The sequence below is a fragment of the Mustelus asterias genome, chromosome 5 (assembly GCF_964213995.1).
Source record: "Mustelus asterias chromosome 5, sMusAst1.hap1.1, whole genome shotgun sequence".
In the NCBI taxonomy this organism is placed as follows: domain Eukaryota; kingdom Metazoa; phylum Chordata; class Chondrichthyes; order Carcharhiniformes; family Triakidae; genus Mustelus; species Mustelus asterias.
In genome coordinates this window covers 49,945,524-50,233,881 of record NC_135805.1, presented here as the reverse complement: position 1 = coordinate 50,233,881, position 288,358 = coordinate 49,945,524, and the positions used below count along the sequence as shown (strand labels likewise).

General features: G+C 43.7%; 1 protein-coding gene across 1 annotated transcript; it reads left to right on the top strand.

The window, feature by feature from the left end:
* Positions 1-134,364: 134,364 nt before the first annotated feature.
* On the top strand, positions 134,365-269,114 carry ahi1 (Abelson helper integration site 1). The gene is made up of 21 exons (XM_078212568.1): positions 134,365-134,475; positions 158,176-158,255; positions 163,610-163,734; positions 168,377-168,924; positions 175,051-175,217; positions 185,407-185,662; positions 194,914-195,106; positions 196,596-196,691; positions 201,197-201,382; positions 203,087-203,242; positions 203,488-203,620; positions 209,012-209,135; positions 211,304-211,533; positions 219,995-220,101; positions 221,041-221,159; positions 222,557-222,687; positions 229,818-229,958; positions 250,141-250,361; positions 256,569-256,620; positions 257,768-257,844; positions 269,025-269,114. The coding sequence occupies exons 2-21, from the start codon at positions 158,246-158,248 to the stop codon at positions 269,097-269,099; spliced, it is 3,147 nt and encodes a 1,048-aa protein (XP_078068694.1). The 5' UTR covers positions 134,365-134,475; positions 158,176-158,245; the 3' UTR covers positions 269,100-269,114.
* The last annotated feature ends 19,244 nt before the right edge of the window (positions 269,115-288,358 follow it).

The following is a 288,358-nucleotide window of genomic DNA, read 5'->3' as shown; positions in this document are numbered from 1 at the left end:
GCACTGCTGCTTCACAGCTCCAGGGACCTGGGTTTGATTCCTGGCTCAGGTCACTGTCTATGCAGAGTTTGCACATTCCCCCGTGTCTACGTGGGTTTCCTCCCACTGTCCAAAGGTGTGCCGGTTAGGTTGATTGGCCAAGCTAAATTGCCCCTTAGTGTCCCGGGATGTGTAGGTTAGAGGGATTAGCGGGTAAATATGTAGGGATGCGGGGATAGGGCCTGGGTGGGATTGTTGTCGGTGCAGACTCGATGGGCCGAATGGCCTCTTTCTGCACTGTAGGGTTTCTATGGTTTCTATGGTGTGTGGAACTTGGCTATCTGTTTCTGCTCAGCGATTCTGCGTTGTCGTCTGTCTTGAAGGCCGCCTTGGAGAATGCTTACCCGAAAATCGGAAGCTGAATGCCCGTGACTGCTAAAGTGTTCCCCGACTGGAAGGGAACACTCCTGCCTGGTGATTGTCGCACAGTGTCCGTTCATCCATTGTCGTAGCGTCTGCATGGTCTCGCCAATGTACCACGCCTCAGGGCATTCTATCCTGCAGCATATGAGGTAGACAACGTTGGCCAAGTTGCATGAGTATGTACTGTGTATCTGGTGGGTGGTGTTCTCATGTGAGATGATGGTATCCGTGTCAATGATCTGGGATGTCTTGCAGAGGTTGCTGTGGCAGGGTTGTGTGATGTTGTGGTCGATGTTCTCCTGAAGGCTGGGTAGTTGGCTGTGAACAATGGTCTATTTGAGTTTGCGCGGTTGTTTGAAGGTGAGTAGTGGGGGTATGGGGATGGCCTTGGCGAGATGTGATCATTGGCAAAGATAGAACAGGAGTCAGGAGCACTCTATTGCAGAACTCCTCAGCGCTGTTAACAAATCGCATATTCAGTTTCGGGGGCATATTCTAGAGTGAGTGATACCATCTGTGCATGTTTACATGTATGAGCAATACAATACAGGCTGTGAGGAGTCTGCAAGAGCAAAAAAGCTGGCAAAACTGTAGTCAGGAAATTGTATGTTGCACTATTTTAAAGGAGAGGCATTAAAGCAAGTTGTGTGAGTGCCACTGTGCCCTTGCAAGGTAGAGTTTGAGAACAGTGCATTACATGAAAATGTAACTGTTTTTATATTGAACTAAGATGCATGTTTGTGACATCAACTCAAGATACATATGCCTTGTGCAGCTGGCCCTATTCAGAAGTAAACTCGCCAAGGTTTGCTAAGGCTGACAGCTGGTAAAACCATCTCTGCCAACCCCAGAGAAAAGATGGTTACATGTGAGAACACCAATATGTCGACTGTAAAGAAAATGATATAACACTTTGGCAAACATTTAACCAGATGCACCAGTGTTCTATTTCTGTTGATGGATTATTGTTAACACATGGTAAACAGTTTGTATGTTGTTGCAGTGCCTGGTATCCCTTGACAGAGCATTATTTTTATATTTCGTTCTTTTGCTTTGTCCATTGACAACCAGAGAGGCATCATGTGTTTTTTTCAGTGGGTGGGAAGACACTTTTCAAAGCGTGAGAACCCTGCCTTACGAGAACAAAGTGTGAGTTATAAAAAGCCTGTTGGATTTTGAACTCTCATATAAACTCCCAAAATAAACAATAATAAAAGACATATCGGATTTACAGTTTTCCTATCTGTTTTCTCAGCCAACCCACATGATAGTTTTATAAGTCTGAGAACAAACTGCATGAAATCATAGATCATTTATGGCCATTTCATTCTGTGGCTGTGTCAGGAATTTTACAGCCACAATGTGAGGGAACTATATGATGCTGAGACCAGGAAAACTGGACATTTACCGAAGAATTTATGGAACAAAACAGAGAGATTTTTTGTATTTTATTTCATACAGTTTTAGTATTGACAAATAATTAAAATGGTAGCTCTCCTTTCTTATAAAAATATATAGGAGCAGGAATTGGCATACTTTTCTTTGGATAAAATGGACAGAGGGGATATCAGTTTCTTGGTGCAAAGGCCTGCATATGATCTGCACTGGCAAAAATAATAATACTCAAACTTCAATCACATAAGACCATAAGACATATTAGTAGAATTAGCCCACCCGGCCCATCGAGTCTGCTCCGCCATTCAATCATGGCTGATATTTTTCTCATCCCCATTCTCCTGCTTTCTCCCCCTAACCCCTGATTCCCTGATTAATCAAGTAGCTGTCTATCTCTGTCTTAAAGACACTCAATGACCTGGCCTCCACAGCCTTCTGCGGCAGAGTTCCACAGATTCACCACTCTCTGGCTGAAGAAATTCCTCCTCATCTCTGTTTTAAAGGACCGTCCCTTTAGGCTGAGGTTGTGCCCTCTGGTTCTAGCTTTTCCTACAAGTGGAAATATGTGGTTACTTTGAGGCTCAGGTGAAGCCAGGGTGCCACCATATTGATCCTCGCTGTTTTTAATTGTCCCTGGTGGCTCTCTGGAGATTAGTGTTGATCCAGTTTAATGTGCAAAATGGGTCCTGAGCCTGCCTATGAAAAACTATGATGTGGAGATGCCGGCGTCGGACTGGGGTAAGCACAGTAAGAAGTCTCACAACACCAGGCTAAAGTCCAACAGGTTTATTTGGCAGCACTAGCTTTCGGAGCCCCAAGCCCCTTCTTCAGGTGAGTGAGGACTCGTGTTCACAAACAGGGCATATAAAGACACAAACTCAATTTACAAGATAATGGGTGGAATGCGAGTCTTTACAGGCAATCAAGTCTTAAAGGTACAGACAATGTGAGTGGAGAGAGGGTTAAGCACAGGTTAAAGAGATGTGTATTGTCTCCAGACAGGACAGTTAGGGAGATTTTGCAAGCCCAGGCAAGTTGTGGGGGTTACAGATAGTGTAACATGAACCCAAGATCCCGGTTGAGGCCGTCCTCATGTGTGCGGAACCTGGCTATCAGTCTCTGCTTAGCGATTCTGCGCTGTCGTGTGTCGTGAAGGCCGCCTTGGCCTCAACCGGGATCTTGGGTTCATGTTACACTATCTGTAACCCCCACGACTTGCCTGGGCTTGCAAAATCTCCCTAACTGTCCTGTCTGGAGACAATACACATCTCTTTAACCTGTGCTTAACCCTCTCTCCACTCACATTGTCTGTACCTTTAAGACTTGATTACCTGTAAAGACTCGGATTCCACCCATTATCTTGTAAATTGAGTTTGTGTCTTTATATGCCCTGTTTGTGAACACGAATCCTCACTCACCTGAAGAAGGGACTTGGGGCTCCGAAAGCTGGTGCTGCCAAATAAACCTGTTGGACTTTAACCTGGTGTTGTGAGACTTCTTGCTATGAAAAACTAGCCATGGTATGTGCTGATTCTTTTAGTTTGATAGCTGCACCCAGTGGTCTGTTAAGGAACACCTAGAGGCCATCAAAGAAATGATAGGGAAAGATCATTTTATTTCTACCCCCATGGACCAAATGCTAGCTTTCCTTTTTGTTTTCCTGACAACACAACAATACTGCCAGCACCTTGCAGCCCTTATTCAGCTCCACGTGGTTCTCTCCACAGCCTATTCCCCTCAGAATAGGGCCATTGCCAATGACGTGGCAGACCCAAATTCAATCCCTGCTATTGGCCACGCAGCCTATACATAGGCGCCACCAATCACGACTACTATTAAAATAAAGACAGAGGCCAATTTCAAATGGATTTCAGGCCTTCAGCTTCTAATTTGGAGTATTTTGTGCAGTTCTGGTCACCGCGCTACCAGAAGGATGTGGAAGCTTTGGAGGGAGTGCAAAGAAGGATGTTGCCTGGTCTCAAGGGTGTTGACTATGAGGAGAGGTTGAATAAACTAGGATTGTTTTCACTGGAAAGAGGGAGGCTGAGGGGAGACCTGATGGAAGTCTACAAAATTATGAGAGGCATGTACATGTTGGACAGTCAGAGGCTTTTGCCGAGGGTAGAAATGTCAATTACAAGGGGGCACAGGTTCAAGGTGAGAGGGGGAAAGTTTAAGGGAGATGTATGGGGCAGGTTTTTCACGCAGAGAGTGATGGGTGCCTGGAATGTGCTGCCAGAGGAGGTGGTGGAAGCAGGCACATTGGCAACATTTAAGAGGCATCTGGATGGGTACATGAATAGGGAGGGAATAGAGGGATACGGACTGAGTAAAGGTAGAAGGTTTGTTTTAGTTTAGTTAGGGCATCATGATCGGCACAGGCTTGGATGGCCAAGAGCCTGTTCCTGTGCTGTACTTTTCTTTGCCCTTTGTAATGAGCACTTGCAGCTTGTTGCCATTATGGGCTTGAAAATTTGTCCATATAAATTTTTATGCCATTGAGTTCACAATATGTGCTTCCCCCTAATATCCACCATGGAAAGCATTATTTTTGGTTGTATCACAGCTTGGTATGGCTCCTGCTCTGCCCAAGACTGCAAAAAACTACAAAAGGTTGTGAATGTAGCCCACTCCGTCACGCAAACCAACCTCCCATTCATTGATTCTATCTACACTTCCCGCTGCCTTGGCAAAGCAGCCAGCATAATTAAGGACCCCACGCACCCTGGACATTCTCTCGTCCACCTTCTTCCATCAGAAAAAAGATACAAAAGTCTGAGGTCATGTAACAACCAACTCAAGAACAGTTGAGTGGCACGGTGGCATAGTGGTTAGCACTGCTGCCTCACAGCGCCAAGGACCCAGGTTCGATTCCCTGTCTGTGTGGAGTTTGCACATTCTCACTATGTCTGCATGGGCTTGCTCCGGGTGCTCCGGTTTCTTCCCACAGTCCAAACGGTGTGCAGGTTAGGTGAATTGGCCATGCTAAATTCTCCCTCAGTGTACCCGAACAGGCACTGCAATGTAGTGATTAGGGGACTTTCACAGTAACTTCATTGCAGTGTGAATGTAAGCCTACTTGTGACTAATAAATAAACTTTACCTTTAAGAACAGCTTCTTCCCTGCTGCCATTAGACTTTTGAATGGACCTACCTTGCATTAAGTTGATCTTTCTCTACACTCTGGCCATGACTGTAACACTACATTCTGCACTCTCTCGTTTCCTTCTCTATGAATGGTATGTTTTGTCTGTATAGCGCACAAGAAACAATACTTTTCACTGTATGTTAATACATGTGACAATAGTAAATCAAATCAAATCAAAAATAGCTTGGCAGGCCATTTAGTCATAAAATAATTGGTATATCAGCATAAAAACTGCAATCGTTCAAGAAGCAGGCCCATCAGTACTTTTCCAAGTCAATGAATACAATAAACAGAGTCGTGGCAGTGTTGCCTGCAACCCACAAATACATTTTTAAAAAGTTTGGGACCGAATGATTTGGCAGTTTTAGGAGCTGTTTTCTGGGTTCTGTTTGAATTACATAGTGTCAGAGCATTAACACATATTTAAGTTCAAATGACTTTAGATTCATTAATAGCGTGTGGTTATAATGGAATTGTGCAAGTGCCTATTCCAAGTTTGAGTGTAAAAAAACTGCAACACTGCCAGTAAGTCTGGTTATGTTAACAATGCAATCAAAGCAGGCAGGTTGGGAATTGGTCCATGCAGCACCTACTTATTAAGCACTTTTTGGACAACTGAGCAATGTCCTCTCTAAGCTACACACTGGGCAGCAGCCTGAAAATTCCCATAGGCCTCACAGAATTCAGTGCCTCTCTTTAATGTGTATGCGCAACTATACAAAAAAAATTAAAATAGCCTCTGCACTTAAACGAATTGGACATTCACAGCAAAAAACAATTCGTGGGTAAATTGCCATTAAGGGCTGGATTTTCCGGTTGCGTCGCCTCCAGACCGGTAAATCTCGCCCGAGATCAATGGACATTTGCATTGTCTGTGTCCCTCCCACCACGATTCCCATGGCGGGCGGTACAGTAAAATTCCACCCTAAGAGTCCAAAATGATTGTTACAACTGCTGATGTTAATGTTAAACAACGTATAAACAATGTTAAACAAGCCAGACCTCTGGTTGGAATCCGTCTCGTCCGATCATAATCCTTTTTTAGTATTGATAAAATAAGGAGAAAAAGTTGCTGAACACAAAAGCACAGGACTCCAATGAATAACTTTTGAAATGTGAAGTATTAGAATTTTTACTAAAAGGGAAAAGAATAAAACTTAAACACGCAAGATAAAAGATGCACAGTTAGAAAAATCTTACAAAATAACCCCCAAAATCAAAGATATCTTTTTGGCGATAGCTCTGATAGATTCTGAACCATAAAATTCAGAAAATATTACCCAAACTAAGAAATTCTTTCATTTTAAACAGAAGTACAATCCAGGACTTCCCTCAGAACAATTCCATGCTGATGGGGTTTTTTTCCAAAAGAAGATTCAGAACACATTGGGGGAGATTTTCCATGCTACGTGCCGGCATGGTTCCCGGTGACGGAGGCAGCCCGCCATTGGCCAGCGACAGGACACATTGTCCACAGGGTTTCCTGTTGAATGCTCCCCTTGCTGCCGGGTAACCTGTGGCTGGTGTACGCTGTTGGCGGGATGGGAAGATCCGACGGCAACTGTTTCTCAGGGCAAACATTTTCCTGACCCAACGCTGAGTTGCTTTTCTTCAATTGAGAGACTTTCACATCTTTTTCAGCACACTCCGAAACACAGGAGCTGGTTTTCAGTGGAGCCTCTCCCTCCACATCAACTCACGACTACTGGAGCCCTGTTGCCAGGAATACCCTTTTAACTCCTTTCATCTTAGTTTTCCAGTCCCTTCAAAGATCTCTTTGAAAACTCAGGCTCCCAAATATTAAGACCTTTCATGAATCATAGAATCGCCACAGTGCAGAAAAAGGCCATTCAGCCCATTGAGTGTGCAACGACTCTTCAACAGAGGATTTTACCCATGCCCACCCCATCCCTGTAAACCCATACATTTACCCCACTAATCCCTGGATTTACATATCTTTGGACACGAAGGGGCACTTTAGCATGGCCAATCCACCTAACCTGCATGTCTTTGGATGTGGGAGGAAACTGGAACACCCAGAGGAAACTCAAGCAGACACAGGGCTGACGTGCAAACTCTACACAGTCACCCAAGGCCGGAATTGAACTCATATCCAATCCTATTTTAGCTCTATTTTGAGGTCAATAAAACTTGAAATGGCTGCCCCTGTTTGCTCACGAATCTCCAGTAAACACACAATTATTTGAGACTCTTTTGAAATGCCACATCTATACATCAATTTCAACACTCCCCAAATGCAAATTTCAAATTTACCCTGTTTGTTTTGTATGTGATGGCATCATTACAAAATGCAAAAAGATGACGGGGGCAATTCTCCTAAAAAAAATACCAAGTGCCCAACGGGCAGGAATACGGGAGATTTTCCCGTCCGTTTTTTGGGTGAGTTAAGTGGAACGAAACCCTGGCACTCTGTGCATCACAGAGTCCCTAACGCAATTCACTGCAATAAGGAGGGTGGGTGGGGCCTCATCCCCTTCAAGAGGCTAGAATCAGCGCGCTGAGAGGGCCACTGTGTATGCAGTGGGGTGATTGGCACATGCGCACTGGCCCCCCCATCGCCGGCTTCCCAATGTAATTTCTGACCCCCATGGATAGCCCAGTCCCCCCTCCCCATGGCCAGTCCCGATCGCCCCTTCCCTCCCTCCCAACCTCACCAATTCTTAATGCAGAGTACACAGTGGGTTCCTACCCCCCCCCCTCACCGCTGGTCTGCCTCATGCCCCCAGTAGGCCCTGCCCCTTGGCAATGTCTGGTGCCTGGCTGGCACTGCCCAAGCAGCACCCTCCCCCCCAATCCTGACCTTCCGAGAAAACTTCAGTGGCCGCTGTCTCCACCTGCAGGTTGATCATGCCTGATCCCTGTCTGTGGGGAGCAGCTTTATTCCCCGCTGGTGGGGACCTCTCCCAGCGGGGAGGGAAAACATTAGCAAGCTGGACGATAGTGTCCCGGGCTCAACTAATGATATGGAAATAAAGATTCCCATATGGTAATCAGCCTCATGCTGAGTTCCGGCGTGAGGCTGATTACACTTTAAAAATGGGCCTGGAAGAATCGTGATCTGCTGGACACCAGTTGCGAATCCCGGTACCGGCCTCCCGTCGATATCTCCCAGCCCGCTGTGCTTCTCGAGCAGCACAGCGGGCCAAGAGAATCACACCCAACCCTTTTAATCTTTCATTCCTTAGATTCATCAGACAATCTGAGTCCAACAACCTCCCCTTTAATTAGCCCTGGACATGTACCGACAGCTTTACCCGTACCAACACAGAATATATCTACATTAACATAGCAATATAAAAATATGCACATCTCATCACAGTGACGGGTATAGAGCGCACATTCCTGGCCAGAAGTGCACAATTCACCATATTGGGTATGGACAGACAAGGGACATCCTTTATTGATTATTGAAATAGGCGTTGACACTTTGCATATGCAAATAAGGAGCCTGGTATCTGTTTGAGGTCCCCGTCTCCAAGGCACTGCCTGTACTCAGAAGATAACATCGCAACACACCAAATTTCTAAGCCCAATAGTTTGCGTTCTAAGTCTAGATTGATATTTTGGCTTTTCCTTCAAGTAGCCTTGAGAGCATAAATTTGGCTAGAGTTCCAGAGTGAAGCAGATTTTACATGGAGGAATCAGCTTTAAGCAACCTTTCACAGTTGCGTACTTCCTTATGTACTTGCCCATATTTACTTCAGATTTCTCTGGGTGTTTGGTAGAACATAAAACATAGAAAAGCTACAGCACAAACAGGCCCTTCAGTCCACAAGTTGCGCCGAACATGTCCCTACCTACTAGGCTTACCTATAACCCTCTATCTTACTAACTTCCATGAACTTATCCAAAAGTCTCTTAAAAGACCCTATTGAATCCGCCTCCACCACCACTACCGGCAGCAGATTCCACGCACCCACCACTCTCTGAGTGAAAAACTTACCCCTAACATCTCCTCTGTACCTACTCCCCAGCACCCTAAACCTGTGACCTCTTGTGGCAACCATTTCAGCCCTGGGTAAAAGCCTCTGAGAATCCACTCTATCAATACCCCTCAACATCTTATACACCTCTATCAGGTCACCTCTCATCCTTCGCCTCTCCAAAGAGAAAAGACCTAGCTCTCTCAACCTATCCTCATAAGGCATGCCACCTAATCCAGGCAACATCCTTGTAAATCTCCTCTGCACCCTTTCTATGGCTTCCACATCCTTTCTGTAATGAGGCGACCAGAACTGGGCACAGTACTCCAGGTGGGGTCTGACCAGGCTCCTATACCGCTGCAGCATTATCTCCCGATTTCTAAACTCAATTCCTCTATTGATGAAGGCCAGCATTCCATACGCCTTCTTAACCACAGCCTCCACCTGTGACGCTGCTTTGAGCGTTCTATGAACCCGGACCCCAAGATCCTTCTGATCTTCCACCTTGCCAAGCGTCTTACCCTTAGCTATATGATCAGGCAGGAGATGGATGGAGAGAGCCTGTCACCTGCTGCCTTGTAACTGAAAGTGACCAGAGGTCTGAGCTATCAGTGAGCTGGTCCTGCTTGCAGAGGTCAGCCAATGTAAGAAAGGCAAATGTGAGGAAGCAATTCTGGGGGAATGGGCAGGTGAGGTTGATTTTCTCTGTGTTAGAATCATTGGTTACTTTATCTCTGTTTTTCCTCTGTTTCAGCAATTTTTGAGCCATGGCAAAAATCACTTTTTGAAATACCCATGAGGATGCTCGCAGCAAGTAGCATTTAGACTTCCAACAGGACCTCATGGGTCTCTGATTTCCATTAGCTAATGACTGCCTTGAACTGGGGCCCATTAGGAACATGCAAGACTTGGACTACAACAGCATAACTCTATTTAATATCCTGACATGTGCAAAAGTCACCAGCTATTTTTAATGCTACTTTTTTTTATGAAGACCAGCATCTGACTCTAAGTTATTGCTATCTTCTGAGCACAATGGTGGTTTTGCGCGTGTGTGATTTGTGCTGTTGCAAAAGGATCTGAGGTTCCAAAATGAAAATCTTGGCAGAACTTCAGTAAGCTTTACATACAACTGTGGAACGTCTAGGTTTGGTACTGTTTTGAAACTTGCCAGAAGATTTAATATGAATGCTTAATTTTTGCAAGATGAAAAGGTTAAAAAATTCCTGAGGAACAGCAGTTAGGTATAACCACAGTGAGAACTGGAAGGGAAGGAACAGGGAAGAATATGTTCTTTCTTACAGCCAGGTGAGAAGATGTAAGCTTCTTTGGGTAGTCACAGCAAAGGTTTATGTTGTACAGAATACGCACACGCAGACACACTCTGCAAAGGGCGGGGTGGGGGGGGGGGGGAGAGCTCTATAAATGGGTGGGCCGTGTGGTGAAGGGGATGGGGTAAGGCCATGCAGGGGTTGATTGTGGAGGAGGGAATGAGCCATGTCGGAGTCTGTCAGGATGCATCAGGAGGGTCCTGATGTGCGGATGCCAGTGACCCATGTTGGTGTAGGGGACAGCAATGCCACTGCTGAAGGGTGGGGGGGGGTCCAATGTCCATAGGGGTGGTGGTGGGAGTAGGTCGCCCAGTTCACTGTCAGATCAGAGCGCCCAGCGCAATGGCACTTGAGAGTTCTAAAGCCGGCTTCACCTGCGTACTCAGGCTTCGCACCCACCTCTCAGCATAAAGCTCTCAGCTATCAAAAAATTGACAGAGTGCCGGAAGATTGCAGTGCTGAACTCGCCCAAAAGCCGAGCGTGGAAGACACCCATTTCCACGCTGTGATGCACTTAGAAACCTTTTGGAAAAATCACCCCCATTATTTCACCTGCAGAGGAAAGGTTCGGTAAGTCCTTGCCTCATGTACCATTGCTCTGTTGTTATGTTCAGTAGGAAAGTTTGGAGGAAAATCTATGGATTCATTTATTAATAGGTGAGAGTGACTGCCCTAGACATCAAGGCAGCATTTGCCACAGTGTGGCATCAAGGAGCCCGAGCAAAACTGAAGTCGATGGGTATCGGGGGAAAACTCGCCACTGGTTGGTGTCATATCAGCACAAGGAAAAATAGTTGTGGTATTTGGTGGTCAATCATCTCAGTCCATGGACATCGCTGCAGGAGTTCCTTGGAGTAGTGTCCTAGGTTCAACCATCTTCAGCTGCTTCATCAATGACCTTCTTTCCATCATAAGGTCAGGAGTGGGGGTGTTAACTGGTGATGGGATGAACTGTAGAGTAATTTGCACCTCTGCAGATGCTGAAGCAGTATCTTGTCTATGCTGAAGCAGTATCTTGTCTGTTTGGAGGGCCGAAGGGCCTGTTTCCTGTGCTGTACTATATGGAGCAAGTGCTGTGTGGGTGGGTGTTCCATGGGGGGATGTTCCCGGAGCGGTGGTTCCATGGGTGAGATTACATTGGGGAGGAGTGTTCATTGGGGTGGAGATTTTTTTCAATTTCTTTTATCAGGACAACTGAAGTTTCTGGCAGGGTAGGCTTGATCAGAACCAAGCAGGCAGCGCGGCGCCATGGGACCCCCCCCTTCATTTCTTTCATCTATCTCCCAAACAGTATGATGGGGAAAGCTACCTTTCGGGCTGGTGGTTTCCTCACTGTTCCAGACTGCCTGGTTTGGATAAAATTCCGCCCACTATGTCCAGTCACCATTCAAACTATAAAAAGGACTGAGTGGATTCAATCTGTTATACATTAACATGGTGTAGTTTAGCCAATTGCAACATAACAATAGTTTGATGGTGTAATTTCTTCCTTGGTGTTTTCTTCCAATGTTGATTTGCAAACTACCTTTTTATTATAATCACTTTTATAACCTGCTATGTTTTTTAGTTGAAGGGAAATCAAAATAATATAAAGCTTTAATAATGTTTTTCCTGCTACTTTTGTAACAATTTACCTTATCTTTGCCATTTATAATTAGTAAAATGTAAACAGGTTTATTGTACTTAGCACACACTTTGATCCGCACAATACTGCACTTCCATGTGACTAAATGATGCATGTTGATTTAATCCTTTAATACTGCTACATCTGTTTTTCAATATTTCTACCACCTGTTATACCAGGCTGAGTTTCCACTAGCAAAGCCCAGCTCCAAACCTCCTCGAGAGTTGCAGAAGACTCCTGCTGACATTCAGTGGGCGTCTAAGGGAATGTATTGGAAAAGGTAGGGACTCGGATGCACCAAGTTTCCACAGACTTGGGAGGCAGAACCACTACTATTCTGTGCAAGGTCAGTTATGTCAAGGGGGCAAGAGCAAGGGCTGAGCCTCCTTACACTGGGAGTTTCCACTTGCCTCGCTCAGAACACTCCAGACATAACACTGGAGGCTGGCACACAGAGAGAAGTTTGCTACAGCAGGACACAAATGGATCATGTCCTGGGGTGGGGTGGGGTGATTCCTGGAAGGATGTGTCTGGCCAGGTAAATCCCTAGATTCACATAGAAAGCCAAATTACTCAAAACAAAACAAATGTGTAGGTTAAAAATAATGCTTAAGGAAAAGTTGGGTATGGCCTTGGTACAGTGGTGGGGGTAGCAAGGGTAGGCGCAGGACATTGTGTATACCTCGCTTCCACTGAAATAGAGAAGATACTGGACTTCCCAGCAACTTGAGTGTCATGGCTGTTGTTTATTGTGAGAATCCCCTAGCACCTGTTCAAATACACTGAGGGAGAATTTAGCATGGCCAATGCACCTAACGAGCACATCTTTCGAACTGTGGGAGGAAACCGGAGCACCCGGAGGAAACCCACGCAGACAAGGGGAGAAAATGCAAACTCCACACAGACAGTGACCCAAGCCGGGAATCAAGCCCGGGTCCCTGACGCTGTGAGGCAGCAATGCTGACCACTGTGCCACTGCGTAGTTGATAATGTTACCTGTGGTAGTGCCGGTAACAATGACTACATGCAAATAAGATACCCTCCTGCTGAACCCTCCCTCTGACCACCTATATAGCACCTTTCACAATCTCAGGACATACTAAAGTGTGTACAGCCAACGAAACCTTTAAAAATGCAGGGAAACGCAGCAGGCAATTTAGGCACATCAAGGCCTTACATATAGCAGTGAGTTCATGACCAAATAATTTGCTTTGGCAATGTTGTTTGAGAGATAAATATTGGCCAGGATACCAGGGAGAACTCACCTTTTCTTCTCCAAAATGATGCTGTGAGAGGCCAGATGGGGGCTCAGCTTAATATTTGATCCGAGGGGCAGCACCTCTGACCACGCAGTATTCCCTCATTACTGCAGTGTAGTGTTAGCCAGGATAATGTGCTCAAAAGCTTTAAAGGGGTACAGAGAATCTTGGGGGTGCGCATACACAAATCTTTCAATTCTGATAAAAAAACATATTAAATTATTAATAAGAGAATAGAATACAAAAGTTAAACCTTAATAAAACACTGGTTAAGTCTCAGCTGGTGTACTGAGTTAAATTCTGAGCGTAACACTTTAGGAAATATGTCACGGCCGTGGAAGATGGAGAAAAGAATACTAGAATGGTAACAGGAATGAAGGATTGAAGCTTGAGGTTGTTCTTCATAAAGCAGAAAAGGTTAAGATGAGATTTGTTCGAGGTATTCAAAATCCTGAAGGGTATTATCGAGTAACTAAAGATAAAGAGGGCAATTCACCCAGCCCGCTGTGCTGCTATCGCAATGGGCCGGGAGACATCAGCAGATGCCATTTAGCAGGCTCCCCGCTGGGCACCCCGGCCTCCGCGTGTCTTCGGGGCCAGGATTGTCAGCTATGTGCTGGAAATTGGCGCAAAGCTGATCTCCATATTTAAATGTGTATGGGAATGAAGTCTCCAGTCCCGCTAGCCTCTACCCCCCCCCCCTCCCACACCCCCCCACACCCCCCTTCCACCCCCCCCCCACACACCCCCGCCCCGCCGGGAGTGTTTCACCCCAGTGGGGTTCACAACAGCTCTCCAGTAACAGTGAGCTGGCAGCCCGTTGGAAAAAAGGGGAGCCATGGAAGCCCCTACAGGAGGTCGGGGGTAAGGGGGTGTGCCCCCTTGGTATTGCCAGCCTGGCAGTGCCAGCCTGGACCCTTGGCACTGCCAAATTGGCAAACTGGCAAAGCCCAGGCGACCGCTGGGCAGTCTGCCCACCAGGCTTCGGGCAGTGCCAAGGGAGTGGGGCCAGAAGGGGCGGGGCCTATTGGGAGCAGGGGCCTATGGGGGGGAGAGATCAGTTTGCTGGGGGGTTCCGCTGCCACTCTGCCATCGGGACTGCTGGAGAGGGTGGGAAGGGGGTGATCGGGCCTGGCCATCAGGACGGGGGGGTCAGGGCTGTCGGTTTGGCAGGGGGATGGTGGGGGGCGGGGGGGGGGGGGGGGGGGGTGGGGGGGGGTTGGTGGGGGAGGGGTGTGGTCAGGACTGTCGGGGGGGAGGTTAGGGAAATCGGAATTGGCGGGGCTGGGGTAGGGGAGATCAGGGCTGGCGGGGGGTGGGAGGGGACTATTGGAGCTAGCCTGGAGGTCAGCTAATGGGTGGTTGGCAAGGGCAGCAATGCGGGGTTGTTGTGGGAGGCCGGCAGTGCGGGGCTACTACGCATGTGCTGACCTCTGCTCTGACATCGGTGCATTCGCAGTGGCCCACTCAGCACTATGCTGTGGCCTCTCCAGTGGGAATAAGATCTATTTTCAATGTGACTCTCATGAGAGCACTCTGCAGTGCTCAAAGTGTGGGAGATTAATTTTGAAAATCCTGCTAAAAAAACCAGCAGGAGGTATTCCTGTTTTTACACGAATTTGGCACTTAGAATCCTAGAATCCTTTCAGTGCAGAAGGAGGCCATTTGGTCCATTGAGTCTGCACCGACCACAATCCCACCCAGACCCTATCCCCATAACCCCATGTATTTACTCCAGCGAGTCTCCCTGAAACTAATGGCAATTTAGCATGGCTAATCCACCTAACCCACACATCTTTGGAGAGTAGGAGGAAATGAGAGCACCTGGAGGAAATGCATGCCGTCATGGGGAGAATGTGCAAGCTCCACAAAGACAGTGACCCAAAACTGGAATTGAACCCAGGTCCCTGGCACTGTGAGGCAGCAGTGCTAACCACTGGGCCACCGTGCTGGGGGGAGGATCCTGGACAAATTGTTTTCAGAGACCAAAGAGCCACGAACCAGAGAGTATAAGTCTGTGATGATTGGCCAGAAAGCAGAGGTGATATTTAGAAACCTCGTTGAATTTTGTGAGGCAGTAACAGAGAATAGACAATGGCATTGTCGTGAATGTTATTTATTATCTGGGTTTTTTCAAAAGGCCTTTAGACAAGTGGCAGAACGGATTGCTCGCTGGCTTCAAGACAAAACGCAGAGATTGGGAGTACAAAGTGGGAGGTGGAAGGTGGGAAGTAGTGCTCACAAGAATCAGTGCTGGGAGCACTGCTGTTCACAATTTACATTAACAATTTGGAATCAAAAGCACAATTTCTCAATTCGTGGATGACACTAAATTGGTGAGGGTGGGAGGGAGGAATAGTTAATAATGAGGGGGAAGATATTAATGGGCAAATAATTGGCAAATAAAGTTCAACATAGATAAATGTGAAGTAGTACATTTTGGTGGGAAGAATAGGGAAGTTACTTATCATTTAGAAGGTGCAGATCTGGTTGGAGATAGAGAATAAAGTGATTTTGGAGTACAAATACACTAATCACTAAAAGTTGCACCACAAGTTAGCAAGGACAGAAAACAAGCTGTGCAAATACTAGGCTTTATTTCCAGGGGATAGAATTGAAAAATAGGGGAGGTAAACCAAACCTGCACCAAATCTTTGTTAGACCACAGAGTATTGCGTGCAGTTCTAGTCACCATGTTACAAAAAGGATTTCGGCAATAGAGAGGGATTCAGAGAAGATGTGGGAACTAGAAGGTAAGTTTAGAGAGGAATACTAAGGTGAACAGAAAGTTGAGAGAGACAGGTACTACCACAGTAGGAAACCGTAAGATATTAGGTGGAGTCAGATTAAGAGATAAAGCCTGGAATTCTGTAGTCCCACTGGCAGCGCACTACCCACCGCGAGTTTGCCACGAGAAGCTCCCGCCGCTAGCGAACGGTGCACCACCTTTCGCTGGCAAGAAACCCACTGGGAGGCTGGAGAATCCTGACCAAAGTCTAAAATTAGGTTTGCTGTGAATGCACATGAATGCATGGAGTGTGGTAAATAAGGCTGGTGAGCTTCAGGTGCAGGTAACCATGTGGAAATATGATGTTGTGGCTACAATGGCTGACACAAAGAAAGGCAGGACTGAGTGTTAAATATTCCTGGATACAAGGTGTTCAGAAAACGTAGGGAAGAAATGAAAGGAGGAGGGGTGGCAGAATTGATTAAGTAGATCATTACAGTGCTGGAGAGAGAAGATGTCACAGAGGAGTCAAGGATAGAATCTATTTAGCTCGTGTTAAGAAACAATAAGGGTACCAGTACATTGCTGTATTTTATTGGTCACCAAATAGTGGGAAAGATTAGAGGAACAAATTTTCAAGGAAATTCCAGAGAAATGCAAACATATAGAGTAGTTATGATATACAGATGGGGATAGTAATAATAGAAAGGGCAGGGAGGGGCAAGAATTCCTAGAATGTGTTCAAGAGAATTTTCTACATCAGTATGTTTCCAGTCCAATTAGAAATGAAGCATTGCTGGACCCGATTCTTGGGAATAAAATGGGCAAAAGGATCAAGTGTCAGGTACAGTGACTATTGTATCATAAGGTTTAGGTTGGCTATGGAAAAGGACAAGACACAATGTTAAGTAAAAATACAAAAACAAAATTACAAAGACTGGGACCTGAATATTGAAAGGTATATGACATTTAAGAAGGACAGGAAGCTAGGGAAAGGTGGAGGGGTAACTCTGTTAACTAAGAATGACACTGTTGCAATAGAGAAGGCTGACCTCAGCTCTGGGGATCATGATCAGATTGGGGAAATGAGAAATAGTAAAAGTAAGAAATCACTTGTGGGGTAATTTATAGGAACTCTAGCAGTAACCACACTGTAGGATAAGAGATACATAAATAAACAATGGGAACTATTGCAAAAAAGATTCAGCAATAATCATGGGTGATTTTAATTTACATATAAATTGACTGAATCGGATTGGTAAAGATAGCCCGGATGAGTTCATGGGATATTTTTGGGACACTTTTCTACAGCAGCACATTCTAAAGCCAAGCAGAGAGAAGGCTATACTAGGTCTGGTAATGTGTAGTGAGGCAGAATTAATTAATAAACTCACAGTGAAGGTGCCTCTAGGTAGCAGTGATCAATAATATGATTGAATTTCACATTCAGGTTGAGGGAGAGAAGAGTGGATCTAAGACTAGTGTTTTAAACTTAAATAAGAGCAATCATGAGAGGATGAAGACAAAAGCTGGAAAGGTGGACTGGGAAATTAGGTTAAGGGATAGGTCAGTGAAGATGCAGTTCCAGACATTTAGAGATATTTCAGAAAAATCAGAATAAGTGATTATAAAGAAGAAAGATTCCAAGGGAATCCGAGGGAATGCACCATACATAGCTAAAGAACAACACAGAATGACCAAAAGATTAATAAGGAGGGAGAAATTTGAGTATGAGAGAAAGCTAGCTAGAAACATAGAAACAGTCGCTAAATGTTTTTATAGGTATTTGAAACGGAAAAGAGTAGGCAAAGTAAGCATTGATCCTCTAAAGTGTGAGTCAAGGAATTAATAATGGAAAATAAGGAAGAATGAAGTAGACAGATATTTTGCAGCTGTGTTCACTATAGAGGATAGAGGTAACATCCCAGAAATAATTGTGCATCAGGAGAGGAAAGGAAAAGAGGTCTAAAAACCAATACCGTCACAAGGGAAAGGGTACTGTTAACTATTAGAATTAAAGGCTGACAAGTTCCCAAGTCCTGATGGATTTCATCCTCGCATCTTATAATACATGGCTGCTGGGATAGTAGGTGTACTGGTTATAATTTTCCAAAATTCCTAGATTCTGGAAAGATCCCATCAGATTGGAAAATAATGACTGTGACTCCTATTCAAGAAAGGATGGAGACAGAGAGCAGGAAGTTGTAGGGCAGGTAGCTTAACGTTTGTCATGGGGAAATTCTGGAATCTGTTATTAAGAAGGTTATAGCAGGACACTTAGAAAAACTCACTGCAATCAGACAGAGCCAACATGGATTTGTGAAAGGGAAATCATGTTTGACTAATTTATTAAGGTTCTTTGAGAAAATAAAAAATGTGGATAAAGGGGAAAATATGGATGTATTTAGGTTTTCAGCGGCATCTGACAAAATGCCACATCAAAGGTTACTATGCAAAATAAGAGCTCATAGTGGGTAACATATTGGCATGGATAGAGGATTGGTTAGCTAATAGGAAACAGAAAGTAGGCATAAAGGGGACATTTTCTAGTTTTCAAGATGTAATAAATACCACAAGGATCGGTGTTGTGGACTCAGTTATTTGCAATTCATATCATTGACTTGAACGAAGGGGTTGAATGTATGGTAGCTACGTTTGCTAAATAGGTAGGAAAATAAGTTGTGAAGGTGACATAAGGAATCTTCAAATAAATATAGATAGGTTAGGTGAGTGGGCAAAAATTTGGCAGACGAAGGATAATTTGGGAAAATTTACTTTGGCAGGAAGAATAGAAAAGTTGTATATTATGTAAATGGAGAAAGATTACAGAACTCTAAGATACAGAGGGATCTAGGTGTACTGGTACATGAATCACAGAAAGTTAGTATACAGGTACAGCAAGTGGACTGGTTTCGATCGCCTCAGGGGGTCGGAGAGGAATTTCCCAGATTTTTTTCCCCATATTGGCCCTGGGGTTTTCACTCTGGGTTTTCGCCTCTCCCTGGAGATCACATGGTCTGGAATGGGGGGGTGGGGGTGAGTTAATAGGTTGTGATGAACAAAGCATCATAGCTGTGAGGGACAGCTCGGTGGATAGGATATTAGTATGTAGATAGGCTGGAAAATTGGGCGGGGATCCTGGATTCAGGATTCAATCCTGGACCGGGGAGCGGCGCGGGCTTGGAGGGCCGAAGGGCCTGTTCCTGTGCTGTGTTGTTCTTTGTTCTTTGTTCAAATGGTTAGATAAGTAAATGGAATGGGGACAATTTTGAGCCTAAAAGGGGATTTACACATGAAGGCAGGAGTGATGGTTGAGGTACTAAATTAATATTTTCCAACTGTCTTTACCAAGGAAGAAGATGCTACCTTAATGATGGTGAAAGAGAAGGTAGTTGAGATCTTGATGGGCTTAAAATTGACAAGGAGGAGGTATGAGATTGGTCGATTGCACTTAAAGTTGATAAGTCACCAGGGTCAGATGAGATGCATCCAAGGATTCTGAGGGAAATGAGGAAGGTAATTGTAGAGACATTGACCATAATCTTCCAATCCTCCTCAGATACAGGGCATGGTGCCATATCACTGGAGAATGGCAAAATGTTACATTCTTGTTTCTCTGGTAGGAAAACTTCTAAAAATGATAATTTGGGACAAAATGAATAGTCAGTTGGGTAGACGATGGTTAATTAGAACCATCGAAAGTTACAAGACGGACAGAGGCCATTCAATCCATTGTTTCTGCGCAGGCCATAAAAAAGCAAAAAAATAAACCAATCGCTCATTTTAATCCCATTTTCCGGCATTTGGTCCAAAGTCTTGCAAGCAACAGCGCTCCAGATACAGATCCAGGTAACTTTTAAGTGAGTTGAGCATTTCAGCCTCAACCAGTGAAGTCCAGTATTCCAGACAGGCCACTTTCTGGATGAAGTTTTTCCTCATGTCCCTCTGATCCATCTACCAATTAAACTTTACTCTGTTTTCTCTCCACAGATGCTGCCAGACCTGCTGAGCATTTCCAAAATTTTCGGCTTTTATTTCATTTCAGACTTTAGCAACCACAGTATTTTATTTTTGGAGCAATTATTTCTTTATGGACTGGAGGAAGGTTTATAGTGGGATTTCCCAGGAGTCAGTATTAGCACCCATGCTCTTCTTGATATATTTATGACCTAGACTTTGGTTACAGGACGCAATTTCAAAATTTGCAGATGCCAAAATGTGGAAATATTGTGAGTACAGAAACAAGAATTTTCAATAAACCTGTAGAAAACACTGGATCAGCCTCAACTAGAGCATTGCATCCAGTTCTGGGTATCACTCTTCAGGAAGGATGTGAACAAATTAGAGAGGGCGCAGAAAAAAATTACAATAATATTTCAAGGGATAAGGAAGTTCGATTACATAGATAGATTGAAGATGCTAGGATTGCTCTCCTTGGAGACGAGAGGGTTGAGAGGAGATTTAAAATGATGGAGTTATTCAAATTCATGAGGGGTCTGAACAGAGTGAATAAAAAGAAACTGCTCTCATTGGTGGAAGGGTTGAGATCCAGAGGACACCAGTTCAGGGAGTTTGGCAAAAGGAGCAATGGCAACAAATGGTTAGGGTCTAGAATGCACTACCTGTGAGTGTAATGAAGGCAGATTCAATTATGGCTTTCAGAAGAAAATTGGATCATTATCTGAAGAGGAAAAATTTGCAGCGATATGATCAAATGGCAGCCTGAGTGACACTAGGTAAAAATTGCTCTTTCACAGAGCCAGCAATGATACTTATAAAAGCATAATGGGGGCAAAACGCTAATACTCATTCGAGTTAATCGGTCTTTCACAAACCTCCTCACTTACACTTCTCAAATCCTTCATTAGGCAGACTGAGAAAACTTCAGTGAGGGGCAGTCAGGTACAATTCCTTAAGTTACTTGATTTTACTGACTGCAAGTGAATGTAAGGAGCAGTCAAACCTCACTTACATCAGTTAATTCCAACTCCTTCCTTGTGCAATATAAATAGATGCATGTTGTTGTCAGAAAAATAATTATCCGTGTGGTTTGTCCCATTCATGGGCTAAACACACTTTTTAATCTGTTTCGTCATTGAAACAGACCCAGATTTCCAGTCCCACTGACAGCGCAGCCCCACCACGGGTTTCCTGGTGGCAAGGGTTGCACTTAACGGAAAACCCTGGTGACAATGGCGGGTCACACGGCAGGTTGCGTGAAGAATTCCTCCCTAGCTATCGTTCCATCCCACTGGCTATACGAACATCCATTCCAATGCCATTTCCTTAACTCCTTGTTTGTGAGACTGATTTAGAACTATAGAAATGATACAGCACAGAAAGGGGCTACAATAATAGTGTGCCCAGTGCCGGTCTCACAGAAAAGGACATGAAAATCTTTGAGAGGGTGCAGAGCAGATTCATCAGAGTTGTGGAATTTGGCTACAGTTAGGTTGGAGCAGCTGGAGTTCTCCTTGAAGCAAAGTATATGAGGAAAAATGTGACAGAGAAGCAGAAGATCATGACAGGTTTGGATTAGGTAAGCCAAGGAAAAGCTGTTCCCATTAACTGATACTACAAGGACTGGGGGACACAGATTAAGGTTTTGGACCAGAGATGCAGGGGAAACTTTTTATTCAGCAAGTGGTAATGACCTGGAACTCTGCCGATGAGTATAGTGGTGATGATTTATGATTTCAAAAGTAAATTGGATGGGTACATGAAGGAAATAAACTTGCAGAGTTATAGGGATAGAGCAGGGCAATGGTGCTGACTGGATTTCTCCAGATTCACTGGGCCAAATGTCTCCTTCTGTGCCGTAAAACACTCTAACTCTATGAGAGCAATGGATTTTTGTTGATTTAGAGGATCAGGGGATAAGCTCTGGGTTCAATTCCAACACCAGGACTTGTTGACCATGGTTGAATGGGCTGATAATCAACTCCAAGATCCTTCCACTACCTCCCCTACTATTCCCGAGTGAGAAAAAAGTGTATGTGTGTGAAGGTACGCTTAAAAAAGGGGGGATATGGATCAAACAAGGGTAAACAGAGTTGAAGTAATGATTGACCATGATCTGCTTGAACAGTGGAATAGTCTTGAGGGACTAACTGAGTGATCTATCCCTGGTCCTATGTTCCTATTGTGTTGCATGATATTGATGTGAGCGCCAAATGTGCAGCAATGAATGAACGATGCAACGTTTTAGAATACGTTAAAGTATATCAAAGGCACAGGGTGTTCTGACTAGTGGTCAGAGGTAGTGTAATAGGTTCCGAATGGAACACCCATGTGGCAATAGGTTGCAAATGGAACACATAGATAGTGATAGGTGCCAGATGGAACACAGAGGCAGCAATAGGTTCTGAATGGAGCACAGAGGTGGCAACAGGTTCCAAATGGAACACAGAGATAGTGATAGGGTCCAAATGGAATACAGTGGTGGCAATAGGTTCCAAATGGAACACAGAGATAGTGATAGGGTCCAAATGGAATACAGTGGTGGCAATAGGTTCCAAATGGAACACATAGATAGTGATAGGGTCCAAATGGAACACAGAGGCAGCAATAGGTTCTGAATGGAACACAGAGGTGGCAACAGGTTCCAAATGGAACACAGAGATAGTGATAGGGTCCAAATGGAATACAGTGGTGGCAATAGGTTCCAAATGGAACACATAGATAGTGATAGGGTCCAAATGGAACACAGAGGTGGCAGTAGGTTCCAAATGGAATACAGAGGCAGCAATAGGTTCCAAATGGAACACAGAGGCAGCAATAGGTTCTGAATGGAACACAGAGGTGGCAACAGGTTCCAAATGGAACACAGAGGTGGTGATAGATTCCAAGTGGAACACAGAGGTGGTGATAGATTCCAAATGGAACACAGAGGTGGAAATAGGTTCCGAATGGAACACAGAGGTGGAAATAGGTTCCAAATGGAACACAGAAGTGGTGATAGATTCCAAAGGCTATAACTAAGATGCACAGACATAACCATCAGGAAAGAAATGCTAAAATCCACTTGTTGCATGCGATTTGAAGGTACTTAAGCTGCAAAATAATAGTGGCACAATTTATTCTTTTATAGATGATAAGCATCCATGTTCAGGTGACATGGATAAAGGTGCTTGTATCTGTCCATCTAATTTGTTCATGGTCACTTGGAAGCTAATCCATTCAGTGACATCATGTCTTGTTAGCGTTCTTCTGCAGTTTACACTGGTCTCGTCTGGGTCTCAGGATAATAAAGGATGCGGTCCCTGAAACCAGCTTCATTCACGTGACTGCTAGGTTAACACTTCTGACGCCTAACCAATCTGATTTGAATGAGGGAGATCATCATGATACAATGGGAGGTTGATAATGGCCATTGACTTTCAATCTTCCCTTTGCTTCAGTATAAAAAATGAAGACAGGCAGCCTGGAAATTCTACATTCTTCAGATATTGGACCATCCTTAAACAATGAGATTTGTGAATTCCACAAATGGTTGTGCTGTATCCTACTCTATGTCCATATTTAATTAGATGTCCACAGATACTTGATACTCTCTGTAGGCCAGATAGCAAAGTCACACGATTCATAGTAGTGATCTCAACAGCTTATTTGTGTTCAATTTTTAAAAGTATTGACTGAAAGTTCATAAGAAGGAATGCCTGAGCATGACGCTGTCATCACATGCTAACTCATCATTAGTTTATGACTGAAATTATAGTGCAGAGAGGTTTACAGGAACAAGAGTAGCCCATTAGCCTGTTCGACCATTCAATGAGATGATAGCTGTTCTGTATTTTAACTCCATCTACCTGTAATGGCTCCATTTACTTTTATAGCCTTGTCTAATAAAAAACCATCAATCTCAGATTCGGAATTATTAATTGAGCTCGCTGCTTCTCATGGGAGAAAGTTCCACATTTTTACTGCCCATGGCATGAAAAAATGTTTCCTAACTTCTTTCCTGAATGACCTGGTTCTGATTTTAAGGTCATGTCCCCCTGTCACCAGAGGAAAATGTTTGGCTCTATCCAACTTATCAATTCTTTTTAAAATCCAATAAAACACCAGTCAAATCACCCCTTATCTTCTACATTCCAGGGGATTCGAATCATATGAAATCTCCCCTTATAATCTGCGAGGCCTAGTAACATTCTGATGTGTCTACAACAGGGCTTTGTATATCCATAGCAAAACATTTCTCCCGTTTATATTCCAGCACTTGAGTTATAAGGTGTTAGCCTTTTTGATCATTTTTGTGTTCCTGACTATTACATTTTAGTGATCCGTGCACATAAGCCCTGAAAATTTTTTCCACTTCATTCTTTGTACCTTTTCACCATTCAAAATAACACTCGATTCAGTTCTATTTTAAGCCAAAATGGATTACTTCAAACTTGTCTGCATTGAAATCAATCTGCCACAATTTTGCCGACTCACTTAATGTATCACAGTCTCTGTAATTTCATCTTCTCGTCTACGCTACTGACTACAGCACCAATCACCTAACACCTATATCAGACTCCTATTTATTGACCAAAACTCAGCCGTCAACACCATTATTCCCACGAAACTCATCTCCAAACTCCGTGGCCTGGGCCTCGGCTCCTCCCTCTGTGACTGGATCCCGAACTTCCTGACCCACAGATCACAATCAGTAAGGATAGGCAACAACACCTCCTCCACGATCATCCTCAACACTGGTGCCCCACAAGGCTGTGTTCTCAGCCCCCTACTATACTCCTTATACATCTATGACTGTGTGGCCAAATTCCCCTCAAATCAATTTTCAAGTTTGCTGTTGACACCACCGTAGTGGGTCGGATCTTGAACAATGACAAGTCAGAGTACAGGAATGAGATAGAGAATCTGGTGAACTGGTGCGGTGACAATAATCTGTCCCTCAATGTCAACAAAGCAAAGGAGATTGTCATCGACTTCAGGAAACGTAGTGGAGAACATGTCCAGGGGCTCAGAGCCTCGAAAGCTTGTGTGGCTTTTGCTACCAAATAAACCTGTTGGACTTTAACCTGGTGTTGTTAAACTTCTTACTGTGTTTACCCCAGTCCAACGCCGGCATCTCCACATCCTGTCTACATCAACAGGGATGAAGTAGAAATGGTCGAGAACTTCAACTTTTTAGGTGTCCAGATCACCAACAACCTGTCCTGGTCCTCCCACATTGACACTATAGTTAAGAAAGCCCATCTCTACTTTCCCAGAAGACTAAGGAAATTTGGCATGTCCGCTACGACTCTCACCAACTTTTACAGATGCACCATTGAATGCATTCTTTCTGATTGTATCACAGCTTGGTAAGGCTCCTGCTTTGCCCAAGATTGCAAGAAACTACTAAAGGTTGTGAATGTAACCCAATCCATCATGCAAACCAGCCTCTCATCCATTGATCTAAGGATGTTGATAGGCTTTTTAAACTATAGTGTCAGTGTGGGGGGACCAGGACAGGCTGTTGGTGATCAGGACACCTAAGAAAATGAAGCTCTCGACCATTTCTACTTCATCCCCGTTGACGTAGACAGGGACATGTTCTTCACTACACTTCCTGAAGTCAATGTCAATCTCCTTTGTTTTGTTGACATTGAGGGAAAAATTATTGTCACCGCACCAGTTCACCAGATTCTCTATCTCATTCCTGTACTCTATCTTGTCATTGTTCGAGATCCGACCCACTACGGTGGTGTCATCAGCAAACTTGAAAATTGATTTGGAGGGGAATTTAGCCACACAGTCATAGACGTATAAGGAGTATAGAAGGGGGCTGAGAACACAGCCTTGTGGGGCACTAGTGTTGAGGATGATCATGGAGGAGATGTTGTTGCCTATCCTTACTGATTGTGATCTGTGGGTCAGGAAGTTCGGGATCCCGTCGCAGAGGGAGGAGCTGAGGCCCAGGCCTTGGAGATGAGTTTCATAGAAATAATGGTGCTGTCTACACTTCCCACTGCCTCGGCAAAGCAGCCAGCATAATTAAGGACCCCACGCACCCTGGACATTCTTTCTTCCACCTTCTTCCGTCGGAAAAAGGTCCAAAAGTCTGAGGTCACGGACCAACCAACTCAAGAACAGTTTTTTCCCAGCTGCCATCAGACCTTTGAATGGACCTACCTCGCATTAAGTTGATCTTGCTCTGCACCCTAACTATGACTGTAACACTACATTCAGCACTCTCTCGTTTCCTTCTCTATGAACGGTATGCTTTGTCTACATAGCGCGCAAGAAACAATGCTTTTCACTGTATACTAATACATGTGACAATAATAAATCAAATCAAATAATAAATCAAATTAAATCAAAAAAATGAAATTTGTGTCATCAGCAAACTTGGATATATGATCTTCTATTGAATGCTTTAAGTGAATATACAATATAACAAATAGTTGAGGCCTCAGTACAGATTCTAGAAGGACTCGTATGAGGTGTCGTATGAGGAATGGTTGAGGACTCTGGATCGTTACTCATTGGAGTTTAGAAGGATGAGGGGGGATCTTATTGAAACTTACAGGATACTGCGAGGCCTGGATAGAGTGGACGTGGAAAGGATGTTTCCACTAGTAGGAAAAACTAGAACCAGAGGGCACAACCTCAGACTAAAGCGGCCATCATTTAAAACAGAGATGAGGAGAAATTTCTTCAGCCAGAGAGTTGTGAATCTGTGGAACTCATTGCCACAGAACACTGTGGAGGCCAGGTCATTGAGTGTCTGTAAGACAGAGATAGATAGGTTCTTGATTAAAAAGGGGATCAGGGGTTATGAGGAAAAGGCAGAAGAAGGGGATGAGAAAAATATCAACCATGATTGAATGGAGGAGCAGACTCGATGGGCCGAGTGGCCTAATTCTGCTCCTAGGTCTTATGGTCTTATGGTCTCATGGATTCCACTAGTCACTTCTTTCTTATTCAAGGGCATATCCATTATCTATATTGTCCATCTTCTACTGCCTAACCTATTTCCGAACCAGGCCTATAAATTGCCTTCTATTAGCTTTAACCTTTAACAGTGTATTTTGTGGAACTTTATATAATGCCTTTTGGAAGTCTGTCTAAATTACATCCAAGGAGATTCATCTGTCTAATAATTCAGTTGCTATCTCAAATAGACATGACCAATACTTTACGAATCCATGTTGAATCTTTCTAATCAACTCAAATTGCTCTAAATGCTCATGCACTCTGCCTTTAATTATTCCAATAACTTCCACAAGGTAGATGTGAGACAAACAGCTCTATTTTCCGGCTTCTTGCTCTTGCCTTTCTTAGAAATGGAATTACTAAATGACAAAAGGTCATTCGGTCCACTATTGCTATGCCAGTGTGAACTTGGAAACTGCAGCAAATTCCATTTCCTTACCTTTTCCATGAATCCTTTTATTTTCCTTTCCAAATGATTATCCAATTTTTAAAATTGATGTTGTTGTCTCGGCAGCAGTAAAAACTTATGGTGAAGCATTTGTGTTTATGTTCGAATGGCCCTCCATATCACAATATGTCTTGCAACTCCCCCTTTGTTCTTCCAGTCACCAAGCTGAAGCAATAATTCTAAATTTCAGACAAGAATCACAGAATTCACCTCTCAGTATTTTACAAGTTGAGCTATGATGGCAGATGTCTCTTTGTGTCAGCATTGTGACATTAGTCACTTCTCTGTCACTGCAATCCGCCAGTAGAGAAAATGAATGACAGTACCATGCAGCTCCCTACATATTTTTAAACAACTTCTGCAAGCCCCAATACAGATGCATACATCGTAAGGTAAGCAGGATGCAGCTCAAGAGATTGAGGAGGTAGCATAACTTGAGTTACAGTGTCAGAGGAACCTATTGGTCACCATAAAATAATTCCTGAGCAGTGTGGTGATGTTGAGTATGGTGTAAACAAAGAATTGCAGTCAAGTTTTTTTGTCTTGCACTCATCAGGACAGATGCAAGAATGCCAAATTTCAAAGGAGCCAACAATTTATATTGCATGAGCAAAGGGTGCTGATTGGTTGACAAGTCATCTCTAATTGTTGCCATGGAGTATGTATAATGGAGCAGGTGTAATTTTGTGGTAAATTGGTACTGTACAATAAAGGAGATTTGTTGTACCATAAATCCAGAGTTTGAGTCTTTGTCCACACTATCTGTTGATCGTAGTTTGAAGGCAACAGTACCAATCAAGTGGGCTACCTTGTCCTGGATGGTGATGTTGGAGTTGCACCCATCCAGACAAGTGGAAAGTATTCCTTTACACTCCTGACTTATGCCTTGTAGATGGTGGACAGTCTTTGGAGGGGGTGAGTTACTCACCGCAGGATTCCTAGCCTTTCTCCTGCTGTGGTAGCCTCAGTATTTACAGGCCTAGTATAGTCAATGGTAACCCCCAGGATGATGATAGTGGAGGATTCAGCTATGTTAATGCCATTGAATGTCAAGGGGTGATGTTAGATTCTCTCCTGTTGGTTAATGCTTGGCACTTGTGTGGTACACCTGTTACTTGCCATTTATCAGCCCTAGTCTGGATATTGTCCAGGTCTTGCTGCATTTGGACATGGACTGCTTCAGTATCTGAGAAGTCGCGAATGGTGCTGAACCTTGTGCAGTATTCAGCGCATATTCCCACTTCTGACCTTATGAGTGAAGAAAGGTGATTGATGAAGCAGCTGGAGATGGTTGGGCCTAGGACCCTGCCCTGGGGAACTCCTGCAGTGATGTCCTGCAGCTGAAATGATTGACCTCGAACCACCACAACTATCTTCCTTTGCGCCAGGTATGACTCCAACCAATGGAGGACTTTTCCCCTGATTCCCTTTGACTCCAGTTTTGCTAGGGATTCTTGAAGCCAGACTTAGTCAAATGCTGCCTTGACATCAAGGACTGTCACTATCACCTCCCCTTAAGGGGCAGTTAGTTGCCATAATTGACCACCTGTGGTTTCCTCCGCTGGTAATATCCTGTTGCAGCAGGAAGATGAGGGGCTCCCCTTCTGGAATCTTCCACCACTAATTAACTAGTCCCTTTGCGTCCACGCCCCTCTGCAGCGGGCTCGCATAATCCAGATCAGAGTTAGATTTTCAAGTCTGTAAGCTTTCTTCAGACAATTGGATAGATTGAAGAAAATTAAAGGAAATACTGTCCAGCGAACTTTTGTTTGAATTCAAAAAAGACGCAATGCCTGGATATGCTCTTTTTGCCTGCAGAGGACAGGTCGCATATGAATAATTATAGGTTCTAATGAGTATACGCTTCTAATGAGTATAAGTGAGATACATTGTGAGCCTGACTGATAACCTTAAATTGGTTGCTGCAGTTGTTCTTAGCACACACTGGATTGTTCAGCAAGTGCTGTCCAATTGCAGAATCACATCCAATGTTACAGGTTATGTTTTGAGTTTTGCAAGCACTAGTTGGCTGAACACAGTGACTACTCTTCTATTGTGAACATTGAAAGGGACTTGCTGTTTGCTACGATCCATTAGTTGTTGAGACGTATGGCCGTCGTACCTGGTACCGCACCAGCACTGAAATTCACACACCAAATTACTCAGTTGTGCAGTCGGCAGAACCTTTTTCTTTTGGCAGCATGTCGCTTTTTGTTTTCAGCAATACTCAAGTTCTGTACTACCAAGTGACTACTTGTAGTGACATTGGGCAGTGAAGCACAATGTAGAGTTGTATCACACTTTTGTTGCTAACCAGTAAGGCTGTAATTTAAATAATTGGCTGTGCTGATTGTAGCGATAATCAGATGGTTCATATACTTGTGAGCAACTGCCAATCGATAGAGCAAATGATTGCAATGGTGACGTAGAAGGTGAGAGGAAAGAGGTTGTATGGGATGGTGACCTTTACTCCCACTGCAAGGCAACATCATCTTTTGTAGACAGCATATTCTGACAGTGGATGGTATAGATCTACATTAATCCAACACCTGTGGAGATAGATTCACATTTTCAATGCTGGTACATGTGCCAGGCACTAGTAAAAGGTCATAGCATCTTGGCAGATTTAAGCTTACAGCTGGTGATGTTCCCATCTGTCTCCTGAGGTCATGGGTTTGAAAGGTGCTGTCAAAAGAGTGCCTCTAGTCGATGGTGCAAACTTCTGCCAAAGTGCCCTGGTGGTGTTGGGAATATATTTCATCTTGTAGTTTCAAAGCAATCGCTAAGGTCACAGTGACTTGCCAAAAGATAATGGAATGTACAACTAATAATTACTGTGTTATACCTTGAGATAGAATCAGCTTTCTTGTTGTAGGAGCCAATTTTCTTTTCTTTAAAGCTATTTACTGCTGAACTCTTGTAAAGGGCTTGTCTACAAATAGTTTCTCTGTGACAGGTGCAAAATATTGTATATGCTGGAAATCTGGAATATAAACAGAAAATGCAGGGAATACTCAGCAGGTCTGGCAGCATCTGCGGAGACTAAAAAGACAATGATTGATTAGTGTCTGTCCTTGGAGTATGTGACTGGAGAAGCTTGACCAGTAACAGCAGGATCTCCTTAAGAAGGAGAGAAAAAGAGACAATGAAGGAACGGTGATATATTTCCATGTCAAGATGTTCAGTGACTTGGAGGGGAACCACCAGGCGGTGGTGTTCCCAGGTGTCTTCTGCTCTTATTATCCCAGATGGTCGTGGTCGTGGGTTTGGAAGGTGTTGCCTCGGGAACCTTGGTGAGTTCCTGCAGTGCATCTTGCAGATGGTAGACACAGATGCCACTGTTTGTCGGTGGTGGAGGGAGTGAATGTTTGTGGAAGGGATGTTGTAGCCTGATGGGTATTCATAAAGACACCAGCAAAGTGAAGACATCAGCAAATCCTGAATGGTTAATAAGGGTAACTCTGTATCAGGCTAAGGACTGTAGAAGCAGCAAAGAACAGGATGTGCAGCTATGGAACAAACACAGGAATTGATTGGACAGTGGCTGTTGCTATGCTTGAACAGACAGTGATTGAACACAGATCCCTGAATGTCGTGTTCCTGAGAAGAATTACGACCCTCTGACAGAGGCATTACTCTCCGTATTCATTATCAAAAAGACAATGATTGATTAATGCCTGTCCTTGGAGTACGTGGCTGCGGATCAGTACCAGCAGGATCTCTTTAAGGAGATGTTAGTGTACCTTTAAGAGTTTTTTTAAATTCATGCTCACAGCCTCAGATGGTGTCATTGTTGGAAGGAGAAAAAACTGTAGGTAGCTCAGGGACAGGGATTTCATTCTCAGTTTCAGTTTGGTGCTGCAGGTTTGAGTTTTTAGTTTTAGAAGGGACAGCAAGCTAAAAGAAGTGTTTTCCCTTTCTCCCTGTTGTTTTGGAATTTCCGTTGGTTAGCTGAAGATCTTGTGAAAATCTGCTGTTGTCGGGGGCTGGACCAGAATCTCTCTGGTGTTTTGGGAAGCTGTCTTGTTTTCAAACTGTTCTGAGTCTCAAGGCCATTTGACTGCAAAATTCAACTAATGGCCTCGATCCCAGTATCACGTGAGCATTAGTTGGTGCTGTGTTCAGCCTGTGAAAAGGATCCTTTGTCTATGGAGCTTGGTTTCATTGGGACAGCTTATATATATTGATTAAGGGTTATACGTTATCATGATTGTTTGTTTCTTGTTTGTAATTGATAAAAGTTCTTGCTAATTTTCTTACTATACATGTTAACTATATTCTTAAATAAACTTTGTTTGATAAAAGCTCCCTGGTCACTTGAATCATACCTGAAGTGAAACATCTCATGCTTATCCTAGCCAAATTCAAAATGCAAAACTTTCTAACCTGAACCATGACAAGATCATAGATCATAGAATCATACCATCCCGAAGGAGGCCATTCAGCCCATCGAGTCTGCACCGACCACAATCCCACCCAGGCGCTATCCACATAATCCATTCATTTACCCTAGGTAGCCCCCCTGACACTTTAGCAATTTAGCAAGGCCAATCCGCCTAACCTGCACATCTTTGGACTGTGTGAGGAAACCGGAACACCTGGAGGAAACCCACGCAGACATGGGGAGAATGTGCAAACTCCACACAGACAGTGACCGAAGCCGGGAATCGAACCTGGGTCCCTGGTGCAGTGAGGCAGCAATGCTAACCACAAAGAGACATCAGCAACAATAACCCAGAATCAACCACTGTAGAAGCAAGACCACAAGGCGAGGATTCAGAGCAATCCCAGACTCAAACAAAACGCACGTATGATCGGACATCGATCTGATCAGATCACCTCGCCATGGATAGTGGCTGGAATTTTCCGACTGTTTATGCCAGTGGAATTTTCCCATCCCGCTGCAGAGAACAAAGATCTGGCTTGTCGCCAAATTCTCCATTTTTGCTGGAGTGGGAATGTAGCATGAATGGGCAGTAAGATTGCGCCCAGTATCTTTGAGTTTTAATTGTGAGTTTGGGTATTTTGAGAAGATTTGATATCTTTTGGATTCTCCTGTGTAGGCCAAAGATCAGTTACTTCATGTGTAATGAAGTTTGAAGACTGGTGTGATTTTGTGATAACTTGGTACATGAAGGAGATTTGTTGTACAATAATTCGAGAGTTTGAGTCTTTGTCCACACTATCAGTTGATCAGAGTTCAAGGGAAACAGTACCAATCAAATGGACTGCTTTGTCCTGGATGGTGTCAAGCTTCTTTAATGATGTTGGAGTTGCATCCATCCAGGCAAGTGGAAAGTATTCCATTCCATCCTGACTTGTGCCTTGTAGATGGTGGACAGGCTTTGGAGGAGGTGAGTTACTCACCGCAGGATTCCTAGCCTTTGGTCCTGCTCTGGTAGCCTCAGTATTTACAGGCCTAGTCTAGTCAATGGTAACCCCAGGGTTTTGACAGTGGAGGATTCAGCTACGATAATGCCATTGAACGTCAAGGGGTGATGTTAGATTCTCTCCTGTTGGAGATGGTCATTGCCTGGCACTTGTGTGGTACACTTGTTAATTGCCACTTGTCAGCCCAAGTCTAGATAATGTCCAGGTCTTACTGCACGTGGACATGAACTGTTTCAGTATCTGAGAAGTCGTGAATGGTGCTGAACATTGTGCAGTCTTCAGCGAACACCCCCACTTCTGACCTTATGAGTAAAGGAAGGTCATTGATGAAGCAGCTGAAGGTGGTTGGGCCTAGGACGCTATCCTGGGGAACTCCTGGAGTGATGCCCTGCAGCTGAAATGATTGACCTCCAACCACCACAACTATCTTCCTTTGTGCTACGTATGACTCCAACCAGTGGAGGATTTTTCCCGATTCTCTTTGACTCCAGTTTTGCTAGGTTTTCTTGATGCCAGACTTCGTCAAATGCTGCTTTGATATCAAGGGCAGTCACTCTCACCTCCCCTTAACAGGCAGTTAGTTCACATATTTGACCACCTGATGGGCAGTAGAGCCACTATGGTTTCCTCCGCTGGTAATATCCTGTTGCAGCAGGAAGATGAGGGACTCCCCTTCTAGAATCTTCCACCACTAATTAACCAGTCCCTTTGCCTCCACACCCCTCTGCAGAGGACTCACAAAACCCAGATTAGAGTTAGATTTTCAAGTCTGTGAACTTTCTTTGAACAATCTGATGGATTGAAGAAAATGAAAGACATATTAGAAATGCGAGTGTGGAAGATTGTATTGGTCAAAGAGATGTGACAGAAATGGAGAAAGTTGGACAAAGAATATTTTTTTCTCTTTTATAGGATGTAGGCCTTGCTGGCAAAGCCAGCATTTGTTGCCCATCCCTAATTCTCCTTGAATTGAGTATTGTGCTTGGCCAATTCAGAGGGCAATTTAGTGCCCATAGGTCTGGAACCACATATAGACCAGACCAGGTAAGGATTGCAGATTTCCTTCCCTAAGTGAATCAGATGGGTTTTTACAACAATCAGTGATAGCTGTCATAAATATTGTCACCATTATTAGGACTAGCTTTACATTCCAGATATATGCACTGAATTTAAACTCCACCAGTTGCCATGGTGGGATTTGGACCCATGCCCCCAGAGCATGAACCTCGGTCTCTGGATTACCAGTCCATTGACATTACCACTACCAAAATCAAAGAGAATCCTTACAAGAAGCAGGGTGTTTGGAAGTGTAGTCAATGCAGTTGTGGGGGTCAGTGAGCTTATAGGGCAAATCCTTTGTCTGTATACTTTGTTGGGGATATCATTTCCTGTGAGCTGGAGCCCTGTGTCCATCCCCTCTGTCCTGTGGAGCAGTAGGTGATTGAGTGGCAGCTTGCTGCTGATGCTCCTGCTGTTCCTCCTGTTCATCATCAGAGGTCCAGTCACACTGTATAAGCTGCTGCCATTCTTAGCTTTCCTAATTACTCGATGTACCTGCGTACTAGGCTTTTGCAATTCATGCATGAGGACACCTAGATCCCTCTGCCTCTCAGAGTTCTGATATCTCTCGCTATTTAGATAATATGCTTTTTTTTATTTTTCCTGCCAAATTGGACACATTTTCAGATGTCATACTCCATTTAGAGAGGTTTAATATGCTCAAGAATACTCAGCATGGCTTTGTCAAAGGCAGATCGTGCCTTACGAGCCTGGTGGAGTTCTTCGAAAATGTGACTAAACACATTGATGAAGGGAAAGCGGTAGATGTGGGTTATATGGATTTTAGCAAGGCATTCGATAAGGTCCCCCATGCAAGGCTTCTAGAAAAAGTGAGAGGGCATGGGATCCAAGAGGCTGCTGCCCTGTGGATCCAGAACTGGCTTGCCCAAAGGAGGCAAAGAGTGGGTATAGATGGGTCTTTTTCTAAATGGAGGTCGGTCACCAGTGGTGTGCCCCAGGGATCTGTTCTGGGGCCCTTGCTGTTTGTCATTTTCATAAATGACCTGGATGAGGAAGTGGAGGGATGGGTTGGTAAGTTTGCCGACAACACGAAGGTGGGTGGGGTTGTGGATAGTCTGGGGGGATGTCAAAAGTTACAGAGGGACATAGATAGGATGCAAGACTAGGCGGAGAAGTGGCAGATGGACTTCAACCCAGATAAATGCGTAGTGGTCCATTTTGGCAGGTCAAATGGGATGAAGGAGTACAATATTAAGGGAAAGACTCTTAGTACTGTAGAGGATCAGAAGGACCTTGGGGTCCGGGTCCATAGGACTCTAAAATCAGCCCCGCAGGTGGAGGAGGTGGTTAAGAAGGTGTATGGTGTGCTGGCCTTTATCAATCGAGGGATTGAGTTTAGGAGTCCGGGGATAATGATGCAGCTATATAAGACCCTCGTCAGACCCCACTTGGAGTACTGTGCTCAGTTCTGGTCACCTCATTACAGGAAGGATGTGGAAAAGATTGAAAGGGTGCAGAGGAAATTTACAAGGATGTTGCCTGGATTGAGTGGCATGCCTTATGAGGATAGGCTGAGGGAGCTCGGCCTTTTCTCCTTGGAGAGACGTAGGATGAGAGGAGACCTAATAGAGGTATATAAGATGTTGAGAGGCATAGATCAGGTGGACTCTCAGAGGCTTTTTCCCAGGGTGGAAATGGCTGCTATGAGAGGACACAGGTTTAAGGTGCTGGGGGGATAGGTACAGGGGAAATGTTACGGGGAAGTTTTTCACACAGAGGGTAGTGGGCGAGTGGAATCGGCTGCCGTCAGTGGTGGTGGAGGCAAACTCAATAGGGTCTTTTAAGAGACTCCTGGATGAGTACCTGGGACTTAATAGGATGGAGGGTTATAGGTAGGCCTAGAAGGTAGGGATATGTTCGGCACAACTTGTGGGGCCGAAGGGCCTGTTTTGTGCTGTAGTTTTTCTATGTTTCTACGGTTCCATTTGCCAGATCTTTGTCCACTCATATAACCTATTTATTTCTCTTTGTATCCTCCTTACACGTTCTTCACAATTTATTTTCCTACCTATCTGTCATCAGTAAAGTTAGCAACCATGCTTTTGGTCCCCAGCCAAAACAAGGATCAAACTCCATGCTGCTGGGATCAATCTGAACAGATACTTTGCCTCAGTCTTCACCATAGAGAATACAAGTAACATCCCAGAGATACCTGCAAATCAAGAAATGGAAGAGAGGGAGGAACTTAGGAAAATTCCAATCGCCAGGGAAATGATACTGAGCAAATTGTGGGAAATTCAGGTTGACAAATCATTGGACTTTTCATCTAACTCATCTGTATAAATTGTAAGAAGTTGAGGTACCAGCACTGGTCCCTGTGGCACACTGCTCGTTACATCCTGCCAACCAAACAAGAACCGCTTCATACCTATTGTCTGTTTCCTGTTAGCTAGCCATTCTTCAATCCAGGCCAATATGTTACCTTCTACACAAAAGGCTTTTATTTTACATAGTAACCTTTGATGTGGCACCTTATCAAATGCCTTCTGGAAATCTAAGTACATCTACTGGTTCTCCTTTATCCACAGCATACATTACTTCTTCAAATAACTGCAATAAATTGGCTAAACACGATTTCCCATTCACAAAACCATGTTGACTCTGCCTGATTAACTTGAATTTTTCCAAGTCATAAATAATGGCTTCTAACATTTTTCCTATGACAGAGGTCAAGCTAACTGGCCTGTAGTTTCTTGCTTTCTGTCTCCCATCCTTTTTGAATAAAGGAGTTACATTCTCTATTTTCAAATCTATCGGAACCTTCCTCAAATCTAGGGAATTTTGGAAAATTAAAACCAAAGCATCAGCTCTCTCACTAGCCACTTATTTTAAGACCCAAGGATGAAGTCTATCAGGACTCAGGGATTTGTCAACCCACCGTTCCCACACATTGCTTAAACCCACTTCCCTAGTGATTAAATTTTTCTGAGTTCCTCCCTCCCTTCAATTTCGTGACTTACAGATATTTCTGGAATGCTACTTGCATTCTCTACAGTGAAAACCGAGGCAAAGTGTGGTGAACCATAGATGGTTACCACTATGGGTACTGAACCATAGATGGTTAGCACTATGGGTACTTGTACATATGTTACTGTTGTCACTGTTGGGGTTAGGGTTGGGGTGTTCTACCTGTTGGTATTGTTCTGTGGTACACTCCGGTTGGCTCCGCCTACCTGTAGGAGTATAAAGGTCACTGCACTGCCTGGTGACCCTTTAGTCTGGGATTGTATTGTTATATAGTATGCTCCATTCTTGTTACTAATAAAAGCCTTTATTTCCCGGGTACGATCTAGCCTCCCGAGTGATTTAATCGCGCATCACAAAGTACCTGTTTAGATCAGTGCCAGCAGCATGGAGTTTGATCCCTATTCTGGCTGGTGTGGATTCAGTACCCTTCCCTTTACCCTACCCATGGTGGAGATTGTGGCGCTGTGAGTGCGACTTGTCCCTGGGCAGAGAACTGAAGGAGAAGAACATACAGGAAAATACAAAGCTTAAATCAATTTCTCTCCCATCCTTCAGTAGCATTCCAGAAGAAATAGCTGGTAGATAGAGTGTGCATAACAAGAGAAGTGCAAAATAAAGAATATGTTAGGAGAAAGCATACATTATAAATCTCTTCTTTGCATATTCAGCCTGAACTGTCACACCTGTTGATAGGTTCCACTCAACTTCAGCCTGCATAAGGGCTGGGAAAGAATTGTCCCATTATTTAAACAGGAGATTTCTCATCCTTAGTGTGATTGACAGTCTTGGGTTTTTTCTCTGATTTGCTTATATGCAAAGAAGTATATATTCCAGTGGTCTTCTCATATGGATTTCACAAAGCAGTCTTGAAAAACATGCATAGAATGCAATTTAAAGTTAGTCGGCTTCTTTCCCCCTACTGGACTAAAATACTTTGTTAAATTTCAAACAGAATTTGTAAAGTACTGCTGGGTAAGACAGGAATATTTGATATGGTATGATCAGTGGATTGAATTTTTATGCTTCTGTACACAGCCTTGAGAGAACAATGTTAAAATAAGGGTAAAATCTCTTTAATGTCTGGAATATATTTTTGAGCCAAATAAAAGTAATACTGCTGGAAGCACGTAGCATTTCCATAGAGTTTACTATGTTTGCCAAAAGGCAGTGAAGGATAAAAAGCTGAACTGCAAACAGAGCTCCTCAGGGAATTGAAATACCTGTCCTTTGCTCGGGTACCTGGATTGAACATCATTAATTTTTAGTGTAATGGAATTTATTTTTCACCAGTTGCTAGGAATAACAAGATGAACATTTCATGAGATGATCCATGCACTAACTCAGAAAAGGACAAGGAAATTAATTAAGAACAAATTAAAATGCGGTAACCATTCAATACTTCTAATCTGTTGTCACTCCTTTACATTTTTCACATAAAATGCTCCAAAGATCTTTCAGAATGCGATTCAATATGTGAGCTGAATGCTGTTCACTTTAATGCACTGCAAATTTTGTCACAACTCTCGATTTAATTTAATACAAGATTTAAAATCCATGGCAACCAGGCATTGATACTTATTCAGGTTTCAGTACAGCTGCCAATTGGCTACTGAAACCATCAACAATGACCCAGTGGAAACAGATAAAGCTTCTGTGACTTAAAGAAAGGAAAATTACAATTAACCCTTTAAATATTAAATTGAAAACTTCCTCGGAGCCTGGAAATGTCTTAGATTAAGAAATATCGAAGTTGTCCTGCCCATTTAAAAAACATGTCAAATGAAGCACATTTTTTGTAATAGTCTTGCAGTTATTGTTCAGTCTTTGAACAAAGCCATTTTTTTTGAGAATGACCTGCTAACACTCATGTTGGTGACCATATTCCTTACAATCTTGAATGTGTCTTAAATTCTCTACCATAGTGAATTAAGCAAGAAGTCTCACAACACCAGGTTAAAGTCCAACAGGTTTATTTGGAATCACAAGCTTTCAGATGAGTGAATCTGATGAAGGAGCAGTGCTCCAAAAGCTTGTGATTCCAAATAAACCTGTGGGACTTTAACCTGGTGTTGTGAGACTTCTTACTGTGCCCACCCCAGTGCAACGCCGGCATCTCCACATCATAGTGAATGAACACAGCCTAGGTATAAAAATAACCCTTGTTTACAGTGAATTACTTGTATTCACTATGTCTCCTATTGATCCAGGAGGATGAATATAAATTTCGAGATCAGTTTATACAGGATAAAACTACTGCCCAAATATATTTACAAATAAATAATTTAGAGAAGCAAAGGTATAAAGAGGTTACTATACAACAGGAGCGTACGTGGTGTTGTCTCCACAGGGCCTATGTCTCCTGATCCTGTAAAATTATTCCTAGCTGCCGCCAACCTCTCTGCACTCACTCCCACTGTCGTCCCCATCCCCCACCGACTGCCTTAAAAGAGAAAGCCTCCCCTTAAGTACCCACTTGCTATTTGGCTCCATTGAGAACCTGTTGGATTTGCCAACCCTTCCTTAAAACAGCGAGCTGACTATTAATGTTTGTTGATCACTGTCAATTTAGTGCAAGTATTGTGTTTGAGGTCCAAACATGAAAACAGTTTAAGCTCCTTGCTGATAACATTGTGCGGACAGTGGGAGCACTGTTCAATGTGGAGCCAATGCAGAAATTAGCCTGTGGTTTTTTGTTGCTTGCTCCCCTTGAGGAATTCCACTGCAAATATAGAACTTTATTTTAGCAATGTTACTTTTTTCAATAAATGAACGCAGTAAATAGTTTGAAATTTGAAATCAAATCTAAAGATATGCTCTATTTGTCTATAAACAGATGATGAGTAAGATCTTATGAAGGCATAAGGTGAGTTAATTAATCAAAATAATTAATAAATGAGGTTTCCTGTTTTGTTGGGGGTGATTTTCCCAGAAAGATTCTAGGTGCCGAATTCACATAAAAGCTGGAGTAACTCCTGCTGGTTTTTTTAGTGGGATTTTCAAAATGAATCTCCCACACTTTGAGCACTGCAGAGTGCCCTAGCGAGATTCATGTTGAAAATCCAGGGCAGGGCCTATTCCAGCTGGAGAAGCCGGCAGCATAGTGCTGAGCGGGCCATTGTGCATGCGCCGATCTGTCAGAGTGGAGATTGGCGCACATGCAGTAGCCCTACACTACCGACTCCTGATCGCTGCCCCACATCACTGACCGTGTGAATCCCTGCCCCCACCCCGAAACTGCTGGCCTCCCGAATGTCCAGGCCAGCCCCAATGTTCTGTCCCACCCCCCCCAACCCGGCAGTCCCGAACCCGACTCCCCGGCAGCCTCCACCTCCCCTCCCCTAATCCCCCCTCCAGGTGGCCAGCCCCGATCACCCCCTTCCTTCTCTCTGGAGGCTAGATGCTAGCGGGCCTGGGGACTTCAGTCCCGTGCCCACTAATAGGATTTAAATCAACATTTCAATACTTAAATCAGCATAGAGTTGATGACTCTAGGAAACCTGGAGATCGAGCTGCGCGGAGGCCATGGCACCCAGCGGGGAGCCCACTAAATGGCCTCCACTGATATCCCCCAGCCCATTGCACTGCTAGAGCAGCGCAGTGGGCTGGGAGAATCGCCTCCATTACTTGGACATATCGAGCTAACCTAGATCTCAAGGCCATGGGATAAATTTGCAAACCTATGGGCGCAAAAGCAAAACACAGCAGAAGCTGGAAACCTGAAATAAAAACAGAAAATGCTGGAAATACTCAGCAGGTCTGGAGGCACCTGACTTCTGAAGGAAGGTCTTTGAGCTGATACGTCACTCTCCACAGACACTGCCAGACCTACTGAGTATTTCCAGCATTTTCTGTTTGGAAGCTATGAGTAGTTGGGATTTACCCTTGAAGGTGGTCTCAGGTATGAGGGCTAACGTATCGACAGATGGACAACAGATAAAGACCCAAAAATGTAACAGTATCCATCCTATTTATTTGATTGGAGGTATTTAGTTTCTAGATTATTAAAAAAACTATAAGTATTGCGCAGGGGACAGCATGGTGGCACAGTGGTTAGCACTGCTGCCTCACAGTGCCAGGGACCCGGGTTTGATTTCCAGCTTGGGTCACTGTCTGTGTGGAGTTTGCACATTCTCCCTGTGTCTGCATGGGTTTCCTCCGGGTGCTCCGGTTTCCTCCCACAGTCTGAAAGACATGCTAGTCAGGTACATTGATCCGAACAGGCGCCAGAGTGTGGTGACTAGGGGATTTTCACAGTAATTTCATTACAGTGTTAATGTAAGCCTTACTTGTGACTAATAAATAAATAAACTTTACTTTTTTAATGCCAAAGTTGTTATACTATGGGAATATTTAGCAAATCAACTCTGATTGGGGTGCCAGTCAAGCAGGCTGCTTTATCCTGGTTGGTGTCATAGAATCATAGAAACCCTACAGTGCAGAAAGAGGCCACTGGGCCCATCAAGTCTGCACCGACCACAATCCCACCCAGGCCCTACCCCCATATCCCTACATATTTACCCGCTAATCCCTCTAACCTACGCATCTCAGGACACTAAGGGGCAATTTTTTGTTTAGCATGGCCAATCGACCTAACCCGCACATCTTTGGACTGTGGGAGGAAACCGGAGCACCCGGAGGAAACCCACGCAGACACGGGGAGAATGTGCAAACTCCACACAGACAGTGACCCGAGCAGGAATCGAACCCAGGTCCCTGGAGCTGTGAAGCAGCAGTGCTAACCACTGTGCCTCCCTGTCGAGCCCGTGTCAAGCTTCTTGGGTGCTGTTGGAGCTGCACTCATCCAGACAAATGGAGAGTATTCCATTACACTTCTGACTTGTGCCTTGTAGTTGGTGAATTCCCAGCCTCTGACCTGCTCTTGTAGCCATAGTATTTACATGGCTCGTCCAGTCCAGTCTCTGGTCAATAGTAACCTTCCAAAGTGTTGATTTTCATCTATCTATGCATTATTTTACTGAGTTATGAACTTTGATAGCATAATGGTCTGGAAATCACTTTTGACATAATTACTCAACAGCAGAGTGGGAGGCTTTACTGAAGAGAAGCGGCTACACTAGTTCTCATCAAATGTGCACTGTGTTAACTTTGCCCATTTTAAATAACTGTTAAGGGTTAACAAGGCTTTTACTTAACAGTAATTGAAATTTAACATCAGTAGTGTTCATTTGTTTTGACTACCAGGCACTTTTACCATGGCAATTGCTTTCACTTGATTTCACTGAAGAGGGTGAACAGGGATTAAGAAATGCTGCCAGAGATTGCAGTAGCCAGCAAGAAAAAAAACTGGCCACAGCTGCCAAAATGCCACCCACATGACCTCCAGTTTTAGTCACAGCCACCTGACACTGACTGCAGTCTCAGGTTGAACAGGGACACAGTTGTGAAGCAGTACCATCTGCTTCAAGCAGCCCTGTGCCAACTACCTGCATAAAGTTGGTGCTGCCAGTTGTCATCAAAGTGGCCATAGCTTCAAATGTTATGCCTCTAGCACTTTCCAGGCAAGCGCAGGTGACATCTGTAGTATGGTTATCCAAAGGTCTATCAAACTGGTGACTTAGCCATTGTTCAGCAAGTTCAACCTTGGCTGGAACTCTACCGCCTCGCCCGCCATGGAATCGGCGTGGGCGTGGGTCCGACAACAGAAATCTCCGCTGACCTCGGGACGGAATTTCTGTTCTCACCCGAGCAAGGCCATAAAATCTTGTCCGTTGTTAGGTTTTTGTGTGGTTTGCGTGTGGTTTTTGTTTGGTTGGATCTATGCTCCTGTACCTGATTGAACAGGGCCACAAGGCTTTTAGAGTTCCTGCAGACAATTTCCTTGTGATAAAATAAAATTATTATGGATGCTGGAATCTGAAACAAAAACAGAAAATACTGGAAAATCTCGGCAGGCCTGACAGCATCTGTGGAGAAAAACAGAGCTAATGCTTCAAGTCTGGCCTTAATTTCCAAGATGGCACCGGAGCGAGGCGACTTCTTGCAAGCTGTGCCCAGCGTACCTTCTAATTCTATATTTTACCCTCGTTCTATGCTTCTAAAATTTCACTCTAACTCTTTTAAACTCTCTAACAATAATTTAATTCAATCCCTTACAGATTTGGCAATCCTTAGGTAAGTTGATCTTTCTCTATACCCTAGCTATAACTGTAACACTACATTCTGCACTCTCTCGTTTCCTTCTCTATGAACGGTATGTTTTGTCTGTATTGCGTGCAAGAAACAATACTTTTCACTGTGTGTTAATACATGTGACAATAATAAATCAAATCAAATCAATCATTCATCAGAATTAAAGAGAACAGGAAATAAGACGAGATTTATATTGTTGTGGTGGAGAGAGGGGGAGCAGTAGGGGCTGGATAGAGTTTGAATGATGGGTGAAAGCTAGGGAGAGATGAGGGATTGAGAAAGGTGTCATAAACAAAAGAAAAAGGGAATGTAAATGGTGATGATGCGGACTATTAAGAGATCAGAATGTGTTAATGGCAGAACAAAGATAAGCAGTGTGACAAAGAACAACCTGGAACTGGTAACCAATTTTGGTTACATTGATTCTGCTTCATGTCTTCAATCAAGGGACAAGGTGCCCAATCAACTGAAGATTGAGGACTGGTGTAGCATCGTGAACCTGACTAATGACCACTGTCCTTTGCTAAGTATCATGACTTTGCGCTTATAAAACTTGATGAAGTCTGTGAAGCTTAAGAAAACACCTTCGTATTCATGCCATTTTGTAGCTCATCTGAGCTGAAAGTCCCTTTTTGCTTAGCTCTCCCAACTTAGTCTGTGATTGTAATTGACCGAAGTCTTACAATTAAATTAAAGCAAATGCCAGATTTTACAAAAACTACACTGAAGCAGAGAGTTAGCTCTGTTATTAAATACTGATCCTCCTCGCGGCAATCTATGTTCTCACTTCCACTATCAAAATCCAAGAGAAAGATTTATTTTAGACAGATGGTGGGCAGTTCATTGCTGATAAATATGTGGAAGACTGTGACTACAGTGGTTATGAAGGTGCTCACCACCACCTTCTCAAAGACAATTCAGGACATACAATAAATGCTGCACCAACCGCAATCCCACCCAGGCCCTATCCCCATGACCCCATGCATTTACCTTAGCTAATCCCCCGGCACTAAGGGGCAATTTAGCCAATCCACCTAACCTGCACATCTTTGGACTGTGGGAGGAAACCGGAACACCTGGACGAAACCCACGCAGATACGGGGAGAATGTGCAAACTCCACACAGACAGTGACCCAAGTCGGGAATTGAACCTGGGTCCCTGGCGCTGTGAGGCAGCAGTGCTAACCACTGTGTCAATGTGCCGCCCTGACTGCATATATTAGGCTAAACAGCATAAAAATAGTTTGAAAAATTAGTACCAAGGCAAATAAATTATGCATTATTATTGGAAGAAGAAACTTAAACTTGTATTGATCGGAGTCTCGGCAGAGAGGTGGGGGATGGTGAAGAGGGTAATGGGGAGGCGGGGGGAGGCGGTCCAGAGGTCACCAGGCCTTAAGGGAAGGTCAGAAGGGGAACTTCAGTGCAGAAAAAGATTCCACGATGTTTCACAGAAGTGTAATCAGACAAAAGTTGAGATTGAACCAAGATTGATATATTAGAGCCTGAATGTTACGTTTCCCCACCAGTGAGTTTTTAGGCAGGGGTTGAGGGGTTGCGGGGAGGGGGGAGGGGGGGGGGGCTGCGTTTCTAATCCAGCCTCAATTTTTAGGCTGGTGGAAATATTGAAACTCCATGGGGTAAGGCCGGAAAGAATCAAAGTTAGATCTCAGATATCGGCGGGAAGTTGTGAGGGTGGTGAGCTGGGGGTGCCTCCATTTGAATCCCCCTTCTTTCTGGAGGTATCGTCCCCTTAAGGCTTAGTGACCACTGGACCTCCCTTCAACCCGCATCTCCCCTCCTTCAGTTTCTTTTCCTTTTAAGTTCCCTCTGGATTTTTGATTCTTTCTTCAGGGAGATGAAGAGCACCTGCATCGATAAGAGCAAGAAGCATTGTACACGTGTGTACAAGAAAATGGGGGTGAGAATGTTAATTGGGATGACTGAGGAAGCTCCCTCAAATTAGAGGATTGTGAGGGACAAATAAGAAGGCCAACCTGGTCTGATAAGCTTAATGAACTTTAACTCTCTACTGTTGCACTGAATCCTCGTTGAACAGCAGCCAAAAGACCATTCTTGCTACTGTTGGCCTGTCATGTGGCTGGATCTCCAACTCCTAATTCTGGGTGCATGTCCTTGCCAGAGCAGACTTGTTCATCAGTGTGTCAGAGCCATGCTAACAAGCTGACCCACAAATACAGACAGGTTCTGGACCCAGGTGATGGGGAGGGAGGTATTTGGAGTTCATGTTTTTGAACAGTGGATCATTAAAGAATAGAATGAAATAACAAAGTATCTACTGAGGCAGAGAATTCAGAGGGGTAGATTTTGCTGCTAGTGTGCTTGGGTGAAAAAAGGTTGGCTATGGGCATATAACACAACTGAAAAAAACTCAGATGAGGAGCGATGCATTTGTGTAGCAGACACCGCCCGAGATTCTGCCTGTTTTAAATTAATAAATGGAAAATTGATGACAAGTACTCATGCAATCCTGGTAATCTTTTATGTCCCAATGCAATAAGAAATTATCCACCTTCAAAACCTCATTGAAAGCGAAGTTGAAGAGGTGTTTGCAACTGAAAAAAATAAATAAATACGAGGAAGGAGCGGACAATAGAATAGGCCCCAGATGAAGACTTAGCACTGGCTCGGATATCCTCCTTCTGTGCTGAAATTTCTGTGATTCTTTGCCTTGTCCACATCTCCAGCAGGTGTTTATCTCGAGCTATCGCATAGTCCGTAGGAGGAATTAATGAATTCACTGCACAGTTCTGCTTTCATTAAGCAAACATGAGCCGCTGGCATGATCGAACAAGCGTGGAGTCTTTCAGGTCATCATTTGTCAGCTAGGTAGCTAGAAAACGTCATACTGTGGATGTGTTGGTTATGTGTGTGATTCATGCAGTTAAAGCAAAAGGAATAAATGGTTAAACAAAATTATGAGATTTAATATGGGAAGTGTGTGAGGTTTCGCATGCAAGTCAATTCACAGGTGTCAGTTTTTAGCGTTCTTACATGATTAGAGAATCTTGGGATTATTCTCCTTTAATCATCATGGGTTTTACATGATAAAGCTGCAAAATTCTTGTCCTGTCTGATACTTTAGATATAATAGAATTACTTATGTTGCATGTTAACGATGTTAAACTGGTACAGGTCTGCAGGTTGTTTTCTGTTTCGTGCTTTGGGCCTGTGTTCAGTACTAACTGAGTGGAGATAACTACACACAAATTGAATCCATTGGTCTGATCATGATTTGGATCATGGTGAAAGGACCATGTGATGACTCATTACTTAGACAGTGGCACCAACATTTTTGTTTAAAAAGGAACAAGAGGAAATAATTTTACTTTTGGACACGTTTCTACCATTAAGCCATTTAGTAAGCACAAACCCACATTCCACAACTCCATTAAAGTTAAAGTTAAAGTGTATTTATTAGTCACAGGTAAGGCTTACATTAACACTGCAATGAAGTTACTGTGAAATTCCCCTAGTCGCCACGGTCCGGCACCCGTTCGGATCAATGCACCTAATACAGCATGTGAGAGCCCAAAAACGTGTGGCAGGACTTGGGTTTCTTCAACAGTAAAAATTTGTATATATCTCATCAGACGTCTTTCGTCAGTCCTAGAGATGGTTGTTAAAATCTACCAGAAACGCAAGGTCAAGTCAAAGGAAGTTAGTACAACTTTCATGTTGATGACCCTTCATCAGAATTGCCTGAGGTCATCGACCTTCCTCTCTTCACAGGTGCTGCTAGGCCTGCTTAGTGATACAAGCATGAATTAGAGAAAGATAACAGTGCAATGTGCCTTCTGCCCCATTCCACAAGCGCTGGTAGTTCTGTGGGGGCAGGAGCAGGCAGTATTTTGCATCCTGACATCAGGAATGGAAGTAGCAGAGCTAGGTGTCAATTTAGAAAACGATTCAAATTCAAAGTCAGGCTTGAATTCACAATCTTCTGAGGAAGAGGTCAACAGGCTACCAATTGAGTCAAACTGCGTTTTTGTTATTCATTTACAGAATATAAGTATCACTGGTAAATCATAATAGTTTTAAAGTTTAGAGCTTATTTATTAGTCACAAGTAGACTTACATTAACACTGCAATGAAGTTACTGTGAAAATCCCCTACTCGCCACACTCTGATGCCTGTTCGGGTACACTGAGGGAGAATTTAGCATGGCCAATGCACCTAACCAGTACATCTTCCGGACTGTGGGAGGAAACCGGAGCATCCGGAGGAAACCCATGCAGACACGGGGAGAACATGCAGAATCTGCACTGACAGTGACCCAAGCCGGGAATTGAACCAGGGTCCCTGGCACTGTGAAGCAGCAGTACTAACCACTATGCCACCATGCTGCACCACCCTCCCCCACCTCACCCCCACTGTGTCTAACTTCCCTTGAGAAGCCTTCTTGAATACAACTGAATGGTTTAACAGGCCATTTCTCAAAGCAATTAAGAGTGCTGAGGACTTGGAGTCACATATAAGGAGTCACATGATATCAGGAAATTGAAGAATACACTGGACACATCAAAGGCTTGCAGCATTCTGACTGTTGTATTGAAGACTTATTCTCTCGTTACACCTTTAACTAAGCTGTTCCGGGACAACTACACCATTAATACCTACCTGACAATATGGAAAATTTCCCAGGTATGTCCTGTCTGCAAAAAGCAGGACAAACCCAATCTAGTCAATAGCACCCCATCAGTCTACTCTTGATCATCAAAGTGATGAAAGGTGATTTTGTCAATGCTATGAAGAACCACTTACATTCAGTATGGGTTCTGCGAGGGCCACTTGGCTCCAGACCTCGTTGCAGCCTTGGTCCATACTTGGACAAAAGAGCAGAACTCAGGAGGTGAGGGTTTTTTTCATCCTTTTTTTAATGGGATGTGGGCTTCATTGGCTAGACCAGCATTTATTGCCCATCCCGAGTTGCTTTTGAGAAGACTGTGGTGAGCTGCCTTTTTGAACTGCTGCAGTCCCTGATGTGTAGGTAAACACAGTAAGAGTTTTAACAACACCAGGTTAAAGTCCAATAGGTTTATTTGGTAGCAAATGCCATTAGCTTTCAGAGCGCTGTTCCTTCGTCAGATGGAGTGGAAATGTGCTCTCAAACAGGGCACAGAGACACAAAATCAAGTTACAGAATACTGATTAGAATGCGAATTTCTACAGACAACCAGGTCTTAAAGATACAGACAATGTGAGTGGAGGGAGCATTAAGCACAGGTTAAAGAGATGTCCAGACAGGACAGCCAGTGAGATTCTGCAAGTCCAGGAGGCAAGCTCTGGGGGTTACTGATAGTGTGACATGAACCCAAGATCCCGGTTTAGGCCGTCCTCATGTGTGCAGAACTTGGCTATCAGCTTCTGCTCAGCGACTCTGCGCTGTCATGTGTTGTGAAGGCCACCTTGGAGAACGCTTACCCGAGGATCAGAGGCTGAATGCCCGTGACCGCTGAAGTGCTCCCCCACAGGAAGGTAAACCCACAGTGCTGTTAGGGAGGGAATTCCAGGACTTTGAGCTGAGGAATTACTGCCCTTGACATCAAGGCAACATCTTTGTGGTGATTTGTGGTAATTGTTCCTGTGAGGCAACACAGCAGGGTAAGGGTCTCATGACCTGTGTGATCAATTGGGACCCAGAGTGGGTAGTCACTCCAAGAGGTGGAGTCCTCTCTTAGACAGGAGGGTGGCTGCTGTACAGTTCTTCTTATTAATAAATCATTCTGTCTTTCTAATTAAGTCTGTGACTGTTCACATTACAGTCTGAGAGAGTGTGGCATCAAGGACTCTAGTAAAATATATGTCACTGGGAGTCAGGGGTAAAATCTGCACTGGTGGGAATCATACTCAGCAGAAAGGAAAATGGTTGTGGTAGGAAGTCAATCATCTCAGCCCAACAGCATTGCTGCAGGAGTTCCCTTGGGTAGTGCCCTAGGTTCAACCAGGGTAATGATCTGGGGACCCAAGTTCAAATCCCACCACAGCAGATGGTGAAATTTGAATCCAATAAAAATCAGGAATCAAAAGACTAATGATGACCATGAAATCATTGTCAATTGTCTTAAAAATTCATCTGGTTCACTCTGAAATGGCCTAGCAAATCACTTAGTTCAAGAGCAGTTAGGGATGGCAATAAATTCTGGCCTTGCTAGTGATGTTTGCATCCCATGAACAATTTAAAAAAAAATATAGGCTAGTATGGGTAAGGAGGGCAGATTTCCTTCCCTAAAAGGGTATTAATGAACCAGGTAGTATTTCTCACAACAATTCAATTCTTTCATGGTTATCATACCAGCATTTAATTATATACTTAATTGAATTAAAAATTCCCAGCCTTAAGCTACTGTGTCCCACAATTAATTTAACAGCCCATTTTAAATTGCATTACAATATCATCAGACTTGTTTACTCTTTATTTAATCTTGGATGAACACATATAAGGTTGTAATCACATGTTGCAATCTACATTACTGTGACGTGCATCATAACATGCTTACTCAGCCAAATAAAAATTGTGAAACATTGTTTTGAAAAGGAATGAAAGCTTTCTGTTCATTTGGAGGAATGAAATGTTTTCAATACTTTTTAAAAAATACCTATTGCTCCATCCAGTCAGGATCTGCAGTGAAGCCACAGGCCAAGCCTCTTTTACGCACATTCAAACCACAGCAAGACCATGTGTGGAATAACAAATATAAGACGTTTGCAATTATTTACAGATGTCAACTAGTGAAGGTAGGAGAAACTGAAGAAATATGAAAAAGCCATGGCAACTTAATGTGAGGTGAATTAAGAAAAGACCTCTTTTTTTAACTATGCAACCCCATCAAATGCTTACAGTTTAGTCAAGAGCTGTTCCTTACTAACCCCAGGGTTCTAAAAGAAATAGCTGAGGAAATTGTGGAGGCATTGGTGGTGATCTTTCAGGAATCACTGGAGGCAGGGAGGGTACCAGAGGACTGGAAAGCAGCGAATGTAACACCGCTGTTTAAGAAGGGAAGGAGGCAGCAGACGGGAAATTATAGGCCGGTTAGCCTGACTTCGGCCATTGGCAAGATTTTAGAGTCCATTATTAAAGATGAGATCGCAGAGTACTTGAAAGTGCATGATAAAGCAGGACTGAATCAGCATGGCTTCGTCAAGGGGAGGTCATGTCTGACAAATCTGTTAAAGTTCTTTGAGGAGGTAACAAGAAAGTTAGATAAAGAAGAACCAATGGACGTGATTTATTTAGATTTCCAGAAGGTCTTTGACAAGGTGCCGCATAGGAGACTGTTAAATAAGTTAAGTGCCCATGGTGTTAAGGGTAAGATCCTGGCATGGATAGAGGATTGGTTGACTGGCAGAAGGCAGAGAGTGGGGATAAAGGGGTCTTTTTCAGGATGGCAGCCGGTGACTAGTAGTGTGCCTCAGGAGTCAGTGCTGGGACCACAACTTTTCACAATATACATTAATGATTTGGAGGAAAGAACTGAAGGCATTGTTGCTAAGTTTGCAGATGATACAAAGATATGTAGAGGGACAGGTAGTATTGAGGAAGCAAGAGGGCAGCAGAAGGACGTGGACAGGTTAGGAGAGTGGGCAAAGAAGTGGCAGATGGAATACAATGTGGAAAAGTGTGAGGTTTTGCACTTTGGAAGGAGGAATGGAGGCATAGACTATTTTCTGAATGAGAAAATGCTTAGGAAATCAGAAAAACAAAGGGGCTTGGGAGTTATTTTTCAAGATTCTCTTAAGATTAAAGAACAAAGAACAAAGAACAATACAGCACAGGAACAGGCCCTTCGGCCCTCCAAGCCCGCGCCGCTCCCCGGTCCAGGATTGAATCCCGAATCCAGGATCCCCGCCCAATTTTCCAGCCTATCTACATACCAATATCCTATCCACCGAGCTGTCCCTCACAGCTACGATGCTTTGTTCATTACAACCTATTAACTTACCCCCACCCCCCCATTCCAGACCATGTGATCTCCAGGGAGAGGCGAAAACCCAGAGTGAAAAACCCCAGGGCCAATATGGGGAAAAAAAATCTGGGAAATTCCTCTCCGACCCCCTGAGGCGATCGAAACGAGTCCAGGAGATCACAATGGCCCCGATCGGAAAATGCTTCCCAACCCTAGTCATTTCCACTTCCACGAACACCATATGAATTCCCTGCCCCCGAGACAGGTTCCCAACTATCCGCAGTCTCACTCTGTACTGGCACCAGCAAGATGATCGTAGAATGAAGCCTTGAAACGAGAAACCAGGAACAATTAGCCCGCGCCGCTCCCTGGTCCAAAAGTGACCCACTAAAGTGCAGGTTCAGTCAGCGGTTAGGAAGGCAAATGCAATGTTAGCATTCATGTCGAGTGGGCTAGAATACAAGAGCAGGGATGTACTTCTGAGGCTGTATAAAGCTCTGGTCAGATGCCATTTGGAGTATTGTGAGCAGTTTTGGGCCCCATATCGAAGGAAGGATGTGCTGGCCTTGGAAAGGGTCCAGAGAAGGTTCACAAGAATGATCCTTGGAATGAAGAGCTTGTCGTATGAGGAACGGTTGAGGACTCTGGGTCTGTACTCGTTGGAGTTTAGATGGATGAGGGGGGATCTTATTGAAACTTACAGGATACTGCGAGGCCTGGATAGAGTGGACGTGGAGAGGATGTTTCCACCAGTAGAAAAAACTAGAACCAGAGGGCACAACCTCAGGCTAAAGGGACGATCCTTTAAAACAGAGATGAGAAGGAATTTCTTCAGCCTGAGAGTGGTGAATTTGTGGAACTCTTTGCTGCAGAAGGCTGTGGAGGCCAGGTCATTGAGTGTCTTTAAGACAGAGATAGATAGGTTCTTGATTAATAAGGGGATCAGGGGTTATGGGGAAAAGATAGGAGAATGGGGATGAGAGAAAAATCAACCATGTTTGAATGGCGGAGCAGACTCAATGGGCTGAGTGGCCTAATTCTGCTCCTTTCTCTTATGGTTTTATGGTCTAACCCCACAAAATAAGGGTGAACAGGAAATGCTTACACGCCATTAGATTATCAAACAATTGAATTTCTTATCTAAATTATATATAAGGATGTTCATTCAAAATAGCAAAATAAAAGATCTCGCCATTAACTTAAAGAATTTTTCATGATTTCAATAGAGGTATCACACATTGCGTGAATTAAAGCAATAAGCGTGAACTTGAAGAAAAACCGTTTATGCAAAAATAGAAATTCTTTTCAGACAGCAATCACTCTTTAATGTATAAATGAACCGATGACTCCTTAAGAGTGAATGCACCAGCACAGTACATTCTAAAATTCACACACATTTCTATTTGCCCACAGTAACTAACTTATATACAGTAAGAAGCCTCACAACACCAGGTTAAAGTCCAACAGGTTTATTTGAAATCATAAGCTTTCGAAGCACTGCTCCTTCATCAAGTTTCTCAGCCCTCCTTCACTCACTTGTCGATCACTCGACCATTTCTACTTCGTCCCTGTTGATGTAGACAGGGGCATGTTCTCCATTACGCTTCCTGAAGTCGATGACAATCTCCTTCATTTTGTTGACATTGAGGGAGAGATTATTGTCATCACACCAGTTCACCAGATTCTCTATCTCTTTCCTGTACTCCGTCTCATCATTGTTTGAGATCTGACCCACTACCGTGGTATCATCAGCAAACTTGAAAATCGAGTTGGAGGGGAATTTGGCCACACAGTCATAGATGTATAAGGAATATAGTAAGGGGCTGAGGACACAGCCTTAAGGGCCACCAGTATGGAGGCTGATCATGGAGGAGGTGTTGTTGCCTATCCTTACAGATTGTGGTCTGTGGGTTAGGAAGTTCAGGATCCAGTCACAGAGGGAGGAGCCGAAGCCAAGGCCATAGAGTTTGGAGTTGAGTTTTGTAAGAATAATGGCGTTGAAGGCTGAGCTGTAGTCGATAAATAGGAGTCTGCTATAGGTGTCTTTGTTATCTAAGTGTTCCAGAGTTGAGTGTAGGGCAAGGGAGATGGCGTCTGCTGTGGACCTGTTGCAGCGATAGGCGAACAATCCAGGCAATCTGGGAGGCCGGAATTGATTTGTACCATGACTAACCTTTCGAAGCACTGCATAATGATAGATGTCAGAACCACCGGTGTTGTTGGTGCTGCAATCATCCAAGCAAGCAGAGAGTCCATCACAGTCCTGATTTGTGCCTTGTAAATGGTGGACAGGCTTTGAGAGTCAGGAGGCATGTTACTCTCAGCCTCTGACCTGCTCTCACAGCCACAGTATTTATATGGCTGGGTCAGTTAACTTTCTGGTCAATCGTAACCCCCGGAGTGTTAGTGTTGGGGCATTCAGCACTTGATGAATGCCAAGGGGAAATGGATAGATTGTCTCTTGTGGAAGATGGTCATTGCTGCAGCCAATCTGATTGGCCGGCAGCACCCAAGAGCGGGAATTCCTCCCACAGAGGGGTGGGTGTCCCACTCTGTCTGCTTAACCTGCCAGTAGCATGTTCTGGTCACAGGGAAGGCTCCTTATAGGTGGGTCAGCTACCTACCAACTCTTGCACTGGGGGCAGGGGGTTGCAGGCACCCAATAGAACACCACCCCTCATGAAATTCAGCCCCATGTTTTCTATTAATAGAACCATAGAACCATAGAAAATTACAGCTCAGAAACAGGCCTTTTGGCCCTTCTTGTCTGTGCCGAACCATTTTATGCCTAGTCCCACTGACCTGCACTTGGACCATATCCCTCCACACCCCTCTCATCCATGAACCCGTCCAAGTTTTTCTTAAATGTTAAAAGTGACCCCGCATTTACCACTTTATCCGGCAGCTCATTCCACACTCCCACCACTCTCTGCGTGAAGAAGCCCCCCCTAATATTCCCTTTAAACTTTTCTCCTTTCACCCTTAACCCATGCCCTCTGGTTTTTTTCTCCCCTAGCCTCAGCGGAAAAAGCCTGCTTGCATTCACTCTATCTATACCCATCAAAATCTTATACACCTCTATCAAATCTCCCCTCAATCTTCTACGCTCCAGGGAATAAAGTCCCAACCTATTCAATCTCTCTCTGTAACTCAGCTTCTCAAGTCCCGGCAACATCCTTGTGAACCTTCTCTGCACTCTTTCAATCTTATTTACATCCTTCCTGTAACTAGGTGACCAGAACTGTACACAATACTCCAAATTCGGCCTCACCAATGCCTTATATAACCTTACCATAACACTCCAACTTTTATACTCGATACTCCGATTTATAAAGGCCAATGTACCAAAGGCACTCTTTACGACCCTATCCACCTGTGACGTCACTTTTAGGGAACTCTGTACCTGTATTCCCAGATCCCTCTGTTCAACTGCACTAATGATATGTAAAAATAAACAATGGACAATGGGGTTGATATAAAATTGATTCAGTTGGTTTGTCAAAAGTACAAAATTATAAAGAAATACTCATTGGGTGATCTTGGCTAATAACATTAAAACCAGAGAATTAACAATTGTATCCTTAAAATATGCACTCGATGGTGTGTTCCTATCATTGCCCTTACTGAGTTTCATGGAGCTGGATTTAATGCAGCCTGCCGCAGAAGGAAACTTAATGGCTGGGCCCATTCGATCATGTGAGGGGCTGCTCGCTGGTCTCGCAGTGGATGCAAAACCTCCCACGATTAAGTAAAGGCGAGAAGGGGCTTTTGTGGAGTGGGTGGGGAAATGTCCCCACTTGCAGCAGGATATCAATTTAACTTATTATTGCACTAATTGACACCAATTATTCCTGAGCCCACTGGTGGCTCAGGGATTACATGTGATTGGCATGACTTTCCCATGTCTCCCCAAGGTTGCCAAGGAAACTCTGTCAGGTTTGCCTGCAGCCTTCTGGAGGAAGTCCCTCTTTGAGAGGTATGAGTGCCCAATCGAGGGACATGGCATTGAGAAGGGGGTTGGCTGCTGAAAGCCATGTCCTGCACTTCCCTCCACCTCCGCCCCCAACAGCTTCTCACACGAACCCCTCTCTGTGACCCCCATTTTGGTTTTACTCATTTAGAGTTCAGAGATCCCACAAAGAACCTTGGTGAAGACCCTGAAACAGTGCCAGAGGCAATCACTGTTCCCAATTCCCCTTCCAGCAATGAAGAGCTGCTGGACTCTGCTTAGCCGACAGCTCCTGGTGGATGGGTTTTCCGCCCTCAGGGTGTTGAATCCTGGGAAAGGCCTGACAGTCACTTAATTTGACCAGGCTTCTTGCCCAGGAGTAACATGGGTTTCCCACCAGTTCCCCAACCGATAGGCTGGACCCACATCGAATATTCAAAATTCTGCCCATGGTTTGCATAGCGGGGAATTTTATGGCCCAGTCACGGCAGCAGGGACAGGTCTATAAAATGCGGCGAGCCAATCAAAGGACTAGAAGATCCTACTGGTGGGAGTGACCATGAAATTCTGTAGTGACGTTATACTCACAAGATCTTACTGATTGAACATGCCATTGAATTTGTATGGAAATGTGATACATTTTTAAACAATTTTTGTTGCCATATTTATTTAAAGGCAAGAGATCCTTTTATTTTTCAGTATCCTTTTAGCTTGCAGTTTAGTTTGCATTATAGTCAAATGAAGGAGCCCAATGTAAGCAGGTTCATCTGGACCTTTTCTCATCATGTATACTTGCAATATTTTTAACATTTCTGTTACTGTGAAGTATAAATTTAGGAGTGTGTTTTCTAGCTGGTTGACCCAATCCCACCAGTGTGGAGCATGCAAGTGGAAGCTGGGATCCTGATCCATGCCGTGAATTGTGCTCCTCCCAGTTTAATTTCAATCTAGAAATCCATTGAACGTATGCTAATAAAACACAGATGTGGAGATAAGAACAAAAAGAACAAAGAACAGTACAGCACAGGAAACAGGCCCTTCGGCCCTCCAAGCCTGTGCCGCTCCTTGGTCCAACTAGACCAATCGTTTGTATCCCTCCATTCCCAGGCTGCTCATGTGACTATCCAGGTAAGTCTTAAATGATGTCAGCGTGCCTGCCTCCACCACCCTACTTGGCAGCGCATTCTAGGCCCCCACCACCCTCTGTGTAAAAAACGTCCCTCTGATGTCTGAGTTATACTTCGCCCCTCTCAGCTTGAGCCCGTGACCCCTCGTGATCGTCACCTCCGACCTGGGAAAAAGCTTCCCACTGTTCACCCTATCTATACCCTTCATAATCTTGTATAGCTCTATTAGATCTCCCCTCATTCTCCGTCTTTCCAAGGAGAACAACCCCAGTCTACCCAATCTCTCCTCATAGCTAAGACCCTCCATACCAGGCAACATCCTAGTAAACCTTCTCTGCACTCTCTCCAATGCCTCCACGTCCTTCTGGTAGTGCGGCGACCAGAACTGGACGCAGTACTCCAAATGTGGCCTAACCAGCGTTCTATACAGCTGCATCATCAGACTCCAGCTTTTATACTCTATACCCCGTCCTATAAAGGCAAGCATACCATATGCCTTCTTCACCACCTTCTCCACCTGTGTTGCCACCTTCAAGGATTTGTGGACTTGCACACCTAGGTCCCTCTGTGTTTCTATACTCCTGATGACTCTGCCATTTATTGTATAACTCCTCCCGACATTATTTCTTCCAAAATGCATCACTTCGCATTTATCTGGATTAAATTCCATCTGCCACCTCTCCGCCCAATTTTCCAGCCTATCTATATCCTGCTGTATTGCCCGACAATGCTCTTCGCTATCCGCAATTCCAGCCATCTTCGTGTCATCCGCAAACTTGCTGATTACACCAGTTACACCTTCTTCCAAATCATTTATATATATCACAAATAGCAGAGGTCCCAGTACAGAGCCCTGCGGAACACCACTGGGATCGTCACTGAGATGCCGGCTTTGGATTGGGGTGGGCACAGCAAGAAGTCACACAACACCAGGTTAAAGTCAAACAGGTTTATTTGGTATCACGAGCTTTCGGAGCGCTGCTCCTTCATCAGGTGAGTGAGGAAGGAGCAGCGCTCTGAAAGCTCGCGATACCAAATAAACCTGTTGGATTTTAAACCTGGTGTTGTGAGACTTCTTGCAATAAAACACAGCACATTTCTTTCAGCTTAGGTTATGATCGGGTGTGTATGAACTCTGTTCCCCCAACTAGGATGGATGAAAAGGAAAACAGTGCAGTGAACATTTTAAGGGTTAGGGTTATAGAGTCATAGGGCCCAATTTTACCATTTTGATTCTAAGTGCTGAATTTGGGCGTGATTCAGATCCGACTTGGAAACTCTGTTCTCAGCCTGAAAAAAAAGTCGCAAATCTGAATTGCGCTGTGGGTGGGGCTTATCGATGCGGGCACAGATCGCGCTATGCGCCTCATGCCCGACTTTACCAAGTTTTTGCGCCCAAAAACGGGCGCAACACAATGGTAAAATCAGGCCCATAGAGTCATAAAATCAGATAGCGCAGAAAAGGCCCTTCGGCCCATTGAGTCTGCACCAAAAATAAATTATGCTAATCCCATTTTCCAGCAACTTGTCCCATATTGTTGAATGTTATTATTTCAAGTGCTCATCCAACTACTGTTGTAATGTTTCTCATGAACCCCAATACCTCCTCCTTTTTCATCTCAACATGACTCAAACTATCTACACACTCTTTCCCAGACTCATCATCCACCAAGTCCTTCTCGTTGGTGAATACTGACGCAAAATACTCATTTAACACCTCGCCCATTTCCTCTGGTTCCACGCATAGATTCTCTTCCCTGTCCTTGAGTAGGCCAACCCTCTCCCTGGCTACCTTCTTGCTTCCTATTCATCCTGTTGATACCCCTCATAATCTTATACACCTCAATCAGGTCCCACCTCAGCTTTTTCTGCTCTAAAGAAAAAAATCCAAGCCTATCCAGTCTCTCCTTATAGCTTAAATGCTTCATCTCAGGCAACACTTCCCTCCTATGGTGAGGTGACCAGAACTGCACAAAGTACTCCTGCTGTGGTCAACCAACATTCTGTACAGCTCCAACATAATCTCCTTGCTCTTATACTCTGTCACGTTTGATAAAAGCAAGTGCCCCATATGCCTTCTTAATTACCCTGTTCACCTGCTTTCCACCTTCAGGGTTTTGTGAATAAGTACTCCAAGATCTCTCTATTCCTCTGAGCCTCCTAGTGTCCTGCCATTCATTAAATACTTCCTTGCCTTGTTTCTTCTTCCTTAGGGCATCACGTTGTACTTATCAGGATTAAATACCATCTGCCATTGCTCTGCCCATCTGATCAACCCACCTATATCTTCCTGTAACCTAGGTCCATCTTCTTCACTATTAATCACCCTACCAATCTTGGTGTCACTTGCAAACTTATTTATCATTCCCTCCACATTCTAATCTATAGCATTGATGTATATAATAAACAATAAGGGTGAACCTTGTAATATGCCACTAGACACCAACCTCCAGTCACACAAACAACTTTCTACCACCACCCTTTGAGTCCTATTACTAAGTCAGATTCAGGTCCGTCTCACCAAGTTTCCCTGAATGCCATGTGCTTCCATCTTCTCAATCAGTCTCCCATGTGGGACCTTGTCGAAGGATTTGCTAAAATCCATATAAACTACATCAACTGCACTTCCCTCATCCGCGCACTTGATCACTTTTTTGAAAAATTCTATCAAATTTCTTAGGCATGATCTCCCTCTGATAAAGCCATGCTGACTATCCCTAATCAACCCACACCTTTCCAAGTGGATATTAATCCTCTCCTTCTGTATTTTCTCCAATAGAGACTCTCTGGTCTGTAATTCCCTGCTTCATCTCTACCTCTATCTCTTCTTGAAACGTGAAGCTATATTAGCCATTCTCCAGTACTCTGGCACTTCTCCCATTAAGAAGTCTCACAACATCAGGTTAAAGTCCAACCGGTTTATTTGGTAGCACAAGCCACTAGCTTTCGGAGCGCTGCCCCTTCATCAGGTGAGTGGGAGGAGCGGGAAGGGGCAGCTCTCCGAAAGCTAGTGGCTTGTGCTACCAACTAAACCTGTTGGACTTTAACCTGGTGTTGTGAGACATCTTACTGTGCTTACCCCAGTCCAACACCGGCATCTCCTCATCACTTCTCCCATTATCAGAGAGGAATTAAAAATTTGCATCAGAGCCCCAGCAATTTCCTGCCTCGCTGCCCACAGTAGCCTGGGATGCAATTCATCCAGGCCTGGGGATTTGTCCATTTTTATGCCTCCAATATCTCCTCACTTCCTATTGAAACTGCTCAAGGGCCTCACAGACCGGTTTCCTGAATTCTGTACCTACGTTCTCCTTTTCCTGAGTGAAGTCTGATGAAAAGTATTCATTTAACACCCTTGCAATGCCCGACGGTTTCACACACAGATTGCCCTCTTGGGGTTAGCTTCCTCTCTTTTTCCAGTGCTGCCTAATTCTTTTCTGTGCAATTTTCAATCCTTTTTAATTCTTTGATTTCTTTCATAAAGATATTTATTGATTTTTGCATCATTTTAATGATTTTAAATTATTTTATTAACATGTTAATGAAGCCCCAGCTGCTTTTAGAATCGCCACCTGGAAAAATGTAATGTTGTTTGATAATCAGGTGGACCATCACAAATCTTGATGTCCACTCTGTGAGTACTTCAAAGCTCATCCAGGATGGTCTAGGTGGCGGAAACACTGTTTAAGCACCCGAGGTACCCATCCTATTACAGTTTGCTATTTGCAGACGTGTGTGTCGGCTGTAGAGTTCATGAGCCATTTCCTCAAAGGATAGTCCTTGTTGCCCAGTAGCCACCCTCTGCTTTGCCATAGTGGCTCAAAGACATATGGCACAATGAAGGCTTCATGGCTGCTGCCAGGATACTGGGCATTGACCCGTATGATGAGCTGTGTATGGTCACACACCAGTTGGACAACGAGCAAGTGCTAGCCCCTTCAGCATTGGTACTTCTCAGAGCTGACATGCAGTGCCCATGAAGGTAATGGCAACCTGCGCCATGGGGGTTTCTGCAATCCTCATAAAGCTATCTATTCACTCTGCCTGCTTCTCTTCAGCGAGAATGAAAATGTATTCAGCTTCCTTCGAATACAGAGACTCATTGGCCTTCTTTATGCAGCACTGAACAGAAAACGGGGAGATATTCTGAATATCACCTCTTCCAGCCTGGAAGGAGTCAGACACACCAAAGTTCCTGTCCACAATCCCTTTCACAGCCACTGACAATATCATCCTCCCATTACTCAGGGTTTCAGGCTATGGCTGCAGCAGGAGCACACTTCAGTCAAGGGGCCCTTATAGAAGCTCAGAAACCTGAAATAATGTTTCTTACTCAGGTTCAGGAAGGAGCAAAGCTCCCTGAGTAGATATGACCTTCTGCCGAAAACCCATCTCGCCCTTCTTCCAGCAGCATGTCCTGCTCTGTGTTTCCTCTGGCCATTCGCCCTGCCATGCTATACTCCAAGTGGGTTACACACTGCTACACCCAGATTTGGGAGCAAGTGATTCAGGTAGAACCTTTGAAATCAGGACAAAGACTTTCGACACATGCCACACTGCTCTCTGCAGACTTTAGAAACATTAAATAACTCAAGAAACCACTTGTCATTTCTACAATCACAGCAACAGCCAATAGAAATCAATCAGAAAGTAGTTTAAAGAGTGCTGCTGGGGACAGAGGATTATTTCTGCTGCTGGAAACACATTCAGCTGTGGATATTTAAGAGACAGCATCAGCTGGAGCAATGAGTACCAAAATGGCAGCATTGGCATCTAATTAGCATTGCACACGGGTTGGCTTCACAATCTGCCAACATTGCATACTTCCAGTTAATGTGCAACGCTCTTTCATAAATAGCATCTAGCGAGACCCACGGGACAAGAGTGCGTGGCAACACAGACCACATTTGGGGGCAAAATGGCACCAAAGGTACCAAAGAACTGAGCACTAAGCAGCTTGCACACTTAGCATTCAACTGCTGACTAGATGCAATTTTCATGGAGCAGTGTACATGGGTTCCTCACAGACATTTCCATTGAATACTCTGGCTGCTACATGACACACATTACAGGGTGGCTCAGAGACTGAGGGTGAGGATCACTGTCTCTCAGATGTGACACTGGAGGTTCTGTGGACGGAGGTGCAGAGGGGGAGGGATGCCCTGTACCTGCAGGGAGGAGGATGACACCTCATCCTCCGTTCCCTTCTGTCCCTCTCTCTGCAGCAACCGGTGTTTCTTTGCCTGGCCTCATGCCCTCCTCCCATTCATCGCCTAGGCCAAGGGAAACCCCCTAGCAAAATGTTCGTAAACAAGAACTCCTGTTTTTCTGGTGACTCCTATAAGGTGGAGTGGCACAGCGTTTATTCATTTTAGGTGAAGTCCTCAGAAAATGTCTGGAATAAACATTGCTTGAGTGTTAAAGAAATTGTAATGAAGTGCCCCAGAAAGTCTCCTGATGTGTTGGAGCTCCAACAGCATTGAACCTGAATTGGTGAGTAACCCTTTAAGGCTACTTAAAATCGACACCAATGCCATGCTTACTCCAAAGCAGCTGGTCACTATTAGGAGAGAGGGAGTTAGTTGAGGTCTTAGCTACTGAAACGCCTCACAGCCTTTCTCAGGCACTGGCTTCAACTTCTTTACTAAGATGGCGTCTTGTGCAAAAACGTGGGCTAAACCGGCATTTCAGCAGAAGGCTCTATCTTGGCCATGGGCGCACAGTCGAAAATTACCTTTAAAGACTATGCTCTCTGGCAAGGAAATCTGAGTGAAAGTGAAGACAGAAGTTAAAAGAATTATTTTGTCAACAAGAGTTATTGGAGCGTGGAATACTTTGCCACAGGGAGTGATGAAGTAAAAGCCATTGTACTTTTATAGGAAAAGTGCATACAAAGAAGAAAACAAGGCTATAGGGACATGGCCAATTGCTGACACTCGATCAACTGAACTTCTATGGAAATGCAACCATTGTTTGTAAACTCAGTGAAAATGTAGATTTATATATATATATATATGTATATATATTCATGGAAACAGAGACTTAGTTTTTACTGTTTAGTTTTGCTCCAGTTCTGTACATGTTAAAGCTTTATGCAACAACAAAAATGCAATAATGCGAAACTTTTTTTAAGTTTGGTGCAGGAAACAGTTGCCACTTTCAGATAACTATTTACGTCATTCGGGTTATTTTGTGGCCACATTTGTGGTTACAAAGGACAGTTTGCTGAACCTGTGTGACAGAAACCTTGCAGCTGGCTTGCACAACTTATGATCTTTCAGCAAGCACATTTGCTACACCAGGGACCATCTCAAAAACCCTCACGCTCACTCTAAATGAATAACATCTCATTTGAATGTGGCTGGTTCAAATCCCCCTTCCTTGAAGATTGAATGATACAAGTCAGAATTAAAATATTCAACACTGAAAACATTCAGAAACCAATGGCCTCAACAAAAAAAATTAGTCAGTTATAATGGACATATGCAAATAGATTAAAAGCCAACTTTCTATTTCATTTTGAAATCATTTGTTGGCTGATTTCCTTTTCCAAATTGCTCTCAGATTAGACCTGCCAAATGAGATTTCTCTCAGTGACAACATTAAATCAAGAAGTACTTGTAATGTAAGAGCCTCCAAAGATAAAGTCAATGAAAATAAATTTCCCTTTAAATTTCTATAAAACTGCATCACTTGCAAATGACGAACTGGAAATTTCAGATGCTTAAACCATGTTTTTTTCTTCGTTACCTGGAATCTCTGACTTTTCTGGCACTTTCCTTATTGACTTCCATCCATTCCTTACAAGGTAAATGATGGGAAGGTGGCAGGGTTATTGGGTGAGGGCCAGTAAGCAAAGCCAGGGATCGGAATATCCTCAGCAGAATGTTCCCATTCCCGTTCCACAATCGGGGGGGAGGAGGGGTTATTCTCTCAACCCACTGTGCAGACCTAGAGGCTCAGCGGGCCGGGACACTCATGTGGAGGCTGTGTAGCGGGCTCCCCGCTGGGCGTGATGGCCTCCATGCATCTCCGCCCACCAGATTTCTGGCGTTGTCAGCTCCACCTCAGAAATCAGCGTGGAGCAGTATAAATTACGTTAATGACCATTTAAATGTAATTAGTGGGTCTGGGACTGAAGTCCCAGGACAGAAGCTAACGTTTGCCCTCCACCAGGAGTGTGTTTCGCTCCAGCGGGGTTTACAATAGCTCCCCACTTGCGGGGAGCTGGTGGCCCGACCCTGCTGGAGTGAAGGGGGGGCCATGGAGGCCCCCCAGGAGATTGGGGTAAGGGGAGGTGCCCCTTGGGCATCGGGCAGTGCCAAGGGGGTGGACCCAGAGGGGACGGGACCTAATGGTGGTGGGGCCTCTGGAGGAAGTACGGTGGGGGTGAGGGGTCCCACTGCCACTCTGCACTCGGCCTTGGTAACAGAGTTTAAAGTTTTAAAGTTTATTGATTAGTGTCACAAGTAAGGCTTACATTAACACTGCAATGAAGTTACTGTGAAATTCCCCTAGTCGCCACACTCTGGTGCCTGCTCGGATACACTAAGAGAGAGTTGAGCATGGCCAATGCACCTAACCAGCATGCCTTTCAGACTGTGGGAGGAAACTGGAGCACACGGAGAAAACCCACGCAGACACGGGGAGAACATGCAAATTCCACACAGACAGTGATCCAAGTCGGGAATTGAACCCCGGTCCCTGGTGCTGTGAGGCAGCAGTGCTAACCATTGTGCCAACATGCCGCCCTGAGGGAGGGAGGCCAGCGATTGGGGCTGGACATTGGGGTGGGGGAGAGGGTCGGCTTGCTGGTGGGGGGGGGGGGGGGTTTCAGGGCTGCGGAGGGGTGGGGGGAGAGAGGAGGAGAGGGATTGCAGGGGGTGCGGCTGGGGCTGCCGATGAGGGGGGGTGGAATTGGGAGATTGGGGCTGCCAGTGGGGTGGTGGGGGGGCGGGGGTGGGGGGAGATCGAGGTGGGTCAACGGGGATGGGGGGGTTTGGGGCTGGCTGGACACAAAGAACAAAGAAAATTACAGCACAGGTACAGGCCCTTCGGCCCTCCAAGCCTGCACCGACTATGCTGCCCGACTTAACTAAAACCTCCTACCCTTCCGGGGACCATATCCCTCTATTCCCATCCTATTCATGTATTTGTCAAGACAGCCCTTAAAAGTCACGACCGTATCCACTTCCACTACCTCCCCCGGCAACGAGTTCCAGGCACCCACCACCCTCTGTTTAAAAAAATCTGCCTCGTACATCTCTTAAACATTGCCCCTCGCACCTTAAACCTGTGCCCTTAGTAATTGACTCTTCCACCCTGGGAAAAAGCTTCTGACTATCCACTTTGTCCATGCCCCTCATAATCTTGGAGACTTCTATCAGGTCGCCCCTCAACCTCTGTCGTTCCAGTGAGACACATCCAGGAGGCCAGTGATCGGGTGGTGTGGGGGGTCGCACGGCCAGCGGGGTCACAGGGCTGGTCAGTAATTGAGCTGGCCAGCCATGGGGTGGTCGGCAGTGCAGGGCTACTGCGCATGCTCCAATCTCCGCTCTGACAGATCAGTGCATGCACAGTGGCCCACTTAGCGCTTATGCTGCCGGCCTCTCGGGCGGGAATAGGCCCCGCCCACAGATTTTTAATGATATTCACGCTGATGTGCAGAGTGTGGGAGATTCATTTTGAAAATCCCGCTGAAAAAAAAAGCCGGATTTACTCCAGTTTTTATGCGAATTCGGCAGTTAGAATTTTTTTGGGAGAATCCTACCCAAGATCTGGAGCTTGTGTTGTGTGCAATACAGCAAGATCACAAGGGTTAGCATAAGCTCATCAGTGAGGATCTGACCAGGGAAATGTCTGGACTACTGGAGCTCCCCAGGTTTTTCTTTCCCTGAAATGTAATAATCTCCTTCACTCAGACAACCAGAGGCATAATTGAGGGGTGGGCTGTGGGTCAGAGCTTGGGAAATGCACTGCCTCCCCTTCCCACTCAGCATGAACGACTGAGAATTAAAGTTCTGGGAGATTTGGTCGGACAAGTGGTAGAGATGGTCCTCACCTTATCCTGCTTCACCAAGGCAAAAATGTATCATGAGTCTGATTCCACACATCCCAGCAGGGCCATGCTGGAGGGAACCATCAGAAACAAGTCCAGCATAGTATCTGGAATTTCAATTCAAAGAAATTAAGGATCTGTGTTTTTCAGAGAGAAGAAAATGTCTAAAGGTTGATGTCTGTTCATGTCATCTATCATTGAGCATCATAGAATCCCTACAGCGCAGAAAGAGGCCATTTGGCCCATCGTGTCAGCACCGACCACAATCCCACCCAGGCCCTATCCCCATAACCCCATGCATTTACTCTAGCTAGTCCCCCTGATACTAAGGGGCAATTTAGCATGGCCAATCCACCTAACTCACGCGTCTTTGGACTGTGGCATAAATTCTATTGGATTCTGAGATGAAAGGAATTCAGTAACAATTATTGGACACTTAATTCAAAATTAATTTCAACATGCTTGTTCAATAAAAGATAAAATTTCAAGCAGTGCCACCAAATCTAACTGAGTACCTGATACAAGATTTGTTTACACTGGTCACACTTGACCATTAATGCAAAAAAAAAGGTTGTTCAACTTAGACAATGTTCTAGAGTTTTTTTGAAATATTTTTCAGATGTTCCATGTATTTGAGCCATAGCTTTCCTGCAATTTGAGCTGACTGAACAAGAATGAACTTGTCTCTTGCTGCTTTTGAATTCCTTGTAACATTCATAGCTCCATCCAATTGTCGCGGTATATAACCAAGAAGGTTTAAATATCAGTTGTGTTGCAAATAGTAAGGATCTGTACCATAACAATTGATAACTGTAGCTTGAAGTTGTCTTTCTAATAGAATCATAGAATCTCTACAGTACAGAAGGAGGCCATTCGGCCCATCGAGTCTGCATCGACCACAATCCCACCCAGGCCCTACCCCCATATCCCTACATATTTTACCCACTAATCCCTCTAACCTACACATCTCAGGACACTAAGGGGCAATTTTAGCATGGCCAATCAACCTAACCCACACATCTTTGGACTGTGGGAGGAAACCGGAGCACACGGAGGAAACCCATGCAGACACGAGGAGAATGTGCAAACTCCACACAGACAGTGACCCAAGCCGGGAATCGAACCCAGGTCCCTGGAGCTGTGAAGCAGCAGTGCTAACCACTGTGCTACCGTGCCACCCATGGAGCATCATTGTGGAGCATCATAATGGAGCTTTCGAATCAGACTCACACACCTGATATACGAATAAAGGTGTCTTGACATTGATGCTGGATCACTTGGTAAGCACACTGCCCTGTACTGTATAGCACTCAGCCATGCAGGAAGTGTCCAGTTTTGATTCCTCATGTGTGCAGAGTTAGATGATCTCAACTAGTGCAGTGGTGAGCATGCCACAACAGACTCAGTGCACCTGGGCGAGGAAGAGTTAAATTCAACCAAGCTCTTTACTACTTGTTATTCTGTGACACCTGCTGGCAAGTGTGCCACTAGGTGAGGATAGGATAAGGCTTGGCTTTGAAACCACATGTGGGTTGCTAGCCTGCCAATACCAACTGTCACATTTGCAGAAGGATGAGTTGGACGATGAACTGGTCTACAGGAAGAGAGAAATTTGTCTTTTTAATTGTCTTGTGGCCAGAATCACTCAGCTGCGGCAACCAGGAAGACAGACAACAACCTTTGTCTGCCTGACAACTGGGAGAGAACATTATCAAAATACAACAATCACAGAATTGGCAATTTATTCATTTCTATTACATCTTGGGCATTGTTGAAGATGTCTGACATCTTCCAAAAGCACAGTCCTTGCTAGATAAGGATGAGGATTTTAAAAACTTGACACTTCCGGGCACTATGAGCCAATGTAGCTCAGCAAGGTCAGGGGTGATGAACAAGCAGGGCTAGATGAAGGATAGGATATGGTTAAATTGAATTGACGTGAGGCTGGAGGATCACAGGCTCACTAAGTAAGCAAGTCTGAGAGCGATGGAGAGGATAGTAATGGGTAACGTTACAGAGGAAGAAATGGGCATCCTCTGTGATACAGATGTAGTCTGTTGCAACATGGAACAGTGGCAAAGAAGCTGATGGGATCAATGATAAAAGTACAGGATCTGTGTAAGTGGTCAAAGATGATGGCTTTGTATTTCTCAATTGTTTAGCTGGTGGTTGTTAAAGCCCATTGAAAACTGGATGTCGTGACCATGGAAGCCGGAAAATCCCGCCCAAGGTCAGCGGACCTTTGTATGGTCCGTACCCCGCCTGCTATGATTCCCTTGGCAGGCGGGATGGGAAAATTCCCCCCAGGCAGTATGATAGTAGAGAAGCAGTAAGGATCAATCTATGCCCCATTCTCCCCAGCAACCCAATGTGCAAATTATATCTGCAAACACTTGACACTTCCGGGCACAATGAGCCAACGTAGCTCAGCAAAGTCAGGGGTGATGAACAAGCTGCATATACAATGCTGAATGCCAGAAATGTGGAGCTGTTAGTGACATGATACAAATCCAATTCTTGTCATTAATGTATTGTGTAAATATCAGGATCGGTTTAGCTCAGTTGGCTGGGCAGCTGGTTAGTAATGCAAAGCAACGTCAACAGTGCGGGTTCAATTCCCTTACCGGCTGAGGTTATTCATGAAGGCCCCGTCTTCACAACCTTGCCCCTCGCCTGAGGTGTGGTGATCCTCAGGTTAAATCACAACTAGTCAGCTCTCCCCCACAACAGGTCCATAGCAAATGCCATCTCCCTGGCCCTACACTTAACCCTGGAACACCTAGATAACAAAGACACCCTATGTCAGTCTCCTATTTATTGACTACAGCTCAGCCTTCAACACCATTATTCCTACAGAATTCATCTCCAAACTCCATGTCCTAGGTTTCAGCTCTCCCTCTGTGACTGGATCTTAGACTTCCTTACTCACAGACCACAATCAGTAAGGGTAGGCATCAACACCTTCTCCATGATCACCCTCAAACACCCGTGCCCCACAAGGCTGTGTCCTCAGTCCCTTACTATACTCCTTATACACCTATGACTGTGTGGCCAAATTCCCCTCCAACTCATTTTACAAGTTTGCTGATGACACCACTGCAGTGGGTCGGATTTCAAATAATGACAAGACGCAGTACAGGAAAGTGATAGAGAATCTGGTGAACTGGTTGAAAATAATAATCTTTCCCTCAATGCCAACAAAATGACGGAGATAGTCATTGACTTCAGGAAGTTTAGTGGAGGACATTCTCCAGTCTACATCTATGGGGACGAAATGGAAATGGTTGAGAGCTTCACATTTTTAGGTGTCCAGATCACCAGCATCCTGTCCTGGTCCCCCCATGCCACAACTATAATCAAGAAGGCCCACCAATACCTCTACTTTTTCAGTAGACAAAGGAAATTTGGCATGTCCACTACGACTCTGACAAACCTTTACAGATGCACCATAGAAAGCATTCTTTCTGGTTGTCTCTGGTTTCAGATAAAGCTTGGCACAACATCATGGGCCGAAGGGCCTGTTCTGTGCTGTTCTATGTTCTATCTATCTTCTATGTCTCACAGCTTGATATGTTTCCAAGGCTGCAAGAAACTACAAAGCATCATGAATGAAGCCCAGTCCATCACTCAAACCAACCTCCCATCCATTGACACTGTCTACACTTCCACTGCTTTGGCAAAGCAGCCAGCATAATCAAGGACCCCACGCACCCTGAACATACTCTCTTCTGCCTTCTTCTGTCGGGAAAAAGATACAAAAGTCTGAGGACACATTCCAACCGACTCAAGAACAGCTTCTTCCCTGCTGCCATCAGTCTTTTGAATGGACCTATCTTGCATTAAGTTGATCTTTCTCTACACCCTAGCTATGACTGTTACGCTACATTCTGCACCCTCTCCTTTCCTTCTCGATATGCGGTATGCTTTGTATGTATAGCGCGCAAGAAACAATACTTTTCACTGTACACTAATACATGTGGCAATAATAAATCAAATCAAATCAAACCTTCAGAGTCAGAGCAACCTATGGGTCATCTTGGACGATGGCGACTTTATCTTCAAATAAAAACAAATGTATTTTATCATCACTGCTGTCAGAAAATCCTGGATGTGCTGGAGGATTCCACACATCCTGATCAGCTCACTACCACCTGATATCAAGGGAGAAAGGCAAGGAATCCAGTCTTATACCTGCAAGTGTCAAGTAAAGGCAAGAGCAAATTTCGTCGTTAACTGCACTCCCCCTGTGGAATAATCTCGTGGCACTCGGAGCCTGTAATTTCGTGATTATCTCGCAGGAGAAAAATATTGTAGCTCTAGCACCGGAGGCTGCAATTTTGGCTATGAGTCTTTAACACCAGAGTTACATCTGTTCTAAAGTACACGCTAAATTCCAGTAGAATTGAGTGTGGGTGGCAGATCGGCCTGCTTCCAAAGTGATGCATGTGTGCAAATGACAGGAAATTAAGGGCAAAAGTAGCTCTCCCTGAAATTCCGCCATTTATACTTTAATTGTACTTGGCTTAATTTAAAATTGTACAATACAATATCAGGTTTATCTGCACAGTGCCTCAATCCAGGAAGTGCTGATGTTCATAACATTTTGTGGTGGGGGCTGAGGTTAATTTAATTTGGGTGACAGCAGAAGTTGGACGTTAATGAATTTGTATCCCGTTTACATTCCGCCTGGTTTAAGGAAAGGTGATAAACTTGTTTTTGCCCATTTCTTGTTGCTACCCAACCAAACTTCACCCTGATTCTCCGTAACCTTTGCTTCGACTAAAGCAATCAGGAAAATATTTTCTCAGTGGTGCGGCTAACAATTGATTCCACGATCGGCCCTTCAGCAGTTTTAGGCGGGGAATCCTTTCTACCCAGCTTCTGAGATGCAGCTCTAACCATGAGGTTCACTTTGGCTATTTCTGTGTATGTCTTTCTGATGGGGGCAGAGCAGTAACAGCAAGAAGTGGAAATGAGGGAGGCACACGGACTAAGGCTACACCAAAGGACGAGGCCAACCAAAAGGAGCCCTTCCACCAAACAAAGTTGCTTCCTCAAGCAGGTAACGGACGAATCCAAAAACAATGATCTGTCAAGGAGAAGCACAGCAGCTGAGAAATAATTTTGCATTGTAAAGGGCTTAATGCCGACTTCATAGAATGGTAAAGGAAGCCATTCCCAAGATGGCAGAGCGTGCACTTCTGGATGGAAAGGCGTCTTTGGTTCCTTCCCCCAGATTTGTGACTTAGAAGGTCAGTTAATGTTTGATGAATGGGTCTGATGCATGATTGAATGTATAGGTGCCCTGTCAACTCATTTTCTCCCATCAAAAGAAGCGCAGCAGGCTGGGAGACTCGAGTGGAGGCTGTTTTGTAGGTTCCCCCACTCCAAGCGTCTGTAGCAGCCGGATTCCAGCACCGTCAGCTCTGCGACAGAAAGCACCATGGAGCTGCATAATTCATGCAAATGTGCATACATACAATCTTAATCTCATTAGCGGGTCCAGGACTGAAATCTCCAGGTCCACTAGCATCTTCCCCCACCCCAGCCAGAAGTGGTTCACTCCAGGGTTTAGTACAGCTCTGCATTTCCGGGGAGCTGGCGACCCAACCCCGCTGGAGTGAAGGAGGGGCCATTGAGGCCCCCCTCAGAGGGTTGGGTGCTGGCAGAGCCCCCTGGACATTGCCACCTTGGCAGTGCCAGCAGGGCCCCCTGGAACTGCCCAACAGGCAAAGTGCCAATGCCCAGGGGGCACCCTAGCACTGCCCACTGGGCATGGGGCAGCGCCAAGTGGCCTATTGGGGCAGGGCCTGGTGAGGGATAGGGCCTCTGGGGTGGGGTGGGGGGGGGGGGGTCCCACTACCGCTCTGCACTCAGGCTGAGTGGCAGAGGGAGGGAGGCCAGCGACCAGGGCTGGCCATTGGATTGGGGGGGTCAGGGGTCAGCCTTCTCGGAGGGATCAGGCCTGCCGGGGAGCAGTGGTTGGGACTGCATTGGGGAGGGATGGTTGGGGCTGTCGGTGGGAGAGGGTGGAACCGGGGGGTTGGGGAGGCGGCAGGGGGAGCAGGATCAGAAGGTCGGTGCTGCGGGAGGTGGGAGGGACATTGAGGCGGGCTGTGGGCCGGGGGGGGGGGGGGGGGGTGGTCAAGGCTGGCCCAGGCATGTTTGGGGGACCATCGATTGTGCCGTGGAGGCATTGCATGGCTGGAGATGCAGGGGTCACAGGGCTTGCCAGCGTTCAAGCTGGCCAGCGATCAGGAGGCCAACAGCGAGGGGCTACTGTGAATGCGTCGATCTCGGCACTAACAGACAGACTGGCACCTGCGCAATGGCCCTCTCAGCGCTATGCCGCTGGCCTCTCCAGTGGGAACAGGCCCTACCCCCTTATTTTTAGCGTGTTTTACGCTAGCGCACTCTGCAGCGTGTGGGAGATTCATTTTGATTTACTCCAGCTTTTATGCGAATTCGACACTTAGAATTTTTTTGGGAGAATCGCCCCCGTAGAGTTGGCAGGTTAGTTATTTAGTACATTAGTCAATATTCGTGAGACTTTCTTGGCCACTGTTTCACGTATACACAACAACCTATTGCAAGTTTAAGTAGCAAGGAAACTTAAAGACCAGGTCAATGAGAGTCTACAATACAGCACTTGCTGCTGGAAGGTTGGCTCAATAGGAATCTTTGCTGGATTCTCACCTTCCTCTTGGATAAATTCGTAATTTTTTCGAATTGTTTCAGGAGTTGTGCACATTGTTGGCTAAACCAGCATTTATTGCCCATCTCTAATTGCGCTTGAGAACATGCTGGTGAGCCACCTTCTGGAACCGCTGCAGTCTATGTAGTGTAGGTACACCCACAATGCTGTTAGGGAGTTGCAGGATTTTGACCCAGCGACAGTGAAGGAATGATTGATGATGTTCCTATGCATCTGCTGTCCTTGTTCCCTTCGTGCGTATAGATCATGGGTTTGGAAGGTGCTGTTGAAGGAGTCTTGTAGATGGTACACACTGCTACCACTGTGAGTTGGTGGTGAAATGAATAAATGTTTAAGATAGTGGATCGGGTACCAGTCAAACAGGTGGGTTTGTCCTGGATGGTGTTGAGCTCCTTGACTGTTGTTGGAGCTGCACTCATCCGGTCAAGTGGAGAGTATTCCATCACACTCCTGACTTCCCAGAATCCTTACAGTGGTTAGCACTGCTGCCTCACAGCGCCAGGAACCCGGGTTCAATTCCAGCCTCAGGTCGCTGTCTGTGTGCAGTTTGCACATTCTCCCCGTGTCTGTGTGGGTTTCCTCCGGGTGCTCCAGTTTCCTCCACAATCCAAAGATGTGCGGGTTGGGTTGATTTGCCATGTTAAATTGACCCTAGTGTCAGGGGGATTAGCAGGGTAAATATGATGGGTTACAGGAATCGGGCCTGTATGGGATTGTGGTTGGTACAGACTCGATGGGCCAAATGGCCTCCTCCTGTAGGGATTCTATGATCCACCTAACTTGCACATCTTTGGATTGTGGGAGGAAGCAAGAGCACCCAGAGGAAACCCACGCAGACACAATTAAACCTGGGTCCCTGGCACTGTGAAGCAGCAGTGCTAATTACTGTGCTACCATGTCACCCAAGACTTGTGCCTTGTAAATGATAGACAAGCTTCGGGGAGTCAGGAGGGGAGTTACTCACCGCAGAATTTCCAACCTCTGACCTGCTCTTGTAGTCACAGCATTTATATGACTACTCTAGTTACACTTCCAGTCAGTTGTAACCTCCAGGATATTAATAGCAGGGATTCAGAAGTGGTAATATCATTGAATGTCATGGGGAGATGGACCTCTTCACCCTGACTCAAAACATTAATTGTATTCTCTCTCCACAGATGCTATCAGACCTGCAGAGAATTTCCAGCATTTTCTGTTTTGATTGAGAATTGGGGTATTTGTGGAGCCTCCTCCTCCAATGAGTTGTTTAATTGTCCACCACCATCCATGGCTGGATGTGGCAGAACTGCAGAGCTTAGATCTGATCCATTGGTTGTGGAATCACTTAGTTCTGTCTATCACTTGCTGCTTCTGCTGTCTGGCGCTCAAGTAGTTCTGTGTTGTAGCTTCAACAGGTTGACACCTCATTTTTAGGTGCGCCTGGTGTGGCTCCTGGCACACTCTCCTGCACTCTCCATTGAATCAGGATTGATCCCTCAGCTTGAAGGTCATGGTGGGGTGGGGGATGTGAAGGGCCATGAAGTTACAGATTGTGGTTAAGTACAATTCTGCTGCAGCTGATGGCCACAGCGGCTCATGGCTGCCCGGTTCTGAGTTGCTAAATCTGTTCGAAATGTATCCAATTTAGCACACCGGTAGTGCCACACAACACAATGGAGGGTACGCTCAATGTGAAGACGGGGCTTTGTCTCCACAAGGACCGTGTGGGTGGTCACTCCTACCGATACTGTCATGGACAGGTGTATATGTCTCTTTAAAAAACAAAATTGTGAAAATCTTGGATCCTCTGGCAGTGTGATTTTGTTTGCTCCCCACTTTGTTCAGATATCTGAAGTGTTGTTTTAAGTGTGTTACTATAGTGTGTTCAATAATGAACTTTGTAGTTACTTTAATCTTATTGTTGACAGCCACTCTGTGCTGGATGCTGGTGCTTTTAGCTGTCTTAGAGAAAGGAAAAGCTAAGATTGAAGAGGGTTACGCGGGCCTCCTAGGATCCATTCACATGTTCTGATTTTTCCTTCAAAAAATCTTGACATGGTGAATTGCTTGAATTGATGGAATAATAGTTGTTTGGGATTGAGCACTCACTGGCTTGATTTTCCTTTGATGGTCACGAACAGCTAAGAATAGAAGCTTTTGCATTTTATGCAATTGGCTGTGTGCAACTCCTATGGCCGGATAGAAACCATCAGTGAGACATTGCACAGCTCTCTAATCTTGTTGGGGAAAGTGCTGATATTGTCTGTCCTTGAAAACAGTACATCAGCCACCTGTTTAATACGTCTGTGAAATGTGGATTGATTGATATTGCTAATGTCTGCTATGGCACCTTGAAAGGAGCCAAATATATAAAGGTTCAGAAATGTGGTGACTTTGACAGTCACTGACAATGCCTTTCTTATAGTGGAGATTGATTATAAAAAAAGACTCCAAGAGAGGGCACAATTCTGTCAGTGGCTTTCTACTGTCGTGAAGCCTACAAAGATGGTTTTACTTTGGAATTCCACGTAGGTTTAAGGTGAGAGGGGAGAGATACAAAAGTGTCCAGAGGGGCAATTTTTTCACTGCTGTGTCTGGAACAAGCTGCCAGAGGTAGTAGTAGAGGCAGGTACAATTTTGTCTTTTAAAAAGCATTTAGACAGTTACACGGGCAAGATGGGTATAAAGGGGGGCCAAACGCAGGCAATTGGGACTAGCTTAGTGGTTAAAAAAAAGGGCAGCATGGACAAGTTGGGTCGAAGGGCCTGTTTCCATGCTGTAAACCTCTATGACTCTAGGCATGTCTGCAGTTTCATTAGGAAGAGAAGTTTCTGATGTTTGGTCGGGATTTTCCGCTCCTGTTCTTTTCGGGTGGGTTTGGCCACGGGGGTGGAGAATTTCACGAGAGACCCGAAACAGGTTTTACCTCACCACAAAATCGCGCTGCAATCATCACCTTCCCCTGCCAGTGACGTAATGGGTTTTCCACCATGCAAGGTCCTCATTTTAATACATCTGTATCTCATTATTGAGTCTCCCCACAGCAATCACCCCCCCCCACGTTCAAAAGTCCACCCATGGCGCATGACATCACAAATGAGTGAAGTACGTCTGCTTTCAAAACACAGGAATCTGGCAAGCTCACCTGAAGGTGAGCACGCAGTTCTCCAGGATCCACAGCAGAGGTGGAGGCAGCCTGCTGTCTCCCATGCCCTGTTGTCTGTGATGACCTTGGCAGGCGTCCTCCAGGGCCGAGACCTGGAGAGCCCTGGCCTGTTTTCGGGGTGCTGCTTGTGGGGCAGTGCCACCCCCTGCAGACCTGTGGAGCTGAGCCTGAAGAGGTGATTCTGATGGGCTGGACACTCCAGGAGCCACCTGGGTGGATTGCCCCAGGCTGTGCACCAGCTTCCTCCTCCTCCCTATGGGTGCCCAAGGGCACTGTGGATTCCACCTTGGGATAGGGGCAACTGGAGTGAGCTTGAGAAGCCCCGCTGTCCCCTGGCATTGGCACTCATGGATGCCCACAAGCATGCATGTCCTGCAACAGTGTAGGGCATTGCACCAAGGTCTCCACTGCGGCCACCACCTTCACTATGGTGACCTTGTTGTATTGGAGTGCCAACGCAATCTCCTCAGACAGAAGGTGGTAGGAGTCCTCCATTCTGCCTTTCACTCTGAGCAGTGTAGTTGGCTTCCTTTCCTGATATTCCCAGCTTTGCCTTTGGAGTTCCAGCAACTGAGGTATGACTGAGTCTAGAGGCACGTCATCATCTAACTGAGGCTTAGCAGATTCCTGGCTTTCAGCAATCCTCCGAGTGCCCGCACCCTGGGATTCCTGCCTATGCCTACCAAGGATCAGAGGTGCTCACCAGTTTGTGACTCTGAAGCCTCTACAAAACTAGGTCACATCAAGGTGTGTGACTCTACGCTGGTGAAGCGTGTGGGTGAGCGCTGTGACGGTTCTTCAATGTCAACATCCAAGAAATCATCTGTGCTGGTGTCAGAGCTTCTTGGACCTGGCTGGTGGGCTGTTCCCCCGATGTACCTACAAGAGAAGCGAGATTCCATTAGTGCGTGGCGGGGTCTACACACAGTAAGAGTTTTAACAACACCAGGTTAAAGTCCAACAGGTTTATTTGGTCGCAAATGCCATTAGCTTTCGGAGCGCTGCTCCTTCGTCAGATGGAATGGATATCTGCACATACAAGGTCTACACATACAGGAGACATGACTCACGTCAGTTTGGTGTGGTAGATGACGGTGTTCTGGATCCTCATTTCATTTATTGTCGTCTACCTCACGCTCGGCGCAGGAGCAGTCCAGTACCTCCCCAGCCAGCTGGAAGGCTCTTTCCTCAAATTCGGAGAGGACTTTCAACTCGGGCATCCCTCCCCCCTGTCTGGGATTTCTCCCTCTTATTGTGAGCCAACTAGTCCTGCATGAAAACAGATGAAGAGAGTGTAAGCAGGCCGTATGCCTGGTCAGATGCCAAGGATGCCTGGTGTGTGAGGATGGTGAGTGAGAGCACTGGGGTGATGAGGACCAGCAGGGCAGATGAAGATGTGTGTGGGCGAGTGAGTGATGGTGACCCTTGAGCTGGCAGTGAGTGAGCTTCCTGTGGATGAGTGATGGGTGTGTGAGTGTGCGAGTTGACGGTGATGAAAAGAGTGACTTACCCCCAGGTGGAACAGAGATTATTCATCCATTTCCGGCAGTGGATGTCAGTCCTCCTCTGCAGGAGTTGTGCTGAGCACAGCTGCCACTGCCTTCCATGCTGGGTTTGTGTCCCTGCTGGCCAGTCTCCTCTCTGTGCGAGGTTAGAGGACGTCACGACGCACCTCCACTGCCCCTCCATGACCCTGGGTCTCAGGTGGGTGCAATGCCAGCAGCAACCATTGTTCCCATTGGCACTGGCAGCATGAGGAGCTGCTGGCCTCTGTTTAGCTGGTAGTTCTCAGCAGGCAGATCATCTACTACCAGGGTACTCAATCGTGGGGAAGGCCTGGCGCTGGTTACTTATGTGCCTGAAGGGTGCTGGTTTCCATTGGGCCTCTCCCTTGGAACTGATGGGAGTTCCATGCCTGTTCTCCAACACCTATCAGCCTAAATGTTGCCCAATGAAACTCTCATCATAAGCTTCAGCAAGAACACCTCATCCTTCTACCTGACACTTTGCTCTGTGGGTTTTAATATTAATTTCAATAAGTTCAGACTTTTTATTTCAACAGTGAGTACTAGTGACTAGTGAGATGGGGGTTAAGAAGGTTGGCAAAGTGTTCTGCACCCCTGGCACTGACTTGTCATTTTCATTCACCAGACTCCTGGGCCACTGGAGTTTTACCATCTTATTATGCTCGAGATGATCCTGCTTTAAATATTCACACATTATCTTAATCTTGTATTTCTCTGATTTCCCTCATGGTGCCTCTTTCTCACACTAAAATCACTACTATGATTTACCTACACCCTGTTGTCCACTAATTCAATTGAAGGTTCATTATTTCTCTTCTCTTATGTGTGTTGTCTGTTCCACCCACTTCCTTTTGCTCTGTTTCTTCTTCCTCTGTAACATTTTCCAGTTCTGACAAAGCCGGATACCTGAAACCTTTAGTCTATCTCCACAGGTGCTGCCTGGCCTGCTGAATGCTCTCAGCGTTTGCTGCAATCATAGTGCTAGATTGATTTGATAACCCGGTCCACTGTCATTCAACATTTTCAAGACAATATTACTAAATGTCCAGCAAGCTGACTTATTACCAAGGTTTTATATTGAGTCACACTAGAGTGCATACACTGCAGCCTCTCTTTCTCTGGTTATTTGAATGAGTAACTGTGCTGGTTCAAAATGGACTGCAATCGAGATGTAATGTGCAGCTTTTTGCTGCCGAGTTTGGTGCAGAAGAAAGCCGCTGCTTTAAAATGCACCTTGTATAATCCCCACTTGTGCCTGTCGACAAGATACGGGTTCCAGCAAAACAATACTTCCGTTTGGTCACTTTCACAACTGCTTCTCCATTTCTTCTCCTGTCCCTCCTGTCCTGACAACACGAGGGATTTTATTTCGCTCAAAACCCGTTCACTTACACAGAGTTCAAATCAGTTCTCGCTGACAACCGGTGGAGGTTCATTTCCATGGGTTTTTGCAGAGGAACCTCACCTCACTTCATGGACAATGTGCGAGAACGGCTTATTATCCCGTGAGGAAATCACAGTTAAATCAGAAAATGCTGGAAAATCTCAGCAGGTCTGACAGCATCTGTTGAGAGAGAATAGAGTTAAGATTTTGAGTCAGAGCTTAGATTCCAGCATTCGCAGTATTTTGCTTTTATTACAAACAAATCAGGGTTGCTTTCTTACCTGTTACCAACAAACATAATTCCAGAGGAGTGGATTGACAGTGAGCAAGATCAGAAACCCTCCCTAACCCAAGGACACTGATGATTGTAGGATCAGTACTGAGATCTCAGCTGAAATCAGCTCACTCTCTATTTAGTTCCCAGTCGGGGAATTAAACTTTCTCATCCACACAATACACCTACTCACTTGGCAAGTTTAATGAGACATTAGGGAAGCTCATCATCAGTTTGCATGCTTTCTCTAATGATCCTCCAGTGTATCTCCCATGATGTTTACTGTAACAGGCTGAGAGACTTTGCAGCGGCACCTCTGGAGCAAGTAAGGACAGGCCTTCTTGTAATAGAAGTTATACTGCCATCATATGGCAGAAGGGAATATAGCCGGCATTACAGGTACTGTTACCGTCTGAAGGATTGTTGGGTCCATTCATTCCTTTGAACAGATGAGGGGACAGCACTGGTATAGGGTTTTAAAATTAATTTATTTTATTGAACAGAACTTAAGAAAATTAACATGACAAAAGGGAAAAGGTAAAGCAACCTGGGATCCCTGAACTGAGCTTGAACACAACCTGGAAAAACTAAACTGAAAACGCACACTAAAATCCACAATATATCTCAACCCTTATCTCATGTTTTCCTCAGGCTGTCTTCATCAAAGAAAAACAATCCTTGCAGCTGCTGTTGTTTGCCTGCTCTGCATACCTTTCAGGAGTGCAGTCAATGTTTAGCTAACCCAGCATGCCTTCTGAGTTTCAAAATGTAGTCAAGTTAGCAGTGTTTAGTTAACCCCGACAGTCTAATTGCATAGACAGAAACATCTTAAAATGAAGTTGTTGCATAGATGAAGCAAACAGGGCTTAACATGCATAGGATCTTTCAAGGATAGAAACTACAACCAGGAATTTCCATGACTGATTGCACGGGTGGGTTCAGTGACAGGAGTGGAAAATATCACTGTAACAGCCAAATCATGTTTTACATCAACGTAAACAGGTGACATGATTGTCCCCTCCCCCGCCACTGACAGGACAGTTCCTGACGTTCAACTTCAGGAACATTGCATGCAATCATCATCATATCATTATCAGCCCCTATGCCTGAATCAAACCCCACTCCACCCCCAGCAGAAAACCCATTCACGTTGGCGCGACGGCAGAAAGGCATGTAGCCCGACTGGCCTCCCAAGGTGTGTACCTGCCAAGCTGACCTCCTAGGTGAGCTCAGGTGAGTGCAGCACTCAGGGGGGGGGGGGAGAGGCTTATGTCCGGGTACTACCTTGGCACTGCCCATGTACTTCCCTCTGTCACTGACTGGACAGTGCTATGGAGCAGTGCCAGGGGGCAGTGCTATGGAGCAGTATCAGAGTGAAATCCTTTGCGCTGGGGTGGCCTTTAAAAATGTGGTCCAATCCTGGAGGGACTAGGTTGCTGGCCGAGCAGATGAATCAGAGGCTGCCACGCCAGTGATACATCGTGGAACCCACATCTTGCTGGGTTTTTTTTCGATGTGCTGCACTATATGAAGGTGAAAGCTGTCATTGCTGTTGGCAGCTTCAATACCACTTTTCCCACCCATTATCAGCCTTTGCAGATTTCTGGCAAAATCTCACCGTAGGCAACAGAGACTTGTGGCTGGATTGGTAGGAACTGGGTGATGGGCTAATCCCGCCATCCTGTTTCGACCTATGATTGATCCTCTCTCTGAGAACTAACATGCAACCACTCATAGAAAAGTACCTCGCTTCATAATCTGTTAAAAAAGTGCGTGAGAAGGGGTAATATCTGCACTTCAGCAACTTTTAGTGGTTAAAATAACCACTAAAAATAACTACCTGAGACACTGTAAAATCAACAAGTAATACTTTATTTTATCTAACAGTGAACAGGTTAACTAAACTACTAACAAACCAAATAAACCACTATTCCAATGGAATGCTGTTTAGATAAATACAATTTCCACTTATTAACAAAAAAAATAGAATTTTTTGTCATTCTCAAAATACAATCAGGTTTGTCTTCCAGAATCTTCTGTCTTCTTTTCTGATTTCTTCTGTCTTCACTTCTGTCTTCTGTTGGTACCTTTTTAATTAAGATGAGGCTTTCTTTTAAGACAATAGTAACAGGAAGGTGGAGGAGCGGATAGGGAAACAGATCCTGGAGAGTTGCAATAATAGCAGTGTTGTTGTGATGGGAGACTTTAATTTCCCAAACATAGATTGGAATATCCCGAGGGTAAGGGGATTGGATGGGGAGGAGTTCGTTGGGTGTGTTCAGGAGGGTTTCCTGACACAGCATGTGGACAAGCCTACAAGAGGAGAGGCTGTACTTGATCTGATACTGACCAATGAACCTGGACAGGTGTCAGATCTCTCAGTGGGAGCGCATCTTGGGGATAGCGATCATAACTCTATCTCCTTTATGCTTGCATTGGAAAAAGAGAGGATCAGGCAAGCTAGGAAAGCGTTTATATGGAGTAAGGGGAAATAAGAAGACATAAGGCAGCAAATTAGAGGAGTAAATTGGAAGGAGGTATTCTCGGGGAAATGTACTGAAGAGAGGTGGCAGTTTTTCAAGGAATGTCTGTCTAGAGTTCTACAGGACAACGTTCCGAGCAGAGTTCTACAGGACAACGTTCCGAGCAGACAGGGAGGAGTTGGTAGGTTAAAGGAACCGTGGTGCACGAAAGCTGTGCGGGACCTAGTCGAGAAGAAAAGGAAAGTGTACAAAAGGTTCAGAGAGCTTGGCAAAGATAGGGATCTAGATAAGTATACGGCTTGTAGGAAGGGACTAAAGAAGGAAATTAGGAGAGCCAGAAGGGGTCACGAGAAGGCCTTGGCAGGTAGGATTAAGGAAAACCCTAAGGCATTCTATAAATATGTGAAGAGTAAAAGGATGAGACGTGAAGGAATAGGGCCGATAAAAGGTGAAGGTGGGAAAATCTGTACGGAACCAGTAGAAATGGCAGAGGTGCTTAATGAGTATTTGGCCTCGGTTTTCACAGAGGAGAAGGACATGGGTGGGTGTACTGCGGGCTTGCGGTGGACTGAAAAGATTGAGTATGTGGACTTTAACAAAGAGGTTGTGCTGGAATTTTTGAATGGCATCAAGATAGATAAGTCGCCGGGTCCGGATGGGATATACCCCAGGTTACTGTGGGAGGCGAGGGAAGAGATTGCAGAGCCTCTGGCGATGATCTTTGCATCATTGATGGAGACGGGGGAGGTGCCGGAGGATTGGAGGATTGCGGATGTGGTTCCTATTTTCAAGAAGGGGAATAGGGATAGCCCAGGAAATTACCGACCGATGAGTCTAACCTCAGTGGTTGGTAAGCTGATGGAGAAGATCCTGAGGGACAAGATTTATGAGCATTTAGAGAGGTTTAGTATGCTCAAGAATACTCAGCATGGCTTTGTCAAAGGCAGATCGTGCCTTACGAGCCTGGTGGAGTTCTTCGAAAATGTGACTAAACACATTGACGAAGGGAAAGCGGTAGATGTAGTTTATATGGATTTTAGCAAGGCGTTCGATAAGGTCCCCCATGCAAGGTTTCTAGAAAAAGTGAGAAGGCATGGGATGCAAGGGGCTGCTGCCCTGTGGATCCAGAACTGGCTTGCAGGAGGCAGAGAGTGTGTATAGATGGGTCTTTTTCTAAATGGAGGTCGGTCACCAGTGGTGTGCCCCAGGGATCTGTTCTGGGACCCTTGCTGTTTGTCATTTTCATAAATGACCTGGATGAGGAAGTGGAGGGATGGGTTGGTAAGTTTGCCAGTGACACGAAGGTTGGTGGGGTTGTGGATAGTCTGGGGGGATGTCAGAAGTTACAGAGGGACATAGATAGGATGCAAGACTGGGCGGAGAAGTGGCAGATGGACTTCAATCCAGATAAATGCGTAGTGGTCCATTTTGGCAGGTCAAATGGGATGAAGGAGTACAATATTAAGGGAAAGGCTCTTAGTACTTTAGAGGATCAGAAGGACCTTGGGGTCTGGGTCCATAGGACTCTAAAATCGGCCCCGCAGGTGGAGGAGGTGGTTAAGAAGGTGTATGGTGTGCTGGCCTTTATCAATCGAGGGATTGAGTTTAGGAGTCCGGGGATAATGATACAGCTATATAAGACCCTCGTCAGACCCCACTTGGAGTACTGTGCTCAGTTCTGGTCGCCTCATTACAGGAAGGATGTGGAAAAGATTGAAAGGGTGCAGAGGAGATTTACAAGGATGTTGCCTGGATTGAGTGGCATGCCTTATGAGGATAGGCTGAGGGAGCTCGGTCTTTTCACCTTGGAGAGATGTAGGATGAGAGGAGATCTAATAGAGGTATATAAGATGTTGAGAGGCATAGATTGGGTGGACTCTCAGAGGCTTTTTCCCAGGGTGGAAATGGCTGCTACGAGAGGACACAGGTTTAAGGTGCTGGGGTGTAGGTACAGGGGAAATGTTGGGGGGAAGTTTTTCACACAGAGGGTGGTGGGCGAGTGGAATTGGCTGCCGTCAGTGGTGGTGGAGGCAAACTCAATAGGGTCTTTTAAGAGACTCCTAGATGAGTACATGGGACTTAATAGGATGGAGGGTTATCGGTAGGCCTAAAAGGTAGGGATATGCTCGGCACAACTTGTGGGGCCGAAGGGCCTGTTTTGTGCTGTAGTTTTTCTATGTTTCTATGTTCTATGTTTCTATGACATAAATGCAGCTGTGAGCTGTGGTGGAGGCAGTTGCTGGCTGCTTTCTGGAGCTGGGAGCTGGCTCTTATACCCCTGATGGCATATGAAAATCCCCACAATAGGATTGGTTTACAGGTTGCCAAAACATTGAATTCAAATCTGATAGGCTGCTGTTATTCAAATGCCTATTTTAAATTGATTGGTTAAACTTCAAAAACATGTTCTGATTCGAATGCTGAAAGCCTGTTACCAAGGCAACCCTGCTGTTTGCCTCTGGTACAATGTTTCAGCCTATGTACTGCTTGCACCTGCATCTCTTCAGTACAGAAAAAACAAAACCACCTTTTAAAAGACAATTTTGCAACTCTTAGCATTTTACTATTTTTTCCAGAATTTTACAAACACCAACTTACAACGTTAGTCAAAAGGAAAAAGGAAGCGTACAATAAGTCTCGGCATCTAAATACTGATGAAGCCCTTGAGGAGTACAATGCAAGCAGGAACGAACTTAAATGTGGAATTAGGAGGGCTTAAAGGGGCCATGAAATGTCTTTAGCAAACAGAGTCAAGGAGAATCCCAAGGCTTTTATGCATATATTAGCAGCAAGAGGGTAGCAAGAGAAAGAGTAGGCCCACTCAAGGACAATGGAGGAAAGCATGCGTGGAACCACAGGAAGTGGGTGAAATCCTTACTGAGTACTTGTTATCGGCATTCACCAAGGAGAAAGGCATAACGGATGTAGAGGTCAAGGATAGGTGTGTGAATGCCATTGAGAACGTCAAAACATCAAAGGAGGAAGTGTTGAGTATCCTAAATTGCATTAAGGGAGACAAGTTCCTGGGACTGGATGGGATCTGTCCCAGGTTACTGCGGGAGGCAAGGGGAGAAATAGTCGGGGCCTTAACAGATATCTTCACGTCCTCTTTGACCACAGGTGAGGTTCCAGAAGACTGGAGAATAGCCAATGTTGTGCCCTTGTTTAAGAAAGGAAGAAGAGATAATCCAGCAAATTATAGGCCAGTGAGCCTGTGGTGAACCATCGTTGGTTACCACTGTGGGTTGTTTCTATGTTACTGTTGGGTTAGGGTGTTGCCACTGTGGGGGTTGTATAATGTTGTTGGGTTAGGGTGTTTACCTGTGGTAAATGTTGTTATGGCACATCCCGGTCGGGCCCCGCCTCCTGGGGAGAGGTATAAGACCCTCTGCTCCGGCGGGACCCCTCCAGTCTGAACTGGTGTACTCGTGTTAGTTAGTTCCATTGTTTGCTAATAAAAGCCTTCAATAGCTGAAGCCTTGTTCCACGTGCTTGATTGTCGCGCATCAATTTTATTAGCAAACATAAAACTCTCAACAGTAAAAGGGAGTATGGAACAAATATTAAAACCAGAGCGTCTGGCGCTGGACCCAGGTGCGGTCGGTGCCGCTAACACCTTCGACCACTGGTGGAAGTGTTTCGAAGACTACCTGGCAGCCTCTGCAGCTGTTACTACAGACGACGACAAACTCCAGGTCCTCCACGCGAGGGTAAGCGACACGATTTATCTCGCGATTCGTGCGGCCACCACTTACCCGAGGGCCATCGAGCTCTTGAAGAAACGATACACGAGACCACCCAACGAGATCCACGCTCGTTACCTCCTCGCTACACGACGTCGGCAGTCGGGCGAAACCATGGAGGACTACGCCAATGAGCTCTTGCAGCTTGCCAGGGGTTGCGACTGTAAAGATGTGTCAGCAGAGCAATATATGTACGACCTCGCCCGAGATGCGTTCGTAGCAGGGGTAGGGTCCTCGTACATCCGGCTTAAGCTATTAGAGAAAGAGAACCTCAACTTGACCCAAGCGATGGAGATGGCTGAGATGCTGGAGGCAGCGTCGAAAAGCTTGGCTCTGTACCCCGAAGACCACGTGGAGACAACGTGGCAAGAGCAAGCACAAATCCCTCCTCACCCCACGGGCTCGCGCTCCCATATCGATCCGACGACGGCGGCAGCTCCAGGCGGCCAGCGATGCTATTTTTGCGGCGGAGCCAAGCATTCACGGCAACAGTGTCCTGCAAAAACGGCGATCTGCAGCCAGTGTGGTAAAAAGGGGCACTATGCTAAAGTTTGCAGGTCAAAGCCCAAAAACGGCAGTGCAGCCTGTGACCCTCCAGAGCGGAGACAATCTCCTTCGGCGTCGCGGTACCCACGAGGTCCGACCACGTGCGAATCCAGGACGGCGCCATCGTGGCTGACGGAGGAGGAGGAAGACCACCAGGAGTCGCTACGTTTGGCGCCCTCACCCACGTGCGATTCATGGGGGCAGCCATCGTGGTCGACGACGACTAGGAGCGACCAGCAGGGGTCCTCAGTATCAACCTCGGCTGCATGCAGTGACGCCCAGGGGCCAACGGTGGCGTCAATCTCTCTGGACCAGACAAAGCATCACAGGCTTGATAATTCCATGATGACCATCAAGGTAAATGGTCGTACTGTGTATTGTCTGTTTGACAGTGGGAGCACCGAGAGTTTTATTCACCCTGACACTGCAAAAAGGTGTGGACTCCGGGTTCTACCTGCCAAGCAGACAATTTCCATGGCATCACGGTCCTGGTCTGTACCGATCCAAGGACGTTGTATGGTAACCCTAGAGGTGCAGGGCACAATTTACGAGCGATACAGGCTCCTTGTGTTACCGCACCTTTGTGCGCCAATTCTCCTCGGACTAAACTTTATGGTCCACATGAAGAGTGTGATCCTACAGTACGGTGGGCCACTCCCTTCACTGGCAGTAAGGAATCAGCCGCAGCCTCCAAATTGCCCAAAGCGCCCCGCATGCAATCTCTCCACACTAAAAATCACCACACCTTCTTTATTTAAGAATCTGGTACCAGGCTGCAAGCCCATCGCTACTAACAGTAGGCGTTACAGCGCTGAAGACCGGATCTTTATCAGATCTGAGGTTCAGCGGCTCCTCAAGGAAGGGATCATACAGGCCAGTGCTAGTCCGTGGAGAGCGCAGGTCGTGGTGGTTAAAAGCGGGACCAAACCTTGGATGGTCATCGACTACAGTCAGACCATTAACCGTTATACGCAACTGGATGCGTACCCTCTCCCGCGCATTTCTGATATGGTCAATCAGATTGCGCAGTACCGGGTGTTCTCTACCATAGACCTTAAGTCCGCCTACCATCAACTCCCCATCCGCCCAGAGGACCGACAATACACGGCTTTTGAGGCGGATGGTCGTCTATACCAGTTTCTTAGGGTTCCATTTGGTGTCACCAATGGGGTCTCGGTCTTCCAGCGTGCTATGGACCGAATGGTGGACCAGAACGGGTTGCGGGCTACCTTCCCGTACCTGGATAACGTCACCATCTGCGGCCATGACCAGCAGGACCATGACACGAATCTCCAACACTTTCTGCGCACTGCATCTTGCCTGAATCTGACCTATAACAGGGAGAAGTGCGTATTCCGTACGCGCAGGTTAGCTATCCTTGGATACGTGGTGGAAAACGGGGTCATCGGCCCTGATCCAGACCGTATGCGCCCCCTTACTGAACTTCCCTTGCCCGCTAGCACAAAAGCACTGAGGAGATGCCTCGGCTTCTTTTCGTATTATGCGCAGTGGGTCCCCAACTACGCGGACAAAGCTCGTCCGCTCATCAAGTCCACGACCTTCCCACTCACGCCGGAGGCCCAAGTGGCCTTCAAGGCTTTGAAAAGCGACATTGCGAAAGCCACGATGCACGCGGTGGATGAATCCATCCCTTTTCAGGTGGAAAGTGATGCATCTGATTTCGCCCTAGCCGCCACACTAAACCAGGCAGGCAGGCCCGTCGCGTTTTTTTCCCGCACCCTTCAAGGCCCCGAAATTCGGCACTCAGCGGTGGAGAAGGAGGCTCAGGCCATTGTGGAGGCCGTCAGACACTGGCGCCATTACCTGGCGGGTAAGCGGTTCACCCTGATCACGGATCAACGATCCGTGGCGTTTATGTTCAGTAACACGCAGAGGGGCAAGATCAAGAACGATAAGATCTTGCGGTGGAGAATTGAGCTCTCCACCTATAATTACGATATTATGTATCGTCCAGGGAAGCTCAATGAGCCCTCGGATGCCCTCTCGCGCGGAACATGCGCCATCATGCAGGAGGACCGCTTGAAGGCCCTCCACAATGACCTGTGCCATCCTGGAGTCACCCGACTCTACCACTTCGTAAAAGCCCGCAACCTGCCCTACTCGGTGGAGGATGTCAGGTCAGTGACAAGAAGCTGTCGGATTTGTGCGGAATGCAAACCGCACTTTTATCGACCGGACCGGGCACAATTGGTCAAGGCCACTCGCCCCTTCGAGAGGCTGAGTGTGGATTTTAAGGGCCCCCTTCCCTCAACGGACCGGAATGTCTATTTTCTCAATATAATAGATGAATACTCCCGGTTCCCGTTTGTTGTCCCCTGTGCGGACACGTCGACTGCCACTGTGATTAAGGCATTCAGTGACCTTTTTACCCTGTTTGGGTACCCCTGCTACATACATAGCGACAGGGGCTCGTCGTTCATGAGTAACGACTTGAGGCAATTCCTGCTCTCATACGGGATTGCCTCTAGTAGAACCACGAGCTACAACCCTAGGGGTAACGGACAGGTGGAGAGGGAGAATGCTACAGTCTGGAAGGCTGTCCTACTGGCGCTGAAATCCAGGGGCCTTCCAGTCTCCCGTTGGCAGGAGGTCCTTCCAAATGCGCTTCATTCCATTCGCTCCCTCCTGTGTACGGCAACCAATGCTACTCCCCACGAGAGGATGTTCTCATTCCCTCGGAAGTCGTCTTCGGGGATCTCCTTACCAGCCTGGTTGACGTACCCAGGACCCGTCCTTCTGCGGCGACATGTGAGGGCCCGCAGGTCCGACCCCTTGGTCGAACCGGTCCAACTCCTCCACGCCAACCCTCAGTATGCCTATGTGGCATATCCTGATGGGCGAGAGGACACAGTCTCCATTCGAGACCTGGCGCCCGCAGGGGACGTAACAACTCCTGTTGCTCCCATACCCCCTGTCACGAATCCCCTATCACTTATTTCTTCCCCAGACGTGGCGCGGTCAGCACCGGGACCAGTGCATAACAGTTATACTCCCATGTACAGCTTGCCTGAGACTCGGAGATCGGCGCCACCACAGAAGGTTCCAGGATCCCCTGCACCATCGCCTCACCAGGGTCAACCGGCCCGGGAGTCCTCGAGGGGACAGCCGGACGCTGTTTTGGAGAGAACGCCACCGCAAGCACCTGCTCCGGTGTCGCAACCGGTGTTGAGGAGATCACAGCGACGGTGCGGTCCTCCAGACCGTCTGGACTTGTGAATTTTGTACATATGTGACCTGTTTTCGCACCCCGCCGGCCTTTGTTTTTAAAGGAGGGGTGAATGTGGTGAACCATCGTTGGTTACCACTGTGGGTTGTTTCTATGTTACTGTTGGGTTAGGGTGTTGCCACTGTGGGGGTTGTATAATGTTGTTGGGTTAGGGTGTTTACCTGTGGTAAATGTTGTTATGGCACATCCCGGTCGGGCCCCGCCTCCTGGGGAGAGGTATAAGACCCTCTGCTCCGGCGGGACCCCTCCAGTCTGAACTGGTGTACTCGTGTTAGTTAGTTCCATTGTTTGCTAATAAAAGCCTTCAATAGCTGAAGCCTTGTTCCACGTGCTTGATTGTCGCGCATCAGAGCCTGACATCAATAGTGGGGAAGCATTTGGAGAAGATACTGAGGGATAGGATATATACACATTTGGAGGAAAATGGACTAGATAGTGACAGGCAGCATGGTTTTGTATGGCGAAGGTTATGTCTCACCAATTTGACTGAGTATTTTGAAGAGGTGACAAAGAAAATTGATGAGGGAAGGGCTGTGGATCTAGTTCATATGGACTTTAGTAAGGCGTTTGACAAGGTTCCACATGGCAGACTGGTACAAAAACTAAAATCACATGAGATTCGGAGTGGGCTGGCTAGATGGATACAGAACTGGTTTGGAGATGCCGGCGTTGGACTGGGGTAAACACGGTAAGAGTTTTAACAACACCAGGTTAAAGTCCAACAGGTTTATTTGGTAGCAAATGCTAAGCTTTCGGAGCCCTGCTTCTTCGTCAGTTGGAGTGGATATCTGCTCCCAATGGACTACTCTCCAGAATTGGTTGCATTCTTGGACATATGCATCTCCATTAAGGACGGTCACCTCAGCACCTCACTGTACCGCAAGCCCACGGATAACCTCACGGTGCTCCACTTCTCCAGCTTCCACACTAAACACGTTAAAGAAGCCGTCCCCTACGGAAAAGCCCTCCATCTACACAGGATCTGCTCGGATGAGGAGGATCGCAATAGACACCTCCAGACGCTGAAAGATGCCCTCATAAGAACAGGATATGGCGCTCGACTCATCGATCGACAGTTCCAACGCACCACAGCGAAAAACCGCACCGACCTCCTCAGAAGACAAACACGGGACACAGTGGACAGAGTACCCTTCGTCATCCAGTACTTCCCCGGAGTGGAGAAGCTATGGCATCTCCTCCGGAGCCTTCAACATGTCATTGATGAAGACGAACATCTCGCCAAGGCCATCCCCACACCCCCACTTCTTGCCTTCAAACAACCGCACAACCTCAAACAGACCATTGTCGGCAGCAAACTACCCAGCCTTCAGGAGAACAGTGATCACGACATCACACAACCCTGCCACAGCAAGACGTGCCGGATCATTGACACGGATGCCATCATCTCATGTGAGAACACCATCTACCATGTACCTACTCTTGCAACTCGGCCAACGTTGTCTACCTGATACGCTGCAGGAAAGGATGTCCCGAGGCATGGTACATTGGGGAAACCATGCAGACGCTCTGACAACGGATGAATGGACACCGCTCGACAATCACCAGGCAAGACTGTTCGCTTCCTGTGGGGGAGCACTTCAGCGGTCATGGGCATTCAGTCTCTGATCTTCGGGTAAGCGTTCTCCAAGGCGGCCTTCACGACACACGACGGCGCAGAGTCGCTGAGCAGAAACTGATAGCCAAGTTCCGCATACATGAGGACAGCCTAAACTGGGATCTTGGGTTCATGTCACACTATCGGTAACCCCCACAGCTTGCCTCCTGGACTTGCAAAATCTCACTGGCTGTCCTGTCTGGAGACAATACACATTTCTTTAGCCTGTGCCTAATGCTCCCTCCACTCACATTGTCTGTATCTTTAAGACTTGATTAGCTGTAAAGATTCGCATTCTAATCAGTATTCTGTAAATTGATTTTGTATCTCTGTGTGCCTTGTTTGGGAGCAGATATCCACTCCATCTGACGAAGGAGCAAGGCTCCGAAAGCTAATGGCATTTGCTACCAAATAAACCTGTTGGACTTTAACCTGGTGTTGTTAAAACTCTTACTTGGTTATAGAAGACAGAGTAGCGATGGAAGGGTGTTTTTCAGAATGGCAATCTATAGCTAGTGGTATTCCACAGGGATCAATTCTGGGACCTCTGTTGCTTGTAATATATATTAATTATCTGGAGGAAAATGTGGGTGGTCTGATTAGTACATATGCAGATGACATGAAGATTGGCGGAGTTGCTGATAGTGCCGAGGATTGTCAAAGGATACAACAGGACATAAATAGATTGGCGATTTGGGCACAGAAATGGCAGATGGAGTTTAATCCGGACAAATGTAAAGTGACGCATTTTGGAGGATCGAATTTAGGTATGAAATATACTGTAAATGGCAGAACCCTTAGGAACATTAACATACAGAGGGATCTGGGCGTGCAGGTCCACAGTTCCCTAAAAGTGGTTCACCAGGATGTTGCCTGGTCTCAAGTGTGTCGGCTATGAGGAGAGATTGAATAAACTAGGATTGTTTTCACTGGAAAGCTGAGGGGAGACCTGATAAAGGTCTACAAAATTATGAGAAGCATAGACAGGGTGGATAGTCAGAGGGTTTTTCCAAAGGTGGATGTGTCAATTACAAGTGGGCACAGGTTCAAGGTGAGAAGGGAAAAGTTTAAGGAAGATGTGCGAGGGAAGTTTTTCACACAGAGAGTGGTGGGTGCCTGGGACATGCTTCACAGGACATGCTTCCAGAGGTGGAAGCAGGCACATTAGCAACATTTAAGAGGCATTTGGATGGGTACATGAATAGGAAGGAAATAGAGGGATACGGACCAAGTAAGGGCAGAAGGTTTTTTTTTTAGTCAGGACATCATGATCGGCACAGTCTTGGAGGGCCGAAGAGCCTGTTCCTGGGCTGCACTTCTCTTTGTTCTTTGTTTTTTATTCTATTGCATTTAATGATGAGCTGTAAAGGAGCCAAAACCATTTTACTTGTCTTCAAAACTCTTCCCGACCCCAATCCAAAGTTCATGCCTCCATGCGGTTGGTTTCAGGTCCACCAGCTACTGGAGTCCAGCTGCCTCCATGAAAGTTAAAATGTTTACTGGAATTGGACTCTCAGTAAACCCACAACACTGTCACTTGCCTCCTTACTCGGAGTTGCCACATTCTGGGGCTCATTCCCTTCCCCACTCTTGTGAAAATGGTTGAGGATGAAAATGGAGACAGGATATCTGGGCATACTGCTCAATAATTTCCTATTTCCATCCCAACTCAATTTGGTGCCGAGCAGGAGTGTAAAATCCAGTTTGTTACATATAATTCTTGTGGCATTACATCAGGTCAATCAGATATGTTATGTAAGACGCCAATGGAATTGGAAGAAAAACTTGCTCCACTGAGCTACCTTTATGGCACAGCACATAACTACATGTTACAGTTGTCACGGTAAAATTAAATGTGAAATATTAAACTCAAATTTACAATTGTAAATGCTGACAGAAAAGTGTGACCAAACATTATGACAAAGGAAGCCAGATGTATTGATCAGAAATGCACATACTATAAAAGGTCACTCAAAAACATATAGGTAAATGTCATTTGATAACGTGAAGATCTCAAGGTGGTGCTTCACAAGAAGGGAATGTGGGTTGGAAATGGAAGTTCAGAAGTATTGACCCATGTCTAAAACCCACACTCCTGTCTACCATGATTCCACACAAAAATGGAAGGCTCCCAAAATTGTCCCAATAAATTCTAAAGTGGGAAGCTACTTTTCCAACACTGTGGCAGTGTTCCATTCTCTTCATCTCCAAAATAAATGCTGTAATTTCTCTGTCTTGTCACATGTCATAGGAATTTACTATTCCAGCTGTGCCATAAAATGCTACAGCTCGTGCCCGAGAGGCCAAAAAAACCCATGTTTAGATTTTCTTTTCTGTTGCCGAGCACCATCAAAAATAGTAACGTTGAAGCTTGGCTTGAAGTCAGCCACATTTCTGTAAAATAATGGCTGGAACACAAATAGCCGCAAACCTTCAGTTATTACATTTCTTAGAATGTGCTTATTTTTATCGTTCCTGGTTCATGAATTGCCTGCCTTGGTAAGAGGCTCAGGAATTAAGTTTGGCTGTCCCAGCTTCTGAGCTGCCAAGTGTCGTTTGAAGATCTTGGAAGGGGTTCAATGTGTTGCCATGATAGGTTGCTGCTGCATCTCAGATCGTGCCATTTCTTTTATGAATTCATGCAAACATTTCCAGCACTTGGAACACACTTTTTTCAAGAGCATGCTTCATTGCAAATCATTTTAACTTAGGATAGAAGCAAAACCAGCAGATTAAAATCTGACTCAGACAAGACATCTACAGTTATTGTGACTGGATTCCTGCGTCACTGGATTGGCTAGCAACCGTTTAACTGTAATTTAATTGGTAATCCTGTCAAAGTTATTAACAACTGAGAAAAATTATTTATTAACTATTAGCAAATCCAATACTTAAAGAGTGGAAAAGTTTACATCAAAAATATTAATTCATCTTTTATCTTTTGAATTGTTGACAGGCCTGCTTTGCATTTCTTCCATTTAGTTTTTCCTTCAAGCTTTTCAGTCTAAAGAACAAAAAAAATCAGGAAAATGATTAGTTACTTTGGGTGGAATTTTGTCATTTCTTTTGACCCAACATCACTGAGGTGCGAAAAGCAGTTTGTAGCCCATCGGCCTCACTGCCAGCTTTTCCCGCCATATTTTTAGACACCTACTCAAAAAAGTCCTGGAGACAGGTCCAACGGCATTAGCTGGCAGGCTGGGTTCTGAATGAGCTTGCCCCATGCCAATCTTAAAAAAAATAAAAATTAGCCCCCCCCACCCCCCACCCCATCCCACCCCCGGCCAGGGAACTCCCACAAGCATGGCAACCCGTCCATCAACCTCCCCAATGGAATCCCCCCCTCACTGGCTGCGCCTCTTGGGGTTCCTCACCTTTCATGGTGGGAAGCCCATTAAATCATTGACGGGGGAGGAGCAGGGACAATGGGAAAACCCACCGGCTTAAAAGCCGTTTGGGGACTCTTGTTGGATTCTCCACCCCCATTGGCTTTCCCACTTTGCAAAAATACGGGCAGAGAATCCCGGCCTTTGTTTTACAATTGCAGACGCAAGCTGGAACCTTTCTAAACGGAAATCATATTGTTGCCTGTCAATGTTCCTGCCTCAGTCCCTCTATTCCCTATTTGTTCACCTATTTGTTTCTCCTCTCCAGAATTGACTATCCCAATGTTCTCCTGGCTTCCACCTATCATAACCTGAGTTCACCTGAAACAGGTTCATCCTAACCCACACCAAGTTCTGCTCACCCATCACACTTATTCATCCTGGATCCTAGCACAGCAGCTTCTCAATTTTAAAATCCTCATCCTCCTGCCTAAATACCTTCACGGTTTTGCTCTTCTTTATTCCTGTAATGATTGAAGTGCCCTTTAAAGAAGCCTCCCGATCTCAGTGCAGCTGGGATTTGCCAGGCTGTTGAGGTCCCCCCTGCCCCCATCCTCTGCATGAAAGCGTGAAACACACCCACTTGATTTTTTTAGATAGAGTGTCGTAAGATCTGGAGAGAAACACGTCAGTTTTCTCGCTGGAAACAACACCCTGGCTGGAATTTTCTGATCGTTCAAGCCAGCGGGATTTTCCCATCCTGCTGCAGTGAATGGAGATTTGGCTTGTCACCAAATCCTCCGTCTTCTCTGCGGTGGGAGTATGGTGTGAAGAGGCCACTACCATCTTTTGGTAAGATTCTCCTCAATGTTTCTCGAAGTGAGGAAAGTGTGGCAGTGGAAGAAGAGATAATATACATACCACTGTGAATTCTGTGCATCATTTGTTTAAGAACATAAGAACATAAGAAATAGGAGCAGGAGTAGGCCATCTAGCCCCTCGAGCCTGCCCCGCCATTCAATAAGATCATGGCTGATCTTTATTGATATTTACTTTATTGATGTTAGCCTTCACCGAATTAATGTAGCTAAATGATAATGTGGTTCCCCATGGGCACTTTGTGACCATTTCAAATGGAACAGGAAACAGCCTATGCATAACGCACAAATTTAGATTAGTTAGAATTATATTGTTGATAATTGCAAAATAATTTATTGATAGGCATCATAATCAAGTAACTGTTTGGAGACCATTTCTTTCCTCAGCATTTCATACCATTGTGTCACTTTTCTCCTTGGCAGCAATGTTCTTCTGTGCCTGTTGGAATCATTCTCCCATTATGACACAAACCATTCTTGTAAGTGATTTTCACCTCTGCAAATTATCTGTGCCATTTGTTGCTTTTAGTCACCTCTTGTGTTACCTTTGATTGTTGTAATCATGGCCATTTCCTGGGCAACTTTAGATCAAGAATTATAAGACTTGACCAGTTTGGGAACATGTCCTCTGCACCCTAAAAAAAACCAAAGTGATTGCACAATGAGCAAAAGCTTCTGTTTCTCCAAACCCGTTGCATATTAAGAGAGACTTTCTACAGTTTATGAGTGAAAATGGCCCCCGAGTAATTGGAATGGAGATCACTTACAGTTGCTCAGATTACAATTACAGCTCACAATCCATCAACTGGCTTAACTTTTCCCAAGATGAGGCATCAACATAAAAACAGAAGAAATAGGAGTAAGAGTGGTCAATACAATTCATTCAATGCAACCATGGCTGATCATCTGCCTCAACTTCACTTTCCCACCTGCTCTGCATATCCCTTGATTCCCTGAGGGACCAAAAACCTATCTATCTCAGCCTCGAATATACTCAACAATGGAATATCCAAAACCCTCTATGGTAGAGAATTCCAAAGATTCACAACTCTCTGAATGAAAAAATTTCTTCTCTTCTCAAATCCCAAACCCTTATCCTGAGACTTTGCCCCTTGTTATGTGTTCCAAATGCCATGGGAAACAACCACTGTATCTACCCTGTAAAGCCCCTTCAGAAACAGACCCAATTAACTGAGCCTTTCATCGTAGGACAACCCACTCACCCTAGTGCGCCTCAGATGTTTCAAAATAGGTAAGATATATTCTTGCAAAAGAAAATACTTACAATTTTTTAAAAATCTAGTAAGTGTCTAGACTATACAGGAAGCCAAAAATGAGTCCATTCAGTATCAACAAGAAACCAAACTGGGCTTCAAAGAAGAAAATTTCATTTTTATTTCAAGAATGGTGCTAAATGGAGATATTTTTCTTCCTTCTAAACTTCACACCTGTTCTGATTTAAGCATCTTTCTCTTGAAAGCAATGGTTCACGCAGGAATGGCGTCTCATGGGCAATCATTTTTCATGTATGAATCTAGACAGTGAGCATAGCTAAGCTGATGAATGAGAATGGAGCTCAATTGTGCCAGACACTGGCTTTAGACAAAGTCCCTAAATAAACAGTTCGACTGCAGGAAATGTCTGATGGCATTTCCAATGCAATGAGAGACTTCTTCAACATTGAACAACAGAATAGTCAGGGCAGTCTGACAGTAATTAAATTGCTCATATTTGTCTTGGAAATCTCATTGTGCATTTGCTCATCCCTATCTCTGAAATTGTTATATATTTAAGTGGTTGCAGATTGCTTTAAGAGCTGATCACATGTTTTGATGGTGATGTCATGAGGGTATTGCAGAGGCTGCTGTTTTAATTTCAGTTTGTCCTCTGTACAGGCAAGAGGTCTTAGAACATAGTTAGAAATCTCCTCCAACTCTATATCATATCACTTTATCATCTGTTCCTTCATTCATTTTAGGCCCTAAGCTCTGGAAATGTGTCCTTCCGTTGTTTACCTTACCAGAATTCATGATTGGCAGGATTGCAGAGCTTAGATCTGATCTGTTGGTTGTGAGATTGTTTAGCTCTGTTTGTTGCATGCTGCTTCATGATTTAGCATCCATATAGTTCTGCATTGTACCTTCATCAGGTTGACACCTCAGGAAAGCATGCTGCTGGCACACTCTTCATTGACCAGGGTTCGTTTCCTGACTTTGTGGTGATGGTAGTTTGCTAGGTCATAAAGTTACAGATGGTGGTTGAATACAATTCTTCAACTGTTGATAGCCCACTATGCCTCATGGATGCCCAGTTTTGTGTTGTTAGATTGGTTCTCAATCTATCCGATTTGGCACAGTGTTAGTACCACACAACATGAATTTCCTTAAATTCACAGATCATCTGCCTATACTTACATCAAGACCAGATGTGATGCATCTAAGGAAACTGAGAAAATCAAGAGTGGAAATTGGGGAGGTACTGGCCACAATCTTCCAAACCCCCTTAGAAACAGGAATGGTGCTGGAAGACTGGGACATTGCAAATACTACAGCTTTATTCAAAATATTAAGAGTCACCTGGATTAAATAAAGCCAGAATGGATTTGTTATGGGCAAGTCACATTTAAGAAACTTGCTTGAGTCTTTTAGTGATGTAACGGAGAAATCGATGAGGTTAATAAGATTGATGTGGTGTACATGGATTTTCAAAAGACACTTGATAAAGAGACAGTTGTGAACCGGGCATTATTATATAGTGCAGATACTTGGTCAACTTCAAGAAAGAAACAACTTCTGGAGAGTAATGAGATGCAGGTACTGAGATGGATGTGTGTGGGTGGATTGATGAGAAAGGACAAGATCACATTCCTTCGAAGGGAAAACGATACAAAAGTCACATACCAACCGACTCAAGAACAGCTTCTTCCCTGATGCTGTCAGACTTTTGAATGGACCTACCTTATATTAAATTGATCTTTCTCTACACCCTAGCTATGACTGTAACACTACATCCTGCAGCCTCTCCATTCCTTCTCCCCTGTGTATTCTATGAACGGTATGCTTTGTCTGTATAGCACGCAAGAAACAATATCTGTACTGTATCCCAATACATGTGACAATAATAAATCAAATCAAATCAAAGTAAGTGGATGAGCGAAGCTTTTGGGAGCATTGATGTAACTGAGTAGAGATTAAAATGGTAAGTTCACCCGTTGTGGAGAGAGAGAGGAAATTTGGTGAGGCGAGTGATGGAGATGACACTGTCAGGGAGGAGGAGTGGAAGATCTGAGACCAGATGGAAAGAAAGGGGAGAGATTTAAACACAGTGGGATTGAAAGCAGATTGGGTGACTGACAAGAAGAGATGGAGATGGGTGATAAACCAACATTGTGGCAACGTCAAGTAAAATGGAAGAAGAAGTAGTGATGAAGACATTTGAGAGAGTGAATAAAAGATTCATAAGAATGGTTCCAGGGATGAGGAACTTCAGTTAAATTGGAGAAGCCAGAGCTATTCTCCATAGGGAAAGAAGATTAAGAGGAGGTTTGATAGTATTTATGATGGATCTGGACATAGTAGATAGGGAGAAAATGTTCTCTTTTTGGAAGGATTGACACTGACAGAAGTCAATGATTAAAGGAGATTGGCAAATGAAACAATGGTGGCATAAGGAAAAACCTTTTTACACAGTGAGTGCTTAGGATCTGGAACACATTGCCTGGTTGGGAGCGTGGTGGAGGCTGATTCAATTAATGCCTTCCAAAGAACAAAGAATAGTACAGCTCAGGAAGAGGCCCTTTTGGCCCACCATGTCTGTGCCGACACAGATGCCTCTCTATTCTAATATTTTCTTGCCTCTACATGGTCCATATCTCTCTGTTCTCTGCCTATTCATGGATTTTTCCAGATGCCTCTTGAATGTTGTTATAGAATCTACTTCCACCACCTCCTCCGGCGGCGCATTCCTGGCATTCACCACCCTCTGTGTGAAGAATTTGGCTCTTACATCTCTCTTAAACTTTCCCCCTCCCACCCGTAACCTATGCCCCGAGTAATTGACCCTCGACCCTGGGAAAAAGACTGACTATCCACCCTATCCAAGCCTGTCTTGTAAACCTCTCCCAGGTCTCCTCTCAACCTTCGACACTCCAATGAAAACAATCCAAGTTTGTTCAGCCTTTCTTCACAGCCCATATCCTCCAAACCAGGCAACATCCTGGTAAATCTCTCCTGCACCCTTTCCAATGCATCAACATCCTTCTGGTAGTGTGGCGACCAGAATTGTACACAATACTCCAAATGCAGCCTAACCAAAGTCTTATACAGCTGCAACATGATTTTCCAATTCCTATACTCAACGCCCCGACTGACAAAGGCCTTCTTGACCACCTTGTCCACCTGAGTTGCCACCTTCAGGGAACTGTGGATCTGCATGCCTAGATCCCTCTGAATGCTAATATTTCTAAGGGCTCTACCATTTTCTGCATACTTTCCTTCTGCAGTAGACCTTCAAATCACATCGCTTCTCGGCCTTTTGGCTAAGATCAAGTGTGGTATGGATCGCCTGCACTTGGTTGAGGTCATTAGGTTACACTGAGGCTTCATGTGTTTCATATGAAGCAATTTTTAAAAGCGGCATCTCGGCCTTTTGGCTAAGATGCAAATGAGCTCAAGTCTTGGAGGAGGATCCTCCCCCTTCTCCAATCAGCTTGACTCATGTAGATCAGGCCCAGGACAGGGTGGTTTTGGTCTCCTGTCCTGTCTTGTCAGCCTGGATCTGAAATGTCTCAACTTGTTGAGACTCTGAATTGGATTTGATTTGATTGAATTGGAAAAGTATATTAAAAAAAAGACCTTCAAATCACATCACTTCACATTTGTCCGGGTTAAATTCCATCTGCCATCTTACGGCCCATGTCTCCTGCCAATTTATACCCTGCTGTATCCTCTGGCAATCCTCCTCACTATCCGCTACTCCCCTAATTTTTGTATCATCTGCAAATTTACTAATCAGACTACCTACATTTTCCTCCAAATCATTTATATATATTACAAACAAAGACCCCAGTGTTGATCCTTGTGGAAACTGATTGTCACAGACCTCCAGTTAGAAAAGTACCCTTCCACTGCTACTCTCTGCTTTCTATGCCCAAGCCAGTTTTGTATCCATTTTATCAGCTCACCTCGGATCCCATATGACTTCACCTTCTGTATCAGCCTGCCATGAGGAACCTTATCGAAGGCTTTACGAAAGTCCATGTCCACAACATCCACTGCCCTGCCCTGGTGAAGTTTTCTTGTCACTTCCTCAAAGAACTCAATCAAGTTTGTGAGGCACGACCTCCCCTCCATAAAACCACTCTGCCTATCTTTCTAATTTTATTTATTTATTTATCACAAATTAGACTTACATTAACATTGCAATGAAGTTGCTGTGAAATTCCCCTAGTCGCCACACTCCAGCGCCTGTTTGGGTCAATGCACCTAACCAGCACGTCTTTCAGACTGTGGGAGGAAACCGGAGCACCCGGAGGAAACCCATGCAGACACAGGGAGAACGTGCAATCTCCACATAGACAGTGACCCAAGCCGGGAATCAAACCTGGATCCCTGGCGCTGTGAGGCAGCAGTGCTAACCACTGTGCCACCGTAAGCCTATTCTCTTCTAGCTGAGTACATTTTGTCACTAAGAATCTTCTCCGATAATTTCCCCACCACTGATGTAAGGCTCACAGGCCTGTAATTTCCCAGATTGTCTCTTTTGCCCTTCTTAAACAGAGGAACAATGTTGGCTACTCTCTAATCCTCTGGTAGCTCGCCCGTGACTGAAGAGGATACAAAGATTTTGACCACGGCCTCAGCAATTTTTCCTTGCCTCGCTCAAGTATTCTGGGATGGACCCTATCTGGCCCTAGGGACTTATCCACCTTAATGTTTTTCAAAACCTCCAATACCTCCTCCCTTTTTATCGTAACATGTCCCTAGAATGTCAACATCCTCCTTTCCACATTCACCATCCACCACATCCTTCTCCTTTGTGAACACTGATGCAAAGTACTCGTTAAGGATATCAACAATATCATCTGGCTTCACACACAAATTCCCTCCACTGTCCTTGAATGAACCTACCCTTTCCTTAGCTACCCTCTTCTTCCTTATATACACATTAAAAAGCCTTGGGATTCTCCTTAATCTTGCCTGCCAAGGACATTTCATGGCCCCTTTTAGCCCTCCTAAGTCCTTGTTTAAACTAAGTCCTGCTATCTTTGTATTTCTTAAGAGTCTTATCCGTTTTCAATTTCCTGAAATTTATATATGCCTCCTGCTTCTTTTTCACTGAGCTCACAGTCTCTCTTGTCATCCAGGGTTCCCAAAACTTGCCATCTTTATCGTTCATTTTTACAGGGACATAGTTGTCCTGAATTATTAACAACTGACTTTTAAAAACAGTCCCACATATTGGATGTGGATTTACCCTCAAACAGCCGCCCCAAGTCTACATTCCCTAGCTCCTGCCTATTACTGTCGTAGTTAGCCTTCCCCCAGTTTAGTATTTTCACTCTGGGGCTATTTCGATCCTTTTCTACAAGTCTCTTGAAACTTATAGAATTGTGATCACTGTTCCCAAAATGGACCCTCACTGAGACATCAATCACCTGTCCGGGCTCGTTTCCCAGAACCAGATCTAAGATAGCCCCCTCCCAAGTTGAACTATCTACAAGTTGCCTCAGAAAGCACTCTTGGACACACTGAACAAACTCTGCCCCATCCAAGCCCCTGGCACCAAAGGAATCCCAATCTATGTTGGGGAAGTTAAAATTGCCCATCACAACAACCCTGTTATCTTTACATCTTCCCATAATCTGCTGACATATCAGTTCCTCCACTTCACGTTGGCTGTTGGGAGGTCTGTAGTACAACCCCAACATTGAGATTGCACTGCTCCTGTTCCTGAGTTCTACCCATATGGCCTCACTGCATGATCCCACCAAGTCCTCCCTCTGTATAGCTGTGACATTCTCCCTAATCAGTAAAGCAATACCCCCACCTCTTTTGTCACCCTTTCTATCTAGCCTGAAGTATCTAAATCCTGGAATGCTGAGCTGCCAGTCCTGCCCTTCTTTCATCCAAGTCTCCGTAATTGCCACAACATCATAGTTCCATGTAGTAATCCAAGCTTTAAGTTCATCTGCCTTACCTGTCATGCTCCTTGCATTAAAGCAAATACACCTCAGACCACCTGTCCTGTCATGTTTTGCACACTCTGCTCTGTTTTATTTCTCTTAGCCTTATTGGACCCATTCACTGAATTCTCTATAGACTCTGTACTCTGTACTGTTGCCCTTTTTGATTTTTGTCTTTGGGCGGCACGGTAGCACAGTGGTTAGCACTGCTGCTTCACAGCTCCAGGGTCCCGGGTTCGATTCCTGGCTTGGGTCACTGTCTGTGTGGAGTTTGCACATTCTCCTCGTGTCTGTGTGGGTTTCCTCCGGGTGCTCCGGTTTCCTCCCACAGTCCAAAGATGTGTGGGTTAGGTTGATTGGCCAGGTTAAAAATTGTCCCTGAGATGTGTAGTTAGAGGGATTAGCGGGTAAATATGTTGGGGTAGGGCTTGGGTGGGATTGTGGTCGGTGCAGACTCGATGGGCCGAATGGCCTCCTTCTGCACTGTAGGGTTTCTATGTTTCTCTCCCTTCCAATTTTCCCCTGACTGCCTTTTGTTTCTGTCCCCACCTTACTTCCCTCTGACTCCCTGCATCGGTTCCCATCCCCCTGCCACATTAGTTTAAATCCTCTCCAACAGCACTAGCAAACACTCCCCCGAGGACATTGGTTCCAGTCCTGCCCAGGTGTAGACCGCCTGATTTGTACTGGTCCCACCTCCCGCAGAACTGGTTCCAATGTCCCAGGAATTTGAGTCCCTCACTCTTGTACCATCCCTCAAGCCACATATTCATCTTAGCTATCCTGACATTCCTACTCTGACTAACACATGGCACTGAAAGAGAATTGTTTAATTATCTGGGGAGAAAAGGTTACAGGCTATAGGGAAAAAGAGGGCAAGTGAGACCAATTATTCATAGAATCATAGAACCCCTACAGTGCAGAAGGAGGCCATTTGGCCCATTGAGTCTGTACCAACCACAATCCCACCCAGGCCCTTTTAACATAGCCCCACACATTTATCCTGTTAATCCCCCTGACCCTACGGTCAATTTAGCGTGGCCAATCAACCTAACCCCCACATCTTTGGACGATGGGAGGAAACCGGGGCACCAAGAGGAAACCCATGCAGACACGGGGAGAAAGTGCAAACTCCACACAGACAGTGACCGAGGCCAGAACTGAACCTGGATCCCTGGTGCTGTGAGGCAGCAGTGCTAACCACTGTGCCACCGTGCCGCCCAGTTGCTCTTGTAGAGGACATGCCTTCTTTTGACCTGTAACCATTTTATGATTCGCTGATTTCTCTTTGGCCGCTTTGATCTTTGTAAGACATATAACAGGTTCATTTCCAAATAACTTACTCTCCAAGGTCTGAATGTTAGAAGCTTAGGGTCCGATTCTCCCATTGCGACCCGTGACGTTTCTGGCGGGTCGGGTCGGGAGATGCGCGTGTTGGCCATTTCGCAGGTTCCCCACGAGTATTTATGACCCGCGCGCATCTCCCAACCGGAAAAAAATGCCACCGCCAAGAACATGCAGAAAATCGGCGGGAAGTGAGGGAAGTCATTTGAATCTGTTTTACATATATTTTAAATGTATTTTAAATGTGATTATTGGGCTCGGCACGGAACTTGCCAGGCCCGATAGCATCTCCCACCCCGCCAGGAGTACTTCATTCCAGATTTAGAGTAGCTCCCCATGTTCAGGGAACTAGCAGGATACCCCCCCCCCTCCCTCAGGGGGTCGGGCGACAGGGGGTGGTGCACCCTGAGCATGGGCACCCTGGCAGTGCCAGCCTGTGCCCCCTGGCACTGCCCAAGGGGCAAAGCGCCCATGCCCAGGGGGCACCTAGGCACTGCCCATCGGGCATCGGGCAGTGCCAAGAGGGCAGGGCCTATTGTGGGCATAGCGTAGGGGTGATTGGTGGGGTTGGGGGGTTCCCACTGCCACTCTGCATTGGGATTGGTCTGGGCTGGAGGGAGGCCAGCAATCAGGACGGGCTGAGAGGGGTGGTGGTGGTCTGCTGGGGGGGGGGGGCCTGCCTCCAGTGGGGGGGGGGGGGGGGGTGTGGTTTGACCCCAGGGGGGTCAGTGGGGGAAGGGTCTGCCAGAGTGAGGGGGGGGGTGGGGATATCGCCATTGCTGGGGGCTGGAATTCGGGGCGCTCTGGGATGGGGGGGGGTGTCGGGGCTAGCTTGGGAATTGTGGGGAGTGTGATTGGGCTGTGGGGGGGGGGGCTGGAGGGGCAGCACTGTGGGGGTCCTGGGTTGGCCAGCGATCGAGCTGGCCAGCAAACAGGAAGACTGACATGTCTGGGCCACTGCACATGGGCAGAGTTCCAGAACTGTCAGACCGGCGTGAATAGGCCCCGGTCCCCCTGGGTTTTTAATGAGATTTACGGTTGTGACCTCTGCAGTGCAGACTGGGGAGCTTCGAGTGTGAAATTGCACTGAAAAAACAGTCGTGATGTCGAACAGTTTTCCCACCAATTCAGCACTTTTGGGAGAATCGCCCCCTTAGTTCTAAATGTTGGATTCTGAATTATATTCTGAATTATATTCTGAACTTCTTGACCATTCTAATTTCCCATTTTACTGCTTAATTTTACGAAAGGAAACTTCATTCGGAAAGATCACCAAATATTTACTGTCAGTGATATTAAAGAACACCAAATCACTTTACTGGAACACACTTGTTACACAATTACACTTTCCCTTAGTTTGATAATTGAAAACATATAACCAGTGTAGATCAGGAGAGCCTACTTGCTGTTTGTGCCAAATCTTTTCTCTTGTTATAAATATCGCTTAAATCTGATTTATTCAGACTCAGAAATAAGTTTTTCACCCAGGAAAGAAACACAAACATCAGGTGCCCTTGAGAGCTTAAGATAAAGCAGTTTCTGTCCAAGTGTGTGTTTGTGTAGTAGCTCCAAGAATGTTAGAAATGTTGGGAAGGTAATCAGCGTTGTGGGTCACTTAAGGGATGCCAATGATCTGAGCAGTTTTTCTGAACTGTTTACATGCTCGTATGCAATGATATATTTAGAGATCTGAAACTGACAACATTTCCCTCTGCAGCTGGGGACTTATCAAAATGTGATCTTCAGTGAAAACAAATGAGAGGATGCAGACCTACACTTCAGTAATTCCAGCTTTTGTACTCTGGCTGACAGAGTAAGTTTACGGACAAATCAACCAAACGTGAAAACAAACCTAAACCTCAGCTAGGTATTCCTGGCCCAGAACTTCGCTGAAGTCTTGCAGCATACCACAACAGCTGGGCATCCTTCAGCTCAAAGTATCTTTGATTTGCAAGCTGCCGGAAGTGTGAGCATGGTGTAAGGGCAGTGGGGCATCTGGGACACCAGTGAACAACGGGACCAACGGTGTATCTTCTTAACCATTGAGATTTAAGGATTGGGAAAGGAACAGGAATGGTGGAAGAGAAAATTTGTGAATTGAAGTCTAAGCAGATACAGAAAAAGGAATAAAGAGAGGGGAAGAAACTTTAGAATAAGAATGAGGCAGGAAAGAAAATTTAGGAAAAACTTAAAATTCAAAAGAAGAATGGAGACTTCACAGTTTTACTTGTTGAGGTGTGAGAGGTTGAGGCAGGTATACAAATCTTATCAATAGAATGGTATTTACACCATTAAGAGCTAGCCTTAACTTCCTGCACAATTTTATTTGGCAATTAATGTGCAAATGCAGCAATTTCTTGAAACTCAAGTTGGGGGTATGAGTGGGTGGTGATTAAAGGCTATAAGGCTAATGGAAATTCACATTTCACAGGGTATATCTTGCTCACCACAAGTTTCTGGAAAATCTACACATCAGTAATGATGAGGGCATGAAACTTTTTTCGATTTATTCATGTCACAAGTAGGCTTACATTAACATTGCAATGAAGTTACTGTGAAAATCCCCTACTCGCCACACTCGGGCGCCTGTTCAGGTATACTGAGAGAGAATTTAGCATGGCCAATACACCCAACCAGCACATCTTTCGGACTGTGGAGGAAACTGGAGGAAACCCACGCAGACACGGAAAGAAGGTGCAGACTCCGCACAGTGACCCAAGCCAGGAATGGAACCCGGGTCCCTGGCATTGTGAGGCAGCAGTGCTAACACTATGCTACCATTTGCTGTTATTTTTGCAGCAAACTCTACCCCATGCTGTTTAAAGCAAAGGCAGGTAATCCTGCTACAGCCCAATGTTGAAGAATATTATTCATGAGATTCAGATGTTGAAAAATAAATGTTTTGACATACTAAGAGCCTCCTTTAAGACAAGCACCACAGTGCAAGAGTTCCTCTGGTTGTACTGGGCTAATGAATGGTAGCAAAGTGGCTAGCACTGCTGCCTCACAGTGCCAGGGACCCGGGTTCGATTCCCGGCTTGGGTGGTTTGCACGTTCGCTCTGTGTCTGCACGGTTTCCTCCACGTATTCTGGTTTCCTCCCACAGTCCAAAAGATGTGTGGATTAGGTTGATTGACTATGCAAATTGCCCCTTAGTGTTAGGGGATTAGCAAGGTAAATACGTGGGGTTACGGGAGTAGGGCTGGTTGGGATTGTTCTCCGTGCAGCCTCAACGGGCTGAATGACCTCCTTCTGCACTGTAGGGATTCTATGGTACAGGTTGAATACGAGGTACAGTATTTTAGTGGTTATGTTACTGAGAAGGTGGTGGTGAACCATCTTCCTTTAGGGAATGAAATCTGTGTTCATATCCGCTAGAATGCAATCATGACTCCAATCCGACATGAAGTAGGTAGCCATTAATGTCTCTCCAAAGTGGCCATGTAGGACACTTAGTTGCAGCACAATAGAGGGCAACTGTGGAAGAGCAATTAATGTTACACGTGGCGATATCCACATCCCGAGAATGAATAAAGACATTTGCTATTTTTATCAAGATTATAAATGCAATATTTTGTTTCAAATTTTAATCATAGGATGTGGATGCTGACAATATTTTATTGATTCCCTATTGTTCATTGCCCTGAGAAGGTGTTGGATTTTTTTTAACGTATCGGTCGGCTTATGATGAAAGGCAGGAGGTGTGGGATAGAGGGAAAGTTGGCCGATTGGATAGGTAACTGGCTATCTGATCGAAGACAGAGGGTGGTGGTGGATAGAAAATTTTCGGACTGGAGGCAGGTTGCTAGCAGAGTGCCACAGGGATCAGTGCTTGGTCCTCTGCTCTTTGTGATTTTTATTAATGACTTAGAGGAGGGGGCTGAAGGCTGGATCAGTAAATTTCCTGATGACACCAAGATTGGTGGAGTAGTGGATGAGGTGGAGGGCTGTTGTTGGCTGCAAAGAGACATAGATAGGATGCAAAGCTGGGCAAATGGAGTTTAACCCTGATAAATGTGAGGTGATTCATTATGGTAGGACTAATTTAAATGTGGATTACAGGGTCAAAGGTAGGGTTCTGAAGACTGTGGAGGAACAGAGAGATCTTGGGGTCCATATCCACAGATCTCTAAAGGTTGCCACTCAAGTGGATAGAGCTGTGAAGAAGGCCTATAGTGTGTTAGCTTTTATTAACAGGGGGTTGGAGTTTAAGAGCCGTGGGGTTATGCTGAAACTGTACAGGACCTTGGTGAGACCACATTTGGAATATTGTGTGCAGCTCTGGTCACCTCACTATAAGAAGGATGTGGAAGCGCTGGAAAGAGTGCAAAGGAGATTTACCAGGATGCTGCCTGGTTTGGAGGGTAGGTCTTATGAGGAAAGGTTGAGGGAGCTAGGGCTGTTCTCTCTGGAGCGGAGGAGGCTGAGGGGAGACTTAATAGAGGTTTATAAAATGATGAAGGGGATAGATAGAGTGAACGTTCAAAGACTATTTCCTCGGGTGGATGGAGCTATTACAAGGAGGCATAACTCTAGGGTTCATGGTGGGAGATACAGGAAGGATATCAGAAGTAGGTTCTTTACGCAGAGAGTGGTTGGGGTGTGGAATGGACTGCCTGCAGTGATAGTGGAGTCAGACACTTTAGGAACATTTAAGCAGTTATTGGATAGGCACATGGAGCACACCAGGATGATAGGGAGTGGGATAGCTTGATCTTGGTTTCAGATAAAGCTCGGCACAACATCGTGGGCCGAAGGGCCTGTTCTGTGCTGTACTGTTCTATGTTCTATGTATCCTTTCATGGGATGTGGGCATTGTTGGCAAGGCCCACATTTACTGCCCATGCCAAATTGCCCTTGTACTGAGTGATTCACATAGCCATTTCAGAGGCCGGTTAAGGGTCCCCACATTGCCGTATCTATTTTCAGTCTGTTTGCAGCCTGTGCCAATTAGGATGCTTCATAGAACCCACCAGTGCAGAAAGAGGCCATTCGGCCCATCGAGTCTGCACCGACCACAATCCCACCCAGGCCCTACCCCCATATCCCCACATATTTTACCCGCTAATCCCAGGACACTAACGGGCAATTTTAGCATGGCCAATCAACCTAACCCGCACATCTTTGGACTGTGGGAGGAAACCGGAGCACCCGGAGAAAACCCATGCAGACACGAGGAGAATGTGCAAACTCCACACGGACAGTGAACTGAGCCGGGAATCGAACCCAGGTCGCTGGAGCTGTGAAGCAGCAGTGCTAACCACTGTGCTACCGTGCCGCCCCTGTGCTACCGTGCCGCCCCTTCATTTTTAGGTTTGGTAAAGTCTTGCTCATGGAAAACTTTGAGGGTCCAGCACCACAATAAATAAATAATAACTTGAGTAATCAAACAGTTGGGTTAGATTTGTTTACTACGGAAATTGCCATCATCCAAATAAAGAAAACTGGGTTGTCCTGTGTTACGGTGGTTCAGCAGGGGGCAGAGCCATTGGCAATGACTATTCTGTTTACTAGCAGGCTATGTACTTGCAGCCCAATGATATGGGGCAGAATATTACAGACCCCCGCAAAGGGTGGTGTTGGGGAGGTTTGCAGATGGGGCGGCACGGCAGCACAGTGGTTAACACTGCTGCCTCACAGCTCCAGGGGCCCGGGTTCAATTCCAGTCTCAGGTGACTGTCTGTGTGGAGTTTGCACATTCTCCCCGTGTCTGCGTGGGTTTCCTCAGGTGCTCCGGTTTCCTCCCACAGTCCAAAGATGAGCGGGTTAGGTTGGGTGGCCATGCTAAGTTGCCCCTTAGTGTCGGGGGATTAGCAGGGTAAATACCCGGGGTTACAGGGATAGGGCCTGGGTGGGATTGTGGTCAGTGCAGGCTCGATGGGCCAAATGACCTCCTTCTGCACTGTAGGGATTCTATGATCCTATGATAATACTCAACAGGTGAACTTTCTGCTGCTCTCTCTCAAACTGACTGTCTGAAATTTTACTGGGGATGGCCGAGGACAGCCTGCCCATCCTCACCCCAATTTTAGTCCATCTTTGTAAGAGGGCTTATACAAGCCTTGCTTGCGGCTGCAGCTAGTTAATTGGATAACTGGCTTAATGTTGTCAGAGACTTGATTCAGAGAGTGTAAGAGCAGGCCATCGCAGTTGTTTGTGCTGGAGTGCTGCCTTGGGCTGCGGTAGAGTAAGTTGAAGTTTGGTGACTGAGGGAGTTTGGTGAGGAGGGAGCGAGCTGCATTTTTCCTTTTCTACCCTTCCTCAGAAGGAAGAACTACTGCTTTGGTAAGTAGGACCTATTGAGTACGTCCTTGATAGACCCTAAACTCAAGGAAGTAAAAGTAAAGGAGTAATTTACAGATATAGTAAAATATATAATTGAAGAGAGTAATTAAATAGTTAATTAGAATACATTAAGGATGGCAGGAGAGATGATGTGAAACAGCTGCAGCATGTGGCAACTCCTGGCACCAGTTTGACCCAAGGCAAACACATCTGCAGTGTTTGAAGTTCAAGCAGCTTTGGCTCATCGTTTATGAGCTGGAGGCTAAAATACTGACACTGATTCATTAGGGAGGGGGAAAGATACCTGGATTCTTTGTACCAGGAGGCAGTCACACCTCTTAGGACAGGATAGAGAAGGAAAATAGACAATCCAGAGTAAAAATATTTAGTTGGAGAGAGCCAACTTCAGTGGAGCAAGAACAGAGTTGAGCCAGTTAGACTGGAATGAAAGGTTGGTGAGAAAAACTGTACCTGTGCTTATGACAGGTGTCAGGTAGAAAATACAGTTGGGAGCCAAGAGGAATACAGAAGGTTCTGAGGGGAGGAGGAAAAGCACATTGGAGAAGTGAAGAGGGATTGAGAAAAGGTGGGAAGCCAATATAAAGGAGAATCCCAAAGACTTCTATAGGTACATAAATAGTAAAAGTCTGGTAAAAGGAGGCGTATGGCTGATTGGGGACCTAAAGGGTGGCACAGTGGCACAGTGGTTAGCACTGTTGCCTCACAGCTCCAGGGACCTGGGTTTGATTCCCGGCTTGGGTCACTGTCTGTGTGAAGTTTGCACATTCTCCCCATGTCTGCGTGGGTTTCTTCTGGGTGCTCCAGTTTCCTCCCACATTCCAATGAATGTACGGGTTAGGTGCATTGGTCATGCTAAATTGCCCCTTAGTGTCCCGGGATGCATAGGTTAGAGGGATTAATGGGGTAAATAGGTGGGATTACGGGGATAGGGCCTGGGTGGGATTGTGGTCAGTGCAGACTCGATGGGCTGAATGGCCTCCTTTTGCACTGTAGGGATTCTATGATACTGAAAAGGAAATTTACACATGGAGGCTGGGGGCATGGCTGAGATATTAAATGAATTCTTTGCATCTGTTTTTACCATGAGGTAGGTGCTGCCCAGGACATGGCAAAGACGAGATTCCAAGAAAGGTTCAAAATTGATAAGAAGGAAGTGTTGAATAGAATGTTGGAACTGGAAATTGACAAGGCATTGGGACTGAATGACATTCATCCAAAGATATTGAAGGAAATGAGAATGGAAGTTGTGGGAGCACTGGCCATAATCTTCCAGTCTTTTCTAGACCCGGGGGAGGCGCCAGAGGACAGGAGAATTGCAAATGTGTGCCCTTGTTCAAAAAAGATTCTAAAGATAACCCCAGCACTTACAGGTCAGTCAGTTTAACAACAGTGTTGGACAAATTTCTAGAAACAATTATTTGGGATAAAATTAGCAAACACTGAAAAATGTTAGTTGATTAGGGAGAGCCAGTATGGATTTCTAAAGGGGAAATAATGTTTAACTAGCTTGCTGGGGTTTGATGAGGGTTGATGAGGATAATGTGGTTGATGTGGTGTACATGGACTTTCAGCAGGTTTTCAATACAGGGCCACACACAATTATGAGGGCGGGGGTGGGGTAAGGCAGAGGTGGATGGATTCTTGGTAAGCAAAGGGGTGATAGGTTATTGAAGTTGCAGATTTGAGTTTACTATCAGATCAACCATGATAATGGCACAGCAGGTTCGAAGGGCTGAATGGCCTACTTCAGCTTTTTGTTCATAAGTGATGCCTTTTAAGGGCCACTTTCTGCCCCAGCCTCAATTTTGTGATTGGTGGTGGGTTCAAGGATGAGGGGGAAGCCTGGCCGGTTATCCTGCTTGAGACTTGGATGGAACAGGGGATCCATTACTGGCCTCCTTTCCAGCTCATTCCCTCGCACTTATTGCCTGCCCTTTAAATCACAATCCACTCCCCCACCTCAATCCTACATCGCTGGGCCTACCCTCCCCTGCTGGTATGAGCCCTTGGACTTCTGTGCGTTCTGGGCTCCCATTGCTTTGACTTTGGGGACGGTTTGTACTCCCAGCAGTGACCACCACTCCCAGCAGTGACCACCACTCTTGGTGATGCTGCTGGGACTACAGAGCTGCTAGTCGATCAGGTGGCTCTCTAAGGCAGACTTTGGTTGAGTGAGGGGCAGAAGCCAATTAACACAAATGGTTGTAGGTAACTTCACTTGGTGGGGATGCGTTCTCCACTGACCTCTCCAGTGGTGGGTCAGGAAAACCTGCTGTCTGAAAAACTCTGCCAGTGGATGCTGCTTGGGGCTCTTTGGGGCTGTAAGTAAATGTAGATTTGGAGCCAAAGGTAGATTTCACCAGTATACACTCCCAAGAGGAGTCTTATAGGCTGGAAGCAAAGCGGACTTTCCTTTATTAATAGGAATTTGTACACCTATTCCTTTTTTAGCTGACTGCACTGATGGATTATTTCACTTAGAACCATAGAGGTTTACAGCATGGAAACAGGCCTTCAGCCCAACTTGTCTATGCCACCCCTTTTTTACCACTAAGCTAGTCCCAATTGCCCACGTTTGGCCCATATCCCTCCATACCCATCTTACCCATGTAACAGTCTAAATGCTTTTTAAAAAACAAAATTGTACCCGCCTCTACTATACCTCTGGCAGCTTGTTCCAGCCATTCACCATCCTCTGCGTCAAAAAAGTGCCCCTCTGGACCCTTTTGTATCTCTCCCCTCTCACCTTAAACCTATGTCCTCTAGTTTTAGAGTGCCAAGGGTAGGGGAGCCTAAACGTTAATGTCATCAGAAAGAAAATTACAGTGTTTGCACCCCCCACCCCCTCAAGTTTTCACTCCATTCTGCCTACCCATTCCCTGGATCAATGCTAGGTCTGAGTGTACCCCTCCAGGGCAGCAACTATCATCTTTGATGCAAATAGTCCGAAGCTGTGTCAAAATGCTAGTAAAACTGCATTAACACATACTGGCCAATCTGCAATGACATTGCGCATGGAGTTTCAAGATGAAGTCTTACCTAGTGGTTAAGTGAGGCTAATTGGACCACCGTGAGTGAAGACTACCATGCGGGGAAGGGGCAGTGATGTGTGTGGGTAGTGGGGGGGGGGTGGATAAGGAGGGCAGTGATGTGTGTGGGTAGTGGGGGAGTGGATAAGGGACACACACACACATCACTGCCCCCCTTATCCACCCCCCCACTACCCAGACCAATCGCTATCCCTGCCCCCCTTCTCCCCCCCACCGATCACCCGCAGAGTGGCAGCGGACCTCCCTGCCCCCCACCAGAGATCCATCTGCCCCCCAACAGAGATCCATCTGCCCCCCAACAGAGATCCATCTGCCCCCCCACCAGAGATCCATCTGCCACCCCACCAGAGATCCATCTGCCCCCCCACCAGAGATCCATCTGCCCCCCCCCACCAGAGATCCATCTGCCCCCCCCACCCCGAGATACATCTTACCCGCCTCCCTTCCCCCCCCCCAAGACAACGATCTGGCCTCACTCCCCCCCCCCTCCCCCCCCGACAACGGACTTGCCTCACTCCCCCCCCGCCCCGACAACGGACTTGCCTCACTCCCCCCCACCCCCCCCCCCCCCCCCCAGAGAATGGTCTGGCCTCACTCCCCCTCCCCTCCAGAAGAACATCTGACCCACCTCCTCCCCCCCCCCCCCCACCACCAGACAATGATCGGCCCTCTCCACACCACTAGGCAATGATCATCCCTCCCCCCCACCACCAGACAACGATCGGCCCTCCCCCTCATCCGCCAGAGATACATCTGACCCGCCTCCTCCTCCTCCCCAAACCAAACAACGATCTGACCTCACTCCCCTCCTCCCCGCTCCAACCAGAGAATGATCTGACCCATCTCCACCCCCACCCCCACCACTGATCTGAGTCAGAGAGCCGTTGGAAACACTGAACGCGCCCTTCAGAGGCTGGAGTACCCGACTCAGACTTTTATTCAGCAGGTCCCTAAAAGCGCAGTTCCGGATTGGTAAACGCGGTGGTAAAGGGGGAAATGGTGATAGAGTTGGGCGGGCAGTTCATTAATTCAATTTCAATGCAATCCAAATCGCCGTTGCGCCCGATTTGGGCGCGGAGCGGATCCCCGCCATTCGTGGGTCTCGGTAAAGTGGCGACCTACGCAGACGCGGGTGCAGATCACGATAAAGGCCTCACACCCGACTTTACCACGATTTCGCGCCCAAAAACGGGCGCAAATTGTTGGTAAAATCGGGCCCTAAGGGACAATTATAGCATGGCCAATCCACCTAACGTAACCTGCACATCTTTGGAGTGTGGGAGGAAACCAGAGCACCCAGAGGAAGCCCACGCAGACATGAGGAGAATGTGCAAACTCCACACAGACAGTGACCCGAGGCTGGAATTGAACCCAGGTCGCTGGCGCTGTGAGGCAGCAGCGCTAACCACTGTGCTACCGTACCACGCCATATAAGATGGGAAGAGGAGGTGGAACAGATTAGAAAAATTAAAATGTGTAAAGGTATGTTGAAAGATACTTTAAAATTGAACCATGTTGCATTCGGAAATAAATAAGGTGGAAACATCCAAAACTGAAGTAGCAAGTCAGAGAGAGGAGAAAAGAAAATCAAATTGCTTTGCCAGTGACACCCAGTGGCTGCAGCAAGGAGCTGCATGCAGCACTGGCCCAGCTTTTTAATTGGGAATCATACAGGGTGAAACTTTCATCCTGTTTCAGGATGCATAGATTGGAATTTGTGGGGGTGGATGGGGGGAAGATGGGGCAAGGTTTTGCTTTGGTAAAAGGGTGAAAACAGTGCTAAATGCTCTAAGTGCAGACATTAATTCTGGCTATTCCAGCACTTCAGCTTAAGACTCCATCTTGGCCTCTTGGCGCTTTATAGCATCATAGAATCCCTACAGTGCAGAAGAGGCCATTCAGTCCATCAGGTCAGCACCAAATGTCCAACAGAGCATTTTACCCAGGCCCGATCCCTGTAATCCCACATATTTATATCGCTAATTCCCCTAACCTATACATCTTTAGACACTAAGGGGCAATTTAGCATGGTCAATCAACCTAACCTGCACATCTTTGGACCATGGGAGGAAACTGGAGCACTCGGAGGAAACCCACGCAGACATGGGGAGAATGTGCAAACTCCACACAAACTGTAACCCAAGAATTGAAGCCGGGTCCCTGGCGCTGTGAGGCAGCAGTGCTTGCCACCGAACTGCCCCTTTAACATCTAAATTATATCCAGCAAAAGTTGACCCCTTGAAGTTTGAGCTAGGAAGGACCACCTAGAGGAATGATAAGCAACTGATGGACACTTACATTTCCGAATATTGTTCATTAACAAGATTGCAGGGCATTTTGGTGATTAATTTTTGACCTAATGCCCTCTCCCAACAGCAGTCAATTGATTGAAAGTAAATGAGCCATTGGTGAGGATTTCAAGTGTCAATAAAAGCGATCACTGTTTACTGTTCACTTGCTGCTGGAGGTTTGCAGAGGGCCTTTCAAACACATCAGGTGACCTGAGACATTTTGTCAATGCTTCGCGATACATTTATTCTGGAAATTCCGTGAGTAATTCACCTAAAGAGAGTAAGTGCTGTACTACTCAACCTTGTCGGGCACCTTACAGCAGTTAGCAGGAGAAAAAGTCCTGGTAAAGGTAACCCTGATCTGCAGGAGGAATGAGAGGAGAACAGGAGACCAGATTAGCACTTACAGCTGCTAAGTTAGAGAGGAAAAAGACAGTGAAAATAGTGTCCTTTTCCTCTGGGGATAAAGGACATTCTTCCTCTTCTTGGACCACCTTCGCCAAGGTCTACAACATCACATCTGAGAACCCTCTTGTTTGGTCCCTCATCCACCCTGAAATGTGCTATTGCATTTCAGGCCAGCGCACTCCACACCATCACTGAGTGCACAGAACCCATATACTGCTCCATGAACATAGCTTCTGATCAGCACTTCCAGCACTAGGTCTACAAATAGTTGATTTTTAATCTCGAGGTAAATTTAAATTACGGTAATCGACAATTAGGACCAAAGTTGCTTGCAGACTGGTAACTGACAGTTAATTCAAAACATTTTTTGAAATTTAAATGAGATTGGGCCAGATTCTCCGACGTTGATTCTCCAGTCCTGCTGAAGTGAACGGAGATTTGGCTGAGCGCCAAATTCTCCATCCTCGCTGGCAGCAAGAGTGAGATGTGAACGGCCAGAGAATTCTGGCCATTAACTCTATCCCACCACCTCCTCTTGCACTTCCAACACATTACTGCTAATTACTGCATCAACATTTTGTGTACAAGTTTCATTTATCATGGAGAACTCCTGGCATCTGGGTGTAAAACCAGTATCCAGGATCAGTTTCCAGTCAAAATGTTCATTTTCCATTGATTTCAAACCCTATGCCGATGTCGGACTGTTGGAAGACCATGGTAGTTACTTGAACCTAATTAGCCAGCAGGAATCTGGTGGGATCAAACTGGCTGTTCATTTTACCAAAATATGCAACCTTTCTTGTGTCAGCCACAGATCAAGAACAAGGGTTTGAATCTCTTTTTAACTTTTATGCAATTAATTCAATCCTTACCCCCACCCCTTTCAACACCCCAGTCATAGATCATCTGTGGATTACAGGGTCAAAGGTAGGGTTCTGAAGACTGTGGAGGAACAGAGAGATCTTGGGGTCCATATCCACAGATCTCTAAAGGTTGCCACTCAAGTGGATAGAGCTGTGAAGAAGGCCTATAGTGTGTTAGCTTTTATTAACAGGGGGTTGGAGTTTAAGAGCCGTGGGGTTATGCTGAAACTGTACAGGACCTTGGTGAGACCACATTTGGAATATTGTGTGCAGTTCTGGTCACCTCACTATAAGAAGGATGTGGAAGCGCTGGAAAGAGTGCAGAGGAGATTTACTAGGATGCTGCCTGGTTTGGAGGGTAGGTCTTATGAGGAAAGGTTGAGGGAGCTGGGGCTGTTCTCTCTGGAACGGAGGAGGCTGAGGGGAGACTTAATAGAGGTTTATAAAATGATGAAGGGGATAGATAGAGTGAACGTTCAAAGACTATTTCCTCGGGTGGATGGAGCTATTACAAGGGGGCATAACTATAGGGTTCCTGGTGGGAGATACAGGAAGGATATCAGAAGTAGGTTCTTTACGCAGAGAGTGGTTGGGGTGTGGAATGGACTGCCTGCAGTGATAGTGGAGTCAGACACTTTAGGAACATTTAAGCGGTTATTGGATAGGCACATGGAGCACACCAGGATGATAGGGAGTGGGATAGCTTGATCTTGGTTTCAGATAAAGCTCGGCACAACATCGTGGGCCGAAGGGCCTGTTCTGTGCTGTACTGTTCTATGTTCTATCTGCTGCTGGGAGAAAGAAGTTTTTAAGGTATGCAGGGAAATAAATATCCAAATGTGATAACTAGTTATCAATAAGATTGAATAAATGATCCTCCCCCCTTTTCAAATATGAAATATTGAAATGCCTTATTTATTATGCACTCCAAAGTATTGGAAAATGTACCAAAAACAGTGTCAAAGATCAATATTTTTTGAGGTGGAGGGCCTGACTGTAGCCCTTCCAAATTAATAACATTTGTCCTGTCCTCAAGAGTTGTTGCCACTTTCAGACTTAAAGACATTTAATGTTAAAGAATATTGACTTCAAGTTACCAATGCCACAGGCAATGCATCTTCAATATAATAATTGGCTCCTGCACATTCTATTTTTCTTTGGGGAACTAGCGGGAGACCCCGCCCGAATGAAAGGGGGCAATCGGGGCCCCCCAGGGAGTTGGGCAGCGGGAGGGTGTTGGCCACTGGAGATGGACACCCTGGCAGTGCCAGCCTGTGCCCCATGGCGCTGCCTAAGGGGCAAAGTGCCCATGCCCAGGGGGCATCTTGGCACTGCCCATCGGGCATCGAGCAGTGCCAAGGGGGCAGGGCCTATTGTGAGTGGGGCCTAGGGGCAATCAATGGGGGTGGGGTTCCCGCTGCCACTCTGCAGACAGGATCAGTCTGGGATGGAGGGAGGGCAGCGATTGGGGCAGGCTGGGGGAGTGGGGGGGTCTGCCGAAGAGGGGGGGGGGTGCCTGCCTCCCGGGGTAGGAGGTCTGACCCCGGGGGGGGTCAGCGGGTGGGGGAGGTCTGCCGGGGTGAGGGGGGTGGGGGATCGCCACTGCTGGGAGGGTGGGCTGGATATCGGGGCACTCCGGGATGGGGGGGGCCTCAGGGTTGGCCCGGGAATTGTTGTGAGGGCCGCGATTGGGCCGTGGGGTGGGCTGGAGGGGTAGCACTGCTGTTGTCCCGGGCTGGCCAGTGAACGAGGTGGCCAGCAAACGGGGAGTTGGGAACACTGCGCATGCGCAGAGTTCCAGAACTGTCAAACTCCGGCCCCGCCCACCCCGGGTTATTAATGATATTCACAAGTGTAATAGGAGAGTAATGGTTTCAGCACTGCAATATTTACTCAAAGGTCATGATCTTTGATCGAGTGAAAGCAGGAATTGATGCTTATCTAATTAATCACGACTTTTGATTTGTAAGAATTATAGTCAGTCTTGCTTCCGGCCTAAGGCCTAGATTTCCTGCTCCTCACCATCCATGATAGGCAGCCAGTAGAAAAAAAAAGTCAAAGTGCCCCCCCCCCCCCCAACCCTCCCCCCCCCCACCCCCCCACCCCCTCACCAGAAATGTTAGAAATACTTGTCTCAGACAGGCACCTTATTTCAGTATCAGTTTTGGGGTATCTATCCTATATTTCCCACAGTCAGACGTAAATCTCACGCGCTGTGACATGGACACTGGTAAAGCAAGTGGAGTTCATGGAAAGGACATGGTTTGGGTGATTTACCTGCCCTCACTGCCCCCTGTAACAGATTACAGGATGCTACGGGTCGGAGGAAGATGGGCTGAGTGGCCTTTTCTTATTCCACGTTAGCAGCTAAAATGAAGCTCATCCACTTACGTTATGAAATCAAACTCAGCCTATTTTATAGAGCTGCCCCACAGAGAGTGCTTTCAGTGTTGTACGGTCTTGAATGCTGTTTGTTTGTTGTAATATCAGTGTCCACCTTATTCTGTAGTTTGACACTTTTGCTGGCTTAAAGAGTACAATGTCTGACAGTTTTGATGACTTACTATTTCCGACTGCCTAGCTGAAGTTTCTAGAACTAAGCAGCAATCACTCTAGTTGCAGCTTGGCCTTTCTCCCCACACGCTTAATTGTACAAACAGCTTGACTGTTTCCATAAGCAGGCTAACTCACCTCTGACCTACTTTCTACGTCTTTATTCAAGCAATTAAACCCGAGTCATGGAAAATTACTCATTGCAGAATAAGCGGAGTTTGCCCATCATTCTGTCAGCTAAAATACCACAAATTATTGCCGAGAGGCTTAAGCTCCTATTCAGATTTGTTTACAGGTTAAATAATACACAAGCAGAATATTAAGCAATAAGTCTATATAGTATAAGTCAAACTCTTAACATTTTTTTAAATAGTTGTTTCTTTTGAAACAAGGCCCATCTTTGATAAGCTCTTAGAATTTGATTTATTATTGTCACATGCATTGGGATATAGTGAAAAGTATTGTTTCTTGTGTGCTGTGCAGACAAAGCATACCGTACATAGAGAAGGAAAGGAGAGGGTGCAGAATATAAGAACAAAGAAAATTACAGCACAGGAACAGGCCCTTCGGCCCTCCAACCCTGCACCGACTATGCTGCCCGACTGAACTAAAACCCCCTACCCTTTCAGGGACCATATTTCTCTATTCCCATCCTTTCATGTACTTGTCAAGATGCTCCTTAAAGATCACTATCGTATCTGCTTCCACTATCTCCGCCGGCAGCAAATTCCAGGCACCCACCACCCTCTGTGTAAAAAAGAACTTGCCTCGTACATCTCCTTTAAACCTTGCTCCTCGCACCTTAAACCTGTGCCCCCTAGTAAGCGACTCTTCCACCTGGGAAAAAGCTTCTGACTATCCTCTCTGTCCATGCCCTCATAATCTTGTAGACTTCTATCAGGTCGCCCCTCAACCTCAGTCATTCCAGTGAAAACAAACCAAGTTTCTCCAACCTCTCCTCATAGCTAATGCCCTCCATACCAGGCAACATCCTGGTAAATCTTTTCTGTACCCTCTCCAAAGCCTCCACATCCTTCTGGTAGTGCGACAACCAGAATTGAACACTATATTCCAAGTGCATTCTATAGTGTTACACTCATATCTAGAGTGTAGAGAAAGATTGCCAAATCTGTAAGAGATTGAATTAAAGCATTATTATCGAGTCTTTAAAGCATAGAAAGAGAGTAAAAGATAGAATTAGAGGGTAAGCTGGGCCAAGCTTGCAAGAAGTCGCCACCTCCGGCGCCATCTTGAATGGTGATGTGGAATCTAACATGCTGTCCTCATGCCAGGAGCATCTCAGGCACTGCTTCCGGGAATGAAGGGGAGTGGAGGGATGGAGGTCAGGGTGGAGATGTGGGATAGCTGGTGTTAGACAGAACATGGATCCACTGGGATTCCATCCAATGGAGAAGGAGGCTAAAAATTGCGATAGTGGGATTGTGAGTGGATCTAATGCCAGCCCCCTCTGTGTTAAGGGTAAAGAAGGTTCCCAGGCTTCCCTAGGAGATTCTGACCAGTACACCTCTCTCAAGCCCCAACAGAACCAATGACTTCTGAGACTATGCGCAGCTTACAATACAGGCATCATAAAGGCCCAGGATGCCACAGTGTTCAGGTAATCCATCCTGATGGTGATTGAGTACATTTCAAGAATCATTCCAACTGGAGTTACTCTTGCATCTGTAAGACCTTTTCTGAAGTATAACTGGAGCTCCTTTCACATCCTGGGATGCCAGTGTGGTCTCAATCACCCATCCGAACTTTTGGATTGACCTTGTCTCTCTAATTTCACATGAGGTCAGGAACCTTCAGCTTGGGCAGCCACTGGTTTTACTACAGCCCATGTACATTGGTAGAGTGAACCCATCAGAGTTTCCAGCCCCACAGCCTCTTCTTGCATTTAGAGCTCTATTCAACCTCTTTCCCAAGTAACGGCAGAGTGAATAGGAAACTGAGGAACATTGAAAAGATCCAGGTGTGGTGAAGATTGCTTGTGCTCTGAAGTCTGGCAGCAGCCAATTAATGAAAATGTTAGGAGTTTTAACAGAGCGGCCAGCAAAATAAGACTGGCTTGCCATAGTCGTATTTCTTCCCCACAATTTTAACCAAACTGCAACCACATATCAGGAATACAGCTACATGTGTCACTCTGGACCTCAAAGGAAATCCTTTCATCAACTATCCCACAGTTCACCTCTAGTGAAGAGGACAACACCTTCCTTTTTTCTTTAAAGGCTTGTCAGACTGCCTAATTATTGCTCAATAGGTAACTTTTTGGGGAACTGCAGCAGGATATTAATAATGGAGTATCCCTGAAATATCTCACATATGGATGCAAACAAACAATTTGATTTTAATCTGCAGTATTACTCAGAATACAGCCAGAATTGCTCAAATGTTTCATATCTTTTTAACTTCCTAAAAGCTACAAATCGTTTATATTTTGGCAGCACACATTGGACTTCTGCATTTTGCTTAAAGTCAACCTTCTTCAAGTCACTCCCTATCACAATTTCTGAAGCAGTATCGTAGCACATTTATCAAAATAAGTGCACTCTTTGAGTTACTTCCGACTTTAACATCTGTTTCTTTCCTATCAAGCATCTGCTAATTGGAACCAGTGTCCAATAAAAATTGCTAGCACAATGGTTTCTGGCTTTTATCTGCAGGAAATAACCGTAGTGTAGCAACATACATAGGCTCCAGCACTCAGTAAGTTGCAGTTTTTCTATTTAGATGTTGAAGTGGCTCAAAATGTTGTTTTAATCAACTTTAAGAGGTACATTTATTGCAGAAAAATATCAAAGAAAGCCTTCAAATGGGGGAAGAACTGGCGCAGCATAATGGACTTTTCTATCCTTGCCACACCATTGTTGTGAATGCCAGCTGGAAGTTAGGCACTGATCCATATAAAAACGATAAATACTGGGGGCATGGTCATTTTCTAAGCACATTGTGAGCAGTTGCAGAGTGGTAATAATGAAGGTTTTAGAACAGGTGTTTACTCTGTATTTTGGGCACAGATATTATTGGGTGAAATTGCTCTTCAACAGTAATATTAAAGGCGAGATGGTGGGTGGAATTATCTTGGCTAAGAGGCGGTGGGCTTGGAGGTAGGGCCGAGAAAATAGTCTCCCTGTGGCAGGCTAGGGGGGCCACCACAGCCAGAGGCTCCTCGAGAGGGGGGCTATGGACAGGAAAAGTCACACTTGAGGCCCAAATCCTACCACTTGAAGGGGCTCCTCTGTGAGGGGCCTTTGGCCCCTTTGAAATTTATTTTAACATTTATACCTCCAAAATTGCTACCATATTGTGGTGCCCTCTCCCATACTGACCTGCCTCAACAGCAGCCACCTCTCCGAGGCTCTGGAGCTGCAGGCCCTCTTAGGTCAGCAGCATCAAGAACCCACCTGTTATTGAACAATGAACATGGAGACTATATGCCCCCTCAACATGGTCTTTAAAGTTTGATGCCACCGCTCTAATGCTCCCTACGATTCTGGATGGTATGCAGTTGATTTAAATTTCTTTATTCCTAAGGTATCCATGAGTTCCTTGAATAACTTTGATCTGATTGCATTTCTGTGGGCAGTCCATATCTAGTAAAAAAATTGAAGTAACTCCTCTACAATCCTTTTAGCTGTAATATTGTGCAATGGAATGGCCTCTGGAAACCTAGTAGACACATCGATTATGGTCAACAAATATTGATTCCCACTTTTTGTTTTAGGGAGGGACTTACGTAATCAATTAGGAGCCTCATAAAATGTTCCTAAATGGGTTTTAAGGGTTTTTTACCACTTGAAGATTTCCTATTACCTGACTGTTGGACCGTTTTTTTCAGAGACTATGTATTAAGCTGGCTTTCACTTAATTACGGCTCAGCTAACACAAAGACTCCTGGAGACAGTATTCTGGTTAAAAGAGTTTCTTTATTTTCCAGGCCTGGTCAACATACGAAGGAGAGAGATCTGAGGCAGTTTCAAATCATTCTAAAATTACATTACTCTCAGTAATACAATTATACAATTTTTGTAAATCATTTGCCTGCCCCTTGCCCACCCGAGCTGGGTATGAGCCAATCATTATTAGTATAGTTTACTTAGTTTAGATTCATTTTGTTAGGACAAATTTGAATGCGGATTACAGGGTCAAAGGTAGGGTTCTAAGGAATGTGGAGGAACAGAGAGATCTTGGGGTTCATATCCACAGATCTCTGAAGGTTGCCACTCAAGTGGATAGAGCCGCGAAGAGGGCCTATAGTGTGTTAGCGTTTATTAACAGGGGGTTTGAGTTTAAGAGCCGTGGGGTTATGCTGCAACTGTACAGGATCTTGGTGAGACCACATTTGGAATATTGTGTGCAGTTCTGGTCACCTCACTATAAGAAGGATGTGGAAGCACTGGAAAGAGTGCAAAGGAGATTTACCAGGATGCTGCCTGGTTTGGAGGGTAGGTCTTATGAGGAAAGGTTGAGGGAGCTAGGGCTTTTCTCTTTAGAGTGGAGGAGGTTGAGAGGTGACTTGATAGAGGTTTATAAGATGATGAGGGGAATAGATGAAGTGGGCGTTCAGAGACTATTTCCTCGGGTGGATGTAGCTGTTACCAGGGGGCATAACTATAAGGTTCGTGGTGGAAGGATATAGGAGGGATGTACGAAGTAGGTTCTTTACTCAGAGAGTGGTTAGGGTGTGGAATGGACTGCCTGCTGTGATAGTGGAGTCGGACACTTTAGGAACTTTCAAGCGGTTATTGGATAGCCACATGGAGCACACTAGAATGATAGGGAGTGGGATAGCTTGATCTTGGTTTCGGAAAAGGTTCGGCACAACATCATGAGCCGAAGGGCCTGTACTGTGCTGTACTGTTCTATGTTCTACCTCGGCCAATAACATTCACCTTTTGACAGCATGGGACTATGTGAGTTTGTGGACTTCAAAAATCTTCCTCACAGTCTCTTGATGCTTACTGATATCTGGTGTAATGTATGACCTATTCATTCGAACTGTCTGAGATCTTTGACACTATCCTTGGGTAGTGAATATTCTATTCATTAGGATTGTCCAGAGACACTGATAAGAATTGCTTTTCCCTTCACCCAGTAGCTGCATTGTTCCAAGAATGTGGTTCTTTTTACTTGACTATGTCCCATCAAGCCTTAGAGCACTGTGTCATTACCCAAGGTGTATGCTTCAATACAGAATATAATATGTTTTCAAAAATACATGTATAAATTCTCTAACGGTGGTTATATGTGTCTCCACAAACAGTACCTTTGTAAACTATATTCCAGGTACTTTGTGACTTCTCTGTAGTGTATTCACTCTGATCTAATCTTCCCCGATCTGTTAGTCTTTTAGTCCCGGTTATTCTGAACTCCCCCCTTACACTGACATATGTGACATGTCCAGCAAAATTCAACCGCATCTTTATGCAATCCAGGCCAATAAAAATGTTTTTCTATTTTTGCTTGAGTTTTCCTTACTCCTAAATGACTTCCTACTGGTACCTCATGTACCACCCACAACATCTCCTTTCTATAATCCACCAGTAATACAACTTGATGAACTTCTGCCCATTTTTCATCTGCCTGAATATATGAAGGTCTCCATTTCCTCTTTAAGACATCACTTCTAATGTAATAACTTGCCGGTATACACAGATTCTTCTTTTGTGTATGCTTTCTGATACAACTGCTTTAATTATCTCTACATTTTCCTGTTGTAATTCTGCCAACTTTCCTGAGTTAAAGACTCTGTCCTTCATCTGTTCTTGTTCTTTCTCAACCATCAGGTTAAAAATTGTTTATGATAACTGAACTTCAGTCTCTTTATTTTCACTCTCAGATTTCTCCTGCTGTCTCAAGCTGTGGCTTTGTGACCTTGTTACCACACGGTCAGGAAAAATCCCAGACTATGCTTCCTGCAACACCTCAGTTGTTTGATTTTTTTCCACTGGCTTTTCAATCACAATGTGCAACACTCCCACTTGTGATCAAACTATATCATTATCCAGGATAAACTGTATTCCTGGAAAAGATAGTTTCTTTGCTACTCCTATCATCACTTTTCACCAGACTCTTCAACCTCATTTTATATAATGGAACACTACTCTTTTCACCATGAATTCCACATATTACTAGCATGTCTGGCAATACTCCTTCTGAACTATGTATCTCCCCCATCTCTCACCATTAAAGATTGACTTGCTCCCATACCTCTAAAAATCTTAACTTCTGTACCTACTCCTCCTGGTACACACAAGTAAATTATTTTAAAGAGATCTGGCACTCTTTTATCAACCAACCTCTCACCAGGCTGTACATTCTTTTGCACCTCTTTTGCTTTGACTATGGTTTCCTTTATCACCTTCACAAACCCCAATGACTTATCCTGTTTTACCACGTATGTCTTCCCATTGCTTTTTTAAGCCTCCAGTACTGCAACATTTTGTGTCCAACTTTGTTACAATGAAAACATCTGAGGATTTTTATTTCTCTTCCACCCTCATTTGTTTCCTTTCTAACTTGAGGTAAACCATCTTTACTATCTCCAATGAGATCTCCTTTGCCTTTACCACCTGAGCATTTCACTTTTCCCAAGAGTGCACGTTGAAATTGATGTTGAAAAACCAAACTTTGATTTATGAACTAACTCATAATCAACTGCCATTTCTGCTTCTAACCTCACAGTTTTAACCTTCTGCTCTTCCATATGAGTTCCCACTACTTTGGGAAGTGAATTTATAAACTTCTCCAAAATAACCATTTCCCAAAGAGTGCCATACATCTGGCTATTTTCAATGCTCTTATCCACCTGTCAAAGTTACTTTGTTTGATCCTTTCAAATTCTTATGTTTGACCTGGCTCCTTCCTTTGGTTTTTACTGCCTGTGATCAATATGTTTGTATGGAAAGGGTGGGTATTTTCTTACCCTCAGGCTGATTATCTTAGCCCAATTAAATAAGATTAGCAGCAAGCTTTTGTGAGTTTTAAAATAAAATATTATTAAATGCTTGCCCTGGAAAATTAATACACAACGGCCAGAATTCTCCTGCCGTTCATGCCCCACTGCTGCTGCCAGCGAGAATGGAAAATCCAAATCTCTGTTCACTGCAACAGGGCCGGAAAATCCCAGCTGTGGGCACAGTCATAGAATCTGGCCCAACATCTCACTCATCTGATTCACACACACGAAGATTAGACACAGATGAAGGTAAAACAATATAATTGCAATTTATTATTATCTCGGTCTCTTTCATAGCAGGCCTGTAGTTCTCTAGATGAAACTTTATTTGAAGTGGAGGTCTTGTAAAGCAGAGGATTCTCAATATTCTGCAAGGTTTCTTGTTTTGTCAAATTTTCAGAAGATTGGTTCTCAGGCAAAACCGAAGTTTGAATTGGTTAGGGGAGTTTTTCTTCCACTTTCAAAATATTGCTGATTATTAACATGGCTGCTTAGATGACTCACAACTAGTCCGATATAACTCTGTCTGCAAATCAGCTTCTTACTGTTATTTTAAAAACAAACTTTAGAATGTTGTCCTTCCTTGGTGGCTTTTATAAGTTCCCATGTCCTTTTCCCAAAAAGGAGACAATGTGAAATTCACCCACTCTAGTTTGGATCAAGGGCTGTCATAATACAACGGAGAGTTGATGGGATCCATTCACATTCCATTCAAATACTCTGGCTACAACAGCAGGTCAGAGGCTAGAAATCCTGCCGTGAGAATTTCACCTCCTGATTCCCCAAAGCTTGTCCATTATCTACAGGGCACAAGTCGGGTGTGTGATGAAATACTCTCCTCTTTCCTAGTGCAGCTCCACCAATACTGAAAGAGCTCAACATCACCCAGGACAAAGTAGCCCACTTGATTGCTACCACTTCCACAAACATTCATTCCCTCCGCCACCAACATACAGTAGCCACAGTGTGTACATTCTACATGACACACTGTAGGAACTCACCAAGGCTCCTTAGGCAGTACTTTCCAAAGCCACGACAGCTGCTATCAAGAAGACCAAAGTTGGAGATACCTGGAAACTCCACCATCTGGAGGTTATCCTCCAAGTCACTCACTACCCTGACTTGGAAATGTATTGCCGTTCCTTCACTATCACTGGATCAAAACCCTGGAACTCCCTCCCTAGCAACATTGGGTGTACCTACACCTCAGGGGTTCAGCAGTTCAAGAAGGCAGCTCACCACCACCTTCTTGAGGGCAGCAGGGATGGGCAATAAATGCTGGCCTAGTCAGCGAAAGCCACATCGGATAAATGAATTTTAAAAATTGCCTAATACGCATTGAGTTTGAAAGTTTCTTTTGTCCAGGATGAAACTAAAAGACTAACCTGTTGGAATGCTAGATCTTTTACTGATGGTCCATCCTTAAACAAAGGGGTTTGTGAATGCCCTGGATGGCTATCAATGTCCATATATAAATCAGGTATTTGCTTGAGACTCAGGACTGTCTGGAGCTCAAATTCAGTCACAGATTTACAAATTAGCACATGATCTGGAAGGGTGGATATTAAATAGAAGAGATGTATTAACTATTTGATTATTTATCTACTACCTGCAATTGGGGAAATACTTAGACTTTGCTGTGAAAATGACAGGGAGGCTAGCAGCATTCACTGTTATTTACACACAAATTTGACAGCAATTGTTGGCAACTGCATATATACATTAAAAAAATTAAAATCATGAAGTCAAAATATTCTGTTCCTCCATTACCTGATTGATGGGCCCCATCCATATATATTGAATCATGTAAAGTTTCTCTACTGATTTTAGGGCTTATCGGTTCCAATATAACTACCCTTTTAATAGCATGATGAATCTTAATTAGTGCCAAAGACATCTCAGGCACTGAAAATTACCCTTTTACAAGGGTGGAATCTCACTTCAGTTTTTACTTATTGCTGGAGATTTATAAAAGTTTTTACTTTCTCCTTCTGTCCCTTTTAAGTCTTGCTCTTAATCCAACCCTCTTTTTTTCAACCATCTCCCAGTTCCAGCACTGTGCTGCTCATTAATAATTCATCAATCTGACTGCTTCAGGAGATGTACAGTTGCTTGTCCTGTTCTCACGGATCCCAGATGCTCTGTAGATGCTGCTGGCGTTAACATGCAAAATGCTGCGGGATGTCTTTGGGCAGAGTAAGTCTAAAGAACAGATGGAGCCATTTGTTCCTTGCTCACAGAAAAATGTGGCCCATAATCTATTCATTCAGTTATTTTCCAGGAACCGATCCAGAATCACATAGTACAATCTGTGAGAACTTCTCTTGTCAAACTCTTTGCATTTTTCTCCAATGGCAAGGTGCTCTCACTTAAACATCCCAGCATCATATTTGATTGGCTATAAAGATAGCCACAGAGATCTGCTAATATATTTAAAATATTGTGCCCAGACCATGTTTTATCCATCATGCTTCAGAGAACTCACTTTGTGTGACACCCGGTATGCAAAGGGAATACCATACTTTTATACTATGTTAATTGACTCAGAACATTAACTACATTAAAATAACTATATTAATATTTGTATTTACTATTTTATGCACATTGAAATTAATCTGCCGTTCCATTATACAATTACACCAGGTCTCTTCCCATGTTGTTTATCTCCTTTATGCTTGCTATCTGATCGCATTTCATTTTTCCGAAAGTATCCTCCTCCAATTTATACTTACTGAAGGGAAGCCAGAACAGGGTTTTGAAAAATATCCATTCTCATCCTGCTGTCTGTAACCAAGCCATTTTCAATTCATTCAGGCAATTTGTTATTACCCCACTTTGAATTAATTTTGACTTTAGATAATAGTTTAAAATGCATTACAGCTCCTGTTAAATATTGCTGCAGGCTTCCATTTCCATTGCCTGAGGAATAAACATTGGTCAGGACACCGGGTGAATTCCCTTGTTTTGAATCATGCCATGGAATCTTTTATGTTAAACTATGGGGGCAGACAGGACCTCCATTTGAGCTGACAGACGGCAAAATACATAGTCCTGCGGTGAATTAGCAGCTTAGATGATGAGTTTGTATCTCTAGGATGGAACTTGAGCCCACAGCCTTTTGGTTGACAGACAAGAGTGCTACCAACTGAGCCAAAAGTGACACCATCCATTCCTTCAAGAAAATTAGTAAATACAGCAATTTCATTCTTCAACTTATTCCATCGAATGCAGATTACTATTGAGACTATTTCTAAAATAGTTTGTTATTTTTGACAAAGTGCCTTCAAAAAATAATTGGGAGAATTAAATGTAGAATAGTATGGAATATTATGCTGACTTGGACTCATAAAATTAAACTTTGTTTTTGCTGCATTAAATTAATGGCGGATGTGATTCTGGGTTTTTCAAATGTTAATGTATATGAATGTTAGATTTTAAAACTTGGACTGTGACAAAGAAACCGAAAGACAAGTTCAAATTAACAAGCCTCAAGTAAGCATGGAGATTAAATGGGAAAAAGGTTCATACAGAGCTGGGAATCTCTGAAGTAAACTTAAGCCAAGTAAATAAATAGTCAACTATTGGCCAAAGCTAGGTGGAAATGGAATTGAAGTCCCGAGGGAGCAGTATAGTTTGCAATGATCCACAGGACATAATAGCTCCTGTAATGCTGAAACTGAGAAAGTTGGTATCATATTTGGACATCACCCAGCCAGGAATTGAATAAGAGAGATGAATGTTAAGGAATTTTACTTAATTATCTTTTGGGAATCAGGAAATATCCATATAGAACCTACTCATAGGAGGGTAAATGAATGATGTACAGACATTCATTCAACCAATTGTTCGAAGCAAATAAAAACAGAAACTGCTGGAAAAACTCATCAGGTCTGGCAGCATCTTTGGAGCGAGAAAGAGTTAACCTTTCAGGTCCGTATGACTCTTCTTCAGAGCTGTATGAAGCAAATCTTCTTGTCCTTAATACTGTGTAATCACAGGCTGTAGGAGACAGGGAATTAGGGTTAGGGTTAGGGTTAGGATTGGAGTACCAAGTTGCAGTGTTTCTGCCCCAATTCCAGAGGAAACATATTTCCTGGGAGTAAATGAATGGAGGGCAAGCTTCCACCCATCACAGACAGAAACATGAAATCCCTACAAATGACACAGAGTAACAATTTAATAACAAGGTGAAGTTTAACAATGTTAAGCAAAATTTCTGGAATGCCTGTAATTAGTTAAAAATTTGAATGCAAGCAAAAGTTTAAGGTTGTAAAATTGGGCTTTTTAGCACCATTTGTTTCAGGGTCATGAGCACTGTTTTAGAACCAAAGTAGTGTCCATGCAATTTCCACTCATTTCAGGGGCAGTTTGTGCCAAATGCCACCTTGGCGAGTGTGCTGGCCCAGGCATGATGAGTATACACCTTAAATATGCAGAGTAGGCAGATCATGACATTCATCACCGTATAATGCTGACCGGATGTCAGTGTTGGCATTTTGGACTCAGCCACTCTCGTTAATTTTCCCCTTTAAACATATACAGCTGAATATGTGTTCAGTAGCATGAAGCGTTCTCTACCAATACTATTTAAAACGGTCATTAACAACTGCCAGGTTAGTTGTTGAGTATTCTCTACTGGTTCGGTTTGTTATAATTGCCTACAATTGGTGAAAACTGCAGAGAATGGGGTTGCATGTGGAGAAGGGTTATGGTCACATGCTCCCAGGAATGGTGGCTATAGTAGCAGCCCATTTAATTGCAGCATGAGACAGAGATTAAAAAGAGGCTGCAAATAAGATGACAAGATGCTCACAGAGGTAGGAGGAGGAGAATGGAGGGGAGAAGAGTTCTCAGCAAGAGGACTTGTCCACTCTTCACTTGTCTGCAGCTCCAACAACACTCAAGAAGTTCAATACCATTCAGGACAAAGCAGCCAACTTGATTAGAATCCCATACACCACCTTAAATATTCACTCCCCCTACTGCTGATGCACAGTGGCTGCCTTGTGTGCCATCTACAAGGTGCACTACAGAAACACATGAAGGCTCCTTCGACAGTACCTTCCAAACATGTGACCTCTACCCCCTAGAAGGACAAGGGCAGCAGATTCATGGGAACACCACCACCTGCAAGTTCCCCTCCAAGCCACCCAATCCTGACTTGGAACTAAGATAAATGCAAAATACTGCGGATGCTGGAATCTGAAACAAACTCTGCAGGAATTTTTCAAGTGCTCATCTAAATGCTTGTTAAATACCTCTACCAACCTTTCAGGCAATGATTCCAGATTCCCATCACACTGGGTGAAAATGTTTTTCCTTCAATCCCCTCTAAATCCCTTACCTTAAATCTATTCCCCCTGATTATTGACCCCTCTACAACCAAAACAGAAAATGCTGGAAAACCTCAGCAGGTCTGACAACATCTGTGGAGAGAGAATAGAGCCAACGTTTTGAGTCTGGATTACCCTTCAGCTCTGACAAAGGGTGATCCAGACCGAAGCATTGGCTCTATTCTCTCCCCACAGATGCTATCAGATCTGCTGAGATTTTCCAGCATTTTCTGTTTTGTTTCAGATTCCAGCATCTGCAGTATTTTGCTTTTATACTGATCCCTCTACTAAGGGGAGAAATTCCTTCCTATCTACGATATCTATATCCCTCATTAGCTTTGTATGGCCCTCAGCCTTCTCTGCTCTAAGGAAAACAACCTCAGCCTAACCAGCCACTCTTCATAGTTGAAATGCTCCAGCCCAGGTAACATCCTAGTGAACCTCCTCTGTACCCTTTCCAGTGCAGTCTCTGTGACAACTGGAACTGCATACAGTACTCTAGCTGTGGCCTAACGAATGTTTATAAAGCTCCATCATAACATTCTTGCTCTTATATTCCTCAGCTAATAAAGGCAAGTGTGCCATATGTCTTCTTAATCTTCTTGTCTACCTTTCCAGCTGCCATCAGGGGTCTATGGACATGCACCCCAAAGTTCCACTGTACTTCCTCCAGTTCATTGTGTATTCCCTTGCCTTGTTAATCCACCAAAATGCATCACCTCACACTTTTCAGGGTTAAATTCCATTTGCCACTGTTCTACCCATCTGACTGCCATTCTATGCGATCCTGTAATCTAAGGCTTACCTGCTTGCTATTTACCACATGACCTATTTTCATGTCATCTGTGGGCTAACTGATCATAATTCCTACTTTCATGTCCAGATCATTAATGTACACTACAACAAACAAGGGACCCAGTATTGATCCCTCTGGTGCACAACTGGACACAGGCTTCCAGTCAGAAAAACAAACTTAGACAATCATCTTCTGTCTTCTGCCATGAAGCCAATTTTGAGTCCAATTTGTCAAATTGCCCTGGGACCTATGGGCTCTTAACTTCGTGCCTTCTGCAGGACCTTGTAAAAATCCTTACTGAAACCCATGTGAACTACATCAACTAACTGCCCTCATCTACACACTTAGTCACCTCCTCGAAAAACTCATGCAAGTTTGTTAGACAATATCTCCCCCTGACAAAGACATGCTGACTATCCTTGATGGACTGGGATAAAAAAGGAATGTAAGAAAAGGGATAACCAGCCATGTATAACTAAAGAAATAAAGGAGAGTATTAAATTAAAAACCGATGTGTACAGAGTGGCCAAAACTAGTGGGGAATTAGAAGATTGGGAAAGCTTTAAAAAACAACAAAGAACTACTAAGAAAGCAATAAAGAAAGGAAAGATAGATTATGAAACTAAACCAACACAAAATATAAAAACTGATAGTAAAAGTTTTTACAAATATATAAAAAAGAAAAGAGTAGCTAAAGTAAATGTTGGACCCTTAGAAGACGAGAAGGGGGATTTAATAATGGGAAATGAGTAAATGTTGGACCCTTCATGGTAGAGGACACAAATAGCTTACCGAAAATTGATGGTCGTGGGACTGTAGGGGGTGAGGTCCTTAAAACGATTTCTATTACTAAAGAGGTAGTGCTTGGTACGCTAATGGGACTAAAGGTAGACAAGTCCCCGGGCCCAGATGGAATGCATCCCAGGGTACTGAAAGAAATGGCAGAAGTAATAGTGGATGCGTTGGTTGTAATTTAGCAAAATTTGCTGGACTCTGGGGAAGTGCCGGCTGATTGGAAAACAGCTAATGTGACGCCACTGTTTAAAAAAGGAGGTAGACAAAAGGCGGGTAACTACAGGCCGGTTATCTTAACATCCGTAGTTGGGAAATTGCTGGAATCCATCATTAAAGAAGAAATAGCAGGACACCTGGAAAAAAATGGTTCGATCAAGCAGACGCAGCATGGATTCATGAAGGGAAAGTCGTGTTTGACGAATTTACTGGATTTTTACGAAGATGTAACGAGTGCAGTTGACAGAGGGGAACCGGTGGATGTGGTATTTTTGGATTTCCAGAAGGCGTTCGATAAGGTGCCTCACAAAAGGTTGCTGCAGAAGATTAGGGTACACGGAGTTGGGGGTAAAGTTGAAACGGGGGCTTTCCTAAAGTCTTCGAGTTGTTTACAAAATCCGTGTATTTATGCAGCAACCCAGAGCAAATTCAGGGAAGAACTGTAGGGGATGAGGTCCTTAAAACGATTTCTATTACTAAAGAGGTAGTGCTTGGTAGCGTGGATTGAGGATTGGCTATCTAACAGGATGTGGAGATGCCGGCGTTGGACTGGGGTAAACACAGTAAGAAGTCTCGCAACACCAGGTTAAAGTCAAACAGGTTTATTTGGTAGCAAATACATAAGCTTTCGGAGCGCTGCTCCTTCGTCAGATGGAGTGGAAATGTGCTCACTGTTTGAGAGCACATTTCCACTCCATCTGACGAAGGAGCAGTGCTCCGAAAGCTTATGGTATTTGCTACCAAATAAACCTGTTGGACTTTAACCTGGTGTTGCGAGACTTCTTACTGTATCTAACAGGAAGCAGAGAGTTGGAATAAATGGGTGCTTTTCTGGTTGGCAGTTGGTGACTAGTGGCGTGCCGCAGGGATCGGTGCTGGGGTCTCAACTGTTTACCATATACACAGACGATCTGGAGTAGGGGACCGAGTGTAGGGTAACAAAGTTTGCGGATGATACAAAGGTGAGTGGGAAAGTGAATTGCATGGAGGATGCGGAAAGTCTGCAGAGAGATTTGGATAGGCTAAGTGAGTGGGCGAGGATCTGGCAGATGGAGTATAATGTTGACAAGTGTGAGGTTATCCACTTTGGAAGGAATAATAGTAAAATGGACTATTATTTAAATGGTGAAAAATTACAGCATGCTACTGTGCAGAGGGACCTGGGGGTCCTTGTGCATGAATCGCAAAAACTCATTTTGCAGGTGCAGCAGGTGATCAAGAAAGCAAAGGAATGTTGGCCTTTATCGTGAAGGGGATGGAGCAAAAAAGCAGGGAGGTCTTGCTGCAACTGTACAGGGTACTGGTGAGGCCACACCTAGAGTACTGTGTGCAATTTTGGTCCCCTTATTTGTGGAAGGATGTATTGGCCTTGGAGGGAGTACAGAGAAGGTTCACCAGGTTGATACCGGAGATGAGGGGGTTAGCTTCTGAGGAGAGATTGAGTAGATTGGGCCTGCACTCGTTGGAGTTTAGAAGGCTGAGGGGAGATCTTATAGAGACATATAAGATAATGAAGGGGCTAGACAGGGTAGAGGCAGAGAGATTCTTTCCACTTAGAAAGCAAACAAGAACTAGAGGACACAGCCTCAAAATAAGGGGGAGTCAGTTTAGGACAGAGTTGAGGAGGAACTTCTTCTCTCAGAGGGTAGTGAATCTCTGGAATTCTCTGCCCATTGAAGCAGTGGAGGCTACCTCATTGAATGTGTTTAAGTCACAGATAGATAGATTTCTGATCAATAAGGGAATTAAGGGTTATGGGGAGTGGGTGGGTAAGTGGAACTAAACCACTATCAGATCAGCCATGATCTTATTGAATGGCGCGGCAGGCTCGAGGGGCTAAATGGCCTACTCCTGCTCCTATTTCTTATGTTCTTATCTAGCTGAGCTGCCTGAATGGATTGGGACCTGCCTGAATGGACTGGGATCTAGCTGAGCTGCCTGAATGGATTGGGACCTGCCTGAATGGACTGGGATCTAGCTGAGTTGCCTGAATGGACTGGGATCGAGCTGACGTGTCTAAATGGACTGGGATCTAGCTGAGCTGCCTGAATGGACTGGGATCTAGCTGAGCTGCCTGAATGGACTGGGATCTAGCTGAGCTGCCTGAATGGTCTGGGATCTAGCTGAGCTGCCAGAACGGTCTGGGATCTAGCTGAGCTGCCAGAATGGTCTGGGATCTAGCTGAGTTGGGCTCATTCCCCGGGCTGGTGGTTGTGATGACCACTTGTGATGTGGGGATGCCGGCGTTGGACTGGGGTAAACACCGTAAGACGTTTAACAACACCAGGGTAAAGTCCAACTCCTGAAGAAGGGGCTTGGAGCTCCGAAAGCTTGTGTGGCTTTTGCTACCAAATAAACCTGTTGGACTTTAACCTGATGTTGTAAAACTTCTTACTGTGATGACCACTTGTGGCCAGCAGGGGAATCACTGAGCTTGTGATAGGCGGAGACGCGGCGGGGCTATTGTGACGTAGTTTGATTGGCACCGCCCCTGACAGCGCCAGTTGCGCACGCGCAGTCTGATCCCGGTCTCCAGCGGGAGGGAATCCTGACAGCGGGAATACCGGCCCAGCCCCCGGAGCCGCACCGAGTCCCAGCCAGCTTCGCTCCCGCACCTCACCGCCTCCCCCCAGGTCAGTAATCAGCGGCTTCTGTCGCTCGGGCCGGGCTTTCTGTCTTGTTGTCATCTTGGAGGCGGCGTTGCTAGGCCGCCGTTTCAAACAGTGCGGGGAGGGGCCGGCTCCGAGCCCGGCCCCCTGTCCCCGGTCCGCCCTCCGGCCCCCTGTCCCCGGGGTCCGGTCCGCCCTCCGGCCCCCTGTCCCCGGGGTCCGGTCCGCCCTCCGGCCCCCTGTCCCCGGGGTCCGGTCCGCCCTCCGGCCCCCTGTCACCGGGGTCCGGTCCGCCCTCCCCTCCGGCCCCCGGGGTCCGGTCCGCCCTCCGGCCCCCTGTCCCCGGGGTCCGGTCCGCCCTCCGGCCCCCTGTCCCCGGGGTCCGGTCCGCCCTCCGGCCCCCTGTCCCCGGGGTCCGGTCCGCCCTCCCCTCCGGCCCCCGGGGTCCGGTCCGCCCTCCCCTCCGGCCCCCGGGGTCCGGTCCGCCCTCCGGCCCCCTGTCCCCGGGGTCCGGTCCGCCCTCCGGCCCCCTGTCCCCGGGGTCCGGTCCGCCCTCCGGCCCCCTGTCCCCGGGGTCCGGTCCGCCCTCCGGCCCCCTGTCCCCGGGCTCCGATCCGCCTTCCGGCCCCCTGTCCCCGGGGTCCAGTCCGCCCTCCGGCCCCCGGGGTCCGGTCCGCCCTCCGGCCCCCTGTCCGCCCTCCGGCCCCCCTGTCCCCGGGGTCCGGTCCGCCCTCCGGCCCCCCTGTCCCCGGGGTCCGGTCCGCCCTCCGGTCCCCGGGGTCCGGTCCGCCCTCCGGCCCCCTGTCCCCGGGGTCCGGTCCGCCCTCCGGCCCCTCGCTCTGCTGTTGTGCCTCAAACCCCGGTCACTGTAATGCGGGTCACAGGGAGCAGGCTTCAGTGCAGGATAAACATCTCCCTAATATGTCTGCTGAGTATCTCCCGCTATGTTGTATGACTCGTCTGGTGGATCCAGTTACTCAGTTTGGTCGGAGACGCACAATAACTTGTCTCCCAGTTTTAAGCTCCTCGAATTGAATTTGTTTGAAAAAAGATTGACACTTGGCTGAGATTTATATTCCTTCAATGTGGAATGCACAGTCTCTCCGGCAGCTTTTGTGCACTTCTGTAACCGTCCAAAGGATGGTAGAGCAAGAGGGACCTCATCACTGCCAGTCAGTGCATTGCTGAATGAATAGAGTTCTGGGTCTCTGGATTATGCTATCATTAGGTGAGTGCTACCTGTGTAGAAGTAGAGATAACCCGAGAAGCCACTTCTGTTGTCACATAATTCACTAATGCTGGAATGGGTGTTATGCAACACTTGCAAGTTTATCAACATTATGCATGCCCTTTTCTGGTTTTGATGCAAAGCAGGTTTTCTTATTTAAAATGTACTTAACGCAACAATAACAACACAAGCAAAAGTTGTTGAGCGGCTGCAACATCACCTGAAAAAGTAGATCCTGGAACTGGAACAATAACATTTTAAATATTGAAATGTACATTACTTAATTAGTTAGTAAACATAATTTGTATGTTGATTGTAAAAAGGAATAATGCTTGGATAACTTGATTATTGTTTATTTGCTCACAAAATGTGTCTGACATTGACGAAGCGGTAGATGTTGGCTAGCCGTGAGTTAACTTGACAGTCAGACCAGGGTAGTGTTCCTCTGTTCATTTGCATTTGGCTTCACATTTGATGATTGTGGTAATATCTGATTTTGATTTATTATTGTCACATCTATTAGTATAGAGTGAAAAGTATTGTTTCTTGCGCGCTATACAGACAAAGCATACCGTTCTTAGAGAAGGAAAGGAGAGTGCAGAATGTAGTGTTACAGTCATAGCTGGGGTGTAGAAAAAGATCAACTTGATGCCAGGTAAGCCCGTTCTTGGGAGGCTGGAATTGATTTGTGCCATGACGGGAGATGCATTGATTTGTTAGATTGTTTGCCAGGTCAACCTTGTCTACTTGAATTGTTGAAATGAGCTTAAACTGATGATTTTCAATTTAACTGAGTGAATCATTATGATCTCTTCAGCTAAATTTTTAAAAATTGCATTTATAAGACATGTTCTATGACCTTAGGATGTACCAACAACATATTTATATGGCACCTTTTAAAGTAATGAATTATCCCAAAGCGTTTCACAGGAGCATTATAAAACAAAAGTATATGATTGAGTCTCATGTGGAGCTGTTAGGTCAGATGACCAAAAGCTTGGTCAAAGAAATAGGTTTTGAGAAGTGTCTTAAAGGTCAAAAGCAAGGTACAGAGATGTACAGGGAGAGATTTCCAGAACCTGGGGCCTAGAGACTGGTGTGAGTTAAGATATCATTCGAAACTCTATTGATGCTATGTTTATGGAGAGTAGAATGTGAGAGAACAGCCAGGAATCTATTGGAATAGCTGAGTGTGGAGCTAACAAAGACATGGCTGAAGGTTTCAGCAGGAGATGAATTGAGACGGGTGAAGTCTGTTGATGTTATAGAGATGGAAATAGGCATTGTTAGATATGGCATGAATGTGAGGGAGGAACTCCTCTCAGGATCAAATACCAACCAAGTCAGCAAACAGACTGGCTTCAGGCTCCGTACGATGCTGAACTCTCTCATCTCTTCTCCACCCTCACTTCTTTGGGCAGGAGTCCTCATCCTGTTCAACGGTTCTTTTTGCCCGCCTCCTTCTACCTGGACCCCACCCTCTGGCCTCCTATCTGCTGTTGACCTGTTCATTGAGAACTATTGATGTGAACCTCCTCCTGACTCAATTTCTCTGCTCCTCTCATCCACTCAACCTATCTCCTCTGAATTTGCTGCAGCCTTTTCACTCAAGTCCAACCTTGACTTTGTTATCAAACCTGCTGACAAGGGTGATGCTGTTCCTCTAAGGCATGCTGAGCACCAACTCTCAGACACTTCCTCCTATCTCCTCCAGACCATGACCCCACCATCAAACATCAAGCCATTGTTTCCAGGATGGTCTTCTGGAGATGTTGCCTCCACAGCTGCCAACCTCAGGCGCCCAACCCTGCACATCCCACTTCTACCTCCTTCACAAAGTCCACAAACAGGGCTGCTCTGATAGACCCATCATAAAAGCTTGTTCCAGCGCAACTAACTCCTTCATTTTTTTTTCCATTTGTCCAGTCTCATTCCACCTATATTTGCGATTCCTCTAATGCCCTACGTCATGTCACCAATTGCCTGTTTCTTAGCCCTAACTGCCTCCACTTCACCTCTATCCCTCACCAAGAGGGTTTGAGAGCTTTCCGCTTCTTGCTTGAACAATCCCCATCCACCATCACCACCACTACTCCATCTCATTTCCTGCAAATGACAATGTATACTCGTTTTTTTTTCTTTTCCCATTTCCATCCCTCTCTCACCTTCACATTGTCCATCACCAAAACATCCCTTCTCTACCACGAGGGGACATAGCTTTAAATTGAGGGGTGAGAGATATAGGACAGATGTTAGAGGTAGGTTCTTTACTCAGAGAGTAGTAAGGGCGTGGAATGCCCTGCCTGCAGCAGTAGTGGACTCGCCAACATTAAGAGCATTCAGATGGTTATTGGATAAACATATGGATGATATTGGAATAGTGTAGATTAGAGGGGCTTTAGGTTGGTTTCACTGGTTGGCGCAACATCGAGGGCCGATGGGTCTGTACTGCACTGTAATGTTCTATGTTCCTTGGTTGCTCTTGCACGCTCTCTCCATTTGTGCACTCGTGTTCTTGATCCTTTTACAAGTGGTAACAGTTTCTCTCTATCTACTCTGTCTAACTCCCTTGTGATTTTGAACATCTCAATCACATCTCCTCTTAGCCCCCTTCTCTCCAAGGCGAACAGTTCCAACCTCTTCAACAGTATGGGCCCAAGAAGAGAGAAAAGCCCCCATAGCAAGTGAGTCTCTGGCTCAGATTTGATAAGAATTGAATCACTTGAGGGCAGTCCCATCCAGCTGGAAGACAGTGGAAAGGCATTGGAGGCGGAAGAATCATAGAATCCCAACAGTTCAGAAGGAGGCCATTTGGCCCATCGAGCCTGCACTGACAACAATCCCATCTACACCCTATCCCTGTAACCCCATGCATTTACCCTACTAATCCCCCTGATACTAAGGAGCAATTTAGCATGGCCAGTGCACCTAATCTGCACATTTTTGGACTGGGGAGGAAACCGGAGCACTCGGAGGAAACTCATGCAGACACGGGGAGAACGTGAAAACTCCACACAAACGGTCCCCCGATTTGAACCTGGGTCGTTGGTGCAGTGAAGCAGCAGTGCTAACCATTGTGCCACCATGCCGCCTCATCGTGTGTGGTCAATAATGTCGAAGGTAACAGGCTGATCAGGAAGACCAAGGAAGGAAAGTTTACCTTTGTCGCAAACGCAGGATGTATTTGGGATTTTGATCAGAGCTGTTTCAGTGCTGTGGCAGGGTGGAAAGCTGATTGGAGAGTTTCAAACATGGAGTTCCGGGCAATATTACAAATATGCAAATGAAGTAAATTTGTCTGTCTTTTGGAAGGAAACGTGAGGATTTCTCAATTAAAATTAGTGCAGGTAGTTAAAGCAGAGTTGCCATAGTCATAATCTGTTTGCTCGGCAGCAATTTCTATAGTTCAACATTTACTTAACTAAACCTGACGAGCCTTTATGGAGAAACTGTTCTTTAGCAGTCAGGACACACACAAAGTAACACTGAATCCTCGAGTACAGGTAAACTCCATTCAAGATCTAGATGAATATATTATCTGCTTCAGGGCACAATAACTGAAATAAGTTAACTCTAATTTTGCCTACTAAAATCAAGAAGAAAATCTGAATGTCAGAGTGCATGTGGAGTTTAATTCCTTGGTAGTTTTTGCAGTGTTGAATTTCTCTCTTTCCTTTGAATAGTGGCACCAAAATGCTTTGCTTCCATGCCCTTGGGATTTTCTCTCATCAGACGACATTTATATAGTTTGTTCAGGAGCTGGACCCCATATTCACATAGGCAGGTCCATATTGCTGCTGGTATCTCATCTGGTTCTGCTGATGGCATCTCTCAATTCTTTTCAGTGCTGTTCTAATTTCTTTAAGATTGACGCTAGTTGTTATGCTTTGATTAGCAGCTATCTCTTCTGTCTTTGCTCTCTGATTTTATTGGCCCCGTCACTCTTTGATTTCATCCTCTTTCACCAAGGTTACTCCTCCACCTGCATCCTTGATTCTATGCATATTTCCCACATCTTTTGTTATTCTGTCTCTTCTCCTTCCAGTGTCACGTATGCAATGTCCATGATAATGACTCTCTAACTTTTGCAGTCTTTGATAAAAGCCAACATCTTGTTGTTTTCAAATCCTGTAGCTGTTCTTCTTAAACTGTTAGCATATTTCTTTATTTGTCTCCCTCTTGCTGTGCCACCCATAATTTTACCAGTCATTGCCAAATGTTCTAATTTCTCTCCCCTAAGTACATGCCGAAGGAACTGTAATTGTCATAAAAATATAAAAGAAGCAAGAGTAGGCTATTCGGCCCTTCAAGCCTGCTGTGCCATTCATTTTGATCATGACTGATCATCGAATTCAAGATCCTGATTTTCTCCTCTCTTTCCCCCCCCCCCCATTTTCCCATGATCCCTTTAGCCCCAAGAGCTATATCTAATTTCCTTTTGAAATCAGACAATGTTTTAGCCTCATCTACATTCTGTGGTAGTGAATTCCACACGTTCACCACCCTCTGGGTGAAGAAATTTCATCTCATCTCAATTATAAAAGGTTTACCCATTATCCTCAAACTATGACTCCTAGTTCTGGAGTCCCCCATCATAGAAACATAGAAAACTACAGCACAAAACAGGCCCTTTGGCCCCATAAGTTGTGCCGAACATATCCCTACCTTTTAGGCCTACCTATAACCCTCCATCGTATTAAGTCCCATGTACTCATCCAGGAGTCTCTTAAAAGACCCTATTGAGTTTACCTCCACCACCACTGATGGCAGCCGATTCCACTCGCCCACCACCCTCTGTGTGAAAAACTTCCCCTTAACGTTTCCCCTGTACCTACACCCCAGCACCTTAAACCTGTGTCCTCTCGTAGCCGCCATTTCCACCCTGGGAAAAAGCCTCCGAGAGTCCACCCGATCTATGCCTCTCAACATCTTATATACCTCTATTAAGTCTCCTCTCATCCTACGTCTCTCCAAGGAGAAAAGACTGAGCTCCCTCAGCCTATCCTCATAAGACATGCCACTCAATCCAGGCAACATCCTTGTAAATCGCCTCCTCTGCACCCTTTCAATCTTTTCCACATCCTTCCTGTAATGGGGCGATCAGAACTGAGCACAGTACTCCAAGTGGGGTCTGACGAGGGTCTTATATAGCTGCATCATTATCCCCGGACTCCTAAACTCAATCCCTCGATTGATAAAGGCCAGCACACCATACGCCTTCTTAACCACCTCCTCCACCTGCGGGGCCAATTTTAGGGTCCTATGGACCCGGACCCCAAGGTCCTTCTGATCCTCTACAGTACTAAGAGTCTTTCCCTTTATATTGTACTCCTTCATCCCATTTGACCTGCCAAAATGGACCACTACGCATTTATCTGGGTTGAAACCGCGCAGGCGTGGGGAGGGCGTGCAAACTCCACATAGACAGTGACCCAGCAGTCGGGCCCGGGTCCCTGGCACTGTGGGGCAGCAGTGCTAACCACTGCGCCACCTCCTTGAATCCGCCCCCCCCCCCCTCCCCCCCCCCCCCCCCCCCATTGAATCTTGAGCAATACTCAGTAGTTACTTAGTTTGAACAATGGCATTTCTCCTTTCTGACCATTTGAAAAGGTACTTGTGGGCAAAGTAATGTTATATGATAGAATAAAAGAAAAATACTATGGATTCTGGAGATCTGAAATAAAAACAAAATTATGGAAAAACTTAGGTCTGGCAGCATCTGTACGGAGAAATAGAGTTAACGGAGTCCAATATGACTCTGCTTTGGAACTCAAGTGATAAAATCTGAGTGTTATTTTCCCAGATGTTATTCTGATTCTTGTGAAAGGTTGCCTGTTTTTAACCCAACTTCTTCAACTGCAGAACAGAAGTAAAGAGCTGTAACTGAAGAGTGATATCTAAACAGTCACAGTCCGCTCCCATATGTGACTTTTAAATCAAGTTGGCCTATTTGGCTTAAGGGATATTTTCCACTCCCAGGTGAGCTGTGCTCTAGATAAAGTGCAGTTGTACAACTCTACTACTGGCAGCCACTCAGTGAATTAACCAGTGTTAGATATGTGCATCAATCTGAATATGCATGAAAAAAACATTAGATTTTAAAATGTCTCTCTGAATGAGAAGCTGATTGACAGCAGTCAACACCTACACCTGTGATAGTTTTGTAACAGCAGCAGCTGTTTTCCTACAGTTAAATCAATATGCAATTAAATAGAATGGAGTTAGGTGATAGAATCCAAAAACAAAAATAATTTATATTTTATCAAAACACCAACAGGCAACATTCAGGATTGTCCACATCTCTGCCGTCTCAGTTGGTAGTAATGAAAGTTAAATCACACGTGATTTGCTTACTGCTGAGTGCTAGTGAACAGTTGTCTTCATACATTTGGGAAACATAGCTTTATAAGTTGAGCTTGTACTGATTCTGTGTTTGAGTTCTACCTGCTTAGTTGCCTCCACACACCATTTGAATTGATCAATTCTGACTTAAAACCACTTTCATTGATAACCAACATTCCAAAGGTGATGGTTGCAGATTGCATTGCCTTGGATTCATATTTCAGGAAACTCACTCGCTGGCCGTCAAATTTTATAATCTAGCAGCAAAATACCAATTATTAATTGTGTTGCCAGTTTCCAAAGAGCTGCTGTTAATTTTAATGAAATTGATCTGGAATGATGAGGGTGGGGGAGTGGGGCTTGGCACTGTGATTTGTAGATACTGAAAACTAATCTGGCCCAAGGGGTTGTGTGCTGAAATTATCTGTCTAAATATAGGACTCGTCAACATTAAGAGCATTCAAATGGTTATTGGATAAACATATGGATGATATTGGAATAGTGTAGATTAGAGGGGCTTAGATTGGTTCCACTGGTCGGTGCAACATCGAGGGCCGAAGGGCCTGTACTGCGCTGTAATGTTCTATGTTCTAAGTCCATCTGCCACTTCTCCACCCAGTCTTGCATCCTATCTATGTCCTTCTGTAACTTCTGACATCCCTCCAGACTATCCACAGCCCCACCAACCTTCGTGTCGTCGGCAAACTTACCAACCCATCCCTCCACTTCCTCATCCATGTCATTTATGAAAATGACAAACAGCAAGGGTCCCAGAACAGATCCCTGGGGCACACCACTGGTGACCGACCTCCATTTAGAAAAAGACCCATCTATACCCACTCCCTGCCTCCTTTGGGCAAGCCAGTTCTGGATCCACAGGGCAGCAGCCCCTTGGATCCCATGCCCTCTCACTTTTTCAAGAAGTCTTGCATGGGGGACCTTATCGAACGCCTTGCCAAAATCCATATAAACCACATCTACCGCTATCCCTTCGTCAATGTGTTTAGTCACATTTTCGAAGAACTCCACCAGGCTCGTAAGGCACGATCTGCCTTTGACAAAGCCATGCTGAGTATTCTTGAGCATACTAAACCTCTCTAAATGATCATAAATCTTGTCCCTCAGGATCTTCTCCATCAGCTTACCAACCACTGAGGTTAGACTCACCGGTCGGTAATTTCCTGGGCTATCCCTATTCCCCTTCTTGAAAATAGGAACCACATCCGCAATCCTCCGGCACCTCTCCCGTCTCCATCGATGACGCAAAGATCATCGCCAGAGGCGCTGCAATCTCTTCCCTCGCCTCCCACAGTAACCTGGGGTACATCCCATCCGGACCCGGCGACTTATCTATCTTGATGCCATTCAAAGATTCCAGCACAACCTCTTTGTTAAAGTCCACATACTCAATCTTTTCAGTCCACCGCAAGCCCACAGTACATCCACCCAGGTCCTTCTCTGTGAAAACCGAGGCAAAATACTCATTAAGCACCTCTGCCATTTCTACTGGTTCCGTACAGATTTTCCCACCTTCACCTTTTATAGGCCCTATTCCTTCACATCTCATCCTTTTACTCTTCAGATATTTATAGAATGCCTTAGGGTTTTCCTTAATTCTACTTGCCAAGGCCTTCTCGTGACCCCTTCTGGCTCTCCTAATTTCCTCCTTTAGTCCCTTCCTACTCATCTAGATCCCTATCTTCGCCAAGCTCTCTGAACCTTTTGTACGCTTTCCTTTTCTTCTCGACTAGGTCCCACACAGCTTTCGTGCACCACGGTTCCTTTAACCTACCAACTCCTCCCTGTCTGCTCGGAACATTGTGCTGTAGAACCCTAGACAGACATTCCTTGAAACATTGGGAACATTCTTTCTGAATCTATCCTGTCTAACCCTGTTAGACTTTTATAAGTTTCTATGAGATATCCCCTCTCTTCTAAACTCCAGTGAATATAATCCTAATCGACTTAGTCTCTCCTCATATGACAGACCTGCCATCCCAGGAATCAGCCTGGTAAACCTTTGCTGTACTCCTTCTATAGCAAGGACATCCTTCCTCTGATAAGGACCAAAACTGCACACAATACTACAGTTGTGGCCTCACCAACATCCTGTACAATTGCAGCAAAACATCCCTATCCCTATACCCAAATCCTCTCGCTATGGAGGCCAACATACCAGTTGGCTTCTTTACTGGCTGCTTTACCTGCGCGCTCACTTTCAGCGACTGATACACGAGGACTCCAAGGTCTCGCTGAGTATCCACCTCTCTCAATTTACATTCATTCAAGTAATAACCTGTCTTCCTATTATTGTTACCAAAGTGAATAACCTCACATTTATCCACGTTGTACTGCATCTGACATGCATATTCCCACGCACTCAGCCTATCTAAATCACGTTGAAGCATTTCCTTACAGCTCACCCTCCTACCCAACTTCTGTATTATCTCCAAATTTGGAGATAATACATTCAGTTCCCTCTTCCAAATCATTAATATATAATGTGAACAGTTGGGGTCCGAGCACAGATCCCTGCAGAACCCCACTAGTCACTAACTGCCAATTAGAAAAAGACTTATTTTTGCCAACTCTTTGCTTCCTATCTGCTAACCAGCTTTTTATCCATCTTGAGACATTACCTGCAATCCCATGTGCTTTAACTTTACATAGTAATCTGTTATGTGAAACCTTGTCGAAAGCCTTCTGAAAGTCTAAATAAACCATATCCACTGGTTCTCCTCAGTCAACTCTACTAGTTATATCCTGAAAGAATTCAAATAGATTCCTCAAGCTCTAAGTGGTTTTTTGTAAAAGTTCTTGTGTTCCAGAAAGAGCAAGAAGCAGTAAGAGATACAGAATCTCATTGAGACACAAAATCAGCCACGATTGCATTGAATGATGGAGCAGGCTCGATGGGCTGAATGGCCTACTCTTCCTAATTTCTGTTTCAATGAGAGAGAATGAGTGTTTCAAAACCAAAGTTAGATTACATCAGTGAGCCTCTTCCTGATTGTTTTCCTGATGTTCTGACTGACCAAGTGAGGCAGGTGTCATGCATGGTCAGTGATGTTTACAGATGACATTGAGTGATGTAAGGATGATGGGAATGTGATGGAGTAACTGGAGAGAATCACTGGAAGACAAGGGTATGAAGCTTAGGAGACTGAAGACCTAATATATGGATTGTCAGTTTGAGCCTAGGAACGGATGAGAGTGAATTTGTAAAGAGTATGGGTGAAGACTTTTGGAGCAAGTGAATAGTTTTAGATATGTGATGTCAAAGGTGGCAGAAGATGGAAGTTTGGAAATTAAGCAATCGATTAGCTCTGGTTGGATTAATTGCAAGAAGCGCAATGGACTAATGGAAGGATCTAGAAGACAGTTGAGAATGACCGTGTTATATTGTGCAGAAACTTGGGGCAACATCAAGAATAGAGAATCAAGGACTGAATGCAGATGCGAATATTGGGTTGGATGTGCACAGTAAAAAGAAAGGATGAGATTGGGTATCAGTACATCGGAGGTCAGTGAAAATTGTGAAAGTATCAAAGAAAGTAGCGAAGAGATTGGAATGGTCATTTGTTGCGGAGAGAGAAAATAAATTTTAGTGAGGGCCATGGAATTGCCAGGAAGAAGAGGAGAAAGGTTTCAGACCAGATGGAAAGATACTCCAGTACAGTTGGATTGGAGAAGGAATAGTTTACTGATGGGAGAACATGGAGAAGGGTAATCAACCAGCATCGTGGAAATCCCAAGTAAAATGGGAGAAGGCAAAAGAAAAAGTGTGAACACATTCATTTGTGCACATAGGCTGGAATTTTACACAAGCTCTTTGGGTGATATGACAGGCAGGGGAGGGACGTAAAATTGGGCGCCACGGAAGTGACACCATGTCTATTGCCTATCTGTCCACCCCATGAGTATTTTACTAGTGGCAGGGTGGTATTGGGCAACCAGCTCATCAAGGTGGGGGAGAAGTGTAAAATTGGGTTTCATGTCAATGACACTGCGCCTATTGGCTACCATCCACCCCTTGGCATTTTACTAGTAACGGGGGAGGTGTCAGGTGGCCTGCTCACCCATGGACTAATTAAATAAATATTCTCATTTAATTTCTGGTGCTTACATATTTGATGTACGTGATCAGAAATGGAAATTGAATAACTTCATTTGTAATTTTTTTGTCAGCTGCTTTTAGCTCTCCCAGCCCCCTCTTCTCTCTCTCTCCTTCCCACTCCCCTCCTTACCTCTCCCATACCTCCTTGTTGATACACAACAGCACAGTCTATAAAAATATTTTATTGACCATTGTGTTAGAAAATATATATATTTCGTAAGAAATTGAAACACAATCTTATAGTACAGCTGCTAAAGTAAAATGTTTAGTTAAATGTTGACATGGTATCAAATGTTTGTACTTGTAACATTTTTTTGTTAATGTTTTTCTTTAAAACTTTATAAAATTCTACTAGTGCTTTATTGAAACATTAAAACAACATTTAGATATCAAATTATACAAATGCTTTATTGAAGCATCAAAACTGAACTGTTAAATATGAGATAATTATAAATGAAGTAAGCAAGGCAGAAAAATACTATTGATAAACGCATTTAGATTTGCCGCAACCCAAAATGTGAACTCTCCTTTGCTCAACCTTATAAAATAAGAAATTCAAATCACGGTCCGAGATGTTCTGACCCCTCATTTTTCCCAATTAAATTTTCAATTTCCATATTCTGAATTAAAACATACAAACACTTATAAGCCTGCCATAAAATTATATCATATTATAATGCCAATTTAATTCGTCATTTCACAGATTTAGAACAAGTAACAAAATCCATGTTAATTTATACATTAAATAATACTCATCCTTCTCTGTTTACAATGCAAAACCGCTATGTCCAAGCTGGACCTCAATGGGCATTCCTAGTCTGGCTGCGTCAAAGGGGGCGTAGTTAGGGTCCTCCTGCATTGTGCTGGGGTCTGTGGAGATGATTCCGCTAAAGGCCTAAGGCTGTTGCTCCCATCGAAAGTTCGGGTGCTTTTTTCAAGGCAGGTAAGTGCGCAGTAAATTCGTGTACTCTTGGCGGCCCATGGCTTTCTACCACTAATCGGAGGTTATGGACCCAAACATCATAGAAATCATAGAAACCCTACAGTGCAGAAGGAGGCCATTCGGCCCCTTGAGTCTGCACCGATCACAATCCCACCCAGGCCCTACCCCCACATATTTTACCCACTAATCCCTTTAACCTACGCATCCCAGGACTCTAAGGGGCAATTTTTTTAACCTGGCCAATCAACCTAACCCGCACATCTTTGGACTGTGGGAGGAAACCGGAGCACCTGGAGGAAACCCACGCAGACACGAGGAGAATGTGCAAACTCCACACAGACAGTGACCCGAGCCGGGAATCGAACCCGGGACCCTGGAGCTGTGAAGCAGCAGTGCCGCCCGGATTCAGATGGACATCTGTCTATCTTCAACCGTCAGGGATAAACGATTCCAAAAATTTGTTGGTGGATTGGTGTTTGCAAAATTAAAGCAGTTTCACTATACATGTTGGACTTTTGTCTCTCTCGAGCTGCCTGCTAAAAGATTGGTGGAGAGCACAGCAAAAGACACAATACTCAGTTTAGATTACAAGTTACTAATATAGCAACTTAAATATCATAATTTAGGAAGCATGGTAAAGTACAAAACGTGCTGGCCATTTTTACATCACTATTTTGACATAAATAGCTGAACCTTGGCATTAAACTTTATAAAAAGTCATGTAGTCAAATACTTTCTTTTAATTCATTCGTGGGACATGGGCGTCGCTGGCTGGCCAGCTTTTATTGCCCATCCCTACTTGCCCTTGAGAAGCTGGTGGTAAGCTGCTGCTTTGAATCGCTGCAGTCCATGTTCTGTGGGTTGACCCACAGTGCTGTTAGGGAGGGAATTCCAGGATTTTAACCCTGCGACTGCGAAAGAACAGCGATATATTTCCAAGTCAGGACGGTGAGTGGCTTGGAGGGGAACTTGCAGGTGGTGGTGTTCTCGTTTATCGAACACCACCACCTGAAAGTTCCAGATACTGCCAGATTTCTAAAGAATAAAAGAGTAAATAAAGTAAATTGGGAAATAGGGTTTAGGTGATGGCTCATATGGGTTACAAACTTGACGTTTGATATGGAAAGAAAAGACTGAGGGAGTTCCAGTGCTCTTAGTTACTAAGAATAACGTAGGAGTAGTTGACAACATAGTTGAATCTTCATCTCAGCATTGCGAGATGCAAAGAGAAAGAAGAGTAGATCGGGTGATATATTTGGAGCTTATAAGAGGCTTGGAGTATAGGGCACAGCAGCATTAATGAGAATAATATAAATCAGGATCAGTTTGGACAGTGAGAAATTCTGATATAAGAGTTCGTAAGATTTAGGAGCAGAATTAGGCCATTTGGCTCATCGAGTCCACTGATATGCTCCTCATTCCCATTTTCCTGCCCTCCCCATAAACTTTCAACCCATTACCAATTAAAAATCTGTAACTCCTCAAATTTACTCACTGTCCCAACATCCACCGCACTTTGGGGTAGCGAATTCCACAGATTCACAACCTTTTGGGAAAAGTAGTTTCTCCTCAATTCCTCTCATCCTAGAATGCCCCATCAGTGGAAGCATCTGCTCCACGTCTACTTTATCCATACCTTTTATCATCTTGAATACCTCAATTTGATCTCCCCTCATTCTTCTAAATTTCAGAAAGTATAGGCCTAAACTGTTCAATCTCTCTTCATACGACAAACCCCTCATCTCAGGAATCAGTCTAGTGAACCTCCTCTGCACTGTCTCCAATGCCACTTCATCTTTCCTCAAATACAGGGACCAAAACTGTGCACAAAACCCCAGGTGTGGACAGCATGGTGGCACAGTGGTTAGCACTGATGCCTCACAGTGCCAGGGACCCAGATTCAATTCCAGCCTCAGGTCACTGTCTGTGTGGAACAAAGAATGAAGAAAATTGCAGCATAGGAACAGGCCCTTCGGCCCTCCAAGCCTGCACCGACCCTGCTGCCCAACATAACTAAAACTCCCTACCCTTCCGGGGACCATATCCCTCTATTCCCATCCTATTCATGTATTTGTCAAGACACCCCTTAAAAGTCACTACCGTATCTGCTTCCACTTCCTACCCCGGAAACGAGTTCCAGGCACCCACTACTCTCTGTAAAAAAAAAAATCTACCTCGTATATCTCCTTTAAACCTTGCCCCTCGCACCTTAAACCAGGGAGTTTGCACATTCTCCCTGTGTCTGCGTGGGTTTCCTCCCATAGATGTGCAAGTTGGGTTGATTGGCCATGCTAAATTGACCCTAGTGTCAGGGATTAGTGGGGTAAATATGTGGGGTTACGGGAATAGAGCCTGGGTAGGATTGTAGTCGGTGCAAACTCTATGGACCGAATGGCCTCTTTCTGCACTGTAGGGATTCTATGAAAGATGACCTTTCGAATGATAAGATCGCACAGTTGTTGACCACAATGTTTGTAAAAACTAATCAACTAAATTTTCATTTCCGAAGGAAAAAAATCCATCGTCAACCACCAGTGTAATTTGTTTTAATGTTACAAAGGTGACTAGGACACCTTTTCAATATCAAACTTGAATTTACTACCCAAAGTATAGCATTGTGCAGTTTTTTTGGTTTTTGGTTGGAAAAAAAGGATTTGGCAACTAAATAGATTGATTTATTCACCTGCACAGAGATTAACATGTTTCCTGCTCATAAACCTTGGTACAACAAAAGCATTGAAAAGCTGACTGAAAAATATAGATTTCTGCAGTTAGTTAGGCTGTATTTTTGGCCCACAGAGGAAGAAACACTGTCTGTGATTAACACCAGGGTTTGATTTTTAGCAGTGAATAATTCCACTGGTAAAATGGCTCCTGATGCACAGTCTATAAGGTCAGATGAGAAAAAAGGAGGTAACCACCGCCAACTGTACAGAGCCCCACTATTCTTTCCACATGATGCACCAACTTGTTTGTGCTTCAAATCTGATTCTATCACATCTCTAGCTTAGAGTCTGCTATCTTTGACGGTCAGACTAAAAATACATTTGCGACTGCTTTGCTGAATACCTGTTCTGTTCCCAAGTATAATAAGTTTCCTTTGGGGTGCCACTTCAGTTTCCTGTCTCATTCACGCTTCTGGTGTTTTTATGATCTTTTTCCTACCCATCCTCCTTTTACTTTATCCGCCAGCGTGTAGATCTGTTTTTATTTGTAGTTTGTAAACTGTTGTCACAAAAATATGCTTCATGCCACCTACAGATTTTTAAAATAGCTAGAAAACTGAACTGAGACTAAAAGACCTTTTAGAACAGGCTAAGAGTATGACTTGAGTTCACTACAATGGCTAGGCAATTTTCATCACTGTATTTCTAATTGAGATGGGGACACCGCAACTACAAGAGACAATAAAGGACAACGGCCTCAGCAGGATTTGAGTAAACCACATATCCTGTCCCTATTTAGGGGGAAGTTTTTCACACACAAGGTGGTGGGCGAGTGGAATCGGCTGCCGTCAGTGGCGGTGGTGGAGGCAAACTCAATAGGGTCTTTTAAGAGACTCCTGGATGAGTACATGGGACTTAATAGGATGGAAGGTTATAGGTGGGCCTAGAAGGTAGGGATATGTTCTGCACAACTTGTGGGGCCGAAGGGCCTGTTTGTGGGGTAGTTTTTCTATGTTTCTTTCTATGTTCTATTTGCAAGGCATCGAGCCAATCATCTCGGATATTCAACAAAGGAGGGGAGGGCATTCTCTACAGTAAGCGGACAAGCAGCTGAAATGCTGACAAACCTAAGTGAGCTTCCTCCTCTCTCTCTCTCATTATTTGATTCCTTGTGACAGAAAGCAGCATAACCAGCTTTTATATCTTTCTCACCATCACCCCCTTCATTTTGTTCCACATTCAATGAGGTGTTTTTAACTAGCTTTCTGGTTTTGATGAAGGCTGTATGTCTGAAATATTGAACTGATGGATTTCCTACTTTGGAATTTTACTGTTTCCTTTAAAAAGATGAGGCAGAAGTAACTAAAAGCAAATTACTACGGATGCTGGAATCTGAAAAAAAAAATGCTGGCAAATCTCAGCACATCTCACTGCATTTGTGGAGAGCTAATGTTTTGAGTCTGGATATCTCTTCATCAGAACTTTTTTAAAAACAAGCATTTTCCAGCATTTTTTGTTTGAACCAGGAGTAGGTCTGACTGACTGACTGACTTAGTCCAGTAAGGAGAGGGAGTGTGCTTAACATCTGAAGTGAGATCCTTAATTGGTGTCAGAATTAGTAGTGATCTAAATTAAGCCAGCACTTTGAGCTAAGAATCTAGGTTAGTGAAGGCGTTACTTAGTTGTTGTAGCCCTCAATGTTCAATTAGCAACATATTTTTAGTTGCTTTCCCCATGCAAGAAAAATGTGATGCAAATTTTTCATAAAAACCTTCCTTGTCTTTGTATAGAAGTGGATCTACGTTTTTAGTTTCTATGGGTGTGCTGGATCAGTGACATTTGTCAGTCAGTACTCCTTTTATAAAATGGTTTTGTAATCGTATGTTAAAAATACAAGTCTATAAATTTTGTCTGATTTGGGAATGTCTGCTTACAATAAAATGGAACTGTGAAGAGGTCATGTGACCTGCTTGATAACCAGCCTAGATGAGTTGGTTGCTATAGGAGCAGTGAAGCCCAGATTGATTGGGTAGAAACATTGTAAAAAGAAGCAAGAGTAGGCCATTCGGCCCTTCGAACCTGCTCCGCCATTCATTTTGACCACAGCTGATCATTGAATTCAACACCTGATCTTGCCCCCCCCCCCCCCCCCCCCCATCCAATAGAAAGTAAGAGTTATTCACATCTGCAAATAATAACTTGGGTGGTGACAGTGGAAAGAGTGTTAGACTCCAAGTCACAAGGAACTGTTAAGAGTATCAGATTATGTAAATAGTTATATTCAAAGTACTCTATTTAATTTCAAGCTAGAATGGAGTTTGCAGTGTTAAAGTTAGGACATCAGCATTCCTGCCTGGATAGAAGTACCATGTGATTCATGTTTCCATGGAGGTAGTGAAGTGAGAAATCCATTGGAAACCATTGTAGGAACAGTAAGAAGTCTGACAACACCAGGTTAAAGTCCAACAGGTTTATTTGGTAGCACGAGCCCTCTGAGCGCTGCTCCTTCATCAGGTGAGTGCTGATGAAGGAGCAGCGCTCCAAGAGCTCGTGCTACCAAATAAACCTGTTGGACTTTAACCTGGTGTTGAGAGACTTCTTACTGTGCCCACCCCAGTCCAACGCCGGCATCTCCACATCATTGCAGGAACAGCTTTCAGATTTCTGAACCTCACAGACAGTCTGCAAGAATCTGAAAGAGATTGTGAAGGAGGTCGAGGAACTGACTGACTTTTCCTTTGTTCTTTCTTTCATTCTTTCACCAGGAAGAATGCGGCTGGGAGCTTGTGCACCAGTTGAGAGACCATTCGTCTAGCTTTGGTTAGAGGGGACAATCTCTAATTCAGTTCTGGAGTTAGGAAGAAAGGAGGCAGGCCCTCAGGAACTAAGAATCATCTTGCACTGGTTCTTGGCGATGAAGTGGTCTAATTGATTTGATTTATTATTGTCCCACGTATTGGGATACAGTGTAAAGCATTGTAAAGGGAAAGAGTAAAGTGTAAACATGAAGGGGGATTTTCAGTGGATTTAAAAGCTAATGAGAAATTTTTCATTGTTTAGACTATCAGTTGCTCACTGAAATAGTATTTAGTCAGTGTTGTTTTTTATTCCTGTAAAGTTTGAAATCTTGTACAATCCTTTCAGTCAGTCACTGGAAGTTTAAATTTTTTCTTTGAAAAGATTGATAACATTTTGGCGATCATAGGATAATACTAAGTCTGCTATTAAAAGCTTACTTTGCCAAAGGTTATTGGCTCTCGCTTGCTTTATTACCTTATTTTGCAAGAGGATATAAATTGACTGTCTTACGGGTTACTTGAAGCTTATTAACAAGCTGACATATAATTACTCCAATCCCACTCCATGCTGTCACAGATTGCTTATAAAACATTTTATAAATAGATATTGTAAAATCGATGAAAGTTATTTTATTAGAAAGGCTAATGCTTTTCAACATAGAATGGCTTTATCATAATCTGCTTGGAGGTTCAGCATTAAAATTTAAGGAGCCAAAGGTATCTTTCTCTTTGTAATTTTCTTTGCCATGTCTCTACTTTTGTGCCGTTAATAGAAAAGTAATAAAGGACAGTAGTGAACATGTTTGTATTATTGCAAGATGGTGATGCATCTGTGGGCATCATTACTCGTAAATTTAGAAAATCCCAGCATAGACTGGGAATAAATTTTTCAAATGTTAACTGCATTGAAATTGTCCATTTGTCTTGTCATAAATGTGTCAGTGATTTTTCTCAACAGTGATAGGAATGGTGGAAAAGGGGCAGATAGATTCACTCAAATGTTGTCATTTATGAAGTTATAGTAAACCACATTATCTGGAAGGAATGCTAACTGCCAATGAGTTTCCTGTGGGGGAAAATGAAGTTTCCGGCCCATGATATTGAGGCCTTGTGGTTTTCATTGTAAGCCTCATTAACATGTGGCGAATCCAATCACTGGGAATGGATGGGAAGTGGGTTAGAGCTGATCCAATCACTGGGAATGGATGGGAAGTGGGCAAGAGCTGATCCAATCATTGGGAATGGGTGGGAAGTGGGCAAGAAGCGGCTGTCAGAGTTTTTATGTGGGAATCATAAGATTGTGGTCTCTTGCAGTTTGGATAACTGTTTTATCAGTTATGTATACATATTCTCCAATGCAAATACTCTCCTGCTGAGAGGGTAAGCAGATGGACAGCAAAGTCTATCTTTCAAATGCAAAATACGGTGGATACTGGAAATCTGTAATAAAAACTGAATTTGCTGGGAACACTCAGCAGATCTAACATCTGTGGAGAGGGAAACGAGGTTTAACGTTTGGAGTCGATGACTAGGATATATTAGAGTATTACAATCCCATAGAGGCTGCTAAAATTTAATAAGAGAAATTAATTTCTCAGTGACCAGTTGAAAGGTTCAGACAATGTGATTTCATGTTTTAAAGACGTTTACTATAACAAGTGCACTAAAATCAATATTACTTGGCAGGCAACAAATGCACTAAACTCCAGAAAAGGTATTCCTTATTAACTTGACACAATCAAAACCCTGCGGCATGTCTATTCGTTATACCACACTCTCAGCAGAAACATAGTCTGTGTTTAAAAATCTCCACCTGCAACTGTATCTCTGCCCTACCCCATATAGTGAATCTTCCACTGTCCTTTTCAACAAAGTCCCTTTCAATCAATCTTCCAGTAGCAAGATACCCTTTTTTTTACTCTTCACACTTCCTGTTTGCTCAACAAGGCTTCTTTTGTCGCCAGCACTTAGCTTGATGATTAACCCCAAAGCAGTCTTTTTCTTCCACCTGCTTTCGAAGCAACTGTTTTCAGCCTTTGCCTGCTAATCATTTTCTCTGATCCTGGGAGTCCATGTGTCTGGGCAGTAATAAGGCTAGTTTCCTTATCCTTTGTGCCGAGATATTAAAAACTTGCACTGAATTTTGAACAAGATTCAATTTGAGTTTGAGTCCACAACCAGCAGGTCACATGGGTGTGTCTCTTGTTTGAGGTCTCATCCCCTCTCTGAACTATTCCATTTTATTTTGAATTGAAGGAGACAGTTTAAAACATGATCACGTTTCTAGCGTTCATAACAATAGATGTAACAGACTTGAAGAAAATGAAAGGGAGGAGGATGGGAAAAAGAACAAAAGGGAAGGGCTGTGATAGGGTGGACCCAGGAGAAATTAAATGATAAAAGGGTTGATAGTGCAAGGCCAAGAAAAAGGTAATGGGACACATAAAGAAACAAAAGATCTGTCTCGAGGAGGTGTAAGGGACAATCATAAACAGCTGCTATCTAAATGCAAAAAGAGAAATAACCAAGAGACAAAAACAATACCGGCAAAAAAAAGGAAAACAAAATGGGAGTATAGGATATGATCTAAAATAATTGAACTCCGAGTTGGTTCTAATTTGTAAAGCATCCAGTTGAAAGATGAGATGCTGTACCTTGAGCTTCATTATTAGAACACTGCAGCAGGCCAAGAACAGAGTGGGGGCAATGTCAAAAATTCAAATTGTGACTGGAAGTTCAGGGCACACTTGCATACTGAATAAAAGGACTCTAAAAGCTGCCATCCAGTCTGTGCTTGGTGTCCCCAATTTAGAGTTGAATTGTGAGCAGCAAATACAGTAAACTAATTTGAAAGAGGCAAAAGTAAATCGCTTCTTTGCCTTGAAGGTGTGCTTGGTGCATTGGACAGTGAGTAGGGAGGAGATAAAAGGGCAGTGTTGCATCTCCTGCACTTGAGACACTGGGGAAGAGTGTTGAGCCATGGTGTTGCAAAGGCAATGTTTCCTTTGGAACATTTAAGGGGGAGGGGTGCTGGGCCAGGAAATCACAAAGAGCACTCCCTTTTCATTGCTGAAATGGCAGGGGAGATGTTGTGTTGGTGGTAGCTTCGTCTTGGAGGTAGCAAAAAGGAAAAGAGTTATTCGTTGAATATGAAGGCTTGTGGGATGGAAGGTGCAGTGGACATAGAGAAACTAGAAGAATGAAATAGAGGTCTTACAGGAAGTGGAGCATGAGGAAGCGCAGTCAAATTAGCTGTGGGAGTCAGTGGACTTAAGTCAAAATCAATACTCACATTTTCTTTAATTCATTCATGGGATGTGGGCATTACTGGCTAGGCCAGCATCTGATGCATATCCTCAGTGTCCTTGACAAGGTGGTGGTGAGCTGCCTTCTTGAACTACTGAACTGGATGTCATGTTGGCACAGTGGTTAGCACTGCTGCCTCACAGCTCAGGGTCCCGAGTTCGATTCTGGCCTCGGGTTATTGTCTGTATAGAGTTTGCACATTCTCCCAGTGTCTGTGTGGGTTTCCTCCAGGTGCTCCAGTTTCCTCCCGCACTCCAAACAAAATGTGCGTGTTAGGTTGAATGCTAAATTGCCTTGGTGTCAGGCATGCTAGCAGGGTAAATACGTGGGGTTAATGGGATAGGGCCTGGGTGGGATTGTTGTTGGTGCAGGCTCAATGTACCAAATTATCTCCTTCTGCACTGTAGGGATTCTACTGCAGCCCACATGATTTAGAAATATGCCACAGCGCTGTTGGGGAGAGAGTTCCATGATGTTGACCCAGTGACACTGAAGGAACGGTGATATATTTTCAAGTCAGGATGGTGTGTGGCTTGAGGGGGGAGCTTGCAGGTGGTGGTGGTGTTCCCATGTTTCTGCTGCTCTTCTAGATAATATTGGCCGTGATGAGGAGAAATATCTTTACACACAAGCTATGAATCTTGTCATGGATCCATCTATCAGCAGGCACAAGCATTTAACAAGAAATTAAAAGATATAATCTGTCCAGCAACAGGTGAAAACCTGCCTAGCGACAACAGTAGCTAACATTCAGAGGTGGTAAGGAGATGCGACCTTTCCCAGTAACAAGATTAGCAGGAAACAGCTTGCCTAGATGACAGAGATCAGTGGCGGTATGCAGATATTAATTTTGAGAGTCACAGAATATGAGAAATGCAGACAGTCCAAATGTACAGAAGGAAGAGCTAAAGACGAACCAGGGTATAATTGCCTGCACCTGCAGATGCAGCAGGCATTGTAACATCTAAGAGCCGACCAGCTAGTTTCACAGTTCACAACTGGGAGGCCATTTTAACATCTAAGAAGTCTTAGAGCCAAGATAGTGCAGAAACATTTGTAAAGGTAGTTTAAATATTTTCTCTAGAATGGGAGAAGACATTTCCCAGATTCAATCATCCACCTTATATTGCATGGTAACTATAAACCGGATTTGACTTCTAGATTTACTTAATTTGGATGTTGTTTCAGAACAAGTCTTAGAGTTCAGGAATCAGAGATATATTTTGGAACAAGGGGTAATTTCTATAAAAACTGTGTGTGTTTAGTAATTCAAATATTTTATGCCTTCGAGTATTATAATCCAAGTTGTATGTATTTGTCTTTAATAAATAATCTTTAAAAATTGTTACAGTGACTAGGCTGGTTATTCTCACTGGGTATTTCACATGACTCCTCACACCATTCCAAAAACAAAACTACACCACCATGAAAAGTTTTGAGTTGAGGCGCCCTCACAGATAACATCTGCACAGTTCATGATAATTTTTGGAATTCTCTCCCCAGAAGGCTGTGGAAATTTGCTTTTATAGGACGGGGCATAGAGTATAAAAGTTGGGGTTTGATGTTGCAGATGTATAGAACGTTGGTTCGGCCGCATTTGGAATCGCCACACTACCAGAAGGACGTGGAGGCTTTAGAGAGAGTGCAGAGGAGGTTTACCAGGATGTTGCCTGGTATGGAGGGGCTTAGCTATGAGGAGAGATTGGGTAAACTGGGGTTGTTCTCACTAGAAAGACGGAGGATGAGGGGAGACCTAATAGAGGTGTATAAAATTATGAAAGGCATAGATAGGGTGAACGAAAAGCTTTTTCCCAGGTTGGTGGTGACGTTCACGAGGGGTCATAGGTTCAAGGTGAGGGGGGGGAGGTTTAACACGGATATCAGAAGGACGTATTTTACACAGAGGGTGGAGGGGGCCTGGAAATCGCTGCCGGGCAAGGTGGTGGAGGCGGACACACGGGGAACGTTTAAGACTTATCTCGATAGCCACATGAACGGAGTGGGAATGGAGGGATACAAAAGAATGGTCTAGTTTGGACCAGGGAGCGGCGCGGGCTTGGAGGGCCGAAGGGCCTGTTCCTGTGCTGTATTGTTCTTTGAAGTTCAGTCAATATGTTTAAGGTAGAGATTGATAGGTTTCTGATCAACAATAGCGTAAAGGGTAATGGGATTCTGTGTGCAAAAGGCATTAAAGTGTCCGATCAGCCATGAGCATACAGAATGGCGGAGTAGGCTTGATGGGCAGAATGGCCTAATCCTGTTCCTACATGCACAAACCATTTATTTTAGTGCCTTACGATGCTCTTTTCTTTTACTCATTTTAGGTTGGCTATCAGCTAAAGGTTTTGTATGAAAATGTAATGAGTAAGGAAGATCTCCACTGACTTCAGAAATATGCCAGCAGGTATGATATGGACACAACTGTCTTGGTTTTGATAGGAGAGTGCTAGACATTTGAAATAAAAAAACATATTTTGGAAGTACGTAATTATGGTCAGTCAGCATCTGGGTGTGTGAGGGGGTGTCGAATGACACCAAAAAGCTGGAAACATTGCACCTCAGGGAACTCCTGCGGAGAAAACAGATTTTTTGTTTGTTTTTAACTTGGAAAAATAATCTGCTTGATATTGAAATGGGCTTCATCATTGAAAAATGTTATGGGCATGTTGCACACATCAAATTGAAGGATATTTGTATTGGGAAATGCAACACTTTTCATTTTACTACTCGATGTCCATCTCAATGTTCCCAGATACAGCATAGTTACGCACAGTGTAAAGCTCTCTGTGCTCTGTCCTAACAATTTTTTAGCCCTGACCTCAAAGGCAGCCTTTATTATAATTTTACTTTCAATATAATTGGTGCATAACCATTCTCTGACACTTTAATTCCTGATTTCGGTGAATTTTCAGCTTTTGAATCAGACTAGGTTAATATTTTCCACATTCACTTTTGTTAACAATCCGCATGGGGAAAACTTAAACCAAAATGACCACATTTACCAAATGATCTTCCTAAAGAAGAGCCACAAAGGAAACTTGTGTTGATTTCCTCATGCAATATAGCAAAAGTAAACATGAAATCTTGTTTGTTTAATTGCTGGAAAGTTCCAGTGAATCAATTTTAGTTTCTGGTCAGTTTCCGGATGAGCCCCCAATTTTATTATTATCCCCTTGGGGAATGGCAAACCCAAGATTACCAAATGACTACCACAGAATGCAGTTGAGGCCAAAATGTTGTCTGATTTCAAGAATAAATTAGACATAGCTGTAGAGGCTAAAGGGGGGGGGGAAAGGGGGATCAGGATATTGATCAGCTATGATCAAAATGAATGGCAGATCAGGCTCGAAGGGCCAAATGGCCTACTCCTGCTTCTAACTTCTGTTTCTATGACTCCAGCAGAATAAAGATTTCACTTTCTTGTAACTTTTACTTTAATACTAATCCAAATCAATGTAAATTGAACATGAATGACCAGAAATACGACTTGGAAATAGAATGGTAAAATTCATGCTAAATAGACGACACAACAAAGATACATCTTAGACAACCACAAACACCTACGTCTTTCCCATGCTGTGTGACACTATGTGCAGTTCAAAAGTTGTCTTACTCAGCCTATAGTATGTAGGATCCCCCACTTTTCCATCCTACCAATTCAACCCTCAAGTCACATTCACCGGGAACAGCATTCCATTCAAAGTTCCTGAAGACAGTTGTTATCCAAAAGGCTCACTCCTGCAGAACTTCTTAGCTAAGTTTACGACAGCCTTGAAACACAGATTTCCCAGAAACTTCCTTATCTATGTTTTTTAATAAATAAAAAATTGCCCAGGTATGTCCTATCCATAAAAAGTAGGACAAATCCAACCTGGACAATTACTGCTCCATCAGGCTACTATCAAAGAGTAAAGAACAAAGAAGTGACTAGAATGGTTGACGAGGGAAGGTCCGTGGATGTCGTCTATATGGACTTCAGTAAAGCGTTTGATAAAGTCCCTCATGGTAGGTTGGTGCAAAAGGTTGGATCTCATGGGATAAAGGGGGAGGTGGCTAGATGGGTGGAGAACTGGCTTGGTCACAGAAGACAGAGGGTGGTAGTGGAAGGGTCTTTTTCCGGCTGGATGCCTGTGACTAGTGGTGTTCCGCAGGGCTCTGTATTGGGACCTCTGCTGTTTGTGATTTATATAAACGATCTGGAAGAAAGTGTAACTGGGGTGATCAGTAAGTTTGCGGACGACACGAAAATGGCTGGACTTGCAGATAGTGAGGAACATTGTCAGAGGCTACAGAAGGATATAGATAGGCTGGAAATTTGGGCAAAGAAATGGCAGATGGAGTTCAATCCAGATAAATGCGAAGTGATGCATTTTGGTAGAACTAACGTAGTGGGGAGCTATATGATAAATGGCAGAACCATAAAGGGTGTAGATACGCAGAGGGACCTGGGTGTGCAAGTCCACAGATCCTTGAAGGTGACGTCACAGGTGGAGAAGGTCGTGAATAAGGCATATGGCATGCTTGCCTTTATAGGATGGGGCATAGAGTATAAAAGTTTGGGTCCGATGTTGCAGTTGTATAGAACGTTGGTTCGGCCGCATTTGGAATACTGTGCCCAGTTCTGGTCGCCACACTACCAGAAGGATGTGGAGGCTTTAGAGAGAGTTCAGAGGAGGTTTACCAGGATGTTGCCTAGTATGAAGGGGCTTAGTTATGAGGAGAGATTGGGTAAACTGGGGTTGTTCTCACTGGAAAGACGGAGGATGGGGGGTGACTTAATAGAGGTGTATAAAATTATGAAAGGCATAGATAGGGTGAACAGTGGGAAGCTTTTTCCCAGGTCGGTGGTGACGTTCACGAGGGGTCATAGGTCCAAGGTAAAGTTGGGGGGGGGAGGTTTAACACGGATATCAGAAGGATGTATTTTACACAGAGGGTGGTGGGGGCCTGGAATGCGCTGCCGGGCAAGGTGGTGGAGGCGGACACACTGGGAACGTTTAAGACTTATCTAGATAGCCACATGAACGGAGTGGGAATGGAGGGATACAAAAGAATGGTCTAGTTTGGACCAGGGAGCGGCGCGGGCTTGGAGGACCGAAGGGCCTGTTCCTGTGCTGTGTTCTTCTTTGTTCTTTGTATTACAGCACAGGAACAGGCCCTTCAGCCCTCCAAGCCTGCACCGACTTGCTGCCCGACTGAACTAAAACCCCCTACCCTTCCGGGGACCATATCCCTCTATTCCCATCCTATTCATGTATTTGTCAAGACGCCCCTTAAAAGTCACTATCATATCTGCTTCCACTACCTCCCCTGGCAGCGAGTTCCAGGCACCCACCACCCTCTGTGTAAAAAAAAAACTTGCCTCGTACATATCAATCAACAAAGTGATGGAAAATGTCATTGACAGCGTTATCAAATGGTCCTTCCACAGTAATGATCTGCTCAGTTTGGGTTCTGCCAGGGCCACTCAGATGCTGACCTCATTACAGCCTTGATTCAAACCTTATCGTTTTCATCCAAATATGAACAAAAAAGCCAAACTTGAGGTGAAAGTTATTGCCCTTGACTTCGAGACAGCATTTGACCGAGTGTGACATCAAAGCAAAACTGAAGTCAAAGGGGATTAGCGGGAAGACATGGTGCTGTGTTTGGAGAACCAGTGCAGACATGATGGACCAAATGGCCTCCTCTTATTCTGTGATTTATGTGAAAACTCTGTGCTGGTTAGAGTCATATCTAACACAAGGAATGTAGTTGTGGTTGTTGGAGGTGAGTCTTCTCAGCTCCAGGACATCATTATGGGAGTTCCTCAGGGTAGTGTCCTAGGCCCAACCATCTTCGGCTCGATCATAAGCTCAGAAGTGGGGGTATTCACTGATGATTGCACAACGTTCAGTATCATTTGTAACTTCTCAGATACCGAAGCGGTCCATGTCTAAATGCAGCAGGACCTGTCCGTATCTAAATGCAGCAGGCCACACAAATGCCAGGCAATGACCATCTCCTACAAGAGAAACTCTAACCATTTCCCCCATGGAATTCAATTACCATCATTGAAGCCCCACTGTCAATATCCCTGGGATTACCATTGAGCAGAAACTGAACTGGACAAGCCACACAAATACTGTGGCTACAACAGCAGGTCAAAGATTAGGAATTCTGTAACGAGGGGCTTCACCCCTGACTCCCTAAAGCATTTCCGCACGTTTATTCCACCCAACTTACACATCTTGGGACACCATTTACAAGACACAAGTTCGGAGTGTGATGGAATACTTTCAACTTGTCTGGTTGACTCAACACCATCCAGGAAAAAGTGTCCTGCTTGATTGGCATCCATCCGCTGCCACCTTATACATTGATTATCCACAGCACCAATGCATAGTGACAATAAACACTTACATGATGCCCTGCAACTGCTCACCAAAGGTGCTTCAACAACACTTTCCATGCCCTTGACCTCTATCACCTAGAACAACAAGGGCAGCAGATGCATGGGAGCATCACCGTCATGAATGTTTCCCTAACTTGGAACTATATTGCTATTCCTTCATGGATTCTTGCACTAACCTTATCTTCAGCTTTCTGTCCTGTTTAATCATATTCCATACACACACCACCTTGTTAATGTGAATTCCCAGTCCTGCAGTTCTCTTTTCTTTTGACTGACTGGTCCCGTGACTTCTGTCTTTTCTTCCTTTTTGATAGCACTCCTTGGTCAACGGTTCCCAAGAAAATTATACTTGATCCTTTACAATTGATGCACACTCTCAAAGTCTTTTCAAACTTTCTTAAAGCAATTATAGAATCCACAACAAAAACAGAAAATGCTGGAAAATCTCAACAGGTCTGACAACGTTTCGAGTCTGGTTGACTCTTCGTCAAAGCTCCCTTCATCAGAGTATAGAATCCACAGACATTTTGACTAAATTACAAACTTTCCTCTCCTTCTGCCTCCGCATGAAAGATCATCAATTTTAGTGGGATTTTGCCTGCCAATGACTAAGGAAGACTTCTACTCCATTTCTCTAGGTTTTAAAAGATAAATGGCTTGTGATTAATATCCTGAATAATATAATATCAACGCTCCTCTCCCCCCTCCTATGTGAATGTCACTTTTTCCCACTTGTTCAAATTCATGTTTGACAAAACTACTTGGAAATTATGACTGTTTCCTGTACATGGACATGACCAGTTTTTTCCTAAGTATTTATGTTTCTTTGTGAACAGAGGTAGACTACCATGTAACTGAGATAAATGGAAGGTAGACAGATGGGATAGTAAGAGCATCAGACAAAAAAGAAACTGATGCAAAACTCTGTTTAAAGATAAATAATTTCTTGGCAAAAATGAAACAAGAAGTTATTTAAAGATGACTGCAGGTGCAGAGAGAAATCTCATGTTTTAGACTTTTTAAACATTTTTTTTAGCTGTACTCATTGATCTATAATTAATTTGACATTTGAGGTTCGTCGTTCTAACAATATACCTGCATGATTCCTTAAGCAGTATTTTTTTATATGCTCAGTGGATATTTTGATTTTTCCATATTGTTTTTATTTATATTTTATTTTCGTATTCATTTAACATTTCAGAATCGTTTTTGCTTCCCTCCTGATTTTTTTTAACAAGGCAAATAATAGTCACATGAATCTCAGTTCCTGTAAAAAAAAAAGTATCAATTTATATACTCTAAGTTTTCCCTTGGGTTGTTGCGCAATTTACTGTCCAATTGACCAATTGTGGCTAATGTTACAGGAGAAAGTGAAGCTAAGGCAAAGACTAAAGCTCAGTTTGAAGAGGTGTTCAAAAGCTATTCTGGTTTAGATGTTGGGAAAAAGAAATCCAGAAAGAAAAGTATACCTTCCCAAGAAAATATTGTGGTGAGTATAACTATAGCATGCCATTCTTTGATTTGGCTTGTTTACTTTATCTTATTCTTGTACAGAAGATTTTTAAAGTTGCTTATCAGGTGCAATGTTTCAGTTGCCTCTGTAGATCAACAAAATAGATAGAAATTTGGAGCTTCTGTAAGAAAGTAGAAATGGTTTAGAGGCTCCACTTGCCCCTCCACCACCCCATACGCTGCGCTGGCCCCACCCTGTGCGGTCCATACCATAAAAACCATGGAATCGATACAGCATAGAAAGGGGCCATTTGGCCCATCCTGTCCATGCTGACCCAAAGACACCCAGGTGCCCTTTTTAATCCCATCTTCCTGCACATGGCCCATAGCCCTGCAACTTACAGCACTTAAAGTGCAGATCCAGGTACATTTTAAATGAGTTTAGGATCTCGGCCTCCACCACCATCTCAGACGTAGAATTCCAGACACCCACCACTCTCTGCTTAAAAAGGTTTCCCCTCACATCCCTTCTGATCCTCTGCCACTCAGTTTGAATCTATGACCCCTGGCTTTTGAACTTTCTGCCAAGTGAAACGGGTTCCTCCTGTCTACTCTCTTACCTCTCACTATTTTGTATATCTCAATCATGTCATCACTCAGCCTTTTCTGTTCCAAGGAAGACAACCTCAAACTCTCCTTGCAGCTACAATTCCCCAGCCCTGGCAACATTCTAATAAGTCTTCTCTGCACACTATCCAGAGCAATTATGTCCGTCCTGTAAAGTGGTGAGCAGAACTGCACATAATATTCCAGTTGTGACCTCACCAGTGTCTCATACAGTTTCATCATTGTACCCTACCTTTGTATTCTATACCTCTGCCAATGAAGGAGAGCATTCCATATGTCTTCTTTACAACCTTATCTACCTGTACTGCTACCTTTAGGGACCTGTGCACTTGCACACCAAGATCTCTCACTTCATCTACCCCTCTCAGTATAATACTGTATATTGTGCATTCCCTTTTAATATTTGACCTCCCTAAATGTATAACCTCTCACTTATCAGAGTTGAACTCCAACTGCCACTTTCCTGCTCACTCCACCGATCTATCTATATAATTTTGGAGCTTATAGCTATCATCTGCACTATTCACTACACGGCCAATTTTTGTGTCGTCTGCAAATTTCCCAATCACGCTCCCCACATCCAAGTCCAAATCGTTAATGTATAAAACAAACAGCAGGGATCTCAAAACTGAGCCCTGTGGAACACTAATTGAAACAGCATCCCATTCGCAAGGGCAGCCATCGAAGCCTTTGTTTCCTGTTACTAAGCCAACTTTTGATCCAATTCGCCATATTACCCTGTATCCGATGGGCTTTTACTTTTTTGACCAGTCTGTCATGTGGGACCTTGTTGAATGCCTAAAATCCATGCAGGTAACATCCACTGCACTACCTTCATTGATCCTTTTTGAATTCTTTGAGGAAGAAATGACAATCAAATTTGTAAGGCGTGAGACCTTCCCTTAACAAAGCCATGCTGACTATCTCTGACTAATCCATTTTTTCCTAAGTGACAGTTTATCCAATCTCTCAGGATTGATTCTAACAGTTTGCCCACCTCTGAAGTAAGACTAGCTGGCTTATAATTGTTTAGCAATTCCTTCGTACCTTTTTTAAACAACAGAACCATATTTGCATTCCTTCAGTCCTCTGACACCTCAGCAATGTCTAGTGAAGATTGGAAAATAATCCTTGGAGCCTCTGCTATTTCCTCCCTGACCACCTTCAACATCCAGGCAATAATCCTTCTGGCCCTGGTGACTTATCCACTTTCTAGGATTCCAATTCCTTGAACACTTCCCCCTTCGTTATGATTTTATCCAGTATTTTACACGGCTTCTTTTGGGTTACCCTATCCACAGCATCCCTTTCCTTTGTGAATGCGGAGACAAAATAATTAATTTAAAACTTTTCCCATATCCTCTGCATCTTAAAACAAATTCCCTTCTTCATCACTGATAGGTTCCACTTTTCCTTGACTATATTTTTGCTCTTTATATACTGGTAAAACGTATTTGGTTAAACTTGCTTGCTAATATATTTTCATGTCTTCTCTATGACTTCCTTATGTCTTTACTGATCCCTGTACTTTGTATACTCCTCTAGGCTATCTGCAGTGAATATCATAAGTTTTTCTTTCTGTTTAATCTTCCTCTGTATTTTTCTAAATAACCATGGGGTCTAGATTTGGCAGTGCCATTCTTACTTTTGGAGGGGACATGTCTGCTTCGTACCCTAAGGATCTCACTCATTAGTGCTTCCACTGGTTTATCACTAATTTATCCTTCAGCAGTCTTGTCCAGTCCACCTCAGCCAAACCACTTCTCAGTTTTGTAAAATTTACCATCCCCCTCTCCCGGTTTAAACTTTTCCTGTTGTTTGTCTCTGTCCTTTTCCATAACAATACTAAATCTAACTGAATTGTGGTCACTATCTCCAGTATGGTCACCCACTGTCACTTTACCCACTTGCCCATCTTCATTCCCCAAGACTAAATCCAGAAATGCGTCTCCTCTTATTGGGCTTGTCATATACTGTTTTTAAAAATTTCCTGGACACAATACATGAATTTTTTACCCTCAATGCCCCTTTATAACGTTTGAAACCCAATTGATATTGGGATAGTTAGTCTCCTACTTATTACTACAAGCAGAAATGTGTCTACACTTCGGTTCTTCTATCTGCCCCTCACTCTTTGGGGGTCTGTAGTATAATCATAGTAGTATGACTGCCCCTTTTTTATTCTTAAGCTAAACCCATAAAGCCTCATTTTAACCTGTTTAGGATATTATCCCTATCGCAAGTCCCTACATTTATTAAAGCTAATATATTATACTTTTAAAACCATAAGAAAATAGTCTTCAGGTATCACTTGCCAGCCAATTAGCTGTTTCCATTGGGACTGTATCATGTTCTGAATGTTTATGTCACCTCCAAAAGTGGCTTTTGGTGGCCCAGATGGTCCCCACTGCAAGGCCACTGCTCGTCTTTCTGAGGATTGGTGGAAAAGGAAAGGAGCATCTCGTCCTCTCCTCACCGAACTCACTCAAACATCAAACTCCAACTAAAGCACCTCATCGCAACCCAAAGTGGAACTCCAGTTCAACCCGCCACCCCCCCACCATGCCCAGAATTAGGAGTGCAGTTATCTCTACCTTTGTAACCTCCACCAGCTCCACAAGCCTGGAGGCTCTAACCTGTCCAAGTCCTCCTTGAAAACAAGGATAAGCATTTTAAAATTACAACGTTGTTTGACTGGGAGTTTGCAGTCAGGGAGGTGGCAGAGACCATAATCTTATGGAGCAGAATTAAGCCATTCAGCCCATCAAGCTTGCTGCACCATTTAATCATGGCTGATGAGTTTCTCAATCCCATTCTCCCACTTTTTCCCCCGTGACCCTTAATTCCCTTACCAATCAAGAACCTATCTATCTGTCTTAAATGCACTCAATGACCTGACCTCCACAGCCTTCTGTGGCAATGAATTCCATAGATTCACCACCCTCTGGCTGAAGAAATTCCTCCTCATCTCAGTTGTAAAGAGTTGTCCCTTTACTCTGAGGCTCCTGATCTCTCCTACCAATGGAAACATCTTCCCCTTGTCCATTCTATCCAGGCCTTTCATTATTCTGTAAGTTTCAATGAGATTCCCCCCATCATCCTTCTATACTCTCATCAAGTACAGTCCCAGAATCCTCAGACGCTCCCTATATGTTAAGCTTTTCATTCCTGAGATTACTCTTGTGAACCTCCTGTGGACCCGCTCCAAGGCCAGCACATTCTTCCTCAGATGGGGCCCAAAATTGCTCGTAATATTCTAAATATGGTCTCACCAGAACCTTATAAAGCCTCTGCAGTATATCCCTGCTTTTGTATTCTAATCCTCTCAATGATTGCTAACATTGCATTTGCTTTCCTAACTACCAAGTCAACCTGCAAGTTAACCTTAAGGGACTCCTGAACTAAGACTCCCAAATCCCTTTCCGCTTCCGATTTCTGAATTTTCTTCCCATTTAGAAAATAGTCTACTCCTGTTCTTCCTACCAAAGTGCATAACATCACACTTTCCCATGTTGTATTCCATCTGCCACTTCTTTGCCCACTCTCCTAACCTGTCCAAGTCCTTCTCAGCCTCCCCGCGTCTTCAATACTACCTGTCCCTCTAACCTATCTTTGTATCATTTGCAAACCTAGCTACAATGCCCTCAGTTCCTTCATCTACATCATTTATGTCTAGAGTGAAAAGTTGTGGTCCCAACAGCGACACCTGCAGAACTCCACTAGTCACTGGCTGCAATCCTGAAAAGGACCCGTTTATCCCCACTCTCTACCTTCTACCAGCCACCCACTGTTATATCCTTGCCTCTAACACCATGGGCTCTTATCTTACTTGGCAACCACCTGTGCGGCACCTTATCGAAAGCCTGCAAATCGAAGTAGTTAACATTCACTGGCTCTCTTTTAGATCGTAGAGAAGATAAAGGATCGAATGGTGATTTTTGAACTATGGGGATGTTTGAATGGATCCAGTGGTCTTTTCTTGTGTTGTGCATGATCCTGACACACAGTTTTAAATTAGTATTAAAAATCCTTTTTGTTTTTATTTTGTCTAGCTTGAAAAATTGAGGAATAAACTTGGTCTAGATAAGGACAATGAAGATGATGAAACTATTTTAAATAACACATATAACCCAGAGGAGCAAAGTCCCCGCTTCTCAAAAAACAAACTGAATGAAAGGACTTCCGTGGCAGAAAAAGTTAACAATGATGAGCTCCGTGAAGATGAAATCCCCCCCAAAAAAAACAAAAAGAAGAAAAAGAAATTGTTGATTGAAGAACGTGCGTTTGTTGAAGACTCTGCTGCATCAGAATCTGTAACCACTCTACAAAAATTGAAGGTAAAGAGGTCAAAAGGTGTCTCTGTAGAGGAAGACCAGACTGTGAATGTGCTGAAGAGCGATTTAGGAGAGGATGGGGATTCCCTAATCCAGGCTTATCAGCAGCACATCGCTGCCAAAGATGCAGGAAGTAGCAAAAAGAAAACTGAGAACATCACAAAGCGTTCACTAAATACATTTTCACGCGTCTCTTCAATGTTAACTAAGAAATTGGATAAAATGAAAACACCAAAACAGCCTTTGACAAATGAAGAGGAAATAAGGTAAGAATGAGAACATATAACAATGTCATTTCTCAAAGTATTCCATTGTAGAACTTAACTTGTATGCTAATAATATTTGCTTACAGATGTAACCAGTTACATAATTCTCACATCTGTAAACAACATATCTATACATAAACAGCATATGAACTACAGCTCAAGTAGTAGATTTTATAGCAGCTTGCTAAAAAAAATTTTTCCAAAACTGTGAAAAGTAAATTTCATAAATGCTGATAAATTTTGAGTTAGGTGTGCTGGGAGCATGTAGTCAAATTATACCTGGTACCAGCTTCTCTGCTGACTATTTCCTATCCATTAATTTTAATGGAAAAAAATTGGATCTGTTGCACAAAAAATGCCAGAATCTCTTTGGTGTGAGTGTAAAGCCCAATTGGCCTATCAAGCCTACCGCATTTGGAGTCTGTGTATGTACAAAGGGACCTGGATGTCCTCGTACAAAGGTCACCTGAAAGCAATCATGCAAGCACAGCGAGGATTTAGGAAGGCAAATGGTATGTTGGCCTTCATTACAAGAAGATTTGTGTACAGGAGCAGCCATGTCTTCCTGCAGTGTACAGGGCCTTGGTGAGAATACACCTGGAGTATTGTGCACTTTTGGTCTTATACATGCCATTGAGGGAGTGCACTGAAGGTTCCCCAGGCTAATTCCTGGTATGGTTGGTTTGTCATTTGAGGAGAGACCTCACAGAGTGCCTCACCAGGACTAGGAATTAGTTATTGACTAAGCAGGGTCATACATTTGTTGGGAAATCTGTATATTCAAGAACTGTATTTTTGAATAGACTTGGTCACTATTCAGTGGAATTTAGAAGAATGAGAAGGGATCTAATTAAAATTCTGACAGGGCTGGACAGACTGGATGCAGGGATGTTGTTTCATCTGGGGATGTAGACCAAGGATTGATTCATTGGATACGGGGCTGAGATAAAGAGAAATTTCTTCACTGAGGGTGGTGAGCCTGTGGAATTCTCAATCACTGAAAGCTGTGGAAGTCAAATCACAATATATTTAAGAAGGGAATGGATAGCTTTCGAGACTCTGACGGTGCCGAGTTTTGGGAGGGTGCAGGAGCATGGAGCTGAGATAGAGGATCAACCATGATCATTTTGAATGCCGGAGCAGGGCTGAAGAGCCTACTCCTGCTCCTATTTTGTATGTTTCTATTCTGTCACTCATTTTTCGCACAACGGCCTCTACTTGTCAAAATTTCTTGCTTCTTAGTCTGGAGAAAGAAAACAAGAAATATTTTTATTTCTGTAGCATCAATGTCCACTTCACAGCAGATATCAATATAGCTACCTTTTACGTTTGACATCAAGTAAGGCAAGAGGAGGCCTAATATAAGTTGAGCTGTTTCTGTCACAGTAAGGTTAACTAAAACAGAACAGTAGTTATATTCAGAGATGCTTAACTTAACTGGTGTAAAATAAAATTAATGAATGGTTGCTGAAGGGAGTGCAGTTGGTGTGGTATATGGACTTCTAAAGAAATTTGATAAAGTGTCACTTGATAGTCTGGAATAAAGAAGTACTGATAACCATGAAACCATTGTCGATTGTCAGAAAAACCCATCTGGTTTGCTAATGTCCTGTAGGGAAGGAAATCTTCCATCCTTATCTGGTTTGGCCTACATGCGACTCCAGAGCCACAGCAATGTGGTTGACTCTCAACTGTTCTCTAAAATGGTCTAGCCAAGGGCAACTATGGATGGGCAATAAATGCTGGCCAACCAGCAACACTCATGTCCCAGGAATTCCCTCCAGTACCAACGAACAGTAGCAGCCATGTATACCATCGACAAGATGCACTGCAGGAACTCACCGAGTATCCTTAGGCAGCATCTTCCAAAACCACAACCATTGCTATCTAGAAGGACAAGGGAGCAGGTACCTGGAAACACCACCGCCTGGATGATCCCTGCAAGTCATTCCCATCCTGTCTTGAAATATATCACCATTCCTTCACTGTTGCTGGGTCGAAATCCTGGAGCTCCCTCCCCGACAGCACTGTCTGTATACCTACACCTCATGGGTTGCAGTAGTTCAAGAAGGTAGCTGACCACCACCACCTCAAGGGCAACTAGGGATGGGCAATAAATGCTGGTCTAGACAGCGATGCCAATATCCCATAAATGAACTAAAAAAAAAACATATATAGATGTACTCCTGTCAGTATGATACCAGCTTGGTAAGTTGGCCTGAAGGCCACAGCATCATTCAGTGGTTTGTGCTTGGACATCTCAAGAGCGAGCAGGATCCAGAGAATTCCATTTCTCCCGTCGCCAACTCTCATGGATGAATAATGCAGAGGCTTTGTCTTGCTACTGACTTCCACTTGCCCTTCACATGTCAGGATACAGTGACTTTTATATCATGCACCAAAAGCTGAGGGGTTTGTTTGCATTGGCCTCACATAGTGCCTCAACAGGACTAGGAATTAGTTATTGACTATAAATGGGAGAGGTGCCGGAGGATTGGAGGATTGCGGATGTGGTTCCTATTTTCAAGAAGGGGAATAGGGATAGCCCAGGAAATTACTGACCGGTGAGTCTAACCTCAGTGGTTGGTAAGCTGATGGAGAAGATCCTGAGGGACAGGATTTATGAGCATTTAGAGAGGTTTGGTATGCTCAAGAATACTCAGCACGGCTTTGTCAAAGGCAGATCGTGCCTTATGAGCCTGGTGGAGTTCTTCGAAAATGTGACTAAACACATGGACGAAGGGAAAGCGGTAGATGTGGTTTATGTGGATTTTAGCAAGGCGTTCGATAAGGTTCCCCATGCAAGGCTTCTAGAAAAAGTGAGAGGGCATGGGATCCAAGGTGCTGCTGCCCTGTGGATCCAGAACTGGCTTGCCCAAAGGAGGCAGAGTGTGTATATAGATGGGTCTTTTCTAAATGGAAGTCGGTCACCAGTGGTGTGCCCCAGGGATCTGTTCTGGGACCCTTGCTGTTTGTCATTTTCATAAATGACATGGATGAGGAAGTGGAGGGATGGGTTGGTAAGTTTGCCGACGACACGAAGGTTGGTGGGGTTGTGGATAGTCTGGAGGGATGTCAGAAGTTACAGAGGGACAGAGATAGGATGCAAGACTGGGCGGAGAAGTGGCAGATGGACTTCAACCCAGATAAATGCGTAGTGGTCCATTTTGGCAGGTCAAATGGGATGAAGGATTACAATATTAAGGGAAAGACTCTTAGTACTGTAGAGGATCAGAAGGACCTTGGGATCTGGGTCCATAGGACTCTAAAATCGGCCCCGCAGGTGGAGGAGGTGGTTAAGAAGGCGTATGGTGTGCTGGCCTTTATCAATCGAGGGATTGAGTTTAGGAGTCCGGGGATAATGATGCAGCTATATAAGACCCTCGTCAGATCCCTCTTGGAGTACTGTGCTCAGTTCTGGTCGCCTCATTACAGGAAGGATGTGGAAATGATTGAAAGGGTGCAGAGGAGATTTACAGGGATGTTGCCTGGATTGAGTGGCATGCCTTATGAGGATAGGCTGAGGGAGCTCGGTCTTTTCTCCTTGGAGAGATGTAGGATGAGAGGAGACCTAATAGAGGTATATAAACTGTTGAGAGGCATAGATCAGGTGGACTCTCAGGCTTTTTCCCAGGGTGGAAATGGCTGCTACGAGAGGACACAGGTTTAAGGTGCTGGGGGGTAAGTACAGGGGAGATGTTAGGGGGAAGTTTTTCACAGAGGGTGGTGGGCGAGTGGAATCGGCTGCCGTCAGTGGTGGTGGAGGCAAACTCAATAGGGTCTTTTAAGAGACTCCTGGATGAGTACATGGAGCTTAATAGGATTGTGGGTTATAGGTAGGCCTAAAAGGTAGGGATATGTTCGGCACAACTTGTGGGGCCGAAGGGCCTGTTTGTGCTGTAGGTTTTCTATGTTTCTATTGTAGCTTTTACTTCACACAGCTCAGAACCAACCTAAATTAAACATGATTTAACACGCAAATGAGACTAGAGAAATTTCACTTTAAATAGTCAATGCAACAAAGTCTTGCACAACTATAGGCACCTGCATCACTCTTCGCAGAAACGTGGCACTACATAGCTCCACAGCTCTGCAATAATGCTCTTCTTTATTCATCCAGCATAGGTCAAAAATCCTACCTGACAACAGCTTTCACCTTTGAGTTTCATGGGTACAGTTATCAAGAAGGCATGCTTATATAAACCCTCTTTCCCTCTGGTCATGACAGTCTTGATTGTGTAACTTTCCAGGGTTCTTTTTCAACCAACCATAAGACCATAAGACATAGGAGCGGAAGTAAGGCCATTCGGCCCATCGAGTCCACTCCACCATTCAATCATGGTTGATTTCAACTCCATTTACCCGCTCTCTCCCCATAGCCCTTAATTCCTCGAGAAATCAAGAATTTATCAATTTCTGTCTTGAAGACGCTCAACGTCTCGGCCTCCACAGCCCTCTGTGGCAATGAATTCCACAGACCTACCACTCTCTGGCTGAAGAAATTTCTCCTCATCTCTGTTCTAAAGTGACTCCCTTTTATTCTAAGGCTGTGCCCCCGCGTCCTAGTCTCCCCTGCTAATGGAAACAACTTCCCTACGTCCATCCTATCTAAGCCGTTCATTATCTTGTAAGTTTCTATTAGATCTCCCCTCAACCTCCTAAACTCCAATGAATATAATCCCACGATCCTCAGACGTTCATCGTATGTCAGGCCTACCATTCCTGGGATCATCCGTGTGAATCTCCGCTGGACCTGCTCCAGTGCCAGTATGTCCTTCCTGAGGTGTGGGGCCCAAAATTGCTCACAGTACTCCAAATGGGGCCTAACCAGTGCTTTATAAAGCCTCAGAAGTACATCCCTGCTTTTGTATTCCAAGCCTCTTGAGATAAATGACAACATTACATTTGCTTTCTTAATTACGGACTCAACCTGCAAGTTTACCTTTAGAGAATCCTGGACTAGGACTCCCAAGTCCCTTTGCACTTTAGCATTATGAATTTTGTCACCGTTTAGAAAATAGTCCATGCCTCTATTCTTTTTTCCAAAGTGCAAGACCTCGCACTTGCCCACGTTGAATTTCATCAGCCACTTCTTGGACCACTCTCCTAAACTGTCTAAATCTTTCTGCAGCCTCCCCACCTCCTCAATACTACCTGCCCCTCCACCTATCTTTGTATCATCGGCAAACTTGGCCAGAATGCCCCCAGTCCCGTCATCTAGATCGTTAATATATAAAGAGAACAGCTGTGGCCCCAACACTGAACCCTGCGGGACACCACTTGTCACCGGTTGTCATTCTGAGAAAGAACCTTTTATCCCAACTCTCTGCCTTCTGTCTGACAGCCAATCGTCAATCCATGTTAGTACCTTGCCTCGAATACCATGGGCCCTTATTTTACTCAGCAGTCTCCCGTGAGGCACCTTGTCAAAGGCCTTTTGGAATCAGTAACACACCAGTTCATGGTTTGACCACTTCTGGGAGAATGTCCACCAGCATCCCTGAGCTATTTGCAGAGTTTTCCAGCTTTTAGAATTTTTTATCAATCCTACACAGTACATCCAAAAGCTCTGTCTCCTTTCCTGCCAAAAAGAAAAAACTGACTTCTTCTTGAGAGTGATTTCTGTGTTCCTCTTTCTCTCACTGCACACGTTATCTTTGTATGTGTCTATGCTGATTGCCATAACTTTGCAACTCTCTTTTGTATCTCCTTTGTATCTGCCAGTGACTTCTTTCTTAATTTCCTGCTGGAAATGCTTCCAGGTGAAAGGTTGCCAAATCACATGAACCAGCATTTCTTTTTATCAAAGAAAATTACAATTGATCCATTGCAATTGACACAAACACGTAAAAGTCCTTTTATAGACCTTGTAAAGAAATTATATCTTTCTTTACTGTACCGTTTCTGAATCAGATGTTGTCAGTGCTCTACTGTACATGCAATAATTACTTGTTTTGCCACTACAGTATGGGAATTACAGATGAGCAAACACTCCCCAGTTCAATTGAAGATGGCTTGTGTCTAGAAAGTAAATTTACAAACGTTTGTGTACTCAATTTGATTATATTATCCAGGAAGTGCATTTTATTTATTTTTAAAACGCCCTTTTATCCTCTCCTGCCCAAGTGAAATGCAGGATGAAACTGATCATAAAGAGAAGATTCCTCATAAAAAATTGATTCCTGGGTTAGAAGAGATAAGCAATGAAGAAAAAGAGAAAGACGAGGAAGAGGAGAAACAACAAGCAGCGAGAAAAAAGAGGACCAAGAAAACTAAAAAAGCTGCAAAAAAATGTAAGTGAAATTTCATTTGAAGAGGGATTTCAAAGCTCTAATGTCGAACATGGTGCAGTATTTCTTTTAGATATAATTACATACTTTGATATTTCACTAAGAGAGCATTGTTGATATAAAGTTTGGTGCCAAACTAAGTATTCTTTTTCTATTTGAAAAATGATTGCTAAAGTTTCAAGTTTATTTATTTATTAGTGTCACAAGTAGACTTACATTAACACTGCAATGAAGTCACTGTGAAAATCCCCTAGTCGCCACACTCTGGCACCTGTTCGGGTACACTGAGGGAGAATTTAGCATGGCCGATGCAGCTAACCAACGCGTCTTTTGGACAGTGGGAGGAAACCGGAGCACCTGGAGGAAACCTGCACAGACACGGAGAGCGTGCAGACTCCGCACAGTGACCCAAGCCGGAATCATACCCAGGTCCCTGGCACTGTGAGGCAGCAGTGCTAACCACTGTACCACTGTGAACTAAATTACTGTATGATATATAAATGATATGGAATGGTAATAGGAGCTTGGTTTAGTTGCAGCTCAGTGTTGGGGATTTTGGGAGGTAGGGAAGGAGAGGGAGAAGGAGAGAATTAAGAATCTCTCACTCTCAAAACCCAGGATTGAGAAGTCCAGTTGGTCTTGCGCATAAGGAGTAACTGACTGGTGCAGTAGATATGAAATCACCTTTTCATCTGAAAGTTGGATCGAGTTTAGCCCAGACGTATGAATTGATTATCTCTGGCTGCTGGTACTGAGGATCCTATAAATAGGGGCAGTCTCATCTCAACTCAACTAATGTTTCGTAGCATAAATATGCCTCAAAGTGGCATTAATTAAAACTAAATTAGCAATTTCTGTTGGAGAGGGTGCAAAAATGGCTAGTATGTGAAATGGAAGTGTTGCACTTTTGCAGTACATGCTGTTCCGTATGCATTAAGGTACAAAGTAAAGCTCCTTCCATGCTTAACAATGCAGTTGTTCATTCCATGCGAACTGAGAAATATTTGGTACTGGCACTTTGGACAGAATTTTCAATTGCTGGCAGGATCTGGTGCATGCAAGATTTAAAAATCGCATTCCCAAAAACACCTCTGGGTCCCAATGCTTCGGTACACACTTTGACTTTCAAGCAGAAAGAACAGGATGAAGGGATGGGAAACTTGCTTGTTAAGGGGCCGGGGAAGGCAAGGATGGGATTTTGTCAATTGGGTGAACTCAAACAACCTGGTATATGTTAGTATAGAATTGTCAGATTCAGTGTTGGAATAATAAATTTTTTATTATTTGATGTAAAGTTTCTATGATCCTGATGGATCTTTATTTTGTCAGTATGGCCAATTTTCTTTTAGTTAGCACTGCTGAGCCTCAAGAATTGTTTGCTTTTTAAGCAAGCAGCAGCCAGAGCAGGCCCCCATCATGGCTGCCACTGCCTTTCCCACTCCCGCTCTGCTGGCAGCTCCCACTTCCTGGAGAGGCTCAGTCCCACTATTTGGGCATTGAAACTGCCTCCAACCCAGTAGGATATTTACATTTAATTGTGACTGTGGGATCAGGAGCCAGAAATTATCTGGACATCAGTTTCCCCAACCTCACCTTGAAAATCCATTTCTTTGTGCCCAAAATGGGAAGGGTTCAATTTCCTAGCATTATTTTTCCTTTGCATTTGTGTACATGTGCAGTACATATATTTAAAAGAAAGTGATTACTTATTCACACAAATGGGATAATTTAAAGTTCACTGCCAAGTACAAAAAGGTAGCAAATTGGCCACCCATTTTACATTTCTCTGACAATAAAAGTTAAAATTTAACTCTGTGAGAGGCGATTACTCATTTGTGAATAAGTCATTTTGTGATTCATTTGCTTTGTTTTAGGAGAGCTACACAAAGTGCTTGCCCAAGTCAAAATGAAAAAAGCATTAGGTTATTTTGTTGATGGTCAATGTTTCTTTAATTTGCTTTTATTGTGAAATGTGACTTGGAAAATAGTTTAATGCACTGTAATACATATGATATTTCCCATCGGTACCAATACTGGTAGTTCTCCAAATCCAACAAAGCTCCGGGCAACTCTTTCACCAGTTTTTATTTGTTTTGTATAAAGTAACTTCAGAAATGATTTTATGATCTAATTTTGCACATTGGACAGCCCCGAACTACCCAATAAAACTAGATCTAGAGCTTCTTTTCATATTACACTGAAATAATTCTCACTTTTATGGTAGCAAAGTGATTATATTACTAGACTAATAATCCTGAGGCCTGCAGTTCTAAGCTGGCAGAAATCTTGAGAATTGAAATACCACCATGACGGTTTGTAAATTTAATTCAGTTAACAAAATGTGGGATGAAAACCTAGTATTATTAGTAATGGCTTTTACAATAAACTCATCTGACTTACTAATTGAATAATAGTAATTTCAGGACTACTAGTGCTCGTGAGAGTATGAATAGGAGGATAAGGCAGATGAATGCCTGGCTTGAGAGCTGGTGCAGGGGGCAGGGATTTAGATTTTTGGACCATTGGAATCTTTTCTGGGGAAGGGCTGACCTGTTCAAGAGGGATGGGCTACATCTGAACTGGAGGGGGACTAACATCCTGGTGGGGAGATTTGCTAGAGCTACTCGGGAGGGTTTAAACTAGTTTGGCAGGGTGGGTGGGATCCAAAGCAGTAGGGAGACAGAAGAGCAGTTTGAGGATAGCGCACAAGTTAAAGAGAGCACATTAAGCAGTAAAGGCAAGTAATCCTAGTACCAGACAGATCAGGCAAAAGCAAGACAGAGAGCAAGGGAAGTCCAGATTAAACTGCATTTATTTCAATGCAAGAGGCCTGACGGGCAAGGCAGATGAACTCAGGGCATGGATGAGTACGTGGGATATTATAGCAATTACTGAAACATGGCTAAGGGAGGGACAGGACTGGCAGCTCAATGTTCCAGGGTACAGATGCTATAGGAAAGATAGAACAGGAGGTAAGAGAGGAGGGGGAGTTGCACTTTTGATTAGGGAAAGCATCACGGCCGTACTGAGAGGGGATATATCCAAGGGTTCAGCCACTGAGTCTATATGGGTAAAACTGAGAAATAAGAAGGGGGAAATCACTTTGATAGGGTTGTACTATAGGCCCCCAAATAGTCGGCGGGAAATTGAGGAGCAAATATGTAAGGAGATTACAGATAGCTCCAAGAAAAATAGGGTGGTAATGGTCAGAGATTTTAACTTTCCCAACATTGACTGGGACAGCCATAATATTAGAGGGTTGGATGGAGAGAAATTTGTTGAGTGTATTCAGGAGGAATTTCTCATTCAGTATGTGGATGGCCTGACTAGAAAGGGGGCAAAACTTGACCTCCTCTTGGGAAATAAGGAAGGGCAGGTGACAGAAGTGTTAGTGAGGGATCACTTTGGGACCAGTGACCATAATTCTATTGGTTTTAAGATAGCTATGGAGAATGATGGATCTGGCCCAAAAGTTAAAATTCTAAATTGGGGCAAGGTCAATTTTGATGGTATCAGGCAGGAACTTTCAAAAGTTAATTGGGGGAGTCTGTGGGAAGGCAAAGGGACGTCTGGTAAGTGGCACGCTTTCAAAAGTGTGTTAACCAGGGTTCAGGGTAAACACATTCCTCTTAGAGTGAAGGGCAAAGCTGGCAGAAGTAGGGAACCCTGGGTGACTCGGGATATTGAGGCCCTGGTCAAGAAGAAGAAAGAGGCACATGACAGGCGTAGGCAGCTGGGATCAAGTGAATCCCTTGAGTATAGGGGGTGTAGGAGTAGAGTTAAGAGAGAAATCAGGAGGGCAAAAAGGGACACGAGATTGTTTTGGCAGATAAGGCAAAGGAGAATCCAAAGAGCTTCCACAAATACGTAAAGGGCAAAAGAGTAACAAGGGAGAGAGTAGGGCCTCTTAAGGATCAACAAGGTCATCTATGTGCGGATCCACAAGAGATGGGTGAGATCCTAAATGAATATTTCTCATCAGTATTTACTGTTGAGAAAAGCATGGATGTTAGAGAACTTGGGGAAATAAATAGTGATGTCTTGAGTGTACATATTAAGAGAAGGAGATGCTGGAAGTCTAAAAACGCATGAAGGTAGATAAATCCCCGGGACCTGATGAAGTGTATCCCAGGACATTGTGGGAGGCTAGGGAGGAAATTGTGGGTCCCCTAGCCAAGATATTTGAATCATCGATAGTCATAGGTGAGGTGCCACAAGATTGGAGAGTGGCAAATGTTGTGCCTTTGTTTAAAAAGGGCTGCAGGGAAAAGCCTGGGAGCTACAGACTTTTCCCTGCAGGGCGGCACGGTAGCACAGTGGCTAGCACAGCTGCTTTACAGCTCCAGGGACCTGGGTTCGATTCCCGGCTTAGGTCACTGTCTGTGTGGAGTTTGCATATTCTCCTCATATCTGCGTGGGTTTTCTCCGGGTGCTCGGTTTCCTCCCACAGTTCAAAGATGTGTGGGTTAGGTTGATTGGCTATGCTAAAATTGCCCCCTAGTGTCCTGAGATGCGTAGGTTAGAGGGATTAGCGGGTAAATGTGTCGGGATATGGGGGTAGGGCCTGGGTGGGATTGTGGTCGGTGCAGACTCGATGGGCCAGATGGCCTCTTTCTGCACTGCAGGGTTTCTATGATTCTATGATACAGGCCAGTGAGCCTCACATCTGTGGTGGGTAAATTGTTGGAAGGTATTTTGAGAGACAGGATCTATAGGCATTTCGAGATGCAAGTACTGATTAGGGACAGTCAGCATAGCTTTGTGAGTGGAAAATCAAGTCTCACAAATTTGATTGAGTTTTTTGAAGGGGTAACCAAGAAGATAGATGAGGGCAGTGCAGTTGATGTTGTCTACATGGACTTTAGCAAGGCCTTTGACAAGGTACCGCATGGTTGGCTGTTGCATAAGTTTAAATCTCACAGGATCCAGGATGAGGTATCTAAATGGATACAAAATTGGCTTCTTGACAAAAGCCAGAGGGTGGTTGTAGAGAGTTGTTTTTCAAACTGGAGGCCTGTGACCAGCGGTGTGCCTCAGGGATCAGTGCTGGGTCCACTGTTATTTGTCATTTATATTAATGATTTGGATGAGAATATAGGAGGCATGGTTAGTAAGTTTGCAGATGACACTAAGATTGGTGGCATAGTGGACAGTGAAGAAAGTTATCTCCAATTGCAACGGGATCTTGATCAATTGCACCAGTGGGCTGACGAATGGCAGATGGAGTTTAATTTAGACAAATGGGAGGTGATGCATTTTGGTAGATTGAACCAGGGCAGGACTTACTCAGTTAATGGTAGGGCGTTGGGGAGAGTTACAGAACAAAGAGATCTAGGGGTACATGTTCATAGCTCCTTGAAAGTGGAGTCACAGGTGGACAGAGTGGTGAAGAAGGCATTCGGCATGCTTGATTTCATCAATCAGAACATTGAATACAGGAGTTGGAATGTCTTGCTGAAGTTGTACAAGACATTGGTAGGGCCACACTTGGAATACTGTGTGCAATTCTGGTCACCCTATTATAGAAAGGATATTATTAAACTAGAAAGAGTGCAGAAAAGATTTACGAGGATGCTACCGAGACATGATGGTTTGAGTTATAAGGAGAGGCTGGATAGACTGGGACTTTTTTCTCTGGAGCATAGGAGGCTGAGGGTTAACCTTATAGAGGTCTATAAAATAATGAGGGACATAGACAAGGTAGATAGTCAATATCTTTTCCCAAAGGTAGGGGAGTCTAAAACTAGAGGGCATAGGTTTAAGATGAGAGGGGAGAGATACAAAAGTGTCCAGAGGGGCAATTTTTTCATAGAGGGTGGTGAATGTCTGGAACAAGCTGCCAGAGGTAGTAGTAGAGGTGGGTACAATTTTGTCTTTTAAAAAGCATTTAGATAGTTACATGGGTATGATGGGTATGGAGGGATATGGGCCAAATGTGGGTAATTGGGATTAGCTTAGGAGTTTAAAAAAAAAAGGGCGGCATGGACAAGTTGGGCCGAAGGGCCTGTTTCCATGCTGTAAACCTCTATGACTCTATGACTAATGCCCATTTGGGTAGGAAACCTGCTGTCCTTACCAGATCTGGTCCATACCTGATTGCAGACCCATATCAGTGTTGCTCTGTGAAATGGTCTCAGCCACTGATCACGAAAACTTTCTCGGGGAGAATTAAGACTTGCCTTGCCAGCAATGCCCATTTGCTGTGAATGAGTAAATTTAATCAGAGTCAAGCTGCCTGATTTAAATTTTCAAATGATGTCAGTCACCATTAACTGGTACATTCACTGTGGTAACGCAACTATCAATTTTTCCCCAGTTTTATATCTAATATCTTGACTACCTCCTCCTTTATTGTGCTATTCTGTGACTATTGTCGTGTGTTTGTGAGATTTCCCATAGAGCAAATTGGCAGCACTGGATGGGTGGGATTTACTGCGCAACCTGCAGTCTTTTCTGTGGCGGCGTGATGTGGCCCGCCATTGGCAGATGGCAGTATCTTTTGGTTCCACCGATGTCAATTGGGTTTCCCATTGAATCTACTTCTCACCGCTGAGGTGCACCACAGGTGGGACCAGAAAATACCGCCGGGATGAATGGCTGGAAAATCCCAGCCTATGTTTATTACTACTTCATTATTTGTGTTTGCTGCCACCTTTGCAGGCAGCATCCTCTTTAGTGAAAACAGATGCAAAGTATTTGTTTAGTTCTTCAGACAGGTCCTCTTCCTCCACTGGATCCACTTCTTGGTGTTTGTAAAATCTATTGACGTATTTTAGTTTCAGATCATTGTGAACAGTTGAATGGACAGCTTTCAGGTCCTGAAAACTTTCAGGATATCAAAATTCAGCAGTTAAACTTGCCATTCCTGTTCGAATTTAATCAAATGAGTGTTTAAGGAAAGCTCATTTCTTTCTGGTAAAATTATGCCGCACCCTAATTAATATTACCATGTTTTTAGATAACTTTTCTATTTTTAAGCACTAATTTCAGTGCCATTAATTTAATGTTTTATTTGTTTGCCTTTTATAAAATAAATTTTTGATAAAATTTTCACTTTTTTATGATCAGACAAATTTCACTTGTCATGGATTTTACTAGATAATTGGTATTGAATTTGAACTATAGAATCCCTACAGTGCAGAAGGATGGCATTCAGCCCATCTGCACCACCCCTTTGGAAGATCAGTCCCCTGTCCTATCCCCGCGTATTGATCATTGCCAATCCACCTAACCTGCACATCTTTGGACTGTGGGAGGAAACCCACGCAGACGCAGGGAGAATGTGCAAACGCCACACAGACAGTCACCCAAGGCCGGACTTGAACCTGGGTCCCTGGCACTGAAGCAATTTAATTGTTCTGGTTTGAACAGACAACTTCAGCTGGATATATTTAACAATGTGGAACTTCACTTATCGAGCTAATTCTTTCTTTTACATGTATGCAATTAAAAGAAAATTGATTCACTAAACTAGCACCAGTAGGTGTCACTATTGTCATGTGTTTGCAAGATTTTCCATCCAGCAAATTGGCAGTTCTCTAATACATAATTAATTATGCATGATGGATGATGCAATGAAAACCCCATATCAAATATAAGAAAGTCTCCTGATAATAGTGCCCACATTTACCTGCAGTAACTGGGCCTAGAGATGATGCAATAGGTGGTATAAGTGTTTAAAATATTGCAACTGTATCTGTCTTTGTATTAAGTGTGATGTCCCACTAGCTGCAGTGCTACACTGAGAATATAGTTTTTATTATCTGACCGTTTTGCATCTGTAAGCATTTATGAGATCTGGCCACTTGTTGGAGCTGCAGCTCAAATTTTTTTAAAACGTGATTTTTCAGTTGTCTCTATATATCGTTTTTCAGTTTTCCGAGATACTTAAAAACAAAACTTGTATAGCTTCATTTAAATTTTAGTTTTTTAGTGTCTTGTTCTTTTGCTTTCATTACTCTGTATTGCCATGTTTCTTGTTACTCACCAATTCTGCTACTCCATCTCTCCGCTACTCCCCAGCCCTTTCCTTTCCTGCCCTCTCTTCCTCACAGGAAACCTTTCTAAACTGTGTAGTGGTGGGCAGCCCAACAATTATTCGATGCATGGCCTATTCAAGGGCTTTAGGCATGCTCTCTAAAGCTATGATCAATTTACCCACAATAACTATGGACCAGAGAATGATGCAGTTGAAAAATAGAAGACAAAAGTATTGAAGCTAGAGAGAGAATGAGGGGATGAAAGAAATGAAAATTAGGGGGGGACGGGGGACAGGTGTATGAATTTTGGGGTGCCGTCAGAAAGGCAAATTGATGGGCCAAAGAAACAGATTGAGTGAGTGGACAGAAGGAAAGACAAAGATTCAATGGGCGAAGGAAATTGGAATTGAAAGGCACAAAGGGGCAGAGGCTGACATTGCTGGAAAAAAATTACATACATCAAAGCAGCAATAGAGGTTACAACGCAAGTAAAAGGCACTCATTCATGAGACAAATACGTAACAAAATTGTAGGAAAATATAAATTGATTGAAAAAAGATGCCAACATCTTTGAGCAAAGAGTCTTGGAGATTAAAATGACGGAGTAAGAATGTCTTAAGTCCATGATCTTCCCGCTGTTTAATGGAGGAAATGGTGCCTCATCCAACACTGGATCAGCAAACATGCTGCCAAACTGGTAAAGAGTGGAATAAAAGCAAAAGACTACAGAAGCCGGTGATCTGAAATAAAGTGCTGGAAAACCTCTGCAGGTCTGGCAGCATCTGTGGAGAAAGAAAGTGAGTTAATGTTTCAATATTGGATTTGAAGCATTAACTCTGTTTTTGTTTCAGAAAATCAGTGGACCTGCCTCAGATCTGCTCTTTGGAAAACTTTTCCTTAAATTCCTTTGCTTCTTATAAGTGAGAAGGTAAAAAGCTTTCTCAAAGCACATCTCTACGTTATTCAGTCATCCTCTCGTAAGACATAATGCCGACTGTCTTTATCCTCTGATGCACCTTGGAACATCTTTGTGTCTGTTGTGGGAAAAATCCACTAGTAGTCAGATTTCGAGATTCAGAAAATACGATTTATTAAATGGAGCTCCATGGAGACAAAGTACTTGGTCTGTAGTAAACCTTCTCTCAATTGTATACCGGGAGTGGTTCAAATTTATACCCTTTACACAATGGGTTAGACCGGTGATTCGAAGATTATCACATTTACAAGTATTTAGCATTTCATGAATGGGTACATTTCCCCATATTTACAAGAATACAAACAGGTATAGACATTTAGCATTTTATGAATGGGTCTATCAATGGCTAGTTTCGTCTTGTGCGGGTGCTAATCGGTTCCCTCGCATTCATATTTCCCGCCTTCCTTTAACATTAATCTAAGCTCTTTGTTTTGGGGTTTCCTTATCTTAAAAGATGTCTTGACCCTTGGCTTTGGCTTCCTGAGGTGTTTGTTTGCTATGAGTCACTGTCTGTGATTTGGAAATGGCTTGTCTGTTAGGTTTTTCTGAACAGCAGGAGCCTGTGTCTGCTCTTTTGGCTTTCCCAGTTAACCCTTTATGTGCCAGGCAGCCATTTTAGAGTGTGCTTTCTTGTTTTGCCATTTTAGAGTGTGCCCCCCTTGTATTTTCCCCCTTACAGTGTCAAAAACCTTATTGTTGATTTTAAAAGTGCAGGAGACTTGCTCTTGACAACTGGGAATGCAGGTTTTGGCTGTGGGAGTTGATGCTTAAAGTCAGCATTTGTTCTCTATCCCTCTGTCTTTGGAAGGTGGTGGTGAGCAGTCTTTTTGAACAGGTGCAGTTTATCTGATGTAGGTACATCTGCTGTTAGGATTTGAGGTCCAGGATTTTGACCCAGTTACAACAATACCATTGGAGCTCTATTGGTATAGAGTATTTTCACCAGTTGCTAAAAAGAAAAAGATCTAAGGTACTTGGCAAAAATTGGATTATAACACGTTATTACAATTCACTTGAATATTATTTTTTAAAACAAGCACCTGGGTCATTGACCCATTATGCAGTATTATAGAAAAGATAGAAGTGCAGGCTTCACATGTTTCTAATATCAGCCTTGCTATTGGGAAGAGGAGCTAAGCTGGGAAGAAGGTATGCCACTCTGAGTACTCTAATGTACCTTTCAGAGAGAGGTCTTTCAAAAAAATATAATTGCAATAATGATGTTTCTCCATGTCAGCAGCATCAGTAACAGAGGAATTGGAGATGAAAGAAGAGATAACGCAAGAATATTATAAAGATGAAGAAACTACTCCTGAGTTAGAGACTGAACTTCAGCAGCAGAAACGAAAGTATTTGAATGATGACAGCCTGGTCCTCGGTGTATATATCCACAGAGCAGACCTATTGAAAACAGACATTCTGACATCACATCCCTCAGTCAAAGTTCATATTGTTGACGAAGCGACCGGGCAATATATAAAGAAAGAACACAGGTGAGATGCAAGGCTGAAAAAAATCTGTTCAGTCAAACAATGCACAACAAATTGACTTGGTGTTTCAGAATGCAAAGAAATCTGTTATGCAATTTAAAATTATGGAATAATTGATACGCATTTGTAACCTGCCGTAAAACATTAATGCAACTTAAGCAGCTGCAAAAAAATGAAGTTTTATAGAGAGCCTTTTGTGTCATCAGGATGTCCCAAATTATTTTAAAAGCAATGATTTATTTTTTGAAATGAGATCACTGTTGTAATGTTGGGAAACCAAGCTACCAATTACTGCACAGTAAAATCCAATAAACAACAGAGATAAATGACTAGTTAACTTGTTTTGATATTGTTAATCAATGACTAAGTATTGGCCACGACACTGCTTTGGCTGTTGCACTTCAAATTGAGCTATGCAATTTCTAACAGATTTGCCAAGGCAAACTAGCTTGATTTTAGCATCTTATTCGAAAGATGGCACTTTAAACAGTGCAGCACTCTCTCAGTACCGTACTGAAATATCAGATTAGGTTGCGTGCCAGTGTTTCTGGATTTTGATGCTATAAACTACTGATTCCAATGAGAATGCTGTCACCGAGCGTTAGTTACAAAGCCATCTTTGAAAGGGAGGACTTGTACCACGAGTGCGAAACACCCCCTTTATTTAACTGGTCATTTGGCATTTCATTATGCGTCTGTGACGCACCTTGGGACATCTTTATACTTAAAGACACCAAATAAATACAAACTTTGCGGTCAGTGGAGGTTGGTGTATAATTTAAGTTTACAGAATAGTTGGTGACCAAGTAAGTCACATTGAAAGACAATTCTTGTACATGTTGAAATTATTGCGATTAGCAGTGAGTATGTTAGTAGTTTTCCATCTATTTCTTTAAAATTTTATATCTAGTGCATGTTTGTAGACCATGGGCGCATGTCATGTATCACAGATAATAAAAAGGAACTGCTTTTTAGTGACTTATCATAAAGTCAGTCAGAAAATGGTAAACGCAAGCTATTTTAATTCCTGGACCTCATTAACGTACTGTTGGATCATCTCCTAGAATGGGTGGAATGGATAGGGAAGGAAAACTGCCAGCCTTCTGGCCACCAGTCTGCACTTGGTTAAGAGTGAGGAAGGATGTTCCAAGAGAGTCTTGTGATTAGGGATGGAGAAGGGAGAGTCCAGAGCATTTCAGCTCCAGCTGACCTCACACAGCGAAACTTTAAAACTTCAAGGCCATGCCAGCATCCCTGCCAAAGGGAAGGAGCAAGTGATTATCAGGCCCTGATGTGATGAATATTTTGAGCTTTATTTGACTGATGGAATTAATAATTATTAGCGCAAACAAAAGCGACATAATGAAAACAAAATGCTGGAAATACTGAGCAGGTCAGGCAGCACATGTAGAGAGAAAGAGACTTAATGTTTCAGGTTAAGGTCATCACAGGCCTGGAACCTTAACTTTGGGCCATAACTTACTAACAGCGGAAAGTCACGGCCTGCTGGCATTCCAGAAGTTTAAAGTGCACTTAACCTGCTCTGGAAAACTTCAAAACTTGAGTCCCTGCAAGTCCCAGTGCAGTGCAGCTCCAGTGAGCTCAGGGGTGACACTGCACTGGCTGCTGTAATGCAGCAAGGTTTAAATGGCCTAGTGAAATTTATAGGCCAGGGAGAAGGTGAGTGGATGATATTCGGCTGATCAGAAGGGTTGTACCAGTAGAGGACGGGAGTGGGGCTGAGGGATGAAAAGGGAGGGGAGAGGAGGGTGGGTTTGTCAAGTCAAGTGGGAGGTCACAAGTCGGATATCAGGGTGTTGGAGGGGGTGGATTGGACGGTCAGGGAAGTGGTGGATACTTGGAGTCAGGCCTGCAGGGAGGCCCGTGCGGTTGCTTGCAGTTGCGAATGCCCTAGGTGGAGGCAACTATTGGCGTAACACTGGCAGAACCCATCCAATGTTTTGCAGTTTAAAGTTTTTTTATCGGATGGTTCCCAGCTCAGCACAATTGTCCTAGGGAAGTTAGCACTTCTAGAGAATTGCTGCTGAATAATTGGTACTGTCCAAATCTGACACACTGGAGAGTCAGGAAATTTCGGCTTTTGTTTCTTTCTTCATAGATGCTGCCTGGCCTGAGTATTTCCAGCATTTTCTGTTTTTATTTCAGATTTCCTGATTTGCTTTTGTAAGTGCAGTAAACTTCTGCACATCTTGACAGACATGCTTGAATTGCTAGATGGTTTTTTTTTTGTTGAGTCCTTGTTGCACTCATGTTATTCTGTGATACACTAATGTGAAGTCCATAGATTCTTTCCCCAGATTTATTGCTTGGTAAGTAGCCCCTTTGTTATCTCCTGCAATTTTCTGCTTTTCTTATGAGTCTTAATGGCAAGTTTTGTGAGACCATTTGACTGTAGGGGGCAACATAGCTGAGCCCAATCTTGTACTGAGCCAAGGTTCATGTAGACCTATTTCTTAACAGTAATCACGCGAAAGTAAGAACGATTGCTGATCTTCCTGACACGGAAGCTGTGGTCAGTTGTAGCCTGGACCGTGCACTATTGGTGAATTCTCTTTATTATATTTTGTGATAACAGAAACAAATTTTTATTTTGGGATAAATGTATGGGGCCCTTGGGGAAGTGTTTTCCATCTCATGTTAAGGATTTATGTCCAAAGGATTTATCTTCCAAGTGTTTTTAAATATCACCAGTGAGTTGAAGACCTTTTCAAAAATGAAACAAAATGTAACGATGCAAGAAGAGACTAAAACAGAAATGAAAGAAGACTAAGGCCAGATGGAGGTCAAATGGGTTGTCTGGGTGCAAACATGTAAAATACACTCCAGTGTTCTCAATGGCGTAGATTCTATGCCACGTACTTCACGTTAGAAATATTGGGGGCAATTCTCCTAAAAGTGCTGAATTGGCGAGACAAATGGCCTAGATCACGATTGTTTTTTCAGTGCAGCTTTAGACCCGACTATCCCCACTCTGTGCACTGCAGAGGTCACAATCGTGAATCTCATTAAAAACCTGGGGGGTGGAGCCTATTCACACCAGAGTCTGACAGCTCTGAAACCCTGCTCTTGCGCAGTGGCCCTGATTTGTCAGTCTCCCTGTTTGCTGGCCAGCTCAATTGCTGGCCAGCCCGGGACCCCCGCAATGGCTGCCCTTCCAGCCACCCCCCCCCCCCCCCCCCCAAATCCCCGGCCAACGGCCTGATCGCTACCCTCACGACAATTCCTGGCCCTCTCCCCCCCATCCCATCCAGGAGCGCCCCGATGTCCAGCCCACCCCTACACTGACCCCCCCCCCCCCCCCCACCCTGATCGCTGGCTTCTCTCCAGCCCAGACGGATCCCAATGCAGATCCCGATTGCCCCAAGGCCCACAATAGGCCCCACCCCCTTGGCACTGCCTGATGCCCGGTGGGCAGTGCCAAGATGACCGCTGGGCAAGTGCATTTTGCTCCTTGGGCAGTGCCGGGGACACAGACTGGCGCTGCCACGGTGAAATCCCCAGGAGACACCACCCCCCGCCGCCCGACCCCCTGGAGGGCCCTGACTGCCACCCCTTCACTCCAGCGGGGTCTCCCGCTAGTTCCCCTAACATGGGGAACTACTCTAAACCCCGCTGGAGTGAAATAAATCCTGGCGAGGTGGGAGATGCTATCGGGCCCGGCAAGTTCTGTGCCAGGCCCGATAATAACATTTAAAATATATTTTAAATAGATTAAAATTACTTGCCCCTCTTCCCGCCGGTTTCCAGGGTGGTCCCGACTGCGCTTGTTCACTGGCTCTGGGAGACCCGCATGAATAAGAACATAAAAACATAAGAGCGAGGAGCAGGAGTAGGCCATCTGGCCCTTCGAGCCTGCTCCGCCATTCAATAAGATCATGGCTGATCTTTTTGTGGACTCAGCTCCACTTACCCGCCCGCTCACCATAACCCTTAATTCCATTACTGTTCAAAAATGTATCTATCCTTGCCTTAAAACATTCAATGAGGTAGCCTCAACTGCTTCACTGGGCCGGGAATTCCACAGATTCACAACCCTTTGTGTGAAGAAGTTCCTCCTCAACTCAGTCCTAAATCTGCTCCCCCTTATTTTGAGGCCATGCCCCCTAGTTCTAGTTTCACCTGCCAGTGGAAACAACTTCCCTGCTTCTATCTTATCTATCCCCTTCATAATCTTGTATGTTTCTATAAGATCTCCCCTCATTCTTCTGAATTCCAATGAGTATAGCCCCAGTCTACTCAGTCTCTCATTAGCCAATCCTCTCAACTCCGGAATCAACCTAGTGAATCTCCTCTGCACCACCCTCCAGTGTCAGTATATTCTTTTTCAAGTAAGGATTCCAAAACTGTACACAGTACTCCAGGTGTGGCCTCATCAGCACCTCATATAGCTGCAACATAACCTCGCTGTTTTTAAACTCCATCCCTCTAGCAATGAAGGACAAAATTCCATTTGCCGCCTTAATTACCTGCTGCGCCTGCAAACCAACTCCTTGTGATTCTTGCACAAGTAACCCAGGTCCCTCTGCACAGCAGCATGCTGCAATTTTTTACCATTTAAATAATAGTCCATTTTGCTGTTATTCCTAACAAGATGGATGACCTCACATTTACTCATGGGGACGCATGCGCAAATCCCGCGAAATGGCTGACACATGATTCTCTGTACCGGACCCGCCAGAAAATGTGTGGGTCACGATGGGAGAATCGGTCCCATTATTCTAGAGCAAATAACAGGTTGATGTTTAGATTTAAGAAACTCTTGGTTTGGCAGTGAAATGCATTAGTGTAGTTGTTAGTCTGAGTTAGTATGTGTGTAACATAGAGTCAGTGGCACTCTAGTCTGGATTATTTATTTCTCCCCCTCAATTCCAATAAATGTGCATCATGTTCAGCAGTTGACACATTTCTAAAGTATACTGATGAGGAGAAAATGCAGATTGGAATATGAGACGTAATGTCTGTTCTATCCTCTAACCTGCTTGGAACATCCCTTAAACTATTGCATCAATTCAACTGATTTTGCAAATTGGTCATCAGCAATGTTAGGCCATACTCTGTAACCAAATATAGATACTTAGTCATTTTGTAATTCTCTCATGCTTACTTTGAATACCATGCACGCAATATTTTTCAAAACCACAAGCCAATAAAGATGATCAATATTACAGGAATGATTTTCATATATGTGAGTAACATTTGTCTGTGGTAATACTATAGTTTGTAGTAATGGGCAGCACGTCTAACTGGTGTTCCATGTTTTGGAATACTAAATTAGGTGACTGACTCTGCACAGACACTGATGTGTGTCATAGCTATTGATCTGAGTAAATCTGCAAGGTTATGCAAATAGAAGTGTTAAATTAACAGCAAGAGAAGGACTTGTATTGATATAGCACCACCTCATGACTTTCTGAACTGCTCCAAAAACTTTCAGATACAGTTATTTTCTTTGAAAGGCTCGGACAGTCATGCAGCAAAATACCACAAAATTAAAGATATGTCGATCTGTTTTATCGTTCTGTCAGCTGAGGCAGGATTGGTACTCTAGGTTGATGGAGAACAAGCTACTCAGTAATTTCATGTGATCTCCAGTATCCCACTGGACCAAGTAGACAGAGTTGTCAGTTTAATATTTCATCCAAAGAAGCACAGCTGAAAATGCAGCACTCCCTTGGGGTTACACTGTAATACATTGGATGAAGTCTGGAACACGGTTGAACCGATGTCCCTCAGCAGTGAGTGTGCAATCAGCTAAGTCAAGCTGATGCTGCCATTCGGAGTGTATTTGTTGCTGAAACCAGTAGAATGAGACCCATTTCTGTTTTATTCTGTTACTGTAATATGTATTAAATGCTTCATGTTGGTTGAAGTGAAAAATTGCAAAAAAGATTGGGTTACAATATAATTGCCTTTAGAGTACACATTGAGCACGGTTAGGTCATCAGTAAATAGCAAATTCAACATAGTTTTTAGAATAGGATAAAGACCATGCGCTGCATTTGGTCTCTGCACTTTCATTTGATAATACTCCCTTAAATGCCTTCTCATCTCATCCTATAATCCCATCTATTTTTTAAAAATGGATCTAGTTGCCTCTTAAAGCAATTTCAACTGTCTGCTTCAATGTTCCTCCCTCCTTCCCTATTAATTTACTGCAGGAATGGAATAAAACTTTACCTTGCTTCCCTTTTACCAGTGAATCATTTGTCTAGAAAACATTAAAAATCCCCTTTATAATAAATATTTGAATTACAGGTGTAGGGTCTGTTCATTCCTTAGAATAGGCGTAGGCAGCACTGGTCCGAAGTGAAACTTCTTTTATTGAGCATCATTTAAAAGTAACATGACAGAAAGCGAAAGAGGATTACTTGAGAGAGAGAAAAAAGAGAGACGGACCAGCAGAAACTAGTCCTAAAACAGACTTGATCCAAACCTTGCACACAATTCAACTCGACAGATAATTGTTACGACAATATATGCATTCTTATGTGTTATTGAAAGAACTGGGCACACAGTCTCCAACTTACATAAACAATTGGCAGCTGTGGCCGTGAAAAACTTCTGTTTAGTCATTTCTGCTAACAGTGTATTTTCAAATGCAGTCCATTTCTAAGTTCATCCCAGAATTCCCAGCAGAGTTTTAAAATGTGGCCAAGTTAGCTTTAAAGCTTAGCATAAGTAGTTACGCAGGCAAAAATACCTTAAAATGAAGTCTTTTAACTGAAGAAAACCAAACAAAGGATCCCACAACAGGGATATAAAGGCCCGGGAGTGGTTTTATTTGTTCCGTTAACCCAGCTAAAATGTGTTTTTTGTGAAAGATGTATTTTTTTATCTGTCAGCATAGACTTTGGAGCAAGGTCTAGCTTTCTGATGTGTTACAGCAGTGAGTATTTTGCAGTGATTGCAGTGCAAGCATAAGGTGTGCATGCAAACACTGTAGGTGCACTGCTTGAGTTTCCTTTCCCATAAAGCATATTAAAAATGCATGGACAGATAACGATTGCTTGGCACAGTTCTTAGAAATATTTCCCCGTATCTTGACTAATACAAGATAACTGCTCATTTATTGTTTGTTGAACTTCTTTCCAAGACAGTTGACTTCTAGTTTTGCCTATATTAAAAACAATTTGGCTGTGAAGTACCTGAGACATCCTGAGGGTGTACAAGGAACTACACAAATGTAGGCTTTTTTTTTGGGATATAACTACACTCTCACTTCTGAATCAGAAGGTTGTGGATTTAAGCACCACTCCAAAGGACTTGGGTGCAAAATCCAGGCTGATACCCTGGGGCAATACAGAGGAAGTGCTACGATGTTGACATTGCTGTCTTTCAACTGAGATGTTAAACTGAGACATTTTCCACCCTTACAGACAATGTGAAAGATTGCACACTTCATAGGAGAACTGCCTTCACTGTTCTTTTAAGTGTCCTGACTGCCATTTGTCCTAAATTCATCATCGCTTTTTCAAAGAACATTATCTGGTGGTTTATCATATTTCTGTTTGTGGGAGCGTTACAATAGTGGCTTCATTTCAAAAGTGCTTAATTAGCTATAAAGTGCCTTAAGATGTCCTGATGTTGTAAAATACACAATGTAAATGCAAGCTCTTTTCTCTCAGTTTGTCATCTTCCAAAAATGCTGACAACCATCCCCCTCCCCCGCAACCAGTCCAGATCATTTTTATATAACAATGTCATGTGTCCCTCTTCCTCTGAGTGATATCACTTGTCATCTACAACGTCTCAGCTTTCATAAGTCCATGTTGTCTGTCCTGATGAACCCATATCTTCTAAATGGTTAATGTCACCTGGCCTCTAAAAGCTCCCAACTATTGATGAGTTGATCTGTCTATATTTATCTGATGTTTATCCCTTTCTGCTTTTCTGAGCAGGTGTTAACATTTTGCAACCTTCCAATCTTCTAGCACAACTTTATATCTATGAGTGTTTCAAAGTTTGTAGTCAGAGTCCCTGGTACTTCCTGACTTCCCTTAGCTAACTTTATATTACTTTTGGTTTTTTTGCTCTTAGCTCTGATGAAGTCAAATTTGAATGTGGATTACAGGGTCAATGGCAGGGTTCTGAGGAATGTGGAGGAACAGAGAGATTTTGGGGTTCATATCCACAGATCTCTGAAGGTTGCCACTCAAGTGGATAGAGCCGTGAAGAAGGCCTATAGTGTGTTAGCGTTTATTAACAGGGGGTTTGAGTTTAAGAGCCGTGGGGTTATGCTGCAACTGTACAGGATCTTGGTGAGACCACATTTGGAATATTGTGTGCAGTTCTGGTCACCTCACTATAAGAAGGATGTGGAAGCATTGGAGAGAGTGCAGAGGAGATTTACCAGGATGCTGCCTGGTTTGGAGGGTATCTTATGAGGAAAGGTTGAGGGAGCTAGGGCTTTTCTCTTTAGAGCGGAGGAGGTTGAGAGGCGACTTAATAGAGGTTTATAAGATGATGAGGGGGATAGATAGAGTGGACGTTCAGAGACTATTTCCTCGGGTGGATGTAGCTGTTACTAGGGGGCATAACTATAAGGTTCATGGTGGGAGATATAGGAGGGATGTACGAGGCAGGTTCTTTACTCAGAGAGTGGTTGGGGTGTAGAATGGACTGCCTGCTGTGATAGTGGAGTCGGATACTTTAGGAAGTTTCAAGCGGTTATTGGATAGGCACATGGAGCACACCAGAATGATAGGGAGTGGGATAGCTTGATCTTGGTTTTGGACAAAGCTCGGCACAACATCGAGGGCCGAAGGGCCTGTACTGTGCTGTACTGTTCTATGTTAATAGTACTGGTTAACTCAAATTGCTTTTACAGATTGAAATGTTGATGAACAAAGATCAAAAGCTGTGTGCCTTGAAACCCAGTGATTTTGAGATGTCGCTGATGCAGAAATCGGAGATCTATTATGCACTAGTTTGAAGCATTACTTAGTGTTAAAGAAAGTACCCTCTTGGGGCCAACATAAATTGTATAGTGAATGAAACAAATACAATGTGGGCAAGGACCTAATGATGATTTCATAACTTCATTTAAAATTTTACACCAATGCATTGTTGACATCTTTGAAACTGATGGGCTCAATTTGTACCAGTTAGATTTGCAAAGTCTAAAATGTTTTGAATTTATTATCCAAAGCCTTACTGGAATAAAAAGCTCTTGGAAGATTTGAAACTTTAAGAACATTTTCTGTTTTTCCATTCTAATTCTCATGTGTTGATAGCAATCGACCTGTCACTTCATATTATGAGCAAGAGAACGTGGAGCATATCCTTCCCATCATGACGCAGCCTTACGATTTTAGGAAAAAAAAGTCACCAATTCCAGCATGGGAGGAGCAAATTATCTTCAATGAGCGATTTGGTTATTTTCTTCAAGAATTCATAAATTCACCTTGCAGCCTTCTGTTCTTTGAGGTATCAAATATTTGAGCTGGATACTGCACATTGATTCTGTATTAGCTCCTGTTTAACTTTTTTGTATGCTAATTAGACCTAGGTGAATGGTATACACTCGGGGAGAAGGGAACATGGTGACGTTACTATTTTCTATTATTCATGAGAGCAATATTTTAGTATATTTCGGAATGAGCGAACTAACTTTTTTGAATGTTTGAATTTAAACTCAGATATTGTCATCGAAGTTAGAGCCAAAGTATAGAAATTGCCATTGAAAACAATAGTAGGTTGCTAGTTTTTCTTTTTGCGGAAATCACAGTTTTGCACATCCTAAACCTGAGCCTCACATTTGTGATTACGGAGGTGAATTTATTTTAAAATTTTAACTGCACTTTTTTAAACTGCATAGATTTAATCAGTAGGATTTTATACCTTGCAAATCTAACTGCAGATAACAAGGAGAGATCTTCCATATCATTGTGCCTCAACAATGTTCATTTTCAGGCTCAGTAAGTAGAAAAAGGAATGAAGACACAATTGCACCATCTGTTCACCTCTACTTCGCTGCTCTGGGATTTCCAGATTTCCCAAGGTAGAATAATTTAGCCAGCAGCTGAAGTAAGTGTTTAAGTGAGATAGAATGGAGCTTTCCTCGTCTTCCGCTGTTGTTTCTTCTTAATGTAGCTCCACTGTCGCTTAGTATACGGGTACTTGAATAATCATGCATTGGGATTTGTGTCCCTCTAGGAACTTGAGTTCTACAGGGCTCCCCAGGGGTTAGGCTGATTGGAAACGGAAATGAAAGTTTGTCTCGCCTCCCAGCAGGATCCCAAAGGTCTGTGGGCAGGAGAAACAGCTTCAGACTTGGAAGGCTTGCAGCTGCATTCCTGCCACCTCTTGATTCCAGTGCAAGTCCACTTAAGGCACAGGAGTGCATCCCTCTCCTCAGAGGCACAATACACTTCCTATAGACTGCATTTGGTCAGGAGCTTGTGGAGAACCTAGAGGCAAATCTATCATGGCATCTTTCTGTGTAATGAAAATCAAGATTAATATTTAGGCTTTTACCACAAGTGATGAATCTACAGCGAGATCAAGCGGTAAATATTTTGGATCAAGTTAGTTTTATCCCTTTTGAAAAATGGTTTACTGTATAATGAATGCCATTGAGATGATGAGAATTATTTGGCCTTCACTGTGATCTAACTGGAAAGCGAATCAGGATTTTGCTCTCATGAATAATAGAAAATAGTCAGTCATTTCACCATGTCCTTGATCACCTCCATCACTTTTTAACATTAGTCTACATTCTTCACAATATTTTTATGATCCTATCATTGTATTTTTCTTCTTTTCCTACGTTGCTGATTTGTCAACAACAACCTTGAAAATTATCCATTAACAACCAGCCATTCAATATGGCATTTGCTACTCGAAGTTAGATATTTTGCATTATTTGTTTTGGTTTGTTTGAAACTCTTAATCAGTTATTTTGATACTTGTATAGATCCTTGAATTTGTAAGTATGGATGAAGCCAAAGTCAACTATGCGACTCAAAGTAGTGAAGGCGGTTGGCGGAAAATAGCCTGGGCATTTCTGAAGGTAATGTGTTATGGACATAGCCATATTCTGAAGCATAAAGCAGGTAATTGTCTGCAATGTCGGCAGATTTTTGTTTTTGACATCAGTTCTGACTTGTTTGTGCTTCATAATACCTGCCTCAGAGTAAAATAGCACTCACTTCCCAGTCTGAGAAAATTTTAATAATTATGCAAAGCTTAATTGTGATACCACTTGGAGGAAAGAGAGATTGTGTGTATGTAGATTAAAAGGGAGTGTCCTTTTTGGCTGCTGAAATCGAAGCAGTGCTGCATGCGATGTTTGTGCCCTTTGCCATTCCACAGCCCCATCCCAAAGGTCATCACTGTAATATGCTTGTAGCCAAGATCTAGGCCACCACTGACTGTCCCTGTTTATATGCAAATTTCACATAACATGGTGGCCACAGATGTTCCTGTATCACAAAGCTCAATTCCTGCCACTCTACTGATCCAGACCCATGGATGCAGCGCTATCGTTACCAGTTTGATAGGACCTACAGAAATTGTTGGTGGCATTTGGCAGGTGTGGACAAAACTGACTCCAGATCACTTTGGAAAAGCTCCCTTGCGAGTAATACCATGTAAAACATAACATGCTGTCACTGTGAAGCTACTGCAGAATCTTTTAGTTTAACAGGCATTTTACATGTCAATGAGGACCATGGGGTTTTATATGCTGGCAATGCTTACATAGAAACATACACAGAAAATAGAAGCAGAAATAATGGCCCTTTGAGCCTGCTCTGCCATTCATTAAGATCAGGGCTGATCATCAAATTCAATACCCTGATCCTGCCTTCCCCCATATCCCTTGATCCCATTAACCCCAAGAGCTATATCTAATTCCTTCTTGAAATCACACAATTACTTTCTATGGTAGTGAATTCCACAGATTCACCACCCTCTGTGAATACGTTTTCCTCACTTCAATTCTTAACGGTTTACTCCTTATCTTCAAACTATGACCCTTAGTTCTGGACTCATCCACCTTTGAGGACATTCTTTCTGAATCTACCCTGTCCATTCCTGTTGGAATTTCATAAGTTTCTATGAGATCGCCTGTCCATCTTACAAACTTCAATGAATATAATCCTAACTGAGTTAGTCTCTTCTCATATGACAGTCCTACCATCCCAGAAATCAGCCTAGTAAACCTTTGCTGTACTCCTTTTGTAGCAAAGAAATTCTTCCTCCGATAAGGACACCAAAACTTCACACAATACTTCCAGCGTGGCCTCACCAATACCCTGTACAAACCCAGTAAAACATTCCTATTCCAATACTCAAATAGACTTACCTTCTTTACTATCTGCTATACATATATGCTTATTTTCAGCAAATGATTCACGAGGACAACAAGGTCCCTCTGAGTATCCACCTCTCTCAATTTACACACATTCAAATAATCTACCTTCTCATTTTTGCTACTGAAGTGGATCACTTCACATTTATCAACATTATAGTGCATTTCCATGCATATGCCCACTCACTCAGCCTATCCAAATCACGCCGAAACATCTCTGCATCCTTCTCGCAGCTCACCCTCCCACACAGCTTTGCATCATCTGCAAATTTGGAGATTATACATTTAGTTCCCTTGTCCAAATCATTAATATATATTTTGAACAGTTTGGATTCTAGCAGAGATTCCTGAGATACCCCACTAGTCACTGCCTGCCAATTGGAAAATGATCAATTTATTCCAACTCTTTGCTTTCTGTCTGCTAAACAGCTTTCTATCCATTTTAAGACATTACCCGCAATCCCATATGCTTTAACTTTATGTAGTAATCTGCTATGTGAGACCTTGTCAAAAGTCTAAATAAACCACATCTACCAATTCTCCCTAGTCAACTCAACTAGTTACATCCTCAAAGAATTCCAGTAGATTTGTCAAGCATGATTTCCCTTTGGTAAATCTATGCTGATTTTGTCTGATTATACCACTGCTTTCCAAATGCTGTGCTATAAAATCCTTGATAATGGAATCTACTTCTCTACTACCAGCATTAGGTTCACTGGTCTATAGTTCCCTGTTTTCTCTCTACTTCCCTTTTTGAATAGTGGGCTTATATCAGCTACCCTCCAATCTGTGGGAACCATTCCAGATCCCAAAGAACTTTGGAAAATGACGACCAATGGATGATCTATTTCTAAGGCCACTTCCTTAAGTACTCTGGGATGAAGATTATTAAAAGCTTTGGAGATTTATCCCCCTTCAATCCCATCAATTTCCCTAAAACCATTTCTCTACTAATACTGATTTCCTTCAGCTCCTCACTAAAACTTCATAACTTCCGGTGCATTATTCACGTTTTCCTTTGTGAAGACTGAAGCAAAGTACAAATTTAGTTCCTCAGCCATTTCTTTGTTCCCCAATATGAATTCCCTAGTTTCTGACTATTAGGAGTCTACATTCGTTTTAGTCAACCTTTTTCCCTTTACATACCCATAGAAGCTTTTAGCTAGCTCACTTTCATACTCTATTTTCCCTTTCTTAATCAATCCCTTGGTCTTCCTTTGCTGAATTCTAAACTGCTCCCAATCCTCAGGCCTGTTGCTTTTTCTTGCCAATTTGTATGCTTCTTCTTTGAATCAAATACTAAGTCTAATTTCCCTTGTTTGGGCACAGTTTCCTTTCCACTCTTGTGCCAAATGGGAATAAACAACTTTTGGAGTTCACCTATTCGTTCCTTTAATGCCTGCCATTGCCTGTCACAGTCCTTCCTTTCAGTAATATTTCCCAATGCATAATAGGCAACTCATGCCTCATACCATCATAGTTACCTTTATTGAGATTCAGGACCCTGATCTCAGAATCAACTACCTCGCTATCCACCTTGATAAAGGATTCTAACATATTATGGACACTTGTCCCCAATCGTTCTCTCACAACTAGATTGCCAATTAATCCTTTCTCATTGCACAATACTCAGTCCAAGATGGCTCGTTCCCTTGTTGGTTCCTCAACATATTGGTCCAGAAAACCATCCTGTATACACCTCAGAAATTCCTTCTCTACTGTACTGTGACTCATCCAATCTATATCCAGATTAAAGTCACCCATAACCGCAGATATTCCTTTATCACATGCAACTCTGATTTCCTGTATAATCATAGAATCCCTACAGTACAGAAGGAGGCCATTTGGCCCATCGAGTCTGCACCGACCACAATCCCTCCCAGGTCCATCCCCGCAACCCTCATTTACCCTAGCTAGTCCCCCTGACACTAAGGGGCAATTTAGCATGGCCAATCAACCTAACCCGCACATCTTTGGACTGGGAGAAAACCGGCGAGTTTTTTTTTTTTACCCCCTTGGTGTTCCTTAACCTATACGGATTTCACATTGTCTGTGCTAATATCTTTCCTCAATATCGTATCAATGTCTTCTCTAATCAACAATGTAACTCCACCACCTTTTCCTTTGTCTGTCCTTCCTAAGTACTGATTAGCCCTCAATGTTTAGTTCCTATCCTTGGTCACCTTGGAGCCACATCTCCATAATGCCAACTATATCATACCCCTTTACATCTAACTGCACAACTAATTCATCCATTTTATTTTGAATGCTTACATAGGTTCCCACCCCCCTGCTATATTTGTTTAAACTCTCCCCAACCACTCTAGCAAGTCCCAGTCCTGCCTAGGTGTACCCTGTCCAGTTTGTACATGTCCCACATCCCCCGAAACTAAGCAAGAATACCGGAGCAATCCCCGCCAGTCCTTAGAGCATGTTCTGGACTGCAATTGTCCCACTCTTGGTCATTTTTTGGGAGAGTGGTGAGTTGCACGCCGGTACTGGGGGGGTGGAGTCTAAACATGCTGGCGAGCTCGGCAGCAGAGCATTGGAGCGCCATCTTGCATGGGCGCCCTGATCTCTCAATGCAATGTGTGATACTCCCTTCCCAACCCCATCAGCAGCATGTTCCACCGACTTGAATCGCCGGCAATGGGTCCTCTTGATGGGTCCTACTGCCTAACCCCTGATATGCTCCACTTTTGCACAACCTCCTTGTGTAGCTCCTCCCTGCATAGCTCCCCCCTTGAGCTTTCTTCCTGAGGCTGGAGATAACGGGAGAGGGGGAGGGGGGGGTGGTCATTTAGGGGAATTCAATTAAATCAATTCTATCCAGTTTATCCTGATCTAAAATTCCTACCTTAACTCCATGTTGAGGTGTTGCAGCGTATAAAATTCCTGGGCTTCACTGAGAAGGCAAGTCAGTTCAGAACTAGTGTTCCCAAGTGAGAGAATTGAACCAAGAGTGGGTAGATTTACCAAATCAGAAATTAAAGAATGGTGTTTTCTTTACTGCAGTGGGATTAGGTCTCTGGCCGAGGGCAGACCCTCAGGAATTTGTTTGTATTTGTATTTGTTTTTATTTGTTCTTAGAAAAAATATTGTATGATATTATAAAATTTCATTAGATGAATGCTGGAAAACACAGATGCTTTACTTAACATGTGCCACATACAAATACAAACATTTCTATTGTCATTAATTAGTTGGTAGGTGCTAATGGAGTGTTAAATATTGATCGAAAACTACGTCTACAGTTGTATTATCCACCTGTAAAAATCAAGAAGCTTTCCAATTCCATTGAAGTATTTGAATGGTGGAAGAAACGTCCTTGGAATCATTACCCTTCAACTTTGTATGTCACAGTGAAAGGCTTAAGGCTACCTCAAAACGTGAGTCTAAATTAAGAATCTTCAAAAGCCTGTACACATGCTATACATTTTCCGGAACTGTGAATTGCTTCTTCAAACCTTATACAAGAAAAACTTTAAAGTGACAGTTTATAGAAAATCATCAAGGAGTCTTTTTTTTTAAAAAGTAAATTGAGAAAAGCAGGATTTTATATAGAAAAATCCTTTAAATGTTATTCACAAAATTACATTCTTAGGAAGGAGCATTTCTGATGGTCATATTATAACAATGAAATATGCAAGGCTAAATCACGGGCTGTGCTTTCAATTTATATAGATATTTTCCTTTGTGTTTTTAATTTGGGAAAACTTGGGTCTAGAAAATCATTATAGTAGGAGGAGAAGACATACATCATTCAAGCACAAGCCAGACGATATACTGATCAGTTACTGCCAATGTTTTGGTTAATTTAAATCTTGAAAGGATTTCACTTTGTTTTCTCAATGGATTTCTCCTCTCTAGTCATTTCATAGTATGAGATTCTGATCGGTGTTTGTGCCGTGTACAGGCAAACCGGTGTTGGTGTTATGGGGTGGGCAGTTGGGGATACGATGCTGGAATTCAACTTGCAGCCATACAGTTTTCCTGTGTAAGACTATCAGAATGGTGCTGGTCATAGCATTGGGCTGGGAGGCATTTCAGCATTCAAGATGTCCACCTGAAAAGAATGGGAAGCAACCCCAACCCCACAAATAACCAGGCCATTGAAAATTCACATTCAAATGGCCGGAGCTTGCAGCAATCACAAGGCATTAAGCCAAATTTGGCTCTGGCCTCAGGCCAGCACAGATTGAAATGCAATATTACAGCAGTTGTAGACGCAAGTCAAATCTCTTGGCAACTCTGTCATTTAATGTTAATTATCTTTTAACATTTAGGACAGATCTTTATGGTCCCTTGCTGTCAGATTTGAAGGTAGAGGTCTCATAAATGCAGCGTGTCGCCTGTCGGCCTCCTGTTTTACAGTGGAGGTGTCAGCAGCCCACTCACCGTTGGGCTTATTGAGGCCCTTAAGTGGCCAATTCATATCTGCCTCCTCCTTGGAGAATGGTTGTAGTCCCAGCAAGTGGCCACTTCTCAAACCTGATGCTGCTGCGACTCGAGAGCTGTCAGCAGTCAGATTGGCAGACAAGGGGGCAGAAGTCTTGCCCTTAACAAATTAACATTGCCAAGCATAAAATAGCTGCAAGGCAGTCAGTATAGATGGTAATGTTTCCTGCCGCCTCTTCGAGTCACGGGGTAGGAAACCCCACCAAGCAAATATTCCTGTGTATAGAATTGTCAACTGGTTATTTTAAGCATTGCTTTCTTTTCCACTTTTAAAAGCAATTTTAAAGATGAACTGTGAAACTTTTCATACCATTTCTTATAGTCTCAGCTAGAATTTCAATATTGAGCTTGATACTACATTCTCAGTAACTCCGAGTGCTGATAGAGTTGGTTATGTCCCATCTTAACAGCACTTATAGTATGTTTTTGTGAAAAGCTCACTATCTATTATCATGAATTACATGTAAATTGTACATAATAGGCAGCTGAGAAAATGTCCTGTTCAATAAGTTTCGTAAGTTACAATAGTGACTAGACTTCCAAAATACTACATTGACTTAAGAATGTCCTGAGGTTGTGAAAGGCACTCTGTAAAAATGCATGTTGTTATTTACGTTGTTGTATCTCTTAAATAGGTGAATCCTTCTGTACGTTCCATGATGGCTATTCAACAAGAACAGGGCACCATTTCATACAGTGAGCTTCAAACTGAGCTGGCGGAGAGAGGTGTTTCATCAACTGTAGATTACCAGAAATTGGATATTTTGAAATGGACCAGACTACCTGGGCAGGTAAAGAAGTTTGCTTAACCTCTGCTTTGACTGCGATGGAAATTAAAATCAGGAAAGATGTAACATGGGCTAGCATTCACTAAAATATTACCTCCAGTACATTTATAAAGTTTGTTAACTTAAAAAATTATCCTTCTGAATGCCCCTCTAACTTCTTAGAAGTTACCTTCTGCCGAGTGTAGAAGGTTATGTTCTAATGGTAATGCTGACATGTAAAATTTACAACTTGGCTACCTCCCTTTTAGGTTTGTCGTATTCCTAACCAGCTTTTGCTGTCATTTCGGGGTGGACAGATAGGATGCTTCTTTATCGAATTTTCTCATGATGGAAAAAGTTTGGCAGCGTCGTGTGCTGACCGGAATGGCCATTTCATTGTAGGTGAGAATTAACAAGAGTGAAGAAACAAAAAAGCGCATAGATTTCTACACATAGCTATTCTGTTCTACATATGATTGTGCGCTATATTCTACATTTCAATGTCATATTGTTTTTACTCGTGATCCTTGAATGAAAGGAGGCAGCACGGTAGCACAGTGGTTAGCACTGCTGCTTCACAGCTCCAGGGACCTGGGTTCAATTCCTGGCTCGGGTCACTGTCTGTGTGGAGTTTGCACATTCTCCTCGTGTCTGCGTGGGTTTCCTCCAGGTGCTCCAGTTTCCTCCCACAGTCCAAAGATGTGTGGGTTAGGTTGATTGGCCATGCTAAAATTGCCCCTTAGTGTCCTGAGATGCGTAGGTTAGAGGGATTTAGCGGGTAAAGTATGTAGGGATATGGGGGTAGGGCCTGGGTGGGATTGTGGTCAGTGCAGACTCGATGGGCTGAATGGCCTCTTTCTGCACACTAGGATTTCTATGATTCTATGAAAACAGCCATCAGTAATTAGAAAAGAACCCGTTCTTGTTCTTCAATTATGTCACCTCTAATGCCTAAAATGCCCAGTATCCTAAAATTTCAGGCAGTCAAGAATTATGATACGAGGCTTAAGCTCTAACCATTATATTTTTTCTGTTTGCATCCTATTATTTTTATGGCATGCATGATTTTAGAGTTTCAGAAAATTCTCCAGCATCATTAGCCACTTTGCATTAACAGGATTACAGAATCACCACTTCTACTGGAGCTGCTAAGAAAGAGAAGGCTGTCCAGGGACCAGTACCATTCCTGCTCCACTCTGTAAAACTGTACATCAGAGCTGTGTAGAGCAGTAGTAGAATAAGCAATTAGGTGATCAAGAATGTGTAAAAGCACCCATCCCATACCCTGTGGAGAAACCTAATTATTTGAATCCTCTGGGATTGGACTGTTTAAATATGGACGGCCCGATTAAAAACGGCATTAACATCCATTCTGTCCAATAGCCCCTGAAATAAATTATATACTACTTCAGTTGGTTCAAGTAATCAGACTTGAAGTCAATTTCAGAGGGAAATGATGCTATATGGACAAATGTTTGTGTATATGTTAAATCTTGTTTCCCTTTGTGTTCAGGGTGGACCTCTGGTTTTGTTACTTGGAGCTAAATGTAATAATGGGAAAGAGATGGAATATTAGTATTCTGGGTTGGGAGCTTAGGCCCCTTGCATGAAACTTTCAATAAAGAATATCTGGAATTAAGAATCTACTGATGACCGTGAAACCATTGTCAATTGTCAGAAAAACCCATCTGGTTCACTAATGTCCTTTAGGGAAGAAAATCTGCCGTCCTTACCTGGTCTGGCCTACATGTGACTCCAGAGCCACAGCAATGTGGTTGACTCTTAGATGCCAGCCTCCAGCCAATTCGATTCACTCCACATGATTTCAAAAAATGGTTGGAGGCATTTGATACTGCAAAGGCAATGCGTTCCGATAACATTCTGGCAATAGTACTGAAGATTTGTGCTCTGGAACTTGCTGCTCCCCCAGCCGAGCTCTTCCAGTACAGTTACAACATTGGCATCTACCCAACAATATGGAAAATTGCCCAGGAATGCCCTGTACACACAAAGCAGGACAAATCCAACCGTCCAATCAGTCTACTCTCGATCATCAACAAAGTGATGGAAGGGGTCATCAACAGCGCTATCATGCAGCACCTGCTCAGCAATAACCTGCTCAGTGACACCCAGTTTGAGTTTCGCCAGGGTCACTCAGCTCCTGACCTCATTACAGCCTTGGTTCAAACGTGGACAAAAGAGCTGAATTCCAGCGATGAGGTCAGAGTGACAGCCCTTGACATCAAGGCCGCATTCGACCGAACGTGGCATCAAGGAGCCCTGGCGAAACTGGAATCAATGGGTATGGGGGGCAAACTCTCCATTAATTGGAGTCATACCTGGCACATAGGAAGATGGTTGTGGAGGGTCAGTCATCTCAGCTCCAGGACATCTCTGCAGGAGTCCCTCAGGGTAGTAGCCCAAAGCCCAACAATCTTCAGCTGCTTTATTAATGACCTTCCCTCCATCATAAGGTCAGAAGTGGGGATGTTCACCGATGATTGTGCAATATTCAGCACCATTTGTGACTCCTCAGATACTGAATGCAACAAGATCTGGACAATATCCAGGCTTGGGCTGACAAATGGCAAGCAACATTCATGCCACACAAATGCCAGGCAATGACCATCACCAATAAGAGACACTCTAACCACCGTCCCTTCACATTCAATGGTGTAACCATCACTGAATCCCCCACTGTCAACATTCTTGGAGTTACCATTGACCAGAAACTCAACTGGACTCATCACATAAACACAGTGGCTACAAGAGCAGGTCAGAGGCTAGGAATACTGCAGCGAGTAACTCACCTCCTTACTCCTTAGAGCCTGTCCACCATCTACAACGCACAAGTCAGGAGTGTGATGGACTACTCCCCACTTGCCTGGATGGGTGCAGCTCCAACAACACTCTAAGCTTGACACCATCCACGACAAAGCAACCTGCTTGATTGGCACCATATCTACAAACATTCAATCCCTCCACAACTGACACTCAGTAGCAGCAGTGTGTACTATCTACAAGATGCACTGCAGCAATTCACCAAAGGTCCTTCGACAGCACCTTCCAAACCCACGACTACTTCCATTTAGAAGGACAAGGGCACCAGATAAATGGGGACGCCACCACCTGCAAGTTCCCCTCCAAGCTGCTCACCACACTGACTTGGAAATAGATCGCCGTTCCTTCAGTCGCTGGGTCAAAATCCTGGAATTCCCTCCCTAACGGCACTGTGGGTCAACCCACAGAACATATATTTCAGTAATTCAAGAAGGCAGCTCACCACCACCGTCCCAAGGGCAACTAGGGATGGGCAATAAATGCTGGCCAGCCAGCAACGCCCATGTCCCACGAATGAATAAAAAACATTTTTGGGTCTGAAAAACCTACCAAAGGGGGATTTTAGCCAGATATTGTCATTTGCCTCCAGCTTTGGCATAAGGAAACTTAACAGCTTTAGGATCTGTTTCACCTTGTCCAGTTATATTCTTCCTCAACAATAACCTCCTTTAACCTACTTAAACTTTTGTATCTTTATTAATCATCCTGTATCTTTTAGCTCCATATCCCATTCACAGCCATGTTTTGGTATTTGCAGTAGTTTCACCAAATGGTATAGTTCTAAATGCTCTTTACATTGTGATAGAAATATCCCAACTTCATCATATCTCCTTTTTATATTTTGATGATCTTTGTTATACTTGCATTTGATTTTGTTTTCCTGGGGGAACATTGGGTGAAATTCTCCCAACTCTCGCTGGCGGGTTCAATGGTTGGCATAAGGAGGGGAGAATATGGCGGGATGTCCAGAAATGGGTTTCACATCAGCGTGAATTTATAGTGCGATCTTCCATTGCTACCCGCCATGGTGGGTCGGAAAACCAGCCAATGGCTGGGTGTGAGCATCATTTGCATCCTGTTAATGGGAGACCGATGAAGGCCTGACCCCTCCACACCAGATTCTCTGCGGATTATACGGGGCAAACCTGCCGGTGTGAAACACCTTTGAAACAATGTGGCTTGCAGATGTTGGGATGTGCCTGAACAATGCCTGGGGCTGCCTCCAACGTTCATGATGGAGACCGCTGGCAACCCTTGACCCTGGAGCACCCACAGCTATAGGTCGAAGAGCATCTGCAGGTGGATCTTCCAGATTCGGCAATCCTGGAGGTTGTCTATCTTCCAACTTCAGGATGTTCCTGGAGATCCATCTTTGTTTCCGAGGTCCATCTTCTGGTCTCCGTATTCCTACAGAACTATCTTCATTTTCAGGAGATTTACCTTCTTTCTTCTATAAGGGTCAGTGATGTTGGACATTTGGACACGATGGCGAAATATGTGCCATCCAGGCCTGCCTCCACCACTGAATGCAGTGTAAAATACCAGATGAATAACTAATGAGGTCGGGTCCAGAAGATTTGGTGCTTTCCCACCAGCCTTCCCAGTGAAAAACTCTGACCGTTCCAACTCCTGTCGCACACTTAGGGCCTGATTTTACCATTTTCATTCTAAGTGCTGAATCTGGGCGTAATTTGGATCTGACTTCGAAATCTGGTTTCAGGCGCCCCCATACGCACTCAACCTGAAAAAAAAAACCACGGGTCCCATTCGGGTTGTGAGCAGGGCTTAGCACGCCTGAAGCAATGGGAGCTCTGAACTGTGCATGCGCAGCTGGAAAAAAATTTGAAAAAGCACGCCCGTGTCAGATCGCCCCCAGGCCGCAGAAAGCAGAGAAAGCGGCCCGGGAGCAAAAAGCGGGAGCGATGGCCCCCAAAAGGCATTGTCCCCCTTTATCCACCCATCCCCCCGCTACCCAGACCGATCGCGACCCCATCTCCTCCCCCCCCCCCCCCCCCCCAACCAATTGCCCGCAGAGGGCGGACCCCCCTGCCCTCCACTCCTCCTCCTCCTCCCCCTCCCCCCCCCCCCCCCCCCAACCAGAGATCCACCTGCCCGCCCCCCCACCAGACAACAATCAGCCTTCCCCCTCCCCACCACCAGACAAGGATCACCCCCCCCCACTCCCTCCCCAACCAGAGAATGATCTGGCCTGCCTCCCTCCTCCCCCCCTCCCCCCCCCCTCCCAACACTGATCTGAGTCAGAGAGCTGTTGGAAGTTCTGAATTCGCTCTTCAGCAGCTGGATCGCGGGCGCGGATCGCGTTAATGGCCTCACACCTGACTTCACTAGGTTTTCGCACCCGAAAACGGGTGCAACGCAATGGTAAAATAGGGCCCTTAGTATCAAAATGGGAGAATTCCACCCATTATCTCCTGTAACCTACTGATCGACCAGCATACATTATTTACTTGCTGAAATATTTCGTCAAACTCTTATTCCCCTCCCCTTCCAAGCCCAGTTTAAGTGGCTCCTAACTACTGTCATTGGTGCTGGGAAGGGTCCACCACTTTCCAGTCACAGACTACTGGAGCCCACAGGAAAACTGAGATAAGCTGGTTGTGTTGATCTTCATTGTTTCCAGGAGTTTGCTTAGTGCCAGTGTATCACTGCTGTATCAAATCAAAACTTTCAAAACAAAAAGTGATGCACACAAGATACCAGGAAGTTGTATGAAGCATAAAATGACACATCTGAACTAAATAAAACAAAGAGAAATTCAGTTTTATATTTGTTCAGGATAGTTAATTAAACAATTAATTGCAAAATGATGAAACTGGATAACCGAAAAATGTGATGTTTGTTCTTTAGAAATTGCAAACCTGGTGAAAAATAAGAGATTTTGTAATTGACTCCTTCCAACCTAACTCGCGTCTTTTTTGTCCAATGATTTAGTTTATGAAATTCCTTCTGGGCATCTGTTAGGAGAATTCAATGGACATTTTAACATTGTGTACTCTCTGTGCTGGTCGAATGATGATAAAACTCTTCTGTCAGCATCATCGGATGGTACAGTAAGGTTAGTGCCAGCTTCAAATTCATGTCTTCTGATAAGAGTGGAATAATTTTCATTGAAAGCATGCTAATTGCAATGTTTTGCCCTTGTCAACTTTACTGCCCTTCCTATACTTAAAATCATTAACACCATTCCTGCCTACAATAGATACCCTTGATGTTGATCACCCTTGGGCATCTCATCCATGTAGCAATCAAGTTTTTGATAGACCATGAAGAGCTTAGGTTTGTTCTTTGCATGAACTTGCTGAGTGTGGTTAAACCGGACTTTATCTTAGGAACCCAATTTATTCTCAAGTGCTGTGATTTTCTTTTCCCAGTACTGAATTTTACTGTGCTCCCAGTAATCCAACATAGAGCATGTTCTTGGTAATCTTGAAATCAAACTGACACACAAAAGGGAACTTTTTTGTGTCAGGAGTCATGCTTCAGGAATAAGATGTTTAAAAGCAAGGTTTGAATTGGCAGTCTGAAACATTTTTTCCCTCAAGTCTCCAGGATATTGGAATGGCAACCCTGTTTAGTTTTGATATTGACTCATGGTTTTCAAACCAGAAAATCAAGTTGCCAAAGGTAAGTGCTATCTCGAGTTAGGTTTGGTGAAATTGAGGTTGATTTAGAGATTGCTTGTAACTGTTTTTTGCATAATTTTGACTTGCAGCCAATTTCAATTTCACCAAGTGGGTGATAGCACTTCTTTCCACCAAAAGCTGGTTGCACTGATCTTCACTGTTTCCGGGAGTTTGCTTTGTGCCAGTGTATCAATGTTATAAAAAAAACGTTTTAAAAAGTGATGCACACGAGGTACCATGAAGTTGTATGCAATGTAAAAGGACATATCTGAACTAAGTAAAACAAAGGAAAATGCAGTTTTATATTTTTTCAGAATTGTCAAAAGACCTGCCCAAGGAGCCATAATCAGATCTTTTCTGTTGACCATGATTCTCAGCAGAAGCCCTGAATTAATGCCTGAAATTAATTTCGGTGCTGTGAATTGTCACAACAGACATAGTATTAATCAACGTAATTGTGAATAAATATTTATGAACAAACATAATTCATCACTGAGGAAGTTAATTAGTTTTTCTAATTGTGACATAATATTTTGGGTACCTTTTAATTAGCAGATATCTACTATTGTACTTGGCATATTCACATCATACTTTCAAATGTAACAGGCTGTAAACAGAAATTTGATTAAATAAAAGTTTAATACATCCAATTTTCAGCAATTCAAGTATTCGGTTGGCTCAGTGAGTGAACACATTGCATGATATAGAACTGAGTCTTTCAGACCGGTTGGTCTCAGCCCTGATATTTGCCTATTCTGACCTAGCTTGTTGCAACAAGAGTGACATCAGAGAATTACAATCCATCCTGGCACTTGCTGGTGAAAAGGTGTATCTAAATCAGCATGGTCAGAGCTTCTAATCGATGTTTAGCAATTCCAGCTGGGAATGTGAGTGTCTAGGTGCTGAGTGATGAGGCCAGGACATGATGTTCCCATCTCAGTCCTCTCTGATCAAGCAGCCTGTTTTTGTTCACTGCCTGGCTCATACATGTGCACTTGGATGAGGTATTGTTGAGCTACCATGTTTGTGGTATGTTACTGTAATATAAGTGTGTTTTCCATTGGCCTTGCCATTAGGATATAAAGGGTTAAATTCACCATGTTTCCCATTTCTAATCATTATCCTTGGTGCTTGTATGTGTTAGTGCCTGTATGTGTCAATATTGCACCTTGACAATTGAGACAGTAAACATTTTTAAGAAGTGTTTTATTCAACATTATTTCAGAGTGGTGTTGTTATTTAATGCTCCGTCACCTCGTTCTTTGAATAAATAATTTAGGATAATTAATTAATACAGAGATCAGCTTGGACAATTCCTGTGTAGTATCTAAGATTGGAATTTGAAATGTGTAGCAATAACTGGTTGATATTGTTGATGCAAGATCATTACTTTGGAGGTAGTTACAGAAAACTCCTGTGCCTATTGTTCTGCAAAATATTTCAGTTTTTGTGTATTTATGTGATTGTAAAATTTGTCCAATTACTCAATGTTGTTCTGTAATATGAGCATTCTAAGCACTGGATGCCCATGAAATCTATTAGGTAAGTTGTTTTAGAAGAAGCTAAAAAAACTTTAGTGTGATGTGTTTGCTGTTCTCAGGGTTTGGAATACAGAGAATTATCAGAACCCAGCTGAAAAGATCCTTCCACATCCTTCATTTATTTATACTGCAAAATACCACCCATTTGTGCAGTATCTTGTAGTTACAGGAGGCTACGACGCTATAATCCGTGTCTGGGATATAAATGTGAATGAAGGAAATGGTCAATTACTGCAGGAATTTGATGGGCACAGGAGCTTCATTAACGTACTTTGTTTTGATACTGAAGGTTAGTTTAGTAATTACTACATTCTGTTTGTACAAACAAGAAAAAAGTAACCATCTAACTTGTCATATAGCTTTATTAAAAGTTATGAGGCATGGATCTTACCATTATTCTGAATGTCTTATGTTTTATATCTAGTATATATTAAAAATAATGAAAGGGTTGCAAAATTAAATTTCAAAATACATTGAAAGCTGTTATGTCAGGCATTATCTATAATACCCATTAGAATTGTATCAGCGATTAGTTGCAATTATGCTTGGAGGTGGTGCTCTGCTCAAGTCTTCTGTCTCTATTTAGCCTTTGAACTAATTGTGACAGGCTACCCACCAATGGATGCCTTAAATTGATATTGGCAGAATAGGACCAGCAACTGCTTGCACAAATGAGAAACATCCAAAAGTATTGTAGCACTAAATTGTTTTGCCTCGGATGAACGTTATGGTACATTACAAAGGCTTATGATTCTCAAAATGCGGAAGGATCATCTTTCGGGCTTTTTTTTCCTGGTGCCTCTATGCCATTGGTTGACTTGTTTAATGCTTTGCAAGTTAGTATAGGTAACTCCCTCCTATTACTCCACAACACCATGGCTGTATTTTCAGCTGCCTCACTGTGATGACCAGCATCTTATGTGTTGACTCCTTCCTCATTTTGTAACTTTCTGAGCTTAATGTTTTCAGTGAACCCTGTAAAATTAGCAGCCTTGCAGCCTGTCACCGGACATGTTCCACTCCCCTGCCCCATAATATATTGGCCTAGAAGATGGAGCTTCCAACATGCCTGCAAAGTCCTTGTTAACTATCCCCAAAATTGTTCAGTACTTCAGAAGTGATAAATCAACTGTAATTACAGAAATCTTGATTCAAGACCACTATGCCTTTTGCCTCTCGCTTCACATGCACCCTGACCCAAAAGAGTCAGTGGGCTTCTCCAAAAACTCCTACCTCAACACTGAGAATCTTCTTTAGGACATGTTTTCTACTTAACTCTCTCCGGTTGAGAATTGTACAAGCTTTGCAAGCACACTTCTATTCCTGGTGTCAGTGTTAAGAGCATGCAACCCATCGGAGTGAATACTCATAAGAATGCAGAATAGTACAGCGCAGAAGGGGATCGTTTCCTTCTGGTGGCCCTAGTAACTGAACCCAGGGGAACTCCACTGAAATATCTCTTGTCAGTCTGAGAAACAGCAGTTCACCACAACTGTTTTTTATATATTTGCCAATTTTCTATCCGTGCGGCCCACTCTTTTTGTGAGCAATCCAATAATTCATACTAACCCACTTTTGACCTACATCCCTGCAATTATTTATCCTTGATATGTTTATCAAATTCTCTTTTGAAATAACGATTGAATCTATATTCATTACCCTATCAGGCAGTGCACTTGAAATCCTAACCACTGCTTGAATAGGAAAAGTCTTTTCCTCTTGTCATTTCATGGTTATTTTTGCCAGTCACCTTTAAATCTGCGACGTCTGGTTATTGACACTTCAGCCATTTAGCTGTGCAGTTCTAAGAGAACAAACCCAGCTTCTCCAGTCTAGCTATGTAACTGTAATTTCCTCATTTCTGGAGCCATTCTAGTAAATCACTTCCATCCCTCTCCAGAACCTTCATGTCCTTCCTAAGTCTGGTGCCCACAAATGGACATCATTTCCGGTTGAGCGAGTATTTTGTATAAATGTAGGATATCTTCCTGGCTTTCATATTCTAACTTCTATTTGCTTTGTTAACTGTTTTGTAAACCTATTCTGCCATCTTTAAATATTTGTACAGACACCCAAGGTCTCTCTCCTCTTGCACCCTCTATAAAATTGTGCTATTTATCAAAAATTGTCTTCACAAACTTTCTGTCAAAATGTATCACTTAATGCTGAATTCTGCATTGAATTTCATCGATCCAAGTGTCCGCCCATTTCACCAACCTATCTGCGTTTTCTTGAATCTATTACTATCTTCTCACTTCTCTGTACGTTAAGGTTTTGTGTGGGAGAGATGAAATTGTGCCCTGTAACAAGGCAGCACTGGTCCTCGTACTGAACCCAGGGGAATTCCACTGTACTGTCTCTTGCCAATCTGAAAAACAACAGTTTACCACAACTGTTTTCTAAATATTTGCCAGTTTTCTAACCATGCCGCTACTGCCCGTCATCCCACAGGCTTCAATTTTGTCAACAAGTCTAATACATAGGTTTGAGCTCTTCTACCATGACGTACCTCTTTAAGTTAAACCTTTGGAAGATGCTCAATATCAATAAATCCAGGGCTCTTCTTCCCTGGCCCTCGTTACTACAGAATATAGCCCTTACAAAATATAAACTATTGAAGAACTTACAAAGGTGATAAAAGTAGTAGAAACTTATCCGACCTTAACTACTTACCAATCAACTCTCCCTTGTTGCCTCTACTAATGCAGCACGATAAGACCACTCTCTGAAGATTAAAATGTTTATTAGCCAGTAAAGAAACTCCCCTCAGTGCCAAATTCCCAAAAAACACAACCTGTGTCTCATTCACGAAGCCTCATTCACGATGCCCTGCTGCTTGCTAGAGCCTTGGCAGTGGCTACTTGAATGATGGTAAGCACCATCTGCTCTTTAGTGTTCAGGACACATGCCTGTGCCCTGCAGGTAAGTCCTGCTGCCTCCAGTTATGCACCACCTTGTCCTCCAAGGGAGAAGGAAATATGTCAGTGAACAATCTGCTTGGATAATGTGGCTGTTGTATTTAAATAGCTGGCAACATGCATAAACTGTGAAATGTGGTTAGGAGGCTTGCAACCAGTGCCAAGTGTGTGTGGATACATTGCAATCATGAATTTTAGTTAAATCTGTTAATAGAGATTGTTGGCAGATGAGTGATGCTGTAGTGCATTGAATAGTATTTGCGCAGTAAATAGTGGGATATGGCACTTGAAGAACTCACTGACATTCACCACTCCTGCGATTATTGAACATTTTGTGGCAACAAGATCCTTGGAACTTGATACTGCCATTAACTACCACAGTTATTTAGTTCCCTGCCTTCTGAACATTTGTCATGAGAACCTGGTGACCTCCTGTGGAAATGGCACTTCTCACCTCCTTTGCACCTGCTCTGCCAATGCCTCCAGTGCAGCATCAGAGCCTTGGAGCACGCGCTTTCTCTTGTGTTGTGCTATTATTGCATCTTTTCCATGTTACGATGACATGTGCAAAGAATTCCACTACCTGCTCAATCCAAGATGCAACTTCTCTAAGAGGTGCAGGCTGGTTTTAAGTATTGCAGGCTACTTCCAATGGTGCTCGTTTCCTATCAGTTTGTATGGTGTGAAGCCACTAAACAGTGCGGTTGACACTAGTTGCCTACTACAGTCATGGTAATGCCCATTGCATTGAACAGATCCAGGGTAATCTCGCTGCATGTCCTGTTTGGCCCTTAGTATATTAACACATACTTTCCCACCTAATTTGAGTAAACATCTCGACTGCACAGAGCATCAATGTTGGGAGCAGCTTCTCTCTCGTATCTGAAAGACACCAAATAGGATATTCTTCCCAATTGTGATTGTTTCCACAAACAACGTGTACCCTCCCTTAAGTATTTCCATAGGTGCCAAGATTCCCACCATGCCCCTGCTGAAAATCTGTGCGCTCACCCTACCTCGTAAGCTGAGTCGCACCAAACCACCATGAGTCGCTCACCCACAATTGACACTCTACCTGTGGGGATTGCAGCCTGGCTACTGAGTTTAACTGTTAGAAAATCATTGCGATGTCTTCTTTCCTTTCTGCTTACTGAGCAGGCCCGTCTTCCACTCTGAGTCCTTCTCTCCTTCGTAGAGATGTTTTGTTGGGTGCTTCCTACCTTATTCTATCCCATGCAGAAAGAATTTGTTCCTCTTGGAGGTAGCTTCACTGCCTTTACAACCATCAGCGACACCCGTCCTCCTTTACCCTTTCCCCTGTTAACTCTCCTCTGCTTTCTCCATTTCATATCCTTCGTTTGCAGCTTAGCAGCTTGTATTGGTCTGACTACTACTACCGCCCCCACCCCCCAACCACACTGCTTTTCAACATGAATACAGGACCTATGTTTGAATCTACATGAGTGATTAACTAGTTGCTTTTTTAAAAAGACTATGGTGTGATAGTGCCTGTTTACTTTTCCAATAGAGTAGAACACTTGGGGGAGCTGCTATCCTGAAGAGAACAGAACAACGTTTTGGGTTTCTTTTCCACTGCTCCCGTTTGTCTTATCATTCACTGATGAAGAATGAAGATGTTTACACAGCACTCCCATTATTACCTTTATATGAAATCTTGCCTTGCCTGTGAAAACTACTTATTTTTCTTCCCGCTTCATAGAACCGTTAAACAGCAGAAACCAGCTTTGAGACAATACAAATGGCTTTAAAAGTTATCTTAATTTATGTAATTGCAACATTTCTAGACACTAAAACCACATTCAATTCAGGCTATTACGTGGTTGATAAATTGCTGCTAAAAAGAAAACCAAGGTTTCAGAAGCCCTGTAACAGCTAAGGTCTGTTGGATGCATAATCTATCTGTGAAGTGTAGCTAAGAGAAAAACAAAATTCATAGTTGGAAAAAAAACAAGCAAGAAACATTGCTGGATAACAATATACCCAAGGCAGACCCCCTTAAGATGGGCCGAAGAATTGGTTTTTCATGATATTCCACCATTGATGCTACTCCTGACTCCACTAATTCTGGTGAGTGTGGCATTTTTTATTAAACTTTTTTTTATATGTTAAGGTTTTTGTTAATATTTGATGTCTAATGTGCTACTGTGAAAGTATATACAAGTGTTAGTCCTTCTGTAATAATTTGCTTTTTCATAAATTCAACAGTTCTACTTAACATTCACAATTCTGACATATGCGTTCTTCAAAGTCAATTAAATGAAATTTTGTCCTCGTGTCTTCTTAGGTGACTATCATGTCTTCAGGATCGACACAACAGGAAGCCATGATGAAATGTAGGAGTTCATCAGGCACGGTTATGGCTGAAGATGGATTTCAATGTCAACTAAACAGATCTTCAAGTATATTATTAGGAGAAAGAAAAATATAGTGGGTGCTGAAAGTCTTAAATAGGAACATCAAATACTGCAAAAACTGAGCAGGTTCAGCAGCATCTGTGGGGAGAGAAGCAGCATTAACGTTTCTAGTTGAATGTGACTTTTCTTCCGAATTCAAAGTGTTAACTCTGTTTCTCTCTCCACAGATGCTGCAAGACCAGCTGAGTTTTTTCAGCACCTTCTGTTTTTACACCAAGGGTAACTTCCCTGCTTTTATTCTAAATACTCCATGGGTATTTTTCATCCACCTAAGAGGGCAGACTGGATCTTTGACTGGTGTGTCAGCCTTGGATTTTTTTTGGTGGGGTTGCACTCACGCGCGCACCCTTCTGACTCAGATGAACGTGCTACCTACTGAGTCACGGCTGATACTGAGGGGACAGGCAATCTCCTCGTCAATATCCTCCAATATAGAAAAGAAGGACCTGTCAACTGAAAGTTTGTAGCTGTCCCTTTTCATCATCACTATCCCAGTCATGGTGCTGACATCCGCTAATATTCAGCCCTGCATGTTGGAAACTTGTGGGCCGGAATTTTATTGCCTCGCCTGCCCCGGAATCGGGGCGGGAGAGGCTCTCAGAACAGAATTCTCCGTTGACCTCGGGTGGGATTTTATGAGCCTTACCCAAGCGAAGTCGTAAAATACCAGCCGTGGAAGCTACCTGGTGTGGATCCAATCCATGGGATAGTATCATAGGAATTACTGAAGCAGATCACCAATCCCTGTGCTCAATGACCTACATGAGCTCCTGACTTGGCAACACCTTGATTTTAAAATTCTCATCAGTGTTTTCAAATCCTCCATGGCCTATTTCTGTAACCTCTTTCATCCCACAACCCTTTGAAATCTCTCTGCTCCTCTAATTCTGATCTCTTGCACGTTCTCAACTTTAATCCCTCTACCATTGGCAACTTTGCCTTCAATTGTCTAAACTGTGGAATTATTTTCTGAACTTCTTGCCTATATCTTTCCCCCTTTTAAGTTGCTCCTTAAAACTTGCCTCTTTGATCAAGTTATTCTCTTAATATTTCCTTGTGTAGTCTGGTGTCAAATTTCTGTTTGATAATGTTCATCTGAAGCATCTTGGGGTGTTTTGCAATTTTAAATGTGCTCCCTAAATGCAGTTTTGGTATATAATAATGCTAATGCATTACTCTTTGCAATGATTATTGTTAATGTTTTAAAGTTTGATGAGTCCCACTTCATTTACATTACATTAAATCAAGTTACAATAAAGAATCATTGTTAATTATTGTAAAGCTTTTTCACGTTGTTCAAAATAAAAGGCATGCATCCACTCATTACTCTTTCATATTTCACTTAGTATCTTTAGCTTCGCTGTGCAACCTGTCAGTGTTTCTGGGGTAATTTGTCTTGAGCCATATTTCTTACTATGGGTCCTTTTTCTCATTCACACACTAGTACACAGCTAGAAATGTACTTTTTACAAATAAATTCAAACTTTGCCCATGGAGGAAACTGTGGCAAAAGCAGATGCCTAATGAGTCTATAATTGATTAATATGGTACCTAATATTTGGCTAAATTTGCATTTGATTCCATAAGAGATAGGAGCAGAATTAGGCCACTCGGCCCATCGAGTCTGCTCCGCCATTCAATCATGGCTGATAATTTTCTCACCCCCATTCTCCTGCCTTTTCCCCATAACCCCTGATCCCCTTATTAATCAAGAACCTATCTATCCACGTCATAAAGACACTCAATGATCTGGCCTCCACAACCTTCTGTGGCATAGAGTTCCACAGATTCACCACTCTCTGGCTGAAGAAATTCCTCCTCACCTCTGTTTTAAAGGATCGCCCCTTGAGCCTGAGGTTGTGCCCTCTGGTTCTAGTTTTTCCTCCTAGTGGAAACATCCTCTCCACGTCCACTCTATCCAGGCCTCGCAGTATCCTGTAAGTTTCAATAGGATCCCTGCATCCTTATAAACTCCAATGAGTACAGATCCGGAGTCCTCAACCATTCCTTATACAACAAGCTCTTCATTCCAGGAATCATTCTTGTGAACCTCCTCTGGACCCTTTCCAAGGCCAACACATCCTTAGATACAGGGCCCAAAACTGCTCACAATAGTTTCCACTGTGGAAAAACAATTTCTGTCCAAGTAAATATAGGGCTGGAAGATATAGGATGGCATGTCAGCTTCATCTATTCTAATGTCTAGTGGAAATCAGTTGTAGAGAAATTAAAGTTTAAAGCTTATTTATTAGTGTCACAAATTAGGTTCACTTAACACTGCAATGAAGTTACTGTGAAAATCCCCTAGTCGCTACACTCTGGTGCCTGTTCTGGTACATTGAGGGAGAATTTAGCATGGCCAATGCACCTAACCAGCACGTCTTTTGGACTGTGGGAGGAAATCGCTGCACCTGAGGAAACCCACGCAGACACAGGGAGAACATGCAGACTCCGTACAGATCCCTGGCATTGTGAGGTGGCAGTGCGAGCCACCGTGCAGGGACACAGACTGACAGTTTGCAAAGCAACTCTGTACATTTAGAAAGGCAACTTGTTTGTGGTTGAAACCATTAAATAGATGGTCAGTGATCCAGAGTGATGGTTTAGCAAGAGATGGACTTTAGCTGGAAGAAATAGTTTCACCCAGAATACGTTAAAGAATGCCTTCTGAAACCTCAAGAGTTGTTTACAATATTTTTGTACCATGTGTCATTCAAGGAAATTTGACCTTTTTAAGAGAAACAAAGAAAGAGTTCCAGAAACCCAAAGAAGTAAGGTATAAACGGCACAAACATTACTGCAGCACAACTTGGAAGTTACAACAGGAAGTAGGCCTGAGAACCAATCCTGACAAAACATTTCACTTCGGTTTTCTCAGAAGGGAAAAGATGGTTAGGTATTTGGCAACGCGAATCCGTACTCTCGGGTCAAACAGGATGCCACAATTTTGTGTGGTCTGAATCAGACTGTGCAAATGGCTGAGGAGTTGGTGACAAGTTTGCTGAATTAATAGTGGGGACTGAAAATGAATTTGGTCTTCCAGCGTTCAGTTGCTATTTTTGCTGAAAGTCATTTGCCTTAATATTAATGAGCTTAAACTATTGTTGATTCTGAGATTCATGCTATTAAAGTGTGACCGGGAGTGCAATGCCCAGGAGCCAGAACTGGTCGGTTGCCTTGATACTGGTGCCATTGGTCCATTCTGTGTCCATTTTTAATATGCAAGATTTAAAAACATGGTTTTATTTTTAAAACCGTGCTTTGTATTTTCTAACAATTTTGTCATCACTGTTGTATGCTGGATTTCAGTAACTAAATTTGTTAGAACTGTATTAAAAAATGTAACTTATTTTGGGTGGTTTCTGAAAGGTATTAAGAGTTTTTTTTTGTTGAACAGGACTACGCATGTTCTCAGGAGACAATTCAGGACTCATCATTATTTGGAGCACTTTTGTAAATCAGAGTTCGCGGGAAAACTTAGTTCAGCAGTGGACTATTACCGAGGTACAGTAACAGGAAATTCAACTGCTCTGCCATTCACACCTTGCAAGGGTTATAGTGTCTGGATTATAATATCACCTATTCCCAAAGTCAATTTTCATGTTCTAATGAGGAGGGCATCTTGTAACAATATGCTAATAACCTAAATTAATTAACTTTGATATTTGTAATTTGGCCATACTTTGCAATGCAAAAGTAATCATCAGTTTGTTGGTAAGTCGTAGCTACTTGTGTATTTTATGGTCTGCATAGTAGAAATCTAATGAAAATACCTTGCTGGAAATCTCAAGTAATTATTCATCTGTATTAAGTAACTACCACAGATCCTGACTGATCATAATGTGTCCTATGATAGTTTAAATCCTCTCTAAAAGCTGATAAACATTAAATGTCAACAAAGTGCCTACTTAACAAATTGATTGACAACTTCCATTGAAATAGGTCTATTCTGAGGAAAAAATCAAAATGTGTTTCAAAATCTTTGAAAGTTATAACCGGCAGATGTCACGCAGGGTTAGTTATTTGGTTAACGATGGCCCGATTTCCCTTGAGTCAGGTGCACAAAGTTGGGAGAATTTTTGACTCCACTAACCTGACTTTTAAAAATGGTTGTCTTTGGAACTTTAACTTTTTACCTCCCATCCCACTTGTGAAACTCACTCTCCAAACACACTTCTTGTGCAAAACCTTTCAATTATTCATTTTAACATTCTCCTCTGACCCCCCTGGGGGCATTTTCTATATTAAAGGTGAAATATAAAAGCCAATTGCAATTATTAGACTGTTTTAACTTGTAATCCATACAGATCAGATGAGCAGATTGTAGCATGTTATAAATTTTGATTTGGTTGCATTCCCTTGATCTAGTGAATTTATTTATAGAATATTTTGAAGGTTGAGTAGTTACAATGTATTGAAAACGTTATTCCAAATTATTTACAGAACGTTATGCAGAATGATCTAAAAGGGGTTCCTATAAATCACTTGGAAGTTCACCCAAATGGTAGACGTCTACTAATTCATGCCAGAGACAGCATTCTGAGAGTGATGGACCTAAGAGTGTAAGTTACTAAAACTACCTGCCCAAACCTGACACATGCGCACCTACTGTCAATTCTATGGTGCAAATAGTGAGGTGTATGAGTTGGGAAATCAAAGCACTTGATTAACATAATTGAATAAGGCTTAGTATATTGTGACTCTGGTTTGCATTTAACAGTTGGCACGTGGTTTTTCAGGTTACGGGAAACCTGGAGAAACATCAAGGAAGCAACCAAGAGTTGCTAGCCCCAGAAGGTTAAGTGCTTTTTTATTGCACTCCTTGTGGAACAGCAAGAGAACTATCTCATGACGAAATCTTTAGTCCCGTGGTCACCAATCTTTCAGCTACATGGCACGCTTCAATAAGACAAGTCCACAGCGCGCACACATTTTTGCTTAGCTGAATCATGCACGTTACATTTATTTACATTTATCATTGTTATGGTCTTAGAGGTTTGCAATATGCAATTTAAATTTAGTACATCAGAGCAAAACGCAAAGTTGAATAATTCCTAAAAAGAGGGCAACTAACTGGATTAGTGGGAAACATGGGGCTGACCAAGACTGCAAGGAACTGCAAAGGGTTGTGAAGGTAGCCCAGACCGTCACTCAAACCAACCTCCCATCCATTGACTCCGTCTCCACTTCCTGCTGCCTCGGAAAAGCAACCAGCATAATCAAGGACCCCAAGCACCCTGGACATACTCTCTTCCATCATCTTCCGTCGGGAAAAAGCTTCAAAAGTCTGAGATCATGTTCCGACCAACTCAAGAACAGCTTCTTCCCTGCTGCCATCAGACCTTTGAATGGACCTACCAAATGTTAAGCTGATCCTTCTGTACACCAATCTGTAACTGCAACACTATATTCTGCACCCTCCCCTTTCCTTCTCCCCCATGTACTCTATGAACAGTACGTTTTGTCTGTGTAGCGCACAAGAAACGTGTATCCCAATACACATAATAAATCATGTTAGCTTTCAGTGGCTTATGAACAAGGACACCCAGGTCTCTTTGAATATCAACACTTCCCAATCTCTCCCCATTTAAGAAATACTCTGCATTTTCCTCCCAAAGTGGATAAGTTCACATTTTTCCACATTATATCCCATCTGCCATGTTCTTGCCCATTCACTTAACCCGTCTAAGTCTTGAAGTCTCTTTGCATCCACTTCATAACTTGCATGCCCACTATGTTTTGTGTCATCAGCAAACTTGGAAATATTACACATCCACATCATTGATACAGATTATGAGTAACTGGCGCCCAAGCACTGATTCTTGTAGGAGACAATCTGAATATAATAATATTGAAAATATAATTAGAAATAGCTTGTTATTATACCCTCCTGATGTTTTGATGTTTTTATTTTCTGGACTTGAAATTCCCATCTTTATATTTCCTATTCATTTTCTAGATTGGCTGCAAAGAAGTATACTGGGGCAACAAATAACCGTGAACAGCTATACAGTACATTCACACCATGTGGCACTTTTCTGTTTTCCGGCAGTGAAGATGGAATATGTTATGTTTGGAATTCGGAGACGGGTATGTTTCAGCTGTTACTATCAACATTTTAATTTGGGATTGATTAGTCTTATCCAATAGAGAGATTGGCCGGAATTTTCTGGCTGTTTACGTCAGCAGGATTCTCTGGTCCCGCTGCAGTGAATGGAGATTTGGGTAAGCACCAAATTCTCCATCCTCACTTGCAGTGCCGGCAGGGCGTAAAATGACCAGAAAATGACAGCCATTATCTTTACAGAGCTTGAGATTGGTTCATTGTGTTAGAGTAGCACCATTAAAATCACTGGACAAGTAATCCAGAGATCCAGGGTAATGCTATGGGGACCCAGGTTCAAATCCCACCAGAGCAGCTGGTGAAATGTGAATTCAATAAAAATCTGGAATTAAAAGTGTAATGATGACCATGAAATCGTTGTCAATTGTTGTAAAAACCCATCTGGTTCACTAATGTCCTTTAGGAAAGGAAATTTGCTGTCCTTATTTTGTCTGGCCTACATCTGATCCACAGCAATGTGGTTGACCCTTTACTGCCCTCTGCAATGGCAGAGCAAGACACTCAGCTCAAGGTATTTGGGGATGGACAATAAATGCTGGCCCAGTCAGTGACACCCACATTCCCTGAACAAATAAAAAGCCACATCACAACAGATATTTATATTATTAAAACATTTCTCTTCTGCATGTATTTCCTGTCTGCACAATTCAACTCCTGATGTCATGCTTTTGTCACACATTTTGTCAAGATTTTATATTATAAATTTCTTTGTCCATGTTTGTAAAAGCTTTGCAATTAAGCATGTCACTGTGGTTGTGATAGCTTGCCGCAAGTTACCATCCGTCAACTGATTAAAATGCTTTTTTTTAACCAGCTGCTAGCTATGTTTTTAATAACTAAAATTCTCAATGTTGAAATAAGAATTTACTCAATTTTACATGTTTTGCAATACTATAATTAATCAGTTGAATTAGCTATTGTGACTTCATTTAGGTTTTTACTTGAATGCCCCAGTCTCTCCTAAAAGATGATATTTCTTCCCTGTAATCCTGTCAGCTAAATTTGGATTGTCTGTTCTAAACATGTACTATGTATCTGATTGCACAGGATGCATCAGTTCCAGTTTTCTTTATCATATAGCATTTCCCTGAGAAGTTTTTTTTTTCCACATCATTTGTAAAAATCAAGACAAATCTTGACAAAGCTTTGAGAAAGAGAATGTCAGCGTCTTATGTTCAATAAGCTTAAATGAATTTAACTGAGAAATACTTTCTTCGCTTAACGTTATCAAAAGTTCAAAGGAACTCGAGTTGAATTAAATGAATTATCTCTTCAGTGTTTTGTTGAGTTAGAAATGTTAATACGAATTACCTATATACGAGACAGATTTTCTCCTCTATCATTTCTTTGCTCTTTGATGGGACTTGGGCATTGCCCTCCCTAACTGCCACAACCACTGTAGATCTGGAGTCGCATGAGTGGCCAGACCAGATAAGGATGGCAGATTTCCTTCCATAAAGGCCATGAGTGAACCAGATGGGTTTTACAATTGATGCAATTGTATCATGTACACAGTTGACACAACACACAGCTTCATGAATTTAAATTCTACCAGCTGCCATGGTGGGATTTGAACCCATGTCCCCAGAGCATTAGTCTGGGCCTCTAGACTACTAGTCCAGTGACATTACCAATGTACCACTGTCTCCCCTATCTGAGATAGGAGAAGAGGGACAGTGCGATAGACACAAATGAGATGCAAATGTGTCTGCGATGATTCGGATGGTAACACTAGCCTCTGACGCAGAAGGCTTTAGGTTAAAGTCCCAATCTTGATTACAAAAATATAAACTGACACTCCAATGTAGTAAAAAAAAAGTAAGAGTTAACCCTGTTTTCAACCTCCCACCCACCCCCACACTTGTCCACACTACCATACAGATGCACCATAGAAAGCACCCTTTCCCGATCGCAGCTTGGAATGGCTCCTGCTCTGACCAAGACCGCAAGAAGCTACAAAGGGTTATGAACATAAACGCAAACCAGCCTCCAATCCATTGGCTCCATCTATACTTCCCGCTGCCTTGGCAAAGCAGCCAGCATAATCAAGGACCCCACACAACCCGGACATACCCTTTTCCACTTTCTTCTGTCGGGAAAAAGATACAAAAGTCTGAGATCACGTACCAACTGACTCAAGAACAGCTTCTTCCTTGCTGCAATCAGACTTTTGAATGGACCTACCATATATTAGGTTGTTCTTTCTCTACATCCTAGCTGTGACTGTAATACTACATTCAACACCCTCTCCTTTCTTTCTCCCCTATGTATTCTATGAACGGTATGCTTTGGCTGTAAAGTGCGCAAGAAACAATACCTTTCACTGTATCCCAGTACATGTGACAATAATAAATCAAAAAATGGATGTTACTATCAATCAAAGAACGAAATAGACCATTACCAAAAATAGATCATTTTATATTATACAAGTACTAGAATTGGGGAACTACAATCATGAGACATGGTAAAAGCTCCAAGTCAGAGAAATTGAAACTGAGAATGTTTATTCTCTCATTCTTACCTGGAAATAGAACATAGAGCAGTACAGCACAGGAACAAGCCTTTTGGCCCACAATATTGTGTCAATATGTGGTGGGTGAGTGGAATCGGCTGACGTCGGTGGTGGTGGAGGCAAACTCGTTGGGGTCTTTTAAGAGACTTCTGGATGAGTACATGGGATTTAATGGGATTGAGGGCTATAGATAGGCCTAGAGGTGGGGATGTGATCGGCGCAACTTGTGGGCCGAAGGGCCTGTTTGTGCTGTGACTTTCTATGTTCTATGTTCTAAACAATGCCAAATTTAACTAATCCCTTCTGCCTGCCTTTGGTCCATAACCCTCTATTCCTTGCATGTTCATGTGCTTATTTAAAAGCCCCTTAAATGCCCCTTCCGTATCTGCCTCCACCACCATCGACGGCAGCGTGTTCCAGACGCCTACCACTCTGTGTAAAAACAAAAACCTGCTCCTGACATCTCCTTTGAACTTTACTCCTCTCACCTTAAGAGCATGCCCCCTAGTATTAGACATTTCACGGGGGGGGGGGGAGGAGGAATTCTGACTCAACCCTATCTATGCCACTCGTAATCTTATAGACATCAGTCAGGTTTCCCCTCAGCCTCCACTGCTCCAGAGAAAACAATCCTAGTTTGTCCAGCCTCTCCTTATAACTCATACCCTCTAATCCAGGCAACATCCTGGAAACCTCTTCTGCCATCTCTCCAACGTCTCCACATCCCTCCTGTAATATGGTGACCAGACTTGAATGCAATACCCTAAGTGCGGCCTAACTAAATCTGCAACATGACATCCTGACTCTTGTCCTCAATGCCCCGTCCAGTTAAAGGAAAGCAGGCCCTACGCCTCCTTTACCAACCTATCTACTTGTGTGGCCACTTTCAGGCAGCTATGGACCTGAACCCCAAGATGCCTTATTTTATTTATTTATGTCACAAGGAGGCTTATATTAACACTGTAATGAAGTTACTGTGAAAATCCCCTAGTCACCACACTCTGGCGCCCGATTGGGTACATTGAGGGAGAATTTAGCATAGCTGATGCACTTACCCAGCACATCTTTCGCACTGTGGGTGGAAACTGGAGCACCCGGCGGAAACCCACGCAGACACTGGGAGAACATGCAGACTCTGCATAGACGGTGACCCAAGCCGGGAATCGAACCTAGGTCCCTGGCACTGTGAGGCAGCAGTGCTAACCACTGTGCCACCATGCTGCCTCTGTGCATCAATGCTGTTCAGGGTCCTGCCATTAAACGTATATTTACCCTTGACAATTGATCTCGCAAAGTGCAGCACCTTGCACTTGCCCAGATTAAACTTCATCTGCCATTTCTCCACCTAGATCTGCAACTGATCAATATCCCACTGTATCCTTTGACGACCTACTACACTATCCACAACTCCACCTATCCTTGTGTCATCTGCGAACTTAATAACCAGCCATCTATGTTTTCATCTAAGTAATTTATATATATCACAAACAGCAGAGGTCCCAGTACAGATCCCTGTGGAACGCCACTAGTCATGGACTTCCAGCCAGAAAAACACCCTTCCACCACTACTCTCTGACTTCTATGGACAGCCAATTCTGAATCCAAGTGGCCAAGTCACCGTGGATCCCATGCATCTTAATCTTCTGGACGAGTCTACCGTGAGGAATCTTGTCAAAAGCCTTTCTAAAATCCATGTGGACAACATCCACTGCTCTGTCCTCATCGATCACTCAAAAATATCAGTCAAGTTAGTAAGACGTGATCTGCCCCATACAAAGCCAAATAGATATCTTCTGTGGCAGTGCTTACAATGAATCAGAGATTCATTAGAATCACAGAATTTTTACAGATTTCTTTACCATTAGTTATACTGGTGAACCAGATGGATTTTTACAACAATCCGGTCACCATTACTGATACTAGCATTTATTCCAGATTTTAATAACACTTAAATTATGCAGCCGCTGTGTTGGGATTTAAACTCATGTCACTGGATCATTAGCTCAGTCCTCTTGATTATCAGACTTGTAGCATGAAGAGAGGTTGGATAGGCTTGGGATGTTTTTGTTGGAGCAGAGAAGACTGAAGGGCGATCTGATTGAGGTATTCAAGATTGTCGGTGCAGACTCGATGGGCCAAAGGGTCTCTTCTGCACTGTGGTATTCTGTGATTCTGTTATGGTGCATCAATATGGTCTGGCCTCTAAGTGACCACAGTAAGAAGTCTCACAACACCAGGTTAAAGTCCAACAGGTTTATTTGGTAGCAAATACCATAAGCTTTCGGAGCGCTACTCCTTCGTCTCCACATCATGGCTACCATCGACACCGCAAACTGCCGGTTCCAAGTGGAGAGGATCTCCAAGAAGATCGCGCATATCGAAACGAAGGAGCAGCGCTCCGAAAGCTTATGGTATTTGCTACCAATTTAACCTGGTGTTGTGAGACTTCTTACTGTGTTCACCCCAGTCCAACGCCGGCATCTCCATATCATCTCTAAGTGATCAACATGACTGATTCTTAGCTGCCCTCCTGAAGTGACTGCAACCCACCCAGTTGTATAAATCTACTGCAAATATCAGCAATAAAATTGGATGGCCTAGGCATCGAAATAAGTCATAACAAGGATTTGAACAAGAAAATATTGGATGATAATTCATGTGTTTTCATTTCTTTTTGTTAAATATATTTTTATTGAAGATTTTTCATTTTGTACAAAAAACATAACAAACTCCCAAAGATTGGTAGAGTACAGCAGAATCATTTTCAAACAAATACAAGTAGGAAGAGCGAGAAAGAAGAAAATGACAAATATAGTTGTCTCGGATTATTCGTTGTATCCAGTGCCTCTCACCACGTGTGTAATAAAAGGATATATCAAAGGAACAGGATACCGCCACAATTGGCTCATTGGCCCTCTACCAAGTTCACAGTATAACGGTGACAGAGCTACTGAACTTATGGAAAATCTTGTTGGGGTAAACTAGACAATGCGGAATCTTAAATTTAAGAGAAGGGTCCCAAACTTTATGGAATGTATCCGATTCATCTCGAAGTGAACATGTCAAAAATTCTGTTGGTATACATTCCAGAATGATTGTATGCCAATTCCGAATTGAGGGAGGCTTATCAGTAATCCATGAGCAAAGGATATTCTTCCGTGCTGCAAATGTTAGGATATTGCACAGCCTTTTCCCATTCACATTGTTGATCTGTTTGTCTGGGAGACCCAGTATCAGATGCAAGGGATTGCACTCTAAGGCCGTGTCAAACATTATCTCAAGCCCTTTAAGAAAATTAAACCAATAGGCTTTAAACTTGACAAAGGACCAAAAATGATGCAAGTAAGCCCCCCACATCCACCTTGCACTCCTGGCACGAAGATAGAGCAGGTTTAAACCTGTGCCGCAAGCTTGGAGTAATATACAGATGGTGCAGTATCTTAAGCTGAGTTTCTTTTGTTCTATTACAAACTGAAATTTTATTAGCACTCTCCCAAATATCACCCCATTTCTCCTCATGTGCAAACTTCACCCTAGACAGTCACCCTGGGCCAGAATTGAATCTGGGTCCCTGGAGCAGTGAGGCAGCAGTGCTAACTAACCAGTGCACCACTGTGCCAAACCTGAAAAAATATTAAATCTAACCACCACACCAATAATAGCAGGAACAGATTACACTCAGCTCAGAAACAGACAGAAACACCAAGTACATAAAGTGAAATTTATCTCTACTGGACAACATAAACCTGAGGATCATATCTCGTGGCCTCAGCCAAATAGCTAGAGCAATAAAGAGGTGAAGGGACATCCCTAGTTCCTCTCTGAAGGCCAAAATTCTAATTTATAAGGACTGCCACCATTGGGTTTATATAGAGTGCTTGAATCAACTTCACAAAGTCCTCTTCAAATCCAAATTTATGCAGTGTATAAAACAAATGATTCCATTCTACCCTATCAAAGTCTTTTCGGCATCCTGGATGATCATTAATCCACCCAAAGCACACTTCTGGAAAACTTTGATAATATTCAGCAATCTCCTAACATTATCGCTGAGTTCCAACCCTTAGTAATTCCAGTCTGATCATCCTGGATTTTAGGAAGGATTTTCTCCAAGAGCATCGCCAGAATATTAGACAAAATTTTCAAATCAACATTCAATAAGGAAATGGATCTGTAAAAACTACACTGCTCAGGATACTTTGCCAGTTTCAGGATTAAGGAAATACTCGCCTTGGAGCGACTGTGGTAGCAGACGTACGCCAAAGGAATGATTATACATACCAGTTAATGGATTCAATAAAAAGTCCTCGAATTACCCGTAGAATTCACAACCTGTGTTTTTTTTTCTGACTTTTAAATATGGTCACTTTAAAATTATTTTTCAGAAAAGAGTCGCATTTAAAATTTAGTTTGCCTCTTCAAGCCCTTTTAGTTCTACTTGATTGAAGTAATAAGATTTGAGGCTCAGTTGTTAGTTGAATGTTTTGTTGTCTTTGTAGATCAGTTAAGATCACTGTCCAGTTGATTGTTTTTGGCTATCAGTATTGACCATGATTCCAGCTCTTTCTTTCTTCCTTTTGGTAGGTGACCAAGTGGCAATGTATTCTGACCTTAATTATACATCAGCAGTCCGTGATGTAGCTTTTCATCCTCATGAGCACATGGTGGCTTTTTGTGCTTTTGGACCGAATCAGCCTATACTCGTCTTTATGTACGATCAGAAAGGTGAGCTTCTTGTTAAAGTATATCTGGAAAGACTATAACTAATTAAAGTCTCTATTTAGATGTACTGTTTAGATGGTGCTTAATAATCTATGAAAATTAGCTACTTTACAAATATGGTATTCCTGAGCACGTTGTGGGGTAGGGAGTTGTATAAACTTGTGGTAACGTTTTTTTCAGCCTACCTATTTTTAAGTTTGCTCTGAATTGGTATCGTTTCAATTGTGTAGCTATTCCGTAGAATTGTTTTTAATCAACTTCAAGACCACAAGCTACATGCTTTGGATTCCCGTGGAAGCTCTTAGTGTTTCACTAAAGAATTGCTGAATAAAGTAACCAGAATAAAGTTGCCCACAAGATTAAGCTAGAGTTTCAAAACTCAACGCCTAGTTAAGAATGACTTGCATTGTTTAACTCCAGGGCCAATGTAATGTAGGTCAACCCATAAATTTCATATATTTGAATATGATTCAGCTGTGGAGAGGAACTCAGTTTCTGTTATACATGTAAGTACGTCATTAAGCTGATGGGGAAAAAAATCAAATGGGAATAGACAAGCTGTGTTTTTGTGTGGGTGGAGGAAGAGCACCATACATTTTAGTGGAAACTTTGTACTCCTAAATAAAGACTTACGTGGTGCAATGGGGTTAGCACTGCCCTTTCACTTCTGCAGAATGAATTCAACCTGTAGTACTAATGAGATGAAGGTTTTCTCTCCCAAGACTCACGAGTGAAACGAGTTTGGATACATTCAGAATTGTCAACTTCCCATGACAAAGTTCATTGGTTTTGAAATTGAAGTGTTGAATTGTGGATTTGCAGCTGCATCTGAGGTTGAATTTCACTTCTTTTTGTTATTGAGATGTAGAAACACTAGTAATGTGTTATATATTACCCCCATCCCTTGCTTAACCCCAAGGACAGTAAAGTCATCACATAATGTGGACTGGAGTAACACACAAGTAGCTTGGACTTTGCAACAACCTCTCAGCTTTCTTTGTAATTTTCAGATGTTAGTCCACAAATTGTCATATTTTAAAAGCAGAGTCCCGGGTTCGATTCCTGCCTTGGGTGACTGTCTCTGTGGAGTTCGTACGTTTTCCCTTTGTCTGCATAGGATTATTCTGGATGCTTCGGTTTCCTTTCACAGCCCAAAGATATGCAGGGTTAGCTGGATTGGCCATGCTAAATTGCCCTTTAGTGTCCAAAGATGCATAGATTAAATGGATCAGCCATGGTAAATATGTGGGGTTGCAGGAGTGGGTGGGCCTGGGTAAAATGCTCTTCAGGGAGTTGGTGCAGACTCAAAGGGGCAGAATGGCCTCTTTCTGTACTGTTGGGATTCTGAGTTTTACAATTTGCTGTGTGGGATTTTAATTAATGATCTTTTGAATTTATCGTCTTTTACCATAGCCATTACATTACTTTGTTACTTTGCTCTGAGTCTAATAACTGCTACACTTTATTTGAAAGCAATTAGAACTGGGGGAAAGTATTCTGATTCCATGCAATGACTTCTCTTATAAGATTGCTCACAAGCTTTGCTGCATATGAACAAAAGAAATGGGAACAAGAGTAAGCCCCTAGAGTCCTTTCCACCATTCAGTGTATGCCCTAAGCTGCAACAATCTGGAAATTCCAGTGCAAGTTGACCCTTTTAAGTTGCAAGTGAGTGGCTGCAACAAAAATGCAAAGGTCCCAACCACTTAAATGAGTATGCTGCACACAACAGAAAAAGTTAGGGTTTGTTGTAGAATTAGCTGAACTGGCAATGGTAAGTTAATGGAAAACAGCATGCATTTGGGAATGAAACAATTGAAAGATACTGAGGCTCACCAAATGGCACGTAGCTAACTGGACAGTCTAATCCTTTTCATATGTTCCTTTGTGTTGTTAAGATCTTGAGATGATTTGAGCACATTCACCCAGAGTTTCTGCTTTGTGTTGAGGCCGAGGTTCCTTGTTTACAGTGATGGATATTTGACACTGCCATACAGAGAAGAAGAAATGGAAGAATAACCAGCAGAACCAGAATGAATTAGGAAGTGAGGGATGGACAGAGCCTCCTGTTATGGGACATGAAACTCTATTTGTAATTTATTTTTTAACCATAGACAGTTCTACTGGATATCAAACACTGATTTTTAAAATGAATTTTTATAGGATGTGGGCATTTCTGGCTAGGCCAGCATTTATTGCCCATCCGTAGTTGCCCTTGAGAAGGTGGTGGTGAGCTGCCTTCTTGAACTGCTGCAGTCCCTGAGGTCTACGTACACCCACAATTCTGGAAAATGAATGTGTGGTCTGATACCAGAAAAAATGACCATGTAAGCTACTAGGTTGTTGCACAAAGACAAATGGTTTGCCAGTGTCCTTCAGAGAAGTGAACCTCATTTCTCAACCCAATCTAACTGATATGTCAACGGGCAAGAGAGGGGGAGATTCATAATTTCCTCTGAAGTGCTGCAGCAAGCCCCTCAGTGATTATATGATTGGTTCACGAAGAGGGCCTTTCACAAATTTTTCAGGGTAAATAATTACAAGCATTGACACCAGCTTAATTTTTTGAATAATACATATAACATCTATCCTCCTCAGTGCCTTGCACAATTTTTTACTGACTCTTCTTGATGCACAACTTTGAAAAATGGAGCCTTTTCAGAACAGGAGTTTGTGGTGACTAACCCTTAACTCGGTGGCTATTCTGCCTACAAAGATGGCAAAGTTTGATTCCTGCAGCTGCTGAGAGAGCTCAGGTTTCAGTTCTGCATAGAAACAGACTTATCGTTCAGGTGGTGGATTGAACTGAAGCAGGGAGTGCTTCTAGGAGTATTATGTATCCTGTTCATGCAATGTTGTGCACCACCTTGCATAACCAGGGAGATGTATTGTCCTTTGGGGGTTAACCAACACTAGAACCGTGATTTCAGGATACCCTTCTAGAGATGATTGGTCTGTTGGGTGCTGCTGTTAGAGACTCAGAAGAAAAATAGAAGATTTGGACAGTGCAGAAGTTGCTGTTTTGTGTGTGTAGACTTCCAGCGTTCTCAGAAGTGGTTGCAGTTTTTTCGGCTTTTCTTTCATCAGTTCAGGGTTACGTGCACACGGGCTGGGAATTCTGCAGCAAGTAATTCACCTCCTGCCTGCCCAAATCCAGTCTGCCATTTACAAGGCACAAGTCAGGTGTGTGATGGAATATTCTCCACTTGCCTAGATGAGTGCAACTGCAACAATACAAGAAGCTTGACACCATCCAGGACAAAACAGCCCGCTTGATTGCACCACCCACCCATATCTTAAACAATAATTCCTTCCACCACCAGCCCACAGCGGCGGCAATGCGTAACATCTACAAGATGCACTCCAGCAATGTGCTGAGGTACCTTCAGCAGCACCTTACAAAACTGTTACCTTCACCACCTAGAAGGACAACAGCAACAGTGGTGAGGGAACACCACCCTCCAAATCACAGACCATCCTGACTTGAAATGATATTGCAGTTTCTTCGACCCTGTTGCTGGGTAAAAATCCTGGAACTCCCTCTCTAACGTCTTTTGTACGTAGCTACACCACGTAGACTGCAGTGATTCAAGTATGCAACCCACCATCGCCTTGGGAATGGATAATGCAAACTGGCCTTGCCAGCAGCACCGGGAAACAGTAAAATGTTCATGCTCAGAAAATACGTAGTTTTTTTTTAGTGAGTTGTTACGATAGTAAATTTGCATATATTGTTGAAAAGGAAAACATTGCAGAGCTCTGGGGAGAATGGAGGAGTGTCACTGATTAGATTGTTCTATCAAAGACACTGCACAGACATGATGGGCCAAGTGACAGGCTCTTATTCTGGAATATTCTCTGATATGTTTAGCAAATAATATATATACAATATACTAAAGTAAATGTCTTGAGACCAAACCTTAGGTCCAATTAGGATTTGCAACTCTACCTGGAATTGTTGTAAGCGTTAAATCTATTTCGGGATAAAATTGTGAGCATTATGTAGCCTAAAGGTTGACCATTCCCAAACAGTTAACTAATAAACTGCATTTTGTTCATCATCTGGCCTTAGATCACTTCTAAGTATGTTTCGCTAGTCAAATTGCCAGTTACATAAATCTCAAAGTTCCTGATCTTAAGTATATGTGTAAAGCTACCACTTGATGGAGTAGTATTCATATAGTTTCAACATGATTGCTTGAATCTATCTTATCAATGTAGATTCAAGCCCCACTACACCATTGAGCATGTAATGTAGGCCAAGTTTGTCAATCTTTTGAAGTAGGTAAGCTATGTGCATTCGCCCATATCAATGCCAGTGAGTGGACACATTTGATTATACAAAAATGCATGACCCTACAGAAAAAAATAAAAGTGTCCCAAGAACCAAAATATGAGCTGCCAATGCCTTCATCCATCATTACTTTATCTTTGCCCTTCCTCATATTTCTACCTCTTTTATCTCTTCTTTTCCTTCTCCTAAGCCTACTCTATCTTCTGAGCTCCCACTCTTTTCTCTTTTTCTCCCTCTGTAAAACTCATGCTTGTCATTAAATTTTTGGTTACCCCGCCTTAGGCTTAATTTTTTTTCGCTTATATCTCTGGGAAGCACCTTGGCCATTGTCTACATTAAAGGCTTCATGTGAATACAAGTTGCTGTTGGCATACGGATGATATGTGGGAAAGGTTGATTGCTTGAAAAGATGGCAGTAACTCTCACTCTTCAAGTAAAGTTTTAACCAGACTAATGACCTACAAATCAGTTGTTTTGAGGTCAGGATCCTTGGAAGAATAGGTTATCCTCAGGTCCTGCCAATGTAGCAGCAAGACTTGATTAACTTGTTTTGTCTGTTTTCTGACCACTGCCATCCAGATTGAACAGCTGGCTGTTCAGTGGGTTGACCATCAGCACCATGCCACAGTGGGATGGAGGGGAGGAGGTCAAAAAGCTCAGTGTCAAGGGAAGATTGGAAGGGCTCTGGGGGAGGGTGCGTGGTGGGGATCAGAAGGGCCTTGGCAGATCTGAAGGGCTTTGGGAGAGGGGAGATTGGAGGCCTGTTGAATGACAGGGGTTCAGAGGTCTGTGGCATGAAGGGGATTGGAGGCCTCAGGAATGGGGAGAGGAGTTGAACAAAGGCCTCTGGTGGGTTTGAGAGGGGAGCAATTGAAGATCTCAGGATGAGATTTGAAGAGTCCAAACGTGTCATAGTGTGTAGAAGGTTAATCAGAGAATCTGGATCCAGAAACTAAGTGGAAGTCACTTACCTCCTGGATCCAAAAGCCCTCACCTCTCTTTAGTCAGTGGGTTTCCTGAGGTTTGGAAAATGCAGTCACACTGGGTTAAATTTTAAATGGTATTTAATTCTGAGGCAAGCAGCTTTATAATATTTAAATCACCAGCCTGCCTCTTTCAAGTGAGTTGGTTTCCCATGCCCCAGTTAAGCAGGAAGTGGACAGAGATGGATGGGTTTCAGATTTTTTACACTTTTACAGACCACCCAAACCAAGTCCAACTGTTTTTGGGGATTAAAATTCTCCAATGGTGTTCTATTAAAATTAGTACGTCTAGTAAATCTGGGGCGGAACAGTGGTTAGCACTGCTGCCTCACAGCTCCAGGGACCTGGGTTTGATTCCCAACTCGGGTCACTGTGTGGAGTTTGCATATTCTCCCCGTGTCTGTGTGGGTTTCCTCCGGGTGCTCCAGTTTCCTCCCACAGTCCAAAGATGTGTGGGTTTGGTTGATTGGACATGCTAAATTAACCCTTAGTGTCCTGAGATGTGATAGGTTAGAGGGATTAGCAGGGTAACTAAGTGGGGATAGGGCCTGGGTGAGATTGTTGCCGGGGCAGACTCGATGGGCCGAATGGCCTCCTTCTGCACTGTAGAGTTTCTGTGAATAAGGATAGCGTCATGGCCAGTGTTCCCTCTAATTTTTTTGTCGTTTGCTCCTTGTTCATTTCAATGTGTGTTACCTTTAAGTTTTACACAGCCGCGCACGTTATTTTCAACGAGGCAACTCGAGTGGTGTCCGAGTAACGTCCAGATTGTTATGTGGAAACATTGGTTGTGACTCTGTTTCTAAGAATCTAAGTGTTAGTTCGTCATTATTATATATCCAGTAACATAAATTACATAATTGTCCAAAAATGATTTGATTTACCCATAAAATTGATTTTTTTTTAATGTTAAAAATCCTTAGCATTGTTTAACAGCAGAGATTGCAGGTTTTTCAGACATGTAGCGGAGTCCTGGTTTTCTTAGTTATAACTATATACTGACCAAAAACGTCAAAGTGCACGATCATCATTCTGCAAATGTTCTTGACTTCTCACCACCCTGACATTTTGGAGCATAACACAAGGAGCCTGATTCCAATTCACTTACACGGTCAAATTGAGCCCAATATGTCTACAGCACTACTTAAACTTTGGAACCAGTATGTTTGATGCTTTCTCTCATCCTGTTTTTAATATCTTGCTAGTTTTATGACTTGACAGTTTAAAGTTTTGTAGTTATTGGCTTGCCATCCTTATATTTGAACATTTTTATCTAATTACTGAATATGGAAATATTGCCAGAGTCCATAACTGCATTTTCTAAAAATAGATATTTGCCTAACAAAGAGAAATATTGAAAAGCTTGGTAAGTAAACAGTAAAGTTGGGTTGGACCTATTGGTTCATTTGGAGATAAGTAGTGACACAGACTTCATGGAGCAAAAAGCCTGTCTTGTGCATTTTATAATTCTGCTCCGATACTGAACAGTGAATGGATGAGCACTCGCCTGAAAGCGAATTTGTGTTGCAGTAGAATTGGGTTTGGGGAATTCCAGAAATTACATTAGAAGAAATACTGCCTGGAAAAAGAATTACCCCAGTGGAATAGGGAAAATTCCAAACAGTATGTAGAGATAATCTTCAACCAGAGAATTTTTCAAAATATTGAAAATGTATTTTCTTGTGCCAGAAGTTGAATTGATCCATCTATAACAATATTTGATCAGATTTGTGTTTAATGCCGCATTTCATAATCATCAAGGGAGATTCAATAGTCTGTTTTTAGAGTTACCAATCATTTACTAGACAGTGAAAAACATCGTCAAATTGTTCAAAATTATACAGTTCGGCTCTTGTTGATGCTTACATAAACGCAGGTGCAATCTGGATTATTTAAAACTTAACAGCAGCAGACTTCCTCACGTGCATGGCTGCAGCTGCGTGAAATTGAATTGAATGTCACAAGTATATGAGAAAAATTGAGAATGAAGCACTTTGCTCAGAGAGAAATATTTCCGCACCCTCCACGTAAACCTTTAGTTTCTTTCCTGTGATGTGAGCGTCGCTGGCAAGGCCTGCATTTGTTACCCATTCCTCTGGAAAGTGGTGGTGAGCAGCAGTCCATGCGGGGCATCCAAAGTCTTGTTGGGGAGGAGGCTCCAGGATTTTCCCTCCAGTGACAGTGAAGGTGCAACAATATAGTTCCAAGTCAGGATGGTATGTTGGTTAGAGAGAACTTGGAAGGTGGTGTATTCCCATATGTCTGCTGCCCTTGGCATTCTAGGATTTGGATTGTGCTGTCAAATGTGCCTTGGTGAGTTTTTGCAGTGCATCTTTTACATGGTATATAGTGCTGCCACTAAGTGCAGTGTTAGAGGGAGTGAAGACAATGGATGGGGTGGCTGTCCGGTGGGCTGCTTTGTCCTGGATGGTGTTGAGCCTCTTGAGTGTTTGTTGTTGGAACTGCACTCACCCAGGCAAGTGGAGAGCATTCCATCACACTCCTGATTTGTGCCTTGTAGATGGTGAGCAGGTTTTGGGGAGTCAGGAAGTGAGTTACTTGCTGCAGAATTCCCAGCCTCTGACCTGCTCTTGTAGGCACAATATCTGTGCTGCTGGTCCAGTTAAGTTTTTGGAAGTTGTTAGCCTCTACGAAGGTGGTGAGTTGCCATGAATGGCAATGCAGAGGTGATGTTACTTGACTAGTAATCTAGCAACACAAGTTCAAATTCCACCAAGGCAGCTGGTGGACTTAAAATCTGATACAAGATTGTGGCTGACCATGAAACTACTGAATTCTCCTATAAACTCATCAGGGTCACTAAGTCCTTCAGGGAAATAAATCTACCATTCTTACCCGCTCTGGCATACATGTGAGTCCAGACCGAGAGCAATGTGGTCGTCTCTTAGCTGCCCTCTGAAATGGCCTAGCAAGCCACCGAGTTGTATCAAATTGCTGCAGAAACCATGTTGGGACAATACTTTTTAGTGCAACAGCAACTTCTCTCACAATAAAGCATCCGAAAGCACTCTACAGGGAGTTATGGACACAATTTGGTACTAAGCCTCATACTGAGATGTTAAGCTAAAAGACCAGCAGCTTGACTAAAAAGTAGTTTTAAGGAAGGGGGGAGAGATGGAGATTTAGGGAAAGAATGCCATAGCTTAGGGATGATGTGGAAATGCCAGCATTGGACTGGGATGGGCATTGAAGTCCAACAGATTTGTTTGGAATCACGAGCTTTTGGGGTGATGCTCTTTCATCAGGTGACTCACCTGATGAAGGAGCAGCGCTCTGAAAGCTCGTGATTCCAAATAAACCTGTTGGACTTTAACCTGGTATTATGAGACTTCTTACCAAAGCTTAGGGAGTTAAAGACAGCCACCAATGTGGAGTGATTAAAATCGGGATGCACAAATTGCCAGAATTGGTGGAGCACAGAGGCCTAGAGGGCTGAAGGAGATTACAGAAATAGGGACGAACAAGGCCATGGTGGAGGATTGTGAAATATAGATGAGAATTTAAAAATTGAGCTGTTGTTTTACTGGTCGCCAATATAGGTCAGCAAGCAGGGGGGGATATGTGAACAGGACTTGACATGAGTAAGTACACAGCAGAGTTTTTAATGATAGAACATGGGAAGCTGATCAGGATTGAATTGGAATAGTTAATTCTCAAGGTAACAAAGGCATGAAAGAGGGTTTCAGCAACAAATAAACTTTAAAAATCCCAAAGCCAAGTTATTCCAAAGGTATGTATAGGCGTCTTAGTGTTGGTGTGGATTTGTGTGAAAGTTCATCAAGGAGTCAAGCGTGACACCAAAGTTGCAAACAGTATCTTGTCGCAGCAGACATTTGTTAAGGAGCGAGATGGAATCTGTGGTAAGGGACTGAAGGCAGTGGCTTCTATTTTCCTAATTGAATTGGAGGAAATTTCTGTTCATCCAATACAGAATAAGTAGTCTGACAGTTTGGAGACCAAAAAGGGGTCAAGAGAGACAGATCTGGATGTTGTCAGCACATATGATTTTGAATGCCGTTACTAAGGAGAAGCATCTTGATAAGAAAAAGGAGATGACCAACGATAGATCCTCGCAGGACATCCGTGGTAATGGTGCAGGAGCAAGACAGGAAGCTGATTGGACCCGTGCCCCCCACCTCCGTTGATTGCCACTTGCAAATTGCATAGCATCCCCCTGCCCCCTTCAGGCCCTGCCTCCTTGGCACTGCCCAGTGCCTGGTGGGTACCGCCCAAAATGTGCCCCGGCCCCAACCTCCCGGGAGGGCCTCAATGGCCTCCAGTCCAAGCAGCAAAGCCATCACAACAGGTCCTCGTTGATAGGTACCATATATGATCCTCGCTAGTGAGGACCTTTACCAGCAAGGCTGCTTAGGTAAGTGTGCCCAAATGATTCTGTCCTGGGCTCACTTGTAATATTTAAATTCTATTTCATACTGAATTTAAATATTATAACCAGCCTCATGCCCAAAAAGGGCTCGAGGCAATCAATATTATCTGCTTCTACTGTCTCCCTAGAGTGCCGGTATCATATGTCATGGACGCTTTAAGTTGCCTGTGAACAATGTATTCGTGCACGTGTGTGTGCATATATGTTTGTGTGTTCTTGCCCATGAAGCGAGGAATTCAATTGCAAAGCCTTGTTACTTTACTTCACTGTATATTGCTCTGGAAGTTACTTAAGAAAATCTAGTTATAACATATACACATTAAATTTTAGTTGCAAATGAGGATAAAACTAAATGGGGGACGGCATCGCAGTGAGCCGGGAGACTCAAGCGGTGGCTGTGTAGCGGGCTTCCCGCTGGATGCCACGGCCTCCACGTGTCTCCGGCCACCGGAGTTCAGGTGCCGTCAGCTCCGTGTCAGAAATCGGCGCAGAGTTGCATAAATTATTATAATGAAGATTTACATCTCATTAACAGGCACAGGCCTGAAGTCTCCGGGCCTGTTAGTCTTCCCCCGCCCCACCTGCCAGGAGTGTTTCACTCCTGTGTGGTTTATAACAGCTCCCCACTAGCAGGGAACTGGCAACCCAACCTCGCTGGAGTGAAGGGAGGCCATGGAGGCTCCCCAGAGGGTCGGGGATAAGAGGGATGCCCCCTGGGCATTGCCAGCTTGGCAATGCCAGCCTGGCCCCTGGCACTGCCTAAGCAGCAGTGGCAATGCCCAATGGATACCTTGGCACTGTCCCTCTAGGCATCAGGCAGTGTCAAGGGGATGAGGTCAGAGGGGGATGGGGCCTGTGGGGGGGGGGGGGGGAGAGATCGGTGGGGGTCCCGCTGCCACTCTGAACTGGGATCAGTGACAGAGGGAGGGAAGGACTGATCAGAGCTGAACATTGGGGTTGGGGGAGGGGTTGGCCTGCCAAGGGGGTCAGGGCTGCGGGGGAGGGGGAGGCTGCCAGTGGGTGGAGAGGGGGTGGGTGGCACATCAGGAGATTGGACTGCCAATGCCTGGACACTTCCGAGAGGCTAGCGACTGGGGAGTGGTGGGGGTCACATAGTTAGCGATATGGGGCCACGGGGCTGGCCAGCAATCGGGAAGCTGGCAGTGTGGGGCTACTGCGCGTGCGTCGATCTCTGCGCTGACAGATTGACGCATGTACAGTGACCCACTCATCACTATGCTGCTGGCTTCTACAGTGGGAATAGACCCCACCCCAGGATTTTTAGCATGATTCACACTAGGGCACTCTGTGATGTTCAGAGTGTGGGAGATTCATTTTGAAAATCCCACTGAAAACACCAGCGGGATTTACTCCAGATTTTATGCGAATTCGGCACTTGAACTTTTCTGGGCAAATCCTACCCATGGTCTTTAAACTCAGTCCAACATTTACAAAATGTAACCCTCAAACCCCTGTTTTTTTCTAAAAAAAAATTCAATCCCATCACACACAGATATACCACTCACTGAAAAGTTTCCACAGATTACTTTTGAATTTACCATCCTTCGAGTTTCGTTGTTTTTTCTTTCCTGTCCTGCATGAGATGAAACAATTGTCGTGGTAAGCATTCTTTAGTCCCTTTAGAATCCAAAAAATAGGAATTATATTCCCCCTCAAACTTCTCTGTTTCAGTGAAAACATGTCCAAATGACATAAAATCTATAGCTCTCGTACATCCTTTTTGATAGCTCCAATATCCTTTGTGGACACAGTAACCTGCGTGTGGTTGCATCAATGATTTGCAAAGTGTCAGGACAATCCCACAACATTGGCTCATTATTGAATTTGTAATACATCCCAAGGCCTGATTTGCTTTACTGCCAAAGCACAGCCTTGTAATTACTTCAATACATTGTCAATCAGGATTCTCAATTCTTTATTTTTCTATTTTGCATTTCTCCACTTCAATCTGCTACCTGGTTCCCTAATTGCCAACCATAGAATCAATCATAGAATCAACTGCACAGAAACAGGCCCTTCGGCCCAAACTGATCCATGCCGACCAAAACGCCCACCGAAGCTAAACCCATTTGCCTGCATTTGACCCATATCCCTCTCAACCTTTCCAATCCATGTATCTGTCCAAATGCCTTTTAAATGTTGTCAATGTTCCTGCCTCATCCACTTCCTCCGGCAGTTCATTCCACATGCATACCACCCTCTGTGTAAAAAAAAAAAAAGTTGCTCTTCAGGTTCCCATTAATTATTTCCCCTCTTAACTTAAACCTATGCCTTCTAGTTCTTCTTTCCCCAACCCTGGGAAAAAGACTGAGTGCATTCACCCTATCCATGCTTCTCATGATCTTATACACCTCTATAATATCACCCGTCAGTCTCTTACGCTCTAAAGAAAAAAGTTCTTGCTTGTCCAACCTCTCCCTATAACTCAGTCCCTTGAGTCCTGGCAACATCCTTGTAAATCTCTTCTGCTCTCCCATATCTTTCCTGTAGCAAGGCGACCAAAACTGAACACAGTACTCCAGGTATGGCCTCACCAATGTCCTGTACAAATGCAACATAACTTTCCAACTTCTATACTCAATGCCCTGACTGATGAAGGCACGCATGCCAAAAGCCTATCTACCTCTGACTCCACCTTTAGAGAACCAATGCGCCTTTATAGGACGGTGCATAGAGTCTAAAAGTTGGGGTCTGATGTAGCAGATGTATAGAACGTTGGTTCGGCCGCATTTGGAATACTGCGTCCAGTTCTGGTCACCACACTACCAGAAGGAGGTGGAGGCTTTGGAGAGAGTACAGAGGATGTTGCCTGGTATGGAGGGGCTTAGTTATGAGGAGAGATTGGGTAAACTGGGGTTGTTCTCCCTGGAAAGACGGAGGATGAGGGGAGACTTAATAGAGGTGTATAAAATTATGAAAGGCATAGATAGGGTGAACGGTGGGAAGCTTTTCCCCAGGTCGGTGGTGATGTTCACGAGGGGTCATAGGTTCAAGGTGAAGGAGGGGAAGTTTAACACAGATATCAGAAGGACATATTTTACACAGAGGGTGGTGGGGGCCTGGAATGCGCTGCCGGGCAAGATGGTGGAGGCGGACACACTGGGAACGTTTAAGACTTATCTAGATAGCCATATGAACGGAGTGGGAATGGAGGGATACAAAAGAATGGTCTAGTTTGGACCAGGGAGCGGCACGGGCTTGGAGGGCCAAAGGACCTGTTCCTGTGCTGTATTGTTCTTTGTTCTTTGAACTCTAAGGTCCCTCTGGTTTCACGATATCCCCTAAGGTCCTACCATTTACCTTGATTTGACTTTCTAAAATGCAACACCTCACATTTGTCTGTATTGGTCTCCATTTGCCATTTCTCGGACCACTTCCCCAGTTGATCAAGATCCTGCTGCAATTTTTTGATGAAGTGACCAGGAAGGTGATCTAACCTTCCAGAGCAGTCTAACATGTGGAACTTTATCAAAGGCCTTACTGAAGTCCATATAGACTACGTCTACCGCCCTACCCTCATCAATCTTCCTGGTCACTTCATCAAAAAATTGCAGCAGGATCTTGATCAGCTGGGCAATTTTTGATAACCTTCCTCACTGTCTCCACTACCACCTATTTTACTGTCATCTGCAAACTTACTGATCATGCTTTATACATTCTCATCCAAATTGTTGGTATAGATAACAAACAGCAATGAGCCCAGCACTGACCCCTGAGGCGCACCTCGAGTCACAGGCCTCCAGTCCAACAAGCCACCTTCCACCATTACCGTCTGCTTCTTGCCATCAAGTCAACTATATATCTAATTTGCCAGCTCTCCCTGGATTCCATGTGATCTAACCTTCCAGAGCAGCCTAACATGTGGAACCTTATCAAAGGCCTTACTGAAGTCCATATAGACTACATCTACCGCCCTGCCCTCATCAATCTTCCTGGTCAGTTCATCAAAGAACTCTAACAAATTTGCAAGGCATGATCTCCCATGCACAAAGCCATGCTGACTACTCCTAATTAAACCCTGTCTTTCCAAATGCCTGTATATCTTATCCCTCAGAATCCTCTCTAGTAACTCAAACACCACAGATATTATTTGATTTTGATTTATTATTGTCACATGTATTAACATACAGTGAAAAGTATTGTTTCTTGCACGCTGTACAGACAAAACATACTGTTAATTGAGAAGGAAACGAGAGTGCAGAATGTAGTGTTATAGTCATAGCTAGGGTGTAGAGAAAAATCAACTTAATGCAAGGTAAGTCCATTCAAAAGTCAGTGACAGTAGCAGGAAAGAAGCTGTTCTTGAGTCGGTTGGTATGTGACCTTTTGTATCTTTTGCCCGAAGGAAGAAGGTGGAAGAGAGAATGTCCAGGGTGCATGGGGTCCTTAATTATGCTGGCTGCTTTGCCGAGGCAGTGGAAAGTGTAGACAGCCAATAGATGGGAGGCTGGTTTGCATGATGCATTGGGTTACATTCACGACCTTCTGTAGTTCCTTGCGGTCTTGGGCAGAGCAGGAGCCATACCAAGCTGTGATACAACCAGAAAGAATGCTTTCTATGGTGCATCTGTAAAGGTTGGTGTGAGTCATAGTGGACATGCCAAATTTTCTTAGTCTTCTGAGAAAGTAGGGGCATTGGTGGGCTTTCTTAACTATAGTGTCGGCATGGGGGGACCAGGACAGGTTGTTGGTGATCTGGACACCTAAAACCTGAAGCTCTCGACCCTTTTTATTTCGTCCCCATTGATGTAGATAGGGGCATGTTCTCTTTTACGCTTCCTGAAGTCGATGACAATCTCCTTCGTTTTGTTGACATTGAGGGAGAGATTATTGTTGCCGCACCAGTTCACCAGATTCTCTATCTCATTCCTGTACTCTGTCTCGTCATTGTTTGAGATCCGACCCACTACAGTGGTGTCGTCAGCAAACTTTAAAATCGAATTGGAGGAGAATTTGGCCGCACAGTCGTATGTGTATAAGGAGTGTAGTAGGGGGCTGAGAACACAGCCTTGTGGGGCACCAGTATTGAGGATGATTGTGGATGAGGTGTTGTTGCCTATCCCTTACTGATTGTGGTCTGTGAGTTAGGAAGTTCAGGATCCAGTCGCAGAGGGAGGTGCCAAGGCCCAGGCCATGGAGTTTGGAGCTGAGTTTCGTGGGAATAATGGTGTTGAAGGCTGAGCTGCAGTCAATAAATAGGAGTCTGACATAGGTGTCCTTGTTATCTAGGTGTTCCAGGGTTGAGTGCATGGCGTCTGCTGTGGACCTGTTGTGGCGGTAGGCAAATTGTAGTGGAACCAGGTAGTGCGGGAGGCTGGAATTGATTCATGCCACGACTAACCTTTCAAAGCAGTTCATAATGATGGATGTCAGAGGCGGCCGATAGTCATTAAGGCACGCTGCTTGGTTTTTCTTGGGTACCGGGATGCTGGTCGTCTTCTTGAAGCAGATAGGGACTCAGATTGTTGTAAAGATTGTTAGGCTTACTGCTCTATAATTCCCAGGTTTTTCTTTGTAGTCCTTCTTAAATAAGGGCACAACATCTGCTACCCTCCAGTCTTCTGGTACCTCACCCATGGCTAATGATGATGCAAATATCTCAGCCAAGGCTCCTGCAATTTCTTCTCTAATCTCGCACAATGTTTTTGGATACACCTGGTCAGGGCCAGGAGATTTATCCACCCTCATACATTTTAAAAGGTCCATCAACTCCTCTACTGTAATACGAACTGTCCCCAATTTATCGCCACTAACTTTCCTAGGTTCCCAAGTCTTCATGTCTTTCTCTGCGGTAAACACAGAGGAGAAATATTCATTGAGAGCCTCGACTATCTCCTGCAGTTCCACACACGTGTCCACTTTGGTCCTTGAGGGGTCCTATTCTCTCTCCAGTTATTATTTTTCTGTTAATATGCTTGAAGTATTTTCAAATCCTCCAAAGTGCATTCTGATCAACATTGGAGTCTATCACTTTCATTAACATTATATTATCTGCAAATTTGGCCATTGTACTTATGATTGGTAGCTCCACATCATTATGAAGATGCTAAACAAAAGAGGTTTCAAAACAGACACCTGTGGAGCCCCACTGGTAATATTCTTTTTCGGCTGGTGACTGTCCTTTTGCCACAACCATCCGGATTCTATCAAATAAACGCACAACTTTACAGAACTACCAGTAGGACCAAAAAGAACATTTTAAAATATATTTCCAATCTAGCATTCACAATAGTGGAGCTGGATGATTTTGTTTTATTTGGCATAGCAAAGTGTTATGGATTAATTTAAAATAGTTAGATATACTAACCCCTTCACTTGCATTCGGGTGGAGTTTATGCGCCCCCGCTAGCAGGTTTGATCCAGTCGGTGGCCGCCTTGTCAGTTAACTGCCTGTCCTGACCTGTCTGAAATTTTATAGGGAATGCAGGGGAGACATCAGCAGCCTGCCCTTGGACCGATCAAGGCTCTTAAGTGGCCAATAAAAGTATTTTGAGTAATTTGATTCGATTTCCGTCTCTTTTCCTTTGTTGGGGTCTCCTGACTTCTCATTTGGGATTGGTTTCCTTTCTAAGTCCTAAGTAGTTCCTTGTTGGTAGTTTCCCAGCTACTTGGTTTATATATTACCTACTCCCTGTCCTTGCTATTCTTTGAATCAAGTAAAAAAAAAATGAGACAAGGAGGATGAGGAGGTGAACTGATTTCATGTTTACGGTTAAAATATAAAATTAAATTGTTTAAATTGTTGGCCTACTGAATTACTACTGCTGGTTTTCATATTTGTACTTGAGGTTCGTGATTTTCAGCTTGTTTTAAAATGCTTCTGCACTTGATGTTTTCTAGTTGGAAAATGCCTTTTGCTAGCAACCTGGTGTTGTGATGTTTAACATCTGCCATGTTTTCAGTGAGTGCAAATGACAGTCTGGGTGCAAAATGTCATGGGACTCCAAAATAAGAATCTTGCTGACAAGATCTTGTTTTCTGATTCTTCTTGTCCCTCACCGGTGACATAATGAGGTTCCTGCTCAGGATGGTAGGGAGCCTCATTTCAATACATTGACATATAACTAGCGGGCTTCCTGCTGTATCATTCCCCATCCCACCCCCCCCCCCCCCACCCTCCCAATCTTGGCTTGGATTTTTCAACCAAGGAGCATCGTACCTTTGACAGAAGACTGTTGAATACAAATGCACCATCTAGTCCCAAGATTAATTTCTGTTTTCTTCTCATGCTACTGGACCATTCTTTGGTGGTCGATAAGAATGTTGGAAGTAAGAACAAACAAAATTATGTGCACTCAATTTTTCTGCACCATAAACAGAAGCAATACTTACTGCAATGGTTTATTGTATTGTAATGGTCTGGTTTCTCTGGCAAAAAGAGCTGATACATTAATTTAGAGAGGCCTCTGTTGGGAAAGAAGTCATTTGGATGATTAGATCATAGAACAGTACAGCACAGAACAGGCCCTTCGGCCCACGATGTTGTGCCGAGCTTTATCTGAAACCAGGATCAAGCTATCCCACTCCCTATCATCCTGGTGTGCTCCATGTGCCTATCCAATAACCGCTTAAATGTTCCTAAAGTGTCTGACTCCACTATCACTGCAGGCAGTCCATTCCACACCCCAACCACTCTGTGTAAAGAACCTACCTCTGATATCCTTCCTATATCTCCCACCATGAACCCTATAGTTATGCCCCCAAGTAATAGCTCCATCCACCCGAGGAAATAGTCTTTGAACTTTCACTCTATCTATCCCCTTCATCATTTTATAAACCTTTATTAAGTCTCCCCTCAGCCTCCTCCGCTCCAGAGAGAACAGCCCTAGCTCCCTCAACCTTTCCTCATAAGACCTACCCTCCAAACCAGGCAGCATCCTGGTAAATCTCCTCTGCACTCTTTCCAGCGCTTCCACATCCTTCTTATAGTGAGGTGACCAGAACTGCACACAATATTCCAAATGTGGTCTCACCAAGGTCCTGTACAGTTGCAGCATAACCCCACGGCTCTTAAACTCCAACCCCCTGTTAATAAAAGCTAACACACTATAGGCCTTCTTCACAGCTCTATCCACTTGAGTGGCAACCTTTCGAGATCTGTGAATATGGACCCCAAGATCTCTCTGTTCCTCCACAGTCTTCAGAACCCTACCTTTGACCCTGTAATCCACATTTAAATTAGTCTTACCAAAATGAATCACCTCACATTTATCAAGGTTAAACTCCATTTGCCATTTTTCAGCCCAGCTTTGCATCTCTTTGCAGCCTACAACAGCCCTCCACCTCATCCACTACTCCACCAATCTTGGTGTCATCAGCAAATTTACTGATCCACCCTTCAGCCCCCTCCTCTAAGTCATTAATAAAAATCAGAAAGAGCAGAGGACCAAGCACTGATTCCTGTGGCACTCCGCTAGCAACCTGCCTCCAATCCGAAAATTTTCCATCCACCACCACCCTCTATCTTCGATCAGTTACCTATCCAATTGGCCAACTTTCCCTCTATCCAACACCTCCTCACTTTCAACATAAGCCGACCGTGGGGGACCTTATCAAACGCCTTACTGAAATCCATGTATATGACATCAACTGCCCTACCTTCATCAACACACTCAGTGTGTTGCTTCATGATTAATGCTTCATATCATAAAAAGGCAACACCTCCTGTGTTGTCATCCTCCAACCCCACCATATTTTACATGGAGAACTCAATTCAAAGGATTATTACAAATCATGAGTGATTGTAGGTCATATGGAGGTAAGGACAAACATCTCAAACCAGCATCCACTCCATAATTTTTGTCGATCGTGTATTTGAACAATACTATTAAAATTTATAATTGTAATGTTTTCTCCTTAACGCTGTGTCGGTTATATGGATTATTTTGTTTGGAAGATGCTTGTGCTCAATCAGGACTGCAACAAAACATGCTTGTGTGATGCATTTGACCATGAAGTATAGTTATTTCACACCAGTAGAAAACAAAGTATTGCCTTTCTTGATGATGAAACACCCAGTGTTGTGTCAGCGACCTATTTAAAAATATTCTAATGTTTTTAGTTTACAATGCAACAACAGGAGTTGCGAATTTGCCTATTATTTGCAGCTTTTTCTTCTTGGGGATGTTATTTATTAACCACACAGGCTTCTCTGTTCTGAAGTGCCCTCTTCATTGCACAATCACGTACAATGTTATTTTGCAAGCAATCAGCAGAAGCAATAATTTAGTGGAATCCATTTATCTGTTGTTGGCTGTTTGTTCCATAAAGTAAGAGCAACGTGGATCTGCTGCTGTGATGTCCAATGGATGTGCTTGCAACACATGCTGACTAAACTTACTCACCAAAACAATTCAATTTGAAAGAAAAGCAGCCATAGGACTCAAATTCACAATCATTGTGTATTAAATTATCTTATTGGCATTATCCTTCAGAAGCTTTCTAATGTTAGCATACCTAGCCATATTCAGCCTAAAAAAGAGAGAAATTGTGAAAATAGCACCAAATGCAACTTCTGCAGTTAACAATGATGAGTGGTTATAAAATTGTTTCCATGAGGTAACTATGGACCGTGACTTGGAGCTCCCCAGCATCGGATTTGAGGTGTATCCCTAAGATGCACTGGGGAATCCCTCTTGGAATTTTAAAAGTGAAAGTGCAATTTCCAAGGAATGCTAACTACTTCTGGGCAATTGTCCTTTACTGGGAACAATCCAAAAATGTGATTTAAATTGCAAACTTTGGATAGTTCTGGGTGTGTTGCACAAAAAGCTCGGAAAAATTAGAAGAATTAAAATCTCCTCTAACTTCTGGGTAATTATTGTAAAGGCACAGACCAACACCCCCACAGGACTCTATCCCCCCAACACCCCCATCGGACTATTATTCCCACCGCATTCCTTGACTCCCTTAAAGATTTTCCCTGATCAGACCCCACTTCAACGTTAAAAACCTCTGGCACCACCCCCCTCCCAACCTCTGGATTGCGATGCTAGGCTTCGGAGATGGATGTGCTGTCTGGATCATCTTGCCTAGCCTGAGTCGGGAGGTTGGGTCATCTTGCCTAGCCTGAGTCGGAAGGTTGGGTCATCTTGCCTAGCCTGAGTCGGAAGGTTGGGTCATCTTGCCTATCCTGAGTCGGAAGGTTGGGTCATCTTGCCCAGCCTGAGTCGGAAGGTTGGGTGAGACAGGCACGGAAGAAATTTTGCACAAGTGTTTGGGCAGAGTGGAAATCTGACACTGACTGCCACTCCGAGGAACTTAATGCCCTTGTTTTCTGTCTTTGTTGTGGTAAAGGGTATTTCCATTCCTATTGCAGCTTATCCGATTTCATTACAGTAAATTAGATATAAATCTATTTTTTGTACAAATGTAACCACACAAAGCAGTCACGTTCAATTTTACATTGTAATGTTTAAAACAACATAGAATGGTGGTTTATGTAAATGACCAGTTTTTTTTTTCTCCCTTATCTTCTAGTTGCTCAAATGGAAGCTGAGACTATGAAAGAAATATGTAAATCAAATTTGCAGTCTGGAACTACATCTACACCAAAAGGACCCAAGATTTTTAGCAGCACTTTTGACAGTAGTATTTTTGATAGTAACACAATGTATGATTCCTCATTTTCTTCAATTAATCGTGCATCCAGGTTATCTATGAAAGTACAAAAAGTCAAACAAAAACTGGACTCCGTCACGGTATGTACCATTCGTGAAACTGCAGTCAAAGATAATAGAGATGTTACTTTGAGGACTTTATCACAGTGTTCATTGCAGCAAAGGGGTCATTCGCAATCCTATCAATGAAAACATAAAATATATCTGACAGGATGGATAGAGTGTTTTTAATTTTCCCATGACATTAGAGGAGGCGATGGCATAGAGGTTTTGTCGCTGGACTAATAATCCAGAGACCCAGGGGTAATGCTCATGGGTTCAAATCCCACCGCGGCAGATGGTGAAATTTAAGTTCAAGAAAAATCTGGAATTAAACGTCTAATGATGACCATGAAACCATTGTTGATTGTTGTAAAAACCCATCTGGTTCACTAATGTCCTTTAGGGAAGGAAATCTGTTACCCTTACCTGGTCCAGCCTGCATGTGACTCCAGACCCATAGCAGTGTGGTTGATCCTTAAGTGCCCTCAGGGATGGGCAATAAATGCTGGCACAGTCAGCAACGCCCACATCCCATGAATGAATTAAAAAAAAATTTTTAAATGTACCAATAGTCAGTATTCTATGTTTAACACAGACTCATGGGAAATTATATTATAATGTGGGTCAGGAACTATATTTGAATGTTGAATCAGGACTAACAGAGGATTTCATCACCTGGAGCTAGAAGAGGAGAAAGGGGATTGCTGACTCCTGAAGATTTTCTGTAACTGTTGGATAGCATTATTCTAAATGGATATTGTCACTCATTACACCTTGACCAATGAAAATTGCTGCCATTTGGCTGTACAATTACCTATAAATACTGAATGAATACCAAAATGGTCCAAAATTTTAAAAAACATAATTATTTATATTTTGCTATTTTAAAAAAAGCTCTACATTTATATAGCAGGTATCATGACTTCAGAACTTGCCAAAGCACTTTGCAGCAGATGATGTGTAATGTAGGTGCTGTAAAAATGAATGTAAGAATATACTTAAATAGCTGTTGATATTCAAAAGCAGAAATTCTAAAAATAAACTTAATATTTTCTCCATGCAACATCAATGTTTAAAAAGCTTTAAAAGCTGCTCAGCAGAGCTGGGTTGCAGCAGGTGTTAATAACCTGATGCCAAACTTTCAATCCTGACAAACGCCAGTCTGGTGAGGTTGCAGAAGTTGATAGGGATGTGGAACCACAATGGGCCAGGAGGTACACACAGTCCACAGGAACGAAGGGGATAGACACCGATGTTTGTGGCTGTTGAGTGAAGTACCATGTGTGGGACAGGCAGAAGGGGAACCCAATTAGGGTCTCTGTTGCCCAAAAAAATGTGGCGGTTATTTCACTAGCATGAAATGTCGATTCAGGTGACTGAAATCAACATTGAAGCCTATTGGATAAATATGGTGCAATATTTTATGCTGTGACATTACCTTCATGGGGAGGCGATGGCTTAGTGGTATTGTAGCTAGACTATTAATCCAGAAACTCAGCTAATGTTCTGAGGACCCGGGTTCAAATCCTGCCACGGCAGCAGATGGTGGAATTTGAATTCAATAAAAATATCTGGAATTAAGAATCTACTGATGAACCATGAAACCATTGTTGATAGTTGGCAAAAACCCATCTGGTTCACTAATGTCCTTTAGGGGAGGAAATCTGCCGTCTACCTGGTCTGCCTACCTGTGACTCCAGAGCCACAGCAATGTGGTTGACTCTCGACTGCCCTCTGTTGTATCAATTGCTACAAAGTCAAGGATGACTAAGAATGGGCAATAAATGCTGGCCAGCCAGTGTTGCCCATATCCCATGAATGAATAAAAAGAAAATTACCTCTAATTTATATTTCTGCTTTTACAGCCCCAAAAGAATCTTGACTCACAGGTTGGAAAGTTTCCAGTAACGGTAATGTTTAAATAAAATTGGAATAAGCAGGAAACCTTTTGGATGAGTATTTAAAGAAAACAATGAAAATACTGTGTGTGGAAGAAAGTTACTGAGCAAAAAAGTTGGGAGCAGTTAAAGGTGTAATAGTTATAGACAAATTAGTGTAACAGGATTTAGGAAAAGAATTTGAATTAAATAATGCATTTTTAAAAATATATTTTTGGGTTTTAATTTATAATGTGCTAGATTGGAGACCTATGTGCTCTTCAGCTGTTTGGTTAATTATTTCACCAGCAGCACTGTTATGCAGCAAGCGGGATTGTTTAATTATTCAGCACTGACATAAATACCGAAGAGAAGACCATTTTTACTTTTAATAGAGTTTGTTGTTTTGAAGCTCATGCAAGCCAGGTGTTCCTGATTTGTAAAGTCTTTGCCCAGGTGCATTCACCCTGTGGGTGTAATCCAGGGAATCCTGCCAAGCTGAACCACTTTCCATTAAAAAAATTAGCATTGCATTTTCAATAGAAGCAATTGTTGACAAGGCTATGGGGGCAACAAGATAGAGAATTACCGTGTGTGCTGGTGCTATTAGCAAAAGTATCTGTGGATGGTGCACCTGTTTGTGTGTGTGGAGGGGAGGGGGTGTCAATTGACGGAGGCCATTAAGACTTATGCAAGCAGATGTGGTCTTGGAATACTGTCACCCCGAGTACATTGAAGCTCAAGATTGTTAGACATTTATACTTTTAGAGAACAATTGTTTTAATGTGTGAGTGGTGATACGTTTATTGTGATGGAAAAGTAGGGATTTCATGCCAGAGCTTTTTAACTCATTTGTGTATCTAAACCTATATTTCAATAGAATTTTCACTCATTTCTGTACCACTCTGTCAGCATGACAGTTTGAAGTACAGACTTCACTGCCACTAGCCAAACTGCTTCATTTCAGGCTTTCAACTTCAATTTCCCTTTTATGAACCTGACCATTAAATACCAACTTCAGATGTGGTCAAGACTGGTAACTGAAGGCTTGTTTATTGGTATCCATCCTTGATCTCGTATCCTCTCCATCGCAAAGACTGCCTGCTTCCACCTCTGTAAAGTCGTCTGCCTACCTCAGCCGAACTACCATTAAAAACCATTCTTCATTCATGCCTGTGGCACTTCTCAACTCTCATTGGGTTGTATTTTCCTTGTTCCTGTGGAGACAAGGGGTTGGATTTATCAAGAAAGAAAGTCAGACTTCCACCCCTCAGTGAAAGGAAGTCCCACCCTTGAGAGCTGCCAGCCAGTTTGATCGGATGGCAGCTCTTGCAGTCCCAGCAGCACTAGAAGAGAGTATCAGTCCAAGAACTGTCATGGACGCCAGAAATGGGTACATTCCCATCCTTTTGAGTGGGATGAGATCAGGCAGAAATGGGATGGGGAGTGGGTGGATTTTGGAGACCAGGTGGGATGGCATATAGGTGGGGGGTATGTTCTTAGGGGAATGCTCCTAATGTGCACAGAGCATGCCCCAAAGAATATACCCCCCCCCCTTCCCTCTTCAGTATCTTGGATGTATTCTGGGGACCAAGTCTGAGATGGGCAAAAAGCTAGCAACCTGATGTATTTTATGTATCCTCCTCTGCTTAAAATGTGGTCAGGGGCCATAAAATCTAGCCTAAAGCAGAGGGGGAGCCATATCCTGACTTTCCCGGGTCAGTTGCCTACTCCATGAAGACATGCAGCCTTATAATGCAATTAAGGCTCTATTTTTCAGCCATTTTTCACCGATCCATTATTTTACCAATCTCCAAGTGTTGCCCTGTCGTATGTGGAGGCTGCCAGCTCAATTGAGATGGCCATCTGGCAGCAAATGTTCCCAATGGTGGGGAAGTTGAGATCTAGGGGTCAGAGTTTGAGCATAAGGGGAGTAATAGTTTATAAGAAATAATCTCCAACACGTTTCTTTCTCCTAAAGTTGAGACAGTTGGTGCCCCAAGTCCAGTGTTAAGAAGTCCCTGACTGTTTGTACAACCTCTGATGAGTCTATCCTTCTTGTGAAATAGGATGTACCCAGAATGGTGATGGAGAAGTCATGAGATATTGGCTGTCAAGATGGTCAGTGAGATAAATCTCCCAATTTGAGCACGCATCCCAAATTTAAAAGGAGTTTCTTGATGCATCGATCGCATAGCAATTACAACACAGACTCTGACAGTTTACACAAATATCAACATGATTTTTTAAAATCTCTCTCTCACCTGCGCATGCTTTTATTCTTAGCCTCCTTTTTGACGTTTCTTCATCTATCTGTTAATGGTTCCAGAAGAACTGCGAAAAAACGTAGATACCTGCAAGATTTTTCAAAATTCTTTTGAAATGATTTTAATGTTTTTATTTAGTCTCCTTGTTATTTGATTAATGGTGGTTGTCACTACATTGATAACTTTTCTACTTCATAATTGGATGTTCATATATTGGTTTTCTTTCTGTTCAGTAATATTGCAGGCAATTAATTTCGCTTTATTTATTCTTTCATTGCCAAAATGTTGTCAGGACTCATAGACTTTGCATTGCCTTCAGTCATTTCTTGATTTTATGTGGAGTGAAATCAAATTGGCTGAAAATTGGCATCTGTGATCTGCAACATTGAGAGGAGGCTGCGATGGATCATCCAATCTACACTTCTGGCTGAAGATGGTTGGAATTGTTTCACATTTCCATTGATGTGCTATGCTCCCCCATCTTTGATAGCAATACTCAACGCAGTGCTCAGTGTTAAGTTAGGACTTGTCTGCACACTGATTCCTACCTGTGCTATCATAAACAAATGCATCTGTGACAGGTAGATTGCTGAGAACAAAATTCAGTAGCTTTCTCCTTTTTGTTGGATCCTTCACCAACTGCCACAAGCCCAGTCTGAAGATATGTCCTTTAGGATTGATCAGTTTGTTTAGTAGTGGTGCCAGCAAGTCACTCTTGGTAATGGACCTTGACGTCTCTCACCCAAAGTACATTCTATGCCCTTGCCACCGTCAGTGTTTCCTCCAAGTGGCCTCCAACATGGAGGATAGAGGAGTACTGATTCATCAGCTGAAGGAGAGCAGTATATGATACTTGACCTGATGCTGTGTGATTTCATGGGATGCCGAGTCAATGTTGAGGATTCCCAGGGCAACTCTCTACCTCCCGGCATGGTGGCAGAGTGATTAGCACTGCTGCCTCACAGCGCCAGGGATCCGGGCTCAATTATGGCCTCGGATCACTGTCTTTGCAGAGTGTGCACATTCTCCCCATGTCTGCGTGGGTTTACTCCGGGTGCTCTGGTTTCCTCCCACAGTGCAAAGATGTGCAGGTTAGGTTGATTGGCATGCTAAATTGACCCTAGTGTCAGGGGGAGTAGCAGTTTAAATAGGTGGGGTTATGGGAATGGGCCCGGGTGGGATTGTGGTTGGTGCAGACTCGATGGGCTGAATGGCCTCCTTCTGTACTGTAGGAATTCTATGATTCTATGATATGGTGTTGCCATTGGTGAGCCTGTCTTACCAGTGGGACAGGATATACCCAGGGATGATGATGGTAGTATTTGGGACGTTGCCTGTAAGGTATGATTTGGCGAGTATGATTGTCAGGTTGGTACTCGACTAATCTGTGGGTCAGCACCCAGTAGTTAATAAGGAGGACTTTGCGGGATCGACAAGGCTGGTTGTTCTGGGTTTTTTCCCCAAGCCTAAGTCAATGCTAGGTGCAGTGTGGAACAACTGAGTGGCTTACTAGGCCATTTCAGAGGTCATTTGGGAGTCAACCACGTTACTGTGGGTATGTAGGCACAGGTAGGCCAGACCACATTAGGATGGCTGATTTCCTTCCCTAAAGGGCATCAGTGAACCAGATGGGTTTTTATGACAAATCAATGATAATTTCATGGCACCATTCCTGACAATTCCAGATTTTAAAAATTAATCAATTAAATTTACTAAATGAGTTTAACTTTCACTAGCTGCCGTGCTGGGATTTGAACCCATGCCTTGGCCTCTGGATTACTAGTCCAATGACATTACCACTATGCCTCCATCTCCCCAGAATGATTATGAATATATTTCAGCCACTTGAGGAAGTAGGACACACAGTGTAACTGCCGCACTTTGCCGATATAATTCATACTTTGGCAGTGACATGATACGCTGATGGTATAGACTACGTGATACAATGATGGAATCGATGAATAAGATGAGCTAAATAGCTTCCCTTTTTAAAGTGTGGCAAACTCACATTTAATGTAGCTCTGTTAATGATAATAGATTAACATGATTACTTAATATCAAAATATTTCTCTATGTTGAAATCTGAATTTCCTTTATTACAGAAGTCAGTAGAACAGAGCACTTCAGGAATGGATCGCTATTTTAATCAGCCAGGTATGTGAATGTACATCCTGATTCACCTGTTATTTGTTTCCAGCTCTTCTCATTTTTGTTTTGCAATTTCAGTCTTTGCAGGTTTTTCCCCTCAGATTGATTTTTGGCTGCTACAATTTTTAAACCCTCTGCAATACATTGAGCAAGTTGTCAGATTCAGGTGAGATTAGTCTACTGTTGGCACAGATGTGACAGCGTGTTTAACATTGTGCTGGAGGGGGTTTGTGTAAAAGATTGTGTTAACGTCAGAATCACTTTTCACTGTCCGGTTAGAGGAGAAAACTATTGTGGAGGGGCATTTTATTAGGCCAGCCTTTTCAATATTAGAAATATCCTGAAGATAGAAGCAAAGTAGGTAAGTAAACTGTACATTTTAAGGGAAAAGTCTATAGAAAATATAGAGCGTGCAATTTTAAAAAGCTAAGATAAAAATAGCAGTGACTGAATTGCAAGAAGATAGCCTAACAATTAAAGGGAAGGTGATGAACAGAAATATCATTTGAAATTTGCATGTAAAATTGTTTTGTTTTACAGTAATAAATAGCCAGTGATAAACAGCAGCGTGTACTGATGGGCCGAATGACCTGTTTTCATGTTACAATTTCTGTACAGTTCTATTTGATTAGAGTAATAAAACTGACATTTGAGCATGAGGATAAATACGGAATTCATTTAGGTGGGGACGCAAGTGTACGAAGCTGAGTTCTTTGCTGAGGCTTTGACAAAGGGCCATCTGGACTCGAAACGTCAGCTCTTTTCTCTCCTTACAGATGCTGCCAGACCTGCTGAGCTTTTCCAGCGTTTTCTCCTTTGACATTTGAGCGGCTGCATTACTTCTAATGCTTGATTAAAATGTTGCAGTGTGTAACATCTAAAGAATACATCGCTGAGCCAAGGAGTCTGGAGTTTATTTGGCTATGCAGTAAACTAAATTTGAGTTTGCAAATTGCTAGAACAAATAAATAACACAGTTACCTAATATCAAAATCCTTCAGATGCTGGCGATGGGAAATAAGAACAGCTGGAAAAACTTGGCCAGTCTGGAGAGAGAAACAGAGTTGGTTCGAGTCTTCAGCACAACACTTGTGTTATACTTTGGTAGAACAGACTTTTTTGGACATATCTTTATCCATTTTTTCTTCAATAGGTATGGTTCCCATGATGTCACTGAATATGAAATGGGATTCCTCGTTTCGTTCAATGGACAGTAACTACTTCAACAGTGTAAGTACTGATAGTAACTTTGCACAGCTGTTAGACTATTGAACTTTCAGTTGTGAATGATGAGATCTGTGTTGTACATGCCTTCCATTACAAACTGTTTGAACAGACAGTAAGGTAAAAATATTTTGGGGGCTAAATTCTATAGTCCTCAACAATGGGTGATTAACCTGTGCCCCATTGAGTGCAGTGCAGGCGGCATGGTAACTTCACGCTGCCTGCTCATTTTATCTTATGTAGCAGTCTTTGGTGCATCCAGCCAGTGCTAACTGGACTGTTTATTCAGCTGGATGCATCAGCAGGGGGATGGAGGGGGGGGAGGTGGGGGGCAGTACTGTGAGTGTCTAGCACTGCTTAAATAGCTAGCCTTCACCTCTTGCAGAGGAGATGCGTTGTGTCTGGAACAGTGAAGAATGGCACAACGGGAGAGAGCAGACTCCAAGGTTTCCAGACACTGCACTGGAGGCCTTGGTGCACTCTGTCTTCACAGTGGAAGACACAAATAACATGCCAAAAATTGATGACAGGAAGGCTATGGCAGGTGAAGACCTAGAAACTATCATTATCACGAAAGAGGTAGTGTTGGGCAAGTTAATGGGGCGAAAGGTAGACAAGTCTCCTGGCCCTGATGGAATGCATCCCAGGGTACTAAAAGAGATGGCGGGAGAAATAGCAAATGCACTAGTGGTAATTTACCAAAATTCCCTGGACTCTGGGGTGATTCCCGCAGATTGAAAAAGAGCAAATGTGACGCCACTGTTTAAAAAAGGAGGTAGACAAAAGGCAGGTAACTATAGGCCAGTTAGCTTAACTTCTATAGTAGGGAAAATGCTTGAATCTATCATCAAGGAAGAAATGGCGAGACATCTGGATATAAATTGTCCCATTGGTAAGATGCAGCATGAGTTCATGAAGGGAAGGTCATGTTTGACTAATTTGGTGGAATTCTTTGAGAACATTACATGCGCAGTGGACAATGGGAACCTGTGGATGTGGAGTATCTGGATTTCCAGAAGGCATTTGACAAGGTGCTGCACCAAAGACTGCTACATAAGATAAAGGTGTACAGAGTTACAGGTAATGTATTAACATGGATAGAGAATTGGTTAACTAACAGAAGGCAAAGAGTGGGGGGTAAAGGGTGTTTTTCTGGTTGGCGATCAGTGACTAGTTGTGTGCTTCAGGGATCAGTGTTGGGGCTGCAATTGTTTACAATTTACAAAGATGATTTGGAGTTGGGGACCAAGTATAGTGTGTCAAAATTTGCAGATGACACTAAGATGAGTGGCAGAGCAAAGTGTGCAGAGGATGCTGAAAGTCTGCAAAGGGATATAGATAGTCTGAGTGGGCGAGGGTCTGGCAGATGGAGTACAATGTTGCTAAATGTGAAGTCATCCATTTTGGTAGGAATAACAACAAAATGGACTATTATTTAAATGGTAAAAATTGCAGCATGCTGCTGTGCAGAGGGACCTGGGTGTCCTTGTGCAAGAATCACAAGGAGTTGGTTTGCAGGTGCAGCAGGTAATTAAGAAGGCAAATGGAATTTTGTTCTTCATTGCCAGAGGGATGGAGTTTAAAAACAGGGAGGTTATGCTGCAGCTGTATACGGTGCTGGTGAGGCCACACCTGGAGTACTGTGTACAGTTTTGGTCTCCTTACTTGAGAAAGGGTATACTGGCACTGGAGGGGGGGTACAGAGGAGATTCACTAGGTTGATTCCGGAGTTGAGAGTGTTGGCTTATGAGGAGAGACTGACTAAACTGAGGCTATACTCATTGGAATTCAGAAGAATAAGGGGAGATCTTATCGAAACATGTAAGATTATGAAGGGAATAGATAAGATAGAAGCAGGGAAGTTGTTTCCACTGACAGGTAAAACTAGAACTAGGGGGCATGGCCTCAAAATAAGGGGAAGCAGATTTAGGACTGAGTTGAGGAGGAACGTCTTCACACAAAGGGTTGTGAATCTGTGGAATTCCCTGCCCAGTGAAGCAGTTGAGGCTACCTCATTGAATGCTTTTAAGGCAAGGATAGATAAATTTTTGAACAATAAGGGAATTGAGGGTTATGGTGAGCGGGCGGGTAAGTGGAGCTGAGTCCACAAAAAGATCAGCCATGATCTTATTGAATGGCGGTGCAGGCTCGAGGGGCCAGATGGCCTACTCCTGCTCCCAGTTCTTATGTTCTTACGTGCAGTAGGTGGAAAGCGGAGGCTTGTTAAACATGCTCAAAATGCTAATTGCTATGGAGGTTAAAACCGGAAGTTAATCCCATGGTCCTGGATGCAGTGTTCTTAAACAAGTGAGCAAGCTCAGTGAATATATTTTCAAGTACCATATCCTCCTAACTGCAAGAATAGCTTTAGCCACTGCTCAAATTCCCACTTCCCCATCACTCACCTACCAACAATCTCTATCAATCAGAACATGTACCTGATATTCATATTATTCACTGCACCATCACTTACCTATCGCTACTGCAAGCCACACACCCAGATCTCATTTCACAAACACTGCTAGTTATTCAACCATGACAGCCGCAACACACAAACGGATTTGTGACACTCACTGACGCGCTTCCCTCTCTCTTGCAAAACAATTGAAGCCAGCAGGTTCTAAATGGCGAGGGACAAACTTGCATACATATCCTAACCCCTGTGGGGGAGACGGTGCTGGCCATTGTTGGGATATGCATTGCTGAAACCACATTCCGGGGAGACTAAAGCCATCGAAGATGATGGTCTTCTATATACAGTCCTCCGTTTCGCATCCCACTTCCCCCTCATTCCACACATTTCTAATTTACAAGCTGCAGTTGGTTGAAGCATGCACCTCTTATTCCCTTTCTCTCCTTACCGCACCACCTTATGTTTATGCCTTTCTCTTATCGTATATCGGGAAGTGCAAACTGTCCAGACAATGGAGGAACAGCAAGAAGAAGATGCTCCAAACTTGCCATCGTGCAATTTCTCACACACAGCTACCAACTCAGATACTGACCCTGCATCTTTTGGAGGGTAGCATAGAGGCTGATTGGACACTGAGCATGAGTGGCCTGCAAACGGTGCAGGAGGCAAGGATAGTGTAGTTGCCAGCTTCCAGAGAGTGAGGTTGCACACTGGTTTTGCTGCAGAGAACTCAGGCAAGTAACGTGATGGGCAGTCTTCAACAGGAAAAAAGGGCGACTTGCATTTATGTAGTGCGTTTCACAATCTCTGGATATCCCAAAGTGCTTTACAACTAGTGAAGTCCCTTGAAGTGTACTTACTCTTGGAATGTAGAAAACACAGCAACAAGGTTTCACAAACTGCAAAGTGACAATTATCAAATCGTCTGTTTTTATGATGTTGATTGATGATAAATATTGGTTAGGACACTAGTGATAACTCCCCTGCTCTTCAGGATAGTCACAGTAAGAAGTTTAACAACACCAGGTTAAAGTCCAACAGGTTTATTTGGTAGCAAAAGCCACACAAGCTTTCGGAGCTGCAAGCCCCTTCAGGTGAGTGGGAATTCTTGTGTGGCTTTTGCTACCAAATAAACCTGTTGGACTTTAACCTGGTGTTGTTAAACTTCTTACTGTGTTTACCCCAGTCCAACGCCGGCATCTCCACATCATCCACTTCAGGATAGTGCCATGGGATCTTTTACATCAGCTTAACTTCTCATTTGAAGGCAGCACCTCTGTCAGTGCAGTATTCCCTCCGTACTGCACTGAAGTGTCAGTTCAGATTTTGTGCTCATATCTCTGAAGTGAGACCTGAACCCAAAAACTTCTGACTCAGAGAGCATACTACAAAATGCATAGTGCATTGTGAAACCTACTGAAAAGCCTGCATGCAATGTTAAGGAATATGGAGGTATGTGATAACTTGTCACACTACTTTGCACGGAGCTCTGACCCTATCCTTTACAATGTACAAGTGGTGGCCAGCCTGTTCTCTCACTTGTGGAGTCAGCCATGACGTAGCAGCCGTTGGCTGAGGTTGCAGCTTCCATTGCTGCACCAGCCATTCACTTTGAGTGCTACAATGGAAGCTCATACTGCCAGACATACAAGGACAAGTCTTTCAAGCTCAAACTTCTGCGTCATGGCATGGATTACAGTAAGCAAAGGGGCTTGCAGGGTGTCAAAGCAGTCCATTAATCAGTCCTTTAACTGATTAATAGGATTGTGGTAACTCCATGGAACACAAATCTGTTATCCTCCTCCAGGCAGAGATCATTCTTCCTCCCTCCCTCTGTCATTTGCTGTTAACTGCCAGCCCAGACATCTGCTGCCCACGCCAAGATGGTGCAATCTGCGTCTGGGACTTCTAAAGCTCAGAGCTACTTGAGGTAGTCCCCCAAAGTCAAATGCAGTCACCTTCACAGAAAGTGTGCAGCCTTCACCAGCCATGCTCAGCCATTGTATAGCATTGATTCTTTTTTTGGCTTGGAGGGAAACTTGCAGATGCTGGGTTCCCATGCATCTGCTGCCCTTGCCCTGTGACAGCATTGCTTTCATTGTATACACGTACATGGATTGTGTACTGAATGCATCAGCTATGTTGTCAACAAGTAGCCCTGCTCAGAATCCACCATTTGGTTTGCCATGGTGATTCGAATGCAGCTGCCTCAGTGAACTGCAAAATGAAAGGATCATGACTGCTGCTAGAATATTGATCATTGACTTAAGAGTCATAGAGCAATCTATCACGGAAACAGGCCCTTCAGCCCAACTGGTCCATCCTGACCATGGTGCCTTTCCAGCTAGTCCCAATTGCCCGCATTTGGCCCATATCCTTCTAATCCTTTCCCATCCATGTATTTATCCAAATGCTTTTTAAATATTGCTATTGAACCTGCCTCAACTACTTTCTCTGGCACCTCATTCCATATACGCACTATCCTTTGTGTGAAGAAGTTGCCCCTCAGGTCCCTTTTAAATCTTTGCCCTCCGACCTTAAACCTGTGCGCTCTAGTTTTCAGTTCCCTTACCCTGAGAAAAAGACAATGTGTATTCATCCTATCTATGCCCCTCATGATTTTATACACCTCAATAAGGTCACTCCTCATTCTCCTACGTTCCAAGGAATAAAGCCCTAGCCTGGCAACCCGCTTTCTATAACTCAAGCCCACTAGTCGCGGCAACATCATCGTAAATCTTGCTCGTCTCGCTGCATATATTCACACACCAGCTGAATGTTGACAGAATAAAATCCCTCAGTATAGCACAGAGTTGACATAGAGTCATAGTCATAGAAGTCTACAGCACAGAAAAAGGCCCTTCAGCCCATTGCGTTTATACTGGTCAAAGACAAACCACCTAACTATTCTAGTCCCATTTTCCAGCACTTGGCCTATCGCCTTATATGCCCTGGCATCGCAAGTGCACATCTAAATACTTCTTAAATGTTATGAGGGTCTCTGCCTCCACCAGCCTTTTAGACAGTGAGTTCTTGACTGCCACCACCCTCTGGGTGAAGAAGTTTTTCCTACATCCCCTCTAAAGCTCCTGCTCCTTACCTAGATGTGATGTTCACAAAGCAACATGCATTTAGTCAATGGCATCCTGCACCATGGGGAAACCTACAGCCCTAGTGAAGTCACATGCTCACATTGCCTGCTTCTTTCTGGCAAAAGAGAATGAAATGTAGTTAGCTCTCATTGCATATTGAGTCTCAGTGATGGTCAGAAAACTGAGATGTCACAAATATTTCCAGTTCCAACCTGGAAGAAGTCGGACAGATAAATGTTGATTGCCACGATCACCTTCAGAATCACTGGTAATGTGGTTCTTGCCTGCTCGGAGGTTGAGGTTGTGTCTGAGTAGGTGGCAGATTTTAGTGAGGATGTTCATACTGAAACGCCAAACATTACACACTGTTGTTCACCGAGGTTCAGAGAAAAAAATTATATTCAACAACCCTGGGTTGTTACGGCCTCCTGCTGAGAGCTCTCCTTTCTCCCATTCCCTCTGCTAAAAGCTTGTCCTCTTTGTGACCCCTTCTCCATTCTTCAAGTCATGCTTTTTTCTATGCCTATGCCTATAAACAGCTGATTTGCAGAGAAACTTTAAAATGAGCAAAAGCTCCTTCTCAACACCTGTCACACAACTAGCCGTAGACTGTAACTATCTCAGCTCTATGCCATCACTGCAGGAATTCCTCAGTGTATACATAAGAACATAAGAACATAAGAAATAGGAGCAGGAGTAGGCCATCTAGCCCCTCGAGCCTGCCCCGCCATTCAATAAGATCATGGCTGATCTGACGTGGATCAGTACCACTTACCCGCCTGATCCCCATAACCCTTAATTCCCTTACCGATCAGGAATCCATCCATCCGCGCTTTAAACATATTCAGCGAGGTAGCCTCCACCACCTCAGTGGGCAGAGAATTCCAGAGATTCACCACCCTCTGGGAGAAGAAGTTCCTCCTCAACTCTGTCTTAAACCGACCCCCCTTTATTTTGAGGCTGTGTCCTCTAGTTTTAACTTCCTTACTAAGTGGAAAGAATCTCTCCGCCTCCACCCTATCCAGCCCCCGCATTATCTTATAAGTCTCCATAAGATCCCCCCTCATCCTTCTAAACTCCAACGAGTACAAACCCAATCTCCTCAGCCTCTCCTCATAATCCAAACCCCTCATCTCCGGTATCAACCTGGTGAACCTTCTCTGCACTCCCTCCAATGCCAATATATCCTTCCTCATATAAGGGGACCAATACTGCACACAGTATTCCAGCTGCGGCCTCACCAATGCCCTGTACAGGTGCATCAAGACATCCCTGCTTTTATATTCTATCCCCCTCGCAATATAGGCCAACATCCCATTTGCCTTCTTGATCACCTGTTGTACCTGCAGACTGGGCTTTTGCGTCTCATGCACAAGGACCCCCAGGTCCCTTTGCACGGTAGCATGTTTTAATTTGTTTCCATTGAGATAGTAATCCCATTTGTTATTATTTCCTCCAAAGTGTATAACCTCGCATTTCTCAACGTTATACTCCATTTGCCATATCCTCGCCCACTCACTCAGCCTGTCCAAATCTCTCTGCAGATCTTCTCCGTCCTCCATACGTCGGAACTAATTTCTTAAACGTTTTATCATTAAACTCCCCACCGTTTTCACTATACACCTTGGTTACTTATTAGTAATGAGCTCATAATGAGGCAGTGAGATGTGCTTTAACAAGCCTTTATGGAAATGCCAAGGCATAACAGACTGTATCCACATAGCACCTTTCACAACCTCAGGATGCCCCAAAGCACTCTAGAGCTAAATAAACAGGTCTGAAATTTGATCACTGTGGTGGAGGGTGTACACAGTAAGAAGTCTCACAACACCAGGCTAAAGTCCAACAGGTTTATTTGGTAGCAAACGCCACTAGCTTTCGGAGTGCTGCTCCTTCGTCAGGTGAGTGGGAGATCTGTTCACAATCCGCAAACAGGGCATATAAAATCACAAACTCAATTTACAGAATAATGATTGGAATGCGGGTCTTTACAGCTAATCAAGTCTTAAAGGTACAGACAATGTGAGTGGAGAGAGCATTAAGCACTGGAGGGTGTATCCATGGGATCAATATGCATGAGGTAATTGAGCCAAGGAACAGCTGCGAACTAGACACTTGAACAACCTTTTGAATTCAATCCGACAAAAGATGATGGAGTCAAGAATTAGAGCAGCATAAAGTGAAAAGTTTGAAAAAGGGGCAAGAATCTCAGCTCACAGGTAAGGAGCAGGGCAGGTATTGTAATAGAAGGATCCTAGAAGGTAGTGCAAGTTCAGTGGAAAGTACCAGAAACAGTGGAGGTCATAGTAAGACTCGGTAGGGGCTGAGAAATTACATTTAGCCCAGGAGGAAATATGTTTTAGCCAAGGTCACAAAATAGCAACAGAGTAAACATCAAAGATAGGAATACACTGGAGTGCAATGCAAAGGTCCAATGGGTAACAGCAGGAGATGGATCATTCACATTTTGGGTTGAAACAGGTTATGTTAAACTTAAAACTGAGTGGCAGAGCAGAATTGCAACAAAGCGTGCAATATAGTTCAACAGAGCTGTACAGTACTGATTAAAAAAAAACAAAATAACAGAAATTTAATGCAAGCAGAATTCCAGCTGCTGAAAAGAACACAGAACAGGTATGGTCAAGGATCAGCAGTGGTGTAAATAACCTTAAGGTAGATTTAGATAAAATATACCAAATATAAGGATTGGGGACCTTAAGCAAGGAGTAGGAGGAGATGGCAGAGGGTGGGGGAAGGGAAAGGTATGGCAGTGGATGGTCACAAATGGAATTGTAAAGAAGAAGAAATATGTCATGATCTACCACCAACGCATTCTGGGCGGGTGTGATGCAATGCTTCAATAATTATTAGTTGGTATAGCTCCTGTATGTCATACTTGCATTAATTGGTCACGTTGCACTGACCTCGCAATGAATTTACAGTTTCTGTAAGTTCCAGGTCATGTTTTGATCATCAGGGAAAATGTTTCTCGAAGAGAAAGTCACTCAAGTTTATTACCAAATGCATAGCATCAGGTTTAATGCTTCCTAAGCAGTAACATAGTGGTATTGGCACTGGACTAGTAATTCAGAGACCCAGGGTAATGCTCTGAGGACCCTGGTTCGAATACCACCATACAGTGAAATTTGAATCATAAAAAATCTGGAATTAAAAGCCTAATGATGACCACAAAACCATCATTGACTGTCGTTCACCATCTGGTTCACTAATGTCTGGAAATCTGCTGTCCTTACCTGGTATGGCCTACATGTGACTCCAGCAGTAAGGTTGGCTCGTAAATGCCCTCTGAAATGTCTGAGCAGTAACTGCTGGGCCAGCCAGTGACACCCACATCCCATGAATGAATTAAAAAAAGTGAAGGGAAAGAAAATTGTGGTGATTGATAGATCTTTCCTTCTTTCAAAAAAATGTTATATATGTTAAGATTAATATATGAGGGGGATAAAATCCTTTGGGTGATGTATTTGTAATGGTTGGCTTAGGGTCTGAATGGTGTGATTGAAATATGCGCTGAAAATCTTTGTCCTCGTTTGCGGCTGGGATTCTCCTGTGCCGCTGAAAGTTAATGGAGTTTTGGCTGGAACGCCAAGTTCTCTGTTTTCACTTGCAACGGGGAGGCCACGGACAAGATCAGAGGATCCTGCCCATTATCTGTTCTTGGGTGTTCAATATACAGCTTGTTTTTGGATATGTTTTACTAAGAAAAGTTTTTTTTCACAATGGGCTTATATGAATTGCAGTGTATAAAAGTTTATGAAGTATAATTAAAAGGATAATTTGAATGAGAAGACAAGAGTATTGCCCTCAGGCAATGAAGGTCAACTGTAAGAAGACTAATAGTAGAATGCTGTGCTCTGATGATAGGTAAAGAATGACAGAAAATTTGACTTGCAAGTTTATGCAAATTAGTATCTGCTCTTGAAGGTCAAATGTTTGGAGTTGATATGGTGAGGCACAGATGTGATCTTTTTTAGAAAGGTAGTAATCTTGTTTTTTTTCGTCAGACTTCAAACTTAATTGTTTCAGTATGGAAATATTACATGTCTGGAAATCCATGTCATTTACATCATTTGCATTATATAAATATGAAATGCAAAACATTCTGTATAGAACTTGGCACCTATTCTTGAACGTTTGTTTCTTTTACCTAATACAGATAATTTACATCTGTACTATTACACAACCCAGAAGCTGTATTGAAAGTAGTTTTATTAAATGGTGACTTACTTTATGACAGAGATATGAAAAAGCTATGAAAATGCCCAGTCGATAGTTACCTTTATTGCACAGCCACAAAATTTCATTTTTTAAAATCTGTGCTAAGAGAAACTTACATAACATAGAACCCGAAGGTTTAGAGAAGAGTATGAAGGCAGCACAGTGGTTAGCACTGCTGCCCCACAGCGCCAGAGACCCAGGTTCCATTCCAGCCTTGGGTCACCGTCTGTGTGGAGTTTGCATGTTCTCCCCGTGTCTGGGTTTCCTCCGGGTGCTCCGGTTTCCTCCCACACTCCAAAGATGTGTGGGTTAGGTTGATTGGCCATGCAAAATTGTCCCTTAGTGTCAGGGGGATTAGCAGGATAAATACGTGGGGTTATGGAGATAAGGCCTGGATGGGATTGTTGTTGGTGCAGGCTCGATGGGCCAAATGGCCTCCTTCGGCACTGTAGGGATTCTATTCTAATGTTTAATTTAGTAACAACTGTAAAATAAAGAAAAGCCTTATGATGTTAGCATATTTTCATTCAAAGGCATCTTGCCGGATAATGGCTACCCAAATCAAATGATTTTGCACTATACAAGCAAACTCAAGTAGAAACTCACTAAAGCCACCACTTTTGGCCCTGAAAAGTGCCCAATCTATCTCGGATTAGCCTTGAAAGGCAAGGTTGTTTTTGTGACTGGAAACCTGTGTCCAGTACTGTTGCGCAGGGATCGGTGCTGGGTTCCTTGTTGTTTCTGGTGTGCATTAATGATCTAAGCATGAATGTGAGAGGTAATTTCAGAAAAAGGCTTTGATTCAGCACCAGTCTGGAATGTTCCTTGTGTTCTCTCTCGATGAGGTTTCATTTTGCAGAAGTTAGGTGATGCTCGCATGGCCATCTTTTGCAGTCATGATGTGCAGATGCCGGCGTTGGACTGGGGTAAACACAGTAAGAAGTTTAACAACACCAGGTTAAAGTCCAACAGGTTTATTTGGTAGCAAAAGCCACAAGCTTTCGGAGCCTTAAGCCCCTTCTTCTGTTCCCACTCTCAGAATTCCCACTCACCTGAAGAAGGGGCTTAAGGCTCCGAAAGCTAGTGGCTTTTGCTCCCAAATAAACCTGTTGGACTTTAACCTGGGTGTTGTTAAACTTCTTACCATCTTTTGCAACCATTTTGGTCAGTTTTAAAATTCAGCATATGCAGGAGCGTGGCACAGATGTATTTTATTTTTATCAGAGATCTTGTCTTTTTAATATTGTTCAAAATTTCACTGTTAGATTCCTATTCTGATTTTAGTTAATCCTTTATGTCATGTAATTTAAAATATATTTCTATCCCTCCCATGGTCTTCCTCATAATGACTCAGCAGGGGATTGTGGTACAAGTCCCTGTATTTTTTTATTAATCTCCAGTCTCCCCTCTGAAGCCTGCTTTTACCATTGATATTTTCTCAGGGAAATGTACAGAAGAAATGTGGCAAATTTTCAAGGATAATTTGTCTGGAGCTCTACACAGCAACGTTCCAGTGAGACAGGGGAGTTATGGTAGGTCACAGGAACCATGGTGCACGGAAGCTGTAACGAATTTAGTCAAGAAGAAAAGAAAAGCCTACAAAAGGTTCAGGGAGCTAGGTAATGTTAGAAATCTAGAAGAGTATACGACTAGTAGGAAGGAACTTAAGAGGGAAATTAGAAGAGCAAGAAGGGGTCATGAGAAGGCAGACAGGATAAAGGAAAACCCCAAGGCATTCTACAAGTATGTTAAGAGGATAAGATGTGAAGGAGTAGGACCTATCAAATGTGACGGTGGGAAATTCTGTATAGAACCGGTAGAAATGGCAGAGTACTCAATGAAGACTTTACTTCAGTATTCACAGTGGAAAAGGATCTTGGTAGTTGCAGTGCAGACTTGCAGTGGACTGAGAAGATTGAGCATGTGGACATTAGGAAAGAGGATGTGTTGGAGTTTTTGAAAAGCATCAAGTTAGATAAATCGCCGGGACCAGATGGGATGTACCCCAGGTTATTGTGGGAGGCGAGGAAAGAGATTGCTGAGCCTCTGGCGATGATCTTTGCGTCATTAATGGAGATGGGAGAGGTTCCAGAGGATTGGAGGATTGCGGATGTGGTTCCATTATTCAAGAAAGGGAGAAGTGATAGCCCAGGAAATTATAGACCAGTGAGTCTAACCTCAGTGATTGGTAAGTTGATGGAGAAGATCCTGAGAGGCAGGATTTATGAACATCTGGAGAGGAATAGTATGATCAGAAATAGCCAGCACGGCTTTGTCCAAGGCAGATCATGCCTTACGAGCCGAATTGAATTTTTTGAAGATGTAACTAGACACATAGATGAGGGAAGAGCGGTAGATGTAGTTTATATGGATTTCAGCAAGGCGTTTGATAAGGTGCCCCATGCAAGGCTCATTGAGAAAGTGAAGGGGCATGGGATACAAGGGGACATTGCTTTGTGGATTCAGAACTGGCTTGCCCACAGAAGGCAAAGAGTGGTTGTAGATGGGTCTTTTTCAGCATGGAGGTCGGTCACCAGTGGAGTGCCCCAGGGATCTATTCTGGGACCCTTGCTCTTTGTGATTTTTATAAATGACCTGGATGAGGAAGTGGAAGGATGGGTTGGCAAGTTTGCTGATAACACAAAGGTTGGTGGGGTTATGGATAGTGTAGAGGGATGTCAGCAGTTGCAACGAGACATAGATAAGATGCAAGACTGGGCGGAGAAGTGGCAGATGGACTTCAACCCAGATAAGTGTGTGGTGGTTCATTTTGGCAGGTCGAATAGGATGAAAGAATATAATATTAAGGGTAAGACGCTTCGCAGTGTGGAAGATCAGAAGGATCTTGGGGTCTGGGTTCATAGGACGCTCAAAGCAGCGTCGCAGGTGGAGGCTGTGGTTAAGAAGGCGTATGGAATATTGGCCTTCATCAATAGAGGAATTGAGTTTAGAAATCGGGAGATAATGCTGCAGCTGTATAGGACCCTGGTCAGACCCCACCTGGAGTACTGTGCCCAGTTCTGGTCGCCTCATTACAGAAAGGATGTGGAAGCCATAGAAAGGATGCAGAGGAAATTTACAAGGATGTTGCCTGGATTAGGTGGCATGCCTTATGAGGATAGGTTGAGAGAGCTAGGTCTTTTCTCTTTGGAGAGGCGAAGGATGAGAGGTGACCTCATAGAGGTGTATAAGATGTTGAGAGGTATTGATAGAGTGGATTCTCAGAGGCTTTTACCCAGGGCTGAAATGGTTGCCACTAGAGGTCACAGATTTAAGGTGCTGGGGAGTAGGTACAGAGGAGATGTTAGGGGTAAGTTTTTCACTCAGAGAGTGGTGGGTGCGTGGAATCGGCTGCCGGTAGTGGTGGTGGAGGCGGATTCGATAGGATCTTTTAAGAGACTTTTGGATAAGTTCATGGAAGTTAGTAAGATAGAGAGTTATAGGTAAGCCTAGTAGGTAGGGACATGTTCGGCGCAACTTGTGGACTGAAGGGCCTGTTTGTGCTGTAGCTTTTCTATGTTCTATAACTTTCTGACTATAGGTATAGTGCAACCAACTGAGGCATGGCTGACATTCTAAGGATAATAGGAATAGTATGTTACTTCAGCTTGTCGCATCGATCCATGGTCAGAATATGACACCAAATTTTACATTCTGACAGTTGCTAGGAAGAGGTGTCATGCTTGTGGCTGGTGTTTGTGGTGGCTATTGAATGGCTTTGGTCTTTCCAATATTTTGTTGGACAACATTTCTGCTCATCCAGTGCAGGATGTTGAACATGCAGCCTGACAATTTAGAGACAGTTGAGCAGCCCTCAGAGGTGGTGTTGAGGTGGAGCTAGATGCCATCTACATTCATGTGAACCTGCTGTGTCAGTGCATGATGCCACTGAGGGGCATCATGTAGGAGAGGGCTAAGGACAGATCATTGCAGGACACTGGAGGTAATGGTGGGGGGAGCAGGACAAGAAGCTAATAGTTGAGGCTATAGCTACAACTGGATAGACAAGAACAGAAGCCGGCAAATACAAACCCATCCAGCTGGACAACAGAGCATGGTGTATGAACAATTTGCCTATTGGTCTATAAATTACATGTGTCAGAGGAAAAGGCAGGAAAATAAGGAAATAAAATTTGGAGAAAACTAGAATGCTGAATTAAAACAGAAAATGCTGGCAAGACACAGCATGTCAGTCAGCATATGTGACAAAACAGTCAAACTAATGTCATGGTCCAGGGCCTTCCTTGGAACTGCTGATTGAAAGCTGAGTAAACACTGATAGAATCTGATGAAAGCAGAATGCAGAAGTGAAAGAAAAGCAGGATATTTAGATGATGTATAAAGTTATCTGAGGCACAGAGAAGAAAACTAAAGACATTAAATCAAAAAGAGTGTGCAAATAGGTAGGGCAGTGAAGGGTACACCTGAGGAAAAGGCTACAAAATGGGAGAAACTGGCAGCAGTCTATCAGGCCTGAAATTAAAATATAGTATACTGTCCATGCAGTGAGACTGCAAAACCTAACTAAAGGAGGGAAATAAAACAAACCAATCTCAAAGAAAATGGGGGAGACACTCAGTTCTGAAATAAGGCCTGACAGTGTCTGCAGAGAGGAGCAGAGTTCACGTTTCGAGTCCAATATGACTATTGCTGAAGAAAGACATCTTGTTGAAGCTTTTCATCTTGCACATATCAGGACAATTCGCAAGAATGTAGAGGGAACAACTATTTATACTGCATGCGAAGAGAGTGCTAATTTGTTGTCAAATGCACTCTGGTAGAGGTGTTGCCATGGAAAATTGCTTTTTTCGGCAATGCTCACGTTCTATACTTCAAATAACCATAACCCTCTCCAGAACAGAAGAAAGATTGAGATGTGATGAGTTTTACGCTGCTGAAAAGGAGGTGGACGGCTTCAAGTGAGGAAAATAAGGGAAGGTCAGGGATGGTCTAGAGGACAAGGGGATATTAAATATCAAAGATATCGTGCAACAAAAGGAAAAGGGAGTGGCAATGGTTGTAGTAAAGAAACAAAGCATTGATCTAGAGGAGGTGTTAATAGCAGAATAAAGGTCAGCTCAGTCTGAAAATGAAAACAAAATACAGACTGGCACTTGGCAATAAAATCAAAATGAAGGACAGAGTTCATACTCAGAAGTTGTTGAACTGGATGTTGAGTTCAGAAGGTTTTTTTATCTAAGCTCTGAAGTTGCTTAAGCGAACATTAGGACTGGTGGGCTGCTGAATGCCCATGATGATGGCAACAAATCACTCCCACTGGTTATTGGCATTAAATCCATTCATAAACATCAATCCATAAACTAAAATATTGACGATGAAGAACAAGGGCCGAGAAACGTTTCTTCAATTCTGCATCTTTGTGGTCAGGCATGAAGTGAAGCACATAATCTGGACACCAAAAGTGATGCTCCTGCTATGTTACTCCCTGGTCTAATTCTCCACATGATCATTCAATTCCAGTCATTCTAAGTGCAATGTTTCACTTCACTATGTGTCTGCCCAGTTGCATAGCCAATCTAAATCCTTTTGCTGATCTTGCACTGCATCCTTTGTGTCTACTCACCCTGATGGTGTTATGTAGTGGTGTAGAATAAATAGATTTTTTATTGATTCTAAATCATTGCTGCTGCTTATAAACAAATATTGATGGAATTTTCCATTCTGGAGATTAAGTGCGGTGGCAGGCAGGAAAGTCAGTATGGTTCCTCCCGGCGCCAGGGTGGATTTTTGTGTCTTCTGCTTTTCAGCTCATCAGTTGTGCATCAGCAAGGAGCTCATTGTGGCAGGGTGGGTAAGGATATTCCACCCTTGATTACCTCATTGGGTCAAAGATGCTGGCGCCATATTTAAACAGCATCTAAACACATTCATTCACTGCAAGGCAGGTGTGGCCTAAAGGATAAATTAGCAAAGCAACCAAAAGACATAAACTCTCCACTCCACGGCTTAGCAAGGCCTCCATGGAGAAGCTCTTAGATGCCATCCTCTTCCTGAGCGATGGGAACAGGAGGTACACCAACCTGACGATGCTTGCCTGGGATAAGGTGGATGACCTGAACAACTCTGCCAGAGTAAGTGAACCTTTTTATCACTTCAAATTCTCATTAGGGAATCAGGCACACTCAGGGCTAGCATTCCCAAGGATGTCAGACACAACCAGCGTGTGGGGCATCAACGTTGAATGTCTGCCAGCCACCTTGAGATCACCATCTCATGTAAGATCCTGCATGAATGATGTTATTTCACTTCCTGGGGAGGGCTTAGCACACATGGCAGGCATGCATGCTTCTGAACTGCTCTTCCATCCACAGTGCTCACAGTCAATCCATCCGTCTTTATGCTAGACAATATTTCCCACAAAAGGGAGAGATCAAAGACCATAGGGAGGGACTCTGGAGTTAAGGGCACTCTTCCAGCATAAGGAGCAGTTGGCAGAGCTCGCTAGTGCGGATAGAGATCGGTCCTGTGTGGAACCTCCCTGAACAGGTCAGCGAGCATCCAGTTAGTATACATCACTGAGTGATCTATAGTGTAGGACCCTGCCTAATTGTTCGCTAATTATCTCTTCTCTCTGTACCAGTAACCAGAGTAGGCTCAGGTTCACGAGCTGGTGATCACCTCACAGACACAAGTCCGCAGCAGGCTGAGACACTGATGACTGCTGGCGACCAGGCCCTTCAGAGTCCAAGTCTAATGATGAGCTTCTGCAGTCAGGCCTAACAGAATGTTGGAGATGCAAGGACACATTGGGTTGTCAGACTGGAACAGACTATGGAAGAATCTGACGTTGCGGCTGCAGCATACGAGCACATCGACATCTCCATTGGAATGGTGACGGCCGCCTTAGAAATCCAGGTCCAGTGGGACGCACAGTTTCTGCTGGATACTGGTTCAGACCTGCACTCCATCATTCTAGCCATGAGTGTGTTCCAGAAGTGGCTAGGCGAGAGGGGGATGTGGTACTTCGACCTCACTCCAGGTGTCAGATGGGTGCTGCTAATACCCAAAAGGAGGAGCGTCAGCCTGACACCCTGGAGGTATCAACTCGAGGCTCCAAGGATGTCTTGCCATTCAAACCCCCTCCGTCTATGACACCATGAACTCCAGGTCAGACCGAGGAGGGTGCTGCTACCCAGGCTTTGGGCCTTAGAGGACACCCACCAAAGTCATCTCAGAACATAGCATTCAGCAGGTTTCCTCTACTTCTGATTGAATGTCAGGGCTATAACTTAGAATAACGTCAGAGTAAGGTAAATCAAGAAGTTGTGAATGCACAGTGGCCTGTTCAACCACTGTATATACTTTTTACTTTGGTAAATATATTTTGCTTTTATATCTCTCCAAGTCTCGGGTATTGAATGGTTCAGTGGGTCCCATGTTCATTCAAGGGTACCAAATACGAGCCCACCCCAATTATTTCCCATCTTGTCCTCAATTCCATGAGGTGTCATTCAATCTCATGTCAGTCAATCATCTTTACTTGCAAATAGGTGACATGAACAAAGGCAGTTCCTATATGAAAATGATGACTGGGCAATGTATATGTAACTCTTGCATCTGTAAAGGTAATTCCTGTGAGTTTGGCTTTTAATAAACATTCACAAGATGCAAATGTAGTTCTTGAGATAGAACAACATGAGATCTGATTCTCCTTCAACTCACCATCATCCCAAATTTCTTGCCCCACCTGCCTTGATTCCCGTCGTTGGCAGGAATGGAAAATTCCATCCATTGTCTTTTTGTTTGACAGTATTTTTTGGTGGCAGCATATTTTCTGTTACACAAATTGATCCATAGTTGCTCAGAAGGGAACTATTTCTTGTCCCAGTGCCAAGGTCTGTGGTCAGAGTGGGTTGTTCAGTCTATAAATGTATGCTATCGGCTAAGAACTGGGAAGTAGCATTGCAATCTCGCATGTTGCAAGATGCCCAAGCAATGAAAAATGAGAGATCTGGACTGTAAATAGGGAGAACAGAAAGCCCTCATCCTGTGTTATGAAAACTGGGCTTTGATAAAAAGGGTCTAAAAATGGTGTTGACCCTTCACTGATAGGACAGTGTTTGGAAATCTCGATCCATCATTGATGTTTTGCAGGAAATTATAGTACTGTGGTTCAATAAGAACACTATATAAACCATTTTAGAGATTGATCTAGTGGCCTGGTGTTAACATCATTAGTAATTCCAGTAAACTTGATTTTGTGTTTGTGCTTTTTGTCACATAAGCAAAATTCTAGACAGCAACCTATTTAGTCCAGCTTTAGATCCAAAAATAGTTTCCTTTGTTGATTGAAAGTTGACGATTTGCCTTAAAACACAAAATAATTGATTGTTCAAAATAATGGATCCTGCAGTTTTACTGCATTAAAATGAAAATTGCAGAATGTGATTTTCATTTTAATGCAGTAAAGCAAAATCCCACCACACAAATTCCTTGTTGTCACGTTCAGTGAAAGCATGGGGACGTTGGGTATTACTATAATATACTATAATATCAATATAGCATTATTATTAAGATAATATTTTGTGAAAGTGGCTACAAAAGCTGTAGCCATCTTAACAGGTTATCATATGACTATGGACAGTGTTCAATTCTTTGGCCAATATTTTGTTAAGCATGGATTTAAATAAAGGTACTTTGCAACCATGTGTGAAGTTTACACATCTCGGGGTCATTCTCCTAGCCCGCTGCGCTGCTTTAGAAGCGCAACAGGCAGGGAGACATCAGCAGAGGCCGTTTAACGGGCTCCCCACTGGGCACCACGGCCTCCATGCATCGCGGGAGGCTAGGATTTCTGGTGTCATCAGCTCCATGCTGGTAAGTCACAAGGAGCTGATTTCCTTATTTAAATCATGATTGAAATCTCATTAGTGCCACCTTCCCCCCACACCTCACCCCAGAGTGGTTCACTCCAGCAGGGTTTACGGGTGGTGACCCAACCCTCCTAGTGAGGGGACACCATGGAGGCCCTCGGGGGTAGGGGTGCCCCGGGCATTGCCAGCCTGGCCCCTTGGCACTGCCCAAGGGGAAAAAGAGCAATGCCCAAGTGGCACCTTGGCACTGCCCACCAGGCATTGGGTAGGGCCAGAGGGGACAGGGCCTTAGTGGGGGGAGGTCGGTGGGGGCTCTCGCTGCCACTCTGCAGTCAGGATCAGTGGCAGAGGGAGGGAAGGGGCTGATCAGGGCTGTTGGGGTTGGGAGGTTCTGGGCGCTCAGGGCTGTGGGGGGAAACATAGGGAGACATCCAGGAGGCCAGCAATCAGGTGGTGGCGGGGTTGCATGGCCAGCAACGGGAGGGTTGCGGGGCTGGTCACCAGCGATCGAGCTGGCCGGCAACCGGGAGGCTGGCAGTGTGGGGCTACTGTGCATGCGCCCATCTCGGCCCTGACAGATCGGCGCATGCGCCATGGTCCGCTCAGCACTATGCTGCCAGCCTCTCCAGCGGGAATAGGCCCAGCCCCTGGATTTTCAGCGTGGGTCTCTCTGTGCATCACAGAGTGCCTCAGAGGGAGATTCATTTTGAAAATCCCCCAAAAAAACAATGGGAGTTGCTCTTGTTTTTACACGAATTTTGAATTTTTGTGGGAGAATCCCGGCCCTCATTCTTAAAGGATGAACCAGCTTTTGAGGACTATGGCACTTCTAAACTGATCATCTCCCAGTGTCATATTGAACTCGGGAATATTTGGGGCAGAGATAAACCAACAAAGCAAATCAGGCAGGAAAAAGCATCTGAAACAGCTAAACCATTGTAGCTGAAAACCTTCTAATGCAGCCAAAGTACTGTGCTTGTTCCATCTTCCAAGTCCAGTGAGAGCCCATCTCCTGGCTATTTGTCTACAAGAGACTTCACAGCTTCTTAAGAATCCTTTATTCCTAAAAGACCTTCACACCAACTAAAGTATGAATTCAGCTAATAAAACATCAGGCCTGCACCGACATAGAGACAGAGTTAAATTCCTTTTTGATAATTACAGCTTTAACTTGATCTTTACCCAACCTTTGCATGGGTGAAAGTGAATGAGATGAGTTGGATGCCATGTAACTTTATTTTTAAAATCTTCAAAATGCCTATGCCGGAATTTATTTTGAATTAAGAAAAATCTATCTGAGGCTAAGGGGGTAAGCACAGTAAGAAGTCTCACAACACCAGGTTAAAGTCCAACAGGTTTATTTGGTAGCAAATACCATAAGCTTTCGGAGCTTGCTGCTCCTTCGTCAGATGGAGTGGTCTCTGTGGGGGTAAGGGGGTACGCACACCTTACATACAATCATCTGATTCTGGACTTGAAGGAACCCCACACATTCTGACCGTAAGAGTGTATTCTGATTTTCATTGCAACGCATGATCCAAAATATATTTACGCACACCCCTCTGTGATATAGAGTAACATAATGCGCGTGCGCGCACACGCACGCATGCACACACACACACACCCCCTTCCATATTTGTACATCACCACTGTGATGTACATCTGAACTTCAGTATTACATCACTTTGTTAATTAGTACTCAAGGTATTTTGACTTGCACTCTTCGATTAAAGTTCAGAATTTCTCCTCCTAATATAAAATTGTATGAAATCCATGTAAAAAACATAGACTTTATCAAAGTCTTTATCCTTGGCATACAGTAAGGCATGAAGATTGCTTTGATACATTTCACACAGTTTACATAGTAAGTTCACAAAATTATGATTACTTTTCCATGTATTTCAAAACTTTATTGCAAAAGGAAATTTTAATGCCAAACTTAGTTTTTAATTGATCAGAAAGGAACAAAATAAAGATAAATTCTGTGTTCATACCTAACTGTTTAGCTATAAATTATGTTTCGAGGTGTACCTTTTGCTAACTGGAGCATTGTAGTTAGGATGATGTTTGATGAAAGAAACAATTACAGTGGCCTTTATGCAAAAATTCTCCATGGTTACTGTAACTCTACAGACAGTCTACTCTGATATGAAAATGATTGTGCATCCAGTAGATTGCCTTTGACATGACTATTTTAAAGAAAGTGTTTTTTTTCCTGTGAAGATGTCTGGGAGTTTTAACATTCAGACTGTTATCACTACGAAAATATTTGAATGCATAGTTACATTCCTAATTCTCATGTAGGTTTGAACTTTATCTATATAAGTGCATTTGATGATACGATATTGTGTGTAGGATTGTGTACAATTTTCTTTCCCGAGCCATTTTCATTTATCAAGAAAGGGGGGGGCAAAAAATAGCTAGTTTCGGTTTTCTGATTAAGAAAAGAAAGTGGCTCATTTATCAGTGAAGTTTTTTTGATTTCAAATTGATTCCCAATGCATATAAGTTTACAAAAAGCAGAAACAAATCTGTGGGCATAATCGGAATTAGTGGGGTGTTATTTACTGACTCGCAGGCATTACGTCAGTCAGTAACCCAGGAAATTGTGCTTTGGTTTCTGATTTGCCTTTCCTATTACAGGCCAGGTCAAATCTCTCTCTTCCTGCACCATCACTGCTGTCGCCACACTCCAAGTTGAGGCTCCCAACTACTGTGGGTGCTCAGCTGTTATCACAGCAGTCGCTGACCTCACAGGCCGGTGAGTACTGTTTCTAATTTGGTTGTAGTTTCAGGTTTTTGTGCCGGCTTTTCTCTACGAAATTAAACATGCCGTGCTGAATGCCTATAATGTACTTTATAAATAAATCATGTACTTGCTTTGCCTAGGATAGAAAATATCCAGAACACATACCTAAAACTACTCTTCAGTAAATAAGAATATGTACATATAAGAAGATAATTAATTTTTAGATGAATGTTATTTGTGATAAAACTATATACAAAAGTGAAAAACAAATACTTCATATGAACTTCAAGTTACACTTATCACTGTTTAAAATTTAGATGCCAAGAAGATGTTCCTGTCATTGTTTTTATAATGAAGATAGCATTTTTTTAAAGTTACAATGCTAAACACTTGTGTGAGCAAGAACTGTTTAATTTTCAAACATACCTTCTGACTGCAGAATTAATTGTACACGCAGCGTACAAGAAGAGTTGCCAGTCACTGCCCAGTGTTGGATCTCTTGGTTGTTCAATAGTTTTTGGGGTCAATTAGGGAGCTGACTTTGGAGTAATGGCACTCAATGTTGGTACATTTGTGTTGTAGCATCTGGCTTCAAAAAAGCCAACAACTTAGGAATTTTAGATATTTTAGCAATCAGTGGCAGAGTATATGGCCGGAATGATTGATATATGAAATGAGGAACTAGGCATCATGGTGTCAAAATTTCTGTGGAAATGTAGGGAATGAGACAGCAAATTGTTCAAATTAAAATAGGTTTTTATTTCAGACTACCTCAAGTCAGAGTAGATGAACGCTTGTTTGGACATCTGCATGCCTTTCTGAAAACACTGAAAAATCTGCATAAGGAATACTTATATAATCCCATGCTATACTATTTGTAGGTTTTAATTTCAAAACTAGCTTTCAGTAATTCAAGTAAGGAAAACCAACACAAATTATCCTAACTTGATATGGGTATTATAGAGTCATAGAGGTTTACAGCATAGAAACAGGCCCTTCGGTCCAACTTGTCCATGCCGCCCTTTTTTTTTAAAACCCTGAAGCTAATCCCAATTGCCCGCAATTAGGGCATTCTTTCTGAAACCTGTACCCCTCAAAGTTTTCATGCACAAACTATTCTCTGGGCCTGGAGTTCTCGTGTGAATACCTCTATACATTCTGTTAAAGTTACAAGCCATCCACATTGACTAAGAAACCAAAACAATGTGAGTGGAGAGAGCATCAAGACAGGCTAAAAAGATGTGTATTGTCTCCAGACAAGACAGCCAGTGAAACTACAAAGGGTTTCTCTTTCCTGGCCTTGAGTGACTTAGACTGATGGTTCTGTACAGATTTAAATTTTTGTGCTGTGGAAACAATTGCATGTGGATCAAGTCATCAGTTCCTTTCCAGGGCAATCGACAGATCAAGTCACCATTCCAAATGTTAAATACTTAGCTTTTAGTTTTAGAAAATGATGGGCAGAGTGATTAAGTGCACAATGTCATCTTGAAGAGTTGGTGCCTAATATGGCACTCTGCATGCAAGTAGAACCTTAGTTCGACCAATAATTCAATGCCAGATGATTTATCCCACTACTTGATTATTTAAATGAAAAGATGAATTTCAGAAATCTGAAGAAAAAGCGTAAAATGGTGGAAATATAAAGTTGGCCAGTTAGCATCTAAAAATGAGAGAGATCGATATACATGATCATCTCAACACATCTCATGATCGTTCTTCACATTGTTTTCTAACACTAATAGCTTCTTAGTCCTCACTGTCCATTCCTGTAGAAGTTGTTTTCTGTGGATGAACAGTGACTACATTCAACATTGCTATACTTTGGTTCAAAACCAGCTTTCACATGCTGTGCACTTAATCACTCTGCCCATCATTTTCTAAAACTAAAAGCTAAGTATTTAACATTTGGAATGGTGACTTGATCTGTCGATTGCCCTGGAAAGGAACTGATGACTTGATCCACATGCAATTGTTTCCACAGCACAAAAATTTAAATCTGTACAGAACCATCAGTCTAATTCGGTGACTATTTGCTATGAAAAATTAAAATTGTGTCACGGAGATCTTATTACATCAAGCAGAAGACTCCTTTTTCTGCACATAACCTGATCTGAGTTCCTGATTATGACATTGGGGACCAAAATTGAATTGTGTAGGACTAGCATCTTCGCTTTTGAGCAAAAAACATTTTAATTATGTCCTCGAAAGACATGGCAGTTGCAGTCGTGGTGAACATTAGACCTTTGATTTTTCTCTACTGATGCGTTGAGGGGCAGTTTGGCTGAGATATAGGGAATGTGCTTTATTGAGAACATGAGATAAGCAGCTCAATATTCCTTTTCGGCCTAATTTGAGTAATGCAGGCATGCATAGAGCTGCAGCTCCACTGCAGTAGGAAGCCCAGATAGTTGGGCGAAGTTGCTAAGGCACATACTACAATACTTGTTCAAACCAAAGGTTGTAGAAGTTTGGAACTCTTCCACAAATGACAGTTGATGCAAGGTTGATTTTAAATTTGAGAGTGATATATTTTTGTTACTCAAAGCCCTTAAGGGAGATGGAGCAAAAGGTGAACATATGTCAAGTTACAGATGGTCCATGATCGAATTGAATGGCTGTAGGAGCTAAATGTTCCTATGTCAGTATGGTACTGCGAATTGATTTGATTTATTATTGTCATATGGGTTGTGATAGAGTGAAAAGTATTGTTTCTTGCATGCTATACAGACAAAACATACTGTTCATAGAGAAACCCTTTGTAGTTTCTTGAGGTTTTGGTCAGAGCAGGAGCCATACCAAGCTGTCATTGGGAAAGAATGCTTTCTATGGTGCATCAGTAAAAATTGGTGAGAGTTGTAGCGGATATGCCAAATTTCCTTAACCTCCTGAGAAAGTAGAGGCATTAATGATAAAGGACACGCAATCCCCTAAAATTTGTGGACTGGGTTTTACTTACAGCTACTTAAAATATATAATGACTGTGGTTAAATTGTCAACTCTAGTGGTAAAAATCATAGGTATGCTAAGGGATGGAAGAACCCCAAAATAGAAGTTTGTGCTAAAGCTTGGGTTATTAAGTCACTCAAGGCCAGGAAAGAGATTGCAGTTGTTCCTACATTGGTGAGAATTTAGTACTGCCTTCCAAAAGGTTTGCTATTTGTCCTGCAACATCGGTCTACCTCTGTAAAATGCAGTAGCTCCAGAAACTATGGCACTACATTTTTATGGGTGAGGTTTGCCACTGACTTTCACCTACTCTATTATAGATAGTACTGTGCAGAGTTATTTGCCATGCATTTAATATGTACTTTACATTGTTGTACCTTCATCAGCCGCACACTGGGCAAGCCATAGAGAAAGTGGGAGTGTAAGGAACAGAGCGTAATTCAACAGCCCATTGCTTTTTCTTGAGGCTCTAACAATACAGTGCAATTTATTTTGATAACATTGCATTTTGGGTTCTGATGAAAGGTCAGTGACTGGAAGTGGTAACTCTGCTTCTCTCTGCTGCTTGGTCTGCTGATTACATCCAGCATTTTCCATTTTCATATTGTCAAGCTTTTGGAGGGAAAAGGTGGCACAACGGTAATGTCACTGGACTAGTAACCCAGAGGCCAAACTAATGCACAGCAGCAGGTGGAACTTAAATTATATTAATAAATCTGGAATATAAAATTAGGAATGTTGACCATCATCGATTGTTGTAAAAAACCGACCTGTTCCACTGACGTCCTTTTGCGGAAGGAAATCTTCCATTCTTACCCAGTCTAGCCTCCATGTGACTCCAGACCCAAAGCAATGTGGTTGATCCTTAACTATCCTCTGAAATAGAACATAGAACATAGAAAGCCACAGCACAAACAGGCCCTTCGGCCCACAAGTTGCGCCGATCACATCCCCACCTCTAGGCCTATCTATAGCCCTCAATCCCATTAAATCCCATGTACTCATCCAGAAGTCTCTTAAAAGACCCCAACGAGTTTGCCTCCACCACCACCGACGTCAGCCGATTCCACTCACCCACCACCCTCTGAGTGAAAAACTTACCCCTGACATCCCCCCTGTACCTACCCCCCAGCACCTTGGGAAATGGCCTAGCAAATCATTGAATTCAAGGGCAATTAGGGAAGGGCAAAAAATACTGACCTTGCCAGCGTCACCCACATCCCATGAAAGAATAAAAAAAGCTTTCACTACTTACAAATGTAGTGTGTTTTGTTACCTACCCAATATCAAGGTAATCTGTTGACAGCCAATGGATCAAACAGAAAGCCCTTGTTCATCTATTTTAGTTCATTATTTATATCACCTGTGTTTGCATAATTTAGTCTTTTAGGTTGCAGGTTTATTTATGAACTGCCAAGCAAATGTTAACTAATAACGAGATAAGTAGCCCGAAACAATGACACAGTGTAAATTCTCATTAATTATATGCTTAAAAGCTTTTTTGCGAGACAAAGTAACCGTCAGTTCAATCAACTCCATTAAGTTGCAAAATAAAAAGTCTCTCAGCACCAGGTTAAAGTCCAACAGGTTTATTTGGAATCACGAGCTTTCGGAGCGCTGCTCCTTCATCAGGTGAGTGATTACGGACACACCTGATGAAGGAGCAGCGCTCCGAAAGCTCGTGATACCAAATAAACCTGTTGGACTTTAACCTGGTGTTGTGAGACTCCTTATTGCGCCCACCCCAGTCCAACGCCGGCATCTCCACATCATTGCAAAATAAACGGAGACAGATGCTCAATTGCTAGTTATCGAGCATTCACAGTTATCCTTTTGCCTATCTAAGACTTTACAGCTAACACTAAACATGACAGGCTAAGAGTTCCACTATTTTTACGGAATGACTAGAAAAAAATAAAATTGAGAGTTGCCAATCAAATGTAAATACAGGTAAAACCCATAAAACGTTTTCATGTGAATAATGGTCCCTCATTTAGACCTGACACATAATTGCCTGGATCCTGTGGTCAAATCCAGAAGGTGCAGCTTGCCTGAAATACTCCTGCGTTCTAGCACCCTTCCTCTGCCCCACCCAGCACCCCTGGTTCTGCTCTGGGACATTATAATATATGATATCTGTATTCTGGTACTTTTCGTTTCAAAACGAACAGGATGATTTTCAAGGATTTGACCTGATTTTTAATTCCCAATGTACTCTGCTCAAAAGAAAGACATAGACAAAACATTTTTTAGCCAAGTATTTGAACAGATTGTTGTTACTAACCTGCGTTTATCCTAATGGCGTGCAAGGGCACTTTTCCTGGGGCAGATGAAATTTCAGTTACCCAAAAAAACCATCAGCGTCAGTGGTTTTAAGAACAATTTGGTTATCCACATTTGAGAAACTTCTTTCATTGTTTTCTGATGACTAGTTTCCTCGAGCTCAGTGGAAGCACTCCAGAGTCAAAAGATCGTAATTTCAAGCTCTGGTCAACAACTTGGTCACTGATACTTCAACAGACTACCGAGTTGTTGCTACATTTTCAGATATGTACTGGGCTAAATGGGAAAGCCACCAAAACTGAGTGTGCGGATTGGGATGTGTGATTAACCCATCCCTGTTTATTGGAGTGCAAGCAGAGCACCAGCTTCATTTGAATGATTCCTTCATGCAGCCAGAGCTAACTACACTGTTGAAAGTCTGCACAATGAGGAGGTCAAATTTGTAACTTGCTATCACCAATGAAAGACAGCCTGCCCGTCTTAAAGTTGCGTTTCTGGCAGTTATGCAGGAAGTGATTGGATCTGGGGAACAGTGAAGAATGGGAGAGTATGAGCTCCAAGATTTTTAAATACTGCTCTGGAGGCCTTGGTGTAGGTGATGGAAAGGAAGAGAGATGTCCTGGATCCACAAAGGGACTAGGAGAGGTTTTAGACAGAGACAAAAAGGCAGTATGAGCAGATAGCCATGGAGATCAATGCCCACAAGAAGTTTCATGAGGAGGATATGACATTTAAAGATCACAAGAGTGATCTTCAAATGCCATATCCTATTATCCAGGTAAAAGGTAAAGTCACCATAGTCTCAGATGACCATAGGCTGTTATGCCCTTTGGGGGAAAGAGCTGATTGGTAGTGATTTAACCTGGGGATCACCACACCTCAGGCCAAGAACAACGTTGACAAGGCGGGTCTTCATGAATAACATCAGCCAGTATGGGAATTGAACCCACGCTGTTGGTGTCACTCTGCATCATGAATCAGCTGTCCAGCCAACTGAGCTAACTAAGGTCATGCAAATCCTCAAGGAAGACAGGCACCAAGGGAAACCTTCAGGATGATTAGTTAACTTTGAATGCAATATGCAATGAGTTAATTTATAAACTTTGTTTGGAATGATTATTTTGTGGTCATTTTTATTTTTTCACTGTGGTCAAGCGGACACTGGTCAGTGGCAGAGGGAAGGTGAGGCGCAAAGTTCCTGCTAAGCTGGTTTATGTGGCCACGCAGCAGCTTGGAAGATACTGCATAGGCCTTGCTCCATGATAAATACCATGCATGCAAAAGCCATGTTGACTGTTGATTGAAAAGAAAAACTGGCTGCGCACAACTACACTTTAAAGGGAACATTGGAATCGCGTAACACAGTTGATGAATGGGGAATTGCATTTGTGGTTACTGGTATTGCACTTTTCGCAGACAGCCTGAATAAAAAGTGGCTGTCTTGCTTGCCTCCTCCCTTTCTCTTCATCTTCCTCCTCCTCTTGATTCTCAGCTGCTCAATATTTAAATGGTAGCAACGGTTGTCCATTCACAATGGTGAGGTTATGCAGCAGACCACCACAGCATATGGAAGCAGTGTTGTGTTTGTGTAAAGACAGAACTTGCATGTAGCAGGGAGCTGTCGGTTGTACCCTGCGATTTGGAAAGCCTGCAATTCTACTGAAGTCATGTGTTTACTCTGCCTGCACATTTGCAGTTAAGTCTTAGTGATCTATCTCCCTTCTGCAACAGTAGACTGGAAACTGTAAAGTTTTACTCATATTTCCATCATTAGCCTTGAAGGAGCCAAATGCCTTTGTCGCAACTGTCACCTTCACACCATTGACAATGCATGATGTGGAGTTGCCGGCGTTGGACTGGGGTAGGCACAGTAAGTAGTCTCTCAACACTGGGTTAAAGTCCAACAGGTTTATTTGGTAGCACAAGCTTTCGGAGCATTGCCCCTTCATCAGGTGAGTAAAGAGTTCAGTTCACAAACAGGGCATATATAGACACAAACTCAATTACAAGATAATGGTTGGAATACGAGTTTTAACAGGTAATCAAGTTTTTACAGGTGTAGACAATGTGAGTGGAGAGAGGGTTAAGGTCAGGTTAAAGAGATGTGTATTGTCTCGAGCCAGGACAGTTAGTGAGATTTTGCAAGCCCAGGCAAGTCGTGGGGGTTACAGATAGTGAGACATGAACCCAAGATTCCGGTTGAGGCCGTCCTCATGTGTGCGGAACTTGGCTATCAGTTTCTGCTCAGCGATTCTGCATTGTGATGTGTCATGAAAGCCGCTTTGGAGAATGCTTACCCGAAGATTAGAGGCTGAATATCCTTGACTGCTGAAGTTTTCCCCGACAGGAAGGGAACATTCCTACCTGGTGATTGTCGAGCGGTGTCCATTCATCCGTTGTCGTAGCGTCTGCATGGTCTCGCCAATGTACCATGCCTCGGGGCATCCTTTCCTGCAGCGTATCAGGTAGACAATGTTGGCCAAATCACAAGAGTATGTACCGTGTACCTGGTGGATGGTGTTCTCACGTGAAATGATGGCATCCGTGTCAATGATCTGGCATGCCTTACAGAGGTTACTGTGGCAGGGTTGTGTGGTGTTCTCCAAGGCGGCCTTCACGACACACAACGCAGAATCGCTGAGGAGAAACTGATAGCCAAGTTCCGCACACATGAGGACGGCCTCAACCGGGATCTTGGGTTCATGTCACACTATCTGTAACCCCACGACATGCCTGGGCTTGCAAAATCTCACTAACTAACCTGGCTTGAGACCATTCAAACCTCTTTAACCTGTGCTTAACCCTCTCTCCACTCACATTGTCTGCACCTGTAAAGACTTGATTAGCTGTTAAGACTCATATTCCTACCATTATCTTGTAATTGAGTTGAGTGTCTATATATGCCCTGTTTGTGAACCGAACTCTTCACTCACCTGATGAAGGGGCAACGCTCCGAAAGCTCGTGCTACCAAATAAACCTGTTGGACTTTAACCTGGTGTTGTGAGACTACTTACATTGACAACTCAGTTCTTGCCCTTGATGCACCATCAATTACGAGGACTCCAGCGAGTGTGTGAAATACAACAGGCTTTTAATTGCAAAGAACTGGAACACACCCTTGTAGTCAGCCTGGCCCAGACTGAGGCAGAAGGGAGGAACCGTTATCTTTATACCTCGATCAGGTGGAAAGGGAGGAGTCTCGGGTCAGGCGCAGCAGGGGTGTGTCCAGGCATATAACATGTAATTACAGTGGGTCACCACAACCCTACTCTCAGATTGCAGTTGTAGCTGCAGCAAGTGGCAGATTCAGTTGGAACATTTTTACTGAAGCACATTGTTCTTCACTGAGGTTCAGCTAGAAGAATTGTTCCTTAAATGCCCAAAGCAGATATGGCCTCCTGCTGAGTGCCCCACTCCGCCACCCTCTGCAACAGTAGACTGGAAACTGTGAAGTGTTACTCATACATCTTGCAGCAGCTTGCCCTGCCCTGTATAGCAGTGGTTCCCAACCTTTTCAGTAACAGGGCACACTTCACTGCGACAAACAATTTCACGGCACACTTTTCAGTTGAATCGATTGCCCATAAACACTTACGCACATTTATTGTGGTTACAGTCTAACTAGAGGGCCAACTTCAAAGCAAATTCACTAGATTGCAGTTTTGGGATTCTGCTTATTTTAGAAACTTTATTCGGAGTTGAAAACTAATGATTTGACTTCTCATTTGCCGGATTTCTCGAAGTTGATGTTACACATTTTACAGTGACGTGCTATTCATCTTTTCACATTTCTTAACTAACTCCTGCACTCGAAACGGTTTAGTTATTCTTAACCATGTGTCACACATGCCTAAAACCCATCGTCCTTTCTCAGCAAGATGATGGATTCCTGAATGGATGCACCTGCAGTTTAACCAGAACTGTTGCATTGCAACTCCAGAGCTACAGATTGTCAACACG

What these genes read in the sequence shown, in the direction of transcription:
- ahi1 (XM_078212568.1), top strand. An exon ending in GCAGCCTTCTGTTCTTTGAG is followed by an intron (nt 195,107 to 196,595) that starts GTATCAAATATT and finishes ATACTTGTATAG; the next exon opens with ATCCTTGAATTTGTAAGTAT. An exon ending in GGACCAGACTACCTGGGCAG is followed by an intron (nt 203,243 to 203,487) that starts GTAAAGAAGTTT and finishes CCTCCCTTTTAG; the next exon opens with GTTTGTCGTATTCCTAACCA.